This window comes from Culex pipiens, chromosome 3 (genome assembly GCF_016801865.2).
Source record: "Culex pipiens pallens isolate TS chromosome 3, TS_CPP_V2, whole genome shotgun sequence".
NCBI lineage: Eukaryota > Metazoa > Arthropoda > Insecta > Diptera > Culicidae > Culex > Culex pipiens.
The window spans coordinates 92165777-92419984 of record NC_068939.1 but is presented as its reverse complement, the minus strand read 5'-3'; the positions used below and the strand labels follow the sequence as shown (position 1 = coordinate 92419984).

Sequence of the window (254208 nt, the reverse complement as noted above, 5' to 3'; positions counted from 1 at the left end):
AACTTTGGCCACTCTGGAACCGATTCCGGAAAATCTGCAGATTGTATGGGGAAAGCTGCGTAAAATCAAATTTTGATCACAGGAGGCTGGATTAGCAAACAAGCAAGAAACGTCAGAAAACCAAAAAGGGGCAGGACGAAGTTTGCCGGGAAGAGCTTGTATGTTTATAAGACCTATTAAAAACAAAAAATAACCCCTACAATTGTAAAGACAACGCGCCCATCATTAAAACGTTTTAAAGTTGTGCTTCAGAACAATCGTGGTTTTTCAGGTCACTTGAAATTACTTCTACTGATATATTATAAAATATGACTTTCAGTTTCGTACATTGATTGGTAAGCTTGCGTACTGCTTCCAATTACCAATATCGGAAGGCAAAGAAATGTGGCCGAATTCCGAGTTTAGCATACATGAGTTTATATTGAAAGTACAATTCCTGATTTCAAATTCCAAGGGGCTAATCCCTGCCAGTTCGTTTTTATACAAATCTACCATAAAATGGCACGGATTTGCTTTCATTTAGTTTCCAATTTTTTGAACGTATATTCACATTTTCCCGAATCATTTGTATTTGTGTAGTCTGCATTAAGCTTGTGATTTAATATAAAATCTTAGTTTGCATGTTTAATCGGGTTCGTCGCCTATACATAACCTCAGACAACTTTGCTAGGAGCTTTGACAGTTGCTCTTTTTATGTCAGGTGTCTACCACAGTACCACGTGATTTTGCTACAAAACACAAATTTCCTATACAAAGATTTAGAAAACGACTAAATAATATCAAGATTTCAAATTATCAGTTTTAAGTTGAAAGAAGGTTTGAAATTATATATTCCAGCCGTTTCTTATCCACGTGGTAGCTACTTGACATAAGGCGTCGCGGTGTTCATAAAACTTTCATAGCATGCTAAGGATTCCGGAGGCATCGGATGTTCTGTCGAAAAGAAAAAAGCATCTGAGCAAACCTTCCAAAATCAGTTTTTGGAACGTTGCAATTCATAAGTTTTAGAGAAAAGTGTGATAACTTTACATGGAAACCCTAAATATGACCAAAAATCGATTTTTTATAATGCAGAGAGCAGATTCAGATTCAGCGACCAAAATTACATATAAATAACATATAGTTGGATAATTTTCGAATTTCATTAGGGTGGTCCCATACACTTTTCTCTAAAAATTAGACATTTTCAAAAGACGATACCTTGAGTTTAAAGAAAAATACCCTTGATTTTTTCAGCGTTTATAGTGCTAGATCTCCTATTATGAATACAACTTGGCCCCTCAAATTTGGCCAGCGCTTTTTCGAAATATTTGAATTATAAATTTGCATCTTTTGTACCTTTAAATGGCTGTAACTTTTACCCTTAGGTCAAAAAAATGAAATTGTGCTTTATTCAGAGCTCTAAAAATGCCTTGAACATCACTTTTCTTTAAAACCAAAAATAGCTTTATTCCATTTGCAACAACTTTTCTGAAGACACCAAAGCTCCAAAACTTCACCGTTTTTCGTAAAATCCTTTTTCCACTTAATTTTGCAATCTGGACCACTATGCGATGTTCATAAATACGACAACATAGAGTTATCGGATTTACTAACAGAATTTCTATCCGTGCGGTAGCATTGAACACTTTCACTTCTAAGCGTACTGCGCCCAAATCCCAAACATGAACTTGATTGGACGTAACAGAAGCAGGCGTTCCACCCTTGAATTTTTAATAAGATTGAACCCGCAAAAAACAGTTTTTTTTTCTTTCGAAAAAGTCAATTGTTTAGGCACTTTTGCAACTAAAACGTTTGTTTTCAACATCACTGGAATGTAGACTAGATCCACAAGTGTTGACACTCTGAAACTCTGCAAACCCCTTCAAAGTTTCGTTTTTTTTTTAGAAAAATCAGCACCAGCGAAAAAGATAATCGCATTACTGGTCTGAACGCTTCAAAAATCGACATTAAAAAAATACGAGTTAAATTCCAAGGGTGAATTGGCTGCTCTTGTAACGTTGAATCGAGCTCATGTTTGGAATTTGGGCTCAGCCTCTGAATACCCGCCACAAAAGTATTTTTTGATTCAACCGAGTGTAGCAAAGTTGATCAACCATGCGTCTCCTCCATACAGCCGTTCAATGGATAAACATTTAACTAAATTTGTTATTATTTTATTTAATAAAGAACAAATAAGGAACAAGCCTATTTCACATCAAAATTCGTGATATATTTGTGCTGCGAGCGAATTGTGAGCTTATGGACTTCAGCAAAAACCAAATACTATTTAAGCTATGTTTATGTTGGGCGAATTGTGATCACTTGTAGACTCACAGACTAACTGATAGACATTTCTTTAGTCTTTGATTTCCTATCGTGGCCTTCAGGGTACGGAGATTACCCTATCGAGAAATTAAAGAGAGAGATGTGAGCTGGTAACATGGAGTGAAACTTCCACAGCTGTCGTGTAAAACTTTACAACAGCTTGACTGAAAGTTTAACTCCATGTTGCAATTTTAATTTCTCGATAAGAAAAATAAGTGTGTTCAAATCTGGTCTGTTTCTACAAATTTAGATTCCCGCCAACACGAGATAAAGTCGGCTAAGTAAGCATTCACATGGAAACGCATGGTGGTTTTAAAATCCATCCGATCAACTTTATTTCTTTCGACGAAAGCTGTATATTTGGAGTTTTTTTTTAAAAGGTCCAATAAACCATATTTCCAGTTTTTGGCTTTTGGGTGTTTTGAAACCGACTTGAGTCAGGGAATAAAAAAACACCCAAAAACTTAAAACTGATAATTTGGTTTATTGGACCTTTAAAAAAAAAACTCCAAATATGAACGTTTTGTACTGCTTTTAATGTCACTTGTTGACATTTCATTCAAAACTGCGCCCGTTTTCACACATTCCAACTTGGCATCCCTGCCCATGAATGATTTCATTCAACCAATCTCCCATGTATTCGTGTGCTCTTGGCTTCCTGTTCACAAACACTTGAACAGGGGACCCACTTCGGGTTTCGTGCCATCGTCGTCGTCCGAGCAGCCGAACACAACAATGCCACGCAGCGGACAAATTCGCTACTACTCACAGGCAGCAGCAGCAGCAGCAGCAGGAACGTCGGTCGGTCGGTCGGGAAACGACGACGTTTTTATGAATGAAAACCACGGCCATAATGAATGGAGTAACGAAACGAAATCCAAAAGCTGCTGCTCTCTCGTCGTCCGGTTTTTGCTCTCTCTCTCTTTCACTCTCGAAACTGGTCTCTGGTCGTTGCTGCTGCTGCTCCGGCTGCCTCAGCCATATTTTTATTTTAATTCATTCGAGGCCTCTCCGGGGCTGCCATTCAGCTCTTGCCGTTTCATTCACGCGGCCGGGGCCAGCAAATTTTGCGCGCGCGCATGCCCCCTCTCACTTGCTCCCACGGTTCAGTCTGCTCTGCTGGCTTACGACATCGTCGAGGGATCGCCCAGCAGCGGAAAACCTGGTCCGAGGCGATCGAGGGATTGGCCACACCGGCCGTGCCTTGCCGTGGCCGTTGAGTTGTGTGTTGTTTCTGCAGCCAGCGCGATCTCTCGAATGATGGTCGATTCGAGAACGGCTTACGAGAGTGTCGAGAGTGCGCGGAGGCGATTGTGAATGGTGTTATTATTTGAGGAGATTATGTTCGTGTCTTGACACACACACACACACATGACAACCCTCGACGGTCGGCTTCTAGTACTAGGTACAGCGCAAAGCAGCGTAGAGGGCTTCTCCCGGGGCGCGCGCGCAATTTGTTAATAAAAAAAGGCAAGGCAGGGCCACCGGTGTGGGGTGAGGTGAGGAGTTGTGTACTGCTCAAACTACGGAAGTAAGCTTATGCAAGTCTCCGGCCGGGATTGACCACGAGAGGGAAGGTGTGGTTGAAAAAAAAGCTCTCTAGACATGATTGTAGCGAAACCAAAAAACACTGCACTCACATACTCAAACATAATCAAAATTGGCCGTTTAAGGTACTTGAAGAACTTTACAGTAACGAGAGTTAATCTCCTGAGCGAAGGATGCAGAAATCGGCAACTTTTTGGGATTGATCAACCATGCTGCTCCATTGAACGTTTTTAGATAGTGTTCTTCAATGGAGACGCATGGTTGCTCAATTTTCCATTGCCTTCAGCATTGTAGAAAGAATCGACCATGCGTCTCCACCATATTTTGGAATCTTTGGTTTTTCAAAACTATGGCCATTTACACACCCTTTATTCCTTGATAGCTTTTTTACAGGCTGGTTGTTCGATTCCTTTTATGATTTTTTTATCACCTCAATCAAACCATCCACATTAACGACCCCCGGGTCTTTTGTGGTCTCTATTGCAAGTTTCTGCTCAAACCTACGAGTCCGAAGGCTTGAATGGAGAGAGCACCCAAACCTCTTTCTACTCCAAGGAACCTTCCACCTTAGTGTTTGAACTGACGACCTTTGGATTGCGAGTCCAACCGCCGCCAGCGATTCCTCCGGAGTAGGCTTGGTTTGGTGTGTTGTTTGTACTTATGGCATGGAGACGACTCCTACACCTGGAATGACTTAACGGCCTAACAACAACCAAGGCCGGGACCGACATTTTACTTCCTCATCCGATGGAAGGTTGGAGCAGATGGGAATCGAACCCAGAATCATCCGCTACAGTATGTAAAAAACTAACTTAATCCACCCATGTGGTTGGAGCCTTCCTCACCTATAACCAACAATGGCTGATATGATGGAATTGTACAAAAATTTCATCTATTTTTTAGATCCGGAATACAAAAGTACATAAATATTACTTAATTGGTCATACCTCGAGAAAGTGTTGCCAGATCATCAATGTTTTGGACTCGTTGGAAATGTCTTTTGATAACCTAACAAACGATGGGTCGGATGGTGGATCCAGCCATAGTTTACATACATTTAAATGAGATCCAGCTTCAAAATAGTACATCAATATCACTTAAGTGGGCATATCTCGAGACAGAGTTGCCAGATCTTCAATGTTTTGAACTCGTTGGAAAGGTTTTTTGATAACCTAACCAACGATGGGAGGGATGGTGGATCCGGACATAGTTTACATACATTTAAATGAGATCCAGCTTCAAAAAAGTACATAAATGTCACTTAAGTGACCATATCTTGATGCAGGGTTGCCAGATCTTCAATGTTTTGAACTCGTTGGAAAGGTTTTTTAATAACCTAACAAACGATGCACAGTGGGCAAAAACGGGTGAAAAAACGGATCTTTTGATGCCGTCAGTTTCTGCCTGTCAAAAGTATCATTTTTAATGTAAAAAATTACGAGGAATCGATTGGTGGTACTCTCATTAGCGGAAAATGACGGGAAGTGGTCCATTTTACCCCATTTTGCCTTTTTTAGGGTGTTTTTCACGAATATCTTCAACTTCCGTAGTTTGCCGCACATCAAAAGTATCTTATTTTATGTAAAAAATCACGAGAAAACGATTGGTCACATTCTCAATAGCGACAAATGACGGCAAGGGCCCATTTTGCCCCATTTACCCCTTATTTATGTGTTTTTGTTAATATCTTGATTTACTGTAGTTTTCTACAGTTTTAAAGTATGTTATTTTATGTAGAAAATTGCAAAGAATCGATTTGTGTCATTTTCATTGGCGACAAATGACAGCAAGGGCCCATTTTGCCCCAGTACCCCATTTTATGTGTTTTTCGTCAATATCTTTAACTGCCGTTGTTTTTACACTTTGGAAGTATACTATTTTATGTAAAAAATCACGAGAAATCGATTGGTGTCACTCTCTTTGGTGGCAAATGACTGCAAGGGCTCATTTCGCCCCATTTTACCCATTTCTAATGTGTTTTTTGTAAATTCCTTGAAATTACATTTTTTCTTACAGTTTCAACGTATATTATTTTATGTAGAAAATCATGAGGAATCGATTGGTGGTGTTCTCATAAGCGGCAAACGAAAGCAAAGGCTCGTTTTGCCCCATTTACCCCATTTTATGTATTTTCTTTAATATCTTGAATTGCCGTGGTTTTCCAAACTATAAATAAAATATCTTGAAATTACATTATTTCTTACAGTTTCAACGTATATTATTTTATGCAGAAAATCACAAGGAATCGATTGAGAACACTCTTAATTGCGGCAAATCGCAACAAGGGCCCATTTTACTCCATTTACTCCCTCTTGAGATGTTTTTCGTGAATACCTTGAACGTACTGTACATTCTACAATAAAATTCTTGTAAACTGTATTGGAAATCATGACACGTTTAATATATTGACTAAAAACTCATGAAATGGGCAAAATAGGCCCTTTTCGTCATTTGCCGCTAATTAGAGTGTTCTCAATCGATTCTTCGTGATTTTCTGCTTAAAATAACATTTATTTAAAGTTTGGAAAACCACGGCAATCCAAGATATTCAAAAAACAATAAAATGGGGTAAATGGGGCAAAACGAGCCTTTGCCGTCATTTGCCGCTTATGAGAACACCACTAACCTATTCCTCGTGATTTTCTACATAAAATAATATACGTTGAAACTGTAAGAAATAATGTAATTTCAAGATATTTACGAAAAACACATTAAAAGGGGTTAAATGGGGCAAAATGAGCCCTTGCCGTCATTTGCCACCAATGAGAGTGTCACCAATCGATTTCTCGTGATTTTTTACATAAAATAGTATACTTTCAAAGTGTAAAAACAACGGCAGTTAATGATATTGACGAAAAACACATAAAATGGGGTACTGGGGCAAAATGGGCCCTTGCTGACATTTGCCGCCAATGAAAATGTCACAAATCGATTCCTCGCGATTTTCTACATAAAATAACATACTTTAAAACTGTAGGAAACTACAGTAATTCAAGATATTAACGAAAAACACATAAATAAGGGGTAAATGGGGCAAAATGGGCCCTTGCCGTCATTTGCCGCTATTGAGAGTGTCACCAATCGATTTCTCGTGATTTTTTACATAAAATAAGATACTTTTGAAGTGCGGCAAACTACGGCAGTTGAAGATATTCGAGAAAAACACCCTAAAAAGGCAAAATGGGGTAAAATGGACCACTTCCCGTCATTTGCCGCTAATGAGAGTACCACCAATCGATTCCTCGTAATTTTTTACATTAAAAATGATACTTTTGACAGGCAGAAACTGACGGCATCAAAAGATCCGTTTTTTCACCCGTTTTTGCCCACTGTGCGATGGGTGGGATTATGGATCCGGACATAGTTTATATACATTTAAGTGAGATCCGGATATGTGTAAAAACACATTTTTATACATAACTTTTGAACTACTTATCGAAACTTCAATCTGTATAAAACTCGATCTATGGGACCCTAAACCAAGTCGAATGCAACAGGTTCGGGTCAAATCGGTTCAGCCAGTGCCGAGAAACATGAGCTAGTTTGTTGGTCACATACATACATACACACACACATATACACACAGACATTTGTTCAGTTTTCGATTCTGAGTCGATATGTATACATGAAGGTGGGTCTACGACGTTTTTATACAAAGTTCATTTTTAGAGCAGGATTATAGCCTTACCTCAGTGAGGAAGGCAAAAAGTATTTACACCCCTTGGGCACTATGCATATTTTGTGATGAAACATGTAAACAATTGAAAGTTTGACAGAAACCTAGTACTACGTTTTGTTCAGAAACTCATACCGAACATTTTGCTACAAAAAGCTCATGAAAAGATGATTTCTATAAAAATTTCTATAACAAATACTATTACAAAAATCAAAAAAGGTGCAAAAAAAGTTTGTACACCTTTCGAAAAATTAACATAAAAAAAGTTATTTGTTGACAAATCACCATGAATCGAGTCTCCCAACTCCAAATAGGCATCTTTGACTGATTAAAAAAATAATACAGATTACTTACTACTTAGAATAAAAGTTTATATAACTCTGGAAATTCTATATTAACCTTATCTAAACTTAATTTTGCAAACTTTTAATTCAACTTAATGTCAATATATTACCATAAGGCAATTCTCTGAGATTTCGGTCATTCGATTTTTTTTTTTGTATTTTTTAATCCGGCTGAAACTTTTTTGGTGCCTTCGGTATGCCCAAAGAAGCCATTTTGCATCATTAGTTTGTCCATATAATATTCCATACAAATTTGGCAGCTGTCCATACAAAAATGATATTTGAAAATTCAAAAATCTGTATCTTCTGAAGGAATTTTTTGATCGATTTGGTGTCTTCGGAAAAGTTATAGGTTTTTATAAGGACTACACTGAAAAAAATGATACACGGTAGAAAAATTGGTGATTTTTAATTGATCTTTTTGTCACTAAAACTTGGTTTGCAAAAAAACACTATTTTTTTTTTATATGTTTTAGAGGACATCAAATGCCAACTTTTCAGAAATTTCTAGGTTGTGCAAAAATTCTTTGATCGAGTTATGAATTTTTGAATCAACACTATTTTTTTTCAAAAAATCGAAATATTGGTCGCAAAAATTTTTCAACTTTATTTTTCGATGTAAAATCAAATTTGCAATCAAAAAGTACCTCAGTGAAATTTTGATAATGTTCACCGTTTTCAGGTTAAAACCATTTTTAGGTAATTTTTCTGAAAATAGTCGCAGTTATGCATTCCATTTTTGAAAAAGAAATTTTTTTGAAGAGCTGAGAAAATTTTCTATATTTTGCTTTTTTGAACTTTGTTAATACGACACTTAGTTGCTGAGATATTGCTATGCAAAGGGTTTAACAGGAAAATTGAGGTTTTCTTAGGCTCACCCAACAACCCAACATTATCTAATGCCGATATCTCTGCATTAGTTGCAGAGATATCCGGTTTTCAATCTTAAAAAATGAAACATTTGTGAAATTTTGTGATCTTTCCGGAAACAATTTTTTTAAAATCAAGACTAACATTTCAAATGGGCGTAATATCGAGTACAAAAAAGGCATTTGATGCACCGTGCTTCCCCAGTATGGTAACCGTACTTTTCAATTCCCAAGTTTAAACACCATCTACACACCCTGATAGTGAAATCCACACTCACTTACAAACGCACACACACGCACTCTCGTTCGGGAAACTTCTACTTCTTCCTGTCATTCGTGGTGGCGGGTTTTGGCTGGCCGTTTTCACTCAGCAGCGGAAGCAGCGAATGCGTGGACACAACCCAAACCCCAATCCCTCCATAGACCAGGGAGGGGGGGGGGGACGGGGATACATGTTGGGGACAGTTAGTAGTAGCGCGGCATGGAGACGCAAATAAGTGTGAGTACTAGCGAGGTTTCTGGAGAAGATCTTGAAAAAGGTGGAATGAGGGGATGAGTGGAGGTCGGGGGCTTGATCTAGACACGTACGCGCGCGCGAGATGGCAAATCACGCGTTGGAGGAAAAGAACCCTCTCTCGCCCGAAGGATTCCTCGCTCTTCTGCATACCCTCCTCGCTGAAGAGATGTGTGACAGACTCTTTGCTGGAGGTTCCACAGCAGAGGGGTCTGTGCGGAGCAAGGGTAGAAGATCGTGGGGAGCAGCCTCTGAAAAGCTGAATTGAATTGATTCGATTGAGAGTTGCTCGGACGCTTTCTTGGTTCATTTTCTTTATCTTCTTCCCGTCTTCAATGGCGTATTTAGCCTCTTCTGGACGGTCGTCGTCGACGACGATAACGACCAATACCGCGGGGGCAAAACGACCAAATCGGCGGCGACGACGACGACGCCGGGAAGAAGTAAAAAATGTGGAATAAATATGTTGACTATATTCAGCGAGCGAGTGAGTGGAGACTGCTCGATTCATAACTTGGTTTGCCTTTTTAACGTAAGTGAGCTCGTCGTCGTTGTTTTTTTCGTTCATTTTCATTTCGATGATGATTTCTAGGCCCGCGTGGATTTTGTTTGAGAACGGAACAGAACGTGTCGTCGTGGAGTCGTTGTTGTTATTTTTTGTTTCACCCGTCTATCTCTTCCACGTTACGTTTAGCAGAGACGAGGAATGATTTTCATCCCAGCATACTAGAGAACCACTTATCAATGAATGAAGTACAGATACGTGTTTGAGAAACAATCTTTGTTTCTGGTGAATTGCTGTATTGCTTTATGACAACATACGATGCAGCTTTAAACCTTTCTGATACCGGTCAAGCTCTTTGCTGATAAATAAGCAATCTTTTGGTTGTTTTTGGCCTTTCCAATATTTTTTAGTTGACCTAATCAAACAAAAACAATAATGAAATTTTCAGAGATTTCCCATATCGACTATTATTTAGAGCTGGTTGTGTAAAAATTATCATTTTCGGAAATTAATAACTTCTTGGGTTAAAAGTTAAAAACCAAAAAATGGTGCTCATTTTTTTTTTTAAATAATTTTTAGCTTCAAATATTTAAGTGATAGAAATTTGTTATTATTTTTTGCTTGGCTACCCAAGTAACAAACGATTTGCCTAATACTTTTCACAAGTTTAATTAAAGCTTTGAAAAATGTAACCAAGTTTCATAACAACTTTGAATCAACAGATTGAGTTGTTCTACCCTCGCTTTTCTTGCAAGATAATATCTTGAAAACTTTTCTAGTAGGTTTTGAGGAATGTCGGAACAAGTTTTATTTACTGGTTTTTAATAAGATTTTCAAGCATTCTTCTAGTGACTAAAATAAAACCATGTTAAAGTCAATTGTGCTAGCAGTGGCATGTTCCAAAACTAACTTAATCCACCTATGTGGTTGGAGCCTTCCTCACTTATTACCAACAATGGCTGATATGATGGAATTGTGCAAAAATATCATTTATTTTTTAGATCCGGAATAAAAAAGTACATAAATATCACTTAAGTGGCCATACCTCGAGACAGGGTTGCCAGATCATCAATGTTTTGGACTCGTTGGAAAGGTCTTTTGATAACCTAACCAACGATGAGTCGGATATCGCATGCGGACATAGTTTACATACATTTAAGTGAGATCCGGCTTCAAAAAAGTACATCAATATCACTTAAGTGGGCATCAAGGAAGGGAAATAAAAATCCGCACTTGTAGTAAGGTTTAAGGAGTTTGCTTATAAACATCACGAGTTATCGCGATTTTACGAAAAAAATGTCTATATATCAAAATTTTTGTAATTGTCTGCTCTACAACTTTGTAGAACATTGTTATACTCTAAAAAATTACCCTGCAAAGTTAGAAAAAACACGAAATTTTAAAATGAAAAATTTTGTTCCAAATGAAAAAATGACCCGTCTGGGTCAATGTAGATTCGAAAAGTACATTAAATTTCCCATAAAATGACATGTTCCAAAAATTTTTACAGTCAAGTAACGGAAAATGGGAGAATTTTAAAACTGTTTTAGTGTTTTTTTTTCGACGAAAAATGCGTTTTTTCGGAATTCTGAGTACGCCATCAAATCGGGCGTCTAATTTTACATAAAAGTCCCTTTGACACCAAATTTCTATCTCATCACCGTTTCAGGCTACAAATTATTGAAAAACACCTCTTTTTTCGCATGTTCAAAAATGGAAGGGGTCGTACCGCCCCTCCGTCACGAGATATCAAAAAACGAACCTCGGATTCGTGATCAGGGACAAAAGTTACCCTTTAGAACAAAGTTTCACGCAAATCGAAGAGGGGTCGGGGCAACTTTTCCCGATTTCGTGTGAGTTGGTAGAGAATTACCCTATTATTTTGTAATTTGTTAAATATGGCTAGAACTTATGTGTTGACCAATTTTGATATATCAATAATTAGAAGAATCCAAGAGTTTGATCGAAAATGTTTTGCACAATGAAATATTTTGTTATTATTTTATCGCCAGGATTTTTCAAACATTTTTGGTTATTTGCTCACCTGGATACTTTGCCTGGTCTCTGTTAAATTTTACAAGTTTTTTGAATGTTGAACAAAATTTGTAAACTGTCAGCCAATGTTTACTGGCTTTGAAAATATGTAATATTTAATTGGAACCGTACAATACTATTAAAATTTTATAGCTAGCTAATAATAAGAAATCAATATCAAAATCAGTCACATATCTCACCAATATAAAAAAAGGTGTCGGGAACATTTTTGATAACAGAATGAGTTATTTTACGAACAAAGCTCTGTTATCATTAATAACAAGTTCTGACCTCCTGACTATAACAGAACTTGAACTTTTTCAGTTATTACCACCTGCTCGGGATGAAAAGGGGAATGCACTGCCCCTGAACGCATAAATGTCTCATATGCATTTCAATCACTTTTGAGTTATTGATGCAGTTTGGTTAAAAATCGTGTGCTCTTTAACATTAGAAATCAGGAGGAAATTCAGTTTTTTTTTTGCGAAAACATTACACGTAGCCTTATGTGTGGGACAAACTTGTTTTGCCTTATTTTCTCAGCTTGCTGATTTTGCATGTGGTACAATGCATGCATTTTAAATTGATTTCAGTTGAATGCACTAAAATTTCCATTGAAAACTTGAACTTTTCTTAAAATTGTTGTTTTGCCCCTGATATTATGGGCCGCCCCTCTAACTGCGTTACGTAATAAAAGAACGCTCCTTAATTTCGCTGATGAAAAAAAGGAATACTATGCAACATCAGTTAATCCGTTACCGACAGAGCGTAAGAGTGCGACCACGTTGCGCGTTATCAACGTTATTTATTTGTTTACGTTATAGTGACTGACCAACTCTGCGCGGCGTGTAACCGACGACAAAATCGTAAATACGCGCCTTATCGGAAAGTAATCATGCTAAGTGAAGTTGTTTTTCGAAAGCAAAAAAAAAAACTTCGTCCCAACTAACTCTTCCTCCATGGTCAGTGTCCGCGGCTCGAAGAATGCTGGAATGGTTTGTGCTAGGAATAAAGAAATCCATTGTTCTTGGGTTTTTGATTTCAAAGAATAACGGTATATTTATCGGAAGTCATCGGAACAACGTTTTAAAAATATTTTCCCTTTAAAACTATCATTTTCCCTCCTTAAATGTAATTAATATGCAATTGCAATTGTAAGTTTGATTTAAAAAATTATAAGATAAACATTTTTGAAAAAAGAAATAGATCATATTTACCCTGTGATCAATACGTCAAATGCTGTATCAAGTAGGCGAAAACCTGTTTTACACCTAATCCAACAAATTGTTAAAAAATATTATAATTCATTCTAAATAGCTTTCTATTCAATCAAATTTACAACTCAAATACTTCTATCTAACGTGAAATTTTCCGAGGATTCCGAATATGACAAAATTGAGACCAAAAAGTCTACAGGGCAAAAACTAACGTTGTAAAATGTTTGTTATAAAAAATTGAAAAACTGTGAGAAAAACTGCAATTGGCCAAAAAGTTAATACCGTAGGCTTATAGTCCATGAAATTACCTATCTTTTGACCTATAGGAGTATGGGTGTTGGAGGCTGTTGCAAAAAGTTATTAAGGTTTTAAGGAAATCAATTTTTAACAGTAATTTGCAAAAGCTAAGAGAAAAAGTCAAACCAATCCTGGATGTCTATAGCACATTTTGAAGTGCTTCAAAAGACCTTAAGAATGATTATAAGAGAGTTGGAATTGATGAAGTTTTACGGAAATGCGAGCAATTTTAAGATTTTTTTATGTTTTTTGGACCTCAAACTTCAAAGCCAGTTTAACCCCACTTCTCTGTGTCGTAGAGGGCTCATATTTGGCATGAGTTCATCTCATGTATAGACAAACAAACGCTGAAACTTTCATCCAAATCGGCGAACCTCGATACAACCTCTAGAACAAACCGAGCAAAACTGCCTCTTAAACATTCTAAATCGTAGTTTAGGAGACTTACTTAAGCACGACAATCAAAAATAATTCTACAAAAAAACGCCCTTTTTTTGTAATGCGATTTATTCGAAGTAAAATTTTTCCAAGACCCAACCAAGGCCTTCGGATAATCGACTCTGGACTGTACGTTTATTTCCAGTTTGTTAAGAATAAATAAATGTATAAAAAAGCAGAGGATTAAAATGCAACCAGAAACTGTGTTCAACTCTCTGCTTCTGCACAGAGGCCATAACTCCACAATCCACTTGAAAGCATTTCTGAATCCGCCTTGTCCCCCCAAAAACACTCGGGGAAAAGCTTGCGATTAATCAACAAGCGTTTGGCCGCTAATCGGTGATCGTTTTTCCTCGAGTGTCCCTGCGCGATAAACGACACTAAACCCGTTTTTGCATGCAACATATTGCATAATGAGTTATGGGAGGAATTTGCACGGAAATACGGCAGTACAAAAAAAAATGTTGACAGTTTTCTGGTACCCACAATAAATCCGTCTGCCACTATCGAAGTTGTAGAAAGGCAGAGGAAGAGAATACAAAAAAAAAACAATTTTGTTTCGATAATTCACCTACTGGTTTTTTTTGTTGAATATTTATCACTCGTAAGTTTACTGAACAGCTAAATTTGCATAGTTGTGAATGCACCTTGCCTTTCCTATAAAAAAAATGGTTTGAGGTTTACTTTTGGGAAAACGCTTTACTCAGAAATCTTAGAAAATATCATGCACGGCTGGGAATCGTCCCAGAATAAAATCCTATTACTAATTTGAAGGATTTGATGCGCTCTTTCAATTGAATTTTGGCCCGAAACCCGGAACGCAAAGCCTGATTTTTGAGTGCTCTTTTTCTGAAATTCTTGTGCAATGTCTGTGTCCGCTCTTAAAAATTGGTGCCTTCCATCATTGGAAAACCGCTCGTAAAATATATTATTATTATATCTTAGATAAGATTTTTAAAAGTATTTTTTGGACTATTTTTTACAGATAAAACTTCAAAATTCAAAGAATTCAATTTCAAAAAACCCGAACCCGAAAAAATATTGATGCATTTAGTTTTTCAGAAACATAATGTTACCACCCAGTGAGAATTGGACCTAAATCTTCAAAACATTTTAGGCTCAATCTCGAATGCCTATTTTTTTTAATTTCAATGGTAAATTATGGGTCGCATGATGATTATATTCACGGTGTGATTCCTAGAGCAAACTAAAGATAAAAATAATCGGCAAGTCTGATATTTGGCACCTTTTCCGAAATTTTGCGGGGTCCGGCGAAATATTTCGTCGGGGGGTCAAGAGAAATTTTTTTTGAAGAATTATTTTCGATTTTATAGGATTTTTCTTCAGAAAAGTCGATAGAAATCGATGGGTTCATGTTTGAACTCAAATAAAAAGTTTCCAACCCAAATTTAACAAATTTCTAGCTTTCTTTGAAATAACGCCAATATCCAAGCTGTAAACCTAAAAACGACCGAATAAAAATGTTTTCTTTGTACAATTTGTCATGAAAATTCAGCAACAGATTGCCCGGATACAAATTCGAGCTTAAACCATTGCTAAACTTGGAGTACCTATATAAAAATAAAAGGTTCCCAACATTATTTTTTCAATCCTCTGTCATACAAGACTAAAATATTTTAAAACATTTTCGAATCAATCACATTGTAGAGAACAGTTTTCTGAACAATTTCCATAAAAAAGTATCAATTTTGGTTCAATATAAGCAGAGATATACCCAATTTCGTAAAATAAAAAGTGACTTTCTCCAAAATTTCTGGATTTAATTCCCATTCAAACGATGAACACTGCCTACTATGATATTTTTAAGGATGAAAACATTTTGCTGAAACTTAAAACATAAAATGTTGATGAAATTTATTGAAATTATGTTATTAGAAACATAAAAAAAAACTTAGAAGGCGGTGTTCATCGTTTGAATGGAAATTAAATCCACAAATTTTGGAGAAAGTCATTTTTTGTTTTACGAAATTGGGTATATCTCTGCTTATATTGAACCAAAATTGATACTCGAATGCGATTGATTCGAAAATGTTTGAAAATATTTTAGTTTTGTATAACAGAGGATTGAAAAAATAATGTTGTGAACCTTTTGGGTAATAAATAGCTTTTAAATTATATACTCTAAGTTAAGCAATGATTTAAGCTCGAATTTGTATCCGGGAAATCTGTTGCTGAATTTTCATGACAAATTGTACAAAGAAAAGATTTTTATTCGGTCGTTTTGAGGTCTACAGCTTGGATGTTGGGATCATTTCAAAGAAAGCAAGAAATCTGTTATTTGGATTGGAAACTTTTTATTTGAGTTCAAATATGTAATTTAGAGTCGCTAAAGACACATTCATACGAAATTTGATGGATATGAACATGAACCCATCGATTTCTATCGACTTTTCTGAAGAAAAATCCTATAAAATCGAAAAAAGTTCTTCAAAAAAAATTGCTTTAGACCCCCCGACGAAAAATTTCGCCGGACCTCGCAAAATGTCGCGAAAGAGCCCTTCTTTCATGGTGCCAAATATCAGACTTCGTCAGCTGTGTGCTATCTTGTGACATAGACCATTTTGGTCGAAAATGAGTTAATGATGACGTTTTGCTATACTCAACAAACACTACAAGATGCTTTAACCCGATTTTGATAACTCGCTTCCGATTCCCGGATATCGCAATACACTTGTGACATAGACCAATTTATCATGAAAATGATTGTGCACACTTGTGACACGTCATACATGTTTTTGGAAAATGTAGAAAATTTTTCTTGTTTTTCACAAATTTATGTTGATACACACTTTCTAAAGGCAATGCAATCTTTTGTTTCGAAAATATACTGATAAAGTCGGTTAAACTATTGATTTAAGCTTTTTTTAGTTTGTATGGGAATTCTGTGCACACTTGTGACACGTGCTTTTCAGATTTTTGTTTACATAATTTACTGAATCTTTTAACTGGTGTAACCAAATTAGTTGAAACTTGGAGCTTTTGTTTAGCGATAGTATACGAACCGATTGCTTCAAATAGTTTGACTCCATCATTAATAGTTTTGAAATTATTTACCATCAAACTTGAAAAATCGATTTTTTCGCAAAGTATTAAATGGTCGTTGTCACAAGATAGCACACTACAGACGACTTGCCGAATTTTTTATCTTAATGTTCTCGTAAAAATACACCGTGATATTGAATAAAGAAAAACATATTGGATTCACATTATTAGACAAATGTAAAGGGTACTCAGCATTCAATGTTGGTCTATGATTAATAGAGTGTAACAAAAATGACTTTTTGGCGGGCATTCATGGGTTTGTTCAGGTGGGCATACTGAGCCTAAATCCCAAATATGAGCTTGATTGGACGTAACAGGAGCTGGCGCTCCTTCCTTCAATTTTAAATGGGATTTAACCCGTAAAAAAAGATTTTTTCAAAAATGTCACTTTTTGAGGCATTTTGGCCACCAATGCGTTTACCAAAAACATCACTGGCGTGTAGGCCAAATCCTTGCGCATCTTTTGGTATATATAACATTGAAGTTTGGAGCATCCTGGAGCTCGGTACAGACCTTCAAAGTTTGGCATTTTTTCGAAAAATCGGCCCCGGCAAAAAAGATATGCGTCGCACCTCGCGACGCCCGAGACGCCATTTGATTTTGCTGGGAACGATTTTTCGAAAATATGCCAAACTTTTGAAAAAATCTTTTTTTACGGGTTAAATCCCATTTAAAATTGAAGGGCGGAGCGCCAGCTTCTGTAACGTCCAATCAAGCTCATATTTGGGATTTAGGCTCAGTATGCCCACCGGAACAAATCCCTGAATGCCCGCCAAAAAGTCATTTTTGTTACATCCTAATGATTAACTTAAAAAAATATGTATCGATATTGCACTTTGTCGATCTATTAATAGAAGCCGACTTGACGACTTGTTTCTGAAAAATTAATAGCACCAATATTTTTGACGGATTTTCATCATCATGTAAGAAATGCTCTATTTCACATCTTGGTGGTATTTTATCGTTTTTTTTTTTAATTTTAAATTAAATAACTTTCGATTCGCCACGTTGTCCTGTTTTACGATTGATATAAATTCACCCATTAGACCAGGTTAGGCGCGCTTCAGCAGGCCGATCTACTCGCGATTACCATAACACTGCCGGGCCCAGGCCCAACCAGCTTATCTTCAGCGATGCTACCCAATCCCATCCCCCCGGGCACTCCCAAGTAAAGCGACTAGCGCATGTAGTACGAAAATTTATCATAAATAAATATGAAGCGAAACTAACAACAGTGCCGTGGCCGTGGCGTGAATACTGAATTAGGGATTTATTTGTTTATTAAACCTTTGCGTCCGAGGCCAGCACACAAGCACACACAGCTTGATGTGGTTCAATTCAACAAAAAATCTCTCTCTTCTTTTTAACTGCTGAATATTTTTATTTGTTTCGGGAAGAAGAGGCAGAAGTAGAAGTAGTGCTTAAACCTTGGATATCAAGGAAAAAGCAAAACAAAGATGCTCAAAACAACATTTTTTGGAGGAAAAAAAGCGAGACGTCCACCGGCTTAAGCTGTTGTAGCCCGTCTATAAATTCCGTTACGCGATTGATACCCCCACTATGGGTTGGTTTTCCGAGGACGGTCTGCTGAACATTTTTTGTGTACTTATAAAAAAGAGTCTTCGGAAGAGGAGAAAAGCATTAAGCCAACACACACAACCAGGAAAAAAACCGATCGGTATCAGCATCAGCAAATAGACATGATGGCCGTAACACCGGTAGCTGATGGTCGTCATCCACGTCCTCATCGCGGCCACTTCTTCCGTTGTCCGACCGTCACCGTCCCTCCGCATGGATCTCCAAGTCTTGAGGTTCGATCGCTGCCGTCCGCGTGTGTGTATCTTGTGTCATTATTTACCTTACCATTTTTAGGCATGATCGTGATAGCAGCCCGAGAGACCTGGGCCCGGAGATGTCCGGGGCCCGGCCACGGCCAAAAGAGTGTGTGCTTCTTTAGTTATGATAATCTGACATACACGGGGCTTTAATTTATGCAACCCGCGCTGCGCCGCGCCGTGGCCCAAACCTGAGCATTTACTATAGAAGCAGAGTAGCGCGGGTAGTGGTTTTGTGGGCTCGGATTTCGAACTCAAGTCGCACCACAGCCACTGACTGCTGGCTACAAAACACAGGTGTTGAGGTGAACAAAAAAAAAACCTCAATAAAAAATAAAGTATTGTCCATGCGGCTAGAGGGATTGTCCTCGGACAATGCCGTCTTTCGGAGTTTGGCACTCACGTTACGGTATAGACAGTCGGGCACGTGCATTCAAGGTAATAAAACTGAGCTTCGTCCTCGAAGATTTTAAATTTTATGAGTAAAGATATTTTAATACAACATTAAGTTTTTGCATTTGCTTTCCATTGGAGGAATGAATTGTATAGATGTAGTGAGCCTAACTCCCGAATTGCATTTTTTTTAACGTAGTGGAAATGCGCTCACATTTGGAGTTTAACCCAGTGATGGGCCAATCTTTGATTTCAGGGGGTAGCTCCGAGGACGCCCATATTTGGACTACCCTAATATGCATGTAAGCTAACTTTTTTTTAGGTTCATTTGGTAATTATAAGATTTAAGTTTAATTTATATTTTGAAAAAATTCAAAACAAGTATAACTGTAATAATGCATGAAGCATTTTGTTACAGTTTTTGTTTAAGAGCGAGTTTTTCACCAGTTTGTAACAGGTCGTATCGAGGTGCGCCGATTTGAATAAAACTTTCAGAGTTTGTTTGACTACACAGAAAAAAAAAAATCATGGTAATATTACATCTGGGAAGGGGTACATCTTTTATGTCAGAAAAAAGGTGTAATTTTACATCTGGAAATGTGTAATTTTACCACTTTTCTGTTGTAATGTCATTTTTTCAGTCTAAATTGAGGTAAAATTATATAATAAAAGAGGTAATATTCAACCTTCCAAAATTAAAGCTTCCAAATTTACATTATTTTTTTCTGTGTACATATGGGTCTCGTGGCGCAGGGGTAGCGGCTTCGGCTGCCGATCCCGATGATGCTATGAGACGCGGGTTCGATTCCCGCCTTATCCACTGAGCTTCTATCGGATGGTGAAGTAAAACGTCGGTCCCGGTTTCTCCTGTCTCGTCAGAGGCGCTGGAGCAGAAATCCCACGTTAGAGGAAGGCCATGCCCCGGGGGGCGTAGATGAACTCATCCCAAATATTAGCCCTCTGCGACAAAGAGAAATGGGGTAAAACGAGCAAATTTGAGGTCCAAAAAACAAGAAAAATCTTAACTACACAGTAAAAAATAATGTAAATTTGGAAGCTGTAATTTTGGAAGGTTGAATATTACCTCTTTTATGATGCAATTTTACCTCAATTTAGATTGAAAAAGTGTCATTACACCAGTAATGTGGTAAAATAACACCTTATTCTGACATAAAAGATGTACGCCTTCCCAGATGTAATATTACCATGATTTTTTTCTGTGTACAATATAAACCTATGGAATAAACTTTTTGGTAGTTTTACGAATTACGAATTCTATAGCAAACTTTTAGCAACGTTAAATTTTGAACTGAAGACCAACAAGGCGGCAATTTGTGGTTTCAATTTTGACATATTTGGAAACCTCGGGAAAATCGTATTACGAAAATGTGAGTAATTATAAGATTTTTTAATGTTTTTCTGTACCTCAAACTTCAGTGCCCGTTTTACCAAACTTCACTACAGTAGAGGGATCATGTTTGGCATGAGTTCATCTTATGTATAGACAAACAAACGCTGAAAGTTTCATCCAAATTGGAGCACATCGATACGACCTTTAGAACAAACCGAGCAAAATTTCTAAAAAAATGCTTCTTAATTTTTTTTTGAAAAATGAGCTTGTAATTCAAATTTTGTTTTTTGTTTTAGAGCATGAGCATGGGCATGAGAGACCACCCATGGTTGTCCTTCTCCGTTGCTGAACAGGACAGTTACATGCTTTCAGCACAACCAATCATACGCTTCAACGATCTAGTGGTGTTTCCCTTATCAACAGCATGCATGAATGCACCGAAAAGATAAAACACCAAGGTCGCTGAAACACGAATGTGTGCAAATAGGTAACAGTCATTGGCCACCAATGACGCCCGCCATGTCAGTTTGTAGATCTCAAGGGAACGGGACGGGAATGTTAGTTAGCACAGGCTGCTACCAAGGGTGGGTTCCATACGATATCCACACCCCCGCGTGTGTCGGAAAACTACTTCTACTTGGAATTTTGTTAGCAGGGAAGGGTAATGGTCAGGACTCATTATAGAAGATGATGATGTGACCCAAATAATCGTATATTTTTATAAGATAGTTTATTTATTATTCTCAAGGCAAACAATCGGATGCTGCTGTTGAGACAATTCCCGTTTATTTGATATGGAGTTATATAAATAGTATATATCTTAAGATTCCCCATAATCATCTGAATATTGTTTTAACGTTTATTTTATTTTTAAATGTACACATTTTAGCATCTACCTAATGCATTTTTTTGGAAATCTTCATTTTTTCCATGCTTAGGAAGCTTTTTTGAAAACTTAACATAACTTTTCTTGTTTCTTGTTGTTCTTTTTTTATTTTATTAATTTAATATCCATTTATTCTGTCAGTTTTTGTATTTCATGGTACTTTTAGGCCTTTTTTACATACTTTTTCATATTCTTTAAATTATTTCATTATTTCCAGCCACGGCATTCTACTTATTTTGAAATAAAAACAGCAAGGGATGTATGTTTTTAACAAGGCAAAAATTGACCTAAGAATAAAAAAAATAACATAAAATAAAAAATAAATAAATACATCGTTTGGCCCCATCGTCTAGTCCAAGACACCACTAGTAGATCACTTAAGGAGCTATAACACTGCCGCAAACAAACAAAAAAACTCACACTTTTCCGTGCTTGACAGTTTGCCAAACCCGCAAACTCGCAAACAAGGCAAAATGTATGCAGGATGACATTTGTACAAACAAATCCAGGCAAACAAACAAAGTAGGCAAACTGGCAAACTGTTAAAAAGAGCGAGTTTGTTTGTTTGTTTGTCGTAGTGTAATAGCTCATTAACCGATGAAACATTTCTTAAAAATCCACCCAAATAATACGGCTCTAGTGTCATGTCGCTAAAAAGGGGTTTAACACTTCTTCGCCAAGTGCCAGCCTGACAATAGAGCCTTATATCGTTTCGCGTACGCACACTAGCGCACCGTTTGATTTTGCTGGCCGGACAAAATTTAACCTCACTTTCTTCTCGTGTACGTACACGCAATACATGCGCACGTAGATAACTCTATGTCTGACAATTTCTGAAATCTGTCATTAAATTTTTGAGATGAAATGATTAAAAAAAGTCCAGCAAAATTGGAAGCTTAACAATATCACTAAAATCTCAAACAAACATGGCTGCCAAATGGCTGACCGGGCTTTAACATACACGGAAAAAAGACAAATTCCAAAAATGTGAATTGTGTTCATTTATTTGAGATCCGTGGATTAAATATGAATCACGTTTATAGTGCTAATGCACCATACTCATGTCTCTTTCTGCTTAATTGTCCCTGAATCCGTTTTGTAAATGCCGGCCCCAATACTCTTCAAGGGTGTTCTCCACAGTAGCAGAAAAAGATTTACTTTTAACTCAATGATCAATGATGCAGCTGGTTTCTGGATCTTGAGGAAACCCAGTACAAGTTCGTAGTAAATTTAGATCGATTTCAAAGTGCAAATAACCTGATGCCATCGAGAGCTGTCAAACTTGGATCCGGATTCCTAACTACGGGCCTGGCCAAGGTCTTTGGTATTATCATATCGACATGAAAGAGGGGAGCAGAATGGAATCCAAAAGAGGACCCCAAAGAATTTTATGGTCCGTTAGTATTAGCATATTCACTTCCAGACATCAATTTTCGGGCACACCACATCAACCATCCTCTAAGACGAGATGCGTTTTCGGGCTTATACGACAAGCGGGGAACATCCGAAAAACTGCGCATTAACCCGGGCATGGTCTTCGGGTCTATAGGACCCAGTAGCACTATAAAAGTAATTGTAACTTTTGACCAAAAACACCTAGAGATCTGAAATTTTGTGACTTTGTGTATCTTACTAAGACACACATTCTGGCCAAAAATGAACTTCCGGAGGCCACCGGAAGTGCCCACCAAAAAAAAACTGACACCAATGGTATTCCGGGTCTATAGGACCCAGAAATGTTTTCGGCTGCCAAAATTCGAGATTGTAACCGATTTTGGATGTCTTGACCGCAAATGAAAGGCTAGGATGTCTACTTTCTGAATCCGACCGGCAGAACCGGTTTTGGACACCGTGGCCACCGGGAACCTGCTATAACCGAAAAAAGTCCTTTTTGAGACCCCTACTTTGAGAACCTGTATCTCCGAAACGATTGCACATAGCAGGTTGCTTCCGGTTGCATTCGACAGATAATAACCTGAATTTTAAGCCCCAGAAAAAATAATTGGTCCATAGTGGCCACCGGTTCCGGTAACCCGGAACTTCCGGAAAACTTGATTTTTGCAGTTTTTGACATAAAACCGTCACACGGACCAGTCTTTTGAAACGGATTATTTTGCAAACCATTGCAGAAGGATACTACATACTACCCCTGACTGTTTGGTATCGGTTCTGGCCAACTGTGGCCAATCCGGAACCGGTTCCAGGGTACCACTAAAACGGTTTCAATAATTGTCACGCTAGAAACCCGTCATGTTGCATATCAAACTTCATGAAATTGCATGTTATGACCATCTGAGGTCATGCCGATGTCCTCTGACCCATCCTGGTCACTCCGGAACCGGTTACCGGTGGCCACTGGGGGACACTATCGGAATATGCAATGAACCCTATCATCCGACGTATCAAATTTCATGAAATTGAAAGTTATGACCATATGAGGTAATGCCGATGTCCTCTGACCCATCCTGGTCACTCCGGAACCGGTTACCGGTGGCCACTGGGGGACACTATCGGAATATGCAATGAACCCTATCATCCGACGTATCAAACTTCATAAAATTGAAAGTTATGACCATCTGAGGTCATGCCGATGTCCCCTGACCCAACCTGGTCACTCCGGAACCGGTTACCGGTGGCCACTGGGGGACACTATTTGAATATGCAATGAAACCTATCATACGACGTATCAAACTTCATGAAATTGAAAGTTATGACCATATGAGGTCATGCCGATGTCCCCTGACCCAACCTGGTCACTCCGGAACCGGTTACCGGTGGCCACTGGGGGACACTATCGGAATATGCAATGAATCCTATCATCCGACGTATCAAACTTCATGAAATTGAAAGTTATGACCATCTGAGGTCATGCTAACGTCCTTTGAACTTATCTGGTCACTCCAGAATCGGTTACCGGTGGCCACTTGGTGACACTCTCTGAGTATGTAATAAACCCTATCATCCAACGTATCAAACTTCATGAAATTGAAAGTTATGACCATCTGAGGTCATGCCGATGTCTTATGACCTAACCTGATCACTCCGGAACCGGTCACCGGTGGCCACTTGGTGACACTCTCTGAGTATGTAATAAACCCTATCATCCAACGTATCAAACTTCATGAAATTGAAAGTTATGACCATCTGAGGTCATGCTAACGTTCTTTGAACTTATCTGGTCACTTCGGAATCGGTTTCCGATGGCCACTTGGGGACACTTGTGGAATATGCTAGGAACCCTATCATCAGAAATATCAAACTTCATAGAATTGAAAATTATTACTATCCAAGGTTATGCCGACTTCAACTTACCTTACCTGATCAATCTGGAACCGGTTACCTATGGCCACTGAGGGCCACTCCGGGACCGGTTACCAGTGGGTTTTGGGGAACATTATTGTAATATGCAATGACGGCATATCGAACAACATGAAATTAAACAATATTACATCTAAGGTAATTACGCTAACATCCCCTAACTCTATCTGGCTTTTGGAATCGGTTACCGGTGGCCACTGGTGTACACTTGTGGAATATGCGGAATAGAAACTCTATCGTCCGACATATCAAACTTCATGAGGCCGTCTTTCTCTCAAACCGAGTGTTGCCGAGATTTGGGTGCAGAAACTCTTTCATCTAACCTTTGATTTTGATATTGTAGAAATTATAGACACGCAAAAATCGGTATTTTCTTGGATAGCTAAACTGCACTATTGGCGTTAAAATCCTCTAAATGCGAATCCAAACATGTTTGGAACTTGCTACTCGGCATAACAGAGTCATGTTGTTTTGGGTACCAGGGCACTGCGGCATTGAAGGCATTGAAATGGCTGATGAACTTGCCAGACAAGGCTTATCAAACATATTCGTGGATCCCGAGCCGTTCCTTGGAATCTCAAAAAGTGCCGTGAAGCAAGAAATAACTAATTCGTCGCTTGTGTGCTATCTATCTCCTATCTTTTTACAGCAGACGTGTCACAAGATAGCACACAAGTGACGAATTGAGGACAATCGCAAATCGCTTCAATCTGGGGCGAGATGCGTGGATTGAGACAAGCGTAAACTTTTATCACTCCAAGTCCTTCAATTACCAAGAAACTTCTTGGCTTAAACCATAGGGAACTACGAATACTCGCAGGGCTTCTAACAGGACATTGTCCTGATAGATATCACCTGCACAAAATCGGCATGGGGCCTAACAACTTCTTGTGTCAAAAATATGTGTAATATTACATCAGGAATTGGTGATTTTTCATCAGTTTCTGGTGAATTTTCATTAGGTTCACATTTTTACACATTTTTTCGGTAAAATTACTCAAAAAAGTGGTTATCCGAATTTTCAACATTCCAAAATTCACCTATTTTTTGCTGTGTATCAGAACCTACATGTAAACTGTCCTCATGCATTTTATTGCGATATAGAAGGATACAGATGTTGGCATAACCTGGGATAGCAATAATTTTCAATTTTATGAAGTTTGATATATCGGATGATAGGGTATCTAGCATATTCCACAAGTGTCCCCAAGTGGCCATCGGAAACCGATTCCGAAGTGACCAGATAAGTTCAAAGGACGTTAGCATGACCTCAGATGGTAAGAATGTTCAATTTCATGATGTTTGATACGTCGGATGATAGGGTTTATTACATAATCAAAGAGTGTCACCAAGTGGCCACGGGTAACCGGTTCCGGAGTGACCAGGTTGGGTCAGAGGACATTGTCTTGATCCCAGATGATCATAACTTTCAATTTTATGAAGTTTGATACGTAGGATGATAGGGTTCATTGCATATTCCGATAGTGTCCCCAAGTGGCCACCGGTGACCGGTTCCGGAGTGATCAGGTTAGGTCAGGGGACATCGGCATGACCTCAGATGGTCATAACTTTCAATTTTATGAAGTTTGATACGTCGGATGATAGGGTTCATTGCATATTCCGATAGTGTCCCCCAGTGGCCACCGGTAACCGGTTCTGGAGTGACCAGGATGGGTCAGAGGACATCGGCATGACCTCATATGGTCATAACTTTCAATTTCATGTAGTTTGATACGTCGTATAATAGGTTTCATTGCATATTCCGATAGTGTCCCCCAGTGGCCACCGGTAACCGGTTCCGGAGTGACCAGGTTGGGTCAGGGGACATCGGCATGACCTCATATGGTCATAACTTTCAATTTCATGAAGTTTGATACGTCGGATGATAGGGTTCATTGCATATTCCGATAGTGTCCCCCAGTGGCCACCGGTAACCGGTTCCGGAGTGACCAGGTTGGGTCAGAGGACATCGGCATTACCTCATATGGTCATAACTTTCAATTTCATGAAGTTTGATACGTCGTATGATAGGTTTCATTGCATATTCAAATAGTGTCCCCCAGTGGCCACCGGTAACCGGTTCCGGAGTGACCAGGTTGGGTCAGGGGACATCGGCATGACCTCAGATGGTCATAACTTTCAATTTCATGAAGTTTGATACGTCGGATGATAGGATTCATTGCATATTCCGATAGTGTCCCCCAGTGGCCACCGGTAACCGGTTCCGGAGTGACCAGGTTGGGTCAGGGGACATCGGCATGACCTCAGATGGTCATAACTTTCAATTTCATGAAGTTTGATACGTCGTATGATAGGTTTCATTGCATATTCAAATAGTGTCCCCCAGTGGCCACCGGTAACCGGTTCCGGAGTGACCAGGTTGGGTCAGGGGACATCGGCATGACCTCAGATGGTCATAACTTTCAATTTCATGAAGTTTGATACGTCGGATGATAGGATTCATTGCATATTCCGATAGTGTCCCCCAGTGGCCACCGGTAACCGGTTCCGGAGTGACCAGGTTGGGTCAGGGGACATCGGCATGACCTCAGATGGTCATAACTTTCAATTTCATGAAGTTTGATACGTCGGATGATAGGATTCATTGCATATTCCGATAGTGTCCCCCAGTGGCCACCGGTAACCGGTTCCGGAGTTACCAGGTTGGGTCAGAGGACATCGGCATTACCTCATATGGTCATAACTTTCAATTTCATGAAGTTTGATACGTCGTATGATAGGTTTCATTGCATATTCAAATAGTGTCCCCCAGTGGCCACCGGTAACCGGTTCCGGAGTGACCAGGATGGGTCAGAGGACATCGGCATGACCTCAGATGGTCATAACATGCAATTTCATGAAGTTTGATATGCAACATGACGGGTTTCTAGCGTGACAATTATTGAAACCGTTTTAGTGGTACCCTGGAACCGGTTCCGGATTGGCCACAGTTGGCCAGAACCGATACCAAACAGTCAGGGGTAGTATGTAGTATCCTTCTGCAATGGTTTGCAAAATAATCAGTTTCAAAAGACTGGTCCGTGTGACGGTTTTATGTCAAAAACTGCAAAAATCAAGTTTTCTGGAAGTTCCGGGTTACTGGAACTGGTGGCCACTATGGACCAATTATTTTTTCTGGGGCTTAAAATTCAGGTTATTATCTGTCGAATGCAACCGGAAGCAACCTGCTATGTGCAATCGTTTCGGAGATACAGGTTCTCAAAGTAGGGGTCTCAAAAAGGACTTTTTTCGGTTATAGCAGGTTCCCGGTGGCCACGGTGTCCAAAACCGGTTCTGCCGGTCGGATTCAGAAAGTAGACATCCTAGCCTTTCATTTGCGGTCAAGACATCCAAAATCGGTTACAATCTCGAATTTTGGCAGCCGAAAACATTTCTGGGTCCTATAGACCCGGAATACCATTCGTGTATGTAGAAAACGAAGACCATGGCCAGGTTAATATTATTTGGCGCGTACATTTCTAGATTTTAACGATCGAGGGGCTAAACATTCCTTCCCGACATCTGGCCGACATGTGCCTATGGCAGCGTTCCTCCTCCTTGCGGCCCATAAAACAGGGACTCCTTTTGCCATTCGCAACGCTCGAGTGTGTGTGTGTTTGGCAAGGAATTAAAAAAGAACTTAGAAGGCAGAAAAAATCTACACAAGATTGATGGAACTCGGTCGTCGTCGTCGTAACCGACATTTGGGATTGGCATCCAGCGGTGGCGAGACGGATATTGGACAGTTGCTGGAAGATGCAAGAACTGATTTTTGTGCAGGTAATACTGAAAGACAAGTAATTCTTTGAAGATCTTACTGATTTTTCCATTTGTACTAGTAGAAGGTGATCTTGATCGGATTTTAAATGTTTTTTTTGCTTAACTTATTTTGATCTGCAACTCCAAGCTGTAGTCCAGACTTTTTTTTATCGGAAACCACATATGTTTGATTATATATTTTTTAATATTTGCGTCAAATTTGAGTTCTGTGACCCTAACAAGTCAAAAAGAGTGATTTGTTACCTATCACTATCTTGGATTATGTATTTCAAGACCACATTGAAGCATAAATCTCTGTAACTTTGTAACAACATGAACATAAAATTCATTTCTTTTACTCAAAAACTAACTTAATCCACCTATGTGGTTGGTGCCTTCCTCACTCTTTTCCAAAAATGGGTGATTTGTGATATGATTTGGACACAAAATTCGTTCTAATTTCGTTATGTTCCGGAATACAAAAAAAAACACACATATCACTCAACCCGAGCATGGGTAAATAACAAGGGAAATGCGTAATAATACCTTTCTCTGGTATCAATACCAAATTTTGGTATTCCTGGACCCTTTAAAATTTGTCTTAAGGATTATGCAAGAGCAAAATGTGCTATCATACCAATTAAAGGTATTGTTTTGATATTGCAAAACCCCCTAAAGAAATGGCTTGAAATTGTTGAAAATTTTCTAAGTCAGGATGGCACATTTTGGTATTCTTTTGGTATTACAGTGTTTTATCAATTTTCTCTGAAACTATGGGATTTTTTTTACCAATTTGGACAAGATAATAAATTTTGCGCTAAAATGACTTGAAAAAAAACCAAATACTTTGAAAAACGAGTCAATCGAAAGATTATTGAATTTTGGTGAGTTTCAGTCCAGTTTTATTTTAATAACACTTATTTTTCGATCTTGTTATTTTTCAGAATCTTCAAGAACTTCATGCACAGGCCGTTCATCAAAGACAAATGCATTCGGTGTGGTGAAGAATATCACTAAGAACAACATGGAATCATCAGGTGAGTAGATTTGGCTGTTGCATATGGATCATTTCCGTTTTTTCACTAACTGCAACTGCTGCACTAAAAATGGTATGAAAATACCAAATTTTGGTATTACTTGTGCAAATATCAGCGACCAAAATGTGATCTTGGTTGCCCAGTAATAGATGGTAAAATACCATCAAATCATACCAAAATCATGTATGTGGAAGACCACAGGAATACCAAAAAATGATTTTCCAAGGGCGCGGGAATACCTAAAAATTAAACCATGGCAATACCAAGTTTTGGTATTCAAACAATGTTCAAAAATTCAGAAGACCTCAACTTGGTATTGAAATGGTTTTATTTTGAGGTATTATTTTACCCTTGGAATAACATGGTTTGGTATTGTTGTGCCCTTACACATACTAGACTTTGGTATGATTTCATGGTATTTTACCATCTATTACTGGGCAACCAAGGGCACATTTTGGTCGCTGTTATTTGCTCAAGTAATACCAAAATTTGGTATTCCCGTGTTATTTACCCCAGCTCGGGAAGGGCTCATAAGTTTTTGTTTTCCTTGGATGGCCCACCTCTTGCCCATACACATTATTTGTAGTATGGAAGGTTTACGAGCAGATATCTTTCGATAATTCTATTCCAGTGCTTGAGAGTATCCTTAAATCTTACTCGACTTCCGTGTATACACATCCGTTTCTCTCATTACATAATAAGTGGCATCATAAATAATAATAGCTTGAGACAGTGTTGCCAAATCTTCAATGTTTTAGACTCGTTGGAAAGGTCTTTCGATTTCCTATAGAAGAAGATCTTTATCGGATTTTTTTTTGCTTAACTTGTTTTGATCTGCAACTCCAAGCTGTATACAGTCCAGACTTTTTTATCGGTACTTTGGATAATCGAAACATATTGTTTATTGTACACTCAAACTCCGATGCACAGTGGTTTAAAAGGCTGTTTTGACGAACTTAATTGATTAGATCAAAAAGTAAGCATTTTCGGGCTTTGACATGTTCTACAACTTTGTTCAGCGTTGTCATGGCCTACTTTTGGTGAAATTTGTTTTTCAAAATACTCATCACAGCAGGCTATGGAATTTCTAACTTTTGACAGTTAAGAGATAGAGCTTTGATATCTTCGGCAAAATTGTAGGGCTGAAAATTGCCACAAACTTTGTCGAAGACGCCAAAGCTCTATCTTTGCGTTGAATACCAGTTTTGGAACCTTTTTCATAAATCCCTGCCGAAAAACAGTTTTTTGACTAAAACTACGTTGAACTTTGATTTTAGACGATTACAATGTTCAGAAGAGTTGTCAGTAATATCAAAACAAACAACTTTGTCGAAGACACCAAATTGATAGGAGTTATATGTGATGAGTTATAGCAAGATTTCGTGATAATTTAGCTAGTTTTCGAGCTCGGTATACAAAGCCTCGGGCAAATTTGGGCAAAAACCCATACAATAGGCTTCAAGTATGACTATTCCACTACAAAATGTCGGGTGTATCATTCGTCCGAAGGTTTACGGTCATAGATTTCCGAGCATTTCAAGTTAATTTATTTTTGATGACTATTTAAATGCATTTAGGACACTTTTAAGGCACATAAGCCATTTTTGCGATTTATTCGGACACACGAGGCGTGTAGGCCAGATTCTTGTGGAAATTTTGATGTATTGGAAGTCTATTTTTGGAACCTATTGGCTAATATGAATGTTTAAAATAATTTACTGTCTTTGAACCACTTACGTTATGACGTTGACTAGACGTCTAGATTCACCGATTAGCTCTTTTGGAAGGGATTTTTTTTTTCAAAGATATTTCCAAAAATACACTGCATAGTCTCAAAAATAGACTTCCAATACATCAAAATTTCCACAAGAATCTGGTCTACACGCCTCATGTGTCCGAATAAATCGCAAAAAGGGCTTATGTGCCTTAAAAGTGTCCTAAATGCATTTAAATAGTCATCAAAAATAAATTAACTTGAAATGCTCGGAAATCTATGACCGTAAACCTTCGGACGAATAATACACCCGACATTTTGTAGTGGAATAGTCATACTTGAAGCCTATTGTATGGGTTTTTGCCCAAATTTGCCCGAGGCTTTGTATACCGAGCTCGAAAACTAGTTAAATTATCACGAAATCTTGCTATAACTCATCACATATAACTCCTATCAATTTGGTGTCTTCGACAAAGTTATTTGTTTTGATATTACTGACAACTCTTCTCAACATTGTAATCGTCTAAAATCAAAGTTCACCGGAGTTTTAATCAAAAAACTGTTTTTCGGCAGGGATTTATGAAAAAGGTTCCAAAACTGGTATTCAACGCAAAGATAGAGCTTTGGCGTCTTCGACAAAGTTTGTGGAAATTTTCAGCCCTACAATTTTGCCGAAGATATCAAAGCTCTATCTCTTAACTGTCAAAAGTTAGAAATTCTATAGCCTGCTGTGATGAGTATTTTGAAAAACAAATTTCACCAAAAGTAGGCCATGACAACGCTGAACAAAGTTGTAGAACATGTCAAAGCCCGAAAATGCTTACTTTTTGATCTAATCAATTAAGTTCGTCAAAACAGCCTTTTGAACCACTGTGCAACTGTTGAAAAAGTGACCAACCACCGGGGGTTGAGTATATATATTTTGTATTGTTTGCGTCAAATTTGAATTTAGTGATCTAATTAGCCAAATACGACTGATTTGTTACCTAGGACTATCTTGGATTACATATTCCAAGACCACTATGAAGCATAAATCTCTATAACTTAGTTACAAAATGAAAATAAAATTCATTTATTTTACTCAAAGACAACACAGATTACTTCGTGAAAGTCCTCCGGCACACTCAGATTTGACCAGAGAAGAAAAGATTTCACGGTAGATTAGCTGGACCTGCTTTTTAAGTTGTTTTAATCTTCATTTCAGTTTTTTCCCCCTCTTTCAAAATCGTGTGGCTCCACCGGCCTGACGTCGTCGTCGATATCTTCTCCTTTTTCTTGCCATTTCTCCCCGACAATCTGGATGGTCGCGTCCGTCCGTGGCTACCGGTGGCGATGTGTTACACGATAATTACCATTCGGGCCATCAGCTACCGCGACGACGACGACCGACCGACTGCATCCGGTCCCCGGCCAAATCGACCATCAGACCAGATCTCCCGCAGGGCCCCCAGGCCATCCAAGAAGGGCGAAGGGAAGGGGGGGGGGGCTGTACGAGACAGGTAAAACGACGACGACGACGATGGCCTCGAAATGATCCTCTTGGACACGGACGGACGGACAACCTGTTTTTCGAGAGAGTGACTACAACTCATTCACCGTGTGGCCACAGAGCGCGATATCACAACACTGATATCGAAGAGCTTTAATCAATCTTCTTTCCGATTTCTTACCCTCGGCTTGGGGCTTTTCTTTCTCTTTGGCGTTGTCGTCGTCGTCCGTCGTCTGCGCGTCGTACCAGAGGAAGAGATTGACCATGGTCGAAACTGCCCCGGAGGCTGCGGGCTTTCCTCCAGGGTCCAACAACGGAGAATTGCTGCAGCTCTGTGGAACTGCGAAGACGGTTGTATGATCAATAGAGTGGTACTGATCTTGAGATAAATGATGAGTGTTGAATTCCTGGTAGAATACACAGTGACTCAATATACTCTTTCTAGTCAAACACCTATCTTCGTCATATGGAGAGTTTGATGCTCGATTCTAACCAGCAACAGAACCGGCCAGAGTAAGCACGCAAATATATGCCATTTACTGGCTAAAAGATGAAATTTAATGCAACTTTTGATCATAACTTCTATTTTGCGAGACCATTTCTCATCATTTTGTTGGCACACACATTCACACGAAAGATGAGAGGTTAACTGCTTAACGAAAGTCGCCATCAATATCTTTTCACTTGCGCTAACGTTTTCAAAGCGCTTAAGATATGAAATTGCTTCCAACTACCGGCAAAATGGTATTTTGAGCATTAGTTAGTCACTCACTTGACAAATAATCCTGAAACATGTAAATTATTAGCAAGCGCCATATTAAAAACAAACGCGCCAAGTCTGTTGACGTTTTACTTTTGATGACCCATTCCAATCGAAGGCTGAAGAAACCCGAGCGAGAGGCGAAGGCAAATAAAGAACAAAGGGTGGCTACCAACACCACGCTTAAAATTTCATCACAATTGGCAGCACTAAACAGACTCAAAAGAGCACTGGAAAAAAAAAATAAGCTGAAAAAAGAAAAATGGGCATGGCCCAATGCATTCTCGTCTGATTAGATTACATTTGGGAAATAGTTTTTTAAATGTTTGTAAGAGAAATAGAATAACTTATATTAAAAGTGGAAATAAACAGAAATGCCACAAAAAGTTGCTCTACTCGTTGGTGTTGGTGGTTTAAGTAAATTTCAAGGAACACTCCAGATTACCAATTTTGTTCGGTTTGGGCTCATTCGATCCGTCTGCGTTATGCTAAAAAAATGATTTTGGCTACACCCAGAACTTGGCATCGGCATACGAGAGAATAAAGAGCACGATTCGGTAGTAAAATGGTACTGTGTGCGGACTGAGAGGATATATCCCGAAATTACCGAGAGAACTTTACTCATGGGTTCATCTTCAAAAAAAGTTCATCTATCAAAAAAAAAAAGTACCGGTACCGAGACTCGAACCCAAGACCTTCGGCATATTGAACCGTGCCTTTGCCGTATGGGCCACCATGGTTCGGCGACTAAGTGGCGGTCATTTGTCCAAATAAGCCACTCAATAGGATGAACTGTTCCAATGAACGAATGAACACGCGAGAGGACTATACTCTCGCAAAATAGCACTTTCCTCACGTTTCTTTTCGTGAGGACTATCCTCTCGTTCTTTAACATTGGGTGTAAAGTCCGGAAGATTGGTTTTTGTAAGGAAACCTTTCATGTTATACATTAAAATCTTTCCAACGAGCCCAAAATATTGATGATCTGTCAACCCTATTAATACACCCAGAACTGGGCATCGGCATACGAGAGGATAAAGAGCACGATTCGGTAGTAAAATGGTACTGTGTATGGATGGAGAGGATAAATCCCGAAATTGCCGTGAGTACTTTACTCATGGGTTCATTTTCCAAAAAAGTTCATCTATCAAAAAAAAAGTACCGGTACCGAGATTCGAACTCAAGACCTTCGGCTTATTGAACCGTGCCTTTGCCGTATAGGCCACCATGGTTCGGTGACTAAGTGGTGGTCATTTGTCCATATAAGCCACTCAATAGGATGAACTCATCAATGAACGAATGAACACGCGAGAGGTCTTAACTCACGCAAAATAGTACTTTCCTCACGTTTCTTTTCGGGAGGACTTTCCCCTCGTTCTTAAACTTTGGGTGTAGTTTTAAGTTTTATTTATACACTTTTTTGATACCGGATCTCAAATATTTTGATGAAAGTGATGTTCGGATCTACACTCAACCCCCGATGGTTTGACAACAACTGTTGTCAAACGAACGGGGTCACTTTTTAGTTTGACACCCCTTTTACACGGAGTTCACACACACTACCAAACGTTTGTTTTGATAGTGTGCGTGAGCGCCGTGTAAAAAGTGACAGTTCGTCACTTTTTAGTTTGACTTTGACCAAACAACGGGGTACAAACTAAATAAGTGTCAACCGAAAAAGTGACCAACCACCGGGGGTTGAGTGTATCATGCAATCCATCGTTGGATGGGTTATCAAAAGAGTCCAATTTATTGAAGATCTGACCACCATATCAAAAGTTATAAGCACTTAAGTGTTATTTTATGCCGGTTGTCAGATATTTTGGTACAAATCGTTGGATGGATAAATAAAAAACCATTCCAACGACCTTCAGAAGATTGAAGATCTGACAATGCTATCAAAAGTAATAAGCAGTTAAGTGATATTTACACATTTGTCGATGCTGGATATCAAATATTTTGATGAAAATGTTGTCTGTTTCTATTGTGCGACCCATCGTTGAAAGCATAATCAAAAGATCTTTGCAATGAGCCCAAAAAATTGAAGATTTGACAACGATGTCACAAGAAATATGTAATGAATCCTAGAAAGAATCTTATCTTACTTTAATCATAAAAGAGGGAATGGTGCTACAGTCGACTCTCTGGTTGTCAATATCCAAGGGACCGTCGAGGAAGAGAATCATCAGTTTACAGAACGGTGCAAAATGAAGACTCGATTGAAAATATGTTTTTCTTGGTACCCAGCTATGGGAGAGAATCATGGCAACGTCCAGTAAACAAAAACAAATTAATGTCAAACACCTTTCAAAGCTTCGTTTCGCAAAGAAAAATGTCTATGCAAGCCATGAGATAGTGACAATATTGACAACCGGAAGAGATTTTTAAAGCAAACAAAATCCAAGGGACCGTCGAGGAAGAGATCCTTCAAGCAAGAGAAAATATCGAGGAATAAAGCCAAGCGAAGTATGCAGTTTGAAGGGACTGAAGAATTCATCGATAGATGGAGCAGTATTGATATCGAGAAGATCGACAGCCAGAGAGTCGACTGTATTTTAAATAAATTTATGTACTATATGAATCTCAGGAAGGCACCAACCACCTAAAGGTGGATTAAGTAACGTCTTTGTATAAAATTTTGAAATTATTTTTTTGTTTTGCAATTTCATCTAGAAACTACATACTTTTTCTGTCATTCTGGAACGACAAAACAGCTTACTTTTTTCTACCAAAAATAACAGATTCGAATAGAAATACTTTTCAAAACAAATGCTGAAAAGTTCTACTTTTCAGCACTGAAATGGATGCTGAAATGTTGAACTTTGATACTTTTAAACATTGTTTTGATTGAAACGGTGGATTGACTAAACACATGGCCACTCGACTTGAAATTTCATTCGAAGGGTGTTTTTCGGAATGGCAAAAAAAGTTGTAAGGAACTTGTTGCAAAACTAGACTTTTTCAGCACTGGTAGTATTTATCCAACTCGAAGGTTTTTTCAGCACGAGTCGTACATTTTTCCAACGAGGTTTTCGTTGGAAAAATGTACGACTCGTGCTGATATAACCTTCTTTTTGCAACTTGTTGCATAAACTACTATTTCACAAAATGTCCAGCAATTAGCTGCCCGATCAACAAAGAAAAATCGTAGGGCTTTTTCAGTTTTTCGGCAGGATGAATGCGTTTACATCATAAAGTATTTTGGGTTTTGGTTGCAAATGTGTTTTTCTTAAAATGTTAAAAATGTTTTTTTTATCTAGCTTGAAAAAAAATCAGATTATTTTTCAAAAACCTATTTTGTATATCTACGGTTTAAGATTTTGTACCATCCTAAACTCTAGCGCCAAAGATGCCTTTTTATTCCCGTTAAACTTTGAAGTTATAAGTTATGACTTTCTTTAGTTTTTGTAATACTTAAAAACCAGAATCTTTTTTTATGGCTCCCTCTAAATTGATCCACCCTGTTTGCCCTCGCTGACTTTGTATGTTCGATTGGCCCCACGGCGGCAACCTGCACGACATCCAGCCAACATAGACCAAAAACCAGTAGTCGCTGACATGGGACTTAAGCCGTTGATGAGATCATGCCACCCGTTTATGTAGCCAATGAGAGAAACGAGATGTGTTGATGCTGGCTTGGCTATGCTTCACTGGACATTGCGCGCGCTGGACACTGACTGTCAGAACATCACCAGAACTGGATTGAGCGGATGGAGCAAAACGACGGAAGTCGCATCAAACGAGGGAGAATTAACGTGGGATTAGAACGTCCGTCACTGCCACTGCTGTTGCTGCTGGTTTTTTGAATGACACGAGTTTTCGTTGTGAAGTTCTTGTTTTTTCCGAATTTTCGGAATTTTAAATGTTGCTTTGCCAAGGTATAGATGAAAAAAAAACTCAAGATTAAAATCGTTTGATCCACTGGAGTTTCTCTCAACGAGTGCAACGTGGCAGCTTCAATTTGATCTACTTTACCGCGGGAAAAGTAAAGCGAGCTCATCCGCAAAAAAATTATAGCAAAACCAAGCGTGCCCTCCCGGCAGGTTAGTTTCAAGCTGACCGTCATTCGGGACAGTTCTCTGTTCTCTAGCAGACCTTTCAATCGAGAAATCGACGAGAGGTTTTGCATGGAGATAAAAACGTACTACACACTTACAATTATTATAGTTTAAAGTGATGGGTCGCATGCAGCATGAATGGAACGAAGCTTAATTGGAAAATTGTTTCTTATCTTGCACGCTTGGCCTTGTTCACCTCAGTGTTGGGGTGTTGGTGACCACTGAGTAGTTGAAACTGTAATGAAAGTACTGGTAGTGCATTCGATCTCAGAAATTCGTAGCATTTAAAGAGTGCGTTTTGTTTTTAAACTATCGAAGAATCCGAATAAAAAAACCATTTTGAAAACATGGAAGGAACATTCATCTATCGATAAGAAACCAATATTCCAAGACTGGTTAAGGGGTTACATACATGTAAATCGGCATAAATGTCAGAGGTTGGTTTGAGCACACACTTAATTCTTTTCAAAATCTGTATTCAGGTTATTAAAATATACATTTTCATCTATTAACAAAACAAATTTGGAGACATTTGGTTGTATCATTGCCGAGAGTTTCAAAAAACGGGTGCCACGATATCTCAACATTGCATCGACCAAATCGGCTGAAAATTTTGGTGAAGACTCGTTAAACCAGTCCTGTGTGCATGACGAAGGCCGATTTTCGAAAAGTTTATTAAAAAAAAGATAAAAATATTTTTCTGTTTTTCATATAAAAAATCGTCAGTTTTTGATTTTTGTATTTTTTGAAAATTCAAAATTTCAAAATCGGGCTTCGTCATGCACACGGGATATGCCTTAGGAGTCTTCACCCAAAATTTCAGCCAATTTGGTCCGTCCCATCTCGAGATATCGTGGCACCCGTAAATCAACTTGGTGTTCAGAGAAAAACGCTTAGATAGTTAGACAGTTTGCTTTACGTAGGGCAAAATTCTAAGCTTAAATCGTCTTTAACTCAGTTAAATCAAGAAATATCTTCATGAAACTTTCAGGAGTGCTTTAAAATCATCTTTAAAGTGGATTTGATAAATTTTCTGTAATATGAAATTTTGTGATTTTCTACATGTAACCCCTTAAAATTAAAATATGAATATGAATAGATGAAAAGAAGTGAATAGAATAGTAGTCACAGTGGTCCGAATCCCAAAGTACACAGAAAAAACTGTTTTTGCCTTCCTCACCTCACTGAGGAAAGTCTTTAAAATCATTCGAAAAATGAAATTCTTTATTTGACCTCCTAGACCAACCTTCACGTATAAAAATCAAAATCAAATTCTGAGCAAATGTCTGTGTGTGTGGTGGGATGCTGGTCAAATCATTTGCACTGGGTTATCTCGGCACTAGCACAACCTATTTTGTCTGTTTTGGTCTCATTCGATCCGCCTTGGGGTGCCATAAGTCGTTATTGAAAATTGTAGTGTTTAGTTTAAAAGTTCTTCAAAAGTTATGCTAAAAAACGATTTTCGGAAGATTGTAAAAATGGTGTTTTTTTGTAAGAAAACCCACCATGTTATACATTTTAGAAAAGTATTCGTAAGACCTCTCCAAAGAGTTAAAAAGATTGAATCTGATCTGACAACCCTATCAAAAATTATAATCACTCAAGTGTTATTTATGCACTTTTTGAAGGCCGGATCTCAGATATTTTGATGAAAACGTTGTCCGGATCTATCATGCGACATGTCGTTGGATAGGCCATCAAAATACCTTTCCAATCCCAATCTGATGGTATGAAAAATGAGTCAAATTGATAAAGCACTCCGGTCCGCTTTTTTGTGTCTATTTTGTAAATCATTACCCTATAATTGTGAGGAAGGCACCAACCACCTCCTAAGGGTGTTTTTCTTAAGTTGAATTCCCGATTATTTAAATTTTTTATGGGACTAAAAAGGCATCTATTGCGCTAAAGGAAAATTGTAGGCAAATTGAAAGAAAATTTTCTCAGTTCTCGCAAATTATTTTCGCAAGCGTCCTTTTTCTCTAAGAAGATTTTTTTCATTTGCAAAAACTGACCATTTTTGGAAATTTTGTTTCAAATGGTGTTCCGAAAAAATGCATAATTCATAAAAAACATAAAATTAACAATATTAAAAATATTCTGCTATTTGTCGTTTTTAAACTGTATTTTTTTGGGACTTGTCATTTTATAGGAAATTTAATGTACTTTTCGAATACGCATTAATGCAGAAGGGTAATTTTTTCATCTGGAACAAATATTTCATTATTAAATCCCGTGGCTAGGAATTGTGCTATCATGAAAAAAAATCTTTTCGATAGCTTATAATTGCTAAATCACTGTAGAGTAGGGATGATTGCGGAAAATCGTAAGAGATACCCCCTGGCTCGAATCTTTAAGTAAAAATAAGTAACTGTGCCAATTTTGAGCCAATTCGTTTAAAGGTCAAGGGTCGCTTTTTATTGCTGAAAAATTGTATGGAGAAAAGCAAAAATTTCAAAATTCCACCAAAAGGTGGCGTTAAATGTGTCGAATCATTGTCAAGTGTGAGATTTTTATAGAAAGGATTTATGGCAAACAATTTGTGAAATACCGCCAAACGATCCGAGGTGACCTTGACGAGTTATTAAAGATTTAAAGAAAACGTTTTTGTATGAAAAGACAGTAACTTACAGATAGGGAATTTAACGAACTATAAGCTCTAACCTTTCGAATGCATTTAAGAATGTTGGTATTGATGAAGTCTTACGAAAATGCGATTTTTTGTTGAAACCTGGGCTTTTAATTTTATGTTTATTTGAATTTTTAAATCTCTGACTGAAAAAATATATAAATAACATGTTTGAAAAGAATCCATAGCTTCGAAAGCGTTGCGAGATCTTTCGTTTGAAATGTTTTTCGATTACCTATCCAAAAATGCATGTTGCATTTGGATCCGGCAACTATTTGCATTTTAATTAGTGAGAATTGACATTAAAAAAAATAAAATTGGCATTAAGTAGCTATATTTCATGTTAACCCTCTACTGCACAATTTTTTTTCGATTTTTTTTATTTTTTCCGTGTTCAGGAGGTCATTTTGAGCAAATTTTGTTCTGCGAAAAAAATTACTTTATGTTTTTCTTGTTTCATTTTTTAATATTTTAACTAACATTTAGCTCAGGGGTGCCCAACCTTTTGGCCCTGCGGGCCAGATCTGATTTTTCTGAAGCAGTGGCGGGCCGGAATTAATATTTGATAAAAGTTGAAAAAGTAAACACATTTTTTCAATTTTCTTATGATTGGGTTCTTTAGAGCAAATACATAAAAGAACTAGTGTTGCAAATATGATACCTTGATTTTAGAAATGATAAACAAATATAACATTCAAAAATGTGTTTATTTGACTTATTTTAATTTTTGCTTGTTTAAAATTGTATGGATATTGTTTTTGACGATTGCAATTAAATACCTTGATATATTATTTTTTAATAAAAAAAATCAAACTTCAATGATCCTTGCAATTTTTTGAAATTTTTGTTATATTTTTCAATATTTTAAAAATATTTCCAGCGATCTATTTTCAGTATGAACAATTTGATTTTTATGCTTTTTTTTTAAACACTAAAAAGTTGTTCTGGAAAAATACATTAGTTTTGCTTACTTATTTATTAAAAAAAGAAATTAGAAAAAAACTTCTAATTGAAGTTAACACAGTCAAAACTGAAAGAAATAAAAGTTTTTTTTGTAAATTTTAAGACAACAATCCAAGTTTTTTCATAAATTTCACAATTTTACGAAATGGATAATTTTGTTTTCCTGCACAATTTTTTCAGTTAAAAAATAACAATATAAAAATTATAAGAAATAAATTCAAACATGAAGAATGTTCTTATAATGTGTTAAAATTTGATCTCAAGCTTATTTTTTTAATTCAGACAATAATTTTATTTATTTAACACAGCCTAAGGGAAATATTTTAAAAAGCCGTCGCGGGCCGGACGTTGGGCAGGCCTGATTTATCTTGTTAAGTTTATGTTTGTTTTGGTACTATTCTATATACCACCTCCTATCATTACATTTTGCCTATCTAAATGTTTCATGTTTTAACAGTCACATTTTCAATTTTTTGCTTGCGGCACCATTATCAGAGTAATTCTCCGCCAACTCACACAGCAGTTGCCCCGACCCCTCTTCGATTTGCGTGAAACTTTGTCCTAAGGGGTAACTTTTATCCCTGATCACGAATCCGAGGTCCGTTTTTTGATATCTCGTGACGGAGCGGCGGTAAGACCCCTTCCATTTTTGAACATGCGAAAAAAGAGGTATTTTTCAATAATTTGCAGCCTGAAACGGTGATGAGATAGAAATTTGGTGTCAAAGGGACTTTTATGTAAAATTAGACGCACGGTTGATGGCGTATTCAGAATTACGAAAAAACGAATTTTTCATCGAAAAAACACTTAAAAAAGTTTTAAAAACTCTGCCATTTTCCGTTACTTGACTGTAAAATTTTTTGGAACATGTCATTCTAAGGCAGTGTTTCTCAACCGGTGAGGAATTCCCCCCTGGGGGGGAATTTGGCCATTCTAGGGGGGAATGAGGGTTCAATAGAAATTCAATGCCATGTTTTTTTTCCCAAAAAATAGTTATTAAAGTTTCAATTTCTGTGATTTTTTTTTATTTTTGAATAAAATGATTTTTTTTAAATATTTCTGAGGTATTTGTAATTTTTGGACTCAAGCAGATTTTTTTGTGAGAGATTTGTTGGTTTTTGTGAGATTTTTGTACACATTTTAACAAGAATGTTTTATTAAATAATTGGCTTTTGACAAAAAGTTTTTCAAATATTATTTAAGTTTGTTTGAATTCTTCACATTTTTTAGGGTAATCTGTCTTTTGCCGCAGATAATTATGAATTTTATTTAATATTTGTACATATTTTATAATTGTATTTTTTTTATTGTAATTCAAACGAAAAGAAGCTCAGAATAGTGGCTTTTCATTTTTTTTTAAATTAAAATAAAACGTTTTCAAATACCTTCTATAGTTTTTTTTTGTTATGAAAACTGTAATCTTTTTGCAAACCTAAAAAAATAATTATGTTTGTGCATTGATACCAGTAAATTGAAAATAAGGGGGAGGGGGGAATGAAGTTCTTGCAAATCAGTCAAGGGGGGAATGGATCGCAAAAGGTTGAGAAACACTGTTCTAAGGGAAATTTAATGTACTTTTCGAATCTACATTAACCCAGAAGGTTCAATTTTTCATTTAGAACAAAATTTTTCATTTTAAAATTTCGTGTTTTTTTCTAACTTTGTAGGGTTATTTTTTAGAGTGTAACAATGTTCTACAAAGTTGTAGAGCAGACAATTACAAAAATTTTGATTTATAAACATAAGGGATTTGCTTATAAAAATCACGAGTTACCGGCTTTGTCATGCACACAGGATATGTCTTGAGAGTCTTCACCCCGAATTTCAGCCAATTTGATCCATCCCATCTCGAGATATCGTGGCACCCGTAAATCAACTCGGTGCTTCGAGAAAAACGCTCAGAAAGTTTGACAGTCCGCTTTGCGCACGGCAAAATGTTAAGCACAAAATCGTCTCTAACTCAGTTCAATCATGAAACTTTCAAGAGTGATTAAAAATGATCTCTTTACTGGATTGAACAAATTTTCTGTGATGTGAAATTTTGTGATTTTCTACATGTATGTAACGCCATAACATATAGGAAATGTTAGTAAAAAACACAGCCAATGTTGACCCAAAAAAATACATTTTTAAAACATTGGCAAAGTCACATAAAACAAGGAAAATTTCCAATCCATAAATTTTCTAAAATGTGAAGAGTTCAGATTTCCAATGCTTTTTAAAGATCAAAAATTGGTTGAAATATGGATTTTTGGTGATTTTTTTAAATCGAAGCCCGTCTAAAGTCACAATGTCACAATCAAATTTCTTACAAATCAACTTGGCTGAATCACCCGATTATATCGTGATCGGAAGTAGACTCTTCTCTTCCGATGAGTGTTCCATTGACTTAATAAATCCCTCCTCAAGTTTATATTTCTAAACATTTACCACCCTTGAATTGCTGTGATAACCCAGCAATTGCCATTGTCATGCTGTAAGACAATTGTCCAACAGGAAGCGATAAAATCCAAGCTCTGCCAAGTCACGGTGACCGTATTTACTTTCACCTGCTTTGGAGCTTCGAGGGGGAAATTCCTGCCTCAACGGATGTTCTATGCAATTTCCCTCCCTGTCAATCAAGGCTTGGCGCCAGTTTCGAGCAAAAGGTACGTCTAAAAATTCGCTTAATTATTTTTTTTTTCGCATTTTATCACGCCGCCCAGGTCGTTATCAAACGGAAGCCAGTAACCAATGTCGTCTGTGGCTCAAGTGAAGTGCACTCTTTGTTATCTCTTATCGGGCCAAAGCAAAGCGAGGGGTTTCGAAACCACACCGCGAAGCCCGTTGTTTTATGAATGAAGTTGCGCGTTTGAAGAGCGTCTCCTGTCCGACTCAAAACAAAAGCCATTCATTCATTACTTGCGCGATAACGGTTTCACCGACGACGACGACGTCCTTCTAGTTCATCAACCACCACCGTCAGCTGTTGTTGGTAATGTTTGCTTAATTACGCACGTAACGCTGGCACCGGGAGGCCTGGTTGATGGTGGGTGGTGGGCGGAGGTCGATAAACAAGCCTAATTAAAAGTTTATTTTTGTTCGCGCTTCTTATCACTGAAGTGACTGTTGCTCGAGTGGTAAAACAATTAGGAGGTATCGCGTACGATTGTGCTTACGAACCAACGTTGTGAATTGTGGCTGTGAAAATCGAGACCATTCAGTGTTAACAACTCATAAATATTAGTAAAGTTTTATCAAGAATTAAATTCATAGAATTTAGAGAAATGGGGTCCTAAAACCCTACTTCAATTTTTATACACAATAGATGTGCCCAGAATATGGGACTTTTTCAAAACTTTGCTCCACAAGTTGAATATTGTTTCTTGGGCTATTTTAGGATTAACGATGAAATTTGTATGGAAAAATCGGACTCATGAGCAGGAGGTCATTTTGTCTGGGCACCCTAATGTATAACGGTAAAACACGCATAAAAAAATCATTTCTGATAACTTTTATGATTCCAATGCAAAAAAGAAAAAATAAAATAAATAAATGAGAAAACATTTTACAATGGAGCAACTACACAGAAAAAATACTGCTGAATGTTACATCATTAATGAAGTAACACTTTTTCACGTCATTAATCATTTAAATTTAAATGAGACTTAATGTAAATTTGCAAAAAAAAAAACCATACGTAAAAACATGGTTTTACGTGTGATACAGGCGACGTGATTCATAATTTACGTGTCGAGTAAATTTACATTCTTTTTCTGTATATGCTCCCCTTGGAACGAGCTGTCTAGTGTCTGAGATACATTCTGCCAATCCAAAAATTGACAGATAAACAGACGATATCTGAGGCGTCCCGTTTCATTTTTTTATAATTAAAATCGTAGCAATATTTGTCAACATTCCATCAGTTCAATTTGTAGATCAAATAATTTTCTCAGCATTATTTTTCATTATTTTAGGGTTGATTTTCATTCATGACGAACATTAACATATTTTATTTCAAGTTCCCCCTTCAAAAAATCAGCAAAAAAAAGCTGAAAATTCTATTTTAAATGCATTGTTCGACGTGATACTTAAAAAAAAGATAGTGGAATATTGAAGTTTTCTAAGTCTCACCCAAACAACCCTTCATTTTGTAATGTCGATATACCCGAGCAGACGGAAATAACTTGAGAAGGTCGGTTTTGTGATATTGTGAGAAGATCGAATACAGTATGTAAAAAAAGTATTTATACCCCTTGGGCACTATGCACATTTTGTGATGAAACATGTAAACAATTTAAATTTTTACAGAAACCTAGTTCTACGTTTTGTTTAGAAACTCATGCTGAACATTTTGCTACAAAAAACTCATGAAAAGATGTTTTCTTTAAAAAGTTATATAACAAATACTATTACAGAAATTAAAAAGGGTGCAAACAAAGTATGTACACCTTTCGAAAAATTACTATAAATAAAGTTATTTGTTGACTAATCACCATAAATCCAGTTTTCCAACTCCAAATAAGCATCCTTGACTGATTAAAAAAATAATTTAGATTGAATATTAAGTTTACTTAATACTTAGTATAAAAGTTTGTATAACTCTGGAAATTTTATTTGAAACTTATCTAAACTTAACACTCCAAAATGTTTATTTAGCAATTCTATGGTCATATATTGACATTCAGATAAATTGAAAGTTTGCAAAATTAAGTTTAGATAAGTTTCATATAAAATTTCCAGAGTTATATAAACTTTTATACTAAGTATTTAGTAAACTTTACCTTCAATCCAAAATTTTTTTTTAGTCAGTCAAGGATGCCTATTTGGAGTTGGGAGACTGGATTTATGATGATTTGCCAACAAATAACATTATTTATGTTAATAAATTATGACAAATCCGACTCTGGATGCATGATATGACGTCAACGCCGACTTCAGCTCTCCAAAATACCCGACTTCACAGATTCCGACTCCAAGTAAAAGTTGCTGAAAATTAGCTGAATCCGATGAGGTCTCACTCCTGCTCGAACTTCAACGTCAGCTCCGACTTCCTGGCTCTTTGAAAATAATAACAGTTTTTGTTATTCACATTTCAAAAATTCTCAATAAATAAATCAATTCCCTTAGGGAATATAACAAAATTAAAAAAAATCAATTTTCAAAAGTTAATTTTATCGGGTTATTTTAGCTTAAGGACCCCATTTCATGGTCAAGTAAATGACCACGATGAAATTGGTCAAAATTATTCCATGGTTCTAGCCAATTTTAGTTAAGTCCCTTAGGGGGTATACCAAATAATAAAGAAATCAACTTTAAAAATTTCAACGTTTTAGAATAATTTTAGCTTAAGCACCCCATTTCATGGCCAAAATAATGACCCCGACGATATTGGACAAAATTATCCCAATGATCTAAACATATTTAACAAAAGAAAAATTAATAACAGATTGTGTTATTAAAAACTTTTCCATTTGTACGATTTATGGTAATTTCATTTCTAAGTCATAATACCAAACGAATAACAAAGCTTGTTATCAGGAGAGTTTTTGAAATGTATAACATTTCCTCTTATTTGCAGCATTTTCAATATAATATCACTTCAATACCAAATCTTGTTTTTTATCAGAACTTGATATTATATATTCTTCTTGAAGTTGAAATATTATTAATTTTGTTATAACCGTCTGCCAGGGATATCTAAGCAACTAAACGATTTTCAATGGTAATATATGAACATTTCGTGGAATATTCCGATCTCTTCGAAAAAAATATTTCGAAAATTATAGATCCAGACTAACATTTCAAAATGACCAAACATTCAATATGACGCCCTTTTAAACTGTTAGTCTTGATTCCTAAATTTTCAAAATATTTTTTTTGAAGAGAATATTTACTTGCCATTTTTGTATGGATAGCTGCCAAAACTGCATGGAGACTTGTATGGGTGAACCAATGACACACAAAAGTTTGAGGCAAAAAAATAAATAAATAAAACAGGTCGAAACCAGCAGATTACGTAGAGATTTGCTCACTTCTTGAATCTTTCAGCAGTTACGATAACGGATATGTGCTACACTTCCGGCGTTCCTTGTTCCCTGATATTATCCCTCCTAGCTGTGATCTCAAGTAATTGATGAGCATGACAGGAGTAATCACACGAAGTAATCGCGAAATGTTTTTTTCTGACTGGTAGTCACTTCCTGTGGACTACATGGAAGTGCAACGCAGCGAAAATCCGTTGCAACTGTGCATCTAATGACCAAAGCTCCGTTAAGACCGATCATCGATATATGGGTTGGACGCGTGCAGATCATAAAACTTTAATCTAATCTTGTGTGGTAGAGTCGGTAAATGCCTCTCTTTTTATCAAAATTAGTTCGATTGTTTTTGGTCGACAGAATCAATTGTGGTCTAGGCTACAATAAGGGCGTGAATTCTTCAAACCCTCAAAACAAGCTCTCTGCTCTCGGAAAGCCGGCCGAGGCCACACAAATATGCCAAATGTTTCGCAGCTTGTCAGAGCAAATAATTTTCGCTTATCACCACAATTGAAGAATACCCCTTTTTTATAACCACAGCCGCAGCAGCAACGTCAGCAGCGTCGGTTGTGACAATTCAACCACTTTATTGCGCTAATTTGACCTCTGCCTGCTTCCACGGCGAGGAGGTTCCATCATCATCATCATCATCATCATCATCGTCGTAGGGTAGGATCGCGGATCGGTCAGATGCCGGGCCGCGCGCCGCACAGGGCAGATGAGGAACCGGTTGAGCGAGAATTATGTTGATGACCAAATCCTCGACCCGACCGCGCGGCTGCTGCCTAGAGCTTATCATACTATTCAGAGAGGCCGGTGTAGAAACAGCAGAATTCAAACGGATCTGCTTGTTTGATTCGAGCGTGTACGCTCAGAGCTTAGGATGGATGGGCAGGTATTGAAAAATATTTTAATATCTAGAAAAATAACTAACAAGAAAAATAACGTCAATTTTGGCACAATCCTCAACCAACATCCCCTTCTTTACCCTTTGATTTAAAATTCAGCGCACGTTGCAATCGTAAATTGGAAATCCAGGCTATCGATTAGGTACTGTTGCGAAATTACGATTGAGTCGACTTACGAAAACAAATCAATTATAGAGCCCCATATTCCAGGGAAACATCACAGTTGCATTTTTTAGTTTGTTTTTGGTTAACCGCGGGATAAAATGATAATAATACTCTGAGAGCGGATTCACATTCAGCAGGCAAAATTACATGGAAAAACATATGTTTGGATAATTTTCGAGTTTCGTCAGGGTGGTCGCCTATGGGTTTCCTTTGAAAATAAGACTTTTTTAAATGAAGATATCTCAAGTTTAAAGAAAAACACCCCTGACATTTTTTAGGGTTTGTAGTGCTGGATCTCCTCTCTCAAATGCATTCTGGCGTTTCAAGGTTGGCTTGCGCCTTTTCAAAATATTTGAGTTTTATTTTTCAATCTTTTTTACATTAAAGTAGCTGAAACTTTTGACCCTGAAGTCCAAATTGACATGTCAAAAAATAAAAATGTTCGTCCAAAAAACTGATTTTTGAAGGTTTGCTCAGATGTTTTCCATAAATTTGGTCATAGAGGCATAAATTGCATGATAAAATTTTGGTGTCTTCGACAAAGTTGCTTGGATTGGCAAGCCCACCAACTTTCTAGAAGACAAAAAAATCCCAAAAATATTCTTGAAAAGTTAGATTTTCAAAATTACCCTAATCGTGAATCAACCTAATTTTCAACCATATCAAAAGTTGCCCCTTTTTATTTACAACAACTCTTCTGAAGACACCAAAACTTCACATTTTCCACTTAATTTTGCGATCTGGACCACTTGATCGCACAAAAAACGGTGGTAGAATATTATTAACCGGGATCCACGGCGATCAATTTTTGACAGTTCAACGAAATATTTCAAGAAAATGTGCCGCGGTTGACCAAAATTCAATTAACAATGCAACTCAGATTTACTGAAACAATCACTGACGGATCGATAACGAGCGCGGAGGCCATCACAAATTCCTTTCCCATAAAAAGGGCGGTGTCTTTGTATGGAATCTCCTTGAACGAAATTGGGGGGACACACTGGTTGAAATATCAATGAAGTGGTATTGTGTCAATGAAAATTGAAAACAAAAAACTTTTTCATGAGCGTCCCATGTCTAGACAACAAATATCGGGAAATCTCGCTACACATGCTATGGATTTGAAAACCAAATTGAGCTTGCACTGAAATGGGATCCATCCCCAAAACGCGATAAAATTCGCGTAAACTGACGAAAAAGTAGCTATTTTATCAGCCTGCAAATTACCTGCCATCGCTAATATTTTCGTTGGTTTGGATATTTGATAGAATTAGTAAAAAATCTTCTGTTTTAGTAAAACTGAATGCTGTGCCAAACGATAACACTATAAATATCCGGGGAGTTGGATGATTACATGTTTCTCAACGATTGAAACATTGGTGGAAAAGTTTACATAACATAATTCTGTTTATTTTGACATGTTCGCAAACAAATTCTGCTCCACAATACGGTTTTCGTTTATTTGGAACGTTGGAAATTGTTGACTTTTTGATAATCTAGCACTATGTGATTGATAAATTTCAATTAAGTGATAGTTTCCACTGCACTCTACCTCAGCACTCCAAAATTTTGGCTTCTTAGTTTCACTTGTTGTTGTGTTCTGAGAAGAGAATAGGTCAATTCCCGTACTTGCAGAATTGCAGAATTTCTGCAGAATTCTGCAGCCAGCATAAGTCACTTTTATTGCAGCACGTCCCCGTACTTTTCAGCTAGCTCTCGTCAATTCTCTCTCTTTTGCAGAAGTTCTGCAAGGAGAGAAGCGGCAACACTTTTGCATGGGTAGCGCGTTCCAGTTTTTTTTCTGCAATGTTGTACACTGTTGAGTGTATTCACTCAAATTAGATATTAATGTTTTTTTTTTATTTCAAAATGTTGGCAAAAAAATAATTGAAAGAAATTTACCTCTAGAACGGGAAATTATTATTTTATGCAACACAACATTTTATTTAAAAAATCAAATAAACATATCAAAAGTTTGAATATTAAAGAGTTCAGAACACCCAAAATTCAAAAGCTAGAGTTGAAAAATTAAAAAAAAATATATATATTTTTTTGTAAATAAAAAAATTAAACTCAAGTATAAAAAGCAGAAACAGTTTGTACTCTATTATCCGAAGATGGCGGCATTTAGGAATTTAAGAACACCTTCTAAGCATAGAAATGTGGTGTGAAGTATATCGAAAGTTTGGACTTTAAATAAAATTTTAAAGAATATAAAATATGATTTGTAAACAACGGAACTTTTGTTTCAGCAAAAATGTGATGTTTATCAGTTATATAATCAATTATGTTTATTATTTGTTTGGTATAGTCTAATACCTCCTTATGATTCCTTCATTGAAAACTTGACTAAATTACATCAAATGTTTTGGTTCACATAAGAAAACACTTTGGAATATTCATGTCTCAAATAGAACTGCTCTTCTCTCCTTATTGAAACTATCTGCGCCGTTTACACACTCGCGATTGCCCCTTTTTTGGTTCATATAAGAATATTGGTAGCACAATTACAGGTACAATTTATTATTTGCCAATTTAATTTACCTATTATTTTAACACACATATTTAGTCTGTTCTAAAACAATTGAAGATCAAAAAGTATTCCTCAAACAAATATTTATTTGAAATTTATTAAACTAAAAAAAAATGTCTTTTAAAAGTTAAAAAAAAACCATTTGTTTTCATGACACAAATTGTTTGTTATCAACATTTTATCAGGTTAAAATATTAACATTTAAAAATAAAAAATTCGCTATATCATTTTTATAAATCGAACTTAGCCTGAAATCGTCAACATAAAAAATAATAAAACCAAAAATTAAGACATCAAATTTATTACAACTTATAATAAATGCTTGATTTCACCCAACTTGCTAATTTCATGTGAGCGTGTACTCAACATCCATCACACCAACTTGCAGTTACTTTTCAACACGAAAGAGAAGAGAGAGCTAGCAGAAAAGTTCGGGAACGGTTTTGCTGCAACTTCGGCATCTCTCATTGCAGAAGTTCTGCCTGAGAGAAACCCGGGCAGACGGTAATAACAAAATACATAATATTTCAATAACAAATCCTGTTAAAATAACAAAAAGTGTTATTATTTTATCCTGCACTTCAACTTCAAGAAGAAAAAATAATAACAGTTACTGATAAAATAACAAAATTTGGTATTGAAGTGATATTATATTGAAAATGTTTAATAACACGCTAATAAGAGGAAATGTAATACATTTCAAAAACTCTCCTAATTACAAAATTTGTTATTCGTTTGGTATTCTGACTTAGAAATAAAATTACCATGAATCGCACAAATGGAAAAGTTTTTCAGTGTCCATAACACAATCTGTTAATATTTTTTCTTTTGTTAAATATGTTTCTATATGTTTGGTATAATTTTGTCCAATTTCGTCGGGGTCATTATTTTGGCCTTGAAATAAGCTAAAATTATTATTAAAAGTTGAAATTTTGAGAGCTGATTTTTTTTTAAATTATATAATATACCCCCTAAGGGACTTCACCAAAATTAGCTAGAACTATGGAATGAATTTGTCTAATTTACTGGTGGTTATTTATTTGACCATGAAATGGGATCCTTAAGCTTAAATTAATCTGATAAAATTACCTTTTGAAAGTTGTTTTTTTTTAAGTTTGTTATATTCTCTAAGGGTATTGATTTATTTATTGAGAATTTTTGAAATGCGATTATTTTCCCAGAGCGAGGAAGTCGGAGCTGACGTTGAAGTTCGAGCTGGAGTGAGACCTCGGAGACGGCTGCGGATTTATCTAATTTTCAGCAACTTTCACTTGGAGTCGGAATCTGTGAAGCCGGGTATTTTTGGAGAGCTGAATTCGGCGTTGACGTTATATCCTGCATCCAGAGTCGGAGTTGTCTTCAAAGTATGGATTCAAAGTCGCTTGAAGTAACCCGACTCTGCAGCCCTGCCCAGTACAGAAGAGTTATGGCAACTGCAGGTTTATTAGCAAATGGCAAATAAACCAAAACAATAACATTTTTTGTTATGGAGACACACAAGTTCAATAACAATTGTTGTTATTAGGCTGCTCCACCTCTCCGCACAAAATAAAAAATCTTGTTATTACTTCATGATTCCTTTTGTGTTAATGGTTTGTTATTGCAATAACAACATAATAACAGTTTAAGTTATTCTTCGAACAAATCTTTGTTATTGATTTTTGTTATTTTAACAACTAATCCGATCATCCCAATAACATACTTCAATCTTCTCACAATATCAAAAACTGACCTTCCCAAGTTATTTCCGCCTGCTCGGGAAAGTTACTTTTGTTGCAGAAAAGTACGGGCCGATTTCGGACAGAGTTGCAGAATTCTGCAGTACGGGAATAGAGCTAATGACAACTGTTTTTTTCTGTAGCTATCCCTTACGGTATATTTTCTGTCAAAAACAGCGAAAATTTTCGGTATTTTTTCAGCTGTCACATTTTTTTCCAGTTACAAGCGAAATCAAGCAGCAGATTATAGCACTCAATAGAGGAGAAAAGCAACTCGCGACAAAATTTTGAGGCTAGGAATTTTGACAGGTATGATTTTCATAAAGTATTCGCCTCCTTTTCTCTCCCACAGAAAACCTGGGAACGAGGTAGCTGTCAAACTAGGCCAAAATGTTAAAGTCACTCACAAAATGAACTTTGAGTGATTTGAGTTCATTTCTGACGTCACAATTTTCTCCTTTATTGAGTGCAATTCATTTTAGAGGAGAAAATCGTGACGTCAGAAATGAACTCAAATCACTCAAAGTTCATTTTGTGAGTGACTTTAACATTTTGGCCTAGTTTGACAGCTACATTGTCCGCAGTTTTCTGTGGGAGAGAAAAGGAGGCGAATACTTTATGAAAATCATACCTGTCAAAATTCCTAGCCTCAAATTTTTATCGCGAGTTGCTTTTCTCCTCTATTGCATAAAGGGTTTTTTTTTCAAATAGAGCACGGCCACGGGAACGACTAAAGAGCTTTGTTGTTCAAAACAATTGTCAGTCCCCGTGATAACTTTGAGAAACAGAGATAATTGTGCCAAAACAAAGCTATCGCCAAGATTTAGAAACGATAATTTTGATGGATAATTTCTGTTTTTTTGTCAACATTTTTTTCGCTTTAGTTTTTTTTCAGATCCAAGGATTTTTGTATTTAAAATTTTTAAATTGTTGGAGTCAAGAAAAGGTAATCTAAATATTTTTCTGAGGAAACTTCTCTAACATAGGATAATTAGGACAAACCGCACTGCACTGTTCTTCCCAGATGACCCTCACTCACGAACAGGCTAAGGCTGTTCTGCTGCGACCAACTCACTCTGTCCGTGGCAGTTGTGTGTGGCGCACCGGTAGTTGTTTCGAATCGCGTAAACGAAGTACATCCTTATTATGCTTAGTTGATGGCAATAACGGTGACGTGGACAGCACATCCACAGGCAGATAGCGAGTAAAGGTATGGGCATGCCGTCAGCCTCACTTGTATCATAATTTTAAGGGGAAGTTTCTTTCGACAAAACGTACCTCTCGCCACTTTTGTTTAAATTGTTTCTTTTATTACAAGATTTTACTCATCATTCTTCACCTTTAGAAACTTTACAATCACGTTCACCCAACCGTTCCGCTTGGGGAAGGGGCAATCACAATGTCCTCTCCTGCAATCATTCTACCATCTACCAACGAAACAAACTCCGCAAAGTTTCTCCCCGAATCAAACTGATGTCAAACAATTGATTAAATACCTAGACAATGTTGTGATTTTAAGTAAAAATTACAATTGGTTGGCTAATCGAAACGAAACGAAACAAAAAAGAAGAAAGAAAGCAAAACAAACAATTGGAAAAGATATCTAATCTAAAAACTAAGAAACCGTCTGCTGCTGCTTTCGCTCAATTGGATCGGACTCGATGCAAAACAATGTTGTTGTTTAAAAATAAAACGAATTTACCGTGTGAAAAAGTCGAAAAAAACAAATCATCCATCGCGGGGCGGCGGCGGCGGCCAGCACACTACAGAATCTGGAACGTTTTCTTCAGCTCCACCATCAGCGCCCAGTCCGACTTTAGCAGATCGTCACGGAAGTAGTCTTTGCAGGCGTCAATACTTTGACGGGATATCTGGAAGAAGACAAAACATGAAGGAAATGGTATTAGTATTAATAGCCAACTTATTATAACTCATTTGCATGGATTTTTTTTCAGGGTAAAATTGGTAGAAATTGTTTTTTTTTCTCGATTTTTTTCACAACGCGATAGTGCGATCAATGATGTAAAAAAATCAAGTGAAGTCGAACTTTCAAAAAACTCAAATCAAATTTTCACAATGAAGCGAACGTTTCATTCATGTCTTTGCTCATGAATGGGCTGACCTAAATTTTCATTGATTTTCATTTGCTCTTGGAGTACGGAAGCAGGTCCTCCTGGCGGTGGTTGGATGGCGGCAGCAAAAATTGTGAGCATCTGCGCAGTTCATTGAGCCTTCGGTTCCTGTTTTCTGTCCTGGTGCCAACTTTCCCACCAGCAGGAGGGTGCCTGCTCCAGGTTTTTGTCGATCGGTGGAAAATTCCATTCCCGTTCCTGGTGGCCCCCCAAAAATAGGTCGGGAACCGCGTGAGAGTGACGTCATTTGTGCAGCGGCGGCACCTGGGTTTGGGGTTTTGAATAATGCCAATTTAGAGCCTCTCCCAACAGCAGTTGGCTGTTGCAAATGGTTTCTGGGGAAATTGTTGGTGAACCAAAATTGGATTCTATTTTAGGACTTCGGCGGAATTGTTTGTCCTCTTCTAGGATGGGGAGATGTGGATAAATGATCATAAAACAACTTTTTTTTTCTGTGGTGATAGATAAAGTGTAGGCTTGATTGAGCCGAGTGTGGTGCAACATTTTAATGAATGGTGGTTTGGCCATGTTTGTTATCATAACAAAACAACAAGGTGAGAAATTTCTAGAGTTAAAATTTAAAAAAAAAAAAAAATGTTAAGATGCTGTAGCAATCTTCATAGTGGAGGTTCTCTTTGCCATTTCAGCAAAATCATTCTCTGAAACAAGACCTATGAGGTCATGTGGTTTTTGAAAAATTAAAAAAAAAATGTTAAGATACTCAAAATAGCAGGCAAATCATAGCACAGATTTTACGAATTAAATCCCATTTAAACTTCAAAGTAGGAGCGTCAGCTCCTGTCACAACTAACCAAGATCTTATGTGGGATTCGTGATCTGTACACCAAGGAAATCAGGCCCTGAGAATCATTCGGTTCAAAAAAGTTAGAGTGGTGTTTGCAAAAGTCATCTATAAGTTTAAGTTAAAATTATGCATTATAAACAAGATATGACTCAAAGATTTCTAATGAGGTAAATTATAACTGATCTGGCAACACTATCTAATGTTATGGGTAGTTATGTAAAATTGACTTTACTTTTCAAAAACGGATCTCGTTTAAAAGAAAAAGTTGTGTAAAAATTGGAACGATTTATCCCAATATGGAAATTTGGTAACATTGTAAAAGGTTGGCTCCATTTAAGAGAGATTTACCTAACTGTGCAAACCAAGTGCAGCGACGATTTAAGATGAAAACTATTAAAACTGGCAATCATGTGCCTTTAGACAGGTTCAAAAAAATGGAGGAAATTACATCTAAACCTCACAAATAATTGATAGACATTAGGGTGGTACAAATCCGGGCTTTCTCGGGGCTACCCCCTGAAATCAAAGATTGACCCATCACTAGGCTAAATTGCAAATTTGAGCTCATTCTTACCTCGGGAACCCCTCCCTCTAATCGCTTGAAGTTGGTATGGGAAAAATCGTCAAAATTTAAGGGGAAAAGCAACTGTTTCAGTTTTTTACCTGTGGAGGGCGCAATGGTCGTTCAATCTTTATCAATACAGTCCAGACTCGATTATCCGAAGGCCTCGGAAAAATTTCACTTCGGATATTCGAAACTTCGGACAATCGAATCACGGCAAAAAAAAATGTTCGCTGCCAAATTTTTTCTTGTCGAGCTTAAGTATGACCCCTAAACCAGGTTAAAGTGATTTAAAACTTTTGAATCCAAGATGGCGACCAATATGGTGGTGTTGAAATATTGAAAAAATGCACATTATTATTCAATAGGCAATCAACTATTCAAATTTGACTAAAATGGGGTTGCAGAACTCGAATCAAGTTTAAAAGAAGAAAAAGAAAAAAAAATGTTCGTGATTCGATTATCCGAAGTCCCATACAAACCTTCAGATAATCGAAACTTCGGATAATCGAGGCTTCGGATAATCGAGTCTGGACTGTACTCAGATGTAGGACCTTCATGAAAGTTTGAACAACTTTCCCGAAGACACCAGAGTTTAAAAATATATTTTTCTAGTTAGCCCCTGCGCAAAAGTGGTCATTTTCAGAAGCTAATAACTTTTCAGCAAAAAATCCTTAAAAATATGGTTTCTTCGGGAAAGTTGTTTCAAATTTAATGAATGTTCTACATCTAAGAATTGATAAAGATAAGACGACTATTGCGCAATTCACAGGTAAGAACTGAAACAGTTGCCTTTCTCCATACATTTTGCCGATTTTCCCATACAAACTTCAAGCGAGGGGTTCCCGTGGTTAGAATGAGCTCAAATTTGGAATTTAGCCTAGTGATAGGTCAATCAGAAAGCTTGCATTTGGACCACCCTAATAGACATTTTGAAAATCATTTTAAAATTTTTAAATAAATAAATGTATACGAAATGAAAATGAATGACGAGAGGGTACAAAGAAATTAAACAAATATCGGTGTTTTTCTCGAAACATAATAAGTTGATTTTCAAATGAGGATAAGTAAAAAAAACTATGTTGTACATTTTTCATGAAAAATAAACTTCAGATTAAAAAAACCTTTCAGAGTGCATAATTGGCAAAGGGAGCGCGTGGTCGTAAAAAATATTCGGAGTGAAAAGTGATTTTTTGTGACTTCCAAAGCCCTTCCTTTGTCATCGTTGATCGGAAGGCACGGTGGATTGTGTTTAAATTTTTCGAATAAGGTTTTAATTTTTGCGGTAAAAAAACCATTTATATATAATGATCGAAAGACGCACTGACAATTTGGATCGTTGAGTTAATAGTGGAGCAAAATAACTGTGTGTGAGTGATTTTGTGTGTTAACTAGAAAGACCTTCCCATAGCATCGTTGCTCGGAAGGCTCGCCGACGGGTCTGTTATGAAAGTCCTCCCCATAGCATCGTAGCTCGGGAGACATCGAAAAGCCAATACCTTATCCTACTAACCCAAAAAAAAAAAAAATAATCACGTGATGCTTGAAGGAGATGCTGTGGATTCAACGGTCTCAAGCGGTATCAACAAGTATATAGCGAATTTAACCAATTAAAAATTCCACGGTGATTACAACCAAATCAATAAGTATATAGCGAAAAATTATGTGCTTGATGAGTCTGCAACTTCAACTATCGGACTAACATTCCTCCCTTTAGTTGAACTGCAGGCTTCTTGGGAGGGCGCCGGTATTGACTAATAAAGTAGGGATCTTCAGAGGTTAAACAGTGAACGGATGGTTGGCTCCCACTGATCATTTTTGATTCATTGTTTAACTTCAGCTGATCTGTCAATAACGGAGTAGCAGCTCATTGGCAGTCAATCAGATTAAAAAAACCTTTCAAAATTATTAACATCATAATGCTTTTGAGTTAAATACAGAATTGTTTTCTAGAAAAATAGCTCAAAACGATATAAATAGTTTCAGAAGTCGAACATTCACTTATAAATAATTTTTCAATTTACGAATTATGAGCAATTTTCTATACAATCAGCCGATTTCTTTTTGTATTTTTATCTTTGGCTCAAACTTTGTGGGGGCCTTCTCTACGATCCAAGAAGCCATTTTGTACAAGTCACCATACAATTTTTAGCAGCTGTCTAACGAAAAAAAAAGTTACTTAATCCACCCTTAGGAGGTTGGCGCCTTCCTCACATTTAAAGGGTGCTATCCAAAATGCAAAAAGTGCGTTAATATCACTTAAGTACTTATAACTTTTGATAGGTTTGTCAGATCTTCAAAGTTTTGGACGCGTTAGAAAGGCCTTATCCAACGATAGGTCGCATGAGAGGTTCAGACAGCATTTTCATCTAAATATCTGAGATCCGGCCTCGAAAAAGTGCGTAAACAACACTTAAGTGCTCATAACTTTTGATAAGGTTGTCAGATCTTCAATGTCTTGGACGCGTTTGAAAGGTCTTTTCAATACCTTTCTGATAATGTATAACATGACGGGTTTTCTAAAAAAACCACCCTTTTTACAATCTTCCGGACTTTTGTTAAAATCGTTTTTTTAGCATAACTTTTGAAGTACTTAACTAAACTGCATAATTTTTAATAGCGACTTATGGGACCCCAAGACGGATCGAATGACGCCAAAACGGACGAATCGAGATAATCGAGTGACAATTTTTTGATCAACATCCCACCACACATACAGACATTTGCTCAGAATTTGATTCTGAGTCGATAGGTATACATGAAGGTGGGTCTAGGAGGTCTAATTGAGAAGTTCATTTTTCGATTGATTTTATAGCCTTTCCTCAGTAATGTGAGGAAGGCAAAAAGACGTAAATATTCGAAAATCTGTATCTCTTAAAAAAATTACCCTATCGATTTGGTGTTTTTGGGCAAAGTTGTAGGTATTGATGAGATCTATCCATTAAAAACAGGCGCAAGGGAAATATGCCGATTTTTAAGATATTTTTTTCCCAAAAATTAAATTTTCTGAAAACCGATTTTCATATTTGTTTTTTCAAATGTTTAACGGACAAAAATTCACAAGATTTGAGCCATACGTAAACGGACAAAAAATTGTCGCCGAGTTATGATTTTGCAATCGAAAAATGGCTTACAGAAAGTTTGATAAAGTGTACCGTTATCGGGCGTAGTTTTGATGCTAATTACTGAAAAACGATGCATAAGCGATTTGCTGCATAAAAAAAAACAAATCAAAAGAGTGTCGGATGTCACGATGGCTGATACGGCATATTGCATACTAACACAAGAATGGGTATTTTTTTTTAGTGTTCACGATTGAAAAGTCCTGCTACACTTACTTATTGAAAAACAAAAAAATATATCAGAAATAACTACAAGTTCAATAGAAATAAAAACAAGTTTGATCAGCTAAGCAACATAAACAGCAATGAAAAACTGTAATCAGAATCACCCCCCACCATCCTCACCTTACTCTCTCCCTCTCTCAGCTAGAATAATTTTCTCTCGAGAAGAGTAGGCCAATTTCCCGAAAAAACGAAGGCCAGTTCATTGACGTCATCACCGCGAAGCTAAAAATAGCTCGGCTCACACACCCTCGGGAAGGTCAATCAGTTTAGAAGATTTTTAGAATAACAACGAATTTGAAGAAAATGTTCAATTTATGTATTATTTTGTAATTTTCCAGCATGAGCATGAGTTTGAAGATTTTTAGAATAACAAAGAATTTGAAGAAAAATGTTTAATTTATGTATTATTTTGTAATTTCCGACTTAAACAACTGATTTTTTTTTGTTTGTGTTCAATATATTATTTTCTGTCATTTTTTAATTAATTTAAATTATGTTTTTCAACAAAGCGAAACATTTGATGTAAACAATCAGCCTATCCCATATTTATTCAACGTTAACTGTCACTAGAGCAAGGAAGATAGACTGTTTACGTCCAAGTTTTCGCCCCTTTGAATAGTTGGGTAATTCTCTACCAACTCACACGAAATCGGGAAAAGTTGCCCCGACCCCTCTTCGATTTGCGTGAAACTTTGTCCTTAGGGGTAACTTTTGTCCCTGGTCATGAATCCGAGGTCCGTTTTTTTATATCTCGTGACGGAGGGGCGGTACGACCCCTTCCATTTTTGAACATGCGAAAAAAGAGGTGTTTTTCAATAATTTGCAGCCTGAAACGGTGATGAAATAGAAATTTGGTGTCAAAGGGACTTTTATGTAAAATTAGACGCCCGATTTGATGGATTAGTGTGGTGCTTTTCGGGACGCGCAGTCCTGTTTTTTCATGTTATTTTCCGTCTCTTTTGTGTCGCTGTTCGAGTGCATGGGGTGATTGGATTTCTTCTTCTTCTTTTTTCATTTATTTTTTGTTCGCGCGTTCGTTGGCCGATGAATTTCATTTTTGTTCTCTTTATATAGTTTTCGATAGAAACGATCCGATTTTTGTTTTTTGAGACAAGCAAGTCGTATTGCTGGATTTAGTCCTTTCCATATCATCGAGGATCGGAAGGCACGTCGACGGATATGTTTTAAGGCTTATGATATAAAATGATTTTAATGAATGAAGCCCTTCCTACATCACCGTTGATCGGAAGGCACGTCGACGGAGAATTTCTAGAGAATCGCGGTCGAATTAATACTATATTTAAATCCCTAGATAGGTATCTTTCCGCAGCCGGCTGCCTAAGATTTTAAAATTTCAACCGATAAACAAATTGCTCAGGGTCGCATCACCTACCACAGTGAATCCTGACCTCATACCCATCTTACTAACCCCTCAAAACTCATGTGATACTTTGTCGGAGACGCAGCTGATTTAGCGGTCCCATCACTCAAGTATCGGCTAACATTCCCATCCACTTCCCCGTGTCTTACCACTGGTCGTGGCCGGCGTCGGTATTGATCAGCACGATAGGGACCTTTGAAAATTGCGAAGGGGTGATGATTGGTTCCTACTTTTCATCTGTGGTCCACGGAGCAATGTTTGGGGGTCCTGGTCAATAACGTAGTAGCAGCTACGGGTAGACACCAATGCTATGCTATGCTATGCTAAATTAGACGCCCGATTTGATGGCGTATTCAGAGTTCCGAAAAAACGTATCTTTCATCGAAAAAAAACCCTAAAAAAGTTTTTAAAATTCTCCCATTTTCCGTTACTCGACTGTAAAAAATTTTGGAACATGTCATTTTATGGGAAATTTAATGTACTTTTCGAATCTTCATTGACCCAGAAGGGTCATTTTTTCATTTAGAACAAAAATTTTCATTTTAAAATTTCGTGTTTTTTCTAACTTTGCAGGGTTATTTTTTAGAGTGTGATAATGTTGTACAAAATTGTAGAGCAGACAATTACAAAAATTTTGATATATAGACATTAGGGGTTTGCTTATAATCATCACAAGTTATCGCGATTTTACGAAAAAAAGTTTTGAAAAAGTTACTTTTTGCGTTTCTTTTTGTTTCGTCGTCCGTGTCTGTCGCGGGTGACCAGGAACGGCCATGATCGATGACGACCAACTTTTTCAAAACTTTTTCGTAAAATCGTAATAACTCGTGATGTTTAAAAGCAAACCTCTTATGTCTATATATCAAAATTTTTGTAATTGTCTGCTTTACAAATTTGTAGAACATTGTTACACTCTAAAAAATAACCCTGCAAAGTTAGAAAAAACACGGAATTTTAAAAAGAAAAATTTTGTTCTAAATGAAAAAATGACCCTTCTGAGTCAATAAAGATTCGAAAAGTACATTATATTTCCCATAAAATGACATGTTCCAAATTTTTTTACAGTCGAGTAACGGAAAATGGGAGAATTTTTAAAACTTTTTTAGTGTTTTTTTCGATGAAAAATACGTTTTTTCGGAATTGTGAGTACGCCATCAAATCGGGCGTCTAATTTTACATAAAAGTCCCTTTGACACCAAATTTCTATCTCATCACCGTTTCAGGCTGCAAATTATTGAAAAACACCTCTTTTTTCGCATGTTCAAAAATGGAAGGGGTCGTACCGCCTCTCCGTCACGAGATATCAAAAAACGGACCTCGGATTCATGATCAGGGACAAAAGTTACCCCTAAGGACAAAGTTTCACGTAAATTGAAGAGGGGTCGGGGCAACTGCTGTGTGAGTTGGCGGAGAATTACCCAGTTACTACAAATAACATGATTTGAAGTTTGTTATTATTTACATACTGACTTTTGTTCAATCTGATAAATTGATCTAAAGATTAAAACACTTCAATGATTTCCAATGTCAGAATAACCTCTTTCATGCTAGACATTATCCCGAAAAAAAGAAGGCCGTTCCATTGACGTCATCACCAAAGCTAAAAATAGCTCGAAACACACCATCCTGAAGGACACCACGTTTGGGATTTCCGAAAGACTCACTTTAAATTTTTAAATTTTCAGTTATTGAATAAAATTTAAATGCAATCATTTGAAAAAGAGCATGAAAAATTTGTTAAATAAAATTAAGAGGAAAATTAATGTTATAGAATTATGCTGATCTTCTTATTTTCTATTTCAAAATCAACTAAAAGCTAATCTATCAAATTTCTGCAAAACTTTCCTGTCAACGTTCCCTCTCCCCAAAAAAAGGGAAGGACACCGTTGACGTCATCACACGAGAGCTAAAAATAGCCTTCTTCCAGTTCACACACCCCCACGAAGGCCACCAGGACGGGATCCAGGGAAAGGCCCACGGTTTCCCTGGAACGTTCCCAAAATAGGCCATCAAAGGCAAACGACCTCCTACCGAGCCTAGCGATGCCTCAAGGATTTTTCCGGGATCAAGCGAGAAAGGCTCGCTCTCCCTTTTCCCTTCCCTAATTCTATTTATAACCACCTCCGGAAGGCCTCTCCACGCTTCCTGGCCTTACATTACAAGGACTGCTGGCTGGGAGGAAAATCGATTTTATCCTGCCACGAAACTAGGTCAACACACGCGTGCTGTCTCCCTCTTTTGTGCGCGCCGCGTTCCCGAATTGGGTTCTGGAGCTTCGTTCGACGACGGCGGGCTTGGCCGAGGTGAATGGCCTTCGATGGAAGGACGATGGCCCCCTTGCAGCAGGGGCGAGCCTTCGGTTTTGGGACGGAAATAGCGTTTGGGGGATGGAACGGGGAGGCCTTGGATTGTACACTTGTATTTTTAGCAGAAGCAAGGACGACATCAATGGAAAATTCCTACTCGGGAAAATCCTTGAGGTGAATGGAGGCTCCAAATATATGAATGAAGTTTGTTTGGTGGGGCGTGATTGTAAAATTGTTATTCCCGTGTTATTTTTTGTCTTTCCAACGTTTCTTAAATAATAATTTATTCAAAAAGTGTGGATATCGTTTGTGAAGATTGTGCATTTTGCAGATTCCAAACACAAAATCATAATATAACAATGTCTGTCAATCAACATTTTACAGAACTCTGCTTTATAGTAGCAAGTAAATTCTCGTAAATTTACACAATCCAATTTTGAAAAGTACGATGAATCCCTCTTCAACTATGATATTTAATGTTCAAATTGGAAAACTTTAAAGAAATGCTGTGGAGCCGGGTCCTTATTTTCAGGACTCGAAGTCGATTTAGCATGCTTTTAGGTTAGACAGATTATAAAACTGCACTAGATCCATGTAAATTTTGAGATACAATTTAAAAAAGACGGTTTTGCATCATTCACAGCAGGGGTGCTCCAACCTACGGTTTATGAAAATTGTTCCTTTGAGGCCATTCATAAATATTGAATAAATAAGTAGAATTTCTAAATTAAAAAAAATCAAGAATTAAATTAATACATTTTTAAACAAAACTCTTATCAGATAGTTTTATTTCTTTTTTTTATGATTTATCAGTAAAATAATGCTTATTCAACGTATTATTTGGAAGCTTTTTTTCAATAGAAATAATTGTGTTTCAATTTCATAATTCAAATTTCAAATTACTAATCATTACTAATATTTTCTGGGTTAAATAAGGCCCATTTAAATAATTTTCAACGACCACTCCTCCTCCCTCACCTTAACATTGGCTCTACAAAACAGGGGACAAAGACGATATCCTTGAAAAAATAAAAAAATTCAATGGAAATAAACGTGCATTTTTTAGCATGATTGTGCAAATTTTTAGTATGATTGAAATATTAATGTAATTTTTATTTGAAAACTTTAATCGAATTTATCGTTTTGAAAATAAAACCGTAGAGAGATTTAAAAATGTCTCAACAATTCAGAAAGGAAAAATATTTTTTCACATTGTATTTTTTATTTGGCTTAATCTTTGTAGGGGTCATCCCTATGACCAAAGAAGCTATTTTGTGTCATTGGTTCACCAATACAAGTCTCCATACAGTTTTGGCTGCTGTCCATACAAAAATGGTACGTAAATATTCAAACAGCTGTAACTTTTGAGTAAAATTTCTGATCTATTAGGTGTCTTCGGCAAAGTTGTAGGTGTTGTTGAGGACTATTGAGAAAAAAATAGGTACACGGAATTTAACATTAAAAAATTATTTCAAATTTGTTTTTGCATGAAATTTCGTTTTTTTCCAAAAATCACTATTTTTTAAAAATTGATAACTCGGCGGCAGATTTTTTGACCATGTTTCTGTATCGCTCAAAAGTTGCGGGTTTTTGTCCCCTAAACATATCAAAAAATCTCGAAAATCAAAACATACGTATTTTGGGAAATTGAGTTTTTGTGAAAAAAAGTTGATTAAAAAATCTGAATTTTTTTTCCATGTACCTATTTTTTTTCTCATTAGTCCTCAACAATACCTACAACTTTGCCGAAGACACCAAATTAATCAGAAAATTCACTCAAAAATTACAGCTGTTTGAATATTTACGTACCATTTTTGTATGGACAGCAGCCAAAATTGTATGGAGACTTGTATGGGTGAACCAATGACACAAAAAAGCTTCTTTGGTCATAGGGAAGGTCCCCACAAAGTTTGAGCCAAATCAAAAAAATACAAAAAAATGGTCGAAATCGGCCGATTTCGTAGAGAGTTGCTCTATTGAATTAAAAACTATTCTGAATATTTTTCCCAAGATTTTGTTGAAGTTTTTCCTATGCCTAATGAAACGATTTCGACAGATATGCGCAGAAACGAAAAAAACGGATGCTCTGGAAGGTGCTCTACAACTTTCCCGAAGAGAGTATTGTGCTAGCTTGTCGCTGAAAGAAGATACAGCGTCCTCAAAACTCGTCTAAAACGTGATTTTCGATCAAAAAACACGTTTTAGACGAGTTTTGAAAACGCTGTATATTTTTATAGGAGCAAGTTAGCACCATACTCTCTTGGGGAAAATTGTAGAGCACATTCCAGAGCATCCGAATATGAATCCGGTTTTAGTACAGCGTGAAACGAAAATTTATATGGAAAATTGCATCGCTTTGCGCAAAGTGAGGACTAAACCAATCGTTCCCAAACTTTGGGGAGTTGTTTAGGACCCCAAAAGGAACTGAAAAATTGCTGTGCTCGCTAAATTTGGACAACTTTATTTTTTCCATACAACCATATTACACCCATGAAATTTTAAAATTATTGCAATTTTAGTGAATAATGTTGATATTTTCCCATTTTCGTCATTTTTCCGTCCCGTCCATCCCCGTTTTTTTCCTTCAAAAAATCGTTTCTGTAATTAAAACTTCAAAAGTTTTTGATATGTAAGGTAATATTTTCCGAGGAATCCGATAACAATATTTTGAAATAAGACCTTCAAAACAGCATTTTAAGTTTTTATACGAGCTTTTTAAATGTCATGCCAAATTTTTGAAACTTTGAACTATTTTTTCCCTAATTATCTTTCATGTGCGTCTAAGACAGCTAAAATCAGTTAAAATGGCTCAGAGCAATGATTTTTGAAAAAAAGGTTTTTGCGAAAATTTACGAAAATACAGTTGTTGGGACCACCCTAGCACGGCGTATGTCACCCTAACGGCCAAACAAAAAAAAAATACGGGTCTAATTATGTTGGCCAAGGAACCCCCGGAAAAAAATTTAGGCCGATCGGAGAATTTTTTTTCAGTTTTTGCTCTTTTCAAATGGAATTGCTGCAATGATAATTTCAACCCACTGAGAATTTTAGCTCGAGCTCGAGCTCGATCTGGCTCTGTTACATTAATTTAAAAATAAATCAATAATCAAAATTCTAGTAGCTTTTATTCGGGACCCGTGTTAAAGGCGTGGTTGCCCACTCACCCAGACGGCTTGGGTTCGATCCCAGAAGGTCTCGGTGGCATTTTTTTGAGACGAGATTTGTCTGACCACGCCTTCCGTCGAACGGGAAGTAAATGTTGGCCCCGGTCTAACCTAGAGGTTAGGTCGTTAGCTCAGTTCAGGTGTAGGAGTCGTCTCCCTGGGTCCTGCCTCGGTGGAGTCGCTGGTAGGCAGTTGGCCTTAGCAATCCAAAGGTCGTCAGTTCGAATCCCGGGGTGGATGGAAGCTAAGGTGTAAAAAGAGGATTGCAATTGCCTCAACAATCAAGCCTTCGGCCACCTAATTTCGAGTAGGAATCTCGCAATCTAGAACGCCAAGGCAATGCTGCAGAGCGCATAATTTGATTTAGATTTTTGAACTTTTATTCGCTTGATGATTCAACAGTTACAAAAAATATTACAAACGATCACAAAAGTCCGATTATCTCGGATGGATTGCCCAATTTGGTCCAAACGCCTCGCCAATTTTGCCCCCCCGCGCGCCCCACTTTCAATCAACGCGATCGACTGAACGCGCCTCAATGAAATTATACGACATGACCACATTTGTGGACTCCAATGAATGAATGAATGACAGCGTAAAATCAAACAGCAGATGAAAAAACACACACATTTTTCAACCCACAACCCCCTGTAAGACCGGTTCCAGTTTCTCCGATTGAACCGGTGAAACTCCGGATTGGGAGGCGTTGGCGATTGTTTATCACCGCGTTGTGACACACACTCGATTGCGGGGCTAACGAAGTTAAGGTGCATCTTCCTACGACGGCGCTGCTGCTTGGAATGCTGACCAATTGGGGTTCAGGTTGGGGTGGGTTTTAACCCTGTCTGTTATTTTTTTTAAATCAAATTTTGCAACAATTATCAAATCGAATTATTTTGAAACCTCAAAAAGAAATATTAAACTCACAATTTCACTATCGTTAAGGGATGACACGTCCGGCCGGCTGGCGTTCTTTGTCAGTCAGCCCGTGGCGGATTCGTTTTCCTGCGGAATTAGCTGGAAATCGATCACCATTTCCTGTTTATCAAAGTGAGCCTCTTTTGGCGTGACAACAAAGCGCCAAATGGCTTCGTCGTCGTCGGCAATTCAGCGAAAAAAAAAAAAACATGAGCAAAAGTGTCATCGCGGTTTCTTCTTCCCTCGACGACGCGCCCTGCCCTTATGAATGAACGGAGCGACGCGTAGGCCTAACACGACTGCGGAGACTTTGGACTCACGGCGGCCTACCTGTTGGCCATCAACTTCAACGTGGCGGCCGGTCATTGGCGGGGTCTGAAAGCGGATGTCGTTTATATATATTGTAATGGTTGGACAGCGCAAAAAAAAAAACCCGGGCCATCATTCATAACCTCAGCATATTTCATCCACGCAAAAAGGCTCCAAATGCCATGGCGAAAAAATGTGATAAACGTTAAAGGCCGTGGTGGACGTTGTTCAATACTGGAACGTGGTTACATGACGGTGTAACCGGTGTGTGATGTAATTCTTAAGTTATCACAAGCGGTTCACACAAGTTCATGAATCTGACATATTTAAAAAAAAAACAAACTTATTCAATCAGCCTATATGTAGTTGAGGCGTTCCTCACCTTTTGACCAAAAAATTGTCACTCAATAGATTACAGTCTTTGAAAACCAAGTGCGTACTAAACTATATTGTTTTGATTTATTTGCATTTTGCAACCTGCAGTTGCCATAACTTCTCTGTACTAGTCAGGGCTGCAGAGTCGGGTACCTTCAAGCGACTTTGAATCCATACTTTGAAGACAACTCTGACTCTGAATGCATGACATGACGTCAACGCCGACTTCAGCTCTCCAAAAATACCCGACTTCACAGATTCAAACTCCAAGTAAAAGTTGCTGAAAATTAGCTGAATCCGATGCCGTCTCCGAGGTCTCACTCCAGCTCGAATTTCAACGTCAGCTCCGACTTCTGGGCTCTGTGAAAATAATAACAGTTTGTGTTATTCACATTTCAAAAATTCTTAATAAATAAATCAATTCCCTTAGAGAATATATCAGAATCCAAAAAATAAATAAAAGTTAATTTTATTGGATTCATTTTAGCTTAAGGACGCTATTTCATGGCCAAAATAATGACCCCGACGAAAATGGTCAAAATTATCCCATAGTTCTAGCCAATTTTAGTAAAGTCCCTTAGAGGGTATATCAAATAATAAAAAAATCAACTTTCTAAATTTCAACTTTTTAGAATAATTTCAGCTTAAGGACCCCATTTCAGGGCCAAAATAATGACCCCGACGAAAATGGTCAAAATTATCCCATAGTTCTAGCCAATTTTAGTAAAGTCCCTTAGGGGGGTATATCAAATAATAAAAAAAATCAACTTTCAAAATTTCAACTTTTTAGAATAATTATAGCTTAAGGACCCCATTTCATGGCCAAAATAATGACCCCGAGGAAAATGGTCAAAATTATCCCATAGTTCCAGCCAATTTTAGTACAGTATATGAAGGGTATATCAAATAATTTTTAAACAAATCAATTCTCAAAATATCAACTTATTGGAATAATTTTAGGTTAAGGACCCCATTTCATGACCAAAATTATGACCCCGACGAAATTGGACAAAATTATCCCAAAGATCTAAACATATTTAACAAAAGAAAAAATAATAACAGATTGTGTTATGCACACTTAGAATTTTTTTCCATTTGTGCGATTTATGGTAATTTTAACTATTTCTAAGTCAGAATACCAAACGAATAACAAATCTTGTTATTAGGAGAGTTTTTTGAAATGTATAAAATTTTCTCTTATTAGCGTGTTATTAAACATTTGTTATATAATATCGCTTCAATACCAAATCTTGTTATTTTATCAGAAACTGTTATTATTCTTTCTTCTTTAAGTTGAAGTTCAGGATAAAATAATAACACTTTTTGTTATTTTAACAGGATTTATTATTGAAATATTATTAATTTTGTTATTACCGTCTGTCCGGGAATGTAGGACCCTCTACATTTGAATTCACTGAATAGCAATGCCAATTAATTTTTTTAGTATTTATACTTGAGGTGAAAAGTGCTCTTATACTGCTGTCCTTATTCAGGCTTTAGTTCCGATTCAACCCAGTTGACAAGAGAATAATTCATTTAAAAAGACGTTCTGTCATTGAGCAATTCCACCTCAAATCAGGATTTTTTTTGGTACTTTTGTACCCCTAAGATAACATGTCTAAGATAACATGTCCCAAAAGTTTTATTATAATCGGAGAGGGTCGGGTACAAAAGTACCAGAAAAATTCCCGATTTGAGCTGGAATTGCTCCATTACAAAAACACTGCCTAGGGGCCATCCATATACCACGTGGACACATTTTTATTTAATTTCAGAACTTCAAATCTTTTGGTAGAGAGCGTGGACAATTCTGAACCCTTTCCCTCGTAATTGCTTACGTGGTTTATGAATTACCCCCAATGTGAATAGCGGCAACAACTAAATAAAGTATCCTTTTATTACAAGTACAAGTACAAATCAATTGTACTTGTCAGCTGTCTGGGTCAAAACAAACACTCGCCGTGGTGACCGATGAGGTTCAGCACAATCAAGCAACGATCAAAGGCGTAAAAAGTCACTCTCCAAAACTGGTTCGAGCCTAATAAAGTCTCCAATAATTTATCGATAGAAAATATATAATGTTAAGTATTAACATTGTCTCTAAAACCTCCGCAGCAACAACAACAACAAAAAAAGGTTAAGAAAAAACAATCCCCGTACGGTACGCGAAGGTAGTTCTGGCGTGTAGGCAGAATGTCCGCAACCTCGTTGTCCCCACAGCCGCGGTCACCCATAAATGGGCAGTCCCAGATGGTGACCATCCTACGCACCGTCGCGACGACGACGACGACGTTGAAAACCGGCACAAAATATGTCCATCAATCGCTTGCCAAAGCTTTCAATGGGCTGGTTCGTGCTCTTTTTTTTCTGAAAAACGCATTTCTACACCCATGATCTTCATGTGGGAGGGAAGGGGGGTCTGGACCGGCCCCGACACTTGTCCGGCAATCAATTGCTTTTGCTGCATTCACCACGGTGTTCCAGAATGCGTTGTTTTCAACAAGGCCGTTGCGAATACTTTTTCACTTTTGTTTCAATTTCGACAAAGTGTACCGTTTTCAAGCTTACGCCATTTTTATGCAATTTTTTGAAAGAATTGCAGTTTTTGAATCTTCTTAAATATTGCAAATGAAAAAAAAAAAACAATTCTGGAGTTTTTTTTTAAAAAAAGGTCCAATAAACCAAATTTTTATTTTTTGCTTTTTGGGTGTTTTTGAAACCGCCTTGAGTCAGAGGTATTGAAAAACACCCAACATGCAAAAACTGAAATTTTGGTTTATTGGACCTTTTCAAAAAAAACTCCAGAATTTTCGAAAAGCTGAGAAAATTCCCTTTATTTTGCTTTTTTAAACTTGGTTGATAAGGCCTTTGGTTGCTGAGATAAAACCATGCAAAGATAAAAAAAAAACAGGAAAAATTGTTTCATTGTTGCCCAACTAGCTCTCGTTTTATGATCACCGATATCTCGTCTTTGACTTTCAACTTTCTTTCAACTGTAAATAATAAAATTTTCTGATCTCTTAAAAAAAACAGTTTGGAAATGTTACAATCAAGACTAGCCTTTCGGAATAAAAAGTATCGCAAAATGCATCATTATAATTCCAGATTAAATTTTCAAAAGGTCCTATCTGCATAGGAAACCCATGATGGATAGATTTTGAAAATTTAATCTAGAATTATGATTAAACCAAATTTTGCAAAACAACCAAATTTAAATTTTTAGGCTCTTGTTCCAAAGCATTTACGTTTTGTACCGATCTGTGATCCCAAAAATCAGAATTGACTATTTTTACAGATTTAAAATGTAGTAAAACCAGGGCTGCGGAGTCGGGTCATATTTCAAGCGACTCCGACTCCGACTCCGACTCCGGCTTTCTGAGCTAAGCCGACTTCGACTCCAACTCCGGCTTTCCACAAATTGTTGACTCCGGCTCCGACTCCGACTCCGGCCTACCAACTCTAGCCGACTCCGACTCCAGCTTTCCAAAATTTGTTGTCTTCAGCTCCGACTCCAACTCCGACACCTAATCTGTTTTTTAAATATTAAAAAAACGCATTTTCAGCACAACAATTTTCTGAGTAAATTTGAAATTTGTTGTATGAAAAATTGGAACATTTTATTTAACTACTTTACTTACTTTACTTTTCCAATATTTTTTTCAGCAAGTTTTCATTTACTGAAAATTTCAGTAGTGCAGATTTCAGTAAATTTAACTGAATTCAGTAATGACAAATTGGTGTGCAGTAACTATCAAAGATGTCCTGGTTTTCAAATAAACAATTTTCAAAGTAATTATTTTTTAAAGCTTTTTTGAATTTATTTGAGAAGAAGTACATGGACATTGTGTGATCCAGCCCGGTACACATTTCTAACATTCACAACTTGAGAAAATTCTGATATTTGAAAAGTAAATTCAATTATATCAATTATATCACCCCGATTTAAGGCATTTAACAAAAATTAGACTTGCTCAACGATATTTTTTAAGGATCAACACTTTAAGAGTTTTGCAGAGAAATTGTAAACATTGGGTTAATCGATATATCTAATAAATTCAATGACTCATATATGCAAAGTTGCATATGCAAGGCATAAGAGCGCCAGTTTAACTGTATTTCAAAATTAGTTGCAACTTATTTTCGAGATTTTTTGTCAGCTTGAAATGTTTTCAGCATGACACTTTGATTTGTTTTTATTTACATACAAAATGAGCATGTTGCGTTCCAAGTAGAAGATTGATAAAATAGTTGATAATGTTTTAAAAGCATAATTCAAAAAATCAAACCATATTTAATTTTGTTAAATACTGATAGTGAGCTTTCCAATCACAATAAAAATGCTTCGAAAACATCATGGTATCTGATAAATATCTTGAACCAAAAAAAATTAAACAAGACAATGTCAACACAGTGCACGCAGTTCTATAAATAAATTTGAAACATAAAAATGGGAATTAAACTGAATTATAACAGGGTAATTCTCTACCAACTCACACGAAATCGGGAAAAGTTGCCCCGACCCCTCTTCGATTTGCGTGAAACTTTGTCCTAAGGGGTAACTTTTGTCCTTGATCACGAATCCGAGGTCCGTTTTTTGATATCTCGTGACGGAGGGGCGGTACGACCCCTTCCATTTTTGAACATGCGAAAAAAGAGGTGTTTTTCAATAATTTGCAGCCTGAAACGGTGATGAGATAGAAATTTGGTGTCAAAGGGACTTTTATGTAAAATTAGACGCCCGATTTGATAGCGTACTCAGAATTCCGAAAAAACACCAAAAAAGTTTTAAAAATTCTCCCATTTTCCGTTACTCGACTGTAAATTTTTTTGGAACATGTCATTTTATGGGAAATTTAATGTACTTTTCGAATCTACACTGACCCAGAAGGGTCATTTTTTCATTTAGAACAAAAATTTTCATTTTAAAATTTCGTGTTTTTTCTAACTTTGCAGGGTTAGAATATTTTACAAAGTTGTAGAACAGAAAATTACAAAAATTTTAATGCCTCCTCAATTTTGCAGGGATTTCGAAGCTCTCGGGGAGACAAAAACATGAAAAAAAATTGCAATAGCCTTACCAAATCTAATCTAGGGCATTCTTTCTTGTCATCATTAACGTTATCAGTTATTACTGCGCCATTGCATTATAATGCATTTAAACATCATAAAAATTCAAGTGGCCAGACCGACTGCTTGAAATTAACCGCAGACATTATGCGTAGAAGCGCAAGCAATTGATCAAAATAATAAGTTAGCTCTAAAATTGATAATTGATCTTAACGAAATGTTAGCTCTGCAGAAAAAAAAGCAAATAAAGAAGAAAAAAGAAGAATGCGAAAGTTGTAAATAAAAAGTCAGTTTTTTTTTTATAGGAATTACTTTACAATATCATAATAATGTTTATAGATGCAAACTCGAATAAAAGCAATTATGTAAACTGGAACAACAAATTTCGCAACACCGTGTCTGTGATTAATATTCACGTACAGCACACCACACCGGATCAGAAGTAAGTGCTGCGACCAGCATCCAAGGGACGTCCCTCTTTAAGTGAACCCCGCATGTGCATCCCGGGACGAGATTTGCGACAGTCGTTTCGTCGAATAGACAACGTCTTTTTTTTAATTTATTTTTTGCTGCTCTGCAAGATCAGGCACGTCGGATCAGCCCCGCGCCGGAGATGGCGTGAATAAAAGGAGCCATAATTGACAGTGAATGCAAATCACTTTAAGCTTAATTTCCTACGTATATCCTGCCTCCTCCCCCCCGCACTTCAAACTGCAACGTTGGACCTGAGGTTGCGCCTCGTCAAATATGGCACCGGTTCGTTACTCCACTTAAGTCGGGGCGTCGGCGTAGGAGAGCTTCATCAACCTCGTGGGGGACTGTCGGGGCAGAATTATTTCGCGTTGGAGTAGTCTCCGCAGCACAAGAGCTTTAACGATGGGTTGAATTATAATTTTAAAATTCAATCAATTTACGCTCTAGCGGGGCAAAATGTGTTCAGTGAATACTAATTAAAAACTGTACAGCTTAATACAAATGAATATTCATCGGTCGACACACATCAATCGAATGAAGTCTTAAATTTAAGGATCGGTTATTATTCACCATAGAGAAAAGCTTTATAATTTTTAAATGATCAAGCTAAAGTTTAAGGATGGTGTTTTTGTCTTCTTTGGACATAGAAAAGTTTCAGCCAAATAAAAAAAAGAAATAAGAATTGCTCAGCAATAAAATCCTGATAGAATCTCCCTCGCAAACCTTTCCCTCATTCCCAATTCACACTGCAATTTCAATTTAATTAAGTTTGCAATTGGGCCGGGGAGTGCAAAGTGCACCGCACACTGACGTCATCACCACTGCACTGTTTTTGTGTTATCGAACTCTAGCCAGCATTCTGAGGCAACGATTGACGTCATCGAGGCGTCCATGAGGTCACGTATAACCCAGTTATGAGGCCAGCGCGCGGAAGGAGCCAACCCGATCCTGGCAGCGACCATCCGGTTTGTGTTCCGTGCTATGTACCGAAACGAGGTCATCGATTCATTCAGAAAGTGCAGCACAAAAACAATATCGAGGACAACTTTGGCTTCTGCGCACTTTGGGACACGGAACATTTTCCCATTCAAGAGATTGTGCACCACACACTATTAGTTATTAAAGGGCAGAACCAATTTTGGCTTCGTGCCCCATTCAGGTCGAAATGGGAAAGCATCCACGGAGGAAAACAGGCATTGCGTCATTCATGAGGAGCGATGCCCGGACCGGGTGGACTTTTCCGGTGTCCCTCAGGTATAATTTACCCCCCTTTCGACCTGGATGATGTGAGGTGGTGTTGTTTGGATATGGAGCTGGCTGTTCCCAGAGCGTCACCTTTTCCAACCATAAATTATTCATTAGGCGAGCAACTGTTTGCTCAACGGAATATCCTCTTGCAGAGCATGGCAACGAGTTGCCGGAAAGGATACCCCGTTCCCTAGGATGAGGATTTTATAATGAATGACGTCAGAGAAATGTAATCACGATAATTGACAAACGCAGAGAATTGTGTCATTGTACTAAAATTGGTGCATGATAATTATTTTAGAAAAATCATCATCTCTAATGTGCTCAACCCCCCTTTTCAATAAGAAAATGCCCTCTTTCGAAACAAAATACCAATATTTAAAACATCTTTTAAACTGAGATCATAAAATCGAATTTTGATTTTTTTTTTCTACAAAATTAAAGAAAAAAAAACACACACACACATGCATTAGCCTTTTGGAAGTTGATCCAACCGTCTATGTATTGGGGTAGCTTATTGTTTGTAGTTTGTAAAAATTGAGAGCAATCAGTGCTTTTTGCAAAGAATTTCAAATTTCTCAATTTGAACGCTATTGTTAATTGGAAGAAAAATAAAAATTACAAAAATCAAATAACAAAAAAAGATGATTTTTACATACCAATTTCAAGTGCGTTTCGACAAAACGGGTCTGCTCACATCACTCCCAAATTTTAGGAGGTGTGACCAAAAAGCTTGTACAACAGAAAAAGCGGTTTCCATAGAACAAAAAATCAAAAGAAATGTTTACAACTTAGCTTGAATTAAAAATGAGTTTTTTCAAGTATTTTATTGAGATGTTAACCCTCTAGAGCCAATTTTATTTTTTATTTTTTTATTTCCCCTGTTCTTGACCATCTTTTGTTCTACGAAAAACTTTACTTCTCTTGTTTAATGTTTTTCTTGTTTTAATTTTAATATTTTAATTTGCAATTATCTTGTTTACTTTATCTTTACTTTTTGATAGAATTTTGCCTTTTCTACCACCTCCTATCATATCATCTTGCCTTTCTATTTTTTCATGTTTTTACAGTCACTTTTTCATTTTTTTTGCTTTTTTCAAATTTTCTGCTCTAAAATGGCACCATTATCATTTAACCCTGTAACGCCTATAGTAGCACCAACGCATCAAAACTTTGAGATCAAATTTCTCGGAGATGTGACAATATTTGCAACTGCTTCTTTTTGCACATGTTTAGGAAACATATAAATTAAGTTCTGAAATTCCATCCACATTGATGGAGTACGAGCGTTTTTACAGACCAAAATTCAAACAAAAATTGGGTATTTTTGTGAAAATAATTACAAGCTGGAACAATCGACACGAAAGCATTTAAGGTGAAACAAAAAATGTTCACAAGTCATTTGAACCCTTGCACATCGATTTTGAAATTTTAATTTGTTAAATTTATTTTACGTTTTTTTTTAAATGGCGCACCATTGGGCATGAGGAAACAAAATTTTTTGAAAGCTGAATTTTCAAAGTGCAATAAAATCAATAGTTTTGTGACAAATAATTTTGAAACATTCAGAACTAATGAATAAACTTTTTATAATATCAATTTTTCTACATTTCTGTTATTCTTGGACTTGTATCGGAATATCAGAGAATTATATTCCCTTTGGGACCACCAAAGGTGGTACTCCTCGATATTAGCTACTGAAAAGTGCTAAAAAGTGCAAAAATGCCTCACGGCAAGAAAAGGAGGCGGTGAGGACCAGCAGGATCGGCAGATTTGAAGAAGCTAAAGAATGCCGAAGCGCTACCTGCAAAGCCAGGCAGTTTGAGCAAGGATGCTCAAAAATTGTCGCTACCCTCCCTGTGGACGTGAGCGAGAAGGAAGAATTTGAACGACGGGAAAGGTTGCCACCCATTTTTGTGAAAACATCGTCATCGGATTCGGTGCGAAAGTGGCTGACCGGGTTTATCAAATCTGGTGCTTTACGAGCTTCCATTCGCTTGTGTGCTGATGGACTCAAAATTCTGCTACCTACCAGAAAGGATTACAACTACGTTCGGGATTTCTTGAACAACACAAAGATTGAATACTACAGCCATGACGATCCAGGTAAACGCCCCATGAAACAGGTCCTCCGAGGCCTGTACGACATGGATGTGAATGTGCTGAAAGAAGAGCTCAAAACTCTTAAGTTGAACGTGATCGAAGTCTTCAAGATGATGAGACACAACAAGGACATCAAGTATCGTGATCAACTGTACCTGGTCCATCTCGAGACAGGATCGACAACGCCGTCTGAGCTGAAAGCAGTTTCGGCAATTTTCAACATTATCGTGACTTGGGAACGTTATCGTCCAGTGCACCGTGACGTGACGCAATGTTCGAAATGCTTGCAGTTTGCACATGGTGTAAGGAACAGTTTTATCAAGAGTCGTTGTGCAACCTGCGGAGGTTAGCACAAAACTCAAGTTTGCAACACAATCAACGAGAACATCGAAGCAAAATGCTTCAACTGTGGTGGCGACCATACAACCAGGAACACGGTATACGACGTACGGAAAACCTTCTGTTACATTGGCATTGATCCGACCATTTTCATTGCGGCGAGATAGCCGAGAGGGTTGGGGCGCGGACTTGGTTATCTGGATATGACTCTCGCCGGATTGATGTTATTTTTGGGGTGAGCAGACCTGATATTTTCTTTGGTACATGCTTTTTGTGTACACGTTTTCTCATACAATATTACATGCTTTTGTCCACAAAGGTGATGTGCATGCTTTTGCATGCGATTTTACCATCGGATTTTATGCTGTGTATTTTTAAAAGAGGCAAAAGCTCAAGGCGTTAGAGGGAAAAATTGTAAAAAACGCGTAGAGGCATAGTCTGGGACACTAAAAAAACTACTGCATCCTGCTTTTTACTTTATGTTTAGGAAATGATAGTAAAAAACTCCGCCAAGGTTGACAACTAAAAAACTGACATTTTTAAAAAAACATTGGCAAAATCACATAAAACAAGTCAAACTTCCAAGCCTAAAGTTTTCTAAAATTCCAAGAGTTCTTCTAAATAATAAAGATCTTATTTTTAGATCTAATTTTTAGATTCTAATAATTTAGATCTAAGCCCGTCTAAAGGCGGGGTTGGGTTGTAGAGGATAAAAAAAACGAAATATGTTCTCTGTGAAATTTCCTACAAACTGCATGTATTGGTGGCATTTTTTAGGCTTATTTTGCAAAGTGATTTTTGAAAAAATACACTCAAAATAATTTTTTTCTAAAACGCCCTGCCATGCCCAAACACAAGCATTTAAGAACTATGTCTGTACAGGATTTTTTCAGGGGATATTTAACTATAAAAAAATTCTATAAAATAGTCGTAAAAGGCACTTTTTGGGATTTTTTTTCTTATGTTGAAACATTGTTCCTGACATCCTAGTCTATCACGCAGAAAAATAAGGCATATTTGAATCAACAAAACATTTTGTTGATTTGAAAATCATAATTTTTGTTGACTCAACGCTAAACGTCAAAGCAGCTTTTTCAAAACAACAAAAGACTTTCGTGGAATCGAGAAAATCAAGGTTTGTTTCAAAGCAAAATCGGCGTTGATTATATTCAACAAAAATTTTGTTGATTCAAACCTCGTACAGGCTGATTCTACAAAACTTTTTTCTGCGTGGGAGTAGGTACAAAGAATTTTATAAATATGGTATACCATTTTTCATATATTGATGGACATATTATACAATTGATTGTTAACTATTGATTAAATGCATTGTTTAATGTTGAATTTTGGATTTTGGATGCTTTTAGTTTAAAATAAATTAAAATAAAGCTTGAAATTTGGAATTTGTGGAACCCAAATGGATTGTCCAGATTTGTTAACGATTAAATTTTTCTAAGCGATGCAGAGAGCAAACACCAAATGATCATCATTTGATCGACTCATCTTGTTAATCAATTGTTCGTGGGCATTCTGGAACATTGGCATTCAATTATGGTAGTTCCTGTTGTGATTGATTTTGATTCAATTATGAGGAAAATCCTGTTTGATTGATGCATTCTTAGTCCAGATTTAATGATATTCTGAAGCAGACATTGCCAACTTATGACAAGAAATGATACCTTTTACATCCTTAAGAAACTCGAATCAGCACCGAACAAAGAATAATTAATTAAGCTATACAAATAAATATTAATACAAACGCCACTTACCTTACTAACTAGCATATCGGTTTCCTCAAAGTGTCGGCCGAACATCTTGGGCGTTTCGCCCGGGATCGGCTCGATCTTGATGCAGACCTCCTGTCCCTTCCTGGCAGTCTCAATTTGTTTGTGATTAGCTTCGATCGACGTCACCACGCCCAGGTCAACAAACTGCAAAGTGAGGTGGAAAAGCGAAAATAAAACCCAGATTAATGATGGCGATCACACACGCTGGTAATTTTGGCGGGACACTGATGCTGGTGCAGAGTGCGTCAAAAGTGACGCTCTGCGCGGTGACGAAAATTGTTTGTTGCGGCCATATTGCGCGACGAAAGTCCGACTCATCCTCCCATCATCACCCGAGCGGAACCATTTTCCGTCCTATTTTCCACTCAGAATGAGGAAAATTAACAACAACAACAACAACAACGACAAACTATGCGAAATATTTCACATGAGTGTTTGCGACACACGTCCGTCATCGGTACGACCGGCCCAACCGTTGCAAAATATGGCATATGGTTGGGTATTTTTTTGTAATTCGGGCGTTTTCGTCACAGAAAAAACGAGTGACAGCTCCCTACAGCAAACCGTCATCCATACCCCACCCCACTAAGTCACTTTTTGTCTAGCAACCTTAATACTATACCTCCCTTCCTTTTAAGAAATGCTAGATTTTTTTTTGACCAAAAGTTTTCAAATTTTGAAAAAAGGCTATCTTGACACACCCTCAAAATTGCTGTAAGAACGACAACTGGTCAAAGGGATTTCAGGTCAGAACGCGTTTGGCACACGTACATGCCAGACTACCGTAAACAATTGTAACTATAACTCGGAACTCCGCCAACCAAATTCAACTAAACTTCGGGACAATGCACAGAATGGTCAGCCAAACAAAACATGATCGTTATTGTTTATATTGCGTGCTTAAACTTATGTTTATTTAAGATCAAACATTAAAACGCGTTTATCTCAGAACATCAAAAAGCGACGTGCGACATGACAGCACGACAACGTCGAATTGTCAGTAAGATTTTTTTTTCAATATCTTTAACATTCGGGTAATTTATCGTTTGTATATTTCTCAACAGGCACTTATTGCCCAAATGAACTTAAAACTAAGACTAAAACTAGAACATTCGTCTTAACACTGATAAAAACTTGGACTTTAACACATCGCGAGACAAACTGACGTCAAAAACAGAGGACACTTTATTGAAGGCTCGCTTCAGTCCGACGATGGCTCCGTTGGCGCTGTAATTGGTACGGCGGAAAGGGATCTGCATGATTGGCGTGTGGCGTAGCTGGCGGGCAGGTGCAGTCAGGGTGATCTTTTCTCGGAGAGAGGGGCAATCGATCCTGTCGGTCAGAACGTCCGAAACTGTCAACGCACGGGCCAGGTCACGACGCAGCTGGAGAGTGTCGAGATGCATGAGCTGGCAGCGGTCTTCGTATGGCGGCAGCTGCTGGGGATTTCTCCAGGGCAGCAGTCTCAGGGCGTATCGGACAAACCTGCGTTGAATTCTCTCTAGCTGATAAACGGCGTTGTTGTAGTGCGGAGTCCAAACCGACGAGCAATATTCGAGCGAGGACCGGACCAACGAGCAGAACAGCGTTTTCAAGCAGTGGATGTCGGTGAAGTGGCGTGTCATACGGATCACCAGACCGAGCTGACGGGATGCTTTGGCAGAGATGAAGGACACGTGTTGCTTGAACGTCAGTTTAATGTCCAGTATGACACCGAGATCCTTAACGTGATCAACTCTTTCCACTAGTGAGGCAGCGAATGACAAACATGTTAAAGCTGCCTGAAATAAATCAAAACCTTTCCACTAGTGTGTCGCCAAGATGGTAGTTGAAGATTATCGGAGAGTGCTTCCGGCTAAACGTTATCACCTGGCATTTTCCGGGATTAAGGACCATGTGATTCGCCTCACACCAATCAGCGAACTTATCCAGTTCGCGTTGCAGGGCTTCGGCATCTTCAAGACAGTCGATCTTGGCGAACAGTTTGAGGTCGTCTGCGTAGGAAAGATGAGGTCCTCTCAGGGTGAAGTTGGCGTCGTTGAAATAGAACAAGAACACCAACGGACCGAGGTGGCTGCCTTGACCGATTCCAGAGGTAGCGTCGAAACTTTCGGAGAGTGTGTCCTCGATTTTCACCCGCAGCGAGCGTCCCGACAGATACGACCTGAACCATGTCAACAGGCTGCCACAGAATCCGAGCTTCTCGAGTTTGGCGATAGCAATACTGTGGTTAATCTTGTCGAAAGCTGCCGACAAATCTGTATAAACGGCGTCAGTTTGAGAGCGATTGTCGAAGCTATCGATAACGAACTCGATGAAGCACAGCAGATTCGTGGCAGTGGACCGTTTTGGAAAGAATCCATGCTGATCGCTGAATAATTCCTGGCGGCAATGGGCAAAGATTGGACCAATCACCACCAACTCGAACAGTTTCGAGGCAGCACAGAGGGCAGAGATACCTCTGTAGTTCTCGATGTTCCTTCGATCGCCTTTTTTATGCACGGGGAACATGAATGCCTGCTTCCATGCACACGGGAACTTTCCGGAGGCGAGGGATAGCCGGAACAGGTGCAAGAGGGGCGATACCAGCGCGGACGAACATCGCTTCAGCAGTGTCGAGGGTATTCCGTCCGGTCCAGGGGAGCTGGAATGTTTCAGTTTAGTTATCGCAGCTGATACGGCGTCGTCATCGATGTCAATCATGGGAAGAGATCGATCGCAACGGGGAACGCTGTTGGCAGCAATTTGGATCTCGTCGTCGGTGATATGTTCGTTTGTAAAAACACTCGAAAACTTTTTGGCGAACAGCCTGCAGATTTCTGCAGTGCTCTCAGCTTCCTCGTTGGCCAATCGCATGGACGAAGGCAGCCCGGATTCTTTGCGGTTCTCGTCGACGAATTTCCAAAACTTCTTCGGGTTGGCCTTCAGCTCACGCTGCTTCTTGCGCTGGTAGCTTGCCATACAACTGCGACTCAGACGCTGGTATTTGCTGTTCATTCTCAAGTAGTACTCACGAAGGGAAAGTGTTCCACACCTGGAGAAGATCTTGAAAGCGGCTCGCTTCTGGGTTTTGAGGTTGCAAAGCTCCGGCGTTTGCCACGGTAGGTGAGTAGAATTACGCTTCCTGACCTTAGGAACGAAATGGTCGATGTGATCTCGCAGGATTGATGAGAATGTATCGACCGCGGCGTCGACGTCAACAGAGTCCAATACACTATCCCAGTCGATGTTGCGCAGTGCCAGAGACATTTCATCGTAATCAGCACCTCGGAAGTTGTAGCATACGGTGTCCGGTCGGTCTCGAACAGCAGAACTGTGACAACCGTCGATGGTGACAACGAGCGCGGGGTGGCGATGGACGATCTTAGCAAGCGGGGCCGGGGCAACGATTAGCGTTGGGGCGAAATCTTGTGCGCTCACAAAGCAAAGATCGAGACGGCGACCGTCTTCGTTCTCAATATGGTTGATCTGCTGCAGAGTGGCCAGGTTATATCCGGCCAAAAGATCACGCGCGCAGGGATGGAATTGTGAGCGATCAGGATCCGGGTACAAGAAACCGTTACGGGAAGGTGTCCAGGTCAGTTTCGGCAAGTTGAAGTCCCCTACGACAACGATGTCGTCGATCGGGCGCGTGCGTTCTGCAATAGATGCTATCGAATCGAGATGGATCTTATACAGGTCCTTGTCGTAAATGCGATCCGGGGGGAAGTATACCACACAGAGGAAAAGGACACGATCAGACAACTTCAGAGACACCCAGACCTGCTCGACTGCCTTCCAAGCGTCTTGGTCAATCCGGCGTGGCTTGAAACAGCGGCGTGCCGCGACGAGGACTCCTCCTCCTTCCACTTTCCTGCTGTTGTTTGGTCCACGATTGCAGCGGAAAACTTCGTAAGCCGGTCCAAAGACCTGCGACGAAAGCGTGTTCTCTTTCAGCCAAGTTTCCGTCAGGGCGATGAAGTCGAAGCATTCTCCTGAGCTGGCGTGAAGGTAGTCATCAAGGTTGCCGTTCATGCCACCAGCATTTTGGTAATAAAGATGACATTGCTGAATCCTCGAGGAAACCCTAGCTAACGAGCGAGGGTGGGTGAGCGGTGCGTCGGAGGATTGCTGGGAGCTGGAAGGTTGTGAGCATCAGGGAGCGTCGACTGAACGGAAAAACGCGAATACATGCCTGGAAGCGCGTTTTGGAAGACCCGTTCTCTAAAGCCGTACACAGGGCCGGGACGACTTTGATGTCCGGAACTAGATACGTCGCAGCAGAGCGGTGGCGCGACTGTGACGGGAGAGTCGGGGTCTTCCATGATGCGGGGGTTCGTGCGTCCCGGGTCAGCAGTGTCCGACGGCCACCTACTTGGTGACGGGTTGCGGTAGCTGCAGCTCGGTAGATCGCGATGTACGGGCGTCGTCCGATCGTCGCTAGAATGCAGGCGGGCATCAGGGTCGAAGACGTCACGTTCGTGAAAAGCGGGATTGTACTTGCCTGCATTTGGCGTTTAGAAGACCCTTTCTCTGGAACCGTACACAGGGCCGGGACGACTTTGATGTCCGGAACTAGATACGTCGCAGCAGAGCGGTGGCGCGACTGTGACGGGAGAATCAGGGTCTTCCATGATGCGTATTTTCGGGCGTCCCGGGTCAGCAAATATGGCGTATTGATCGTCAAGAAGAGGGCAGCAGTCGAAAAACCTTGTCAAGATGCGGGGCGATACGTCGATCGATAAGTAGGACGTTAATCCGTACGACGTTTCGCGAACCCCGAGGTGGTAACGCTAGGTCGTCTGGTGAAGTCAATAAACTCGCGGAATGCCAATCCTGCAGGCCAGTTGTCCGCGTCCAGAAATGAATCTCGGTAGTCCCGGCTTACCCCAACCTTGAACGTGATAGAAGAGAGCTCGGCGACGTCGACTCCTTTTTTCACAAGCATCTTAACCACAACGGGATCATCTTCGTCGACGGAGAGGCACTCTTTCACCATCGTGCAGATGTCGTTTTCCGTTACAGTTGGTGGGAAACTGGACAGCCAAATGTACCACAAATCGTCGGGCTCAGCGTCCGCGATGATGGGAACAGACGTCATAGCCTTTTTTCCACGGGATGCGGCCGGAATGTTTGCTTTTCCAGGTGGGTCCGCGCTCGAGTCCCGCTGTCGCTTTTGGCCGAGGGTAGGCCAGTCGGACGAAGAAGTTGATTGTGCTTCGACTTTTTCGTTAAGCGCGGCAACCGTCGATGCAAGTTTAGCGATATCACTCTGCACCGTTTTCATTGACTCGACTAACGCTTTGGGGCCTGCGTCGTTTTCTTTGACGAGGTGACGGAAATGACTGCTCAAGAACAGCTTACTGCACTCGTCGCACATCCAGAAGAAGTTATTGGGGTGCGTCCCCATAACGTCGAGTGCCGGGACGTCCACTTTGACGCAAATCATGTGGAAGGTCGACTCGCAGAAACCGCGACACACGATGCGGTCCGAATCAGAAACCTTCTTGTTACACTGTTTGCAGCCCATATTGCGGATATGTCGTTCCCCTCGGAAGCCCTCTCGAAATGGGTAAAGCGCGTAAGCAGAATTGGGTACACCGTCTTTGTTCTTAGTGCGTCCATCCCGGGAATTCCCGGGACAAAAATCCCGGGATTTTCCCAAAACCGGGAATTCCCGGATCCCGGGATTTTCCATAATTTGTCCCGGGAATTCCCGAAATTGAAAAAAATAATCATATTTTGTTCTGGAAATTCAGATTTGGTTGTGGAAATAGTAGAATACTAAATAATCGATAAGAAGCATTAAAATAGAAGATCAGTTGAATACTAATTAGTCGATAAATTGCATTTAAATTTGTATTCGGCGAATATAAGCATTTATTTGGCTTATTAGGAAAAATTATTATAATTTAAGTTAACAGGTCCGCAAAATGCCTAGCGCTTTAATTTTTTTCTCTTTTATTTTTTAATAGAATGGATATATTTACGTATATTTACGACTTTAAATTTGAAAAAAAAATCATGTTAAAATATTTTTAATCAAACACCGGCAAAATAATCAAACACCGGCATCTGGGGCAAACAATGACAAATGCTACTTGAGCAAAAAAAAAATATATTGAATGACTTCGGTTAAAACAGGAACAGAACAAAACAATTAGTACACCGATTTCCAAATATATTGCTCTAAAATCTCCTGTACTTATTCAGACTTTAGATCCAATTTTCCTCCGGTTGGCGGTAGTAACTTTAAGTAAATTTATTAAATATGTTTTATATAAATCTATGAATTCAAAACTTATCTTAAATTTTACATTGACTGGTATCATTTTATTTGTTGTCGTTTTTTGTTTTTATAGAAAAATAAATGAAACTTTTTAAACTGTTTTTCTCATGTCATATAAAAAAATATAAATGAAATATTTTCAAAAAAATCTTATGTAATTTTAACCGCAAATCAAAACAAATAATCCGATTGGAATTAAAAATTGTATTTGATTTAAAATCCAAAAACCACAAAGAACAAAATTGAGGTTTATCAATTTTTATTTTCTTTTGGGCTATTTAAAAACTGTTGTCCTTGTTTCGATTGAAGTGAAGATTATCACCATTTAATATTATCAAGCTAATTTTATTACTGATACAAAAGTTTCCCGGGATCCCGGGAATTCCCGGGATTTCAAAAATATGTTTCCCGTTTCCCGGGAAATTCAAAACCCGGGAAATTGGACGCCCTAGTTCTAACAATGGGTGGTACTACCGAAGCGTGGATTGTTGTTGTTATTCCAGCCGGTAAGTATGGAGGTACCGAAAGTGATGCTAGGTTTCACCAGCAGCGGCAGCAAATTTGCTGATTTATTGCACGAGACTCGCGAAAAAACGGGTTGTTTTCGCGAAACGAACACTACGCGCGGGTGAAAACAGCACTCAGGAAACAATACGGATACGTTTAAACGAAATTTGGTGAGTAAATCACATCAAAAAATTAAAAAGAACTTGGCACGGTTAAAAGTGATGTAAACAACTTAACCTTTTGTTTGAATTTTCCGCCAACTCACACAGCAGTTGCCCCGACCCCTCTTCGATTTGCGTGAAACTTTGTCCTAAGAGGTAACTTTTGTCCCTGATCACGAATCCGAGATCCGTTTTCCTTTCATTTTGGAACATGCGAAAAAAAAGGTGTTTTTCAATAATTTGCAGCCTGAAACGGTGATGAGATAGGAATTTGGTGTCAAAAGGACTTTTATGTAAAATTAGACGCCCGATTTGATGGCGTACTCAGAATTCCGAAAAAACGTATTTTTCATCGAAAAAACACTAAAAAAGTTTTAAAAATTCTCCCTTTTCCGTTACTCGACTGTAACAAATTTTGGAACATGTCATTTTATGGGAAATTTAATATACTTTTCGAATCCACATTTACTCAGAAGGGTAATTTTTTCCTTAGAACAAAAATTTTCATTTTAAAATTTCGTGTCTTTTCTAACATGTACTTTTCAATTAGAAAAATGTTAATCAACCAACATAAGGGTTTTGCTTATAAACATTAGTTATCGCGATTTTACAAAAAAAAAAAAGTTTTGAAAAAGTTGGTCGTCGTCGATCATGGCTGTTCATCGTCATCCGCGACAGACACGGACGACGAAACAAAGAGAAACGCAAAAAGTAACTTTTTCTAAAAAATTTTTTCGCAAAATCGCGATAACTCGTGATGTTTATAAGCAAACCCCTTATGCTTGTATATAAATTTTTTTTGTAATTGTCACTCCACAAATTTGTAGAAAATTATTACACTCTAAAAAAAACCCTGCAAAGTTAGAAAAAAACACGAAATTTTAAAATGAAAAATGTTGTTCTAAATGAAAAAATGACCCTTCTGGGTCAATGTAGATTCGAAAAGTATATCCATTCAAGCGGGCGTCTAATTTTACATAATTTTATCATGCAAATCATAAAAAATCGAGAATTTGCAAAAAATATGTTTAAATTAATATATGAATTAATGAAAATTTGAGCATTTCTTTTTCATCTTTATGAAATATTTCAAATTTTTAAAATTTTAGTTTGTTCGAGAAAAGTACAATATTTTGCGATAATTTGAGATTCTAAACTGAAAAAAATAATTTCATTTAACATAACATGTTTTAGAAAAGATTTCAAAGTCTGAGAAAAGTTATTTTTAATGAGTTCTTTTAAGAAAATTACTTTAAAAAAGTTACCGGCGAAGGTTACGGTTACGTTGATAAGATTATCGTGTTTCAATTTGATAACGATCGATATATCGTTCTCAACACACACTTTGGTTACGAATAACATTTGTATTTTTTTTTTTCAATTAACTGTCGTAATGTTTGGAGCTGAAAACAAAATTCGAGAAAGTAGAAAATAATCATACCACTCTCTGTTTCTTCAACGAAATCAAGCTGTTTCAAATCTAAGGGATTACTTTGAATGTTTACTATTTAACAATTTGGCAATTATTGATGTAAATGAACCTAGCAAACCAACGAGTTTTGTTGTTCTTATTCCAAATCTTATCTTGGCTTAGCTTGGAATGTTTAAGATTTGAACCAATCGCGCTGATATTCGGCCTAGCCATGTAGTAGTAAGCAGACGGAGTAAAGTTAAATTTGAACCACCCTAACTCATAGTTGATTAACGTCAGCAGCAAAGTGTTTTCTTTTCCCCGCAACTCACACTTACGATCACTCTCTCTTGCTTTTAAACCGATCCCTGTTTTGTTTATCCGCCACAGGCGACACCCTCCATCAGTGACAACAGCCGACCATACCGTGCCCTGGGATGCCTCCGCTTTCAAGCCGGAACTTGGACACCGGGGCCCCCGGTTTCTGGGTGACAGCTTACCAAGGGGGTTATTTGGTTTGCTTGATTATTTTGGCAACATATCAACTTTCATTGTTAATAACAGGCTGCCGCTGCTGCGTCGTTGCTGAGGCCGCGCGCGCGCCACTCGATTTACGTCTGTTCCGAGAATATCTTACCGCGGCGGGGCCTCCTGCCGGTGCGGTCTTCCGGCCTTGACCAAGAGCAAGCTGACGGGAGGGAGCCAAGACGGTGGGGACTCTGCTGCGCTAGAATATGGTCATTAATTGTTTTGTTTTCGTAGTTGGCCAAGAAGCGGCAGCTTCGAGATAGAGTGTGGTTTGGGTTAGGGGTAAAGGGACCAATATTGATATTTCGTGTTTTCTTCGCGAAACTGAAGCTTTGTTTTAAGGCAGCCCTACCACCCGTCTTCTTCTTCCTTCCTCACATCTGGGTATTGTACTCGAAAAGGGGGTCCATCACCAAATCAGTAGAGAGGTTTTCCTGGGTTATTTTGACTAATTTTTTTTTACAAAATTTTCGCTAATCCAGCGAAATTTTCAACTAAAACTAACGGCATTCTCATCTCAGAGTTGATTGACATCATTCACGAATCGAGGTACATTTTACGATATCTTGTGACACTTAAAGTGAAATAAAAAATTGTGTTCAAAATTAAAAACTATCTCTCTGGACTAGAGGGTGACGATTCTCGAGTTTTTCAATTTCCCGGGAATCGAGAGTTGAACTTGGCAATTTCCCGGGAATTCCCGGGCAGTTTTTTTACTACGCCAATAGTGTACAAAATTTAAAATAAAAAGTAATAAATGTGTTTCTTTAAATGAATTCAGTTACTGTTAATTCATACTAATTCTATGAAACGTTAGTTTGAACAGCCTCATTGTTTTGAGGAACTCGAGGAACTATATAAAACTTTTGGTTTTTTTTTCTGAATCTGCAAAAACTAAATCGTTTCTTGAGTTTTTTAAGACTCAAAATTATAGTTTAAAATATTTACAAATCTTAATTCGCACTGAGTGATTTTTCAAAAGGTTCACAAACTTGTTAACTAATATAGCTTATATAATTTCCCACTATCGGGAATTTTGCATTATGATAAATAACGACTCAAAACAACAAATTAAATAGTTTTTTTTTAATTTTTTAGTTCAACATTAAATATTCATTGAAAAAATATTTACAGTTATCAGGAAAACCCAAATGTTCACAAAAAACTAGATTGGATTGCTATGCTCAAGAGAAGATATGGAAATTGAACTTAACTTGAAAAAGCTTTTCCCTTTTACAAATAATTAGAAAAAATAATATTTGAAAATAAAACATTTGATTTCATACCTGGGGTGTAACTGCTAAATAATTTTTAAGGTAAATTTATGGGTCCACCTTTTTTTGGCTTCTCTAAATTGTAGTTATTGGAATTTTTGACAAGTTAAAATATACACTTTCTGAATAAGAAGATTAGAGAAACATTGGTTTATGGTTGTTTCGCGCGGAAGAAAAAGAAGAAAAAATGTATTTGAAAGAAGCTGGCCAGTCTCACCGTTGCTCTTTGCGAGGCAAGGCCTGCTTTGATCGTGTTTGGCCTGCGTCGTTGTTTCCACGGGATATTTATATTTATATTTTCCACAGCTTCCTTACATTAACTGCTAACATGTATCTATTCACTATATGATTTATTTATATTTTTCTAATCCTCTATCATACTATTTTCCCATAAAATATACATTTAAATTGCATGAACTAACGATGCTTTAAGAAAACAGCAATGGATCGCTCTGGAGCATTTGTTTTAAAATTATTGCTTCCTGGAATTAATTTCAATTTTACTGCTCATATGTAAATTTATTTGAATGTTCAAATTATTTCTTTTCTTATTGCTTTCCTTTATCTCACCATTTCCCATATATGAACTACCTTTCCTGTAACATACCATCTCCTCATACCATATATCATCAAATTACTTAAATTAACGATTCTTTCTAAAACAGCATGGGAACCATCTGGAGCATTTAGATTTTAATTTACTGCTATTTTTTTAAGCTTCCTGGAATCATCTTGATTATATTTATGTTTTTTTAATATACTGATATTTATTTATTATTATTATTATTATTATTATTATTATAATCATTATTATTATTACAAAACTACATGCTTTTATATAATACATTACAGACTCACATTTACACTTACAAACCTCCAAATCATTTAATACATTACGCATTCAACCATTTTCATCGGCCCGATGAAATTCCCCTAACCCCCATTCCAAACCTCCCAAAATATTCCGTTCACTTTTAAAAGTCGCATGGGTTCCCTGCACTTTTGCCACTAGTGATCAACAAAAACATCCCCTCCCAAATCCCCACGGGACTGTATGGGCGTAGCCTTGGAGCACAGTGTGGAAATTTCCGTTCTTAGATATTTTTGGTTGTACCGGGCAGCAATCAAATTGTCTAAGAATATTGAATTGACCATTGTGGCACCCCCTACAGCGTGGTGCAGACCCGTAATGCTATGCTATGCTATGCTAAGAAGATTAGAGAAACATTGGTTTATTCGAACTTGAACATCGAACATTGGACATTCAATGTTCTAAACAATTTTGAATTTTGTAAATGTTTTTTTTTCTGATTAGTTCACATAATTTTGCTTCGATATTTATAAGTTTAAATTTCCCGGGAGTCTCGACCGAATTTCCCGGGAATCGAGAGGTCCAAAAATGATACTACAATAATCACGCCTATATATTAATACTAGGGTGGGTACGTTTTTCAAAAAGTTCTCGGATCAAGTTTTAGTATTGCTCCCCTTGTAAGGCATGCCCATAGGGACTTTCATGCCAAATATCAGCTCATTTGGTTGTAAACTGGCTGCGCGCATCAGGGTTAAATTTTACATGGGAATTACTATGGGAAATTGGAACTTTTTGTTCAAACGCTCCTACAGGTCTGGGAAAATAACGCACCAACTTCTGGTATGGTCAGGCCTAAGGGGAATGGTCTGGAGAACACTTTTACCCAAGAGAGCATATGGATTCGTTGTCCCTAGACCTGGCGAATCGGCAAACAATTCGATGTCTCCGGAATCAACGGTTTTCCCTGAAAAAGTAGCAAATTTTCCTTAGCATGCTATGAAAGCTTGATGAACACCGCGACGCCATACGTCAGGCAGCTACCACGTGGTTGAAATATTTGCAAAAAAATACAAATTAGCTATGCAAAGATTCTGAACTCGACTAAATAATATCAGGATTACTCGAACTGATCATTTTCTAGTTAAAAGAAGGTTTGCAATTGAATATTCCAGCCGTTTCTCACCCACGTGGTAGCTGTCTGACATATGACATCGAAAAATGAAGTTGAAGTATTGATTTAAAAAATCAAGTTTTGGTGACAAAAAGTTAAATAAAAAATCACTAAATTTTTTTTAACGTGTATCATTTTTTTCCAGTGTAGTCCATATCCATACCTACAACTTTGCCGAAGACACCAAATCGATCAAAAAATTCCTTCAAAAGATACAGATTTTTGAATTTTCATACATCATTTTTGTATGGCCAGCTGCCAAATTTGCATGGAAAATTATATGGACAAACAAATGATGCAAAAGGGCTTCTTTGGGTATACCAAAGGCACCAAAAAAGTTTCAGTCGGATTAAAAAATACAAAAAAAATCGAATGACCGAAATCTGAGAGAACTGCTCATATATTTTAACAACACTTAAAAAATATCAACTATCAAATGATCAACCCTTTTCAATTCCATTTTGCAGTTGAAGCAAGCCGTAGAGAAGCCAAACCACCTACTTTGAGCACGCGGCACTTGATATTATTATTTTAGGATTTTTTTCAGGCCTACCCAAAATGACGCCAAACATATCGTCGTGCGCGCAAACGACAGCAGCAGCAATAGTGTTGACGTCAACCATAAAGTAAATTTATTTTTCCTATAGAACAAACAGAATTGACGCTGCGGTTTAATTCTTGTTTTCTGTTAATTTTGGCAAACTGTCAAAACCGGCCGCCCGAAATTGCCCGACAGCAGGTCGTCGATCTCGCAACACTGCTGTGAATGACCAGCTTCGTTGGTGGGTTGACGAAATGAATGAACAATGGATTCCTTTCCTCCCGGCATGGTCATAAAATTGTCTTCTTGTCTTGAACAAAATATGCAATAAAAATCAACTACCTGCGGCTAATATTTTTACGAGCGTGGTTAGGGGGTTTCTTCAAGTGGCTAAATTTGGAAGATGTGCCGAATAGGCTAGATTCAAGAGTGAGATACTACCAAAACTAATTTTGTTTTTTTTTTCATACAATCAACTACATACATAAAATTTCCTGTGAGGGTGCAATTTCAAGATATTGATTTTCAAAATTTCAGATAGACTTTTGTACAGCAACAACAACTACCATACAAATAAGTTAAAAATCAGCCGACTTTAACTCCAAATTTAGCTTCTAAAGATTAAACGGCTATGACTCCGATTTCCCTAGAGCATCAACACTGTTTTTATCTCCCTACGACATCGCTCTTCATTCAGAAATTCTTTTGAAAATACAAACAACTGTTATCGAAGCAACAATCAACGACTACTGCGAAGATTAATGGGAGTTCGGTTGATGGCGTTTGCTGCCGAGAACTTTCAACCTCCTCTACCTTCAAAAACACGCAGTAATCATTACCTCCAGACTCCCAACGCCCAGAAGTTATTGCAACGGGCCAAGGCGTGCAGAAATAGCAAAGGAAATAAAATTAAACAAAAAAAAAACGAGATCGCAAAAAGCAAACTGAAACAAAAACACCGACCGGAAGTTGTTTGAACGAAAGAGAAAAGAAAATGTGTTTCTTTTTGTTGTTTTTTTTTTCGCTCTCTCGCCATTGTGTCCGATTCCAAGGGTGCCGGATGGTCAGAAATGTAACAACTAAAACAACCATCAACCGTCAGATAACAGAAACGAAGAACACGCACAACGGCGACGACGGCAGCAGTCTGCAAAAAAGAAAAAAAATGAGACACGATATAATCAAAATTGATGGTCCTCTTTCAAGGAACCTCTATCTCTCTCGCCGGGATACCTGTCGAGGGCTGACCAACAGGCAGGATGACACCAAATGGCATATGGCTTAAGATGGTTATCACGCCACACTCACTAGTACACAGGGGACAGCATCCGGTCAGTTGGATTGTGTCTTTCAGCAACAGACTGCTCTTGTTTTACGGAAGCATAAACACTTCTTTAAAAAAAAAAACTAACTCTAAATACACAGCAATAGAAAGTAGTAATCCAGGTGCGTGTGAAAGGCCTAGGTATAAAATAAATTTTACATTATTTTATGAAATTGTTTGTAATACAACCTGAAATATGTAGCCGATCAGTACTACTTGACCGAAATTTTAAGCTCGAATATGCGTTTATCCTTTACATTCTTCGTCGGTCTGATAGTCGAGCTGGCTAAGCCCTTACAGCCCTTACTGTTGGTGCTGGGTTCGGTTGCAACTTTGTTTTGTATGTTTACAAAAATTGTACATGCAGTGTGTGTGTGTGTGTGTGTGTGTGTGTTTTTTTTTTTTTTTTTTTTACAAGGTCGGAATCTGCTATCAGACACCTGAGAATTCATTCCTCAGGTAGTGTGGGGTTGGGAAAACAAAAGAGTTTTCCCGACCCACTAAACCAGTCCTTGAACGCCGTGCCCTTTTTCCCCCCGGGACCACCTTTCGGTATAACTTGTGTGTGTGTGTGTGTGTGTGTGTGTGTGTGTGTGTGTGTGTGTGTGTGTGTGTGTGTGTGTGTGTGTGTGTGTGTGTGTGTGTGTGTGTCTTTTCACAAAGGTGATGTGCAAAATAGCATACCTGTTCTAAAACTTTGACAATTTTTTTTTGGGACACATTATTGTCCATTAGGGTAAGTGTAATATCAAAATCGATTTTCCAGCACAGCAATTTTTCAGTTCCTTTTGGGGTCCTAAACAACTCCCTAAAGTTTGGGAACGATAGGTTTAGTCCTCACATTGCGCAGAGCGATTGAATTTTCTATTGGAATTTGTACGGGAAAAAAAACTGGTCTAGAACGTGTTTTTGGCTCGAAAACCACGTTTCAGACCAGTTTTGGACAAACTGTATCTTTTTATAGGGGCAAGCTAGCACCATTCTTTCTTCGGCAAAATTTCAGAGCACTTTTTAGAGCATCCAAATAAAAATACGATTTTACTACAGCGTGCAACGTGAATTTTATAAATATCTAAATCCAAAAAATGCTTTTCCCCCATACAAATCCCCATATAAAATTCAAACGCTTTGCGCAATGTAAGGACTAAACCAATCGCTCCCAAACTTTGTGGAAAAAAACATTTTTCTTTACAACCATATTACACCCTATTGTCCATGCATTCCCTTTGTCAATAGACGTCACTTTGCATCCTTAACCCTCCACTGTCCAAATTTTTCCGATTTTTTTATTTTTCCCTTGAGAAGCAACTTTTGTTCTACGAAAAATTTTACTTCTCAAGTTTTATGTTTTTCTTGTTTCATTTTTAGTATTTTAATTTGCATTTATCTTGTTTAGCTTATGTTTGTTTCTGAAAGTATTTTCCTTACTCTGCCACCTCCTCTCATAACATTTTACCTATCTAGTTTTTTCATCTTTTTACAGCCACTTTTTGATTATTTTTTTCCATGTTTTTCGCATTTTCTACTATAGTACGATACAATTATCATTTAAATCTGTCTGCTACACTACAAAAAGTACTGCATACTTATGTTCACATAATAAAGGGAAAATATTTGTAAGAATCTAACTAAAATATGACCCCACAGAAACATATTTTTTTGAAATTAAAACAAAAACAAAATTAATTAATTTTGATCGGACTATCGGATCTATCTTCTAAAATTTGTGTCAGTTTTCACCGAAAAAGTCCAATTAAAATAAAATTAGCAAAATCATATTAGCATGAGCTTGAAAATAACTTGACTATTCCTTTCTATTTAATTGTGAAAAAGAACCTTATTGAAGCATGCGCGCAAAAAGATATTTTCAAAAAAGTGGGAAAATTTCCAACAATATTCTTGCTTTGACATTGTTGGTTTGATTTTGGCTTTTGAGACTGTATCAAAGTTCAAATTTGTGAAAAATTTATTTATCGTAGTGCCATCTAATCAGCCCTAATTTGCTAATGTTAGAAAGCGAAACTTTTTTGAAACTTTCAACTCTTTTAATTAAAAATGATTTCGAAATGAGAATCAAAAAATGGACTGTAAATATGTATTTTAGACATTTCAAATGTTTTTTTTTTCAGCGTTGAAAATCCTGCTATATCGAAAAACTACACATTTTAACTGTTATATCAAGTTTTTGAAGAAAAACTTTGACCCTTGACATCCACAAATTTGGAACACTTTTTTCTTGCGGATGTAAACAAACTTTGGTTCTCTCCATGAGCACATATTTTGTTTTCCTCACCTTACTGAGGAAAGGCTATAAAATCACTCGAAAAACGAAATTCTTAATTTGTCTTCCTAGACCCACCTCCATGTTTACATATCGACTCAGAATCCCATTTTGAGCAAGTGTCTATGTGTGTGTGGTGGGATGTTGATCATAAAAATTTGCACTGGATTATCTCTGCACTGGCTGAACCGATTTGGACCGTATTGGTCTCATTCGATCCGTCTTGGGGTCCTGTAAGTCGCTATTAAAAATTATAATGTTTAGTAAAGCACTTCAAAAGTTATGCTAAAAAAATGATCCTAACAAAAGTCCGGAAGATTGTAAAAAAGGGTGGTTTTTGTAAGAAACCCCGTCATGTTATACATTTTTAGAAAGGTATTCGAAAGACCTTTCAAACGAGTTCAAAAGTTTGAAAATCTGACAACCCTATCAAAAGTTATGCGCACTTAAGTGTTATTTATGCACTTTTTAGAGTCCAGATCTCATATATTTCGATGAAAACGTTGTCCGGATCTATCATGCGACCTGTCGTTAGATAGGTAATCGAAAGACCTTTCCAACGAGTTCAGTAGATTGCAGATCTGACAACCCTATCAAAAGTTATAAGCACATAAGTGCCCTGAATTATGAAGATCTGACTACCCAATCTGATGGTATGAATAATGAATCAAGTTGATAGAACACTGAAAGGCCCGCCCTTGTGTATCAATTTTGATAAGCATTACCCTCTTATTGTGAGGAAGGCATCAACGACCTAAGGGTGGATTAAGTAACGTTTTTTTACAAATAATGACTTCACGCGCTGAAACCAACGAATTTCAAGCTTAGTTAATAGGGTGGGTACGTTTTTCAAAAAGTTCTCGGATCAAGTTTTAGTATGGTTCCCCTTGTAGGGCATGCCCATAGGGACTTTCATGCCAAATATCAGCTCATTTGGTTGTAAACTGACTGCGCGCATCAGGGTTAAAGTTTACATGGGAATTACTATGGGAAATTGGAACTTTTTGTTCAAACGCTCCTACAGGTCTGGAAAAATCACGCGCCAACTTCTGGTATGGTCAGGCCTTTGGGAAATGGTCTGGAGAACACTTTTCCCGAAGAGAGCATTTGGATTCGTTGTCCCTAGACCTGGCGCATCGGCAAACAATCCGATGTCTCCGGAATCAACGGTTTTCCCTGAAAAAGTAGCAAATTTTCCTTAGCATGCTATGAAAGCTTGATGAACACCGCGACGCCATATGTCAGACAGCTACCACGTGAGTGGAAACGGCTGGAATATTTAATTGTAAACCTTCTTTTAACTAGAAAATGATCATTTCGAGTAATCCTGATATTATTTAGTCGAATTCTGAATCTTTGCATTGCAAATTTGTATTTTTTTGCAAATATTTGAACCACGTGGTAGCTACCTGACGTATGGCGTCGCGGTGTTCATCAAGCTTTCATAGCATGCTAAGGAAAATTTGATGCTTTTTGAGGGAAAACCGTTGATTCCGGAGACATCGGATTGTTTGCCGATGCGCCAGGTCTAGGGACAACGAATCCATATGCTCTCTTCGGGAAAAGTGTTCTCCAGACCATTCCCTATAGGCCTGACCATACCAGAAGTTGGCGCGTGATTTTCCCAGACCTGTAGGAGCATTTGAACAAAAAGTTCCAATTTCCCATAGTAATTCCCATGTAAACTTTAACCCTGATGCGCGCAGCCAGTTTACAACCAAATGAGCTGATATTTGGCATGAAAGTCCCTATGGGCATGCCCTACAAGGGGAACCATACTAAAACTTGATCCGAGAACTTTTTGAAAAACGTACCCACCCTATTAGTTATGTTTTATGAATGGTCTAATAGCTTTTTTGGTAAAATATTCGTTAAATTCATGTGTTCCACAATTGTGGGAGGCACTTTAACATCTCACAATTATGGAACAGGGAATTTCGAGGCAGTGTTTTGTTGCTCTGGATAAAATGATCTTGACATGTTGTTTTTTTTATTTTAAAAGTACTAACGTCATGATTCGAATTCCCAGACGCTTCGAAACCCGGACACCTCATCTTGTTTTATCAATAATTTGGATATAAGTTCGCACTATGACTGTCAAAACTGTGTTATTTGATGAATTCTAACATCAACTTTGCCAACCTCCTGTGGCCGAATGGTTACGGGTTTCGCCTCATAAGCGGAAAGTCATGGGTTCTTCTCAGGGTGGCAGCCTTAGGTTTAAGTTCAGAGGTAGCAGCAACCGTATGAGTATAAAACGGTTGCTTCACGTGCTCTTCAAGCATGTGATCGATCTTGGGATATTCCTTTGCGCCTCTTCCCAAAATACTTTCCTCGTGTCTTCGCATGTAAATAATGCCCAGCCGATCGGTATTGCACTGCAGTCCAGTCGCATTGTCCAGATCAGAGCAAAGGAAACACCGCAAATATAGCACCGCAAAAAGACAATTGTCTTTACAAGACCCTGCCCGGCAAATAATAGCTGCTGGGAAGAGCTTGAAAAATGACACGAAAAAATTGTCACCGCGGTTCTAGCGATACATAGCGCACAAGGCACAAGGAAAGGAGTTTACAGCATCTGGATGGAACAGCACATTCCCTCTCAATAGGGACTGTGTTATAGATCTGGAAATGCTTGATAACAGTAAAAATGGGTAAAACGCTACAATGGTTCTCGTAATCAGGATTAAGTGGCTTAATACTCAAACAGAAAAAAAAACATCAACTTTCATTTCAAGTTTGTTTGAACGCTGTAGTTAATGTCAAAACAATAAAATAAAATAAAATTATAAGATTACCAAAAATGCGAAACATTTCACGTGAAATATTTCATAGGCGTCCGAAGCACCGGAAAGGCAAAGCAGAAATTTATGGTTTTGATTTCCTTAAATTCTAGCAAATTTTTATATAAAATATTGATTGTTTTGATGTTAACAGCTTATTTGAGACCTAAAGAATGCCATTCACTAACATTTCAGTCCAAATTTGTGCGATTCATTAGCAAAAACGAGTGTCCGGAATTCGAAGCAAAAGTGTCCGGATTTCGAATCATGACGTTACTTTTACCAGTGAAATAGCTAGAGAATAATAGGGTAGGGTCAAAGGAAAAGGCGCATTTGGCATGCTATTGACAAATTATTACAAAAGTGTTCCGAATTTGTGGGTGTTCCGAATATGTGGGATGACTGTAGATTAGGGTGCCCAGAAAAAATGACCCCCTGCTCCACAAGTGGAAAATGGTTTATTGGGTTACTTAAGCATCTGTGTAAATTTTGAGCGAAATTGGTTGAGATTAACCCATTGATACCCGAGCCTAAAGTTGGTGAAAAAAATGTTTTTCATACAAAAATGACTTTTTTAAATCGCTAATAACTTTTCAGGATTAAGTTTTACAGCCAGTGTTGAAAAAGAGTGATAGAAAAGCTATCAATAGATTATCTCTGCACCAAAAATATCCGAGAGTATAGCGGCCGTCACTATAGCTTGTGAGATCTCTTCTTGTGTCTCGTGATTCCCAGCGATGTCATTCTCTCTCTATCACTCCTTCCCTTTTCCTCGACTATGCGCTCTCACCGCTGAGTCTCTCAACCTCTCCAAAAACTGCAATGAGAGAACGCGAGATGGCGATTAGGAGCCGACCACACATGACACCCCTTCAAACTGCGTTTGCAAAATTGGTTTTGTGGCGGCTTTTGTGGTTAAACGCTGTTGCGGTAGGATGATCGTGGAAGCGAGAATGAGAGACAAAAGGAAAATGTCAATCGCGAGTGGGTAAACACAAAAACGTGTTCGGCTATGTTCGGCGCTGAGAGTTTCAATGAAGAGAGAAGAGCAGTTGTATTTGAGGCATGAATATTCAGGCGAGATAATTGTAGTTGCTGAGAGGTGATATTTTGATATTTTAACAACCCTGTTTACAGCTTTGGTATATTCTACAAAGTTGTAGAGCATTAAAATTTCCAATGAGAATCTCACTTTTGGGAATATTTGGATGTAAGTAGCGCACCGTTTAGACCAAACCGTAAGAAAATAGGGTTTTCCATACATTTGTTCGATTTTTCCCATACAAACTTCACCCCCGAGTATCAATGGGTAAATGTTAACCGATTTTGCTCATATTTGGCCCAGAGTCCTAAAATAGCTCAAGGAACAATGTTCAGCTTGTGGAGCGAGGTTTTGAGAAAAAGTCCCATATTCTGGGCACCCTACTGTAGATAAAGAACACTGAGAAAAACTTATTTTACACAAATTAAAAAAAAAATAGGCTGACCAACAATGTCGACAACTAAAATTATAGAGCATTTTCTTATCTTTTCCAAAAAAATATACGGGTAGAGTAGAGGGTAAACTTTTAAAGTTCCTTTAACCTGAAAACAGTGCCTTTCATCAGAAAAAAAATATTAAGTCAAATTCGATTTTTAAAATTTTGTTTCACATTCTCGTTATTTTTCTTCATAAAAAACTCTTTTTTTTTCAAAGACGCATATCTCCAGTACAGTACAAATTCACTTTCTCGTTTATGGCGAAAGATTTTCGTTGAATCTAACGCCAGCTGGTCCAACTTCTACACGAAATGAACCTTCGAGACGAATAGTTATGTAACTCTAGCGTGTAGTATTTCACCTTCTACGCAGCTTCAGCATCGATCCATTCAGCTTTACGTCGCTCATTGGCAGCAGTCAGCCGGGGACGAAAAAAAAAGTTATGAATGAAACTCGCACACACACACAAACCGCTGCTGTGGCAGCTGAGCTGGTTTTGGAGTGCGGGTAACACCACGACGTTGTTATTGCCAACGCGTCAACCAAAGTCGAACCTCTACCCGAAAGTCGTTGGCGCTGTGCTCGAAGGGGTGCTAAAAACCGAAACAACCACCACCACCACCAGCACTATTTGCAGGTGAGGACGAGTAGAGGGTAGATTGCTGCTGGCCCGCAGGGGTAGTTTTGCCTAGCAACAACCACAGCACACACACATTTGTGGCAACAACAGCCAGCTTCTCTGGGGTAGAGTTTCATTCATGAAAAACACGATTTCATTCAAGATTGTGCGAGGGTAGGCCAAGAGGAAGGGAGGGGGGTGAAAAAACCTACTCCAAAGATAGCTGAGGAACTGTGCAACTATGCCACAGGAGTAGCAGGCAGGCAGGGTGGAGGAGGGGTTCGCAATATGCAACTAACGTTGCATGTTTCATTCATGATGGCTTTCGAGCTACGCATAACGATTTTGTGAATGAAAATGAGCCCGATTTGAGAGCAATGCGTAACACACACGGCCAGACCAGGTGCGTTTAGACACATGGCTCATTTTGGCGTGGTTTGAAAAGCTGGTAGGTTGGAGTGGTAGGAGACTGGTTGCCATTTTGAACAACTCTGTAGGTTTATTCTATAATTATGATATTTGATTTTTTATAATTAGTTATTTTTTAAAGAAATAATAATATTTTTGGTTTTGCCTTCCTCACCTTACTGAGGAAAGGCTATAAAATCACTTGAAAGGGGAATTCTTAATTTGACATTCTAGACCCACCTTCATGTATACTTATCGACTCAGAATCACAATCTGAGCAAATGTCTGTGTGTGTTGTGGGATGTTGATCAAAAAAATTTGCACTGGATTATCTCGGCACTGGCTGAATCGATTTGAACCGTATTGGTCTCATTCGATCCGTCTTGGGGTCCCATAAGTCGGTATTGAAAATTATAAAGTTTAGTAAAGTACACCCAAAAGGCGGTCGCATGATTGTGATGCATGGCGGCATGAAAGTATATCAGAATCTGCACGAAAACTGTCCTCATGCATTTTTTGCGATATAGGGGTGTGACATTTTTGCCCGTTATCGACAATTATCGACATTACCGACGGCTTTTTGGTTGTATTTCACAAAAAAAAACCTTAACAGAACGAGGATTGAACCACCAACTTCTTGGTTATTGGTCCGACACGCTACCACCGCGCCATGGACGCTTGATGAAATGTGAGTGAAAGAGCACCAACATATTCTTCTCTTTGGTGTGTTGCTCTTGGACGGGCCAGCTTTATATGTGTTGGTGAGAACTGCAGATCGCTGAAATGTTTACACGCTGGCAAAAATGATCTACGGGCTTGCTGCAAAAAATGTTATAAAATGTGACATTTTCTGCAGCAAATCCACTGTTGCAGATTTTGAGATATATATTTCCTTTGGGTGTACTTAAAAAAAAAACGATTCTAACAAAAGTCCGGAAGATTGTAAAAAGGGTGGTTTTTGTAAGAAACCCCGTCATGTTATACATTTTTAGAAAGGTATTCGAAAGACCTTTCCAACGAGTTCAAAAGTTTGAAAATCTGACAACCCTATCAAAAGTTATGCGCACTTAAGTGTTATTTATGCACTTTTTAGAGTCCAGATCTCATATATTTCGATGAAAACGTTGTCCGGATCTATCATGCGACCTGTCGTTGGATAGGTAATCGAAAGACCTTTCCAACGAGTTCAGTAGATTGCAGATCTGACAACCCTATCAAAAGTTATAAGCACATAAGTGCCCTGAATTATGAAGATCTGACTACCCAATCTGATGGTATGAATAATGAATCAAGTTGATAGAACACTGAAAGGTCCGCCCTTGTGTATCTATTTTGGATAGCATTACCCTCTACATGTGAGGAAGGCAACAACCACCTAAGGGTGGATTAAGTTACGTTTTTTTTACGTTTTCGCAGATTCACTTTTCTTACTATTTATGTATTAAGATAACATTTTGCGAAGGGGCAAAGGTGATACGTGAGCATCAGGCAGATTTTGTTATAAAAGATAACTTTTTCTGCTGCAAACTTAGGATGACAGATTTTGATGCATTTCTTTCCTTTGGGTGTAGAATCTCAACGAAATAATTTGGCAAGATAGTTTTAAAAATCCAATTCCAATCGAACATTTTCTGTAAAACAACTTATTTTGATTTTTTGTTCATAAAATCTGATCATCATATTAATTTTATAAAATGAATTTATAGTTGAAAGTCTGACTAAGACGGTCAAACAATCAAACCATTCCACGCGAGGAAGGGGAAGGTGCCATTTCGTCACGTTCCGATCCACTTATGGCAATCACACTTGAAATAGCGAGCAGGAAACAAGCCGTGGAGATGGAGATTGATTTGACAAGTGCGACAAAGGGTCGCCGTTTCCTTCTCGATGGCATCGCTTCCGGCCTCTCCAAGTGGTCGCGAGGTGGTCGTTGTCTGCCAAATCAGAGCGCTCTGGAAACCTGGAAACCAATCGAGACGTGAAGCTTCTGGACGTTCTTCCGCTCTGCCAGGTATTAATTTGAATTACTCTCAATCGAAGTCTGTTTCGTATATTTTATTTCGTTTTTTAACGATTTCCTTAAAGTTCTCCAACCTGCCGGCCCATCCGGACCACTACAGCTTGTTGTTCAGAATGCCCTGGCGGATGCCCGCACTTGTTCATCAACGAATCAGTATCCGCTTAGTAGCAATCGCGATCTAAACGCCACCGGCTTGAGCACTCGATGGTGTAAAACAACAATATAATATTCTCAAGTTGAAATTGATTTTTTCCTTCGAAATCTTAAATTAAATCGTTTTCTAGAGTTGACCTGAGCTGATATCAAACATATTTTCTGTTGAGTGATGATAAATTATTCGTTCAAGATTTTCAAGCCTGTTGACTTCACCACACTCAAATGTGTTCAATTCCGCTGGCCCCGAAATAAAATCAATATTTTCTAATTTCGGTCAATCGCGAACAATTTGCGCATGAAACCACGCGTGCGTCGCGCAAACGGGCCACGAAAGTGACTACTATACAAATAAATAGGGGTCGTTGAATGGGAAGTTTTGCAATCAAGTCACGCTCGTTCTACATAAATGTATGCAAAGTCAGAAGAGTGAAGCAAAAAACACAACTCTCCAACAACACCAACAACACCGACAGCGGATGGAGGTGGTATTGTGTGAGTGTGTGTCACAAAAAAAAATAGCGAAACTTTTTCATTCATAATTTAAATTCATTCATTCATTCTCATTCAGCGTTTCCTGTTGTGATGGATGTGTGTCTGTCTGAGTGTGTTTGTGTGTACGTGTGTCCACCAATAGAGTTGACTGCCTCGGGCGGTTTTTCGTTAGGGGAAACAACCAGCAGAGTCGCCTAGAATGGTGGCACACATAGTTCAAGTTCTACGAATGAGAAGGGGATCTATTTCGAAAAGTTTCAATTTTATCTGAAATTCCAGTGAGAAAAGTTATTTATCTTAATTGGGGGGTAATCAGCTCGCTTTTGAGAATATTTGGATGGAAGTAGCGAACTTTGCAGACAAAATCGTATGAAAATTGGATTTTTCATGCATTTTTCTATACAAACTTCACATTCAAGTTTCAGTGCACCCAAAGGAAAAATATATCTCAAAATCTGCAACATTGGATTTGCTGCAGAAAATGTCATATTTTATAACATTTTTTGCAGCAAGCCCGTAGATCATTTTTGCCCGCGTGTAAAAATTTCAGCGATCTGCAGTTCTCACCAACACATATAAAGCTGGCCCGTCCCCGAGCAACACTCCAAAGAGAAGCATATGTTGGTGCTCTTTCACTCACTTTTCATCAAGCGTCCATGGCGCGGTGGTAGCGTGTCGGATCAATAACAAAGAAGTAGGTGGTTCAATCCTCGTTCTGCTAAGTGTTTTTTTTGTGAAATACAACCAAAAAGCCGTCGGTAATGTCGATAATTGTCGGTAACGGGCAAAAATGTCATACTCCTATATCGCAAAAAATGCATGAGGACAGATTTCATGCAGATTCTGATATACTTTCATGCCGCCATGCATCACAATCATGCGACTGCCAGTTGGGTGTGGGTAAATGCTTTGCTTATGTTTGGCCCAGTGTCCTAAAATAACTCAAAGAACAATATTCAGCTTGTGTGCGAGGTATTCTATGTTCTGGGCACCTTAGAGTGTATGAATGTTAATTCAAATAGTTGAACTCGATTTTCTCGGCACTGGCTGAACGAAATTTGTCTGGGTTTGTTCCATTTGGTACAGTTTGAAATCCCACGTATCCATATTGAACGTTTTAATGCTTGGTTAGTCCTTCAAAAGTTCTGTTAAAAAACAATTGTGACAAAAACAAAAAAAGGTGATTTTCTAAAAAATAAAAACTGATCACAACTGTACTCGTACACATCACCACAACTTTCAGTGAAATGCTTTTTCCAGACGATTCGTTTGATTTCCAATTGTAGCCAGCACTAAGTATTGCTGTAGAGGTGTTACCCTTCGTTATCCAAGGCAAATCCATTTGTAAAATAAGCAGAAGTATAATAGGCTCCCGTAGTTTCACTAAGAGTTATTTTTTGCTCCCTGATTTTTTGGGAAAATATTGAATGGAGGTAAGGACAAATGCGTAAAAAATAATTTGCATTGGCCTATAATTAACAAATTCAAAAATTCTGAAATTTGATATGTAAATTTCGTGCAATAACAATTTGGCTTCCATTTCATTTTAAAGGAAGCATTTAAAAAGAGTATTTAAGATTCAAACTCAGTTTGCTCAAGATAAAATGACTTGGGCTTTGAAATAGTAATCTTACGAATCAACCCTTTTCTATAATATTTGAGTTTTTTTCTTAGTCCCGTAAAAGTCTCACACAATGTGATTTGAGGGATCGAACTGGAAATTTAAAGATTAAAAAGTCACTAAGATTGGATGCTTACTATATAATTTAACGTGTGAAAATTAAAAAAAATGGAAAATTCAAAATATATAAATTTAAAACTAAAAAAAAACAAGATTTCAATTATTCAAAAAAAACTATATGTGTCATTCCAGGTCACCATTGGACTCGACCTTCACCGATTTGGACCAAGGAAAGTTCGTCTATCGATAGTTATCAGAAATCCCAAGTGTGTTGTTGATTGGACCATTCCTCTATTTTGGGCACCGCTCTCGTTTTTGACGATTTTCTAAAAAAAAATTATTCTAATCATAATTTTGCAACCAGGCCCGTAGCCAGGGGGTGGGCTTCGGGCTGGACCGCCCCCCCACCGCGAAATTTTTGGAAGACATATGGGAGAGAGGGAAGAAGAAGAAAATTTCTTCATCCAGCCCCCCCCCCATCGAACCAAAATTCTGGCTACACTCCTGTTTGCAACTATTTGAGCAAAAGACTTTCTACAGGTTGCATTCAATAGAAAATTGTCCAAGCAATTCGATAAAAATAAAATTTAAACCCTTAAATGCCCCGATTTATGTTTAAATAAATTTAAATCCGAAATAAGTTTTCCTCATATAGGGGAGATGGGGGTAAGACGGCCACCCTAAGGGAGAAGTCTCATAAAATTTACACAATAGATTATTTTGATCTTAAATTACATACATATTGTTCTACTAGTAGTCCATTATAGACATGACATAAATTAGTTGATCTAAAAACCAATTTTCAATTTTCATTTTCCACCAATCCAACCAAATTTCACCCATGTGGGGTAAGACGGTCAGTGCTATACATTAACTTAATAACTTTGCTAAATCCAGCCAAACACCTACACGGTTGGTTGAACAGACTTCTCTGAACATCATAACTATTTTGGTTGAAAAAAATCAAGTTACAAATGTGAAGAAAAATGCTGTTTAAAAAATTTCATATTTTGGTTCAGTAAATTTCATATTATTGCGACCACATTTTATGAAAAACTGTGAATTTTTACTACAAAACAAACACAATTTGATGCAAAATAATTAGTTTGTGTATTTTGATTAGAATAAGTAAATCAACTCATAAGTTACTCATAACTCATAAGTTCATCTTCAAAAAAAGTTCATCTATCAAAAAAAAAAAAAAAGTACCGGTACCGAGACTCGAACCCAAGACCTTCGGCATATAGAACTATGTCTTTACCGTATGGGCCACTAGGGTGTAATATCAAAATCGATTTTCCAGCACAGCATTATATTAGTTCCTTTTGGGGTCCTAAACAATTCCCCAAAGTTTGGTAACGATTGGTTAAGTCCCCACTTTGCGCAAAGCGATTCAATTTTCCATACAAATTTGTATGGGAAAAATCATTTTTTTTTTAATTTTGATATTTAAAAATCCAAGTTTCACGCTGTGCTAAAACCGGATTCATATTCGGATGCTCTAGAATGTGCTCTACAACTTTCCCGAAAAAAGTATGGTGCTAGCATGTCCCTGAAAGAAGATACAGCGTCCTCAAAACTCGTCTAAAACGTGATTTTCGATCAAAAAACACGTTTTAGACGAGTTTTGAACACGCTGTATCTTTTTATAGGAGCAAGTTAGCACCATACTCTTTTCGGGAAAGTTGTAGAGCACATTCCAGAGCATCCGAATATGAATCCGGTTTTGATATAGCGTGAAACGTGGAGTTTTTAAATATCAAAATTCAAAAAAATGGTTTTTCCCATACAAATTTGTATGGAAAATTGAATCGCTTTGCGCAAAGTGGGGACTAAACCAATCGTTACCAAACTTTAGGGAGTTGTTAAGGACTCTATAAGGAACCAAAAGGTTGCTGTGCTAGCTAAATTTGGACAACTTTATTTTTTTCCATACAACCATATTACACCCTAATGGGCCACCATGGTTCAGTGACTAAGTGGCGGTCATTTGTACATATAAGCCACTCAATAGGATGAACTATTTCAATGAACGAATGAACACGCTCGAGGACTATACTCTCACAAAATAGCACTTTCCTCACGTTTCTTTTCGTGAGGACTATCCTCTAGTTCTTTAACTTTGGGTGTAGTTAGCAGCATTTTGATTGAAAATGGATAGTTTTATTGAAAATGCTTTTCCTTATCTACAAATATGTCTTAATAGTCAAAAAACCGCCAAAAATATAACCTATATCAAATAAAATTTACAAATTACGGGTGGCCGTCTTACCCCCGGAGGAGGTGGCCATTTTGCCCCCAAATACATTATTTTTTTAAACATTTTTTTGCAAATAGCTCATTTATCATGAAAAAATATTTGAAGACAGAAAAACATATTGTTTTCTAACAAAAATGCCTAAGTTGTAATTCATGAAAATTATATCTAGTTTCAAGTTCAAAAATTATTTGTTTATTTTGAGCTATTTTTATACTATTTCAAACAATATGTTTGGCAAAGGTGACTCCATATGCATTATTTAGCATGAGGAACAGTATTGCTAAACATTTTAGTAATATTCATTAATATACTTATTAAAACAGTCTTACCCCCAGCTCCCCTAAAACCAGAACTATGCCGGATTCCACCCTTTTTGTTGAAAAGTACACCATGTACTTCCGAGCAGGCCTGCAAAATGTTTCCAACCCATCGTATAATTTATGCATTAAATTTTAATTTTATAAATTTTAGATTAAAAAAAGTGTTCACGTGGATTATGGAGGGCCCCTTAATGAGACTTGGAATAATCGAGTCCCATAAGCTTTCTCGATAGTAAAATATAAATCGTGAGTCGAGTGTAATAATCCCATACCCATGTAAAGCCCATACCTTCACACTTAGCAGACCAGAGAGGCGGAGTCTTGTCGCAAAAAGAACGATACACGCCTGTGGATCCGTTGACGAAACCGCAAGGTTTAAGAGGGCCACATTATAAGGTGTTACGTCGATTCCGTTTTCCGTAATAATCACCACGTTTGTATGAGAGTTGTTGAAGTCGCCAATTCCAATATCCCATATTCCAATGAAATTACTTAACAATAAATACATCAAACCTGCCAACAATTCGATCGTATCAAATCTCGTTACAACAACTGTACAACAGCTCAGTCTACGATCTGTCACCGAGACCATGTGCGCCTCAAAACGAGGTCTCTCGGTCCGGCATAGTTTGTGCAACACAACACCGTCGCGAGGGAGGCTGCGCGCGGAGGCTGTACTGAACCAAACTGCAGCAACCCAGTCGGTGTCGGTAATTCAAACGTGGGCACTCCACCACGTAACGTATGCTCCACACTCAGTTTAGTATGAAAGAATGTATCGAATTTTAAGAGTTGTAAATGTTCATTCCATTAAAATTTACCTTTTTAGGTTAAACTGAGTGTACTCTGAGCGGAGAGAGATCAATTTTCGACGTGGTGGCGTGCGATGCATAACGGTTACGTGCGGCACGGCCATATAATAGCTGTAACACACCTCGGCAAAATTCACCCAATCTAGGAAGTTGCATTCGCTCCACGACGAGGGGGAGCTATTTTGCCTACGCTAATTTGGCACAATTTGATGATGCAAATGGTGCGCGCTGCATTCCGAGTCTGCTGGGGCGATAATGGGTTGACGACTGGCAGGGATTGGCCACCACCCGGTTGGTAACCGAACGTGTGGGTTGCATACATTTCGCGTACAAACCCGTACGAGCCACTTAACGAATTTAGTGGATGAAGATATTATGCGGTTTGATATTTACCAAATTATCAGAGAATCGACATTTACCTGGAAAGAGAAGATAGAAAAATAGTTAGGATAATTGTTGAAGAAATCAAATCCTCTTTTTAAAGCAAATTTTTGAAACATTCTTAAAACTTTCACAATTTGTAGATTTTTTTGTCATTCGATATTTTTTAAATGAGATTATTTCCAGATGTTGTTTTTAGGTTCATCTAATTGCACAAACGAATTCACTAAACTACATGCTAACCTGTTCTTAAGCAGGCTTTAATTTTTGTTTGCTTCGCTAAACCCCTCCTCGGATCTTCTTAGCCCTGTGTTACAGGTGCAACTTGTTTGCTTCCTCCTCTGTTTGAAACAAGATGCTGGCCAGCCAGCCCCCACTCCCGAAGTCAATGGCTCCAAAAAACAATCAACGGCGGAAAAGCCTACGGGAGCCAACAAGAATGGCGCGCACTCTCGGCGGCCGAAAAAAAAACAGGAAACGGACTGTATAATTTTAATCATCAGAATAGATTAAAAAGCTATTCCTCAGAGAGTGGCAAACTGAGGAAAAAAGAAAAGAAGGAAACGAAAGATGGAGATAAAGTTTGGAGCATCCGCACGCGGCCACGGGGTCCGGTTTCGAGCTGGCCCAGGGTCCCGGGGAATGTGCACCGGGGAGTGGCCGCCGCCGCCGATATCTTATGGGGAGGAAAAAGATTAACTATTTCCTTTTGCTGTATAATACGACGCGGACGGTTGCGGGCTTGGCTCGGTCCAGTATGGTAATTAAATGTCAGTTATAAACTAATCTATTTGTAAGTTTCGTTTTCCTTTTGAAGGCCCCTGCGAAATGAGTGGAGGACGTTCGTAACCGCGTTGCTATTTAGTTCAAGTTCAGCCATATCAAGTCTCAGTCAGTCTCCAATTACAACACAATTGACACTTTGAGTTCTGAAAAATCATATCGGCCAATTCGGCCCTGCAATAGAAAGCGCATGCTACCTACTTTATTATGTTCTTAAAAAATGTTTTGTGAAATTTATAAATATTGACCTTCCGTGGTCCGTTTATTAACATTTATTTAAATTTACACATTAAAAGAGATAAAACTTAACATTTTTTTTCTAACATTATTTGACAAATGTTTACACAATCACAGATGTGTTGTTTTTACTATGTAGGAATGTTATTTTGCGACATTTTTTCGTCCATAGTAATTTTATAGCTTTTCATACAATAATAGCACGGTAACATTGTAGAATATGTATCTTGAGCAGGGTTGTTAAAATATCAAAATATCAGCTCTCAGCAACTACAATTATCTCGCCTGAATATTCATGCCTCAAATACAACTGCTCTTCTCTCTTCATTGAAACTCTCAGCGCCGAACATAGCCGAACACGTTTTCGTGTTTACCCACTCGCGATTGACATTTTCCTTTTCTCTCTCATTCTCGCTTCCACGAACATCCCACCGCAACAGTGTTTAACCACAAAAGCCGCCACAAAACCAATTTTGCAAACGCAGTTTGAAGGGGCGTCATGCGTGGTCGGCTCCTAATCGCCATCTCGCGTTCTCTCATTGCAGTTTTCGGAGAGATTGAGAGACTCAGCGGTGAGAGCGCATAGTCGAGGAAAAGGGAAGGAGTGATAGAGAGAGAATGGCATCGCTGGGAATCACGAGACACAAGAAGAGATCTCACAAGCTATAGTGACGGCTGCTATACTCTCGGATATTTTTGGTGCAGAGATAATCTATTGATAGCTTTTCTATCACTCTTTTGCAACACTGATCTTGAGCAAGGAATTTCTAATGAATTATGTTCGATCTGAGCAGTTCTCGACGATATCGGTCATTTTTATTGATTTTAATTTTTTAATCCGGCTGAAACTTTTTTGGTTCCTTCGGTATGCCCAAAGTAGCTATTTTGCATCAAAAGTTTGTTCATGGGTAATTCTCCGCCAACTCACACAGCAGTTGCCCCGACCCCTCTTCGATTTGCGTGAAACTTTGTCCTAAGGGGTAACTTTTGTCCCTGAACACGAATCCGAGGTCCGTTTTTTGATATCTCGTGACGGAGGGGCGGTACGACACCTTCCATTTTTGAGCATGCGAAAAAAGAGGTGTTTTTCAATAATTTGCAGCCTGAAACGGTGATGAGATAGAAATTTGGTGTCAAAGGGACTTTTATGTTAAATTAGACGCCCGATTTGATGGCGTACTCAGAATTTCGAAAAAAACGTATTTTTCATCGAAAAAAAAACACTAAAAAAGTTTTAAAAATTCTCCCATATTCCGTTACTCGACTGTACAAAATTTTGGAACATATCATTTTAAGCGAAATTTAATGTACTTTTCGAATCTACATTGACCCAGAAGGGTCATTTTTTCATTTAGAACAAAATTTTTCATTTTAAAATTTCGTGTTTTTTCTAACTTTACAGGATTATTTTTTAGAGTGTAACAATGTTCTACAAAGTTGTAAAACAGACAATTACAAAAATTTTGATATATAGACATAAGGGGTTTGCTTATAAACATCACGAGTTATCGCGATTTTACGAAAAAAAGTTTCGAAAAAGTTACTTTTTGCGTTTCTCTTTGTTTCGTCGTCCATGTCTGTCGCGGGTGACCATGAATGGCCATGATCGATGACGACCAACTTTTTCAAAACTTTTTTTCGTAAAATCGCGATAACTCGTGATGTTTATAAGCAAACCCCTTATGTCTATATATCATTTTTTTTTTGTAATTACTAGTCGCAAAAAATTTTCAACTTTATTTTTCGGTGTAAAATCGAATTTGCAATCAAAAAGTACTTTATTGAAATTTTGATAAAGTGCGAAATTTTGATAATGTGCGCAGTTTTTAAGTTATCGTCATTTTAGGTAACTTTTTTTCAAATAGTCTCAGTTATTCATTTTTTAAAATAAGTACCCATGTTTGCTCACTTTTGCAAACAATATTTTTGAAGAGCTCTCTATATTTTGCATTTTTGAACTTTGTTGATACGACCCTTAGTTGCTGAGATATTGCCATGCAAAGGTTTAAAAACAGGAACATTTATGTTTTCTAAGTATCACCCAAACAACCCACCATTTTCTAAAGTCGATATCTCAGCAACTAATGGTCCGATTTTTAATGTTGAAATTTGAAACATTCTTAAAATTTTCCGATCTTTTCGAAAACAATATTTTCAAAAAAAATTAATCAAGATTAACATTTCAAAAGGGCGTAATGTTAAATGTTTGGCCCTTTTTAAATGTTAGTCTTGATTTAAATTTCATATTTTAACATTTAATTTCATATTTTAACATTCATAATTTTAAAGCTATTATATTTAGGTTGATTTTTGAGCCCCAGAGGTTCAAGGTCAAACGAAGTTCCGGTTTGGTTTGTACAGATTCTGGTTCAGGCCGGTAAAACACAACTTTCCTCTGATGGGGTATCTCGGTTTATAATATTTTGCTTCATCCATGCCGTGGCTTCTAAATAGACTTAAACCAAAATACCTTAACAGCAGCTCTTTTGCCTCAGTAACATGAATATGGGTCATTCCATCTCAACTGAGTACACTTTTGGACTCGACCTTCACCGATTGGGACCAAACTTGGAGGGAACGTTCATCTATCGATAGTTAACAGAAATCCCAAGTTTGGTGCTGATTAGACCATCCCTCTATTTTGGGCACCGCCCTCTTTGCTCAAATAGTTGCAAAGTTATGATTAAAAGAAAAAAAAAAGTTTTTTAGAAAATCGTCAAAAAAAGAGAGCGGTGCCAAAAATAGAGGGATGGTCTAATCAACACCAAACTTGGGATTTCTGTTAACTATCGATAGATGAACGTTCCCTCCAAGTTTGGTCCAAATCGGTGAAGGTCGAGTCCAAAAGTGTACTCAGTTGACCTGGAATGACCCATTTGTTATTCTATTAATTTTTGGTGGTGTGGGCCGGCAAAAGTGAAAAAGTGGTACAGATCAGATGGGGTACCACGCACGAATTGTATGTTTAGGGAAATTTAAACTTTTATAGCAAAATGTGTCAAAAGTATGCCAAATCAGCGTTTATAAAAGAAAGGGCGGTGCTTTAAAATTGCAAAAAATACGTGATATTTGGACAGGCCCCCACAGCACCAGCAGCAAAATAGCTGGGCAACGTCACGCGGAGCAAAACACAAACACACGGCAAAGAAGTGTAGTGTGTTAAAATGATGTCATATTTCCGGTTATTATTCGCTTATTTTCTAGCAAATGTGTGTATGCGCACATTATGTATGTATGTTTGCTTCTTCATTTTTCTACTTTTTTCGCAAATGGGCTGGATGTTATGTGATGTGCTTGTTTGTCGCGCCGCCGCTGCGCCGTTTTGCCCGGTTCTCAAAGAGCTACTAACTATGAGAAAATTCTATTGATACTGCATTTTCCCATTCATGAATCGTGCGTGTTTATTTTGCGCATACCTACCGAGGAGATACTGATACCGAGGATGACGAATAGAGTCGAGGAGGAAAGGAGGGGGTGAAGAGGCTACGTCAGGGTAGCATATCGCTGAAGATTAGAAGTTTTGCATGTTTATTCTAGTGTTAGACTAACAAACACAAATGGGTCAATGACCCGGGGTCGAACTTTGCTCGCAATTTATTTTTTGCTGGATGTTCGAGACGAAGAAATAAATTTGCTACAAATTCAATCAAAAATCCTATTTGTCTTTGGCAATTTCTGTCCCTTTCTCTCAATTGAAAAGAAAAGAAGTAAAAGTAATTCTAAATGAATGAACACATTGCAACGTCATCGGCGCTGGCTGCTTCTGCGCGCCATTGTCCAATTAAGACTTCTCAGAGTCAAATTAAAAATAATTTATAACGCGTTCTGGATTGTTACGGTCCTCCACCCCTTTTTCCAGTTCACTCCTACATTCTCCGCTCTCCCAACGCTGTTCAAACACTCTCGATCTCTAGACATGAATGGACGACGGACGTTTGAATGGACCACGCGGCAGGGTACCCCCGGGCTCGGATCTCCTGTCGTTAATTTGATTCCAATTTCCTAAAACACGTACAACGTACGCTGCCTGTCCAGACCTCTGGCGGATAAGTTCTGTAACAGGACGGGGCGCGGATGAAAGCGATACTTGCGCGCCGAGCCCAATAGAGTAAATAAATCAATAATTATCCCTAATGTTCGGGTTCGAGCCCCGTCGCCGCCGTCGTCTGGCAGTGCGTTTTTGGCTCTCTGGTTGTAGGTATTTTTCTTCGGCCGTTAATTGGACCTCTGTCTGCGCCGTGAACTGACACACTCACACACAGGAAAAGGAAGTCCCCTGCCGGTGTGGTTGAGAGATTGGGGAGAACCACTTGAGAAAAAGGGGCAATAATGAAAAATTGAATGATTTATCTGGTTACCGACCGGCGGCTAGAACGTCGTCCATCGCGGGGTTCTTGGCGCGTTCGAAGGGTTAACTTCATTAACAAATGATTACAGAGCTCAACGAGGTGTGGTGCGTGAGACGCTGGAAATTACAGGTTTCGGAACAAACCCGGCCAGTGTAGTTTCGTCTGGCGGCGCAGTATGACCCAAACTAGGCTCTGTTTGCTGGGTTTGCTAATGAGATTGTTGTTTGGGTTGCGCCCCACAACTTTCTTTCATCCGCGTTCTGGACGGACAAGCGCGCCGGACAGGGCCGCCTTCATGTTATATTATTATGCTAAGAACTCGACTTTCTATGCTATCAAGCTTGAATTAAGCAGCAAACCAGTCATTTGCGTGTAATCAAACACGTATACTGTTGCAAATTGCTGGTTTTCACTGACGGTGTTACAAAGCTTTTTTTATCCATAGTCAGCTCATTAAAGTGAGTTCAAATTAATTGCCGCTTTATAACTTTTGATTTCGAAAAGAAAATGCTCTGAACAATCTCACTCAGAGGGTGCGAAACTCAGGTTTCCTCCCAAGACCAAAATGATTTTTTCCCGGAATGCGTTAACATCAATTCACAATATGTTTGTATGAATTGACCTGAGTATAATCATTAAGGTGACACCCCTGGCTTGATTCCTTAGGCAAAATTAAGCACTTGTGCTAATTTAAACCGGGACCCCTAGTGTAGAGGTAAGCGTGGTTACCTCTCACCTAGTCGACCTGGGTTCGATCCCAGAAGGTCCCAGTGGCATTTTTCGAGACGAGATTTTTCTGATCCCGCCTTCCGTGGGACGAGGAAGTAAATGTTGGCCCCGACCTAGAGGTTAGGTCGATAGCTCAGTCCAGGTGTAGGAATCGTCTCCCTGGGTCCTGTCACGGTGGAGCCGCTGGTAAACAGTTAGACCCACAATTCAAAGGTCGTCAGTTCGAATCCCGGGGGTTGATGGAAGCTTAGGTGCCTCAACAATCAAGCCTTCGAGCATTTAGTTACGAGAACGCCAAGACAATGCTGTAGAGCGAATAATTTTATATGATTTTATTTTATTTATTTATTTTTTTAATCGATTTTGTATACACAGAAAAAAATGATGGTAATATTTATCAGGAAATGGTGACAGATTTTGTGGCAAAATAAATGATAAATTTTACCCCAGAAAATTATGAATTTTCATCAGTTTTTGATGAATATTCATCAGGTTCACATTTTTAAACATTTTTTTATGTAATATCACTCCAAACCTACCAAATTTTCAACATTCAAAAATTCAACTTTTTTTTTCTGTGTATTGGGTTTATTGTATTGTCACATAAATCCGTATCTCACTTGAATGATAGGGTAATCTCTTAGTTATAAGCAATAATTGTTCCAAAATGGATTGAGATTTAGCACACAACTAGAAGGAATTATTGTAACTTGATTAAACACTAATTAATTGATTTGACAATTTACTAAATTTTTATGAGTTGTTCTTTCCAATGCTTTTTAAAGTTCAAACATTGGTTGGAAAATTGACTTTTATTGAATTTTAAGATCGAAGGTTGTAGAGGATTAAAACACTTGTTTTATTGAAATATTTAAATCAAAGCCTGTTATTTAGATCAGTGGTGCTCAATGTTTTTGAATCGCGGGTTAAATTTGACGCTCACATAAGCTCTAGGGCCATATGAGAAAAAAATATTTTTAAATTTTAATCTTAAAAGCTAAACAAAACAAAATATTCCAAAACAAAAAAAAATAACAGTTTTGTACAAAAAAAGCCTTTAATCAATTGGTTAAATTTTATTGAAATCAGAAAATCAAAAAAATCAACATAAATATTATTCATCTGCTTTAGGCTGGTACAAATATTTTTAAAAGTTTTTGTCAACCCCCCCCCCCCCCCCCCCTCTTTCAAAATTGGCCCGAAAAATCAGGGGGCAAAAAAAATATTTTTACAATAAACTTCAAAATTTCAATGAAAATTCAAGGGCAACTAGCTGAAATCAAATTAAAATACATTCTCCGGCGTTTAAAATCATTTTTAGCATGTTTGGGTTTATTGAAAAATCTTAGGATTTTTTGAAAATTTTCGATGCAAAATCATTTTTTTTTGCGATACAATTTTTGTTTTTGTCAGATCTTAGATTTTTTGAAAACTAATGATTGCAAAACAATTGAACTAGTGTAAAATGCATTTTAAAACACTTTTTCATTTAAATGTGAAGATTATGGCTTGTTATTTAAATTTTTATATTTTTTTATTTTTTTGCCCCTCCCCCCTCCCTCCCCTTGACCTCGGCCAGGGCCGAGGGACAAAAACTTTTTTAAATATTTGCATCGGCCTTATTGCAACTTTCGTTTTAATAAAATTTCAATAAATATTTGATGAAAATTTTGACATAATTCTCAAATCTAAAAATGCTCACAAAATAGGCATAAACTTAACCTTAATTTCTAGGAATTATAAAATCACTTTAAGATGCGTTAAAGGACCATTTTACATGATCATTCAAAATGGGTCCGCGAGCCACAAAAAATGACCTCGTGGGCAATATTTTGGTCACCCCTGATTAAGATTAAATATTTGTCTCCGCCCCTATCCATTTTGATCAGAGTTGAGAGACATAAACTTCAAAAATCAACGGCCTAACTTGAAAAAAGGACATTTAACTCATGACTTAAGATCCGGTTAGTACTTAAGTAGTTTCACTCCATTACAAAATGTCTGTCATAGTTTTCCCGAGTTATCTATTTACAAAAATATTCTTACACATAAAAAAACTAATAATAATATTTTCCTGGGTTGGAATTCTTCTCAGTTATGACCAAAATCGATCACGACGAATTAAAATCAATTGGTTTTGTCAAATTTATCCATTTGGCGCAACTTATCATCATCTTGTTGTAAATAAGTACGATTCGACAAATCGGATCGGATACCAAATCTTCAACACCACTTTTCGGATAACACCTTGTCGTAATTCAGAAAGTTTGCCAACCGTTTTGTAATACCTTGCGCGGGTTCGTTGGACTCTCCGACTCGGTCTCCGTCTAGGCCACAAACGCTCGACTTGGCTAACCGAACCGAAACCCACACAATGGCTTTGCGTCGGCCCCATCGTCATATCGTCTAAACCAGCCCGAACATATTAAGTGGATTTGAATAATAAATTTCCACGAGGGCGCGCGCGCGCACGCGCTCTCGCTCCAGTCTTTGGAGTTTGGGAAGTTTATAAAGCTCCAAGAGTGTTGGAAATTAACATTTTTCTACGGGGTGGCGTGGGCTTCTTCGCTTCAACAGTGAGAGTACACCCAAACGAAGGAAGTCGTTTGCTGAGGGGCACGCGTCGGAGTCGGTTGAAAATAAGGAGTCACAGTCGGAGTGGAAATATTCTTGGCAGTCATAGTGGAAGTCGCGTATTCCTAGAGTGCTTGAGTCAAATTCGGCTTTTACCAACAACTTTGTATGGGAGTTGTTATTGGAGTCAGAGTCAGAGTCAGAGATTTGGAGCCGATGTCACATTAGATGTCGGAGGTCTTTCGTTTGAGTGTGTTGTACAGCACTGCGGTGTCATCGTACAGTCGTTTGTGCTCCGGTTGTGTCATCGCCTATTACTCAAAGTGCGCGGCGACAAGACTGTTGTAGATCCATCATAGACAATCACAATTTGCAGAGTTTGGGTTTTGTGTAACATTTGCACTAAAGATTGCGCAAAGCAGCCCTATGACGACCCGCGTTCGCTTCCCACGACAATCAACCCCCGTTGACGGGCTGGTCTGGTCTGCTCCATATTGTCGTCACATTTCCGAACTAATTAATTCCCACGCACTGTGCATTTTGGCATGACCAAAACTTCCAATATGTACAGAATACGCGCGCACGGCCAATGCTGCGTAGAAAGAATCACTAGGGGTCGGACGTTTTCCGAAATTAATTAGATGCTAACGGGCTGCGAACGGACGGACGACATTCATTTCAGATGGTTTCGTATGGTTTCTGGGGTTCTACGCATCGTGCGTAGTTTAAGCGACACTCTGGGAAAAAAAATCTGCTTGACAATGACGGAATAAAACAAGAATCGTTGTCAATGTGTTGTCGTGTGAAACAATTACTCAAATGTTCAAAATTACGTAATGTTCGAACGCTCCCCGACATGTCACGGTAACTTGGCAAACAAATCGAATTGGCAAACCAACAACATGCAGGCACAACCACGAGGAAAGTTCCGTCCAGCAGCTGCAGCCCTTTGGTCATCGGTGATACTCACAGAGTAAACACCGGACAGGACAGGACACTGAAGTTTGCTTTCCCACGCTGATAAGTTGGACCGCGCGACGACGAGGGCAAAGCCAGCGCAGTTTGCTGCTGTTGACATTTGACTCATGCTTGCAAAGCTATGCAAAGTTCTGGAAGGGCCGTCGTGGACAATCAAAATAGTGTCGCATGTCTCGTCGGGAAGAGTGTCATCGATTCGGTAAACAGTGAATCTGGAATTACCCCTGGTACCCTGATTCAATGGATGTTTCCTGAGATAGTTCGTGGGAACGTTCTTCTAAAGTTATTGTAGGTTTTTCAAAACTCGTAATTTTTACAAACAGAATTGAAACAGCACACTGACCGACAGAGCATTTTAAAATTGCATCAACTGCCCCGACGGCCTGCCGCTGCGCGCTGAGATGGAAGGATTAATTGGAGTAGATTCCATTTTGGAACTTCCTTTCGCTTCCCTTCCAGCAGTGCTACAAACATCAGCCGACCACCACAGCGCGGCGCAGCTCATCCATCAGGCCCAGCGTCCGGATCGTTGTGATTACCCAACATTTCGACCGACTGGAAAACAGGAACATCCAAATTAACTATAATACGCTTCCGTTTTGCCTTTTTCGGACGGAGATGGGGCTGCCCGTCAGTCGGTAGCCGATGGTGTGGCTAAGGCGAGAATCAAGGAAAGGAAGCCCGCACGTTCTTAACCCTCTACTGACCGGTCCGGATTTTGGCATTTTTCAATCTTATAACTTATAATCTTAAACGTGCGTTTCAGTCCTCAACAGAAAATATATTAAAACGACTAATGCAGATTTATCAGATATACCGGAGAAAATCTACGAATTCGCTGTCGACGTGCCTTCCAAGCAACGATGCTATGGGGAGAATTTATGAAAAAATTCAGTGTAGAGGTCCTTTTCCTTGTCATTTTGTATATTCATTTTAACACACTTTTTGAGCAATACATAAACTTTACGAAATTTTCCGTTGACGTGCCATCCGAGTAGCGTTGCTATGAGGAGTATGTATGAAATCGAAATAGTGCAGAATTTCATTTTCATAGCATTTGCTAAGTCGATTCAAGCAATTCTTCTAGATAAACTTAACAAACTTCTCCGTCGACTTGCATTCCGAGTGACAATACTATGAGCAAGATTTCTGAAAGAGCATTATGGGTAATTCTCCGCCAACTCACACAGCAGTTTCCCCGACCCCTCTTCGATTTGCGTGAAACTTTGTCCTAAGGGGTAACTTTTGTCCCTGATCATGAATCCGAGGTCCGTTTTTTGATATCTCGTGACGGAGGGGCGGTACGACCCCTTCCATTTTTGAACATGCGAAAAAAGAGGTGTTTTTCAATAATTTGCAGCCTGAAACGGTGATGAGATAGAAATTTGGTGTCAAAGGGACTTTTATGTAAAATTAGACGCCCGATTTGATGGCGTACTCAGAATTCCGAAAAAACGTATTTTTCATCGAAAAAAATACTAAAAAAGTTTTAAAAATTCTCCCATTTTCCGTTATTTGACTGTAAAAAATTTTGGAACATGTTATTTTATGGGAAATTTAATGTACTTTTCGAATCTACATTGACCCAGAAGGGTCATTTTTTCATTTAGAACAAAATTTTTCATTTTAAAATTTCGTGTTTTTTTCTAACTTTGCTGGGTTATTTTTTAGAGTGTAACAATGTTCTACAAAGTTGTAGAGCAGACACTTACAAAAAACTAACTTAATCCACCTATGTGGTTGATGCCTTCCTCACTTTTTACCAACAATGGGTAATATGAGTGGTTTGGACACATATTTACGCTTTTTTTTTGAATCCAGAAAAAAACGTACACACATATAACTTAAGTAATCAAAACTCGAGACAAGGTTGCCAGATCTTCAATGTTTTGGACTCGTTGGAAAGGTTTTTCGATTACCTAACCAACGATGGGTCGGATGATGGATCCATACATAGTTTACATACATTTAAGTGAGATCCGGCTTCAAAAAAGTACATAAATATCACTTAAGTGGTCATAACTCGAGACAGGGTTGCCAGATCTTCAATTATGTGGACTCGTTGGAAAGGTCTCTCGATTACCTAACCAATGATGGGTCGGATGATGGATCCGGACATCGTTTACATGCATTTAAGTGAGATACGGCTCCAAAAAAGTACATAAATATAACTTAAGTGGTCATAACTCTAGACAGGGTTGCCAGATCTTCGATGTTGTGGACTCGTTGGAAAGGTCTTTTGATTACCTAACCAACGATGGGTCGGATTATGGATCCGGACATCGTTTACAAACATTTAAGTAAGATCCGGCTTCAAAAAAGTACATAAATATCACTTAAGTGGTCATAACTCGAGACAGGGTTGCCAGATCTTCAATTATGTGGACTCGTTGGAAAGGTCTCTCGATTACCTAACCAATGATGGGTTGGATGATGGATCTGGACATCGTTTACATGCATTTAAGTGAGATCCGGCTGCAAAAAAGTACATAAATATAACTTAAGTGGTCATAACTCGAGACAGGGTTGCCAGATCTTCGATGTTGTGGACTCGTTGGAAAGGTCTTTTGATTACCTAACCAACGATGTGTCGGATGATGGATCCGGACATCGTTTACATACATTTAAGTAAGATCCGGCTTCAAAAAAGTAAATAAATATCACTTAAGTGGTCATAACTCGAGACAGGGTTGCCATATCTTCAATTATGTGGACTCGTTGGAAAGGTCTCTCGATTACCTAACCAATGATGGGTCGGATGATGGATCCGGATATCGTTTACATGCATTTAAGTGAGATCCGGCTTCAAAAAAGTACATAAATATCACTTAAGTGGTCACAACTCGAGACAGGGTTGCCAGATCTTCGATGTTGTGGACTCGTTGGAAAGGTCTTTTGATTACCTAACCAACGATGGGTCGGATGATGGATCCGGACATCGTTTACATGCATATAATTGAGATCCGGATATATGTGAAAACACATTTTTATACATAACTTTTGAACTACTTATCGAAACTTCAAACAATTCAATAGCGATGTATGGGACCCTAAACCAAGTCGAATGCAACTGGTACGATCAAAATCGGTTCAGCCAGTGCTGAGAAAACTTGGCAAGATTTTTGAACACATACATACATACACACACACACACATACACACACACAGACATTTGTTCAGTTTTCGATTCTGAGTCGATATATATACATGAATATAGGTCTACGAGCTGTATTTCAAAAGTTCATTTTTCGAGCAGGATTATAGCCTTACCTCAGTGAGGAAGGCAAAAATTGATATATAGACATAAGGGGTTTGCTTATAAACATCACGAGTTATCGCGATTTTACGAAAATTTTTTTTGAAAAAGTTGGTCGTCATCGATCATGGCCGTTCATAGTCACCCGCGACAGACACGGACGACGAAACGAAGAAAAACGCAAAAAGTAACTTTTTCAAAACTTTTTTTCGTAAAATCGCGATAACTCGTGATGTTTATAAGCAAACCCCTTATGTCTATATATCAATTTTTTTGTAATTGTCTGTTCTACAACTTTGTAGAACATTGTTACGCTCTAAAAAATAACCCTGCAAAGTTAGAAAAAACACGAAATTTTAAAATGAAAAATTTTGTTCTAAATGAAAAAATGACCCTTCTGGGTCAATGTAGATTCGAAAAGTACATTAAATTTCCCATAAAATAACATGTTCCAAAATTTTTTACAGTCAAATAACGGAAAATGGGAGAATTTTTAAAACTTAGTGTTTTTTTTCGATGAAAAATACGTTTTTTCGGAATTCTGAGTACGCCATCAAATCGGGCGTCTAATTTTACATAAAAGTCCCTTTGACACCAAATTTCTACACAGCAAAACATCCGATGGTGAAATCGCATGCAAAAGCATGCACATCACCTTCGTCAAAATAAACACTTAATATTACACACTGCATGTACATTTTTTGCAAAAACAAAAAAAAAGTTGCAACCGACGGGATTCAAACCCAGCACCAACAGTAAGGACTGGCGCCTTAGCCCACTCGGCCATCAGACCGATGAAACGCTGTAAGGATAAACGCATATATGAGCTTGACATTTCGGTCAAGTAGGTTTCCCATACTGATGGGCTACATATTTTAGGGCTTAAAATTACATAAAATTGCAGAAAATAATGCAATATTTATTTTACACCCAGGCCTTTTACACGCAGCTGGATTACTACTTTTTTAGCTGTGTATCTCATCACCGTTTCAGGCTGCAAATTATTGAAAAACACCTCTTTTTTCGAATGTTCAAAAATGGAAGGGGTCGTACCGCCCCTCCGTCACGAGATATCAAAAAACGGACCTCGGATTCGTGATCAGGGACAAAAGTTACCCCGTAGGACAAAGTTTCACGCAAATCGAAGAGGGGTCGGGGCAACATTTCCCGATTTCGTGTGAGTTGGTAGAGAATTACCCTTATCTAAGTCGGTTAACGGTGCACGGAGATTTATATGGCACATTTTAGTATTTAGAAAACTACGGGAACTATCAAAATAATTTTGGATTCATCCCTTTAAGCTTTATTGAACAGAACTGATTATTTTTACAATCAGATTGCTGCAAGATTGGGTCCGTAAGTTCAACGCGCTTTCCGGTAAACTAGATAGGTAAACTTAACGGCTTTTTTCACTTGACGATACTTCGGGCAGAACTTATGAAAGAAATACAGTTTAAAGATCCATTTTCTTAGCATTTTCGAAGTCAATTGAAGCATTTTTTTTTTTGCATTGATAGACTTTGCGAACTTCTCTGTCAACGTGCCTTCCGTGCAACGAGGAGGATTTGTGAAACAGAACTAGAGCTTCATTTTCTAAGTCAATTCAAGCACTTCTTTGTGGAACACTAGATAAACTTTCTTCGTCGGAGTGCCTTCCGAGTGACGATGCCATGAGAAGAATTTGCGAGAAAGAAACAGTGCAAAACTTTTTTGCCCTGGCATTTTTTACATTCGTCTCAACACGCTTTTTCAGCATTATATAAACGTTAAGATCTTCTCCGTCGACATGCCTTCCGAGTGACGTCACTATAAAAAAGGTTAATAAAAGAGATACAGTGAAGAGCTCTATTACTTTCGCATTTTTTACGTAGATTCCAGCACAAAAAAAACTACAGCACACTAACAGAAAAAATGTGCACTAGAGGGTTAACGTCTTGCGACGACAGCTCGGAAACTCTTGTGGAGCCGACTCCACGCAGACAAGTCTCTCGATGAATGAATGGAATAACGTTCCAAATTAAGCAAAGTGATGATTCTAGAATGAGACTCGGAACGAACAACCGCGCAGGAACACGTGAAAAACCAATCTCTCGAAGTTTGTTATTAATTTATAGTTTTGATTTCTCGTATTCTTCCCTCGAAAATTAGAGGAACAAGAAAGAAGGGAGCATCACGTATTGTTGTGTGTACAAGTTCGTTAGCTTTGAAAAAAAAATCCAAACGGTAGCAGAGGCGGCAGCAAGTGGATCGTCCCGGGATCGAGACTGGCGGCCGACGGGATCGCATAAATATTATACTTCAAAACGCCCCTAAACACGGAACGGGGGGAGGGGGAGGGGGAAGAGAAAAAGATCTTCTCCAAAACGCCTAGCGTAGGTTTAGAAGATGATCACTTCAACGGAAAGTGAGTTCAACCTCCTTAACCGAGATATTTTAATTCTAATTTATGGCTCGGCCGCTGCTTTTGGGAGTGGTTCCGCTGATAAAGAAAACTGGTCAAACCAATTTTCTAGAACAGCGTTTTTCGATCGATTCTTAGGTTATTAATAACATTTTTAAATCCTTACTTCAAACTGGTTTTGGTGACTCTTCAAAGTATTTAACAATGGTTTGTTTTAAAATTTGAATTAGTACCACATCTTGATAAATTGAAGACAGGAAATATAAGGATTTGTATAGTTAGGAACAGAGCTACGGAGTTGGAGTCAGACTCAGTGGAATCGGCGTATTTGGAGGATCTGTAGTCAGAGTAAGCAGATTTTGAGAAGCTGGAGTCTGAGTCACAGTCGAAAACTTCCCGTGAGGTAAAAATCAAACTTTGATGCCTTACAACTTCAAATTGGGAATCACCGCGCGACGACCCATCGCGCTTTATATGCAACACGTGTCTGTGAATTTTCCTCAAATCTCACAAAAGCTGACTTCTTTTTTCGTTGTTTTCTGCGCAACCAGTCGAAGCTGCTGCTGCTGCCGCTGGGGAGGACGCGTTTGAAAGTTTGAGCCAACATTTGTCTTGCGCTATTTGCCCAAGTGTTTGCTCTGTATGTCTTTCACTCGAGAGATCGGGGTTTTGTGTGTGCCGTTCGGTTCGGGAGTGGGAGCAGAAGCAACTTCCACGACTTCCCCCCTCCACCTCGTCACCTGAGGGTGCATCACCTCAGCCATACGCTAAGGTTACGTCCCCTCTCCACGCCGGTCACGAAAATGTCGTCATGCTGTCTGCCCAAGTCTGGAACCAAGCCCCGTTTTTTATTTCTTTCTGACACCCCGGCAAGAATCATTTTACAATGTTTGAACTTTGCTTGTTTGCTCGCGAGCTAGCATCCCCGACTGCATTTACAGCACGCTATAGACCACCGAACCACTTAGCAGGGAGTTACGTAAGAAATCCGACACTTTTTCGGAGTAACCCATTTGGCATGACTGCACACAGTGTAAGGGCAGAGCCTATCGCTTCGTCGTGATAAGAATATCGGTTTGCTACGGGGCCGAGTCAATATTGACACAAACTTGAAAATTAGAACCGAAAATAGAAACGGGAAGTGCTGAAGGTAACCCTTTTTTGGGACGAATGGGAGTTTAGAACCATCTGCAATGATGATTGATCCTCGACAACGTGTTCCGCATAGTCACGAATGAAACACAAAATGAGAATCCGATATTGACGTGGTAAAAAAAAATTGAATCGTTGAACAATAATTATGTAACATCTTCTATCTTATTTGCCAATCTCACACTTAGCTAGTATCGCTCCTTTTGTAACAAGATTCTTGTACCATGGACCTAACACAGCAAAAAATCCGATGGTAAAATCGCATGCAAAAGCATGCACATCACCTTTGTGAAAAAGACACTTAATATTGAACAAAAAAGTTGAAACTGATGGGATTCGAACCCAGCACCAACAATAAGGACTGGTGCCTTAGCCCGCTCGGCTATCAGACCGATGAAGAAAGTATAAACGCATATATTAGCTTGACATTTCTGTCAAGTAGGTTTCCCAAACTGATGAGCTACATATTTCAGGGTGTAGCATCACAAAAAAAAAAAAAATCATGAAAAATCCAAAATTTATGTTACGCCCATCTGATGGTTTTTGGTATAATTTCCATTCGAATTTACATATAAGCTCTGTCCACAGACATTAGTGGTTTGTAAAGCGACGATGTGGATGATACACTCAAACGTCGGTCACATGATTGTCATGCATGGCGGCATGAAAGTACATCAGAATCTGCATCAAATCTGTCCTCATGCATTTTTTGCGATATAGGGGTATGACATCTTTGCCCGTTACCGACAATTATCGACATTACCGACGGCTGATTGATTGTATTGCAGAAAAAAAATCTTATCAGAACGAGGATTAAACCATCCACTTCTTGGTTGTTGATCCGACACGTTACCACTTGGCCATGGACGCTTGATGCATTGTGAGGGACAGATTCTTCTTTCTGAAGTGTTGCTCGGGGACGAGCCAGCATTATATGTGTTGGTGAGACCTGCAGATCGCTGACATGTTTATACGCGGGCAAAAATGAGCTATAGGGGGATGGCGTCGCTATTTTTAGACCACATTTTCCACTTTTTCTCATCGAAACTGACTACTTTATCGACTTCATTTTGCTGGGCGAGATAGGACGCCGTCTATTTTTAGACGATGACTCAGCACTTTTACACTCTTGCGCTTAAAAAAACCAGGTGGCAGCACGATGTAACGCCACGTCCCTATGAGCTTGCTGCAAAAACTGTTAGAAAATGTAACATATTCTGCAGCAAATCCACTGTTGCAGATTTTGATATATATGTTTCCTTTGGGTGTAGCGACCCGAAGGTTGGCTGTACCTCAAAAGAGTCACCAATCAACAGTCCAAAAAGAGTAAAGTTCTTTGCGTCGAGCATCACCTGCAGACAATCGCGTTGACTGTGCCGGACGTAACGGACTGATTCCGGGACGATTTCCAGCGACTGCAGTACATTTACGACAATCAGCTCAGCGAACAAGACGCAAATCAGCGGCTATCCATAGCAAATGCCCGCTCCGGCCGGCTGCAGTATGATCTGGGCCTCCTGAAAAATTCCGTGCATACAACAACGGGGCAGAAAATCAACCATCTGATTCAGATTAACAACCTACGAGCGTCACACAACATGCATTAGTCCCTGGGTCTGCAGCAACTGCTGTTGAGTAATGTGTTAAAATTGCCTGGACAGAATCATAAAGTTGAACATGCCATTCAGTTCTCGCTTCCTGGTCTTGATCCGTTCCTGCAACGCCACCTGCTTCGCCAGATCGGAAGTAGAGGAAATATACCATTTCCAATCAAACACCTATCTTCGTCATATGGAGAGTTTGATGCTCGATTAAAGCTCCAAAAATACTATTTAGGCTATAAACTTACCAGCAACAGCACCGCCTCGAGTAAGCACGCAAATGTATGCTACTTACTGGCCAAAAAGATCAAATTTAATGCACTTTTGATCATAATTTCAATTTTGCGAGACCATTTCCCATCATTTTGTTGGCACACACAGTGACACACGCGAGAAACCCTCAAACGCTTAATAAATATCGCCAAAATCAACTTTTCACTTTCGCTTACTTTTTCACGGCGCTTTCGATACAAAACTGCCCCCAACTTTCGGCAACATGTTCTTTTGCACATTAGTTAGTCACTCACTTGAAAAATAATCCCGAAACATGTAAATAATTAGCAAGCGCCATCAAAACAACAAACGCGCAAAGTCTTTTGACGTTTGACTTTTGACTACCCATTCTAATCGAAGGCTGAAGAAAACCAAGCGAGAAGCGAAGGCAAAAAAAGAACAAAGGGTGGGCGCCAGCAGCGCCTGTTGGAGTGAGCCAGTGATGCCAGGAAACTTTCTCTATAAATGCTACTTTTCGTGAGTGATCGCTTAAAATTTCATCAATTTTGGCAGCAATAAGCAGACCCAAAAGAGCACTGGAAGTATAAAAAAAACTAACTTAATCCACCTATGTGGTTGGAGCCTTCCTCACTCATTACCAACAATGGCTGATTTGATGGGGTTGTACACAAATTTCATCTATTTTTTAGATTCGGATTAAGAAAGTACATAAATATCACTTAAATGGCCATATCTCGAGACAGGGTTGCCAGATCTTCAATGTTTTGGACTCGTTGGAAAGGTCTTTTGACAACCTATCCAACGATGGGTCGGATGGTGGATCCGGACATAGTTTACATACATTTAAGTGAGATCCGGCTTCCAAAAAGTGCATAAATATCACTTAAGTGGACATATCTCGAGACAGGGTTGCCAGATCTTCAATGTTTTGGACTCGTTGGAAAGGTCTTTTGATAACCTATCCAACGATGGGTCGAATGGTAGATCCGGACATAGTTTACATACATTTAAGTGAGATCCGGCTTCCAAAAAGTACATAAATATCACCTAAATGGCCATATCTCGAGACAGGGTTGCCAGATTTTCAATGTATTGGACTCGTTGGAAAGGTCTTTTGATAACCTATCCAACGATGGGTCGGATGGTGGATCCGGACATAGTTTACATACATTTAAGTGAGATCCGGCTTCCAAAAAGTGCATAAATATCACTTAAGTGGACATATCTCGAGACAGGGTTGCCAGATCTTCAATGTTTTGGACTCGTTGGAAAGGTCTTTTGATAACCTAACCAACGATGGGTCGGATGGTGGATCCGGATATAGTTTACATACATTTAAGTGAGATCCGGCTTCCAAAAAATGCATAAATATCACTTAAGTGGACATATCTCGAAACAGGGTTGCCAGATCTTCAATGTTTTAGACTCGTTGGAAAGGTCTTTTGATAACCTATCCAACGATGGGTCGGATGGTCCCGGACATAGTTTACATACATTTAAGTGAGATCCAGATATATGTGAAAACACATTTTTATACATAACTTTTGAACTACTTATCGAAACTTCAATCTTTATAAAACTCGATCTATGGGACCCTTAACCAAGTCGAATGCAACAGGTTCGGGTCAAATCGGTTCAGCCAGTGCCGAGAAACATGAGCTAGTTTGTTGGTCACATACATACATACACACACACATACACACAGACATTTGTTCAGTTTTCGATTCTGAGTCGATATGTATACATGAAGGTGGGTCTACGACGTTTTTATACAAAGTTCATTTTTAGAGCAGGATTATAGCCTTACCTCAGTGAGGAAGGCAAAACTAAGCTGAAAATAGAAAAATGGGCGTTGTCTAATGCATTCTCGTTTGATTAGAATACACTTTGGAAATATTTTTTTCAAATGCTTGTAAAAGGAATAGAAAAACTTTTAGGAAAAGTAAAAATAAACAGAAATGTTCACAAAAAGTTGCTCTACTCGTAAAAGTACTTGGTTTTAGTAAATTTCAAGGAACACTGCAGATTATCCAGCATCATTCAAATACGACCGCTTATTAGGCTTAAAAAGGGTATATTTCCCCTATTTCCGTTTTGCCTTCCTCACTGAGGTAAGGCTATAATCCTGCTCGAAAAATGAACTTTTGAAATACAGCTCGTAGACCTATATTCATGTATATCTATCGACTCAGAATCGAAAACTGAACAAATGTCTGTGTGTGTGTATGTGTGTGTGTGTGTATGTATGTATGTGTTCAAAAATCTTGCCAAGTTTTCTCAGCACTGGCTGAACCGATTTTGATCGTACCAGTTGCATTCGACTTGGTTTAGGGTCCCATACATCGCTATTGAATTGTTTGAAGTTTCGATAAGTAGTTCAAAAGTTATGTATAAAAATGTGTTTTCACATATATCCGGATCTCAATTATATGCATGTAAACGATGTCCGGATCCATCATCCGACCCATCGTTGGTTAGGTAATCAAAAGACCTTTCCAACGAGTCCACAACATCGAAGATCTGGCAACCCTGTCTCGAGTTGTGACCACTTAAGTGATATTTATGTACTTTTTTGAAGCCGGATCTCACTTAAATGCATGTAAACGATATCCGGATCCATCATCCGACCCATCATTGGTTAGGTAATCGAGAGACCTTTCCAACGAGTCCACATAATTGAAGATATGGCAACCCTGTCTCGAGTTATGACCACTTAAGTGATATTTATTTACTTTTTTGAAGCCGGATCTTACTTAAATGTATGTAAACGATGTCCGGATCCATCATCCGACACATCGTTGGTTAGGTAATCAAAAGACCTTTCCAACGAGTCCACAACATCGAAGATCTGGCAACCCTGTCTCGAGTTATGACCACTTAAGTTATATTTATGTACTTTTTTGCAGCCGGATCTCACTTAAATGCATGTAAACGATGTCCAGATCCATCATCCAACCCATCATTGGTTAGGTAATCGAGAGACCTTTCCAACGAGTCCACATAATTGAAGATCTGGCAACCCTGTCTCGAGTTATGACCACTTAAGTGATATTTATGTACTTTTTTGAAGCCGGATCTTACTTAAATGTTTGTAAACGATGTCCGGATCCATAATCCGACCCATCGTTGGTTAGGTAATCAAAAGACCTTTCCAACGAGTCCACAACATCGAAGATCTGGTAACCCTGTCTAGAGTTATGACCACTTAAGTTATATTTATGTACTTTTTTGGAGCCGTATCTCACTTAAATGCATGTAAACGATGTCCGGATCCATCATCCGACCCATCATTGGTTAGGTAATCGAGAGACCTTTCCAACGAGTCCACATAATTGAAGATCTGGCAACCCTGTCTCGAGTTATGACCACTTAAGTGATATTTATGTACTTTTTTGAAGCCGGATCTCACTTAAATGTATGTAAACTATGTATGGATCCATCATCCGACCCATCATTGGTTAGGTAATCGAAAAACCTTTCCAACGAGTCCAAAACATTGAAGATCTGGCAACCTTGTCTCGAGTTTTGATTACTTAAGTTATATGTGTGTTTTTTTCTGGATTCAAAAAAAAAAGCGTAAATATGTGTCCAAACCACTCATATTACCCATTGTTGGTAAAAAGTAAGGAAGGCATCAACCACATAGGAGGATTAAGTTAGTTTTTTAATAAACACGAGTTAAGCTATCCTTCCGGCATTCCAAATCCTCAGGCTTTGTGAACGAACGAAAGTATTTTAATAAACAAAAGCACTTTTGTTCTTACTTTAATGTTTGTGTTACCACAATTTCCTTCGTCGTACAAGGCTCATACCAAAGTTCAAGACTGAAAGTTTCGTTCGAATCGGGGCAACAAGATACGACCTGTGAAAACACGATCCTGAGATTTAACACTACTTATAGGAGAGGGCTGGTATAATCAGCTGCAAGAGAGAAACAGCAATGAGTAAACCATGTAATTCTTGCCCATCGATGAAATTAATAACGCAAACTACACTGATAAGCCATAGTCTCACTGCAATCACTTGACTTACTCTCATTAGAGTTGTGGCGATGAAGATCAGCTGCTTGGTGCTGTAAGTTTTCAATTCAATTTTAGAATATCCATTAAAATAACGAAAAATGCATATTTTAGCTTCTTTGTGACAAACTTGCTAGGATGCGTCCACCCGTGGCTATATCCCTGCAAGCAAATCAGCTGGGGCATCTACACGGTGCACAAAAGGTGCATCCTGGATGATGTGGTCATCCGAACGGACACGGAACTCTACAAAATCTTTTTCCCACCGGTGGAACTGATTATCAACTCGGGCTTCATTCGTGACTTTAGCAAAGCCGTGGCCGATCGGCTGAGCAAGAAAACGACCCACCTGACGGTACAGTTTTGTGGGGTAGAGCGAGTGTTTCTGCGCGATACTTTGGAGAAGGTCATTCTGAACTATAACGCGATTGACGAGGTGCGGTTTGATTCGGCAAAGGATTTGAAGGTATGGGCCCTGCACATGATGTCCAACTATTTGCGGGATGTTTCGTTTGTGCAGAACATGACGTCACTGGTAATATTGAACTTGAGGAGTAATTTCATCGCAACGGTTAGTTGGGAGACGTTTAAAAACTTGAAGTCCCTGGCAACACTGGAACTTGGAAGAAATCGGTTGAAAACTATCGACGGTGGGGATGTTCAGTTGCCAAGTTTGAAGCGTTTGTTACTCGATCGTAATAGACTGTTCAGCTTCGATTTAAGTAATGCAAACTTGAAGCAAGTGAATGAGCTTAACATCTCCTCGAATGAACTGCTGTCCCTAAATTTGTTCAACTTCGAGAAAACCTTCCCAGCGCTAGACACGCTGGATATCAGCAACAACCCGTGGAACTGCGGTCGTCGCCAACGACTGGAAGACTGGATGTTCCTCAAAAGAGTCACCAATCAGCAGTCCAACACGAGTGAAGTTCCCTGCGTCGAGGATCACTTGCAGACAATCGCGTTGACAGTACCGGACGGAACGGACCGACTCCGGGACGACTTCCAGCGGCTGCAGTACTTCTACTACGATCAGCTCAGCGAACAAGACGCAAATCAGCGACTTTCCATGGCAAAAGCCCGCTCCGGCCGGCTGCAGTATGATCTGGGCCTGCTTAACAATTCCGTGCACACAACGGGGCAGAAAATCAACCATCTGTTTCGGATTTACAACCTACGAGCGTCACACAACATGCATTAGTCCCTGGGTCTGCAGCAACTGCTGTTGAGTAATGTGTTAAAATTTCCTGGACAGAATCATAAAGTTGTACACGCCACGCCATTCATTCAGTTCTCGCTTCTTCATCTTGATCCGTTCCTCCAACGTCAACCGCTTTGCCAGATCGGAAGTATTTCCGTTTTCTTAACAAACACGAGTTAAGCCTTCCTTCCGGTCCAAAAGGGTCGCTCGCTGGCCGTTATTTGGCAATTAAACAAACCCCCATACTTTGTGCTCGAACGAAAGTATGTCAATAAACGAAAGCACTTTTGTTCTAGCCACGAACGATTTTTTTCTCTCTCTTTGGCTTCACTTCCTCTACTTCCGAGTTTTGAGTGTGAGTGTTTTGAATAAACAGCACATTTGTTGTTGTTTTTCTCTTCGTTCCGGTTTTTTTATGAATGAAACGAAGGAAAACATATGGCCTTGTTGTAAAAGAAATGCACACGTTTTTACTTCCTTCCTTCCGGCTTTTTGACGGTTTCATTCATAAATTGTGCCGGGCTTTCATTCTGTTACACTCACGCGCACGTTGATGTTATTCAGTAGATCCAGCAGATGTGTGATGGATTAGTAGCAGATGGATTCGAGAAAACGTATTTTTTAGGGTTGAACAATCCTGCTGACTACAAACAACTCACTTTAAATATGAAATAATTACCATAATTCTTCTTATTCTATGGACCAAATTATGGTATCCTTATTCAATTTACTCCACCCACACGCAGAAATAACAAGCTTCGATAGGTGAACAATTTATTTTACAACCGAGCTATATTGTAATATGAAGTTAACGAATTGATCAGAAATCAACTGCATTGATTTAAAAGTGCCGTAATTTTTCTTCAAAATTGTCATAGAAATGAAAAGAGGCTTTACTCTTCCAGTATGCAGTTTGAAGAAACTAAATCCACAAACAAAATGAGGATCGATGAGTAAAGAGTCAACTGTTTCATCAACATGATTAAACTCACATTTAAATTCGAAAAAACTTTGTTTTCCTATCGATCCCGTCGGATTTTCACACTCAACTCAAAACCATTCCGAAACGGGTTGTGTTCGTGCCAATGTGTTAATTAAAACCGGAACTAAAAGGCAAACATCGCACCAAGCCGGTAGGAATAAACAACACCGTCAGAGACAGAGGAGAGACCTTCTAGAAACAGGCAGGCAGTGGGACATACACACAAAATAACCACAAGAGCACAACCGCACGCATGCATGCATCCGATATGTATCACTTTCGTCGTCGTCTTCGTTTCCGAAGCTTGACGTTGGCGTCTTCTTCTTTTTATTTGTGGACACCTCGTGTGGTTTCTATCCCTTGGCTTAAAAGGTGCAAATTTTCAAGAAATCTAGAGTTGGGATTTACTAAGATTGTACGACCATTCCAAATAAAACTCAAGAAATATTGTTGTATTTGTCCTCAAAGATTAGTTTTGAAGACTACAAAAACTTCAGTTGGCTCTTTCGTTACATAACTCGTCATGCTCGTGCTTCCTTGCCGTACAAAACCCCACAATTGGCTTGCAACAAACAGAAACTGAAGCACTGTAAACAGTATCAAAAAAGCTGGTCATTATGTGCATTCGCTCCGCTTGGAGACGGTGATTTTAGCGGACTGGATTTCGCCATATATATGTGATGATTTTCCAAAACAGGTTGCCTAGGAATTGATAAATGGGAATAAAATCTAATCCACCTGAATCGGATCCTAACACCATGACAGCCAGATTTGGAAGACGGAAAGTGTTGATGATCCACTTTTTTAAGGGGATAAGGGAAAATATCCACGGTATTCCCATAAAAAAGTTTCGCTTGGAGTTGGACGGTTTTTGAGAAGATTAGTTTAGGATATACGCTCTTCGCAAAAATATCGAGGGGTGACATAATCTGTTTAAGGGTTGTATTCTCAAGGCAAGCAATCGGAACTAACGTCATGATTCGAAATCCGGACACTTAGTACCACATTATTTTTGTTATAGCTGGCAAAAAATCATGTAATAAGTTGGAAATGTAGAAATATCATCAGGATTTATTGTAAACAGTCAGTTTTAAGAGAATGCATGCAAAATATGTCTTTTCTAGCAATTTTTTATCAGAGTTTGAAAATTAAAATGATTTGTTGTGCTTCGAATCCCGGACACTGTTAAAAGCTGATTCGAAATCCGGACACTTTTGCTTCGAATTCCGGACACTCGATTTTGCTTATGAATCGCACAAATTTGGACTGAAATGTTAGTTAATGGAATTCTGTAGGTCTCAAATAAGCTGTTAACATAAAAACAATCGATAGTTTATATAAAAAATGGCTAGAATTTAAGAAAACCAAAAACATACATTTCTGCTTTGCCTTCCTGGTGCTTCGGACGCCTATGAAATATTTCCGTTGAAATGTTTCGCATTTTTAATAAACTTATAATTTTATTTTATTTGGGAGCGGCCGTGGCTGACTGGTCACGGTGTTCGCTTTGTAAGCAAATGATCCTGGGTTCGATTCCCATCTGCTCCTAACGAGAAAGTATAGGAAATATAAATCTTGAAACTCTGAACATGAACGAAAAATCAAAGTCGCTCGAGTCGGGGTTCGATCCCTCGTCCTTTGGATTGGTAAGCAAAAATGCTAACCACTATGCCTTCGCGACTTGGTGAGCTATGACTGGAATTAGGAATACTGTTACTATCAACTATATACGCGCTGGGTCCTTGTCCATTTGACAAGGGTTCGGAAGTTCTAAATAACGTTTGAATCCGATTGGTCCAAACGTTCTTCAGGGCGGGGCTTGTCGATAAAGCTGAAGTACCTCGCGCTCGGCTAGCCAGCGTAGAAATGGGTCACCGAAGCTCAGCAGAGCTAACACCTTCCAAATGCCTATGCGAGTTATTTGCATGTATAGAATGTAGATCTAAAAATACATGGAAACAACTCAATTTGTAAGAAGCGACCGCGTGGTCCCGTTTGGTTGGCTGCACACACACACACACTTATAATTTTATTTTATTTAAATGTTTTGGCATTAACTACAGCGTTCAAACAAACTTACAATGAAAGTTTATGTTAGAATTCATCAAATAACACAGTTTTGACATTCATAATGCGAACTTATATCCAAATAATTGATAAAACAAGTTGAAGTGTCCGGGTTTCGAAGCGACCGGGAATTCGAATCATGACGTTAGCGATTTTGTGCATCATATTGATATTCGATTTGGTTTTCAGTAGTAGAGAATGCAAGTATGACGATCTGTACATGAAAGGAGGAAATGTATAAGGCGAAAAGATGATTCTGTGAAATGAGAAAATACAACTTTTTTAACAAGATTTTGTATGACGTGTGGCAACAATACACAAAGTTTATGGTTCAAACTATATATCTCGAACTTGAAACCAAAATTTGTGAATTCATTTTGGAAGAAGAACAACGATTAAGATTACCTCATGACCAGAAACTCCACCATGAGCCAAGGGTTAGCGAGGCTCGAGAGGAAACTCGGCTGAGGACGGAAATAAGCGAAAGAACGGACGTGCACAACCAGCCAGCACAGCGTCGTAACGAATTGGTCGTAAATGAATGAACGAGCAGCGGCGATGAAGAAATGAATGAAAACGGCGAAGAAGCGAACAAAAAAAAGATGAATGAAACAAGCGCACCAGCTTTTTGGTTCACACAGCCATAAACAACACGTCCCCGTGATGAGTATTTGCACCCCCTGTTCTGGTCGGCGTATAGATAAAGTGTTAAAAAGAAGCAGAATACCACAAACGAATGCCGCCCGCTAGAAGTCGGAAGTGCCAAGTGTTTGGGCGAGTGTGAGTGGGTCACTTTTCCGTAGTTTGAGGAGTTGCTTATACTACGCTAACTCTGTCCATCGATTCCTTCTGTCTAAATAGTCCATTACATATCTCCATACAAATTTGGGTGCCGTCCATAGAAAGTGCTATGCAAATTCGAAAATTTGCATTTTGACAAGAGATTTTTGGATAGATTTGATGCCATCAGCATAGTTCCATATTAGAACTATTCGGAAAAATAGGTGGATGGATTTTTTTATACAATTTTTGAAACTATCTTTCTATAACCAAAACTCGATTTTGACCAGCTTTAACCACTTAGTTTTTTTTTTTTCATTTTGGTTTACATGTTTAAGTGGACAGAAAGTGCCAAGTTTAAGATATAGGGTAAGACTAACTTTTGTTCTTTGTCAAGTTAGACTGGTACAAATATTTCTTATAGTGTTTGCCATTTTTAGTTTTTAATTTAAAAAACTGTTTTTTTTTTTATTTTATACAATTTACATTTTTGGGCATTATTCATCAGACATTTGATTGCTGAGATATGACCTAGTATTTAAAAAAAAAAAAAAAACAAGTTTTCTTAGTGCCTTGGCCAACAATTTTGGAAACTATTGATCCGATTTTTGATATTAAAAAGTTTAACTCGTGTGAAACCTTTAAAAAAAACATGTTCGGATTTTTAAAAATCACGACTTACATTTCAAAATGACCTTTTTTATATTATTTTTCATGCCTTAAAAATCTGATTTATTTTAAAGGTTAAGAAAACTTCACACGAGTTTCACTTTTTAAAATCAAAAATCGAATCGATAGTTTGCAAAAATCAAAGGGGATAAATAAAAATAAAACTATAGTTACAAGAAACGATATTAGAATTGGAACGACAACTGGTAGTAGAAAGTAGTTAAGATGTAGGTGGTAGGGGTCCAAATCCCGTCTGTGATCTAGTATTTTTTTTTCACTTCTTAACCACACAGCAAAAAATCCGATGGTAAAATTGCATGCAGAAGCATGCACATCACCTTCGTCAAAATAAACACTTAATAATACACACTGCATGTACAATATTTGCATACACAAAAAAAGTCGCAACCGACGGGATTCAAACCCAGCACCAACAGTAAGGACTGGCGTCTTAGTCCACTCGGCCATCAGACCGATGTAAAGCTGTAAGGATAAACGCATATACAGTATGTAAAAAAAAGTATTTACTGCCCAAGGGGTGTTTACGTCGTCGGAAAATTCGCCGACATCCGAACCGGTCCACAATTCACAAGTTAACCTATGTGGCATCGGAAAGGGCATAAAACTTCCGATCTTTTGATACCCAAACATCTAGGGTTTCTATAAAAACCCACGTTTTTGAATACCTGGGCAAAAAGTAAGTTTGATCCACGAGAACAAAAATTACGAAACTCCATACATTTTTGGCAGATTGCTCAAACGAAACCATAACAACGTGCATAAAATAATGCAATATTTATTTTACACCCAAGCCTTTTACACGCAGCTGGATTACTACTTTTTTAGCTGTGCACTTCTACTACCAGTTGTCGTTCTACTTCGAAAATAATTCCTTGGAACTAAAAATGGTTTGGCCTAACTAAGGGTCATACTAAAACAAACAAAAAAAACTTTATTTTGCCCCCTGAATTTATAAGGCATTTTAGTAAGTAGTAAGTTATTTCAAACAAATTTATGAAACAGCCAATACAACTCTACCAAATTTCACTCGAACAGAGAAAAGGACGACCGAAAAGCAACAACAAATAACCAAAGAAAAGTGAAACCCCTCTCAGACCTTTGCCCCTTAAGTCCGGAAGAACAGGCCGCACTCTCTAGTTTCTGCACAATGCCCCGATGGGAGAAAGAGATGCGGCAGTTGCGGGAAGAAATAACATCCGGAAGTATTTATTTCCGTTCCGGGAGAGAGAGAGAGCAAGACGCACACACTTCAGCTTAAGCTGAGTGGGAAGCATTTAGATTGATAAATTTACAGATCTTAGTAATAAAAGCGATGAATTTGGATTTTTTTAGAATAAGCTAGAAAACTTACAAAACTATGTCCTTTTTACAAATTTGACAACGAAAAAAATATATTTGAAAAGTTTATCAGAAAAGGTTGGTTGCACTACCGAGTGAATAAATCCTTTCCATTCTCTCATTATCTCCAAAATCTCATTGCCCGAACACATTTCGGAAGTAGAAAATTGATGGAGAAAAAAAACATTCTCAATTTTCTCTGCCCCTTTGTAACAGCGTGTGTGCGTGTGTGTGGGATCGGAAGTAAATCGGAAGTAGCAAAGAATGCCCTCCGTCTTTTTTCTTTTGCTCGCGTAACTTTCTGAGTCAGCAACTCCGGGCGTCCGACAGTCCCGGGCACGATCGTTTTGTTCTAATCTCATTACAAAAAGGCACACTCACGGGAGTGAGCAAGAAAACGAGCAAAAAACATCGTCGGAAATCCGGAAGGAAGTTGAAATTAATGCCTGTGCGCCTGCTGCTTTTTGCTGCTTGTGTGTGTGAGTGTGTGCGCGCTGGAGCAATTTTATGAATGGAACGCCAATCTACGCGCGCTCTCGACGTAGAAGAAGACGACGACCACGACGAAGATATCGCCGAGGGGAAGAAACGTGAATGAATGGCTGCCTTGCTGGGCTGACTCGGCGCGCTGGCTCAATGAATGAATGGCCAACAGCAAGTAACAGAAGCCGGATGAATGAATGAGTCGGGTTTACGAGCGTAACGAAGAAATTGCATCTTCCGATCTCGAGTCGTTTGAAGAACGTTTGAGGACACAAACATGCGAGTTGACGTGTACGTAATGATGGCTGGTGGGTTGTCTCGAAAGAACGCACCTTTTATCCGGTGTCCCATGGGACCGGAACGGAACGCCACAGCGCACAGTGGATCTAGGTGTGACAAAAATCAAAAAATGAAAGTTAAATTTCAGCAGTGTTAGTATTTTTCTATTTTTTCTCATACCTTCAAAAACTCATTCCCTAATGTTGAGCAAGATTGGATGTAATTTGAATTTTTGGCGGCTTTGAGAGTGCAGACATTTTTGTTATTTTTAGTAGCTGAAACTTCAAAATTCGCAAAAAATATTTTTTCTTAAAACTTGCATAACTCAGCCAATTTTAAGCAAAATTTGATTCTTCTGGCTGCATTCGAAAGGTATTTAAAAGTTGTTAATTTTACTATCCTTGGAATTTTGATTGACCCCTCCCCTCTATTAAGCTATTCAAACGAAAGAAAGCATTAACTATTTTCAAGATTTTTTCAAATTTCAACCCTTCAGGAACAATTTTGTACGGGTGTGACCAAAGTCCCGTATGCAGTTTCTGTCGTGAAATTTAATGTACTTTCAGACAGTGTATAGCAAATTTTGCTCATACTTGCTCGAAAGATCAAAATTTGCTTGTTTCTAAAAAAAGTCAAAGTGGATCTACTCTACTCTATTCACGAATCGGATCAAAAAGTCAGATATGGCAATCGCCTTATGATCTTTCTTCATATTCAAGAATTGAACAAATGTACTAAAATAATACTGGATTTTGGATTTCTTAGTGTACCAAGAACCCCCCCCCCCCCCTCGTCTTTTTATGACTTGGTTAAATATTCCTCTTGGAATGACTGAAAACTTCAACGGCGAAAATACTTTCTATTGTAAAATTTCGCATGTGCTTGTGTGCTATCTTGTGACCCGTCTGCTGAAAAAGATAGGAGGTGTCACAAGATAGCACACAAGCTACGATGTGTATCTGCGTGAAGAATTATTGGAACAAAGTGATGCGGGCAGTGATAAACATAGTTAATGAGCAATTGCAAACATTTTAATGAATATCGTCGTCAGGGTGACATTGGGTCTGGTGAGTGAGATACAGTCATATAAAATTGCTAAAATTTGTATGACCCAAATTATGCATTTGAACGAACTGTACTTGCACTTCTCGTTCTTATATGCACATCTAGGAGGCACAGAACATGGTGTTTTTACCACCTTACGAGAACGCGTGCCGAACTCTTAGCGGCTCTTTGAAAAATTGTACATGTTTTTTTTTAAATGATCTACTATTCTTTACTTATATTTTGAGCTAGGCCAGTTCTTTTCACGAACTGGTGTAGCGCTGAAGCTCAATCTGAGATCTTCAACAAACAATAAAATATTAAATTAAAACTCACCTTAAAAAACAATGAAATTGATAGATTTGCTAGTAAAGCGCACGATTGGTTGTTTCCTAATATGGAAATCCCACAGCACAGGTTAAAAAGGCCAAAGACTATGCAAAAAACGGGTTTCCATAAAAATGGTCCTCAAACATCCGAATTTCTTAACTTAGCTCACTTGGCAGCTATTCCGGATATTTTATAAATGTTCCACACACGGATAACTGATGAATTTCCCACTGTACGGTACAATTAAGCCTCATTTTCCACATTTTTTCACTACACAAAATTAAAACCAGAAAAAAAATTGACATTTGCACGTACAGTCAAAGTTCTGACACAGTGCCCGTGCGCGTACTTTGATTAAAAACACGGTGTTTTTAAGTCTTAGAAGAACAAGAGCAGCACCCGTGCCGTGCCGATGCACCTCTGGACCCAATCTAACCATGCAAGATTTTTTTTTTTCAACTGTCCCAAAAAATCTTCCAAAAAGTCTTACCTTACCTTACATATTTTTATGTGCAGCTTAGTACATAAAAAGCAGAATAGACCTTGGGTCTAATCGTGGATGAAGAGAAGAGGGAAGATGGGAAATTAAATAAAAATAAAATTTAAACTTTATTTTCCACTTTTTAAATTAAAATGTATCACAAATTACTCTAATTAATAACTCTAATGCAAAAAAAGTTAATAATTTATTAATTTTGTAGGCTTATCTTTGTTTTGCACCCTAGATAAAAACTTGAAATGAAATTTTCGTTGGCCTCAACAAAAATCTAGAGTTTTTTTTAAAGGTCCTTTAATTTATTGTGTTTCATATGTTTATAGGACCTTTAAAAATAATCTAGAAATGTCTTCAGATCTTTTTCTACCTTTTCTACCAGATACTACTAAAATGTGCACAGTTAAAATGTGATGATAATCTCATAGAAGACAAATAACCGAGCTTCCGTGGCCGTGAGATTACGGGTTTCGCCTTGTAAGCGGAAGGTGATGGGTTTGATTCCTGTCTGGCTCGGCAAAGTCAGATCCCTTCAAAGAGTAATTCTACTCACTGGGAATACTGACCTGTAGGGGATGGGTTTCGACTAGCAGCGTGCTGGATTTCCAATCCAGAGGCCGTGAGTTCGATTCTCGTACCGGGATGATGAAGTTTTTTATAACACTTTTCCTCAAATACACAAATTTTGGGACACCCTATTAACTGGACCAATCTAACGTTACTACTGTACTGACCCCTGAAGATGACAAAGCTGTTATTTAAAAGTGTGGTATCTACGAATTTGGTTTAACAAAATTTCGGTTATGGATCATTGTGATATAGTACCACCCTAACATTTTATTTGTTAAGATTTACACACACACAATCAAAATTCCAAGCTACTATTGATATAAAAAATACAATTTCAGCAATTTAAAAAAATATTTGAAAAATAAATATTTATGCACCACCCTAATGTACTTAGATTTTATTTCATGAAAAAATAAATGTGTTTTTTGAATTCAGCTGCCCAAAATCACCCATATAATAGGGCATATTTGGTAGAATACCTGGCATTTTTAATTTTGTCACTCCTTTGTTCGGAGAGGATCCACTGTGCAGCGGGTTCCGGTAATTGGGTTTGGCAGAGTTGACGAAGTGAGATATTTTACAACAAAATAGTTAAGATCTGTTTGTTGAAATGTTGCCATACCGACAAATACTAAAGAAAAGAACTGTCTGCTTTGAATTCTACCAAAAATAAAAAATAAATAATTTTGCCACACAGAAAAAAAATAATCAGGAAACCTTTAGCGGTATTTATAAAAAATGATAACATTAGCAGATGTTGCATAATCTGAGGAGAGAGCATTCAAAAAAAACCTTTAGAATGATTCATGAAAATTGCTTTCATGGAAACCCTATGATTAAGGATACCAACTCTCAATGTTAAAAAGTTCCGTAAGAGTATGAAGACAGTTTCAATTGTTCTGTATATTTATGAGCAGTTCTCTCAGATTTCGCGGTCATTCGTTTTTTTTTTGTATTTTTTAATCCGACTGAAACGTTTTTGGTGCCTTCGGTATGCCCAAAGAAGCCATTTTGCATCATTAGTTTGTCCATATAATTTTCCATACAAATTTGGCAGCTGTCCATACAAAAACGATGTATGAAAATTCAAAAATCTGTATCTTTTGAAGGAATTTTTTGATCGATTTGGTGTCTTAAGCAAAGTTGTAGGTATGGATATGGACTACATTGAAAAAAATGATACACGGTAAAAAAAATTGGTGATTTTTTATTTAACTTTTTGTTACTAAAACTTGATTTGAAAAAAACACTTTTTTTATGTTGTAGAGGACATAAAATGCCATTTTTTTCTGAAATTTCCAGATTGTGCAAAAAATCTTTGACCGAGTTATGAATTGTTGAATCAATAATAATTTAAAAAAAAACTGTACATGCAGTGTGTAATATTAAGTGTTTATTTTGACGAAGGTGATGTGCATGCTTTTGCATGCGATTTTACCATCGGATTTTTTGCTGTGTAATTTTTCAATAAAAAACTAACTGAATCCACATATGTGGATGCCTTCCTTTACCAACAATGGGCAATTTAGGTGGTTTGGACACAAATTTCAGCTATTTTTTTTTAGATATTTAGCAAAACAGTACACAAATTTAACATAAATGATAATAACTCGAGACAAGGATGCCAGATCTTCAATGTTTTGGACTTGTTAGAAAGGTTTTTTAATTACCTAAACAACGATGGGTTTGATAATGGATCCGGACATCGTTTACATACATTTAAATGAGATCCGGCTTCAAAAAAGTACAAAAATATCACTTAAATGGTCATAACTCGAGACAGGGTTGCCAGATCTTCAGTGTATTAGACTCGTTGGAAAGGTCTTTCAATTACCTAACCAACGTTGGGTTGGATGACGGATCCGGACATCTTTTACATGCATATAAGTGAGATCCGGATACATGTAAAAATACATTTACACTTTTGAACTACTAGTCGAAACTTCAAACGATTCAATAGCAATGTATGGGACTCTAAACCAAGTCAAATGCAACCGGTTTGATCAAAATCGCTTCAGCCAGTGCTGAGAAACTCAGTGAGAGTTTTGGTCACATACATACATTCACACAAATACACACACACAAACATTTGTTCAGTTTTCGATGTTGAGTCTATATGTAAGCATGAAGGTGAATCTTCGAGATTTTAATAAAAAGTTCAAATTTTGGGCCGGATTTCCCAATAAATAATTGTATGGGAAATACATTTAGCTTAGTCTGTTCGAATTTTCATATTTCATATTTGGGATTTAGGGCAACCCTCGGTGTATATTTCAGCTCTATAATAAAAGGCGAAAAGAAATTTTAAACACACCCTGTAGAGCACTTCCCGACAACAAAACGTGAAAGGCACACACCGAATAGTTCGTGGAAAAGCTGGAATTCCAACACTGTCAGCATGCGCTTCCTGTTCGTGACTTCAATTTCCGATCGTGGCCCAAGTCGACTCGCCGGGAATGGCTGACTGGGTGCTTATTTCACCAGCTACTCAAGCAGGGTGAGATGATCTATAATGGATTTTGTTTTAAGTTAGGTTTAAAATTGAAGGGTTGTAATGGATCAAGCTCATAACCTCAAGTTGACATTCTCCAAAACTCCAGGCAGCTAATCCCCAACAAGCGTTTTTTTTGGCTCGTTCGTAAGAAGGTGGCATTTTTAGTGGCGACTCTCCGGCGTTTGAGAGGCGAGAGTGTGAGTGTGTGTTTGTTACCGGAATCAAATATTTACGGAACCGACTGACGTCAACGGCTGCTGAAATTTCGCGAACACTTCAAGAGAGGAGGAAAAAATCTACTACTATAAATTGCCTAGCTTGTTGAGGGGCTCTCCGGAATGAATGAACGTAGTTGAGGGAGGGAGGGGAAGTTTGCGTGGGTGTCTCTTCCAACATGGCGATAAATAATCTTCTTTCGTGTCTTTTTTGCTCTTCCCATTCAAGGGGAAGACTACAACCACTCTACTACTGATACAGAGCTGATTCGTTGATCCGATTGTTTACTACAGTTTCCAATTCGGCATTATGTTTAGTGTCCGAGCAATCGACATCTGACAACTGGTCGGAGTAGCGAATTCTCTCAGTAGTTCCGATTCGTTTGAGCCACGACGGAGTTCCACAATTAGAAATTAATATCCGCAGCCCCCTCTCTCTCTCTCCAGATGACAATAGTGAACTCGTGGGATGACAGCAGCGCCATGGAGAAGATACCGGGAATTCGCGCTGGCTTTCATCGTTCATAGCTATATCGACACAAACGCTCCTCCGATGGCAACACTGAACACTCAGTTTGTTGGCAGGGAACGTTGAAACCGATGATGTGGGGATAAAAGGGGGAGGGTTGTAAATGGACCGGATATAATAAATTATACTGGAAGCTGGAGATAATATTAAAAGCGCTGGTTGGCAGTTGAATCGGCGAACGGCGACTTTTTCGGGAAAGATGTTTACGAGAATAGAGAAACTGAAGTGTGGTTAGAGAAAAAGACGTTGTGTTTGTCTTTCTTGGTAGATTGACTTGAACAATATGTAAAGAGTTGCAAGGTTTACCAAAGTCTTTCAGCTCTAAACTGCAGATTCACACTCACCTCTTTAGTTGGCACACAAATCGGCGTTCCCTCCTTGACCACTCCGGCCTCCACTATGACACCCATCACAATTGGATCACGAGAGTTGAACACGAATTGGGGTAATATCTGAAAGAGGAAACAAAACAGAAACAATCAAACAGGGCCAATCTTAAACTTCTTCTTCCCATTTCGTATTCTTCTTCTTTCGGACAAACATTAACGCTATCTAGGCACTGTCAAATCAATCTGTGCGAGGCAAGACACACAAATAAACAATATCACCTCTTGAAAACAACCAATCAGAAGAGCCAAGTTAACAACAGAGTGTGACGAAGCCCTGCCTGACTGCCCGGGGTAACATAATCACCGGATATCATAAAAAACCTTCTTCCTTTGAATAAAATTTCTTAATGTCTTGTTTTCCCTGGACCTCGTGCGTCTTTCCTTCCCTTCCCCCGGCAGCAGCAGCAGCACGATCAGCCACATAGCTATAAAGCCCATGCCACGAGGCCATAATCAGGTGCCTATTTTTCCTGGCTGTCCCCGGCTTAATCTCTCGACGTCGTCATTATCGTGCCTTGATCACCTTGGCGCGTTTCGTATGCCACGAAAATTGATACCCTGCTGCTGCTGCTTCTCGGTCCTTCTTCTTGTTCCATTAGCTCTAATTACCGGTGGCTACAAAACTGGATCGGAAAAAGTTCTACGAGTAACAGATCAGTTTACACGGTGATGACACAAGCCTAAAAAAATGATCCTCAAAGTATGAAACGAGTCTCAACTCAACCCAACCCCGACCTGACTGGAAAAATCTAACTTCAGATTAAACTTTAAAGTGAAGTGAAGTGAAGTGAAGTGAAGTGAAGTGAAGTGAAGTGAAGTGAAGTGAAGTGGTGAAAATAAAACTTTCAGAAATATTCTAAATGAAACTTTTCTAATCAATCAGTTATCCAACAATTATAAGAGCATGTAATTTTTCCAAATAACTCAAGATCAATCTAATCGACACCCTGCAAACATTGCTTACTTTTTATCACAACTGCTTTGGCCATTTAAAGGTCCCCCCCACCACAGACAACAGTGCCCCAATCATAACCGCCTGTTTGAAAACAATTCCACGCGCGCGCGCTCAATGTCAGATCGATAAAGACCGATATGGCGGCGAACAACTTGCGCAATCATCAATCAAGAGGCGCGTAATACGTGAGCGTTTCCGTTGACCAAGTTGTATGTGTGTTTGTGTGTGGGGAGGAGGACGAAATGTCGGCGATTAAGAATCATCGCCCATCAGACTAAACGGACGGAACGAGCGCGACGCAGCAGCTGTAAATCTAAATAGCGCGCGAATCGCTGATTAAGTGATGCACGATAATAGCCACTTCCGTTCTCCTAGTAGAAAAGAGGCATCGCCTTAAAAGGAAAGACCCACTGGGGAGGTGGTTAAGGTAAGCTATTTATCAAATTGAAAATAGATATATTATGTATTGTATAAAACATTTACTTAATTTCTGAATCAATCAAAACCAAACAACGGATCTCAAGTGCTGTAGTAATCTTCTACGATTCATTGAAGACACTTTTCTTGAATGAATCCGATGCTCAACCGGCAGAGCTAGGTGCTGCGATGTGGTGGCCTTGGGCTTAAAATAAAATGCACTACAAATCTATGTTTAGTGCCCAGATCGATCCAACAAAAAAAAATACAGAGCAATTCTCTGAGATTTCGGTCATTCGATTTTTTTTTTTTTTGTATTTTTTAATCCGGCTGAAACTTTTTTGGTGCCTTTGGTATGCCCAAAGAAGCCATTTTGCATCATTAGTTTGTCCATATAATTTTCCATACAAATTTGGCAGCTGTCCATACAAAAATGATATGTGAAAATTCAAAAATCTGTATCTTTTGAAGGAATTTTTTGATCGATTTGGTGTCTTCGGCAAAGTTGTAGGTATGGATATGGACTATACTGAAAAAAAATGATACACGGTAAAAAAATTTGGTGATTTTTAATTTAACTTTTTGTCACTAAAACTTGATTTGCAAAAAAAACACTATTTTTAATTTTTTTTTATTTTTTGATATGTTTTAGAAGACATCAAATGCCAACTTTTCAGAAATTTCCAGAATGGGCAAAAAATCTTTGACCGAGTTATGATTTTTTGAATCAATACAGATTTTTTCAAAAAATCGGAATATTGGTCGCAAAAACTTTTCAAATTAATTTTTCGATGTAAAATTGAATTTGCAATCAAAAGTACTTTAGTGAATTTTTGATAAAGTGCACCGTTTTCATGTTATAACCTTTTTTAGGTAACTTTTTTGAAAATAGTCGCAGTTTTTCATTTTTTTTAAATAGTGCCCATGTTTCCCACCGTTGAAAAAAATATTTTTGAAAAGCTGAGAAAATTCTCTATATTTTGCTTTTTCGGACTTTGTTCATTCGATCCTTAGTTGCTGAGATATTGCCGCGCAAAGGTTAAAAAACAGGAAAATTGATGTTTTCTTTGTCTCACCCAAACAACCACCATTTTCTAATGTCGAATCTCAGCAACTATAGGTCCGATTTACGATGTTAAAACATAAAACATTCGTGAAATTTTCCGATCTTTTCGAAAAAAATATTTTCAAGAATTTTAAATCAAGACTAACATTTCAAAAGGGCCAAACATTCAATACTACGCCCTTTAGATATGTTAGTCTTGATTTAAAATTCTTGAAAACATTTTTTTCGAAAAGATCGGAAAATTTCACGAATGTTTTATGTTTTAACATCATAAATCGGACCTATAGTTGCTGAGATATCGACATTAGAAAATGGTGGTTTGTTTGGGTGAGACTTAGAAAACATCAATTTTCCTGTTTTTTAACCTTTGCGTGGCAATATCTCAGCAACTAAGGGTCGTATCAACAAAGTCCGAAAAAGCAAAATATAGAGAATTTTCTCAGCTCTTCAAAAATATTTTTTCAACAGTGGGCAAACATGGGCACTATTTTAAAAAAAATGAAAAACTGCGACTATTTTCAAAAAAGTTACCTAAAAAAGGTTATAACATGAAAACGGTGTACTTTATCAAAAATTCACTAACTTTTTGATTGCAAATTCGATTTTACATCGAAAAAAGAATTTGAAAAATATTTGCGACCAATATTTCGATTTTTTGAAAAAAAACTGTATTGATTCAAAAAATCATAACTCGGTCAAAGATTTTTTGCCCATTCTGGAAATTTCTGAAAAGTTGGCATTTTATGTCTTCTAAAACATATAAAAAAATAAAAATAATAAAAATGGTGTTTTTTGCAAATCAAGTTTGAGTGACAAAAAGTTAAATGAAAAATAACCAATTTTTTACCGTGTATTATTTTTTTCAGTGTAGTCCATATCCATACCTTCAACTTTGCCCAAGACACCAAATCGATCAAAAAATTCCTTCAAAAGATACAGATTTTTGAATTTTCACATATCATTTTTGTATGGACAGCTGCCTAATTTGTATGGAAAATTATATGGACAAACTAATGATGCAAAATGGCTTCTTTGGGCATACCAAAGGCATCAAAAAAGTTTCAGCCGGATTAAAAAATACAAAAATTAAAATTAAAGAAAAAAGACCGATTCCGTAGAGAACTGCTCTACATTGAAAAACGAGGTGAAGAACGTAGCATGAGGTATTTGGTAGAAGAGATGTTCTTTGAGATTCGAGAGCGTTCTTTCATTTAGGAAAATTCACTTTGTACTCCACACTGAATGCGAGCAATTCTCCACCAAAACCGGAAATTTATTTTATTAGTATTTTTGGATTCGGTTCAAACTTTGTGGGATATAATTTATTCACCCATACAAGGCTCCGTACAATTTTTGCAGCTGTCCATACAAAAATGTTAAGTGAATCATCGAAAATCTGTAGCTTTTGAATGAATTACACTACTCGACAAAACAAAACTTGTGTCAAGGGATTGACGATATCTCATCGGTTCCTCAGAGAAAAGGCATCCCCGAATCCGATGCAATCGACAGAATTTGATTTTATGTCCACGCGGACTGACGAGAAGCTGGTATATTTTTTAACATAAAAAAATCGAACAATTTAAAAAAAACTTGCGTCTCCTCCCAACTATATGAGCCATCTACAAAAATATGGAGGCGCCTGGTGCATAGCCATTTCCTTTAAGCACAACGGAAACAACCAATACAAATGTATAAAAAAGTTGTCAAGTTCGGGGGGTCCACAGCTAGCATTTTTTGTACGATTATAAAAATAAATATTAAAAGTTTAAAATTAAAATATTTCAAAATATTTTTTTTAAATATATTTGTTTACTAAAATTTTATGTTTCTCAAAGGTCTATGGGTACTTCGGGATGTCCATGGTAATCTAAGGACTCCCTAGAGTTAAGATCTATGAGTCTACCGCCGTAACAAGCGAGAGGTCGTCGGATTTTGACCCCGGATCATGTGCGTATAGCACCAGTGGATATGGTAGACTACTATATGAATGTAATGGGATGTCCATGGTCATCCAAGGACTCCCTGGAGTTAAGATCTATGAGTCTACCGCCGTAACAAGCAAGAGGTCGTCGGATTTTGACCCCGGATCATGTGCGTATAGCATCAGTGGATATGGTAGACTACTATATGAATGTAATGGGATGTACATGGTCATCCAAGGACTCCCTAGAGTTAAGATCTACGAGTCTAGCGCCGTAACAAGCAAGAGGTCGTCGGATTTTGACCCCGGATCATGTGCGTATAGCATCAGTGGATATGGTAGACTACTATATGAATGTAATAGGATGTCCATGGTCATCCAAGGACTCCCTGGAGTTAAGATCTACGAGTCTACCGTCGTAACAAACAAGAGGTCATCGGCTTTTGACCCCGGATCATGTGCGTATAGCATCAGTGGATATGGTAGACTACTATATAAATGTGTTGGGCTCTCTGGAGTTAAGATCTACGAGTCTACCGCCGTTACAAAAAAGAGGTCGCCGTTTGGCTAAAGTGGTAAGCAAGGACTTTTGTTCATCGTTCAAACTTAAATATTTCGATAACTTTACATTGATTGTAGATCTTAACTCCAGGGAGTCCTTGGATGACCATGTACATCCCATTACATTCATATAGTAGTCTACCATATCCACTGATGCTATACGCACATGATCCGGGGTCAAAATCCGACGACCTCTTGCTTGTTACGGCGGTAGACTCATAGATCTTAACTCCAGGGAGTCCTTGGATGACCATGTACATCCCATTACATTCATATAGTAGTCTACCATATCCACTGATGCTATACTCACATGATCCGGGGTCAAAATCCGACGACCTCTTGCTTGTTACGGCAGTAGACTCGTAGATCTTAACTCCAGGGAGTCCTTGGATGACCATGTACATCCCATTACATTCATATAGTAGTCTACCATATCCACTGATGCTATACGCACATAATCCGGGGTCAAAATCCGACGACCTCTTGCTTGTTACGGCGGTAGACTCATAGATCTTAACTCCAGGGAGTCCTTGGATGACCATGTACATCCCATTACATTCATATAGTAGTCTACCATATCCACTGATGCTATACTCACATGATCCGGGGTCAAAATCCGACGACCTCTTGCTTGTTACGGCAGTAGACTCGTAGATCTTAACTCCAGGGAGTCCTTGGATGACCATGTACATCCCATTACATTCATATAGTAGTCTACCATATCCACTGATGCTATACGCACATAATCCGGGGTCAAAATCCGACGACCTCTTGCTTGTTACGGCGGTAGACTCGTAGATCTTAACTCCAGGGAGTCCTTGGATGACCATGTACATCCCATTACATTCATATAGTAGTCTACCATATCCACTGATGCTATACGCACATAATCCGGGGTCAAAATCCGACGACCTCTTGCTTGTTACGGCGGTAGACTCATAGATCTTAACTCTAGGGAGTCCTTGGATTACCATGGACATCCCGAAGTACCCATAGACCTTTGAGAAACATAAAATTTTAGTAAACAAATATATTTAAAAAAAATATTTTGAAATATTTTAATTTTAAACTTTTAATATTTATTTTTATAATCGTACAAAAAATGCTAGCTGTGGACCCCCCGAACTTGACAACTTTTTTATACATTTGTATTGGTTGTTTCCGTTGTGCTTAAAGGAAATGGCTATGCACCAGGCGCCTCCATATTTTTGTAGATGGCTCATATAGTTGGGAGGAGACGCAAGTTTTTTTTAAATTGTTCGATTTTTTTATGTTAAAAAATTTACCAGCTTCTCGTCAGTCCGCGTGGACATAAAATCAAATTCTGTCGATTGCATCGGATTCGGGGATGCCTTTTCTCTGAGGAACCGATGAGATATCGTCAATCCCTTGACACAAGTTTTGTTTTGTCGAGTAGTGTTATCTGATCTTGGGCAAAGTTGTAGGTATTGATGAGGACTATTCAGCAACAAAGGTTGCTGAAAAAAACAAATGAAAGAAACAGAAACAAGAAATTTGAAGTTTTTTAGTCTCATCCAAAGATTTCCACATTTTCTAATGCCAATATAACAGTAACTATTGGTTCAATTTTCAATGTTGAATAATGCAACATTTGTGAATTGTATAGAACCTTATAAGGAAATGCTAACAATGCAAAATGGCTTCTTTTGACAAAATGCATTACAAATTTAAAAATCTCAATATTTTTGTGGAATTCTAGAATAACTCACTCACGTAGAATTTGCCTTTTCAGTGAGAAAATAAGTAGAAAAACGACTAATTCTCGTAGGTTAATTTAAATGGCCTGAACAAAACAATAAAAAGTCCAACAGATAAGTGCACCCAATAGCGAAACGTACACTTAACTGCCGAGAGCAATCATAACTGCCCACAAGTTCATGATTAAATTTACTCGATTATAATTATCGTTACAATCATCCTGCCGCTACTCAAGTTTGCCCTAGCTCTAGCACTAGCTTGCTTCACTGCATTAAACAGAAGGATATTGCCATTTATATGTCAAGGCAATGCGTGGCCACGGTGAATGACCAGACCATTGCAATTCACGGCGCTGCCGCGGCGCATAAAGGATGTACTAATAACCGGGGCCGTCTCGTACGTGAGCATACCCATTAAGAAGAGCGCGTTTCCCCTTCCTTCTCCTCGGGTCGAATCGTTGGTCCCCCAGAAGAAGAAGAATGCAATTAGCGTTTCATTTCATTATTAAACCGCGACATCCTTCCCGCTGGACCGGTTTTTAGCGGTGAATGAAGTTGAAGCCCTCTACCTGATGGTTTTTGCGAAACTCACCTTAAGTTTGCACGGAAACACCGCGATCGTTTTGAACTCCTCGCGTTTGCGCTGCTTGATCTCGTCCCGATAGGCCATGAATTTATCGAACAAGTGGTAGATGATGTCGGCCTGGAAGATCTTCACGCCCAGACTGTCGGCCAGTTCCTGCGCGTCACGTTCCACCTTGACGTCGAAGGCGAGGATGGTGGCGTACCTGGAATCGAACGGAGAGGGAAATCAATCACAAGTGCAGATTTACAACGAAAATGAATCGACAGCCGCCAGCTGAAGCTCGACCGAGCCTCAAGAACATGTATTAACCAGCAAAATAGAACCATATGGACCCCCGCGCGAGAACGAACTCTTCGACGAGCAGGGATTATCCCAATCGATCATGTCACCCATTTGTGTGATCTCCCCTGCAAAGCCACATCATAGTTAGCGCGCGAGCACGTCAACGGTTGTTCGGGCAAAAGTGTAACGCAAAAGACACCCCCACGAACTTGCTGGCTGAGATGCGTTGGAGGAATGCCGTGTGCCGTGAGTTTCTGTTCGCCCAGGTTCGTGAGGTATCACGTTGTGGAATACGGAGCTTGACAGACAGGCAGCCGATCGAGTGAGCTGGTTGTTAGGGAGTAAAGAGAGGGACTCCCACGAAACTGTAATGCGACGACAGTTTTTGGCTCCTACACGCAGAGTTTGTACGTGTGCTGAGCAGGGTGTTCAACTTAAACAGTTATCCATACATTTTGACGATTTTCCCATAAAAACTTCAAGGGCTTAGAGGGAGGGGTTCCCGTGGTCAGAATGAGCTCAAATTTGGAATAAAGCCTAGTGATGGGATAATCTTTAATTTCAAGGGGTAGCCCCGAAGAAGCCCGGGTTTGGACCACCCTAGTGCTGAGTATATTTTAGTTGTTGTTGTTTATTAAACTAACCAAAAACTAAAGAATGAATTGAAGATATTTTAATAAAATAAGCAGCGATGCGGTACATAAGTTATGCCTAAAACACATCCAATTGGCAACTTCCCAGTGATAAATTTACCTCGGGGCTCCAAACCTCCATATTTTCCATCAAGGCACATTAAAACCCATTATGGTACACTAAGATTAGCAACTTATTTTTTTTATACGCGGGTAAAATTATATGGGAAACATATAGTTGGACAATTTTCTAATTTAGTTAGGGTGTTCCCATACAGTATTACCGTCATCAGGGGTGACATTGGGTCTCGGTGGTGAGATTGGGTCATACAAATTTCAGTATTTTTGTATGACTCAATCTCACCCTCCAGACCCCATGTCACCCTTGATGACGGTACATTGAAAATTAGAAATTCTCTACCAACTCACACGAAATCGGGAAAAGTTGTCCCGACCCCTCTTCGATTTGCGTGAAACTTTGTTCTGAGGGGTAACTTTTGTCCCGGATCACGAATCCGAGGTCCGTTTTTTGATATCTCGTGACGGAGGGGGGGGGGGGGGGCTACGACCCCTTCCATTTTTGAAATGCGAAAAAGACATGTTTTTCAATAATTTGTAGCCTGAAATAGTGATCAGATGGAAATTTTGGGTCAAAGGGACTTTTATGTAAAATTGGACGCCTGATTTGATAGCGTACTCAAAATAAAAAAACGTATTTTTCATCGAAAAAACACAGATAAAGTTTTAAAAAAAACTCTGCAATTTCCCGTTACTTGACTGAAAATTTATTTGGAACATGCCATTTTAAGGGAAATTAAATGTACTTTTCGAATCTACATTAACGCAAAAGGGCCATTTAATAATTTAGAACAAAAAAATCATTTTAAAATTGTGTGTTTTTCCTAATTTTGCAGGATTATTTTTTAGAGTGTCAATATATTCTACAAATTTGTAGAGCAGATAATTACAAAAAATGCGATTTTACGAAAAAAATGTTTTGAAAAAGTTAATATTTGCGATTCTCTTTGTTTCGTCGTCCGTGTCTGTCGCGGGTGACGATGAACGGCCCTGATCGACGACGACCAACTTTTACAAAACTTTTTTTTCGTAAAATCGCGATAACTCGTGATGCTTGTAAGCAAACCCTTTATGTTTATAGGGGAAAGTGAGGCAAGTCGGTCAGATTTTTTTATAATCATCTTATTCCAGGTCTTGACTAAGACTTTGATAGAACAAGTTTTAAAAAATCCTGTTTTTCAATGTAAAAAATGGATTTTAAAATTTTTGATTTTACGTACGTTCTACTCAACTAGTGGGGCAAGAGGAACAATGCATGAAACAGCATGTTAATCACTTAGATATATCAGATTAGAATGTATTTGAAACGTTTTTTTTTTTCATTTTTGATCTTATTAACGAAAAAAATTTTACTTAGATGATAAAAAGTAAAATTTCATAATATCACTATATTTTGCATGGACAATTTTTTTTAACAATTGTTTGTTTCCCACTAAAATATGTTGTTGCAGCAATTCGTAATTATTCCATACTAAAAATCCATATGGTACACTTGCCCCATCTGGATAAGATTTTTTAAAAGCTCTCTACAAAAATAACCAAAAGTTAAATCATACTTTATAATAGGTGCAAGTCATTGGTAGGGACACTACTGATCTAGGAAAAATAGCATTTTGATAAAATGAGCCTTAAAACGAACCCTAAGCCTTATTTTGCACATTCCAAATATTATAAGAAAACAAAGGTTTTGAAAAAAAACTTCATTAAATCATATGCCCCTTGGCGTTTACGTCGTTTTGCGGTTATGTGGTAGTAGAATCAGCTAATTGCATTGCTAGCAACAATTCCTCATACTGGAAATAATCAAAATTGTAAAAATTACGGACATACGAGCGATTGTTCCTCTTGCCCCATATGGTCGTCTTGCCCCACCTTTCCCTATATCATTTTTTTGTAATTGGCTACTCTATAACTTTGTAAAACATTGTTACACTCTAAAAAATAACCCTGAAAAGTTAGAAAAAACACGAAATTTTAAAATGAAAGAAAAAATTCTAAATTAAAAAAATGACCCTTCTGAGTTAATATTGATTCGAAAATTTCATTAAATTTCCATTCAAATGACATGTTGCAAAAAAATATCACAGTCGAGTAACGGAAAATGGCAGAGTTATTAAACTCTATCTTTCGATGAAAAATACGGTTTTATCGGAATTTTGAGTACGCCATCTAATCAGGCGTCTAATTTTACATAAAAGTCCCTTTGACACAAAATTTCCATCTCAACACCATTTCAAGCTGCAAATTATTGAAAAAACACCTCTTTTTTCGCATGTTCAAAAAGGGAAGAGGTCGTACCGCCCCTCCGTCTCTAGCTATCAAAAAAACGGACCTAGGATTCGTGATCAGGGACAAAAGTTACCCTTTAGGACAAAGTTTCACGCAAATCGAAAAGGGGTCGGGGCATCTGCTGTGTGAGTTGGCGGAGAATTACCCATATTCACTTCTCCACCAAAATCGAAAATGGATTTCATTTGTATTTTTTTATTTGGCTCAAACTTTGTGGGGGCCATTCTTATGACCAAAGAAGCTATTTTGGAACGTAAATATTCGAAAATCTGTAACTTTTGAAGAAATTTTCTGATCAATTATCTTTATTTTTCACAAAAAAAAACTCAAATTCCCAAAATACGTATTTTTTATTTTTGAGATTTAATATGTTTAAGGGGAAAACCCACAATTTTTGAGCCGTAGAAAAGTATAGTCAAAAATTCTGCCGCCGAGTTAGGTCGTTGCAAATATTTTTCAAAGTTCGATATTTTTCAAAAAACATCAAAATTTTCAGCAAAATAAAAATTTAATTAACTGAAAACAATCTAAAGAGCATTTTTTTCTGCATTGATAACACCACCGTCCAACAAAAGAGCGACGAACGATGATAATTGATTGGCAGCACCTGTACGCGTAAGCAGAAATGTTTCCCCAAGAAGAAACGACATTTAACACCGGTATTTAGAACGTTAAAAACTGCAACCGCTTCCAACTTAACTGCAAAGCGATGTAAACGTGATAACAGGCTTTCGTATTTCGTGGCTTCTTCGGGGTGAGGTGTTCAAGACGCGTCATTCCTCATCCAAAGCGCGCACATTTGCCGGTTGTAAAAGCCACATCCGGTGCGCGCAAACTACTTGACTTTCGGGCCCATAAAACCAAACACTTATCGTCGCGTCGGTTCTTGTTCTTGGGCAGAGACCAGACTTAAGCTATACTTCCAATCATTACGTCGCGAGCACTTGCCCGCACACGGAATGCTAATGCGCAGAGCCCCTTCGCGCACTTGAAGCCGTAAAATTTGCGGGTGCTTCCGAAAATCCATTTTCGAACCGAAAACATTTTTATCACCAAATTAAACCCATTTGCGGCATCGAGTCGCGTCAGCCTGCACTTAAGCTTTACGGTTTACGGCTAATCCTAGAACGGTCGCGCGAGTTTCGACTGATTTAATGGGCCCTGCTGCATGCCTTACCGGTTTATCGAGATAGACCCAAAAAAAATGCAGTAGCACCACCGAAAACGTCATCATGCGTTGCGTGGGATGATGCGATTGTCTTTGCAGGGAGTTTGGATTTCGGGGAGAGATACGATCGTTACGATCGACGTTGGTCGTAAATTATATCGAAACTATTTTACACTGAAGAAGGGCAAAACAAATGGATCGGAAATACTCACTGATTCTCGTGCTCGAGCATGGTGGACGCCTTCATGACATCTCGTTTCACCACAGGACCAATTCGAATACCAGAGTACTGTAAAGATAAAGAAAGAGAATATTTCCATTAATGAAATATTAACATAATAAGTTAACAGATAACGGCAGTATAAATCTCTCAAAATGTCAAACAAAATTTTCGAATTTAAGTTATCACTAAGCTGCTCAATGGTCAGGTTGAAAATCCTCGCAAAAAAAAACAATAATAATAGTTCCGAGTGATCATAATAAGCCTTATTATTCCAATAAATCAAAGAAAACCGATCCTGGACAAGCCCAGGCTGAGCACCTCAAATGGCGCGCGTTCTAATCCAGCCAACGGAAAAGGCTTGGCAACATTCCAACGCGCGAAATGTGAAGAATTCAAAGCGGGAGGCTTAAAAGTCGCGAGAAGCCATAAACAGGAAAAAAACGCTTTTAAAGAAATTAGCAGCAATCGCGGTTGTCATCCGTGGCGCCAGTGAGTTTTAACAGTTTTGAAGAGTGTCGACATAATGGGAAGGGGGGAAACCACGATGACCACCAGTCATCATCGCCGAGGAGACTCAATTTTGCTGATAAATTGGCTCATCGAAGTACCTGATTGATTTGGGGAGTCGTAAAAGAAGGTGAACGATTGGGATGGCGCCAGCAATTTAAAGCGCCATCGTTTTTGGTGACTTCAAATCGATCAAAACTATTTCACATTGTTTGAAAATGATCGATTTTTTCATGTAATCGTAAAATTCGTACGAAATTGAATCGCCACCTGACACAAAGCGTTTGATTCCGATGCGACCGTCAAGGAACGCACTCGAAGTTGAAACGAACGAAACCGACCTCGGCTCTCAAGCAACCGCTCGCCACGAAGGCCATCTTTCTTTCTCTCTCATCTTTAAACTCTCTTTTTTTTCTTGCTCTTGCGGTGCTGTATGGTGACAACAATCATTTGAATACAGTCATGGTTTCGTTAAAATGACAAACGATTGTTCTCTGAGCGAATACATTTCCTGGTGACTTTGCGGTGCGTTCATTCCGGCGTACAAAAGCAGGTTGTCAAAGTCAGACTGGCGCAGTGTAAACGAACAAAGGGCTCAGCTAGCGTTCACGAAAATGTCAGAATTTCCAAATCATCATGATTTCAGACTGCAAACTTTTGAAATAAACACTTTTTTCAAATGTTCAAAAATGAAAGGGGTCATACAACACATCCATCACGAGATATCTAAAACGGACCATAGATTTGAGATCAGGTATCCTTAGGATAGAATTTAACGCAATTCGAAGAGCGGTCAGGGCAACTGCTGTGTGAATTGCGAGAGAATTAACCATATCTCAGTGAATTATTTGTAAAATTTTCTGATCCGCTCTTTTTTTTCAGAAAATTCATAAATCTAGACAAATATTCGAAAGGACGTTATTATGAATTATTAGCATTTTTTAAATGTTGTCCTTTAAATTCAAAAATAAATGGTAGAGGATCAGAAAATTTAAAAATTATTCATTTATTTTTTTCAAATTAAACATTAAAAATTTTGAATCCTATTGGCATTTCATCACCGTCGTGCTAACTTGTCGTACGTGCATTTTGGGCCACAATGAGTTAAGAACGCCATTTTTTGCAGCTCACAATGCCTCATCTTTTGACCTTCACAGATCCTCAAAATTCGATTTCAATCCTGAGATATTCAACGAAATCCGAAAAAACTCCGTGCATTTTTGTCACTTTACAAATGAAAGTAGTTTCAATCTTGTCGTGCTATCTTGTCACTCCCTGAAAATTGATGTAAGTGCGACAACTGGCCAAAGGGATTTCAGGTCAGAACGTGTTTGACGCACGTACACGTAAACATTTGTAATTATAACTCGGGACTCCAGCAACCAACTTCAACCAAACTTCGGGCACGGCGTGTTTTCTTGAACAAACTTTTCAGGAAAAAAATAGTCATCGCTACTTTCAAATGTGTCTTATAGAACATTTTCTCAACTTTCCAATGCTTCTGAGAGCGAAATGATTCATCGAGAAATTTCTGAGATATCTATTTTTTGGAAACTTAAAAATAACAGTTCTGGAAACTTGTCAAATTATGTGTTTTATGTGTCAAATATTCATCAAAATGTGCAAAATAGGATAAGAAACAACTTTGCATTAAATTGCAAATCGCTAAACATTTTAAAAATAATATTTTAACTGAATTTTTGAATATGTGTGATTTATTTAGAAATTAAAAACATAAAACCGTGATAAAATATGTTTTTTATATGAAATAAAAAATTATTACATAATTATTGTGTACAAGTACCGTACCGTATTTTTTTTTTTTTTTTGATGATTTGAGATTGTAAAGGTTATTTTTGATTTTTTATGAATAAATATGATATTTCCTTAATCAAATATGAACCAGGAACAATGGAACATGGATACAAAACATGATTTAAAATCGAACATGTATTGCAAACAGACATGCATCGGCACTATGAGCTCTTTTTAAAAGCACTCAGCTTGTTCTAGATGGCATTTTCGTTTAAAGCAATGTTATGCTTGTTGCTAGGTAAAAATCTCTTGTTTTTGGCTTGAATAATGTGTAGAAAACATTGGTTCATTGAAAAACCCGATTTTAGCTATATTTTCATGTAAATGTTCTCTTAAGCTCTCAAGAAGAACTTCTTAAAAGCTCTTTGAGTGCAATTAAGAGTTCTCAACCTATATCTCAGTTGGGTTTCAAAATAATCTCTCAAGGTCTTCGGGAGCCTAAAAGACAAGCGTAATTAGCGTATTCTAATCACTGGCACAACATGCTGGGTATCTTCTAAGTGAAATGCCAAACAAGTTCTTCTAAAAGAGGAGTTAGAGCGGGCCAAACATTAAATATTACGCTAATTTGAAATGTTAGTCTTGATTTTAAATTTTAGAAAATATTTTTTTCGAAAAGATCGGAAAATTTCACGAATGTTTCATGTTTTAACATTGTAAATCGGACCTATAGTTGCTGAGATATCGACATTAGAAAATGGTGGGTTGTTTGGGTGAGACTTAGAAAACATCAATTTTCCTGTTTTTTAGCCTTTGCATAGCAATATCTCAGCAACTGTGGGTCGCATCAACAAAGTTCAATAAAGCAAAATATAGAGAATTTTCTCAGCTTTTCAAAAATATTTTTTTCAAAGGTGGGCAAACATGGGCACTAATTATAAAAAATGAAAAACTGCGACAATTTTCAAAAAAGTTACCTAAAAATGGCTATAACTTGAAAACGGTGCACTTTATCAAAAATTCACTAAAGTACTTTTTGATTGCAAATTCGATTTTACATCGAAAAATGAAGTTGAAAAAATTTTGCGACCGATATTTAGATTTTTTGAAAAATTCAGTATTGATTCAAAAAATCATAACTCGGTCAAAGATTTTTTGCCCATTCTGGAAATTTCTGAAAAGTTGGCATTTTATGTCCTCTAAAACATATCAAAAAATAAAAAAAATTAAAAATAGTGTTTTTTTGCAAATCAAGTTTTAGTGACAAAAAGTTAAATAAAAAATCACCAAATTTTTTTTTACCGTGTAGCATTTTTTTTCAGTGTAGTCCATATCCATACCTACAACTTTGTCGAAGACACCAACTCGATCAAAAAATTCCTTCAAAAGATACAGATTTTTGAATTTTCACATATCATTTTTGTATGGACAGCTGCCAAATTTGTATGGAAAATTATATGGACAAACTAATAATGCAAATTGGCTTCTTTGGGCATACCGAAGGCACCAAAAAAGTTTCAGCCAGATTAAAAAATACAAAAATTAAAATTAAAGAAAAAAGACCGATTCCGTAGAGAACTGCTCATATTCAAAAAATCGGTTGAACTAAATTCTAGAAATGTTCAGCGTATTGCCTTATATTGCACATTTTAATGAGTAAATGTCACACATCATTTGACAAGTTTCACAAACTGTTAATAAAAAGTTTCCAAAAAGGAATTTAGAACAAAAAACTAAAAAAATTATATCTCCGAAATTTCTCGATGAATCATTTCGCTCTTAGAAACATAAAAAAGTTGAGAAAATGTCCTATAAGACACATTTGAAAGTAGCTATGACTATTTTTTTCTCCTTAAGGTTGCCCAGAAAACACGCCGTGCACATAATGGTCAGCCAAACAAAACGTGTTTGTTATTGTTTACATTGCGTGCTTTTGTTTTTGTTTATTCAAGGTCAAACAAAAACACGTTTTTCTCGGAACGTCGAAATGGCGGGTGCAACAAGATAGCACGACGACATCGATTTGAAAAATTGAGGACAATTTGAATGGCACCTTAAAAACATAAATTGTATTGTTTCTCTGTATTGAAATGGCTTTGTCTCAGGAACAAAAGGACAATATAAAATAATTCGATTTTTTATGAAAAACTCTAATGTTTCCAGAATAGGTCACTTAAAACAAACGACAGATTGATGATTTTTTGTCAAATTGAATTGAAATTGATTATAATTAGGTTGTATAAAAAAACATTTTAAGGGCACCTACACATCAAAGAAGTTGTTGTCTTCTTATTCCGAAATTGTCAAACTTACGGACCTGCGAATCTGCAACATGCTGATTTAAAAATGGTCAAACTTGTTGCAAATTATGTTGTAGACAGTACTTTTAGTGGATGAATAAAAAAATATTCGATAGTGCCCGAAGTTTTGAAGATACTAAAAAGTATTTAATAAAAAGCTATGTGCTAAAATCTCTGGTTCATGTGTTAAACAATTGCATTGCACTGAGCTTGAAAACCCATGAAGTTGGGTTTGTTATTCTGAGTCAGTTCCCCCTCGACAGAAAACCGACTCCCCGACTCTGATTCAACTTCCTGTGCGCAATGTGTGTGTGTGTGTTCATTTTGTTAGCACGTTGAAATCCGATAGCCTCCGAGCATTAAAGCTAATTCCACGAAATTTTCGATGATACCATCAAATCAATCGGAAATTCGTTGGCTCTTCTCGGCTTAATTAATTCAGCAGTTATTATTGGATGCGTGTCCGAAAAACCAGCACACAAGCACACAAACACACGTGTGCCTTCTTCGCTCGGTATGACTCGCTTACACTTGCCGCAGAGGAAGCCCTTCAAAGTCGTTCTCCGGCATCAGCTATAACTGACTTGTACCGCCGGCCACCGCGCATCATGCATATCATTAGGGCTTGAAGTTGAACCAACCGACATAAATTCATGAAAGAGCGGATGAACGCAAGCTATAGCGCTTCCCGGATGGGACAGGTTTATATCGGCGGTTGGCATCGTACTGAAGTCTCGAGAGAGGCCACACCACACGAAGATTGGCCGCCGTGCCGGTGGCCGAGAGTTCTCCCCAACGCTCCGTGATCGGAGTGGTCAAATTTCCGGGGAAATTGGCTGGAAACTTCCTAGAAGATATGTGACTGCGAATGGGATACTGTTCTGAATACACAGCTAAAAAAGTAGTAATTCAGCTGCGTGTAAAAGGACTGGGTGTAAAATAAATATTGCATTTTTTTATGAAATTTTATGTGATTTTACACTCTGAAATATGTAGCCCATCAGTATGGGAAACCTACTTGACCGAAATGTGAAGCTCATATATGCGTTTATCCAGCTCTATTCCAGCTATTCATCGGTCTGATGGCCGAGTGGACTAAGGCGCCAGTCCTTACTGTTGGTGCTGGATTTGAATCCCGTCGGTTGCAACTTTTTTTTGTGTTTGCAAAAATTGTACATGCAGTGTGTAATATTAAGTGTTTATTTTGACCAAGGTGATGTGCATGCTTTTGCATGCGATTTTACCATCGGATTTTTTGCTGTGTAGTCCTATCAGAATCGAGTCGATCGACTAAAATCGATTAGAAAATACCCCCTCAAAATACATAAATGTACTAAAACACAAAATACAAACTTTCATTCCCGGGCATAAAACTTACAACCAGGGATGGCCAAGCCCTTTACCGTTGACGTTCCTCGGCAGATCAAACGAACCTCGAAACAAACAACGCCAGCAGTAGCAGCTCCAGCAGTCATCATAATCGTGCCATGACAAACCTAAATCCCTCGTGACGGCACAGATCAAAGACCAGGCCGCGATGTTTGGGTGACGTGGTGACAGCAGAATTTCTGATCCAATCTTTCTAATAATGGCGTCGCCGTCGTCGGTTCTTCAGCAGGTCGATAAATTTATTCCCCACGGAGAGCCGGCCACGTACCTGACAGGGCCGGCGGCCACTTTTGAACCCAGCCCGGTCCGACGACGGTGGTGACGAAAGGCCATTGTTTCTTCGAATTGAATGCATCATAATTTGTCATTTTCCCAACGGATTTAGCCGGTCTTACGCCCCAAACGGGTAAGAAATAAATCAGGTTGGTACCCACCACCGAACGGACATTACGACGAGGGTCAAACCCGTATCGGAATTTGGCCAGCGGGGTGACATCATTCCCACCACCACCAAGTCTTCGCCCCTAAAAAGGGGTTACGACAAAGACAAATTCTTTTGTCACTGCTGTGACTGTGGCGGCGCAATGATGATGGACGTGACCGGACTCAACGTCCGGTTTTGCGTTCTTTACGGCCGGCCTCTCGGTGGCCGAGATCGCAATACACTGACTGCCGGCGATCAGACACACTTCGTTCCGCACCGGACGTTTGCGACACTTTGGAACCGTCGATTAATTTTGAAAAAAAAAAATCAATGTATTTTTATATTTTTGTATTTTTGTATTTTTGTATTTTTGTATTTTTGTATTTTTGTATTTTTGTATTTTTGTATTTTTGTATTTTTGTATTTTTGTATTTTTGTATTTTTGTATTTTTGTATTTTTGTATTTTTGTATTTTTGTATTTTTGTATTTTTGTATTTTTGTATTTTTGTATTTTTGTATTTTTGTATTTTTGTATTTTTGTATTTTTGTATTTTTGTATTTTTGTATTTTTGTATTTTTGTATTTTGTATTTTTGTATTTTTGTATTTTTGTATTTTTGTATTTTTGTATTTTTGTATTTTTGTATTTTTGTATTTTTGTATTTTTGTATTTTTGTATTTTTGTATTTTTGTATTTTTGTATTTTTGTATTTTTGTATTTTTGTATTTTTTGTATTTTTGTATTTTTGTATTTTTGTATTTTTGTATTTTTGTATTTTTGTATTTTTGTATTTTTGTATTTTTTTATTTTTGTATTTTTGTATTTTTGTATTTTTGTATTTTTGTATTTTTGTATTTTTGTATTTTTGTATTTTTGTATTTTTGTATTTTTGTATTTTTTGTATTTTTGTATTTTTGTATTTTTGTATTTTTTGTATTTTTGTATTTTTGTATTTTTGTATTTTTGTATTTTTGTATTTTTGTATTTTTGTATTTTTTGTATTTTTGTATTTTTTGTATTTTTGTATTTTTGTATTTTTGTATTTTTGTATTTTTGTATTTTTGTATTTTTGTATTTTTGTATTTTTGTATTTTTGTATTTTTGTATTTTTGTATTTTTGTATTTTTGTATTTTTGTATTTTTGTATTTTTGTATTTTTGTATTTTTGTATTTTTGTATTTTTGTATTTTTGTATTTTTGTATTTTTGTATTTTTGTATTTTTGTATTTTTGTATTTTTGTATTTTTGTATTTTTGTATTTTTGTATTTTTGTATTTTTGTATTTTTTTATTTTTGTATTTTTGTATTTTTGTATTTTTGTATTTTTGTATTTTTGTATTTTTGTATTTTTGTATTTTTGTATTTTTGTATTTTTGTATTTTTGTATTTTTGTATTTTTTGTATTTTTGTATTTTTGTATTTTTGTATTTTTTGTATTTTTGTATTTTTGTATTTTTGTATTTTTGTATTTTTGTATTTTTGTATTTTTGTATTTTTGTATTTTTGTATTTTTGTATTTTTGTATTTTTGTATTTTTGTATTTTTGTATTTTTGTATTTTTGTATTTTTTGTATTTTTGTATTTTTTGTATTTTTGTATTTTTGTATTTTTGTATTTTTGTATTTTTGTATTTTTGTATTTTTGTATTTTTGTATTTTTGTATTTTTGTATTTTTGTATTTTTGTATTTTTGTATTTTTGTATTTTTGTATTTTTGTATTTTTGTATTTTTGTATTTTTGTATTTTTGTATTTTTGTATTTTTGTATTTTTGTATTTTTGTATTTTTGTATTTTTGTATTTTTGTATTTTTGTATTTTTGTATTTTTGTATTTTTGTATTTTTGTATTTTTGTATTTTTGTATTTTTGTATTTTTGTATTTTTGTATTTTTGTATTTTTGTATTTTTGTATTTTTGTATTTTTGTATTTTTTGTATTTTTGTATTTTTGTATTTTTGTATTTTTGTATTTTTGTATTTTTGTATTTTTGTATTTTTGTATTTTTGTATTTTTGTATTTTTGTATTTTTGTATTTTTTGTATTTTTGTATTTTTGTATTTTTGTATTTTTGTATTTTTGTATTTTTGTATTTTTGTATTTTTGTATTTTTGTATTTTTGTATTTTTGTATTTTTGTATTTTTGTATTTTTGTATTTTTGTATTTTTGTATTTTTGTATTTTTGTATTTTTGTATTTTTGTATTTTTGTATTTTTGTATTTTTGTATTTTTTGTATTTTTGTATTTTTGTATTTTTGTATTTTTGTATTTTTGTATTTTTGTATTTTTGTATTTTTGTATTTTTGTATTTTTGTATTTTTGTATTTTTGTATTTTTGTATTTTTGTATTTTTTTGTATTTTTGTATTTTTGTATTTTTGTATTTTTGTATTTTTGTATTTTTGTATTTTTGTATTTTTGTATTTTTGTATTTTTGTATTTTTGTATTTTTGTATTTTTGTATTTTTGTATTTTTGTATTTTTGTATTTTTGTATTTTTGTATTTTTGTATTTTTGTATTTTTGTATTTTTGTATTTTTGTATTTTTGTATTTTTGTATTTTTGTATTTTTGTATTTTTGTATTTTTGTATTTTTGTATTTTTGTATTTTTGTATTTTTGTATTTTTGTATTTTTTGTATTTTTGTATTTTTGTATTTTTGTATTTTTGTATTTTTGTATTTTTGTATTTTTGTATTTTTGTATTTTTGTATTTTTGTATTTTTGTATTTTTGTATTTTTGTATTTTTGTATTTTTGTATTTTTGTATTTTTGTATTTTTGTATTTTTGTATTTTTGTATTTTTGTATTTTTGTATTTTTGTATTTTTGTATTTTTGTATTTTTGTATTTTTGTATTTTTGTATTTTTGTATTTTTGTATTTTTGTATTTTTGTATTTTTGTATTTTTGTATTTTTGTATTTTTGTATTTTTGTATTTTTGTATTTTTGTATTTTTGTATTTTTGTATTTTTGTATTTTTGTATTTTTGTATTTTTGTATTTTTGTATTTTTGTATTTTTGTATTTTTGTATTTTTGTATTTTTGTATTTTTGTATTTTTGTATTTTTGTATTTTTGTATTTTTGTATTTTTGTATTTTTGTATTTTTGTATTTTTGTATTTTTGTATTTTTGTATTTTTTTATTTTTGTATTTTTGTATTTTTGTATTTTTGTATTTTTGTATTTTTGTATTTTTGTATTTTTGTATTTTTGTATTTTTGTATTTTTGTATTTTTGTATTTTTGTATTTTTGTATTTTTATATTTTTCTATTTTTGTATTTTTGTATTTTTGTATTTTTGTATTTTTGTATTTTTCTGTTGTTGTTGTTCAAGGTCACCCTCGCTGACGGTACCACCTAAATGATTGCCAACCCATGTTCCCATTCCACATGCAAACTCTCACACGAACAGACACTCGGGCCCATAACTCGCTGAATGGTACTTCCGTCCGGTTTTCTCGTTATATTGTTTGTCGATCCGGTCTCTGACTTAACTCTGACTCCGGTGTGGCTGGCTAGTCGGCATCAGAAGTAATTAGACCGCACACGCTCGCAGCATGTAATGTCCGGCCGTCCGGCGTTTGAGCTGAGCTGTCGGTTTGGATCAACTTCCGATCCGGCTGCCGAGTTGCGACCCCTCAGGCTGATTCAAACTGGCGTGTGCGCAAACCGCGTTGACTCATTTGGTCTGCAAGAGGTGGGAAGTTAACGGTTCCAGGGCGGTTACGATTAATGACGATTAGATTATAGCGGATCGGGCATGAGTTCCGGGGCGGTGCGACAATTTCCTGGGATGGCACGTGATTAGCTACTGTTATTCATGTTCATTTAGTCTATGATATTTTTTATAGAAGATCTTCTCATTCAAACATTTCGATACATTGTTTGATGAAGTTCCAGTCAAAAACTACATCACAGACAGAGTTCCACTTTTAATCTCTTCAGACGAGCATTGAACTCAGCAGACGCCAATCCAAAGACTCGAAGTGATTACTATCCTTAAAAATTAAACGAAAACAGACTGGACCGGAAATTGTCACGTCGGACAAGCGCCCAAAAACAGCCCCAGACCGGGGAATGCAACCAATTATTGGGGAGGGAATCAGCTCCGCGAGAGAACGAAATTGCAGTGCTTGAAGAGACAGAGAGATAACAATAACATGTTGCTGCAAGGAGGACAACGCGTCCTCTGGGGCAGTGCTGCCAAATTTTCAGAATATTAACAACTTTAAAGAAATTTTCAAAAAATTTTGGTTGTTTGTTTTGAAATGAACACAAATTTAAAAATGCATTTTTGTTACAGATTTTAAAAATCAAAGCTGCTGGCAACCCTGGTTGGCAAAAGATTGTTGCACCGCCAGACAAAACCGCACCTGTCACTTGAAGGGACCTTCGAGAAAAGAAGGAGCCCCGGACAACGGCAATGATGAATGAAGGGAAAATTATCGAGTGCAATCCAGTTTTGGTGTGGGTCCGCGCGGCGTTGATGGTCCACCTAAATGACCACTTCGATGAAGTTACGAGCGGGGACTTTGGAGGGCGTTCCGACGCGTTGATGCTGTTTTGATATGCCTTCGCTGCATCTCGTCCAGCGCTTTTGCGAGATTTTCCTCTTTTCTGCGGTATGAAATTAACATTGTCGAAATTACAACAATCAAGGCTTGCGTTTAATTTGAGTTTGCCTTCAAGATATAAGACGCTTTTCAATGAATGAACTGAAAAAAGGTTGAAAAATCAACTTTCATTATACGCACCAAAAAAAACTTATGAATGGCTGCGTGAGCAAACTTTTTTGCGTATCCAGGTCGTGAATGAGTGTGTGTGTCAGTTTAATGCATTATGCATTTCTGTACACAGTTTTTGCGCGCGTACACATTCATTTTTTTCTTCTTTTTTTCCTGTGGGCTGCCACACACCGCCTTATCCCATTCAGTTTATGAATAATGAATGAAACGAAGCTGTGGAACCGGTTTACGCCATTAACTTCTCGCGCGGCAACTATACGCACCACATACCGATACCGTATAGGCGATCGCCACTACCTACCTACCCTACTACTGGGGACACTGCAAGTCAACTCTTGCAAACTGGACTGAAAAATTGCATCGGCGACGTGGCGAGCGCAAAACATTAACGGTGGTGAGACTTGCATTGCTGGGAAAATTGAGCAGGAACAATTCGATTGGTTGTTCAACACTTTTCAAAAGAAAAATAAAACAACTCATTAACAGAACCTATTTCGCCCCAGGTATCGACCAGGACGGTAGAGCGAATATGCGAATTTTCTTAAATTTTGGCGTATTTGACAATTATATGCTCTTTTTAGTTTTAATTATGACAAAAATAATGTTTTACAGCTAGTCAAAATGTATCTTCCAACATCAATAGTATACGGATCAGATCTTATATCAGGAGCCAAGCAGAGCAAAGACAATTGACGTCATTGCCCTTTCCCTGGCTTATATGATGATATTTAGAATGTGTGCGTACGTGCGTGGGCGTAGTTCTAGCCCCAAAGACACTCCTACATCCAGGACCTTTCTTCCGTTTCGTTTCACATTTCAACAATGTGTTAGGCTAAATTTGGTTTGATATTTTGAGTTTTTCTCACAAACAACATCTTTTTTCCCTTTTTTTAATTTATCATAAATTTCCAATAGTTTAATGGAAAATTCCATTTCATACTTCCACGAAGCTGCTAAATTGCTTCGCCAAACCCCACAAAGTACCCCGATATAGAAGGGGGTAAATTAATTCATCCCACACGCGACGACTTGTTTTGTGAAATTGATATCGTGGTCGTGTCTATTTTTAGACCAACTCTGAACCCGTTGTTGTTGCTGTGGTAGGTACTACTATAGATGCATTCAGAGAGCGAAAAAAGGGTTGGCGTTTTGTAGGTATGTGTGTACGATTATGCAGATCACTAGAAAGTTACCGGTTGACCAACCCATCAGCCTTCTTCTGCCCACCTGCGCCGGCCGGTGACCACACTGTGCCAACGGTTTTATCAGTCACTTTCATCTCGTTGATCAAGTTGGTGAGGCTTACTGAACCATTTTTGTTTAAAGCAGGAGGTTCATTTGAAGATAACGCTCAAAATATGAGAGGGTAATATCTGATGAACAATACCGTCGTTGCTTACATTCAGTCTACGGAGCGTTCAATTTGAAAATGATGAATGAAATCAACTCCCCCTGCCAAGTCGTTAAGGTAGAACCTGTTTCCGTCCCCCGTTGAGTCTCCAAAGAGACTACGACCACGCTGCACACCACACTTAATATGCCATGCCTATTACAGAAATGCCTACTTGTAGGCAAGACCTCCGTAGGTGGCGTATAGCTGCAAGTAATTCAAGTTACCACGTAAACTCAAGGGGCGGTTTTATGGTAATTGCCTGACTGTATGTCTACGTGCGTGCGTGCGTGCAAAGTACTCAAACACGTGGTGTGTTGTGTCGTATGGCTTTATCAATTCGTTCGATTGAAAACTTCTCCTGCTACAAGTGCCTGTTGATCTCTGCGTGGTTGATCCAAGTTCCGCCCCAGCCCTGGATCTGCGTAGTAGGGGCTGGTAACGACACGACGGGACAATATCTGAGGACTGTGGCGTGCAAAGTGTTCGTTTTAGGAAAGTTGTTTTGCCCAACTTTGTCACGACGAGGAGGGAAAATAACGAGCCAACTCGACACAAGCGTGCTGAATTGTGTAAAACGAGAAATGTGTAGGTACTCGCTCTCTGGCTTGCGATACCTCAATTGGACATGGAAATACGGACTTGTATATCTCTTTACTCTTAATGATAACCTGTCTGAACTGGCGTAGAACTACTCAGCTCTACTTGTCTGTGACTTTACGGACAATTTCTGGAGAGAGGTCCATTCATGCATACCTGCGGGCCACAGAACCACCATCACCAAACTTGGGTTGCTCTCAAGCCAGATTCTTCATTTTATATATGGCTGCTGCTTGTCTCAAGTAGGGTGCTGAATATGCCGAGACGTTTAGTGGCGCACTCCAAAAAGGCACTGGTTGGTCTGGCAGGCAGAGCCCAGGGTTGTTTCGTTTCATTCATGATTGCAATTTGAATTACACCCGGGAATTGTCGCGAAGGTTGCACTTTTATCACGATCCGTTTTGGTTTATGTTCTGACAAGTTTGCATGACAGGTGATGTGTTATAAATTGTTAGAACATTATTTTTTCTGTTTAAGGAAATTTTGTAATTACAGATAAAGTGATTACAGAACAGCTGCAAATAAAGAGCTAAACGACAACAAAACTTCTTAAATTTCTTAAATTTCTTAAATTTCTCAAATTTCTTAAATTTCTTAAATTTCTTAAATTTCTCAAATTTCTTAAATTTCTCAAATTTCTTAAATTTCTTAAATTTCTTAAATTTCTTAAATTTCTTAAATTTCTTAAATTTCTTAAATTTCTTAAATTTCTTAAATTTCTTAAATTTCTTAAATTTCTTAAATTTCTGAAATTTCTGAAATTTCTGAAATTTCTTAAATTTCTTAAATTTCTTAAATTTCTTAAATTTCTTAAATTTCTTAAATTTCTTAAATTTCTTAAATTTCTTAAATTTCTTAAATTTCTTAAATGGGTAATTCTCCGCCAACTCACACAGCAGTTGCCCCGACCCCTCTTCGATTTGCGTGAAACTTTGTCCTAAGGGGTAACTTTTGTCCCTGATCACGAATCCGAGGTCCGTTTTTTGATATCTCGTGACGGAGGGGCGGTACGACCCCTTCCATTTTTGAACATGTGAAAAAAGAGGTGTTTTTCAATAATTTGCAGCCTGAAACGGTGATGAGATAGAAATTTGGTGTCAAAGGGACTTTTGTGTAAAATTAGACGCCCAATTTGATAGCGTACGCAAAATTCCGAAAAAACGTTTTTTTCATCGAAAAAAACACTAAAAAAGTTTTAAAAATTCTCCCATTTTCCGTTACTCGACTGTAAAAATTTTTGGAACATGTCATTTTATGGGAAATTTAATGTACTTTTCGAACCTTAATTGTCCCAGAAGGGTCATTATTTTGTTTAGAACAAAGTTTTTCATTTTAAAATTTCGTGTTTTTTCTAACTTTGCCGGGTTATTTTTTAGAGTGTAACAATGTTCCACAAAGTTGTAGAGCAGACAATTACAAAAATTTTAATATATAGACATAAGGGGTTTGCTTATAAACATCACGAGTTATCGCGATTTTACGAAAAAAAGTTTTGAAAAAGTTGGTCGTCATCGATCATGGCCATTCATGGTCACCCGCGACAGACACGGACGACGAAACAAAGAAGAAACGCGAAAAGTAACTTTTTCAAAACTTTTTTTCGTAAAATCGCGATAACTCGTGATGTTTATAAGCAAACCCCTTATGTCTATATATTAAAATTTTTGTAATTGTCTGCTCTACAACTTTATAGAATATTGTTAGACTCTAAAAAATAACCCTGCAAAGTTAGAAAAAACACGAAATTTTAAAATGAAAAACGGTTTCGTGATCAGGGACAAAAGTTACCCCTTAGGACAAAGTTTCACGCAAATCGAAGAGGGGTCGGGGCAACTTTTCCCGATTTCGTGTGAGTTGGTAGAGAATTACCCAAATTTCTTAAATTTCTTAAATTTCTTAAATTTCTTAAATTTCTTAAATTTCTTAAATTTCTTAAATTTCTTAAATTTCTTAAATTTCTTAAATTTCTTAAATTTCTTAAATTTCTTCAATTTCTTAAATTTCTTAAATTTCTTAAATTTCTTAAATTTCTTAAATTTCCTAAATTTCTTAAATTTCTTAAATTTCTTAAATTTCTTAAATTTCTTAAATTTCTTAAATTTCTTAAATTTCTTAAATTTCTTAAATTTCTTAAATTTCTTAAATTTCTTAAATTTCTTAAATTTCTTAAATTTCTTAAATTTCTTAAATTTCTTAAATTTCTTAAATTTCTCAAATTTCTTAAATTTCTTAAATTTCTTAAATTTTTCAAATTTCTTAAATTTCTTAAATTTCTTAAATTTCTTAAATTTCTTAAATTTCTTAAATTTCTTAAATTTCTTAAATTTCTTAAATTTCTTAAATTTCTTAAATTTCTTAAATTTCTTAAATTTCTTAAATTTCTTAAATTTCTTAAATTTCTTAAATTTCTTAAATTTCTTAAATTTCTTAAATTTCTTAAATTTCTTAAATTTCTTAAATTTCTTAAATTTCTTAAATTTCTTAAATTTCTTAAATTTCTTAAATTTCTTAAATTTCTTAAATTTCTTAAATTTCTTAAATTTCTTAAATTTCTTAAATTTCTTAAATTTCTTAAATTTCTTAAATTTCTTAAATTTCTTAAATTTCTTAAATTTCTTAAATTTCTTAAATTTCTTAAATTTCTTAAATTTCTTAAATTTCTTAAATTTCTTAAATTTCTTAAATTTCTTAAATTTCTTAAATTTCTTAAATTTCTTAAATTTCTTAAATTTCTTAAATTTCTTAAATTTCTTAAATTTCTTAAATTTCTTAAATTTCTTAAATTTCTTAAATTTCTTAAATTTCTTAAATTTCTTAAATTTCTTAAATTTCTTAAATTTCTTAAATTTCTTAAATTTCCTAAATTTCTTAAATTTCTTAAATTTTTTAAACATTTTTATTAATTTATATATATTTTCTTGAGAATAAAGAGACTTTTTTCACCGTTTTCCAGAGATATCTCTATTCACGATAAATTCAACACTTCCTTCATTTTTATTCACATCCGTCCAGAGATAGAACAACAACCGACAGAGCTAGAGAGAGAGTGAGTTGTCTCTATTAGCAACTTCCGGTCGGTCTTAATATTTTGTTTGTCAGAGAGTTCACAGAGCGCGGTTGTTGATCGCATGTGTGTTCTGCGTTCTGTCGCTCGTCGCGGTTGGCACGTACTACCGGCCAAGTCATCGACATCGACGGCCACCACACTCTGTTTTGTCTCCCATTGAAAACCCGAGAATACATTTCCATTCATCAGATCGGGTGATCAGAATTTAATTTGGACATGGACGGGGTCATTTTTTGGGAAAAAGGTTACTTTAAAGTTGTTGTTTTGTGAAATTATAGATTTTTCAACTAGAACAGTGTTTTTAGTAAGGTATTTCTAAATAAACTTATTTTAAACATTCCGAGTCAGTGTTTAAACCTTTACAATCACGCGTTTCGCCACTGATCGTTGACAATGCCCGCAGTCAGTGATGGTGATGAGTTTGTTGACTATCAATTTAAATATACATAAACATTCGTTGCCCCAGCAGTCGCAGCTTATGGTAGTGGATGCAAAAGAGTCTCGACGAGCGAGCTGTCAACGGCTCCGACAGATTGACGGCCGGCGGGGCCTGCCAGAGAGGAGAACACATTTAGGCCGGCCGGCATTATTTGAGCCCGCTGCAACGACCGACAAACGCAACGGGCAGGCAATTGAGACCGGAGTCGTAGCATGAATTAGATCTAGGTCGTTCATTCTGCCAATCGTTGACGCAGATTCCGGCAAATAGTGGTGATGACGGTAATGGCTTAGTTACTTCCAACTTTTCGTACTGTTTTATTCAATTGAGACAGCTTGAAAAAATGAAGACAAACAAAAAACAATCCAGAGCCACCCCTTAATAACCCGTTACAACACTTTCCCGAATTCCTGACGGCAGGCAACACCCAGTATGGTGGCAATGTCCTTGTCCGCCGTTCTGACGCATCTCGGTTCCATGTGCGTCATCGCGAGGGGAAACTTCTTGTCCTCGGTGTCAAGTCAGTGCCAGTGGTGGCGCCACCAGCACCGGCAGGAAGCACCAGGAGAGGAGTGTGGAGAGGGTTGCCAAAAAGCTTGGCACGCTCCAAAAGCAAGCAATATTAATGTAATTTGCCTCCATGTCTGAGCCATAAATTGATTTATGATAACAAGCAGAAAGCTTCAAGAGAATTTCGGAATTGGTCCTGGCACAGAAGCAGCCAGAAGTGAAAGTGGCACTTTCTACATGTGTGTGTGTGTGTGTGTGAGCGAGTTTGTGTGAAATTGTATTTGCTTAAAATAGCTTTGAAACCAGTTAAATTTAGCAACTCCACCAGAAAAGGGTTCTAAAGTTTCATCAGCCGGAAAATGAAAAATTTGAGTCATTATTGAGGTTTGATTAACGATGTCATGAGAATTGTTGTGCTGGGTTGAAACTTGCAGCAAGATATTTCGGGACAGAGTTTTTTTTGTCAAAATTGACGAAAATTACAATTTTTTAACTAACGCTAACACAGCGTAAGTCCCCCTAATGGTCAAATAAAAAATATATAGGTCAATTATTTCAACCAACGAATCCCCACTCCAATTCAGGACTTTAAGAGCGAGTCCACGAATAGGGCATACGTCGTTTTCTGGGGTTGTTTGGACAACTAGGATAACTAGTAGAGTGTAACAAAAATGACTTTTTGGCGGGCATTCAGGGGTTTGTTCAGGTGGGCATACTGAGCCTAAATCCCAAATATGAGCTTGATTGGACGTAACAGGAGCTGGCGCTCCGCCCTTCAATTTTAAATGGGATTTAACCCGTAAAAAAAGATTTTTTTTCAAAAATGTCACTTTTTGAGGCATTTTGGCCACCAATGCGTTTATTAAAAACATCACTGGCGTGTAGGCCAGATCCTTGCGCATCTTTTGGTATATATAACATTGAAGTTTGGAGCATCCTGGAGCTCGGTACAGACCTTCAAAGTTTGGCATTTTTTCGAAAAATCAGCCCCGGCAAAATCAAATGGCGTCTCGGGCGTCGCGAGGTGCGACGCATATCTTTTTTGCCGGGGCCAATTTTTCGAAAAAATGCCAAACTTTGAAGGTCTGTACCGAGCTCCAGGATGCTCCAAACTTCAATGTTATATATACCAAAAGATGCGCAAGGATCTGGCCTACACGCCAGTGATGTTTTTGGTAAACGCATTGGTGGCCAAAATGCCTCAAAAAGTGACATTTTTGAAATAATCTTTTTTACGGGTTAAATCCCATTTAAAATTGAAGGGCGGAGCGCCAGCTCCTGTTACGTCCAATCAAGCTCATATTTGGGATTTAGGCTCAGTATGCCCACCGGAACAAACCCCTGAATGCCCGCCAAAAAGTCATTTTTGTTACATCCTAATAACTAGCTTCTGGGCCAAATATGATCATTCTAATTGAATCTCAAAATTCATGGAAGGACTAAAAAATGCAACAAAAGGTAGAAAGTTGCACAGTTTTTAAACTCAAATAAAAAGTATTTCATCCAGATATCAACTCGATTCGACCAAGAACTTATAGGGGATATCTGTGACACGATACTGACGCCCAATAATATTCATTAGCACATTCAATTAAAAATGAATTTCTTGCAATTAAAAACTTATTCAGATTTTTTTTTTTTTCATCACATTGCACAACACCTTTGTGAGCAAAAGCATTTAATACTTTATGAGAAACGTGTACACAAAAAGCATGTACGAAATAAAATAAAATTTGGATTTGCACTGCACACCTCAAAAATAACATCGAATCCGCGCCTCAACCCGTTGGGCTATTTCAGAAAAATCCCCTTATTTACGCTATGCACGAGCTACAACAAAAGTCTAAAAGGTCATTGTTGTGTAAAATCTACTAAACATTGCGAAAAAAAATATTTTCAAAACCACAATATTGAATTTTAGAGGATAAAACATCAAAAAAACTGGTCAAAATCATCACTTTTTCAAAAAATAAAACTTTTGGAAAAATTCTGATAACTTCTGAAGAATACATGCAAACGCATTTTTTTGTTTTTTTCTGCTTCATAACTTTTTAGAACATTGATACACTATATAATTAAATGAAAAAAAATGTTCCAAATGAATCAATAATGGCAGCCATTTTAAAACTATTTTTTGAAGTTTTAACTCTTTGGCTCTGGTCGAGGTCGATGGAGGGAGGACCAAGAAAAAAAAAACCTAATTTTTAAATTTGATTTTGAAGTAGGAGGGGGGAATAAAAACTAGTATTGGCCTTAGGGACCATCCATAAACCACTTGGACACTTTAGGAAGGGGGGTGGTATGGCGATTGTCCACGAGGGGGGGTTACAGATTCCCAAAACGTGTCCACGTGGTTTATGGATGGTCCCTTAGCAGTGATCCGATGCTGGCAAGCAGGATCTATCATATTCCACCGTAAAGAGATACCGGAAAATTTATCCCTGTTTCTGGTCTATAAACTTACCCCAAAACCTCAATAATGTAAAAACTATCGAAATGATTCAATGACACATACCTGAAAAACAGAAGAAGAAAAGAGACGACAATTAGATACAAAGTAAATCAGTAAATTTGACTATTTTACATATGAACAAGTGAAAAAATAACCGATGGATTTCTTTCATGACGAATATCTTAGTCATGATTTTCAAAATGTGGCCTTGGGAGTTAAATTCTAAAATAATCTGCGTCGAAAGATGTTCACTTAAAACTAGAGGAGTCTCCATTCCCGGAAAATTTGATCGAGACTCCCGTAAATTTCAAAACTGTTACATATTGAATAAAAAAAAACAAAAGAAGAGTTGAATTAAACACACAAGAACAACCATAAGACCATTTCAATTCCACTGTTGCTTATTTGATTTGCATATTAAGAAAGTGTAAAATTAAACTTGTAAAAATCCCACTATTTGTAATTGATGACACGTCCACAAAATTGGGGATCCCAAAATTTACCTAAAAAAGTAGCAGTCATCGCTAAGATATTAATATTCAACATTATTTCAAAATTTTAAGGCAAGTATCTTTCGATTTTCAAAAGGCACTATAACCCAATTGTTATTTTAAACTTTGGCATTTTTTTATGAACGTAATATTGACCATTGGTAATATTCAGTTCAGTTTCCCTTGTAATTGTAATTATGCCTTTACTGCCAATGAACAGTTGAGAATGAAATAGCAATTTTTAAATAATTTGAGCTAAGAAATCACGGATTGTGATTGTACAATTAATAATAGCACGTCTGAATATGTGATGATTGTCTAAGCCCAAGTTGCCTAGGAATCGATAATTGGGAATAGAATCAATTCCACCTGAACTAGATTCTCACCACCATGGCAGCCGTCCATTGCCGGCCGCTCCCATCTCCACCGCGCACCAGGGATAAGGAAAGGGATTTGGAAGACGGGAAGTGTTGATGCTCCACTTTTTTCAGAGTATTAAGGGAAAATCTCCACGGTATCCTCAAGTAAGTTTCGCTTGGACCAACTGGTTTTTGGGAAGGTGAATGGTCTGAGGAGCCACCCTAGGCGAGTGGTAACGACCGTTTTGCATTGTTGTTCGAATTCTTCGTGTCCGATTCTTGGATTCAACTATATCAATCTCAGAAATCCTCAAGCTACCAATGCTCCACGGTTAAGTGGAAAGCATTTTTGCTTGCCAATCCTAAGGACAGGGGATCGAACCCCGCCGTGAGCTTCAAGTTTTTCATTTAATTCTTGTTGGGACATAAACAATCATTAACAGGGGCGCCGACTCTAGGGGGGCACGGTACTTTTTGCCCCCCTTAAAATTGGGCAGGGGGGCAGCCCATACATTGTGCCCCCCAGAAATTTTGGAAGAAAAATATTCTTATTTTAAATATTACAAAAAAATTCATAGAAATAATTGAAAATAATATTTAAAACTGAATTGGAATTCAATAGAATTCTTGTAAGCGAATCTGTAAAATAGTTCAAAAACATTTGTTGTTTTTTAAATCGACAACGTTTCATCTATACTACTGCCCTCTCTTATGCTAACTAGGTAGGAAAACCAGCAAGCTTAGTATACAAGAGCAAACTTACGCAAACTCTTCAAGTTTTCAGACGCAACATTCTGCGATTTGCCATTGTAGATCAGGATTTAGCGAAAATGAACTGAAACACTTTTCAAAATGGTCATTTGATGACAGCTTTACATTTAAAAAAGTGCTGATAAATTCGATTTTTTTTTTTTGAGTAATTTTAGGTAATTTTTTTCTTGATTTCTTTTTAAAAAATTGCAAATTTTTGGTCGTATCAAATTGTTATAATGCCTTTTTTGATTTTATTAAAAACCGTTTGTGTATCTTTTTGGTTATTCTTAAATTCTGAAATTCTGAAATTCTGAAATTCTGAAATTCAGAAATTCTGAAATTCCTAAATTCCTAAATTCCTAAATTCTTAAATTCTTAAATTCTGAAATTCTGAAATTCTGAAATTCTGAAATTCTGAAATTCTGAAATTCTGAAATTCTGAAATTCTGAAATTCTGAAATTCTGAAATTCTGAAATTCTGAAATTCTGAAATTCTGAAATTCTGAAATTCTGAAATTCTGAAATTCTGAAATTCTGAAATTCTAAAATTCTGAAATTCTGAAATTCTGAAATTCTGAAATTCTGAAATTCTGAAATTCTGAAATTCTGAAATTCTGAAATTCTTAAATTCTTAAATTCTTAAATTCTTAAATTCTTAAATTCTTAAATTCTTAAATTCTTAAATTCTTAAATTCTTAAATTCTTAAATTCTTAAATTCTTAAATTCTTAAATTCTTAAATTCTTAAATTCTTAAATTCCTAAATTCTTAAATTCTTAAATTCTTAAATTCTTAAATTCTTAAATTCTTAAATTCTTAAATTCTTAAATTCTTAAATTCTTAAATTCTTAAATTCTTAAATTCTTAAATTCTTAAATTCTTAAATTCTTAAATTCTTAAATTCTTAAATTCTTAAATTCTTAAATTCTTAAATTCTTAAATTCTTAAATTCTTAAATTCTTAAATTCTTAAATTCTTAAATTCTTAAATTCTTAAATTCTTAAATTCTTAAATTCTTAAATTCTTAAATTCTTAAATTCTTAAATTCTTAAATTCTTAAATTCTTAAATTCTTAAATTCTTAAATTCTTAAATTCTTAAATTCTTAAATTCTTAAATTCTTAAATTCTTAAATTCTTAAATTCTTAAATTCTTAAATTCTTAAATTCTTAAATTCTTAAATTCTTAAATTCTTAAATTCTTAAATTCTTAAATTCTTAAATTCTTAAATTCTTAAATTCTTAAATTCTTAAATTCTTAAATTCTTAAATTCTTAAATTCTTAAATTCTTAAATTCTTAAATTCTTAAATTCTTAAATTCTTAAATTCTTAAATTCTTAAATTCTTAAATTCTTAAATTCTTAAATTCTTAAATTCTTAAATTCTTAAATTCTTAAATTCTTAAATTCTTAAATTCTTAAATTCTTAAATTCTTAAATTCTTAAATTCTTAAATTCTTAAATTCTTAAATTCTTAAATTCTTAAATTCTTAAATTCTTAAATTCTTAAATTCTTAAATTCTTAAATTCTTAAATTCTTAAATTCTTAAATTCTTAAATTCTTAAATTCTTAAATTCTTAAATTCTTAAATTCTTAAATTCTTAAATTCTTAAATTCTTAAATTCTTAAATTCTTAAATTCTTAAATTCTTAAATTCTTAAATTCTTAAATTCTTAAATTCTTAAATTCTTAAATTCTTAAATTCTTAAATTCTTAAATTCTTAAATTCTTAAATTCTTAAATTCTTAAATTCTTAAATTCTTAAATTCTTAAATTCTTAAATTCTTAAATTCTTAAATTCTTATATTCTTAAATTCTTAAATTCTTAAATTCTTAAATTCTTAAATTCTTAAATTCTTAAATTCTTAAATTCTTAAATTCTTAAATTCTTAAATTCTTAAATTCTTAAATTCTTAAATTCTTAAATTCTTAAATTCTTAAATTCTTAAATTCTTAAATTCTTAAATTCTTAAATTCTTAAATTCTTAAATTCTTAAATTCTTAAATTCTTAAATTCTTAAATTCTTAAATTCTTAAATTCTTAAATTCTTAAATTCTTAAATTCTTAAATTCTTAAATTCTTAAATTCTTAAATTCTTAAATTCTTAAATTCTTAAATTCTTAAATTCTTAAATTCTTAAATTCTTAAATTCTTAAATTCTTAAATTCTTAAATTCTTAAATTCTTAAATTCTTAAATTCTTAAATTCTTAAATTCTTAAATTCTTAAATTCTTAAATTCTTAAATTCTTAAATTCTTAAATTCTTAAATTCTTAAATTCTTAAATTCTTAAATTCTTAAATTCTTAAATTCTTAAATTCTTAAATTCTAAAATTCTAAAATTCTTAAATTCTTAAATTCTTAAATTCTTAAATTTTAAATTCTTAAATTCTTAAATTCTTAAATTCTTAAATTCTTAAATTCTTAAATTCTTAAATTCTTAAATTCTTAAATTCTTAAATTCTTAAATTCTTAAATTCTTAAATTCTTAAATTTTTAAATTCTTAAATTCTTAAATTCTTAAATTCTTAAATTCTTAAATTCTTAAATTCTTAAATTCTTAAATTCTTAAATTCTTAAATTCTTAAATTCTTAAATTCTTAAATTCTTAAATTCTTAAATTCTTAAATTCTTAAATTCTTAAATTCTTAAATTCTTAAATTCTTAAATTCTTAAATTCTTAAATTCTTAAATTCTTAAATTCTTAAATTCTTAAATTCTTAAATTCTTAAATTCTTAAATTCTTAAATTCTTAAATTCTTAAATTCTTAAATTCTTAAATTCTTAAATTCTTAAATTCTTAAATTCTTAAATTCTTAAATTCTTAAATTCTTAAATTCTTAAATTCTTAAATTCTTAAATTCTTAAATTCTTAAATTCTTAAATTCTTAAATTCTTAAATTCTTAAATTCTTAAATTCTTAAATTCTTAAATTCTTAAATTCTTAAATTCTTAAATTCTTAAATTCTTAAATTCTTAAATTCTTAAATTCTTAAATTCTTAAATTCTTAAATTCTTAAATTCTTAAATTCTTAAATTCTTAAATTCTTAAATTCTTAAATTCTTAAATTCTTAAATTCTTAAATTCTTAAATTCTTAAATTCTTAAATTCTTAAATTCTTAAATTCTTAAATTCTTAAATTCTTAAATTCTTAAATTCTTAAATTCTTAAATTCTTAAATTCTTAAATTCTTAAATTCTGAACAAATAAATTGATGTTAAATTTTCGATTATTTTTAAACATTGTTTTTTTTTTGTAATTTCCAAATTTCTGATTTTTTAAATTTCTGAATTTCAACTTTTGATTTCTTAACATTTTTAAGCCATGAGTTTTTTTTAACCCTAGGGTTTTTTAAACTTTTTTTTAAATTTTGGAATATTTATTTTTTTCTGTTATTTTTTTCTAAATTGCAGATTTGAAAAAAATGTTGTTTTTTAATGTGTATTTTCCAATTTCTTAAGTTCTAAATTTTTGCTTTTTACTTTTGTTTTCATTTTTAGAAAATTTGTGTTGTTGAATTTTAAATACCTGATAATTTTTATTATTGACAGTTACTTCTGGAAAATAAGTGAGAATATGCCAATTAGAAGGAATTCGCCTTCCAAACATATAAAAAATTCCCCCAATAAACATTCTCAATCACGTTTTAATAAATTATCTTTTTCAAAAAAAAAATGGATTCCGGATGAAAAAAACTCTTACCACATCGTAATATTCAAATTGGTAAAATTCGTGATATACAATAAACTTAAACATCAAATCGCCACTCTCACCTAACGATTTCGGAAAACAACCGTGCCCCCTCCAACATTTTGGACTAGTCGGCGCCTCTGATCATTAATAATATTGATAAAGATCTAAAACTCCCGGTCTCGGGAATTCCCGAGAAATTGCAAAATTCTACTAAATCTCTCTTCTCTATTGGGCAAAGTTTCGGTGACATGTCAGATGATAAGATGTTAAGACAAATTAAATAAGAACCTGATGAAATTATCGTTTACTCAATCAAACAAATCGATTTTTTTTGAGTTCCTGAAAGTGTTTCGTAATCGTATATCACAAAGTCTTATCTTTGGCAATATTCGCTAATAATTTATAAATTTTCAGCAGATAATTCAATGACTGATGGCAAGAGCGTCAATCTATCAGTACCATAGCATGTGAGATCGTGTAATCCACTGCATCTCCAAAAGATTTCACGAAGTCCCCCCAATGAAGCTGATGCATGTAACCCACAAAACCCCGCACAATCGCAAACCTTATCTGAACAGGAACACCCAAAGAGAACTTGAGACCTCTCGGCTCATGGTTGGCTGGTCTTCGACGACGGCGGCGTCTCAATGGCATTGTGCACGTTACACGCTTTAACGCTTCGCTGATCATTTGTGAATGAAATTCCTGAACGTCATACGCAGCGACTTCGGTGTACAACGCTTCTTGGGCCATTTTGCGTACAGGTCGACCGACGATCTTCTCGCGCTGTTGTTCTCGTGCGGGGGTGGACGGGGACCGGGTAAAAGCTGTCTTAAATGACTGCACATTGTGGTGTTGTTTGTCTCAGAGCTCAACTCGTCACGCATTGTGGCGTCCCTGCCGGCCGGGAGAAGTGACTTTTTCTTCGAGGTAGACAGCGCCCCGGTTCTCGGATGGTTTTGGCCCTTGAAGCCATTACTTACGTTTCGCAGCTACAATGAGCGGCTGTGACGCACTGAGGCGTACATCCCATTCATAAAAATGTTGGATATACTTGAGAACCAGAAGGAGTGATAGCCGGGCATGTATTTCGGACAATTGTTTATTTGAGCTCTTAGTTTTTTTTACATTGATTTTTTTATTTAATCATGTATTACTCATAGTTTTCCTTTATCTACTCACCCCTTAAGCTGCCTACGTGGTTTGTAAACTACCCCTAACAACAAATTGGGTACGGTACAAAGTATCTTTTCAGACTTTGCTCACCCCTTTTTGCGATCGTGGTTACGTGACAAAAGTCATTAGAGAAACACGAAGGAGAAAAAAACAAAGTTCGTGTTGGTGGCAATTTCATTCAGAAAAAAACAGACGCACACCCCGCATAGTTCGTGATCAAACCACAGAAAAACCTGCAAGAAGAAAAATGAAGAAACACACACACACACACTTTGTAACACAAACTACGCCAAGAAACGAACGAAAAGCTGGGAAAACTAGGCCAACACACACCCATACACGAAACGTGCTCGCGGCTGCTGCTGATTGTGAATGAAATTTTCTCCCCCCTCTCGAGCGACGCACCAATCGATTTCCATTCATTCATTTTGACCCGCGCGCGCGGCGTTCTTTTGTGAATTGCCGTCGTCGTTTCGTTTCTTTTTTTTTCACGCAGTTTCTCAATGAGCAGGGGGACAACTCGGGGCCGTTTTCTGCCGAGGGGAAGGGGGATGCACTTTTGTGAATGGTGGTTTTCCCTCTCGCTTCACGGATGGCTTTTACATCATTCATACTTTCCGGCGCAACGCAGAGTTTGCTTTATGGTGGTGAACCTTTGTTTTAGGTCGGACAAATTGTGGGAAAATTAAACTGAATAATGAATTGAGAAAGATGGGACAACTTCTCGAGCACTTTTTGATGAAATTATGATGGCAATTCAAAAAGCTTTAAAGTGTGCAACGAATAATTGAATGCTGGGAAGCTGTTACGGCAATGCTCAATTAAAACATTCATGGTGACTGCGTTATATTTATAAGATGAACAAATTTAAGTAAGAGGAGAAAGTTTCCGAATGTTATTTGCTGTTAATCAAGCTCACAATTTTAAATTATTAAAAATAATAACGTAACCATTACATTTAATTTTCATGTCAAAAAACCAAATTAAAAACAAAAGTGACTAGACAAATATGAACAATAATCGGAAAACATACTGATTGTAGGTTATACTATAAGCACAATACTATAAGAAACAAACTAAAACTGAACATGACAAATGCAAATAAATATACTAACACAGCAATTCCATTTGAACAGAGCCTAAACCGAATAAAAGAGTTCTACGATCGGGCTCAAAAAATTTCTGGAGGTTCCTTGGCCAAAATAATTAAACCCGTTTTTTTTGTTTGGCCATTTGGCTACATCGTGCTAGAGTGGTTCGAAAAATGGCAATTTTCGTCATTTTTTTTTGCAAAAGCTACTTTTTTCAAAAAATCATATCACGCAAAAGAAAGGTGATAAGTTTGGCTATTTGAGAATAATAGTAAGAAGTTTCAAAAATCTAGCTTAACATTTGAAAAAGTTCTATGAAAACATAAAAAGGCGTTTTGACCGTGTCTGGGCCAAAGGGCCTATGTCTGAAAATATTTTTATCGGATTCCGAGATATGATTTTGTGAAAAAAAAACTCAGTTTTTCGACGCGACACGCGCAAAAACAGAAAAATGACAAAATCGGCCAAAAATAAACTTTTTTCATAAGGGATCATCCATAAACAACGTGGACACCTTAGGGGTGGGGGAGGTATAAGCGATTGTCCACTAGGGTGTAATATCAAAATCGATTTTCCAGCACAGCACTTTTCCAGTTCCTTTTGGGGTCCTAAACAACTCCCCAAAGTTTGGACATGATTGGTTTAGTCCTCACTTTGCGCAAAGCGATTCAATTTTCCATATAAATTTGTATGGGAAAAACCATTTTTTTGAATTTTGATATTTATAAAATCCACGTTTCAAGCTGTACTAAATCCGGATTCATATTCGGATGCTCTGAAAGGTGCTCTACAACTTTCCCGAAAAGAGTATGGTGCTAGCATGTCCCTGAAAGAAGATACAGCGTCCTCAAAACTCGTCTAAAACGTGATTTACGAGCAACACGTTTTAGACGAGTTTTGAACACGCTGTATCTTTTTTTAGGAGCAAGTTAGCACCATACTCTCTTCGGGAAAGTTGTAGAGCACCTTTTTTTTTACTGTGAACAGACACGGACCACTGCGACACTTGCGTATCTATTGTAGTATGATCTGTTCTCAGGTTTTCTGTTTTGTTGCTATACACAGCCTGCCGAACGATCGTCTTCCGTAGCGCTATTGTTTGAGCGAGACAGTATTTGACGAATTATTCGAGCAGTTGCCCCCTCTCATTCCCCAGACCAATCCCCCAAATGCCATGCCACACGAGCACGAGAGACCGATCGGAGGACGTGGAGATGAGCGAGATTGAGGGGAAATCTCGTTTATTTTTGACCCATCTAGAGATCGTTACCGATCATATAGCCCAATCTTCAGCTCGAATTTTGCCTGAGAGCATGTGACCGAGTCGAAAGTAGCATTTGAAGCTCTTCTCTGCGTATTGTTACAGAGTTCTTCAACGCTCAGACTCAGTCGCCAACAGATTGTCCGAGAGATTGGATGGGATGGGTTTTGGGGAGGCTTGGGACTTGACAAATCAATTCCCGCAGCAGCCGAAATCCCCTCTCGACCGCCACCTACCCCTTTTGCCTCGCCAGATGGGTTTCAAGCCATCGACCTTCCGCTTACAAAGCGAAAACCGTACCACTACACCACGGGAGCTCGGCTGTAGAGCACCTTCCAGAGCATCCGAATATGAATCCGGTTTTAGTACAGCGTGAAACGTGGATTTTATAAATATCGAAATCCAAAAAAATGGTTTTTCCCATACAAATTTATATGGAAAATTGAATCGCTTTGCGCAAAGTGAGGACTAAACCAATCGTTCCCAAACTTTGGGGAGTTGTTTAGGACCCCAAAAGGAACTGAAAAATTGCTGTGCTCGCTAAATTTGGACAACTTTATTTTTTTCCATACAACCATATTACACCCTATTGTCCACGCTCTATCCAAAAAAGATTTTATTTGAATGGAAATTGTCCACGACGTGGGGGGGGGGTTTGGGGGATTGAGATTCCCAAAAAAGTGTTCACGTGATTTGTGGATGGTCCCTAAAACTGCCATAACTTTAAAATTTCAGCGATGACCTATACATGTTGCGTATTTTAATTACGAAAATTTTGGTACCCTAACATGTTAATACGTCATCGCTCAAATTTTTAAGTTATCGCAGTTTTAGTGAAAAAAGATGATTTTTTGCCGATTTCGTCATTTTCCTATTTTTGCACGTGGCGCGTCGAAAAACTCAGTTTTTATTTTCAAAAATCATATCTCGGAAACGTACGATTCGACATCGCCAATTTTTTGTTAAGATATGTGAAATTTTCCGAGGAATCCGATAAAAATATTTTCAGGCATAGGCTCTTTGGTTTTCATACGACATTTTCAAAATTTTTTTTTTTTTTTTTTTTTTTTTTTTTTTTTTTTTTTTTTTTTTTTTTTTTTTTTTTTTTTTTTTTTTTTTTAATAATAATAATCTTTATTTCATTTCAATTCATAATGCATTCCATAATTCCCCTAGTGAACATTAGTTCTTTTAAAGGGTTTTTATGTTATGTTATGGGTGTTGTGTTTTCTTGTGTCGTGTTGTGTTGAGTGTTGTGTGTAGCTGGTAACACTTTATTAATTTAATTCAATTCATCGCTTAGATCTAACGTACAATAAAGTTGTTTAAATTTCCACGTGTATAAATTGTTAATTTTCTTTTGAATTCATTGACTGTGAGTGCTTCTTTCATGTTTTCCGGGAGTTCGTTTTATAGGGTTGGTCCTCGGATTTTGAATCTTCTTCTTCCTAGTTCAGTACGAAATTCTGTCCTCCTTAAATCAGTTGATCCTCGGGTGTAGTGGTCGTGAATAGCAGCTTCAAACTCCCAATTGTGATGAATGTTGACGTTGTTTAAGATCCGGTACATAATTACTGCGACTGACTGTGTGTAGAGGCCATACATTGGCAGGATTTTGTGCTGTGGCATTAAATAGAGTTCACGTGTTGGATGTAGAAAGGGTAGCTTGTAGACAGCCTTAATACAGCGGTTTTGTTGCACTTGAAGTTCTTTTAAGTAGACTTTGGGACACGAGCCCCAAACTGCAATGGCGTATCGGTAACGGCTGTGAATGTATGCTAAGTAGATTTTCAGGAGCACATGGTGTGGGACGCTTCTAGACAGTCTCCTGAGGATTCCGCACAGTGATGAGCACTTTGCAATAACTTGCCGCACATGATTGTCCCAGTTGAATCGGTTGTCGAGGTAGACGCCCAAGTACTTAAAACATGCTACTTCTTCGATGACTGTGTTGCGTACACTAAGTGAGGGATATTCTGGCAATTGTGAATGCAGAAATCTAAAAATCATCATTTTAGTTTTGCTGAGGTTCAAAGCCAGAAGATTGTTTTCCAGGTAGTTGAACACTAACTCCATGTCTTCCTTCATTTGTTGTACTACACTAAAACCCCCGTTTACGCTCAGGCGTTACGCTTTGTATTTCGTCGATTTCTCTGAAACGACGCAAAATTTTTGCAATCTTTTTAAAGCAATTTATACGTCTTGTGCAGATCTACTAATTGATTTCAAATGAATGTAGAAACATTACACTGTTTTCGAGAAATCAACCTAATAAAAAGCGTAACGCCTGAGCGTAATCGGGGGTTTTAGTGTACTACAACCGGTGATGGGCATGCGTACGAAATGGCGGTGTCGTCGGCAAAGAGTCGGGTCTTACCGTGGAGCTGCAGTTTAGACATATCGTTGACGTAGATCAGAAACAGTAGCGGTCCGAGAACGCTTCCCTGGGGAACTCCACAACGAACAAACTGGATCTCACTGCGGATTCCAGACACGACGACTTGCTGTATGCGGTCGGACAGGTAGCTTTGTAGAAGGGCGTTCGGTAATCCGCGTAATCCACACGACTCTAACTTTTTCAGCAACATTTGGTGGTTTATCGTGTCGAATGCTTTGGAGAGGTCCAAGAAGATCGAGCCAGCAGACAGTTTATCATCGAGTGTTTTGGAAACTTCGTCAACAAGCTCAAGTATGGCTACTTCCGTCGATGAACCCTTACGGAAGCCAAACTGATGGCGATATAGCTGTTCGGTGGCGATTAGGAAGTTGTAGATTCTGGCAAAAAGCAGCTTCTCGAAGACCTTGTTCAAGACAGGAAGCACTGAGATAGGCCTGTAGTTTGACGGGTTAGTCGGGTCGCCTCCTTTGAAGACGGGGTGGACCAGAGCTCTCTTTAAGCACGCCGGAAACTCCCCCTGACTGACACACTCGTTGAAGCAGTCCTTGATGACACTTGCTAGAAGAGTACTATGTCTTTTTAGGGCAGCAACCGGGAAACCATCATAACCCTGCGCCTTTTTAGGGTCTAGTGCGAAAATTATGTTCTGGACCTCAAGTGATGTAACTGGTCGAAGAAACAGGGATCGCGTAGCATACTTCATCGTGCCAAACTTGTATATGTTGCCGTCAGAAGTCAGCTGGCTGCCGAGATTAACACCCACTGAGGCAAAGTAGTCGTTGAAGATGTTAGAGACACTGCTTGGGTCTTCCACGATTTCATGGTTTACTTCTAACTGCACTTTGGAGTTTGCCTTCGACTTACCTCCTAGAACCTCGTTGATTCGACTCCAGAGTAGCTTTGGGTTGCTTGTACAGAACAGCCTCGAGTGGTAGTTCGCCTTTGCTTTACGCTTTGCTTCATTCAGCTTTAGATTTGCACGAGCCAAGAGTTCGGTTTGAACCTCATCCAGTCGATTGGCCTTCCATTTCTGCAACACTTTGTCCTTTATGTTGCTCAGCTTCCAAATGTCGTAGTTGAACCAGGGACAACAGTTATGCTTCACCTTGACCTCCACCGTCGTCGTTCGCGTGTGTTTCTTTGTTAGAAGAGCATAGCGTTCTGTTATGGCTTGCAGACGTTCGTTTGGTACCAGTAAGTCTAGTTGGTACTCTTGCAGAAATGATCGGTATTCATCATTCACAGCTGTATAGTTAGTCCAAGTCTTAGTTAGTGTGCGCCGTTCCTGCTCCATCTTGAGTTTAAGCACTGTAAGGACATAGCTGTGATCACTCAGGTCACAATCCATCGTATAGTTGGAAACTCGGGATGAGTTCGCCACACTGCAAACCACGTGGTCGAGGATGTTGTTGCTGCTGGGTCTTGTAACAAAAGAGTTAGTCACCGCCATGCCATACGAATTTAGCAGCTGTGTGTACTGTTGAACGTCTCTAGCTTCAGGGTTGTTGACCGGTAGATTCATGTCGCCCACTAAGAGACACGGGTCCGCTGTATCTGCATTCGCCAGGATCGCTTCAATGGATGAGGCAAGGTGAACAGCATCAAAGTCCGGTGGACGGTAAAACCCATGAATGAGAACTTGATTTTTTCCCGCGTGGAGTTTGACTGCGATGTGGTGGTAGCCTTGGTTCGTTGTGTTAGCTGTTACTGCAAAGTAGAGATGGGCTTATTTGAGCGAACCGTTCTTATGAACCGGCTCAAGCTAAAGAACGAATGAGCGACCGCTCAGAAAAAATGAGCGGCGGTTCATTTTGTGAACCGGTTCTTTTCAAAGAACCGTCAAATCAAAGAGCGAGTCGAAGAACGAACCGAACGAGAGCGAATGAGCGAGAGCGAATGAACGGAAAGAACGAACGGAGCGCTTGATTAGCGTCGCTCGCGCTGTCGTCGACGTCGTCGAACGGCGTCGTTTTCGCTCACTCTTTCGTTATTTCACTCTCGCTCATTCGCTCTCGTTCGGTTCGTTCTTCCACGCGCTGGTGGTGACGGTGCTGTTGAGAATAGAGGGGAAACTAGGTTCTCACCGGTAAGAATTGTTCCAACATTATGGCGCACTTAATGCTTGTTGCTAGCCTGTGTCGGGGCGCCTGTGATTTTGAATCAGCTGACTGTCGCCAGATGTTGCATGATCTCATTATGTTAATATCGATAGATTTCTCAAATGTTATGTACATGTAGTTGTTACACGCATTCGAACATAACTCGTATGCTAGTTTGCGGTTTTAATCCATGTATTGGACCGTTTGTGATTTAAAATGTAATTTACCACAGCACATCACACAAACTTGGTACTCTTTTGTGGTAATTTTTCAATAGTTTTCATAAGGCATTTGCTCAGATCTTCTTTTTTGACGCTTGTTTTGATCATTTTTTTGCTGTCATGAAAAAAAGTTGCATTTCAAGACTATTTTATCAAGTGCAGCAAAACGCTACCTCAAATATGCCTGTTACTGAACACCAAATAAAATCTATTGTTTCGCAAAATAATGGGAAGATAATTATCAAAACGATAATTCAGCTTACTTTTCATTACTTTCAACGATTGAAAGCAATAATTTGGTTGAAAATATTCTCTTCTGAATAAAATTCAAGTTTGTTTACCTCTCTATGAAAAAAGTTTTAGATATTTGTGGATTTCAGAGATCAATGTTTTTCTCCTTTTTCATATAAAACGTTTATATTTGAAATGCTTTCCAAAAAAGGATAAAGCAAATCGACGATTTTCTATGTTTTATGGACGATCTCCAATCTGCTCAGAATAAGTGCGATGAAAACATATATTTTTGAATTATCAATCAACAAAAATCATACGAAGTGTGATCATGGTCACTCCATTGGTCGTTTAAAAAATATAAATACCTTGAGCAGATGCATTCCAGTCTATTTTCTGACTTTGAGCGAAATGAGCGGATGAGCCGTTCAAAAGAGCCGCTCATTTAAATGAGCGAACGAAAATGAGCGGCTCACAGAAATGAGCGGTTTTGCCCACCACTACTGCAAAGGGTAACTCCTTCCTGATGAAGATTGCCAGACCGCCGGCCGACGTTCTACGGCAGGAGTGGATAGCTTGGTAGTCTGGTATGTTGTAGTACTGTTAAGATTTAAGTTAAAATAAAAAAAATTATTCCTGAAAAATGAATTTTGGTCAATTCTATCAAAAGTTATGGGCAAAAAACGACCCCTGAGATATTTTCAGCAAATGTACTCTAAAATGTGTACTTTCAGATGCTTCTAAGAGCGAGGTCAAACTCCACCACCTTTTCGAGTTATTCACATTTCAAAATGGCGTCTTTTTCGTCGTATTTTGGCTATAACTTTCGTTTTAAAGGTCCGATGTTTGCTCTCTTGAAAGATAAATGTGTGTTTTGATAAGCTCTACAAATGTCTAGAAGACACCAACTCGCTACGACACAAGCCTGAGTTGATAAATTCAAAAAACTTATTTTTTCATAAACATTTCAACCTAAATTACAAAAATGGCTCTAGAAACTTCCCGTTTGAAGATAAAGCTTTGTACTCTTCAGCAAAGTTGCTCAGAATGATGTTCTCTACAACTTTTCTGAAGACACCAAAGCGCTATCTCGTCATCCCGCCAACATAAAAATTCTGAACCACCCTAAAATTTGGACCACCCTAATGTCCACCATACCAAAAGATGCCCCTATTGACCCTGATTATTTGTCCCGAAGACACCAAAGCTCTAAATCTTAACGTGTGGCCGGTATCAATTTTGTCACGCTAGATTTCGGTTTCGGACCACTGTGTAATGGCCAATCAAAAAATTACGGGTCTAATTATTTTGGCCAAGGAACCCCCAGAAAAATTTGTAGCCCAATCGAAGAACTTTTTTTCGGTTTAGGCTCTTTTCAAATGGAATTGCAGAACAATTAAAGGAAACAAAACATAAAACAAGAAAAGTAAAGTACTTTTTAGAAGAAAAAAAAGTTTCTTAAAATTAAAATTACGAAAAAAATAAAAATTTACGAAAAAAATAACTATTTTGTGAATGATAAAAGAATCATAAGGCCGATGCAAATATTTAAAAAAGTTTTTGTCCCTCGGCCCTGGCCGAGGTCAAGGGGGGGGCAAAAAAATAAAAAAATATAAAAATTTAAATAACAAGCCATAGTCTTCACATTTAAAAGAAAAAAGTGTTTTAAAATGCATTTTACACTAGTTCAGTTGTTTTGCAATCTCTAGTTTTCAAAAAATCTAAGATCTGACAAAAATAAAAATTGTATCGAAAAAAAAAGATTTTGCATCGAAAATTTTCAAAAAAATTTAAGATTTTTTAATAAACCCAAACATGCTAAAATGATTTTAAACGCAGAAGAATGTATTTTAATTTGATTTCAGCTGGTTGCACTTGAATTTTCATTAAAATTTTGAAATTTATTGTAAAAATATTTTTTTTGCCCCCTGATTTTTCGGCCCAATTTTGAAGGGGGGGGTGACAAAAACTTTTAAAAATATTTGTACCAGCCTAACTTGCAAAAAAAAAGTTTTGTGCATGCAAAATGGCGAACTTTTCCCATTTGCCAGAATCAACATTCACCAGCTGACCAAAGCTTTTTTTCTTTGACACTAGCCATCCGAGAACGAACATCTCGTTCCATTCTCACACTCGTTACCCTTGACGTCACAGCGACGACCAGCAGCAAAAACAAAAGCATTTGAGCAGAACTTTTTTTACGCAGCTCGCTCCAACGTGACTCTTGGACGTTTCGTTCCGTTCAGGTCCAAGGGACTTCCCTTTCTTCTACCGCACAGAATTTGTACAAAAGTTTCACGTACTCAACCCATCCCTCCTTGCTTTCTCCCCAACCCTCCCCAACTGTGGTTCACAAGTCGGGATGAATATAAACTTTCATTCATAAAACTCGATCAACTTTGGTCGTAAATCTGGTTCAGCAGAACCATTCACAAATCCATGTGTCCCCTCGGTCCAACCGAAAGAAGCCGGAAAAAAATACGCCGAACAAACAACAATCAACAAGGAGTGCGTCACTCACCCGCACTTTAGTTTAGTTTTTACGACAGCCAAACCACCAAGGCGGCTCCATTCATAACATTTTTCGTTTCTTCCCCCTTTCTCATTCATTGAGAAACGTTTCTTGGAGGGGCACGTTGAACAACGCCACAATCTATTACGACCCGCTTGTTGTTGACGATTGGTTCTATTCGTCAATACTTCGAATTTGTCTGGCAACACTGCTGCTTGCAGCAGAAAAAATGTTGGATTTGTCCTTAAAAATTGTTTAAAGTATATTGTTTTTTTTCATTTCAGTTTTAGAAAGCATTGGAATTTGTACAATACAAAGAAAATGTTGAAAGTTACCCAATATCAGTCTTGTATAAGTTTTATTCAAATATGAACATTTTTCCAAGTTCATACTTTTTCCAAATTCAGCGCACATTGCACCGATAGGTGTGGGTGTATTTGTCCGCCTTCCGCCCTCCCAAAAGCCGAGTCGAGAAAAGAATATCAATAAAACCTCGAGAGCGGATGTTGTTCGTCGCGCGGTGGCGTATTTGAGTAACATCCGAGAAAGGCAAAAAAAGCTGTAAAATCCCACCACAACAACAACAACAACAACTTGAGCGGCAGCAGATATTGAATGTGTAATTTCAACCTCGCGCGACGTAGAGCCGCGGCCGAATAAAAATGAATGAACAAGTTGGATGAATGAAGCGTGTGTTGGTGTGTGTTTGTGACCACCCCTGTAGGGGTTAGTTAGCAAGTTCTCTGCTAGCCGAGTATGAGATTGCAGCTGAAGGTTACATAGTAACTGCGCGAACGAAATCGGTTGTACTAGGTACGTAACTCCCTTAGTACATAAACTACTCGCTGCAGCTGCTACTACACACTAAAACTAACGTCGCGCAGGGAGTTTGGTAAAGTGGCTCAACGTGATGCAAGTAGTGAGAAATTCTTCGTAAAATTAATAAGGCTTTCTAGTCAGAAATTTACCAACTAGTCAAAGTATGTTTACATGGCAGCTGGACGTTTGTTTGCATCAGATTTCCTATCTCTTTCTAGCATTTTTTTTTGTCAGGCGACTTCTAACTGCTGTTTTCGACTGATCGCCCGATATGTCAGCCAACATACTTCGCAGGGCTGTGACAGTTACAGCTCGATCATTGTTTGCATCAGGGCACTGTGACGAGAAGTTCGTCACTTTTGGGTCAAACTATATTTTTTTCACTGGGCATAGAAAACTTTATATGGATGTCCATATTAAAACAATAATTGTTTGAATGTTCCATATCTTTTTGTCAACATCGTTGAAGATGTTTAGGATGCACAATATCGATTAGAGTTATTCTCTGATACTTTAGAAACTAAAGTATATTTATTTTTTAAAACTTGACTTAAACTTGCAAACACGTTTAGTATGTCCAAATAAGCCATTCTACACCCAGAACTGGGCATCGGCATACGAGAGGATAAAGAGCACGATTCGGTAGTAAAATGTAACTGTGTGCGGACGGAGAGGATAAATCCCGAAACTACCGAGAGTACTTTACTCATGGTTCATCTTCAAAAAAAAGTTCATCTATAAAAAAAAATGTACCGGTACCGAGACTCGAACCCAAGACCTTCGGCGTAATGAGCCGTGCCTTTGCCGTATGGGCAACCATGGTTCGGTGACTAAGTGGCGGTCGATTGTCCATATAAGCCACTCATAGGATGAACTGTTCCAATGAACGAATGAACACGCGAGAGGACTATACTCTCGCAATATAGCACTTTCCTCACGTTTCTTTTCGTGAGGACTATCCCCTCGTTCTTTAACTTTGGGTGTAAGCCATCAAAAAATTCAAACAAATATTCCATGGCAAATTGATTCAAATTATGAAGTTAAAAAATATGATATTTAAATTAATTAAAGTTATAATCAACAATAATCAATTTTGAGCAACATTCGTGTTCGTTTGAAACGCCAATTAGAAAAAATACGGTATTTACGGAAACCCCAAGAGGATTCAGTCAGAATTTTAACTTCTAACAGCTGGATCTCAGTCAAATATTTGTAATTTTGATTATTCTTGCTACCGCCAACAGTTGACGGTACATTTGATCCAGCAGAATCTCTAGAATGAAGAATTTGCACTACAAATTCAGTTTTTAATCCTCGAGAATGTTGCCAAAAATATTGCTGAATAAATTTTTATGTTTATGCAACACACTATTAATTTTAAGGGGTTACATACATGTAGAAAATCACAAAATTTTATATTACAGATTATTTGATAAATTTTTTTTTTTGATAAATCCACTCAAAACATAATTTTTAATCACTACTGAATGTTTCATGAAGATATTTAATGATTAAACTGAGTAAGAGACGATTTAAGTTCAAAATTTTGCCATGCGCAAAGCGGGCTGTCAAACTTTGTTGGCGTTTTTCTCTAAACCACGAGTTGATTTACGGGTGCCACGATATCTCGAGATGGGATGGACCAAATTGGCTGAAATTTTAGGTGAAGACTCTCAAGATGTATCCCGTGTGCATGACGAAGCCTAATTTTTAAAATTAGCTTTTTAAAAAAATACAAAAATCAAAAACAAACGTTTTTTTTTAATATGAAAACCACAAAAATATTTTTATCTTTTTTTATAATAAACTTTCTGAAAATCGGGCTTCGTCATGCACACGGAATCGGTTTAACGAGTATTCACCAAAATTTTGAGCCGATTTGGTCAAGACTGTGTTGAGATATCGTGGCACCCGTTTTTTGAAACTTCTAACTTAAAATTACTATATCTCGGCAACGATGCAACCAAATATCTTCAAATTTGTTTTGAAAGTAGGTGAAAATGTATATTTTAATGACATGAAAAAATAATTTAAAAAAAAGTTGAGGTGTGTGCTCATACTAACCTCTGACTTTTTTGCCAATACACATGTATGTAACCATGCATTTTTAAAAATAATTAGGGTTTTCTCTACCAACTCACACAAAATCGGGAAAAGTTGCCCCGATCTCTCTTCGATTTGCGTGAAGCTTTGTCCTAAAGAGTAACTTTTGCCCCTGATCTCGAATCCGAGGTCCGCCCTTTAGCAAAAAAATAAAAAAAAATATATAAAAATTTAAATAACAAGCCTTGGTTTCAACATTTGAATGAAAAAAGTGATTTAAAGTGCCTTTTTCACCTGCCCAGTTGTTTTGCAATCATTAGTTTTCAAAATATCCAAGTTTTGAAGAGATTTTTTTTTCGCCGAATAAAATTGAAAATATTTTTGATCGATCCCAGGCATCCTAATAAAATTTTAAACGCAGGAAAATGCATTTCTAATTGTTTTCAGTTGGTTAGACTATCCCCTTTGAAATTTTGAAGTTTTTTGAAAAAAAAATTGCCCCCTGATTTTTCGAACCAATTTTGATGGGAGGGGGGGGGTTGAAACATCTTACAACTTTTGAGAAAAGTGCAGCGTCTAAGACAGCTTAAATCGAAAGAAAAAAAGAAACGCGGAGTTATGATTTTTTGAAAAAAGGGGATGAAAAAAGCGACGAAAATTGCAATTTTTTGAATCACCGCATTTCCCTGTTTTTGCGCGTGGCGCAACGAAAAACTCAGTTTTTATTTTGAAAAAATCATATCTCGGAAATGTACTGTTCGACATCGCAATTTTTTAAATGTTATGTTAAAAAACGCAATTTTAAGTTTTCATACGACTTTTACAAATTTTAAGCTAGATTTTTGAAACTTCTTACAATTTTTCTCAAATAGCCAAAACTTTCTTTTGCGTCTTAGACAGCTAAAATCGAAAGAAAAAAAGAAACGCGGAGATATGATTTTTTGGAAAAAAGTGGACGAAAAAAAATCACCCTAGCACGATGTAGGTCACTCTAATGACCAAACAAAAAAATACGGGTCTACTTATTTCGGTCAAGGAACTCTTAGAAAAATTTTGAGCCCGGTCGGAGAACTGTATTTTCGATTTAGGCTCTTTTCAAATGGAATTGTTGTATAATAATTTTGTGACTTTTTTCCTTCAATTGAAGAACTCCCTTCCTAACTCTGAATTAACCAGCTGTTAAAATGTAGTTTATATCTCTGCACTGATGTCATGCCAAAATAACCCAATAAATGAAATAGTGTACGTTCGGTATTTGTTTTTTTTTTTGCCAATTTTAAAACTAAAGCTATTTTTTTTAAACTTTTCAAGTTCTCAAAAATTTATATTGAGAATAAAAAAAATAATCTTTCGTTTCCCCTAAGAATTACCCCACTTGACCATCGATCGGATGTGTGTAATTCAACTGGCAGTATATATGGTGCATGCAAATTACAGAGCCATTGATAAACCTCACAATCTGTGTGCAAGTGTATGTGTGTGTGTGTGTACTACAAACGACGTTGAATGGCTTACATCATCGCTCAAGTGGCGACACGGTACGGTTGTGGCCGTTTGTGGCCACTACAGAAAGAAAAAAAAACCCGGCACACACTTCAAGAGTGGACTCAAAGTCTGCACCAGCCAAATTTGCTCTCGGCGGCGGCTATTTTCGCTGCTGATGGCCAAAGTTGGCGCAGCGATCTTTGGACCGAACCCAAAACCCGGCCGCCGATTTGGCAGCACCGACGAGGAATAATTTCGATTGCATTGCATTAGCCAAATGGGGGTTGTTTTTCTGGGCAAAGTTTGCCAACTTAAATTGGAATAACATTAACCGTAAATTAGTGTGATTTGCAATAAACGTGAAATAAAACTAATATTAATAGCGAATTGTGTGTGTCTTGGTTTAATCTATAAATCTAACTGAATTTACGAAATTTCTTGACATATTTGTCAGTTGTTCTAAATTCGATTTAGTGGCAAAGACAATTGATACAAGCGAAATATGATGATCGTTTTACGAATAGATTTTTTCGTTCTTACCATTCTAAAAAAATGCTTAAATTATAATTTTACGTAACTTTTAACCAAAAATCGAAGACAAAAAAAGTTTGCATAAAAGAACCCAAACCCACACCATCGCACGGTTCCTAGCAGAAACCTATCAATGGGCGCTGGGTGTTATCGATTTCGGAAAGCTGAATGGGGAACAAACCCGAATGAATGAAATCGCGCAATCACGTCGTCTGGTGCTATTGGCTGACTGACTGGGCGGCTGGTGGGAATGGTGTGGCAAAACACGTGCCTTTTCCTCAATGATTCAACTTTACCCCCCTCGAAAACCGGTCCCCGCAACACTTGCCGGTTATTTTTTTTATTGGTTAGCAGTAAAAAAAAAGTTAGAATTTTGCATTAATTTTTGATATTCTGAAAGCAGTTTCTAATTATTTTTTGTTAACTACAATAAAAAAAAATAAAAAAAAGTCTTGCTTATATTGAATTATTTCTTTCTGTGAATCTAGCGACAGAATCGTGGGCGGAAGTTGCCATTTTAGCTCGGCAAATTGAGGAGCTGCTCGAGGAAATTTGCCATCCATTCGGTAGATAATTAGTGCTCGAGTGTTGCGATTGAGTCGTTATGTAAAGTTTACAAATTTAATTGTGCACGGCAACCAAAAACCCGCATTTGGCGGGGCAAAATTTGCTGCTACATTTTATATAGAGCAGCCAGCAATACAAAAAAACAAGGCAAAATGCACCTCGCAGATGCAATCGATGCTGCGGCGGTGTCGTAGATCCACTTTATTCAAATAGTGATTATAATGTCTGTAAGAAAATGCAACATTGCAGCACAATGCAGCGTTTGATGCAATAGCTTAATTGAATCGAGATGTGGTGGTAGTTTTTTCGAGTTCACTTCGCATAATTATCTGTGTGAATGAGGTTGATCTTAATTTATGGCACCGTTGCTTTATTCAAAAATATGTTTCCAAAAAAAGGAAAACTCGATTGCATACACACAAAAAATTGGTTACAAAATTGTCATATGGCTTTTGCTACAATTATTGACAATTGTTTTGTCAAAATCTACATAGTTAATTTCCCCTACAAACCTAACTAAATCCAAAAACACCTCAACAATTCCGAAACCGTTCTCAATCAATTCTCTTCCAGTTCCGTCCAATCCGACCGGCCGGCGTATTTAGCATTCTGAGAGCGCGTCGTCGTGTGTGGGTGGGCATCGTTTCCGGTGCCAACTCTCAGGGTCACTTTGTAAATAACTTTTCTCCTGTCGCGTTCACCCACACCGTAGTGCCGAGTTCCCTTCCGCTTGCTTCTCCCTAAACCTCCCCTACCTATCGCCAACCAAAGTTCGTTTCATTATTAAAATCGCGCGCACATTCGTCCGGTTTGACAGCCGGCTTAGGGTGGCTTTCGATTTCGGGACTCTTTAAGTGAGATTTAAGTTTGTTAAACTAAAAAATCAGATTGATTTTCGCATCTTTGACTGCCAAAATAACGATTGTCCCTTTTAAAAATATTTGTTCGGGGAAATCTTTTTTTAAATGTTGTAAATTTTATGAAATCTAGTCTGAACTATAAAATCGAGAAAATTTTCTTTTTGTAGACCTTTTCAAAAGTAAAGCTTGATTTAAAATTATTTTAAATTTACAAAAGTTTCATTTATTAACATTGATAATCGCAAAAAAATTAAAGTTAAAAATTAAATTTGCCATGGTTTCAATGTAAGAGAATAAGGCGTAATGTTGAATGTTAGGCCCTTTTGAAATGTTAGTCTTGCTTCCAAAATTTAAAAAATATTGTTTTCGAAAAGATCGGAAAACATTGTAAATCGGACCATTAGTTGCTGATACATAGGCATAACAAAATTTTGTTTAGGTTAGACTTAGAAAACTTAAATTTTCCTATTCCTTTTTCTTTATGCCGCTATATATCAGCAACCAAAAGTACAATCTTTAATGTCTCTTAGACAATTTTATAGCAAATTTTCTGAAATTTTTGAAAATGGTCACTCATGGTCACTATTTTAAGACAACGAAAAACTGCATATATTTCGCTGAAATCAAAGTTCCTGAAAACGAGATAGTTTATCAAAAAATCTGTAGAGTAAAAAAAATCCTAACTCGGCGCCAAATTTTTCACCATACTTCTCTATGGCTCAAAAGTTGCGGGTTTTGGTTCCCCTAAAACAAATGAAAAAAAAACTCAAAAATAAAAAATTTCCAATTTTGGAAAATTGAGGTTTTTTTGAAAAAAAAACTAGGTAAAACGGTAAGATTAGTTTTTTTCGTGTACTTATTTTTTTCTACACAGTCCTCATTAATACCTGAGCAATTCTCGCTGAAACCGTCCCACTAGATGCACATGTTCTCAAATCGTTACGGTAATGTTCTCATTCGATTCAGCGCACCAAAAAACCATTAAAACAACCTTCGAACCAATGAAAATGTCAGCCGTTAGCCACCTGTAAATAAAAACTTGTATTGAACTATGGATTTTTTCGAAAAAATGCCCTAATTTGGAGAAATGATATCTCCCAAAGTACATTACCAAACATCAAAAAGTTATATATCGTTGGAAAGGTAATCGCGAGGGCTTTCTATCGCACTTTGAAAAACATTTTAAAAATTATTTTTTCAATGGTAATTTTAATTGTTTTAGAAAAACTTACTCTTAATTCTGAATTTTGACCGTGTTCGCAACCACTTATCACTACGCAACCATTTTCATTCGAAAGATTGGAAGATTTTGCATAAAATCAACTTGATAAAAGTAGTGTAATGAAATAGTTTTCGTATAGTTATTAACGAATGAAAGAAATTGGTAAAATTTCAGTTAAAAATAACTAAAGCTCAGATTTCAGAAATGAGCCTAATTTACAGTCAAAACAAAGCAGGATTGTATTTGAGCCGAATGTACAGTCATCTGAGGCAAATCTGGACATATAGGATGAATAGGGACAGCTATTTCAACTATGCTTTCACTCATCAGATCATATTTTTAAATTGTTTATGTAAAAACATACATAAACAAGCAAGTTTCTAAATTTTATGCTTTTAAGTACTCTGAAAACTATTATCCTAACTTAGGCTGTAGTCTCGATTTCAGTGAAGTAATATTTTATGTACAGAATTTGTTTTGGGAAGGTCTGCTTTATTTGTATATCCTCAATCGTACACAAAAAAGCGCAAAGTTGAAATCAATATTTTTTGATCAATTTAGAATTTTGTGCGCAACATTAATACATTGAAAAAAGTTTTAACTGAAAACAGACTACACTTATTAATTCTACGTCTAATTATCTTTCTAGTGAGTTCTGACTCGACATTGTACGGCTTGCGGTTTTAGGGATATCGCAATTTGTCAATGAAAGTTTTTAACATTGTTTGCAAAAAAGCGAAACTTTGGGGTGGTGTCAAATATTCTGGTTGTAGTCCGAATTGGACGAAAATTGAGTTTTTTTGCTTGTTTTTATGGTATCAACAGCCCCACAAAATTTTAAATTGATAAAAAAATATTGATTTCAACTTTGCACTTTTTTGTGCACGATTGAGGTTATACAAATAAAGCGAAAAAACGAAACTATTGGCACTACGCCCCCCGGGGCATGGCCTTCCCCTAACGTGGGATTTCTGCTCCAGCGCCTCTGACGAGACAGGAGAAACCGGGACCGACGTTTTACTTCACCATCCGATAGAAGCTCAGTGGATAAGGCGGGAATCGAACCCGCGTCTCATAGCATCATCGGGATCGGCAGCCGAAGCCGCTACCCCTGCGCCACTAGACCCACTAAAAAAAGCAGACCTTCCCAAAACAAATTCTGTACATAAAATATTACTTCACTGAAATCGAGACTACAGTCTAAGTAAGGACATTAGTTTTCAGAGTACTTAAAAGCATTTAATTTAGAAACTTGCTTGTTTATGTATGTTTTTACATAAACAATTTAAAAATATGATCTGATGAGTGAAAGCATAGTTGAAATAGCTGTCCCTATTCATCCTATATGTCCAAATTTGCCTCAGATGACTGTACATTCGGCTCAAATACAATCCTGCTTTGTTTTGACTGTAAATTGGGCTCCTTTCTGAAGTCTGAGCTTTGGTTATTTTTAACTGAAATTTTACCAATTTCTTTCATCCGTTAATAACTATACGAAAACTATTTCATTACATTACTTTTAGCAAGTTGATTTTATGCAAAATCTTCCAATCTTTCGAATGAAAATGGTTGCGTAGTGATAAGTGGTTGCGAACACGGTCAAAATTCAGAATTAAGAGTAAGTTTTTCTAAAACAATTAAAATTACCATTGAAAAAATAATTTTTAAAATGTTTTTCAAAGTGCGATAGAAAGCCCTCTCGATTACCTTTCCAACGATATATAACTTTTTGATGTTTGGTAATGTATTTTGGGAGATATCATTTCTCCAAATTAGGGCATTTTTTCGAAAAAATCCATAGTTCAATACAAGTTTTTATTTACAGGTGGCTAACGGCTGACATTTTCATTGGTTCGAAGGTTGTTTTAATGGTTTTTTGGTGCGCTGAATCGAATGAGAACATTGCCGTAACGATTTGAGAACATGTGCATCTAGTGGGACGGTTTCAGCGAGAATTGCTCACCTACAACTTTGCCAAAGACACCTCGCAGATGCAATCTGGAACATTGCCCAAGACCCCAAATTAATCAGAACATTCACTCAAACGTTACATTTTTTTTCAACGTTTACGTACCATTTTAGTATGGACAGCTGCTCGTCCTATTTCCCCGCTTTTTACTTCAGGTAAAAGAGAGATCCTAAAAACTGGTCTAAACCCTGATTTTTTTTAAAGTTTTAGATCAGTTTTGAGTACCCTGTACTTTTTGTCAGGAGCAAGATAGGACCATACTTTCTTCAGGATTTTTTGCGAAAATCGACTCAATTTGAAGTTATTGTATAACTTTTTCAATTGGAAGAATAATGAAAATAACAACAAAGTTTTTCCCTAGATTTTTTATCCAAATTTTAATTCTTTGCGGAAAGCCGGGTCTGCACCCGAAACGAAACGAAACTATTGGCACTACGCCTCCCGGGGCATGGCCTTCCTCTAACGTGGGATTTCTGCTCCAGCGCCTCTGACGAGACAGGAGAAACCGGGACCGACGTTTTACTTCACCATCCGATAGAAGCTCAGTGGATAAGGCGGGAATCGAACCCGCGTCTCATAGCATCATCGGGATCGGCAGCCGAAGCCGCTACCCCTGCGCCACGAGACCCGTTGAGTCTGCACCCATTGCTCCCAAATTTCAGGGGGTTGTTTTTTGATGTTGATTGAATTGGACAATTTTAAAGGATGTTCCATTAGGGTACAATATGGTTGTATGGAAAAAAATTAAGTTGTCCAAATTTAGTGAGCACAGCACTTTTTAAGTTCCTTTTGGGGTCCTAAACAACTCCCCAAAGTTTGAGACCGATTGGTTTAGTCCTCACTTTGCGCAAAGCGATTCAATTTTCCAAATAAATTTGTATGGAGAAACCCATTTTGTTGGATTTTGATATTTATCAAATTCACGTTTTATGCTTTATCAAAACCGGATTCATATTCGAATGTGCTCTACAACTTTTCCGAAGAGAGTATAGCTCCATACTCTCTTCGGAAAAGTTGTAGAGCACATTCGAATATGAATCCGGTTTTGATATAGCATTGCCCGTAAAAAAAGGTACAGCGTGTTCAAAACTCGTCTAAAACGTGTTTTTTGCTCGAAAATCACGTTTTAGACGAGTTTTGAGGACGCTGTATCTTCTTTCAGGAGTAAGTTAGCACCATAATCTCTTCGGCAAAGTTGTATAGCACATTCTAGAGCATCCGAATATGAGTCCGGTTTTGATGTAGCATGAAACGTGGATTTGATAAATATCAAAATTGGAAAAAAATGTTTTTGCCGTACAAATTTATATGGAAAATTGAATCGCGCAAAGTGAGAACTAAACCAATCATTCCTAAACTTTGGAGAGTTGTTTAGGGCCCCAAAAGGAACTGAAAAAGTGCTGTGCTGGAAAATTAATTTTGATATTACACCCTAATGTTCCACCTAAACGTCAAGCCACCCTAATATATATCGACTAAGAATCAAATTACAATGTATGTGTGTGTGTCAGAATTTTGAATAAAAATTGCACTCGATTAACTCGGCATTGGCTGAACCGATTTTGGCCGGGTTGGTGTCAATCGATCCGTCTTGGTCATATAAACATACGGTTTATTGAAAAACTTCATTAAGACTCTAAAGTGATTTAGAATTTTTGAATCCAAGATGAAATATTGAGAATATGCATTTCGTATGTTAATAGGCATTCTCCATTCAAATTTAACTTGAATTGGGGTTGCAGGACACAAATGTAATGTTGAAAGCAAGAAATCGATTTTTTATATCGTGATTCGATTATCCAAAGTGCCAAACAAACCCTTGGATAGTCGAAAAAAATAACCGGGACTACGGTGTACACTCGGAGAGTCACCCTATCCCTCGCCGATCACCAGTTATGAATGAACTCGTGGAGGCGGCTCAGCTCGTCGCACGACGTCGCCCGTAACTGCGTTGTGCTGCTGCTGGGTCGTAAAATACACGTTCTGATCAATGAAGGTGTAGCGGGTGGGTGGGTTAGCGAACGAACTGACAGTCCCGCGGGATGACGGCGGTGAAAACACGCTGCACCTGTCTTTCTCGGGGAGGGAAATTTATGTTCTAATACGTGACAGGTATCAAATTTACTATCTGGCAGGACGGTGGGACGTGAAATAAGCACTTGGCGGATTCCGGGGAAGTTTCACGCAACGCTCTCCGAGAGCGTGGGATCTCCACGAGTCTTCCATTGACCGATAAATCCGCGGGGGAATGAGGCATTCCATTCGCGGGGCAGAAAAGCACGCTGTCGATAATGCTAATGATGATGTACCCGTCATACAACAAACTGCTTGCAAAACTCTTTCCCATGGATTGCCGCCAGTCCATGCATGTGCTCTCGCTCCTCTAAAACATTCCTTAGTCAGGTAGTTTCCCGTCCCGTGGTCCAAGAACGCACGATCATGGTTATTTCAACTTGACCTCGAGCCAACTCGCGCGTTACGGCAGAGGCCGTAGGCGTTTAGGGGGAAACCGGGGATCATCTCCCTTCTGGGCTGGGCAATTTTTGCCTGGGAAAACACGCACATTCCACGCAAATCGCCGTCCATCAATAAATATGCAGAAATATTCCACGCAGCGCAGCAGAGGCAGGAGAGTTGCAGGAACCGGTCCAACTGCACCACCGCCGAACGATCCCGTGGCCAATCCAGGTATCGACACACAAGAGTTGGATATATGGAGCGACGAGCCATCATCACTGACAAGGCACAAGGATCACTTTAGTGAAGCTAAAAGCGAACGAGGTTTTCCATGGCAAATCGCAGATCTTTTTTACTAAAACTAAGACAAGAGTTGTTTCATTAAAAAATAAAATGTATACAGCCAAGAACAAACAGCTTTTATTTAGCAACTATATTTTAAAATCATTTTAAAATTTCATCTCTCTCAATTTGAAATTACTTTCTGCGATGGAATCGGACCAGCCTCAGAATGCAAACGAAGAACGTTGCCGCCGGGGGTCAAGCGCACTCTGATGGCCAACCTTGGCCGGTGGGAGGAATCATTATCAGCAAAGTTTGCCTCTGCTTTTGGTGGCTGAATCCTTCTTGCATGACTGATGGAATTTGTGGAATTTTTCGTGCCCTGTCGATATGTGCGTCCGAGTGCGTGCGTTTCATATTAGGCCTAAACTGTTCTCTTGATTCGGACGAAAAATATCGCTGTATTTGTGTAGTTTGTTCCTGGAAAGTGTTTTCACAACAAGCTTCAATTCAGGCTTTTCAATGGAAATGATGTTAAATTACTGTAACAAATTGCATTCATTTTTAACAAATGATTTTTCAAACCAGATTTAATTTTCTCTGAAAAAAAAACCTAAATCGAAGAGGTTACTCAAGAAAAGGTAATTTGAAATTCACATTGCCTTTGAATATTCTAGAAAAAGAAGATAAAGTGCATGATAATGTTTCCTGTCAAGATTTCAAAAGTGCACCGTCATCTTGAATATCATTGCTCTCCAGTATTCATAATTCAATCTGAAGGAAAACACCATTTTCACTTGTCATGAATGAAATTGAATTATTCACAAACAAGTGGCACCGTATACACATTCTTTACTATTCCCATAATCGTTATTAATATTCATCGTTTCTGATTTTGCATTCTGCGGACATCTGCACTTTTGACAAGTTTTTTTTTCCCTCCTCCACACTCTTGAGAATCTCAATCGAAGAAGATAGCTCAAGTTTTTTTTGACGTCCCTTCCTTTAATTGGGATCGGGACACCCACACATCTCTATTTCTGTTCATTCTCATCCTACCGGCCCCGCACCACTAAAGGGGGGTTGGATGAATGAATGAATATATTTCAGCATTCTTTCAAGTGTCTTCTTGGCCTCCTCCCGGGGGCACAAGTGTGACGAACGCCCCCACTTTTGTACCGAGATCATTTTAGGGATGATCCGATTGTTTCTAAAATTTTAGATTTTTTTCCTATAAAACTGCAAAATTTCGCTAAGTGATAAATTTGTTTAGTTTTTTTGTATCCAATCAAAAATCAAAATCAAATCATCCAATATTTTCATGATAATTGATTGCAAAGACAAAGAGAATACAGATCATTCGTATTTTGGAACGTTTTCTTATGAAAATGGTAATTAGATTTTTAAAGTAACTTTGAGTAATTCTATTCAATTTAATATTCATTCATTTTTTTTTAAATAGACTTATGAGCAATTCTCTGAGTTTTCGGTCATTCGATTTTTTTTGTATTTTTTAATCCGGCTGAAACTTTTTTGGTACCTTCGGTATGCCCAAAGAAGCCAATTTGCATCATTAGTTTGTCCCTATAATTTTCCATACAAATTTGGCAGCTGTCCATACAAAAATGATATGTGAAAATTCAAAAATCTGTATCTTTTGAAGGAAATTTTTGATCGAGTTGGTGTCTTCGACAAAGTTGTAGGTATGGATATGGACTACACTGAAAAAAAATGCTACACGGTAAAAAAAATTTTGGTGATTTTTTATTTAACTTTTAGTCACTAAAACTTGATTTGCGAAAAAACACTATTTTTATTTTTTTTTATTTTTTGATATGTTTTTTGATTTGATGCCAACTTTTCACTTTTGGAAAATTTCAATTTGTTTCATGTTTTAACATTGTAAATTGGACCTAAAAATGCTGAGATATCGACATTAGAAAATGTTGGGTTGTTTGGGTGAGACTTAGAAAACATCAATTTTTCTGTTTTTTAGCCTTTGCATAGCAATATCTCAGCAACTATGGGTCGCATCAACAAAGTTCAATAAAGCAAAATATAGAGAATTTTCTCAGCTTTTCAAAAATATTTTTTTCAAAGGTGGGCAAACATGGGCACTAATTATAAAAAATGAAAAACTGCGACAATTTTCAAAAAAGTTACCTAAAAATGGCTATAACTTGAAAACGGTGCACTTTATCAAAAATTCACTAAAGTACTTTTTGATTGCAAATTCGATTTTACATCGAAAAATGAAGTTGAAAAACTTTTGCGACAGATATTTCGATTTTTTGAAAAAATCAGTATTATTTCAAAAAATCATAACTCGGTCAAAGATTTTTTGCCCATTCTGGAAATTTCTGAAAAGTTGGCATTTTATGTCCTCTAAAACATATCAAAAAATAAAAAAAATTAAAAATAGTGTTTTTTTGCAAATCAAGTTTTAGTGACAAAAACTTAAATAAAAAATCACCAAAAATTTTTTTACCATGTAGCATTTTTTTTCAGTGTAGTCCATATCCATACCTACAACTTTGCCGAAGACACCAACTCGATCAAAAAATTCCTTCAAAAGATACAGATTTTTGAATTTTCACATATAATTTTTGTATGAACAGCTGCCAAATTTGTATGGAAAATTATATGGACAAACTAATGATGCAAAATGGCTTCTTTGGGCATACCGAAGGCACCAAAAAAGTTTCAGCCGGATTAAAAAATACAAAAATTAAAATTAAAGAAAAAAGACCGATTCCGTAGAGAACTGCTCTTATGGGTAATTCTCTACCAACTCAAACGAAATTGGGAAAAGTTGCCCTGACCCCTCTTCGATTTGCGTGAAACTTTGTCCTAAGGGGTAACTTTTGTCCCTGATCACGAATCCTAGGTCCGTTTTTTGATATCTCGTGACGGAGGGACGGTACGACCCCTTCCATTTTTGAACATGCGAAAAAGAGGTGTTTTTCAATAATTTGCAGCCTGAAACGGTGATGAAATAGAAATTTGGTGTCAATGGGACTTTTATGTAAAATGGTACGCCCGTTTTGATGGCGTACTCAGAATTCCGAAAAAACGTATTTTTCATCGAAAAAATACTAAAAAAGTTTTAAAAACTCTACCATTTTCCGTTACTTGGCTGTAACAATTTTTGGAACATGTCATTTTAAGGGAAATTTAATGTACTTTTCGAATCTACATTGGCCCAGAAGGGTAATTTTTCATTTAGAACAAAATTTCTCACAAAATTTCGTGTTTTTTCTAAATTTCCAGGGTTTTTTTTAGAGTGTAACAATGTTGTACAAAATTTTAGAGCAGACAATTAAAAAAAAAATAGATGTATAAACATAAATGGTTGGCTAATAAACATCACGAGTTATCGCGATTTTACGAAAAAAAGTGGGGAACAATGAGACAGCCCTGGCTGCTGGGTATATTATTAATTTTGGTCAACCCTAATGAAAGGACATTATAGCCTAACTCATTCCCTATGGAACGTAGAAAAAAATGTGAAGAAATATAAGTTAAGGTGTTTATGGCAGCCTACGAGCGAAAATTTAATTTTTGTCCATAATTTAGTTTTACACCCCAGAATCAAACATTTATGAATATTTATGAATAACATTGCAAGGGAGCATCCATAACCAAAGCCACTATTAAGGCAGACGTGTATCCCGTAGACACACCTTTCCCCCAAATATGAGCCTGATTGGTTGAAACTACGACTTGTGAGAGCCATTTTATCATTGTTCCTCGTGTCTCATTGATGACTACTCTACCCTATCATAAGTTGCTTTGTACATCCTTACAGTTAGGGTAGAGGAGTCATCAATGAGACACGGGAAACAATGATAAAATGGCTCTCACAAGTCGTAGTTTCAATCAATCAGGATCATATTTGGGGGAAAGGTGTGTCTACGGGATACACGTCTGCCATATTTGTGGCTTTGGTTATGGACGCTCCCTTGAAAAGTTATTCATAAATGTTTGATTCTGGGGTGTAAAAGTTAATTATGGACAAAAAATACTTTTTCGCTCGTAGGCTGCCATTTACACCAAAACTAATATTTCTTCAAATTTCTTTCGACGTTCCATAGGGATTGAGTTGGGCTACAATGTCCATTCATTAGGTTTGACCAAAATTTAGAATATACCCATAATCCAGGGCTGTCTCATTCTTAGCCCATGGGTAACAATGAGACACTTTGATTTTTCTTCATTAACCATTTCAAAATTCATGTAAATCTTTCAAAACATAAATTGAAAGTGATTTTTGGCAGATTTATAGAGTTTTAACTTCATTTAACCAGACATACAAAGTTATTTGGTATAAATATATGAATTTTACAAAATTTAAATACTTTTTAGTATATTTTTTGTTAATTAAAGTTTCATGTTGGCAAAATTGCTCTAATATGTTCAAGGCAAGTCACCTGTAATGGAACAATACAAAAACATGATGTTTTACTAGAAAAGTATTGATTTTCTTAGAGTGTCTCATTGTTCCCCAGCTGTCTCATTGTTCCCGCCAAGTGCGTCTACAATGAGACAGTTGAATAACTCTGGCTGTAGATGTCGGATCGATCTCATATTTTGGTCAATGTTTGAACACACTAAAAGAAAGAAAATGCAATAAAAAGCTCATTGAAACATGCTGATGAAAAAATTACAAAAATCGTTGAAAACCAAAAGTGTCTCATTGATGACTACCCTACCCTACTTTAAAAAAAATTAGGGACAAGAACTAAATAAAATTTGTATCAGCATAAATTTCTCTTGTATACTTTTGTTATTCGCTTTTTAACACTGGAACGCCCAACGCACGTCCAACTTACACGGACGCCCAAGCCTCCCAAAAAAGGTGGAACGGTAACTTCAACTCGCTGGTTCTCGGACCTTACTCAACCAATCGGGACGATTCTTGTTTCCAGTGATTTGTAAGAATGTCTAGATAATCCTAAAATTTTGCAGAACTTGATTTGAACAAATCTGTAATTTCGGCGACCGAAAACATCGTTCCATTTTTTTTAAACAACTGCCTCCGCGGAATTTTCGGCGATTTTTTTTACACGCGAAAAAAAAATTGGAACGATGTTTTTGATCGCAAAAATTACAGATTTGATCAAATTAAGTTCTGCAAAGGTCTAGAATCATCTAGACATCCTAACAAATCACTGGAAAAAAGAATCATCTTGATTGGTTCAGTAATACCCGAGAACCATTGAGCTGAAGTTACCGTTCCAACTTTTTTAGAGCATTGGGCGTTGGAATGTTAAAAAGACTTAAAAAATAAACGTCGAAATAAACCCATTTGAAAAGATGAAAATTTTCACCCTTTTTCTTTTTAAAATCGCCAGTGATTTGCTGACTTTTTTCGAATTTGCAAAATATAGAAAACATAGTTTTTTCTAAACATTATCCAATTAGTTTCCTTTTCCAACTAAAGATTACCAAGTAAAAGAGCTATTAGACTATGGCAATCAAACAAACAAACTCGCACTTTTTTGTGTTTGATAGTTTGCCAAACTCGCAAACTTGTTATGGTTATCATAATTAGTTTATAAATAGATAAGCTGTTTGTTTTTTTTCACTTTGCTCGGATTGATTTGGTGTTATTTATTTGTAGGTTGTAGGAATGACTATTTGTTTAGAGCTTTGTCGAACATACCAAATCAATCCGAAAATTCCATTCCTTCGAATATTTGCACAACATTGTTGTATTTGATATGTTGGATCACTTCATTCAAGTAGACATAGACATCCCTACATTTCGTAAATCCGTTGATACGTGAGCACTTGAATGAAACTTTTCTGATGTTCAGCATCCATGCGCAGAGATGAAGCACCATCAACCCCGGCTCTGAACGAAAAGAGTCCACTGAATCGTTTCAAAATTCTGGCATTCCATTCACAATAAAATACCGTACCGTAGCACTGAGAAAGTCTGCACATTTTTATAAAAAAAAATCTAAAATGAAGTTGATGGATTTTGGATTTTATTTCTTAAAAACGATGTTAACGAAACCTTAATTCAAAGCAAATTTATGTTCCAACAAAAGAATCTTGTACAGTAAAGCACTCAAAGAGAAGGTTCGAGCCCACATCTGAACATAAAAATACACACATCCGTGTGCCCACTCGTCGATATCTTGAGCCTTTTTCCCGCATTCTGAGATACATCCGTCGTAGCACACACACACACACGTGCGTAGGTTCAATAAAAATGGAAATAATAATCCCACAATAAAGAGACGATATATTCAAATGTCATCCCCAGCAGCCATCCTCCACTTAACGAGAGTCCGGGACGCACCTCTCCATACAAAATAAAATAAACCCGGTACAACCTGATTTCACTATCGCGCTCCATTCATGAAAAACGAACAAAATATTTATAACGAGTTTGGCGTTTCAGGTCCGCACCCCCACAAGTACGCTCAGTTACGTGAAATTTGCCAAATTTATATCAAAGGCAACTTTTATAAAAGCTTTTTGAAAACTTTTGAACGAGGTCAAATGTAACCTTTCTGTGAAACCTGACTGTAAATTTGGTGGATCCCCAAGATCCGGGCCCGGGGGAGTCTTGGTTTGTGAATTTTATGACATATGTGTCGCGCCATTCAGTGCCAGCAGCAGCAGAGATGTTAATCAGAACCGAATTAGACGCGCACAAATGTTTGGCTTCGTCACATTTGAATAATAAAATGTGACAATATTTGGGCGTATGGAGGCTGCTGACGCGCAGAAGGAGTGAGCGAGCAAACAAAGTGGAGCGATTTTTGTCCCAGTCACTGTGGTAGAAAGGTGAAAATTTTGTCGCGGCAGACATGTCGTCTGCAAGGTGAACTTATAGCTCAGTGAGAGGTGAAGAGGTAGCATAACAATCCATCAAAGACATTTTTATTATATCATCTGCACTTTGATCTCCAATTAAACTGTTTAACAGAATTTCATTGTATATAACCTAAACAATTCGATTCAAAAGTTGTAACAGATATTTTTTTAAGTTTTAATTCATTGATTCTGGGGAAATTAAACTCAATCCATCTGTGACGTTTTAATGTATCACATTTTTATGGTTTTCATCCAAAACAACTCAAGGCAGAACGGATAATCTTCCAAATAACTATCAAATCATCTGCAATTACGAGTTGAGCTTTCTAAGAAACTCATAAAAAAACATAATATTAAAAAATCGAGTGAAAACATCTACGTTCAACACAAGTGTTTTTGAAAATTCATAATGTACTTTTAAATAGAAACACAGACAACAGACGTTTTGGCTCGATCACCACTTTGTGTGCAACGGTTTATCGAGAAAGGCAAGCCGTTTGTGGCGCTGTCGTCGCAGAGGAGATTTGACAACTCTCCCGCGCTGCACTCAAGTGTAAACAACAACATTGAAAAGCACGCGGTTGGGCATATTCTCATTCTCATCAAAAATTTCATGCCTCTTTTCGTCGAGAAATTTATTTATAGATCAAAAATAGTTTTTAAATGTCGAAAGTAATTGTTTTGAGTATCACTTCAGATAATTGTTAGTAAATTTAAGAGCAAAAATAAAATTTATTTTGAAAAAATATCATCATCAAATCAAGTTGGTGAGAATCGGAATGCGGCTCCTGCAAAAGCTGTGGTGCACTGCAGTCTACGTTCAGGCTTATTCTTGCAAGTTGCAATATACTACGAGATGGCGCAATATACACACGATTTTCAAATTATTCTGCTCCAGCTGCTACGTCTGTTGTCTGTGATTTAATTCTCTTTTTGAAAAAGTAAGCCAAAATTCAAAATGGTTTTTGTTTTTTTTTAACGTAATTCGCAACCAATTGGATTCAAATTTTCTGTCAATATGAATTTCACCACTGTATGTGTGGATCAGTCGGACAGCTTACTGGACTAATAATCAAGAGGTCGCCGGATAGGACCCGCGGCGATCGAAACAAGTTTTAATGCTTAGAAGGTACAATGCGCCCTCTCCCCGTGCCATAAATTTACTTCAGGGTGACCACTAGGGTGGTCCAAATCCGGGCTTTTTTATGGTTACCCCCTGAAATCATAGATTGACCCAACACTAGGCTAAATTCCAAATTTGAGCTCATTCTGACCACGGAAACCACTCTCTCTAATCGCTTGAAGTTTGTATGGGAAAAATCGTTAAAATTTATGGAGAAAAGCAACTGTTTCAGTTTTTTTTACCTCTGGAGGGCGCAATAGTCGTCCAATCTTAATATCTTTTCACTTGCGCTAACGATTTCAAAGCGCTTATAAAATTGCTTCCAACTACCGGCAACATGTTCTTTTGAACATTACTTAGTCACTCACTTGAAAAATAATCCCGAAAAATGCAAATAATTAGCAAGCACCATCAAAAAAAACAAACGCGATAAGACTTTCAGGGTTGTTACGGGAGAGTCGAAAAAAAATCCGCGCCAAATCCGCGCCGACCTAAATTCCGAAACCGCGCGAAATCCGCGCCATATAAAAAAATATCGCGATCAACATTAAAGAAATTTTATTTTTTAATGAGGAAAAACTAATACAGAAAGTATTTGATAAAAAAAAACTCGGTTTATGTTTAAAAGCTCCAAAAGAATGAAAACAATAAATCCATTTTTAAAAATACCTAAAGAGACGGTAGAAGCAAAGGTCATGAAAAAATCTTCAAAATAGAAAATACAATATTTAAAAACTTAAAAATTTAACTTCAAAAATATAAGCTCAAAAATAAATCCAAATCTAAAATTATAAGTAGATAAAATTTTAAATTTCGATAGTCTAAAAATTCAAAATCTACGAACTTTTATACAGTTTTCAATCCAGAATCCTCGCTAAAATTTCACTACGAAAGAAATTTAATTTCCGATATTTAAAATATTGTCTTCTCATCATTTCAAAATCTCTAACAGAAAAAATGACTTCAAAAATTGTGGCATTCAAGAATTTAAGAATTTAATTAAAAGCTTAAGAATACTAAAATTAGATTTTTTTTTTGTTGTTTTCTATATTGTTTTGAATTTGTTATTTTTTAGTTTTTAAATTTCAACTTTTTAATTTTGATTTTTTTAATCTTCAAATTTTTGGTATTTTGAGTTTCAGATTTCTAAAATTTTGAATTTAGAAATTTCAGATTTTTTAAATTGAAATTTTAGAAATTTCGAACAAAAATTAATATGTATTTTGATTTTTTTTTGTTAAAATCGAAAGAACTTCAAAATTTTAATGAAAATAAAAGTCAAAGCAACTAAAAACAATCTAAAACGCATTTTCTGCATGTTTGTCAATACTTAGGTATTTTGGAAACTAATGATTGCAAAACAACTGGACAGGTGTATAATGCATTTTTAAACACTTTTTTCATTCAAATGTTCAAATCGTGGCTCGTAAATTCAATTTTAATTTCCCATTTTTTTTTGCCTCCCCCCTCGACTTTGGTCAGAGTTGAGGGACATAAACTTCAAAAAATAATTGCAACGGCCTAAAAAGTATTAAAACAAAAAAAAGTTTCGATTGTTTGAATTTCAGAAGCTTTGAATGTTCTGATCTTTTTATTTTCGCCAAGAATGTTAAAATCTTGAAAAAAAAATATTTCTACGATTAAATTCCATCTAAAATTTTAAAGTGGAGGTCAGCTTCTGTTACGTTCAATCAAGCTCATATTTGGCGCCCACCAGAACAAGCCCCAAAAATAGTTTTTGTTACACATTCTAATTTCTATATCTTCGGGAAAAGTTTGTAATATTTGATTTACAACGTTAAAAATTTAATAAATTCAGTATAAAATTAAAAATAAATAAGGTTCAAAATCATTACTCAAAACTTAAAAGAAATGAAATATTCAGAGCCGGAGATGTTAAGAAATGACAAGAAACATATAAAAAATAATTTCTACATAATCTTCATCTTCATTTTTCCACGTTTCGTACTAAGAAAATACAAACAAACATTTTCAGAAGAAAATTCAATTAATAAAAAATATGAAATTCTTGCACTCAAAGGAAAAAACAAATTATCGTAATTCCTGACAATATTTTTCTTAATAACTTGAAAGAAATTCTATCTCTCTCAATTAATTTATTTATCAAAATTGCCATCCGCGCGAAATCCGCGCCTGAGCAAAATTAGCCAGCAAATCCGCGCCAGATCCGCGCTATCCGCGCGAAACGCGCCATCCGCGCGATCCGCGCCGTCCGTAACAACCCTGGACTTTTGACGTTTAAATTTGGAATACCCATTCCAATCGAAGGCTGAAGAAAACCGAGCGAGAAGCGAAGGCAAATAAAGAACAAAGGGTGGCCACCAACACCACCAACATGCTGGTGCAGCGCCTGTTGGAGTGAGCCAGTGATGCCAGGAAATTTTCTCTAAAAAAGCTACTTTTCGTGAGTGTTCGCTTAAAATTTCATCAATTTTGGCAGCACTAAGCAGACCCAAAAGAGCGCTGGAAGTAAAAAAAACTATGCTGAAAATAGAAAAATGTGCGTGGCCCAATGCACTCGACTGATTAGAATGCATTTTTGGAATATTTTTTTTAAATGCTTGTAAAAGGAACAGCATAACTTTTAATAAAAGTGAAAATAAACAGAAATGTTAACAAAAAGTTGCTCTACTCGTTGGTGTACTTGGTTTTAATGAATTTCAAGGAACAATCTAGATTATCCAGCATCATTCAAACACGACCGCTTATTAGGCTTAAAATGGGCATATTTCCCCTATCCTTTAAAATTTTGGAAAATTTAATATTATTTTTTGAAATCAATGCCGATGTATCGAGTTGTCAGCAATTTAATCACTGAAACATCAAATCTAATAACACTTCATATTTTAACCACTTATTTTAAACGAATGTTTTTAGATAAAAATTCTATCAACATGTTTGTGATAACTCACGCCATTTTTTTAAATTAAATCAGGTCATTGCAAACTTCAATTTGTCCCGTCATTTAAAAACATGTAAAATCTAGTGCGTCCATCCCAGGATTTCCCAGGATTTTCGCAAAACCGGGAATCCCCGAATCCCGGGATTTTTGTTATTTTGTCCCTGGAATTTCCGAAATTGAAAAAAAAATATTTTTTTTAAGCTTTTGAAGTCGAATCTCTGACATTTCCCCGAAACCCATATTACCGAAGGGACATTTCCCCGAATGCCACTTCCCCGAAAAGACACTTCCCCTAATAGTCTTTTCCCCGAATTCCATTTACCCGAATTTTCCATTTCCCCTAATCGTCCACATCCCCGAATGCCATTTTCCCGAATGGGCCACAATCCCGAATGCCACTTACCCGATTAGTCATATCCCTGAATAGTCATTTCCCCTAATGCCATTTCCCCGAACGCGGTCAAGGGGAAATTACTCAATTTCTCAAAAACAACATCTAATTATGCGGTTGAATACAAATGTTAATTGCACTTAAAAAAATCTAGTAAAGTTCAGACTCGATTATCCGAAGGCCTCGGAAAAATTTCACTTCGGATAATCGAACCACTAAAAAAATAATTTTTCGATGCCTAATTTTCTATTGTCGAGCATAAGTAAAACTTTTAAATCCAAGATGGCGGCCAATATGGCGGTGTTGAAATATTGAAAAGATGCATTTTATTATTTAATATGCAATCAACTATTCAAATTTGACTAAAATGGGGTTGCAGAACTCAAATTTGTATTTAAAAGAAGGAAAAAAAAGAAAAAAAAATGTTCGTGATTCGATTATCCGAAGTCCCATACAAACCTTCGGATAATCGAGGCTTCGAATAATCGAGTCTGGACTGTAATTGGGTCCTAAAATTAAGCTTAAATTTGTGATATTATTGTTCACAACGATAAAGCTTATTTTTCTAAGTACAATGACCTGGCAGAAAAGCTCCTACTTGACAGCTCGTTCCAAGGGGATCATAGTTGATCCATCGAAAAAATGTTGTCTTGTCAATAACTTCTTTTTTGCATAAAAATGAAAAAAAAAGTTATCAGAAATGGTTTCTTACCGTTGTTCATAAAAATTGACAAAGGGCTTTACTACCCAATTTACAACATTTAATCAACAGCATACCCGAAAAAGCTGTTTGTTCGGTAAAATTGAGAAAGAAAATAACTGTTATTCATGGAAAAAGGCTTTAGTGAAAATGATGATTAGGGGATCTGAAAATTCGGGAAAATTTAAATTTAAATAAACGGCAATTGGCGTAAGTGTCACTTCGGGGAAATTGCATTCGGGGAAATGGCCGATTAGGGGAAATGGCATTCGGGGATATGGCATTCGGGGATGTGGCTGATTAGGGGAAATGGTATTCGGGGATGTGGCCAATTAGGGGAAATGGCATTCGGGGAAATGTCATTCGGGGAAATGAGCTAGACCCTTTGAAGTCATGCCATATAAAAAGATAAATAAAAGAAATATATTGATAAGAAAAACTGTGGTTCATTAAAAATCCAAAGAGCAAAGAAAAGTAATTTTTAAGGTTTTTTTAAGCTTTATAAAAACTGCTGTCCTTATTCAGAATTAGAAGTGTAGATTATCACCAATTAACAATATTGAGCTAATGCTATGATTTTAGGCTTGAAAAACATAACAAATATAATGAAAACAGAAATTTTACGACTGTATAAAAAATGTCCCGGGACTCCGGGAATTCCCGGGATTCAAATTTTTTTTTCCCGTTTCCCAGCAAATGCAAAACCCTGGAAAATTGGACGCCCTAGTGATTTTTTTACAAGCTATTTAGAATACATTGTGTAACGTTTATTAATAAATTTATAATCGAATGAAGGCTTTTTTTTAAGTTTGAATTTTGAGAGCTTTGGTCAGTATATTTTGTAGATTCATTAATATACTGAGCATAGCTGAGGGACAAATAATTTTAAATAAATTTAATGCAGTCTTATTTGTAATTTCAATAATTTTGAATATTTTCACAGCGTTTAATTTAAAAAAAAAACTCATTGAGAGCGAAAAAAATATGGATTTTGTTCGATATTTACGTTTTCTTACAACTGAAAATCAAGCTTACTCTATAGTTACCATACTCGCACAAAAGTTTCATGGAATCAAACATTTCTAAACAATGTTTGAAATGACTTGATGAATTTAATTTAACATTTTAAAATACTTGCTAAAGAAGAATTTAGTGAAATTTATTTCAAAATTGTACAATAAATTTCAAATTTAATCAAGAGTTGGAACAGAGATCGGGATTCTCGTTTTTTCCGGATTTAAAAAAAAATCAAAAATACCCGACTTTTCTTGATTTTTTGTGGATTTTGCCGAATTCTCGACTTTTTCCCGACTTTCTTGATTTCTCGACTCGAGTGGCAAACCTGAATTGAGAGTCCAATCAACATCAAAATGTAGAATTGTGATAATCAACTCATTAGGTATCTTATACAACATCACGCTGGATTGTGGTCTATGTGATTTGACCATTATTTCAAATTTCATGAAATTTTAATTATGAATTTAATATCAATTAGAGTTTGATATCAAATCGTCTCATGTGTTTGTTTGGCCAGAACTCCTGCTTCACAAATTTACTCAATCGAATCAACTATCTAAAATATTGTGAAATGCTTTGCCTCATTAGTACTCCTCCTCCCCTCATTGACAATCGCATGTGAAATAATCCATCACGAACGCGAATTCCGGCGAATTGAGGCGTTTGTGAGCTTTCCAAGTTGCGTCGGAATTTGGATACCGTTGGCGGCGGCAGTGCGTGGGTTGACCGACCATATATCCAAATATTTGATCCTCTCTGTCTCTCTCTCTCTCTCTTGCTCAGCGGAGTGGCGCCAGGTTCCAGGTTCGAAAGAGACGGCATGAACAAAAAAAACTTGGCCGTCGCCGCCGCCGCACATTTTTGCCAAGGTGATTTGAAGGTTTTTCGCGAGAGTTGTGGCGTGCCTTCGACTTGGCAGCGGCGCGTACTCGTCGGGTGAGCTTTTTTTTTGTCGCAAGAACTTGAATGAGGAGAGGAAAAAAACAACCGGCGGCCGCCATTCACCCTTTTTGCGTTCCTTGCCAATTCATGAATTGTGCGGCAAAGGCTGGTGTGCGTTTCATTCATGGACAGTGCAGGGGACTTTCGAATTTGTTTTTGGGAGCGCGTTCCCGTTTTTGGAACAATTCCAAGAAGGTTGTAGAATCTCCTCCAAGCCTTTTCCGGGTAGCTTTCAATAAAAAAAATGACTTGTTCTTATTTTTAAAGCTCATGCGCCCATTTCTTTATTTGACTATTTTGGCTAGTTTATGTAAGTTCCAATCCATAGACAATGTGGAGCAATAATACAACAAACAATCTATCAAAAATCTAAGCAATAATGTATCTTTGGATCTGGATTATCGAAATTGTCATAGAAATCAATATGTATAACTGTTTTAGCCCCTTTAGAACGTTAATCTCGATCTTGAATTTACAATTTCAAAATTATTTCTATTTATTTTTTGCATGGGAGCATTTCTTCCATTCTCTGAGATTTCGGTCATTCGATTTCAATGTATTTTTTAATCCGGCTGAAACTTTGTTGGTGCCTTCGGTATGCCCAAAGAAGCCATTTTGCAACATTAGTTTGTCCATATAATTTTCCATACAAATTTGGCAGCTGTCCATACAAAAATTATATGTGAAAATTCAAAAATCTGTATCTTTTTAATGATTTTTTTGGATCGATTTGGTGTCTTCAGCAAGGTTGTAGGTATGGATATGGACTACACTGAAAAAAATTGATACACGGTAAAATTTTTTTTGGTGATTTTTGATTTAACTTTTTGTCACTAAAACTTGATCTGCAAAAAAAATACTATTTTTAATTTTTATTTTATTTTTTGATATGTTTTAGGGGACAAAAAATGCCAATTTTTCAGAAATTTCCAGGTTGTGCAAAAAATCTTTGACCGAGTTATTATTTTTCGAATCAACACTAATTTTTTCAAAAAATCGAAATATTGGTCGCAAAAATTTTTCAACTTTATTTTTCGATGTAAAATCAAATTTGCAATCAAAAAGTACATCAGTGAAATTTTCATATAGTGCACCGTTTTCAAGAAATAGCCATTTTTAGGTAACTTTTTTGAAAATAGTCACAGTTTTCATTTTTTTTTAAATAAGTGCACATGTTTGCCCACTTTTGAAAAAAATATTTTTGGTAATATTGAATGTTTGGCCCATTTGAAATGTCAGTCTTAATTTAATTTTTTTGAAAATTTTGTTTTCGAAAAGATCGGAATCGAACCATTAGTTGCTGAGATATCGACATTAGAAAATGGTAGGTTGTTTGGGTGAGACTTAGCAAACATCAATTTTCATGTTTTTAAACATTTGCATGGCAATATCTCAGCAACTATAGGTCGTATCAACAAAGTTCAGAAATATTTTTTTCAAAAGTGGGCAAACATGTGCACTAATTATAAAAAAATGAAAACTGCGACTATTTTCAAAAAAGTTACCTAAAAATGGCTATAACTTGAAAACGGTGCACTTTATGAAAATTTCACTGAAGTACTTTTTGATTGCAAATTTGATTTTACATAAAAAATGAAGTTGAAAATATTTTGCGACCAATATTTCGATTTTTTGAAAAAAATAGTGTTGATTCGAAAATTCATAACTCGGTCAAAGATTTTTTGCACAACCTGGAAATTTCTGAAAAATTTGCCTTTTTATTCCCTTAAAACATATCAAAAAATAAAAATAGTGTATTTTTGCAAATCAAGTTTTAGTGACAAAAAGTTAAATTAAAAATCACCAATTTTTTTTACCGTGTATCATTATTTTCAGTGTAATCCATATCCATACCTACAACTTTGCCCAAGACACCAAATCGATCAAAAAATTCCTTCAAAAGATACAGATTTTTCAAGTTTCATACATCATTTTTGTATGGCCAGCTCTCAAATTTGTATGGAAAATTATATGGACAAACTAATGATGCAAAATTGCTTCTTTGGGCATACCGAAGGCACCAAAAAAGTTTCAGCCGGGTTAAAAAATACAAAAATTAAAATTCAAAAAAAAGATCGATTTCGTAGAGAACTGCTCAATATTGTTTTCGAAAAGATCGGAAAATTTCACGAATGTTTCATTGTAAATCGGACCATTAGTTGCTGAGATATCGACATTTTTAGTCCCCTGAAACATATCAAAACATTTCTAAAATTTAAATATGCATTTATTAAGAACTGAATTTCAAGAGATAAAAAGTCAAATAAAAAATCGGGAATTATTATTTCAGTGTGCACATTTTTTCTGAAAGTTCAAAACATAACCTGCAATTGATACCAAATCGTTAAAACAAATCCTTTCTCTAGATAGAGTTTTTCGAATTCACATGCCAATTTTGAATGACCAGAATTAAAAATTGTTTGGAGCGTTGTATGAAAAAATAATGATGCAAAATGGCTTCTTTTGACATAGCGATTGCATGAAAAAACAATCATTCGAATAAAAAAAAAATACAAAATTAAAAAACTTGAAATAATAACGAAGTTCTACGCATAATTGTCCTGGGGTTCTCTGTTCGTCTTATATGTCCCTAAATGCCCTAATACAGTCCAGACTCGACTATCCGAAGGCCTTGACAAAATTTCACATCACAGTCTTAATTTTGATTGTTGAGCTGTAGTATGACCGTTAAACTAATCTAATGTGATTTAGAATTTTTAAATCCAAGATGGCGGCCAAAATGGCGATGATGAAATATTGAAAAAATGCGATTTTTAAATTTTACAGGTAATCACCACCAATTCAAATTTGACTAAAATGGGGTCGCTGAACTCGAATTTGTTGTTTAAAGTAAGAAAATGAAAAAATACGAAACAACATTTTTTGTTCATGATTCGATTATCCGAAGTTCCATATACACCTTCGGATAATCGAGGCTTCGGATAATCGAGTCTGGACTGTAATGTACAGAAATTAAGTATCGTAATCTGAATTTTGTTTCCTTACTTTCAGTTATTAAATGAGTTTAACTATCCTAAGTAATGTTTTGATCGTGAATAAAAAATTAAATGCTCAAATCGCAAAGCGTGGATAAACCATAACAATATAGAAGAGATTTACTGTTTGGTGTAAACAAATCTTTCAATAAGGTTTTTGGCTAAATTTTCATTGTGTGCAGATGAAAGAAGTATCACCAGGGTGCTTTTTGCAAACTCAGGTTAAATCCCGATAGTTGAACCTTATTCAGCACACGCACCGGAAATGACGGCGCGTACCAAACTTCGATGATCCAAGTTGGACGTTGCACCGAGCCTATAAACTGCCCAAACATTTTAATGCAGCGCAAGCAGCACCCATTGTTTCGAGTGAAACCAAATACAAACACTTTTTCGATCTAGTCCAACGATAAGCACAAATTTCGCCTACCGACCTCTTGCAACACAATGTGTCCAAGAACTGAATGAAACAATAAAACCAAACGAAGAGCCTTCGCAGACAGGCACCTTCAAAGAAACACGGCGCGCCACATCAAGATTCACGTAAGTGTGTGTGTGTGTGTGTGCTTGTATAATTGAATGGAGAAGTTTTATGAATGAAATTCGTCGTCGTCGCAGATTTGGCCAACTGGCTTGCCATTTTTTGTGGTCCAATCCAAAAACTCAAGGTGGGAAGCAAGGTGTGAGTGCGCGAGCGGGGATTTTTTCGTGAATATTTACAAGGTGGTACTTCCTCCGGACGACCTGAATTTGGATTTGTTTGCCGCGGGAGGAGACAATCGACCAGTTTTGCTTGTTGTGCGCTTCTTATTTTCGGTCGATGTCATCCACGTTGGCGGAATTTGCGTGCGCGAGCAAACACGACAAAAAACCGGCCGTAATTATTCAGGTTGGCGACAAAAACATCGATCCCATGGAATTGGGCTAAATGAGCCACAATTTTGCGAGTAGATTTGAGTTTCTCCTCAACTTGTTTCAATGCTCTGTTCGCATAAATGTCCCATTTGCACGTTCATCATGTTTGAGTTATTGATGCAATTTGGTTCAAAATCGTTTGCTATTTCAGAAAAACCAAAACGATCCAGTGGGAAAAAAGTACCCAAAAATTACCGCAACATGATTTCGCGAAACCCATCGATTGCTATACCGTCAGTGGGGGTGACTATGGGTCAAACAACGATACAACTCTCGTAATTTTGACGAAGAACTTCGTCTTAGGGCTCTATACAGGGTAGCAATCCAAAATTTCGCGGAGCGAAATGTAACGAAAAGAAATGAATCGCGACTGCAAGATTTGTAACATTAAAATATCTCAGCTCCTGTTCAACACACGTAAAAGTGGTACCCACCAAACGAAAGGGGAGATTTCACGCATTCTTACTATACCTAATAAATGGCCATGAAATTTAGTTGAAGCACTTAAAAACTGAGTTTAAATTAATAAAACTGCATCCACACAGCAAGCAAGCACGCACACAACACACACACGCGCACACTCTCTCTCTTGACTCCGCCCCCAATGCCTTGCCCTGCGTTTGGCATTGACACAATTTGGCGATTTTTTCCTTTTGTGCTGCTGCTTCGTAAGAGTAGCTAAACGCCATCACGATTTGATATAAAAGGAGGTGCCGATCCAAAATCAAGTCAAATCAATTTTGGACGCCGACCTGGAAGGAGCTTCTGCTGTTGCTGATGTGGGACCGAGGAGGAAACCAGCCACGAGGAAATCCACGATCGGACGACGTTGCCATGAAGATTTTGCGGGACGGAACCAAGGAAGGACGCGCGGGGTGACGGATTCCACAGCTACACAGAAAGCTGCCCTCACCCCTTCGCTCTCTTTTTGACAAATTTGACATTTTGTCAGTAGTGGCCACCACCTGGAGTGGCCGGAGGCCCCGGGGGTGTTCCGATGGGGGGACATTTGCGGAACCATAAGAGTTGGGGGAATACGGGTATCAAACTTTATGGTTTTTGATACTGGACATGAAATTTGACATTTCGGCAGTAGTGGCCACAATCCGGAGTGGCCGGAGGCCCTGGGGATGTTCCGGAGGGGGGACATTTGCCGGACCGTAAGAGTTGGGGCAATATGGGTATAAAACTTTATGGTTTTTGATACTGGACATGAAATTTGACATTTCGTCAGTAGTGGCCACCACCTGGAGTGGCCGGAGGCCCCGGGGATGTTCCGATAAGGGGACATTTGCGGACCATAAGAGTTGGGGCAATATGGGTATCAAAATTCAGAGATTTTGATACTGGACATGAAATTTGACATTTTGGCAGTAGTGGCCACCACCTGGAGTGGCCGGAGGCCCCGGGGGTGTTCCGATATGGGGACATTTGCGGAACCATAAGAGTTGGGGCAATATGGGTATCAAACTTTATGATTTTTGATACTGGACATAAAAAGTTGACATTTCGGCAGTAGTGGCCACAATCTGGAGTGGCCGGAGGCCCCGGGGATGTTCCGACAAGGGGACTGTTAACGCCAAGTTAACCAAAATTGACGATCAGTAGAGAAACACTTTCAGACAACACTGTAGATTATGTAACACCACACACACAATCTCAGTAGCCCTTCGTGTACCTTTATGTTCAATGTTTGTAGTCGTTTCAGAACACGAAGTGGTTTGTCTTTTGTAATATTTTGTAGACTTCCCGGTCGCAAAGAACTTGACGAGCTTAGAACTAGACTAGACACTTTCCACAAAACACTTCTGACCAGATGGTCGACCGGGACAGTCACCCCTCCTCAGGGGCCAGTTAAGTAGAACGAATAAATCATACTAGAAAAAGTCATTTCTGTACCTTTCCACCCAATAAAGTCGTCTCTCAATAATCGCGTTATCACTTACCGGATCACAAGTTTCACCCCCGACACACAGGACCACATCCGCTACGATGTGCGTCAACAGGGACATTTGCGGAGCCATAAGAGTTGGGGCAATATGGGTATCAAACTTTAGGGATTTTGATACTGGACATGAAATTTGACATTTTGTCAGTAGTGGCCACCAACTGGAGTGGCCGGAGGCCCCGGGGATGTTTCGATAAGGGGATATTTGCGGAACCATAAGAGTTGGGGCAATATGGGTATCAAACTCTAGGGTTTGTGTGTTGTGTCTTTAACACATGGTTCAGAATGACTCTTTGTAATAAATTGTAGTCCTGATAGCGTCTTTTTATTGTTTGAAAAATATTTCTTAAAAATTGTTCAATGCTGAAAGTTTAACATAGAATTGATTTCATATCAACTGGCCCGAAAATCTTGCCATTACGATAAGCTGAAGAAGCGTTTGAAATTTTCAAACGGTAACCAACGCCAAATTGCCATGAGAACATCATTGTGTGTGTTTGTGTGCAACCAACCAAACGGGACCACGCGGCCGCTTCTTACAAATTGAGTTGTTTCCATGTATTTTTAGATCTACATTCTATACATGCAAATAACTCGCATAGGCATTTGGAAGGTGTTAGCTCTGCCGAGCTTCGGTGACCCATTTCTACGCTGGCTAGCCGAGCGCGAGGTACTTTAGCTTTATCGACAAGCCCCGCCCTGAAGAACGTTTGCATCAATCGGATTCAAACGTTATTTAGAACTTCCGAACCCTTGTCAAGGGTCAGCGGACCCAGCGCGTATATAGTTGATAGTAACAGTATTCCTAATTCCAGTCATAGCTCACCAAGCTGCGATGGCCTAGTGGTTAGCATTTTTGCTTACCGATCCAAAGGACGGGGGATCGAACCCCGACTCGAGCGACTTTGATTTTTCGTTCATGTTCAGAGTTTCAAGATTTATATTTCCTTATACTTTTCTCGGTGGGAGCAGATGAGAATCGAACCCAGGACCATTTGCTTACAAAGCAAACACCGTAACCAGTCAGCCACGGCCGCTCCTATCAAATTGCCATGAGAACATCATTGATTAAAAATAAATGGATCTTACAAAATTACTCTTTCGTGATTGATTGTGTTGGCAAGAAACGCAAATATAACAACTATAAAAATTTCATTTACTTTTGTGTTCGAAGTTCTTCGTCATGATGGTTATGCCTGTAGCATTACCGCTGTACCTTTTTTAATAACAAAAACAATTTCAATAACATCGAAAATCTTTCAACGTAGATTTGTTCTTAGATAGTTTACTAACATTTTCCCAAAATATGGGGGATTATGATGAACACTACCTTAAATGCCAATAGTTTGAAAGTTGACCCAGTCTCACCCCTTCGAGGGGGTGACATTGGGTAAAATGAAACTAAAATGATGCTCAAATACAACGATATGGTAAAAACAAGTCATCCAACAGCGTTTCTTGTTCGAGGGAATCGTATTGACACGCTATGTTTGAAGTGGAGATTTTCAAACATTTGGGTAGTTTTCTAGCAATTCTAACAAAAATATTAGAAAAATTATTTTTTGAGAGGTAATTTTTGACCAAAAACGTACCCCAAATTTAGACATCTGCCAAAATAACAGGATTTGTTCTAGGAACGAGATTTTTTCAGCGAAGTCATCTTAAGATGTCCCCTACACAACCCCTTTAACAGAATTCAGTTTCATTGAGAATAACCTGAAAAATGGTAAAATCCGAAAAAAAATCACTTTGACCCAATCTCACCCCCCAGACCCAATGTCACCCCCACTGACGGTACCATTAAAAAATTACAAGCAGTTTAAAAAATAGTCTGAATTTACATAACCTCAAATGGTCGGGTCCGATCGCCACAAAAAAAGCCGTGTAGAGGGATGCCACTTTCCTCAAAGGCGGTGTCTGTATAGTCTTGACAAAAAATCTGTAGGTAGTCTGTTTTTTTTACTCATCACTTATTTTTATTAGGACCTCTTAGGTGCTGCGATCACGTTAGGGAAGATCCGTAAACATGTGGACACTTTAGGGGGGTTGGAACCACTATATAAATGAGAGGAAGGCACCAACCACCTAAAGGTGCACAGAAAAAAATATGTAAATTTACACAGCACGTAATAACTGTTTCTCATGTAAACTCACTCAATGTAATGTGGAAATATGATGTAAAGAGTAAAATGTCATGGAAATTACTCCAATGTAAATCTAAATCTAATGTAAATCATGAATCTAATGGAAACATTGAGCATGGAAACTCAAATCTGATGAATTACTACCCGCGTTCGACTTCCTGTAAATTCCTATTTAATGTAAATCATATATCCAATGTATTTTTGCCAAACGTTGACTTCAAAACTACCCGAACTAAAAATAGTTATATTTGGTTCTCTTTCTATCGCTCTCATACTTCGCTGGCCCACTGCCTAAGCCTCGCCCTGAACAAGTTGATGCTTTAGCCGCTCGTTTATAAAATGCGAAGATGGCTCAGTCGGCAACGGGTAGCAGCAGTAACACCGAACATCCTACCCGTCGTCCGTTCGATTCCAGTCCAGCGTTATTCCATTTGGCCGTCGATGAGAAAGCGTCCCCTACCTGTGACACAACTTTTTAAAATCATAATTTCCTTTTGCTGCCCGCTTCACTCATTTTAAAATAGAACATAGGCCACACCCTTTTCCTACTGCAATCCAAGTCGAGTCTCATTCCCATTGGCCAATCAGAATTAGTTGATTTGAACTAATGTAAATTCCAAAACTAATGTAAATTTTCAAAACTAATGTAAATTTCCAATGAACCTAATGTAAATTTCCAATGAACCTAATGTAAATATACATCATTTATCATGATACCTTTTGGTACATGATAAATAATGTAAATTTACAGAAATATTTTTTTCTGTGTGGATTAAGTTACGTTTTTTTTATTTGTACATATTTAGACGAAGATTGCCGTCGACTCCAAAAACACTTCAACAGTTCAATTAGTCGACGTCCGTAGTAAGGATCTTACGCTCATCTGGATTAGCATTAGCATTAGCAATAAAGGTCGCACAATTCCGGATGGCTGCACAACGCTTATCTTGCTGTTTAACTGTAATTAAACGTATGATAGCACTAGACTCTCATCCGGTTACAATATTCCAACACGGGAGATACCATGTTTTCCTCTTTAGATGAGCGTGTAATACTATCCAGTAAGATAAGGGGCTCCTGGCCGGTACCTTGCTAACCTCGGGGATTGGAAGGTATGTTAGTAAACATCTATCTAGAATGCGCAGAGATCTCTACGTCACCTAGTGGTATAGATGTTTGTAGGGAGGTTTTGGACTCAATGTTAGTAAATTGAACGTTTGTTTTTTTTTAACACCACCACCACCACCAATACCATACCATCACCACAAAAAGTCATGCTAGATTTTAATACAAATACATTACAAAACGAACACAACAATAAAACCATCTTCCTGGCCCTGCTGCCCACACGATAATAACGCGCAATAATATTAATAACCACAATGACCCCCCACTGCATGCATGACTCGAACATGAACACGAACATAGCACAAAGAGAACACCACAAAAATCCACCTTCCCATCACCACTGCTTGCACGATACTGACGCGCAATAATATCAATTACCACAATGACCCCCCACTGCATGCATGACTCGAACATGAACACGAACATAGCACAAAGAGAACACCACAAAAATCTATCTTCCCATCACCACTGCTTGCACGATACTCACGCTCATCTGGATTAGCTTGGAATAAAATCGAACGCAGAGCAATACAGATTCGCAGTACCTACATTCAAAAATTTGCTGACGAGATGGATTCTTTTCAATGGCACTTCCATCAGCTTGTTTGTCTCGATGAGGTTTCTTACGATTCTCGAGACATGCTGCGTACTAAGGGAATCCTAGCTTAGATCTTAGACACAGCTATTACAATTGTTCGAACACTTTCTGCTTTGCATTGAGCTTCACATTAACGCATCAAAGACCAAAGAGACACAGTAATATCCATCATGACACCCAACACACCTTCGTATCAATTATCGTATCGTATTGTATCGTACAGTATCGTTGTGGGTTCCTTAGACAACATAAACTACATTAGGATTTGATGCTCACGCTACTCAAGCAAAATCAAAATTCCAATACGGGTTATGGAGAGCCAAATGATGAAGATCCTCATCTTTCTATCATTATGAAGCACCTAGCATTGTAGCTCCAAATCGAGAAAAGATGAAGGCGCGAGACCCGCAACTTGATGCTCGCATCATGATTCAGCTCTTAGTAGAGTTTCTAGCTATTTCCTCCTGATTTTGAGCAGAGGAAAGTATATCTTTCGTTAGGATGTTAGGATTTTACCTCCAGCACCACCAGGTTAACCCTTCGTAGCGGTAGCCCGTATAACAGTGGCGCAGATTAAAAGGAGTTAATTTCCACATTACTGTCGTATAAAGTTACCTGGTGTGGGATTAAAAGAACGCTGCAGACAGTAGGAAACCGACTGAGGCCTTGTGATGCGATACAGGTTATCCACGTTACCACATCCAGTTTTCGCCATTACAGAATGCTGGGAAAGCAGCACGTACTTACCGGAATCTTGGACGTCCTCAGGAACTCCAGCAGCGCCTCCAGCGAACCAAGCGTCGAAGCCTGCACGTACACGCCGCGTTCGCTCAGCTTGATGCTACTGAGCACCGACTTCAAATCACGCGCCACAATGTCCCTGTGAAAGGTGGTTTTCGAAACAAGTTTAGTGTTACGAGCGCTTGGAACCAGTAAACCCGCACTCACCGACAAATCTCCACCTCGTCCGGCTTCTGGGCGATCTGCAGGTTCAACCCGGCGATCGCCTTCTCCAGCTCCTTGGCGGCGATCTTGACGCCCTGCGCCGCCACCACCTCCTTGTGCTCGATGTAGGCGTTCTTGACGCGCAGCTCCTTCATCGGCTGCGGCATCAGCAGCGCCTTGATCTGGGTCGTGATGGGGCCTTCCGTGCCAGCCAGGATCATGGTGTCGCCCTCGCGCAGCTTACCGTTGATGAGGATGGCGTCGATTGTGGTTCCCAGGCCGGGGATGGCCTTCACCTCGAGGACGGTCGCTTGGAGATCTTCGCTGAACATGAGCCGTTTGGCGAGCTGCTTCTGGCAGGACTGGACGATCAGGAAGAGCAGATTGCCCATACCTTCGCCGGTGATGGCGCTGGTGGGGACGAGCGAGATGTACGTTTTGGGGTCGGGGTTTTCGTAGTACAGGGCGGCGTTGAGACCCTGCTCGGCGAACTGGACGATGACCTCCTTGGTGCGCTGGGTGAACTCGAGCTGAGTGTTGGAAGCTTGTGCTTTCAGGATGTCGCGGACGTCCTTGCGGTTCATGGTGTTCCAGTCGTACAGACGATCGATCTTGTTGAGGGCGACCACGAAGGGAGTTCGCTTGGCTTTGAGCAGGTTGATCGATTCGATGGTTTGCGGTTCGAGACCGTGCATAATGTCGACAACGAGGATGGCGATATCGCAGAGGGACGAACCACGGTTTCGCAAGTTGCTGAACGACTCGTGCCCGGGCGTGTCGATGATCAGCAGTCCCGGCAGCTTGAAGTTGGTATCGCCGTAGCCCTTGACGAACTTGGTTTGCTCCTTGATGTTATCAATGGGGACGTTCGTGGCACCGATTTGCTGCGTAATTCCACCGGCCTCAGCGTCCTGGACGTTCGTGCGGCGCAGTTTGTCCAGAATCTTAGTCTTGCCCGTATCTACGTGACCGAGGACACACACGACAGCGGCTCGTAGATTGTCCGTTGAGAGCTTCTTTTGGGCGTCCTGAGTTCGCTTGGCGATTCGCTCCATCGCCCGCTGGCGGATCTTCTCCGATTCCGGACGGTTGTCCTCCTCGGAATCGCTCTCATCTTCACTTTCATCGTCCGATTCGTCGTCATCGTCTTCGCTGTCGTCCTCATCGTCATCGGACTCGGATTGTTTCTTGCTGTCCTGTTTCTTGACTGGGGCGGGCGCTTCCTTAACTTCCGGTTTCGCCGGTTCCGGCTCCTCCTCCTCGCTGTCGGAAGCATCCCATGATTCCTTTACCTCTTCAGCCTTCTTGGCGGCCTCGGCGGCAGCCGCTTCAGCTTCAGCCTTTTTTTGTTCTTCCAGCGAAGGACTCTCCTCCTTGGATTCACCTTCCTTCGTGCCATCGTCCTTCTTCTTCGGACGGATTCGCGTTCCCGGTCGTACCTTCTTCTCAACGCCAACCTCCGGAATCTCTACTCCTTGAGCCTTCAACGCGTCCAGCATCGCTTGGGCCCGCATGCGGTCCTGTTTCTGCTTGGCCGTCAGCAGCTTTCCTTCCGCCTTTAGCCGCTCCTTCCTTTCCTTCTCCTTTTGCTTCTTCTTTTCCTTCTTCTCTTGCTCCAGCTTCAGCTGCTCTAACCGATACTTTTCCGCCTCCTCAGCCAGCCGTTCCTTCTCCTCTTCCTCACGTTTCAACCGTTCCTCCTCCTCGCGAATTGCCTTCAGCCGTTCCTGCATCAACGCGATCGCAGCCTTGTTGGGACCTTTCTTCTTCTTATCATCCTTGCCGGCTTCTCCCCCAGGCTTAGCAGCCTCGACAGCAGCAGCAGCAGGTTTCTCCTCAGCAGCAGCTTCCGGAGCGGCCGCTGCATCTCCGGCCTCATCCTTCTTGCCCTTTTTCTTCTTCTTTTTGCCTTCGCCGGCAGCTGCCGCCTCTTCCGGCTGCTCCTGAACCGCCGGTGCCGGCGTGCTCTCCTTGGACTCCTTCGGGGTCACTTCCGCCGATTCCTTTTCGGCCTGCTTCGCCGCTTGCGCCTCCTTCTTTTGGCGTTCCTTTTTTTCCTTGCGCTTCTCCGCCGCCGTCTTGATGTGAACGCCACCTTCTTCCGGTTCCGGTTCGTCAGCGGCTTCCGGCGGAGTGTCCTCCTTCTTCTTCTTGTCCTTTTTGTCCTTCTTTTTCTCCGGTTCCTTCTTGTCCGCTTCCGGAGCAGCAGCAGCAGCAGGTTCCTCGGCCGGTTTCACCCCGGAGTACTCCAACTCCAGCTCGGCCAGCATCTTCTCGATGTCCTCGTCATCGCTGTCACCGCCCTTCTTCTTTTTACCTTTCTTGGCCTTCTTGCCGCCCTTCTGGGCGGGTTCATCGTCATCGTCCTTGACCTAAAAATAAATACCCAAAATTAGAAATCAACCCAATCACACCGAGAACCGCTCAACACCTACCTGTTGCTTCTTGCCGCCCTTGGCCTTTCCCTTCTTCGCCCCACCATCATCGCCATCGTCATCGTCCCGAATCGTGTCCTTCTCCTGCCCGCCATCATCATCATCATCGTCATCGGCCATCAACAGCGAAAATCCAACCGGACCCGCAGCAGCCTTGCCCTTCTTTTTTCCCTTGGACTTCTTGCCACCGTCATCAGCTTCATCAGCAGCATCCCCATTCTCCCCATCATCATCCGCTTCCGCCTTCTTGTCCTTCTTGCCCTTCTTGTCCTTGCCGGCCACGGTCAGCTTCTTGACGGCGGTCGTCACTTCCTCGACCTCGGCGGACTCGGTCGCGTCCTGGTCATCGCTGTCCACCTTTTTGGGCTTTTTCTCCTTCTTTTTCTTGCCATCATTGGTGCGGTTCTCGGCCTCGACCTCGGTCAGCTCGGTTTGCTTCACCTCAACGTCCGAGCTGGAAAAAAGAAGAATACCATTTTGTTAGATTTAGGGACGGAAGAAGACCACTTGAGATGGGAAGTGTTGATGCTCCACTTTTTTAAGCGGATAAGGGAAATTCTCCACGGTAGAGTACAGTATCGAAAGCAAGCCAGAGTGCGCGAAGAAAAGCCCCAAGAAGTCGCTCCTCCTCTTGTGTTCTACCGCTCGTAGAGCTGGGTCAACCCATTCCTTTGGAGCCATATCCCCAAATAAGTTTCGCTTTGAGGGGCTTTGAGAGGTAGAGGGTTGTGCAGAAGGATACGCTCTAAGCAAGCGTTGTGATCTTTGGCATCGTGGTTAAGGAATGAGTTTTTATGCTCAAAGCCATTGCTCATGAAATTTCGAAAAGCAACTCGCTACGAAATTTTTGAGGCTAGGAATTTTAACAGGTATGATTTTCATAAAGTATTCGCCACCTTTTCTCTCCTACAGAAAACTGGGGACAATGTAGCTGTCAAACTAGACCAAATTGTTAAATTCACTCACAAAATGAGTGATTTGAGTTCATTTCTGACGTCACAATTTTCTCCTCTATCGAGAAATTAAAAGTGAGAGTGAGTGCGTGTAACATGCTTTTCAAAGTGCCATGGTAATTTTTGACAGCAACTTCACAAAACCTTTAACTCCATGTTGCACACACTCTCACTTTTAATTTCTCGATAGGTGACCAAGCACTCCAATCGTCTTCACCATGACAACCAGGAAGGTGCTGTGTCCTATCCCTCGCCTAAACCAGACCAAAATCCATGATAAAGCTGTCAGACCAAATCTGTCAGACCAAGACTGTCAGACCAAAGAGCAAAAAGTAAACAATCTTGGTCTTCGACGTAGGTGCACACAAATCAAGAAAAGAAAATTTGAAAAAGAATTTTAATTTTCCAATTCAATAACTGGTTTTGGGCTGCAAAATTTAATGTACGCCAGAAAATGTTAAAACAGTGTGGCGTCCTGTACACCGACAATTAAATAAGCAGTTAGACGCTTTATTCTTTCACTTTAATTTTTGATCGCGTTTTCGGTTTACACCTGAACAATCTTGAAATTACTTATGCGGATTTGTGATTCCTCTCGTTCAATCATTCCCTTGATGACAACCTGATTTTGACATCTAGGTACTTTCGTTCGTTTCACACACCCTTACCAAAAATCATGACTTTTTGAGTTCCAAATCCCACTTTTCATACGATTCTTTGAGTTCAGGTACTACAACCATAAAAATGGTTATATGGGTTGAACTGAAAAAATCGTATGAAAAGTGGGATTTGGAACTCAAAAAGTCATGATTTTTGGTAAGGGTGCACACAAACGAATGAGTGCTACGCAAAGTCACTCACACAGTCATTGACTTCCCTCTAGAAAAACATTCGCTCAGAGAACGGTCGTTTGACATTCTATCGGGATTCCGATCATCTCTCCCGTGATCGCAATCATATCTTAGAGTTTTTTTGAAAAGGCCTAATAAACCAAATTTCTAGTTTTTGCTTGTTGGGTGTTTTTGAAACAGCCTTGAGTCAGGGGTGTTAAAAAAACACACAAAAGGCAAAAACTGAAAATTTGGTTTATTGGACCTTTAAAAAAATCCATATATGACTTCTGCCACCACGCAGCAAACATATGGAAGAGAGAGAGACAAAAACGAGAGAAATGAAAAGAGCGCGTTTTCTCGTTTGCACTATGGGGTTTCAGGCGGCCATAAATCGAAAAACCGACATACTCTAATTATTTTTTTGGTATTTTTTTTCGAAAATAAACATTCTAACTAAGAAAAATCCGGAGTTTGAAAGTTGTAGGTTCAAAATTCACTGAATTGCAGACCTTCAAAGGCGAAAATGGTAAGAAAAAACATGTTTTTTGACAAAAATATGATTATTTTTCATAGTTGTACTGTGTAGCTGTTTATGTATTTTTTCCTGCATCATTATATATATTCAGAAAGGTAATTGATTCAACTTTTCAATAACATTTTACAAAACACACTTTTACAGGCTAAAAAAATAATAAAAATCAAAAAAGATGGATTTTTATTCAAAATTTAGTTTTTTTCAACTTTGTTAATGGAGTACTTTTTTTGTGTGCATTTGTGCGATCTGAAAATTTTGCAGCTTAAAATTTGAACCATGTCCTAACTTGTCTCCAAATTTCAAAGTGCACTTATGTGCACTTTTTGAGTTATGCCATTTTGAACATTTTGATTCATGCAAGAAAATTAATGATTTCGCGTATACGCTTGGTTAAAATCACATTATTTACCTGCGGAGGCAGAAATGACGTACCTGCTATGTATGTTTTGAAATTGATTTGATATTCATGACTTTGTTAGTACCCTAAGTACGTTTAATAAAATTAGAAATTCCTATTCTAAGTATTTTACAGAAACAATTCGTCGAATATTCATATTAGTTCGTTGTTGTGTTCTTTTGAAAGTATGGATAATAATACCGTAGTGTCCCTGTACGATACAACGAAGCACTATTCTGAAAACGTGAGAACTGCTTTCGAGTATATTTGTAAGAATTACAACATTGCAGAACCATCACATGATCAACTCAGGGAAAAACCACAGAGGAAAAACTACGCATGTTGTTCTGTAGCTTCAAAACGAGGTATACAAAATCCCATAGAAGAAGTTCATATTTTAAGTAATCTAACGACAATCGGTTACATAGTGATTTTGATTTAGAAGAATTTATCGTGGAAAACGTTAATTGTGAAAGTGAATCAACAAAAAACGTGGACGAGAATCCATACAATGTTCCATAAAATAAACCGTCTAAAATTCTAAAACACCGCAAAAATCAAATTTTAATTGGAGGGGGAGGGGGGGAGGGTCTTCAAAGAGAGGTGGATTTTAACTCAAGAAGAAGGGGTCCCTCCCCGGAAATCAGAAACTTTAACATAGCATAAACCGCCATTCCGGGCATCAAATAGACAGAGCAAGAATATTAAAATTCACCACTTTAATGCATGTGGCCTCAAATATATGAAAAAATCGAAAATTAAACTTTTTTTTTTGGAAAAATATCGAAATTCATTTGTTTTCATTATACTAAGTACAAACAACACAAAAAAGTCACAAAAAAGCAAAAAAAAAAATTTTGGCCGCTCGCTTATATGGAAATACCCCATAGTGGTTTGGGCGGCTGCTTGAGTGGTGCTTATTTTTCGTTCGTTTCGTCTTTGTGTTTACGTTCACAGACCGTCGCCAAGCAATGAATTTGGTTTTGGGAAATGATCGCTGACAGAAAGTTCTATCAAATATCAAGCAGTCCCATAGAGGATAAAATCGTGACGTCAGAAATGAACTCAAATCACTCAAAGTTCATTTTGTGAGTGACTTTAACAATTTGGCCTAGTTTGACAGCTACATTGTCCTCAGTTTTCTATGGGAGAGAAAAGGAGGCGAATACTTTATGAAAATCATACCTGTCAAAATTCCTAGCCTCAAAATTTTGTCACGAGTTGCTTTTCTCCTCTATTCAGTGATAGGTCCTTTTTCAAGCATTTCCCAAGGCGTATGCTACTGTTGAGAAAAAATCCCGTTTAGTTTTTTTGTAAATTGAATTTTCTATTTTTTATTATTCGATTTTAAAAAAAATACGCGTTTAAGAAAAAATCAGAAAATCAAATTTCACATAAAAATTATATTATTTTTGAATGGGCAGCTGTCAAATTTGTGTGGAAACTCATATGGATGAACCATTGCCAGTGACGTTAAAAATAAACGCTTTAGTGGACATTAGAGTAGTTCCCCATAAATTCGCACATTTTTATGCGATTTTTAAATTTTCATTTTATGATTTGGATGAAACTCTTGTTCATGCATGCCCTTAGTCAAAAGAAGTAATTTTGCATCATCAGTTTTTCTTTTTTTAGTTATTTTATGAGATATCTTTGTAAACGCTTCAGGTTAAGGGTTTTTTAAATCCGATTTTTTTATTATCTTTTTATCACTAAATGTTCCAGTTGCAGACTCAGTTGTAGTGCAGACCCATTATTCTATGCTTAATGTTGCATTTCCAAAACAAGTATTTTTTTAATTTTAGAAATTTGTTTAGCTATAGTGCGTAATGATGCAAAAACTTGTTTAGAGATATAATTTTCGGAAAAAATCGTTTTTGAAAATATCGAAAATCCAGCCAAATATTTTAATAAAATCGTTTGTTTAATTTTCTGATCTTTTCAATAAAAATAACCTCCAAACTTTTAAATTTTAAAATCAAAAGTTATTTGAAAAGATCTGAGCATTTTCCTTGTTTCATATTTGAGACCAAATTATAAAATTTGTGAAATGAAAAAGACCAGAAAATTTCGCAAAAGTTTTATTTATTTATTTATTTTTTGGTGGGTTGTTTGGGTGAGACTTAGAAAACATAAATTTTCCTGTTTTTAAACCTTGGCATGGCAATATCTAAGCAACTAAGGGTCGTATGAACAAAGTTCAAAAAAGCAAAATATAGAGAATTTTTTCAGCTTTTCAAAAATATTTTTTTAAAGTGGGCAAACATGGGCACTAATTTTAAAAAATAATAACTTCGACTACACTCAACCCCCGGTGGTTGGTCAAAGTCAAACTAAAAATTGACGAACTGTCACTTTTTACACGGCGCTCACGCACACTATCAAAACAAACGTTTGGTAGTGTATGTAAACACCATGTAAAAAGGGTGTCAAACTAAAAAGTGACCCCGTTCGTTTGACAACAGTTGGTGTCAAACCATCGGGGTTTGAGTGTATTTTGAAAAAAGTTACCAAAAAATAACTATAACTTGCAAACGATGCACTTTATCAAAATTTTACTAGAGTACTTTTTGCTTGCAAATTCGTTTTTGCATCGAAAAATGAAGTTGAAATTTTTTTGCGACCAATATTTCGATTTTTGAAAAAAATCTGTATTGATTCAAAAAATCATAACTCGGTAAAAGATTTTTTGCCCATTCTGGAAATTTCTGAAAAGTAGGCATTTAATGTCCTCTATAAGATATCTGAAAATAAAAAAAAATTAAAATAGTGTTTTTGCAAATCAAGTTTTAGTGACAAAAAGTGAAATTAAAAATCACCAAATTTTTATTACCGTATCATTTTTTTCAGTTTACAGCGAAACCTCTTGATTTCTCCAAAACCATACAATATTTTTGCAAGTTTCAAAAAACGTTTTATAGATCTGAACAAAACCTACAAATTGCTTTTAAAAGATTGCAAAAACGTTGCGTCGTTCCACAGAAATCGACAAATTAGAAAAACGTAAAAAGTGGTTTCACTGTAGCCGAAAACTCCAAATCCTTCAAAAAATTCCTTCAAAAATACAGATTTTTGAATTTTCACACATCATTTTTGTATGGACACCTGCCAAATTTGTATGGAAAATAATAATGATGCAAAATGGCTTCTTTGGGCATACCGAAGGCACCAAAAAAGTTTCAGCCGGGTTAAAAAATACAAAAAAAAAATCGAATGACCGAAAACTCGTAGAATTAAAGGAAATTTTCTCTGTTTTTCAAAAATATTTTTTTCAGGGCTGCCTTTCTTTCAAGCATTATTTTTTAAATTATTATGTCAATGAATGATTTTTAATAATTTTTTGTCCATATTTTAAATATTTTCAAAAAACACTATTTTCAACTTTGAGTCATAAAAAGTTAAATAAAACAATGGAACTTTTCCGTGTACCTATTTTTTCTGAAAATTCCTAACCTACAAATTTGCTGAAGACACCAAATCGATTAGAAAAACGTTACATACTTAATCCACCTTTAGTGCCTTCCCCAGATTGATATACCTTTGATAGGGTTGTCAGATCTTCTATCTTTTGGACTCGTTGGAAAGATCTTTCGATTTGTTGCTCGGAAATCACGTTTTAGACCAGTTTTGAGGACGCTGTATCTTTTGACAGGAGCAAGACAGGAGCTGCTGAGACTTTTCCTGACACCATGGTATAACAAAAACTGTCAAGGAATAATTTATATAAATTTTGAATTAAAATTATGAAACTGACTCGTTTTTACAGGACACAAATTTAATTTTTTTTTCATCACAGTGCTTATAACATGCACGTTTAAAAAAAATACAAAATAAACCGCGATTTGATGAATGAAATCTTCATGTTCTGCCATTTTTTTAATGTTTAAAATTGTTCGAAATGTCAAGTTTGCTTTTAAAAATAATATCGTTTACATGTAAACATTTCTACAATTTTTTTAGCCTTTGGATCTTTTATCGGATAAATATGTTTTGTAAGGACTACAGTCTGAATAGGGACAGCAGTTTGTAGAGCACTTAAAAGCTTGAAATTTGGAAAACGATGCACTATTTTAGATGTTCTGTGTCTGTTCTATCCGAAACTATTCAAAAATATCAAAATATTGTACAGTGACAAGGCTAAAACAGTTGTCCCAATTCGCCCCATGTGTCCCGTTTCGCCCCAGATGACGATACCAGAGTTTTTTTAAAGGTCCTATAAACTATTGTGTTTCATATGGTTATAGGACCTAATAAAAAAATTCTAAATTTGCTTTAAAAAAACGCGAGCTTCTTATTCTTCTGTTTTCATTTCACAAAATTGTGCAATATAGTTAAACGTATAAATTTCTCACTGTAATTGAGATGATGAATACGTATGCAAGCTTTGCGTAACAAAAATTAAAATAGATAAATATTTGCAATTTGTTTAGTTTAATAAAAAAACGAGTTAAATTTAATGTATTAAGAAAAATAAACAGAGAAAAATGCAAGAAATCTGTTTATTTAACGCAAAAAAAAATAATTTGAAATAAATGAAAACAACTGAATAAGATAAGGACAGCAAAGGGTTAAGTTCCAAAAAACAAAGATAAAAAAAATTGCTCGGGATGTGGCACAAAATCAGAACCTAACCTCTGCAAATTTACCAAAAACAAAAACAAAAGTCTACAAATTTTCCTTTCACTAAAATTCAGAGAAAAAGAAAATAAAATACTCACTTGTCCTCGCCAGCACCGGCGGCCGCAGCGGCAGCGTCCTTCTTGCCCTTCTTAGCCTTACCCATCGTCGGTTAATCGGTTCGACCGGAGTGGACTCCTGAAATCGGTTCCTCCACGCAAAACGGGAACTGCCGGACGGACTCAGCTTGAAAACCGGTGACGGGAGCAAACACGCTCGGAACACGGACGGGACGACACGCGACGAAACCTTGCGCGAACACACACACGCGAAAACCCCGGAACGCGAAACCGGACCGACGAACCCGACGACGACGGAACACCGAAAGAGAAAAGAAAATCGCTCGAAACTCGCGGAAAACGCCACCAAACGTACGATCTGGACCGGTGCCAAGAGTTGCCACACGCGTCGCACGGCTCACACACGGAACAATTCGAGTTTTGGTGTAGAAAAACGCTTGAAATTCGGCAAAAATCCGACACTCGCGAAAAAAATGTGTTCCTCTGCAAAACAGCACACACTGGAAAGTGTCGACTTGTCACACTGACAGCTGATGCGGCGGTGTGATAGTTTTGTTTACGTTGCGCGCGCACACAAACACACGCACACACGCGGTCTGCGGGGTGACAGGCGGGATTTATGTCACCGAGGCTGTCAAACGCGAAAAAGGTTGGAATCGCGACGTGCACGCTGCTCTGAAATGGGTTAATTTGTATTTACTACGTTTGTTCCCATTTATTAAAAAAAAATCTTCTTACACTCAAAGCCACAAGTATCCTGTTTTCAAGTTCACCCGTCGTAACCCTTTAAAAGGTATTGATTTTGACATACCGTTTTGAAAAGGGTGACGCCGGATGAACTTGAAAAAAGAATAGAAAGTACCCTTTTGAGGGATAGTTCTGATTTTGAGTGTACATGTTTATCGAACAAGATATAGAAAATTTAAATACAGTCATCCCTCATCTTCGGAACAGTTTACAGATCGGCCAATGTTCAAAAAATGATAGCAAATCGACTTAATGATTCGCTTTTTCCTTCATTTGAAAGCTTTTTTTGCGATGTTTCGAATGCTGTATCGAACATCTGCGAATTTTAACTTTTATATCAAGTTTTTAAAGAAAAACTTTGACCCTTGAAATCCACAAATTCGGAACACTTTTTTCTTACGGATGTAAACAAACTTTGGATCTCTCCAGGAGTACATATTTGTAACAAAAAAATGACTTCACACACTGAAACCAGTGAAACTCAAGCTTAGTGATGTTTTATCCATGGTCTGATAACTTTTTTGGTGAAAATATCAGTTAAATTCAGGTGTTCCACAATTGTGAGAGGCACAATAACATCCTACAATTATGGAATAGGCCATTTGGAGGCAGTGTTTTGATGCTATGGATAAAATAGTCTTGAAATTAAGTTTATTGTTTAAAAAGTACTACTTTTACTAGTGAAATATCAAGAGAATGTCCAAATAAAGGTCCTAAAAATAGTAGGGTCGAGAGAAAAGCTGCATTTCGACGTCGTCGTGCTATCTTGTCGCACCCGCCATTTTGACGTTCCAAGAAAAACGCGTTTTAATGTTTGACCTTGAATATTCAAAAACGAGAGCACGCATTGTAAACAATAACAAACACGTTTTTGTCGTAGTTTTTGGCCTAAACCGAGCGAGAGTCTTTTCTTTTTTTCAAGATCCCACCACCCACCACTTGAAACCAAACTGCTCGCTTCAACACTGAAAACCAGACTAAAGACCTCTCTCTGATTTGCGATGCACCAAAGCTACTCTCCCGCTACCAACGATCCGATGTGCACAGACACATACAAAACACTCTAATTTCTATCTCCCGCGCCGCCTTCGTGTGTTTCGCATTCTCTCTTTTCAACACCAACGCTTCGCGTTGCGTCGACTACACTCAACGCTCGCGACGCACTAATACAGTCGCACACGCATTGCTTGTCTATTTCGAAGCACACCGATGTTGCTCTTGCTTCGTGAGCGTCGTCGCTCGTTCGAAACTCGATACTAATAATACAAATGGTCATAAATGACTTCTCTAAAATATTGCGCACCAATTCTGGTATTCTAAGCTATCTCTACGAAACATTATTATGTACACGCCTTATCTGCGACATTTTCCTTCTCCTGTACTCTGTTTAATAGAGAAAAAACAGTCACAACCGTCCTTAAAACTGACAGAATTTCTCATCGCAAAATTTTCACTCTCATCATCGTAAAATTCTTCCTAAAAATTCAGGCGAAGGATACAACATAAAGCCCTGTGGGTCATTAAGCCTCCATTTCCTAAATCTTTGCATCAAATTGAATGAAACATTCTCGCCAGGAAATAAAATCTTTAGCACAGTCATTTCTTTACTCACAATCATCTTTAAATTCTCCCTAGGTAATCAAACAAACGCTCTAACGCAATGCGTATAGGTCATCAGGACACTTTTTCAAATCTTCGCATCAAACTTATTAAAACTATCAAACACATCGAAACTCGCCAAAACATCATCAACCACAGAGATTAAATCTCAAAGCACAGCGATTTCCCACTCGCATTCATTATTTCTTCACTACCCTAGAAACAAATGAATCCTCCTTGAAAACAAATCAAGACTACCAAATACCACTCTTCAAATCTTCACATCAAACTGACCAAAACTTCCAAACACATCGATCATTCTGTGCGCTACGCTCATTTTTTATTCTCACCTGAAATCAAATTCATAAGAACAACGATTTGCTTATCATCATCAAATCTTGGCATCAAACTGATTAAAAAAATAATCAAACACATCGAAGCTCTCAATCATCATCTTTTAAAATGTCCACAGAGATGAAATCCCAAAACACAGCGATTTCCGCTCACAAAACAAATCCTCCTAGTAAATAAATCAAGACTATCAAAATATTTGCAGCAATCAAATACTACTATCAAATATTTGCAGCAAACTGTCAAACTGATCAAAAATCTCAGGTACATCTTTTTTTTTCTCGCTACAATCATTCTTTAAATTCTCACAGAAATCAAATTCTGAAGAAAAACAGCACTTTTCATTCACAATCATCATATTTAAACTCTCCCTAAATTGTCATTCAAATCTTCCTCAAATTCTCAAACACATCTATTAGTTTGATCGTTATCATCATTCTTTTTTCACTAGAAATCATTTTTCCAGTAGGAATCAATATCTTAAGCCTAGCAGTTTTTGCACACAATCGCCATATTTAAACTCTCCCCTAAATTTCAATCAAATCATCATCGATCAAAACCAACTCATTTTTGAATTCTCTTCAGAACTCAATCAAAGGCTCCAATTCAACTCATGTAAGCCTTCAAGCTACCCTTTCTCAAATCCACGCCACAAACTGACCCAAATTCATAATCACATCGATTATTATCGCCCAAAACCAACTTTTCTTATATTCTCTACAGAAATGTGATACTGACTGACGCTCTAAAACTCACGAAAGTTCTCGATTGCAATGATCAACATTTAACATCTCTCTAGAAACACAATCACAGGCTCCAGTCTAGGCTCCAACTTAGACGTGAAGGCTCGTAGGCCACTTGCTTCAAATTAAACGAATTTCCCAAACACATCGATCATTTCTAGACTACTTTTTCAAAACAACCAATGCGCCATATCAATTACCGATTCCCAAATCTTTGCCTCAAACCAAACAAAACGATTTTTCCAGCTCTCAATCATCTTTTAATTCTCTCTAGAAGTTCAATAATTGGCATTAACAGAAAGGTGTGTGGGTCCTCAGGCTACCGCTTCTCAAGTCTCTCCACACATATATTACTCCTGCTCGCAATCCTCATCTTCTAATTCCTACTCGAAATGAAGTTTATAAATACAGTGATTCCTTTACTAACAATCATCTTTAATTCTCACTAGAAGAATACTCTTTTTAAAGTCTTCGCATCAAACTGATTGAATTTCTCAAAACATCGATGCCCGCAATCATCATCTTTCAAATTATCAACATTGACCAAATTCCAAAACACAGCGATTTTCCGCTCACAATCATAATCCCTTCATTACTAAGAAAAAACAAATCTGCCCAGAAAACAAATCATTCCTTCCTGAAATCAAGACCATCAAATACCGCTCCTCAAAACTTCACATGAAACTGATCAAACTCTCAAGCACATCGATCATTCTGTGCGTTACGCTCATTTTTAATTCTCACCAGAAATCAAATTCTTGAGCACAGCGATTTTTCGCTCATCATAATCTTTAAACTCTCCCTAGAATGTCAATCAAATATCTCTTAATCAAAACCAACTTATTTTTTTAATTCTCTTCAAAACTCAATCAAAGGCTCCAATACAACTCATGTAAGCCTTCAAGCTACCCTTTCTCAAACCCACGCCACAAACTGACTAAAATTCATAAACACATTGATTATAATCGCTCAAAACCAATTTTTCTAAAATTCTCCCCAGCCTCCTTTTACTGAAAGACACTCTCAAACTCACGACAATTCTCGTTCGTAATGAACACAATTTAACATCTCCCTACAAATATGCTCCAACTTAAAATGTTTCGCCTCCAACCGACTGGTAAACCTGAATTCCACAATTCCTCCCGTTAGCAACCAGCTTCATCCCCAAAAACTCAACTATAATTTCTGAACTCTTTCCAGAAACTCAACCAAAGCCCGAAGCGAAAGCGTATATTTTATCAATCTACCCTCCATCATAAGTGATTGATTTCATCAAACTCGACTATTTTCCTATTCCACCTCTAGTTTTCTCTACAAACCCACAGAAAGGCTTCATCGTAAAGGTTGAACAACTCCAACTAATTTCAAACCTGCAGCCAACAGTCACGCTCCTCCCATGAACCTCGATCTACGTAGCAAATTAGTAACGCTCGTCTTATCAACCTTTATACTTCACCGTCTTTATCTGAAGTCACAAAACATATATATTATAGCCTATAGCCAACGAGCCACGTCCGTTTAACAGATACCCCGTTACGGCCATCAAGCAACGCTCGTCTCACCAATACACCCGTTTGGCCAACGACCAACAACGCTCGAGCATGAGCATGAGCATGAGCATGAGAGATCACCCATGGTTGCCCCTCCGTTGCTGAACAGAACCGTAATATCCTTTCAGCACTACTGATTATATGCTTCGACGATCTAGTGGTGTTTCCCTTATCAACAGCATGTATGAATGCGCTGAAAAGATAAAACACCATGATTGCTAAAGCTAGATCAGTTGCGAATAGGTAACAGTCATTGGCCACCAACGGCGCCCGCCATGTCAGTTTGTAGATCTCGATTTTAAGGGACGGGAATGTTAGTTAGCGCAGGTTGCTACTAGGGCAGCTGATTTACTCTGTGCTTACACCCCACAAGCGCCAGGAACCTGAAAATTTGTTAGTAGGATAGGGTGTTTGGTCAGGAATCACCATAGAAGATGATGATGCGACCCAAAATCATAGTGTTTGTTGAAAGGTATTATGTTTTAATCTCAAGGCAAGCAATCGGATGCTGCGGATGAGTCATTTCCCGTTTATCGGCTGTTAACTTTTAATTGAAATGGATTTATCTTAGACAGCCGGCTGTGGAAAGATAGAACCAAAATTATTTGTAATTAAATGATGAAGAATTTAACAGTCTGACTTTTTGATTGAGATGTTTTTACGAGTTTTACATGATTCATGTTTAGTGGGGTACTGATTAACGAAGCGAACGACGAGTTACGATGTTTATCGAGCTGAAATGGTATGATAAGGTTTTGTTGTTATTGCATACCGACGACGAACGCGAAAAAACCCTGCGACCCGACCGAAAGGCATCGCAAATAAGACTGGCTCAATTGTCATCGATGACAACCAGAACCAGCCGCACTTTTACACACATACACGCACGCGAAAAAAAAACAAAAAACACACCGACGACGAACGCGAAAAAAAACACGACCCGACGGAAAGGCATCGCAAATCAAACTGAGGAAATGGAGAGAAAGAAAATAACATAAAAAATAAAACCTAATCACATAAAACCTACTCACATAAAACCAATCACCCCATGCACACAAATAGCAACACAAAAGAGACGAAAATTATCACGAAAAAACAGAACTGCGCGTCCCAAGAAGCACTGCACTTTTGATGGCATTATTCAATTATTATGCCCAATCACCTCATGCACACAAAGAGCGACACAAAAGAGACGAAAATTATCACGAAAAAACAGGACTGCGCGTCCACCGAAGCACCGCACTTCTCCCCGTTTGGCCAACGACCAACAACGCTCGTCATACAAACACATTGTTAAGGCCAACGAGCCACGCTCGTCTTACAATCACTCTGTTGTTGCTAAAGAGCTTCTTTCTTTCACAAATACACCCTTGCGTTCAATGAGCAACGTTCACCTTACAAAATACCCTTGATGCCAACGAGCAACGCTAGTCCTGCTCATCTCACAAACACTCCGATGTGGTCAACGAGCAACACTCGTCTCACAAACACTCTGATGTGGCCAACGAGCAACGCTCGTCTCACAAAATATTATCTTTTCACTCAGATCTTTTCAAACACGCACGAAGCAAAATGATCATCGTTCGGTCAAAACGTTCATCGTTTGTGCAAAACGAGAGAGAATTGAGAGAAAAATGTCTATTTCCGGTCTCTTTTCGCTCAATTCCTCCCATTTATCGTCGAATTCCTTCATTTTCTTGACATTCGCGTCCTATTTCGTACTCCCTGATTCCTGTTTGTGACTTTTTACATGCATTGGAGTTCATCGCTCAAGAAAGTGAGTTCATTGTAAGTGCTCGTTTGAAAACTTACCAATGAAATCGAGAATATTCTTTCTCCTCATGATATCCAACGAGTAACGCTCCTCTCATGATTTTCCTCGTATCATACGAGCAACGCCCGTCTCATTGTTTTCTTTTCGTGTCCAACGAGCAATGCTCGTCTCACGATTTCCTCTTCATGTCCAACGAGCAACGCTCATCTCATGATTTTCTCTTCGTGTCCAACGAGCAACGCTCGTCTCACGGTTCCCTCCTCGTGACCAACGAGCCACGCTCGTCTCACGGCTTCCTCCTCGTGTCCAACAAGTAACGCTCGTCTCACGGTTTCTTCCTCGTGACCAACGAGCAATGCTCGTCTCACGATTTTCCTCCTCATGTCCAATGAGCAACGCTCATCTCATGATTTTCTCTTCGTGTCCAACGAGCAACGCTCGTCTCACGGTTCCCTCCTCGTGACCAACGAGCCACGCTCGTCTCACGATTTCCTCCTCATGTCCAATGAGCAACGCTCATCTCATGATTTTCTCTTCGTGTCCAACAAGCAACGCTCGTCTCACGGTTTCCTCCTCGTGACCAACGAGCAATGCTCGTCTCACGATTTCCTCCTCATGTCCAACGAGCAACGCTCATCTCACGAATGTTCAAATAATTACAGTCGTACCACAACTTACCATGACCAAAACTCTTATTTTATAAGAAAACTCGTGCCATTTCATCCAGACTTTGATCGAAACATTATCAGAATATCGGAGTAATCTAAAATCAATTCGTTCTACAGATAATAGTACTCCAGTCCGGTGTCGTACCAAAACAGGCCAATTGTTAAGAGTAATCAACACCAGGCCAACAAAACAATCGGTTACATCGAACAGCTTCCGTACCAATCCAATCTACAGGGAAATAGCTCGACGCTTAAGTTCCGTCACAAAGTGCAACACTCGTCTCACAGTTCTCCGCATTGCTGACCTGCAAACAACGGTCGTCTCACACTGATCTATCTTTTTTCCATTTACAAACATTCAGCTGTCAACCCAAACAATCAATCCTCCGCACAACAACGCATCCTTCAACTTTAAATTTTAATAAAAGGAAACGTAAAATGATACGCAAATCATGAAATCCTCACGAAATCGAACCAATGCCTCTCCAAAAAAATGCAGAAAACAACATTCTTGAAATCTCCCCTCAGTGTTTGATCAACTTGATTCCAAAACACAACTTAGAAAATCAAATATTTCGGCACGTTTTTAACTCAACATCGGCCCGAAACAGAGCCGGTCGGTTCTACACTCTCCCGACTCAGCACAAACACATCACTGTGAGTTGTCGTCTCTTCCTTTTGTGCAACAAAATCTCAAGCATAACTTACCGGTTGCTCCTAATCTTCGTATTGTATCACTTGCTCACCTTTTCACAATTTACACTACTTGTGGGGGTGGGGGACCATAGAATATATTTTTTTCGAAGGTATTCTATTTTTAAACACTAAATTCTACCAACTGTGCCATTGTCGTAGTTTTTGGCCTAAACCGAGCGAGAGTCTTTTCTTTTTTTCAAGATCCCACCACCCACCACTTGAAACCAAACTGCTCGCTTCAACACTGAAAACCAGACTAAAGACCTCTCTCTGATTTGCGATGCACCAAAGCTACTCTCCCGCTACCAACGATCCGATGTGCACAGACACATACAAAACACTCTAATTTCTATCTCCCGCGCCGCCTTCGTGTGTTTCGCATTCTCTCTTTTCAACACCAACGCTTCGCGTTGCGTCGACTACACTCAACGCTCGCGACGCACTAATACAGTCGCACACGCATTGCTTGTCTATTTCGAAGCACACCGATGTTGCTCTTGCTTCGTGAGCGTCGTCGCTCGTTCGAAACTCGATACTAATAATACAAATGGTCATAAATGACTTCTCTAAAATATTGCGCACCAATTCTGGTATTCTAAGCTATCTCTACGAAACATTATTATGTACACGCCTTATCTGCGACAGTTTTGTTTGGCTCACTATTCTGTGCATTGTCCCAAAGTTTGGTTGAAGTTGGTTGCTGGAGTCCCGAGTTATAATTACAAATGTTTACGGTAGTCTAGCTTGTACGTGCGAGAAACGCATCCTGACTTTCCTGGCCTGAAATCCCTTTGGCCTTTTGTCGCACTTACATCAATTTTCATGGAGTGACAAGATAGCACGACAAGATTGAAACTACTTTCATATGTAAAGTGACAAAAATGCACGGAGTTTTTTCGGTTTTTGTTGAATATCTCAGGATTGAAATCGAATTTTGGGGATCTGTGAAGGTCAAAAGGTGAGGCATTGTGAGCTGCACAAAATTGCGTTCTTAACTCAATTTGGCCCAAAATGCACGTACAACAAGTTAGCACGATGGCGACGATTTGGCGTGCTATTGACAAATTATCACAAAAGTGTTAAAAATTTGTGGGTGTTCTGAATATGTGGGATGACTGTACCTAAATGCAAAACAAATTTGAAAATTTCAAACTATACAACAAAACAAATGGTAACAATTATTGAAATATAGCCGACAAGTGATTTTGAATTCTGTAATCTTTCCTCTTTCATTATCCACCTTGAAGAGATGAATGCACAATGGTGTAAAGTCTCTATAATAAAACAAAAAAAAAATCGTTTGATTTTTAGAATTTTAGAATTTTAGAATTTTAGAATTTTAGAATTTTAGAATTTTAGAATTTTAGAATTTTAGAATTTTAGAATTTTAGAATTTTAGAATTTTAGAATTTTAGAATTTTAGAATTTTAGAATTTTAGAATTTTAGAATTTTAGAATTTTAGAATTTTAGAATTTTAGAATTTTAGAATTTTAGAATTTTAGAATTTTAGAATTTTAGAATTTTAGAATTTTAGAATTTTAGAATTTTAGAATTTTAGAATTTTAGAATTTTAGAATTTTAGAATTTTAGAATGGAATACCCGATTCGACTGGTAGTTTGACAGTTCGCTCCATAAGAAATACATTGCTCACTACCAATCGCGTCGGGTACTCCATTTTAGAATTTTAGAATTTTAGAATTTTAGAATTTTAGAATTTTAGAATTTTAGAATTTTAGAATTTTAGAATTTTAGAATTTTAGAATTTTAGAATTTTAGAATTTTAGAGTTTTAGAATTTTAGAATTTTAGAATTTTAGAATTTTAAAATTTTAGAATTTTAGAATTTTAGAATTTTAGAATTTTAGAATTTTAGAATTTTAGAATTTTAGAATTTTAGAATTTTAGAATTTTAGAATTTTAGAATTTTAGAATTTTAGAATTTTAGAATTTTAGAATTTTAGAATTTTAGAATTTTAGAATTTTAGAATTTTAGAATTTTAGAATTTTAGAATTTTAGAATTTTAGAATTTTACAATTTTAGTAGTCTAGAGATCCTAAATAGGGAGACTGGTCGAAGTGAATTTGACGTACCCAAACAGACTCGAGTTTGACGTATCCAAACGAGCATTTGCCTTTACGCCCAGCAAAACTTATCAAAACTTATGTTGTCAAGCACAAAACATACGTTGCCAGACCGATTTAGCAAACTTAGACCAGTCTCCCTATTTACATTTCTTTTATATAAGGCTTTCTAGGCCCAGTGAAAAAAATATAATTTAACTCAAAAATGACGAACTCCTCGTCACAGTGTCCTGATGCAAACAATGATCGAGCTGTAGCTGTCACAGCCCTGCGAAGTATGTTGGCTGACATATTGGGCAGTCAGTCAAAAAAAACCAGCTAGAAGTCGCCTGACAAAATTTTTTTGCTAGAAAGAGTAGGAAACCTGATGCAAACAAACGTCCAGCTGTCATGTAAACATACTTTGAATGTATTGGTAAATTTCTGACTAGAAAGCCTTATTGCATAGAGTTATCTAAGCCCGAGCTCACGCACACTAGCAACCCATTTTTTTTTTTGCTGGCGGGTACAAAATTTAACCTCAATCTTTTTCGTGTACGTACACGCAATATTGCGCGTATTCCCGAAAAAGACACGCGGCATACCAGCCTCGAAACGACGCGCCGCACTTTCGGCAAATGCGCGCTGTCAAATCCCATACTGCGCGTTTTGTTTTTGTTGATCTTTTTTTTCGAATTGCATGGCATTGTTGCCGGAAATGTTTTTTATTACACCAAAAGTGCAGAAAATCGCTGGCAACAGTGTCTGCGGCACATTCTGAAATGCCGCGCGGTGTGTACCTTCGAGAGAAACGTACAATACATGCGCACGTAGATAACTCTATTAAATTTGATTAGCACAACTTTAGCGTGCACTTCAAATCCCGCCACCATAGAGTTATCTAAGAGCATCATTACCGGTGCGTTGCGGAAATTGTTGCTATTTTATTAACCCGTAACGCTTCTATTTTAGTTTAGTCACCCGGTCGCACACCGGTCGTTGTTAAATTGGGTTAGCAATTTACTACCCGGCAACCTTACCGGTAGTTGCTGAACTATTTTGTTTGGCACGTGGTTGAAAATGTTTCGAAATCATAGTTTGAAGAAAATATTATAAGTTTCACCATATGTTTTTACTTGATTCGTTAAACTTAGTACAAAAACAAAAGAAGCTTTACAGAACCAATTTTAATGAATATGGACCAGTTCCGGTTAACATGGAACCGGAAACCAGAAGAACGGCCAACTTAATTATTTTGATGAAAACTTGCTATGGTGTATAATAAACTACATCGAATTGAAAGATATGACAATCTATGGCACTACCGTTGCCCTCTGACCAAACCTGGCCACTACAGAACCCGTTACAGATGGACCTTGAGGACACTTCCAGAATTTGCAAGAAACCCCATATCATCCGACATATCAAAATTCATGAAATTGGAAAATATTAAAATCTTTGATCTTGTCGATGTTCTCTCACCCATCCTGGCCAATTTGGAACCGGTTACAGGTTGCCCCTTGGGGACATTTCCGAAATATGAGAGAAACCCTATCATCCGACATATCAAACTTCATTAAATTGAAAGATATGTCAATCTATGTACATGCCGTTGTTCGCTGACCCATCCTGGCCAATCTGGAACCGATTATCGGTTTCATCAAAACTGTTAAGTTGGCCGTTGTTCTGGTATCCGGTTCCAGGTTAACCGGAAATGGCCAATTGGCATACAAAGTGGTCCTAGAAATAGTCTTTAATGTTTTTAGTGAGTTTTATAGAACAATTTAAAAAAAATATTCCAAAATGGTGGAAGCTATCAATCACTGGTTATGTCGTCGCTTCTGGCCCAACCTGGCATACCGGAACCGGTTCGATTATGGAAAAAAACCCTATTTTTCGACATATCAAATTCATGCTTCAGCTTCAGCTGGAAAAGCTCTTGGGCGCAGTGAAGCCGAAGCGAAAGGCGGATGGAACGTTCGAGGCGGTTGAAGAGGACACGGATTATCGGGCGAGGCTCAAGATCATCACTCTGATCGATCCGTCGCTGAACTTCCACATAGAGAACGAAGAATCTGCGCGGACAGCCTGGGACAGTCTGGAGAACGCGTCCGAAGAAAAGGGCCTGGTCCAACAACAACAACAGGTCGGCTTTCTCCACAAGCTTCTCCATTTGATCCGTGATTTTGACGTTTGATTTGGGCGACGCCGACGACTGGATCTTTGGCTTGGCCGCGTACGCTCACATGACGGCCAATAGAAGCATGCTGGACAACTTGGACAACGGAAGCGGTAAGGTCATGGCAGCGAACGGTGGACTGATGGACATGGTCGCCAGCGGTACTGCCGAAATTTGGCCGCAGTTTTCCGGCGGCAAGGACAGCGTGACGGTCAGTGAAGTGCAGTTGATTCCGTCGATTGGAATGAAGCTGAAGACGCTGCGCACCGACAATAGTAAGAAATACATAAACAAGGGCATCCAATGCTACCCGGCACGAGACGACAACGATTACACCCCCGACCAGAATGGGATGGCGGAACGAGCCAACCGGACCATCGTGGAGTAGTCTCGGTGTCTACTGTTCGAGGCGAAGCTGCCGAAAGGATTCTGGGCTGAAGCTGTGTCGCTGCAGTATATCTTACGAATGCATCCTTACCGGATTTGGCGAAGAAACCAAGGGATACCGGTTGTACGATCCGAAGCAGAAGACGACGCTGATAAGTCGCGAGGTGATTTTCCTGGACGAGGAGTCACCGAACGCGGCAATGTAGCGGCGCAGCAGGTTAAGCCGATCCCGGTGGTAACGCTGGAGGTTTTGAATTTCGGCGAGACGAGGTTGCTGCCGGCTTCGGCGGAGCCTGTTCCGGTCGAAGCTATACCGGACAGCCCAATTGATCTCAGGTCGGACAATAAAGACGAGGAGGAGCAGTCTGAAACTGACTCGAGCGGTGAGATTTGTCTGTCAAGTGCCCTGGTCTCCCCGGTTTCAACCCTCCACAGGTAGCTGCATCTGAGGACGAGTTCCCTGGTTCCACGGACGACGACTACGAATCGGCCGACGAACACGGCTTCGCAGCGATGGCAGCCGAGTTTGGTGCAGACGATCCCGTTACGTTCCAAGAGGCGCTGAAACGAGACGACCGTGATTGCTGGAAACGGGCCATACAGGGCTACTCGCAGCGAAATGGGGTAGACTTTGACAGAAATCGGTCGCTCGATACAGTTCGCTGCGGTACCTGTTCGCCCTGGCCGCGAAGCACGATTTGGCTGTGGATCAAATGGACGCCGTGACTACATTCCTCCAAGGGGACCTCGACGAGGAAATCTACATGGAGCAGCCACCATGTTTCACCGACGGTGAACAGAAGTCACTGGTCTGCAAGCTGAACAGGCGCTTTACGGGCTCAAGCAGTCGAGTAGAGTCTGGAAGCAGCAGCTGGACGCAGCTTTGAAGAAGTTCGGACTGGCCCCGACGAAGTACGATCCGTGCGTCTACCTCAGCAGGAACGATTGCAACATCCTGATCGTGGCCATCTAGCTGGCGGTTGTTTTAGTTGATGGCGTCGACGGCTGCGTATTGCATCGTTTTTCTCCATCAAGTCTCTTCTCCGCAGTATGTACAACTACTTGTCCGGACAAGCCTCCTTGAAATACCAATTGACGCAACTTACGTCTTGGAAACCTTCCTCTTGAATGTAATCATGTCCAACGGTTTCGCATCAGGGTCAATACAAATCCGTCGGTAAAAACCGGATCTTAACATTACTCTGGATCATTTGTCGGCGGATGCCTCCTGCACCTAAAACGTGGCCACTGGTGGCTGACCCGTTTCAAGACGCCTGCAATAGATTTTATAAAAAATTAACACTAAAGCAAAACATTTTTTTTTAAATTGTTCGAAATGTGTAGTGTTTCCGAACAAACCCGGAAACGTCACATCAAACCCTAGGCCCCCACCAGAAACTCCGCAATCCTTGCATTTACCGACATCCGTTTCAACCGCTTCAACACCTCCGAATCGACCACAGACACCATCACCAAAACCCTCACGACATTATCGCGACCGTCGGAACTGGTTTAGTTCAATATTTCCCCCTCATTTTTCTAAAAAAATCGGATTGTTTCGAGCGTACCACGAAAAAATATCGAAGGCGACAAAATATTGTTGTGAAGTTTGACAGTTCGAAGTTTTAGTTGCGTTGCTAGCGCGTTGCCATATTTGGTAACTCGCTTCCAACCGGGGCGTTACGTTTTAGTTTAGCAACGCGTTTGGCAACGACCGGTGTGGGAGCAAAGTTACTAACACGCGTTACGAAACCTTAAAACCAGCCTAATACTCACGCTGGTAAGGTTGCTCTAAGGCCGATCTCACGCACACTAGCACGCCATTTGTTTTGCTGGACGGTACAAAATTTAACCTCAATCTTTTTCGTGTACGTACACGCAATACATGCGCACGTAGATAACTCTATAGAGTTATCTAAGCCCGAGCTCACGCACACTAGCACCCCATTTGTTTTGCTGGCGGGTACAAAATTTAACCTCAATCTTTTTCGTGTACGTACACGCAATGCATGCGCACGTAGATCAAGGCTGTATATCATAGGTACTCGCGATCTTGCTTTGCATTAGTGTGAGTGCATGGCTCCGTGCCACTAAAACCAAAACAATAACAAACGAACAATGGACCGTGCCAGGAAAACCAAAACATAAACAATGTCAGTGTCAGTGGAGTGAGTCAGAGATAACGATTTTGACAACCGCACTACTACACACTCAATCGCGAGTACCTTAGGTAGAAAGCCATGATTTACCACATAGAGTTATCTACGTGCGCATGTATTGCGTGTACGTACACGAAAAAAAGTGAGGTTAAATTTTGTACCAGCCAGCAAAACAAATGGTGTGCTAGTGTGTGTGAGATTGGGCTTAGATAGCTCTATAGAGTTATCTAAGCCTATAGAGCTATCTAAGCCCGATCTCACACACACTAGCACACCATAGAGTTATCTAAGCCCGCTC

The 254208-nt window shown here is 37.7% G+C and overlaps 2 protein-coding genes across 2 annotated transcripts; one reads left to right on the top strand and one right to left on the bottom strand.

Moving 5' to 3' along the window:
• Positions 1-53633: 53633 nt before the first annotated feature.
• LOC120420057 (eukaryotic translation initiation factor 5B) lies at positions 53634-239518 on the bottom strand. The gene is made up of 9 exons (XM_039582968.2): positions 239017-239518; positions 231581-232034; positions 229149-231517; positions 228948-229080; positions 156439-156515; positions 151784-151979; positions 144506-144613; positions 78645-78806; positions 53634-54216 (listed from the first exon to the last, which is right to left on the bottom strand). The coding sequence occupies exons 1-9, from the start codon at positions 239079-239081 to the stop codon at positions 54109-54111; spliced, it is 3672 nt and encodes a 1223-aa protein (XP_039438902.1). The 5' UTR covers positions 239082-239518; the 3' UTR covers positions 53634-54108.
• Positions 130652-132160, top strand: LOC120420058 (prolargin-like). Its single transcript, XM_039582969.1, has 2 exons — positions 130652-130721; positions 130781-132160. The coding sequence occupies exons 1-2, from the start codon at positions 130699-130701 to the stop codon at positions 131865-131867; spliced, it is 1110 nt and encodes a 369-aa protein (XP_039438903.1). The 5' UTR covers positions 130652-130698; the 3' UTR covers positions 131868-132160.
• Positions 239519-254208: the final 14690 nt, after the last annotated feature.

What these genes read in the sequence shown, in the direction of transcription:
- LOC120420058 (XM_039582969.1), top strand. Translation starts at nt 130,699, where the DNA reads ATGAAGATCAGCTGCTTGGTGCT. An exon ending in AAGATCAGCTGCTTGGTGCT is followed by an intron (nt 130,722 to 130,780) that starts GTAAGTTTTCAA and finishes TGCATATTTTAG; the next exon opens with CTTCTTTGTGACAAACTTGC.
- LOC120420057 (XM_039582968.2), bottom strand. Translation starts at nt 239,081, where the DNA reads ATGGGTAAGGCTAAGAAGGGCAAGAAGGACGCTGCCGCTGCGGCCGCC. An exon ending in GACGAGGTGGAGATTTGTCG is followed by an intron (nt 229,081 to 229,148) that starts GTGAGTGCGGGT and finishes CACCTTTCACAG; the next exon opens with GGACATTGTGGCGCGTGATT. An exon ending in CCGATATGCTAGTTAGTAAG is followed by an intron (nt 54,217 to 78,644) that starts GTAAGTGGCGTT and finishes GTCTTCTTCCAG; the next exon opens with ATATCCCGTCAAAGTATTGA.